Source organism: Micromys minutus (genome assembly GCF_963924665.1).
Source record: "Micromys minutus genome assembly, chromosome: 11".
In the NCBI taxonomy this organism is placed as follows: Eukaryota; Metazoa; Chordata; class Mammalia; order Rodentia; family Muridae; genus Micromys; species Micromys minutus.
In genome coordinates, this window is record NC_137980.1 from 20,010,631 (window position 1) to 20,298,988 (window position 288,358).

At 40.2% G+C, this 288,358-nt stretch overlaps 4 protein-coding genes and 1 pseudogene across 6 annotated transcripts; 1 reads left to right on the top strand and 4 right to left on the bottom strand.

The window, feature by feature from the left end:
• The first annotated feature begins 13,791 nt into the window (after positions 1 to 13,791).
• Positions 13,792 to 16,203, top strand: LOC308427102 (small ribosomal subunit protein eS7-like; annotated as a pseudogene). The gene is made up of 2 exons: positions 13,792 to 13,830; positions 15,601 to 16,203. The product of its transcript is annotated as a small ribosomal subunit protein eS7-like (transcript).
• A 7,028-nt stretch (positions 16,204 to 23,231) lies between these two features.
• On the bottom strand, positions 23,232 to 112,578 carry FCHO2 (FCH and mu domain containing endocytic adaptor 2). The gene is made up of 26 exons (XM_080924972.1): positions 112,448 to 112,578; positions 104,159 to 104,250; positions 97,074 to 97,148; positions 90,010 to 90,151; positions 89,773 to 89,925; positions 76,139 to 76,243; positions 66,602 to 66,700; positions 65,709 to 65,805; positions 61,066 to 61,110; positions 60,350 to 60,422; positions 59,563 to 59,587; positions 55,695 to 55,755; positions 55,258 to 55,430; positions 53,059 to 53,070; positions 52,458 to 52,482; positions 51,024 to 51,066; positions 48,790 to 48,878; positions 46,352 to 46,455; positions 43,304 to 43,433; positions 35,075 to 35,186; positions 32,373 to 32,528; positions 31,728 to 31,860; positions 30,611 to 30,810; positions 30,012 to 30,076; positions 25,844 to 26,008; positions 23,232 to 25,555 (listed from the first exon to the last, which is right to left on the bottom strand). Exons 1-26 carry the CDS (start codon positions 112,478 to 112,480, stop codon positions 25,533 to 25,535), a joined length of 2,430 nt encoding a protein of 809 aa, XP_080781098.1. The 5' UTR covers positions 112,481 to 112,578; the 3' UTR covers positions 23,232 to 25,532.
• Positions 112,579 to 123,244: 10,666 nt separating this feature from the next.
• LOC308427103 (large ribosomal subunit protein eL39-like) lies at positions 123,245 to 123,427 on the bottom strand (the record flags this gene model as incomplete). Its single annotated transcript, XM_080925107.1, has 1 exon — positions 123,245 to 123,427. A coding segment is annotated over one exon (183 nt), but the record flags the coding sequence as incomplete, so codon positions are not given.
• Positions 123,428 to 135,954: 12,527 nt separating this feature from the next.
• Positions 135,955 to 216,005, bottom strand: TNPO1 (transportin 1). 2 transcript variants are annotated; one of them, XM_080925086.1, is made up of 25 exons: positions 215,892 to 216,005; positions 186,062 to 186,175; positions 183,931 to 184,006; positions 180,978 to 181,127; positions 176,179 to 176,285; positions 173,299 to 173,432; positions 165,250 to 165,331; positions 161,973 to 162,095; positions 159,734 to 159,852; positions 159,290 to 159,350; positions 158,540 to 158,708; positions 155,609 to 155,761; positions 154,726 to 154,951; positions 153,818 to 153,989; positions 152,529 to 152,615; positions 151,178 to 151,285; positions 150,877 to 151,035; positions 150,712 to 150,799; positions 149,636 to 149,734; positions 149,343 to 149,438; positions 146,586 to 146,661; positions 145,607 to 145,706; positions 144,214 to 144,288; positions 143,152 to 143,294; positions 135,955 to 141,493 (listed from the first exon to the last, which is right to left on the bottom strand). In XM_080925086.1, the coding sequence occupies exons 1-24, from the start codon at positions 215,904 to 215,906 to the stop codon at positions 143,187 to 143,189; spliced, it is 2,697 nt and encodes an 898-aa protein (XP_080781212.1). In that variant the 5' UTR covers positions 215,907 to 216,005; the 3' UTR covers positions 135,955 to 141,493; positions 143,152 to 143,186. The 2 variants fall into 2 exon arrangements, 1 of the variants encoding a protein (XP_080781212.1); XR_013975234.1 differs by lacking the exons at positions 135,955 to 141,493; positions 143,152 to 143,294; positions 146,586 to 146,661 and adding an exon at positions 146,443 to 146,516 and having other exon boundaries at positions 144,253 to 144,288.
• A 59,706-nt stretch (positions 216,006 to 275,711) lies between these two features.
• On the bottom strand, positions 275,712 to 276,083 carry LOC308427105 (histone H2B variant L1-like; the record flags this gene model as incomplete). Its single annotated transcript, XM_080925108.1, has 1 exon — positions 275,712 to 276,083. One exon carries the CDS (start codon positions 276,081 to 276,083, stop codon positions 275,712 to 275,714), a length of 372 nt encoding a protein of 123 aa, XP_080781234.1.
• Between the last annotated feature and the right edge of the window lie 12,275 nt (positions 276,084 to 288,358).

Genomic DNA, 288,358 nt, shown 5'->3' on the forward strand with positions numbered 1-288,358 from the left:
GAGCAGTTGGCTTTCCCTGCAGGAGCCAGAGGATCAGAAGATGCAAGGCTTTGCCCGGAGTAGCCCCTGAGATACTGTCATCTTCCTCCCCTTCATTCCTGTCCTCCGGCTTGAGCCTCTAAACCAAGGTGGGAAGAGTTAGGTTATGTATCAAAGGATCTGTGGACAAGCGTTATAATGTGTGAAAAGAAGGAAAAGATACTTTCTGCAGAGATAACAGCAGCAGTGTGGGGGCTAAAGAAATGGCTTAGCACTCTTCCGAGGGACACAAAGCAAAGGTTCAGTTCCCAGCACTCACACTGGGCAGCCCACGAAAACATGTAACTCCAATTCCAGGGGATCTGATGCCCTCTTCTGGCCTCTGCAGGCACCAGACAGTGGCGCACACACACATGAACACATACACATAAATGAAATAGAAATAAGCCTTAAAAGCAGCAAGGGAACAGAGAGATGGTTCAGCCATTAACAGCACTTGCTGCTCCTGCAGAGGCCCCAGGTTCAACTCCTAAGGCCTAGATGGCAGCTCACAACTGCCATAACTGGCTTCAGGGGATTCAGTGCCTTCTCCTGGCCTCTGCCGGCACCAGACATGCAGCTGGTGCTCAGACATACATTAAGGCAAAATATCATAGGTATAAACATTCTTTTAACTTAATTTAAAAAGGGAGGGGGACTAGGCATGGTGAAACCCAGTACTCGGAAGGCCTGGGGAGGCAGAGGCAGGCAGATAGATCTGAGTTCGAAGCCAACTTGATATACAAATCAAGTTCCACAAAGCAAGTTTCAGGACAGTTCGATGATGCACGGAGAAACCCAGTCTGGAAAAACAAAACAAAAAGCCCACCCCCACCCCCCCCCGCCCCCCGCAAAACCACAGGCAGAAAAGCTCTGAAGTGGGCATTTGTGTTTGGAGAAGAGCAGGAGCTCACTGAAGCAGCTGAGCAAAGGGGTCAGGATGACAGAAAAGACACACGGGACACAAACTGAGCGCTGGAAAACAAATCCTGACAAAGCAGAGCCAGGTGCACCAGGACCTGGGGAAAGGGAAAGCATGCCAGGTTCTATGGGACCGCAAGATCACTGTGAGCAGTCTCAGTAGGGAGTCCCTGGACTGGCTTTTGAGATTAGTGTACAATCCGATTCTATTGATTGATTGGTTGATTGGTTGGTTGATTTATAGATGGGTTCTTATGGGCAGATCTAGAGCATTTAGGTTATAGGACTGAGCGATCCTCCTGCCTTAGCCTTCTAAGAAGCTAGGGTTGTTGATTTACTCATTCATTCATTTACTTAGCATTTTAATTTATTTTGTTCTGATACACAACAATCTCAGGGTCTTGCTCCTACTAGTGCTCTAACCTGAGCCACATTCTCAACACCGGTTTATCTGATTTACCTTTTGAAGTGTGTGTGCGTGTGCGGTGTGTGGTGTAGGGTTATGTGCACATGTGTTTGCAGTGCCCACGGTGGCCTAGGCGTTCGATACACCAGAGTCACAGACGGTTGTGAGCCACCTAACATGGGTACTGGAAACTGAAGCTGCCCTGCCCAACCCAACAACCCAGCTTTGGAGCAGATGCTGCCAGTAATCCCTGGGCATTTCTTTTTTTCTCCTCAACCCAGGAGACATGGGTAGAGGTTGACTGACCAGCGAGTTAGAATTTTAAGTTCAGGCTGAGTACCTCCAGAGAGCCTTACACAAAGGCAACCTGCGGTCGGTTTACAGCCTGGGTGGTGCTGGTAATCGATCTCACATGGCTGATAACAAACAGCTCTGCCTGAGTGGCTGGTGGCCAGGACTGTGGAAGGCATGCATTTGCTTCAGGAAGAGGGAGTTTGCCCGGAGCATTTGTGGTTTTACCGAGGACAACATGTCTGCATTTTGTCAGGGGGAAAACATCTTCAACGCACACACACACACACATTGTGGCCACAGTCCGTGGCTTCTGCTCTGAGGGTTAGGAAAAAAAAAAACCAAAACAATTTGTTGCAGGGTCTGGAGGTAAAATGGTGGTTTCCTGGCATCTTGTTCAATTCTCTGCTGCCCACTGGACCCCAAAGAATGGATTGCTTCTCCCCAGCATATAAAAGGGGGATCAGATAGGCTGAATTTTGACACCATCTTTGCCACCTTACTAATTGCAGGTCTAGTAGGGCAAGTAACGTGTTCCCTGTGCTTCTCAGCCCTCCTCAATCTGATGGGAATAACAAGACCTACCAGAAAAGCTACGTGTGTGCCAGGTGGAGGACATCAACAAATGGATTCCATGATGACCTCTGTGGACTCAGGAGAGATGACGATGCTTTCCGAGATCAAATAAGAACACGATAATTTTTTTTTTTCTCATCGCAGTGATTCCAGTGGCCTGGTTGCAGGTTGCAGTGGTTTGAGCTAGTTCCTACAGCAGCCCTCCCTGTCTCTGGGGTTGAGAGGTATGCCTCAGGCAGTTGCTGAAACCAGCATGTCTACACAGTCACCCTGTGCTAGCTGTCCCGTGTTCCTGCCTCTGTGGTATCTACATTTATAGCACTTGTAAAAGGTGTCCAGCTGGTTTCCCCAGAGGGACAAGTGACCTTCCAGAGGTGATCCTACAGTCAGTCCATGGTCAGGGCTCAGGTTCTACCTGCCCCACTCCTCCCTGCTCCTTTCCTGTTGGCTGCAACCCTGTCGCTAGATTCTCTGCCCAGCCCCTCCACTCCCTGGTGGCCACTGTTGGCTCTGAGATGGAGTCAAATCGGTTTCCTATGCTCTGAAATTACAGCCCAGTAAAGTAAAACCCTGGTTCCTGCCTCCTTCAGAGAGGCTGTGGGCAATATGCTGGCAGGTAGAATTCTTCTGGTTTTACCCATATGGGTGACTTGCCTGTCTTAGGATCACACAGGGAATCTTGTGTGAGGGAGGCACTTAGAGATAGCTCTCAGCATGGCCTGACCCAGAGACCTAGGTGAACCCCCTGCCTTCCCAAAGTGCTGCATGACAGCAGGCCACAGATCTGGTGGCTTTGGGGCTCTTCCTAGGTGTGGCTAGAAACCCTCAACTTCTCCACAGTAACTTCTGACCTAAAAACAAAACAGAATTTATGTTAAAGTAATAAGAGTGTAGTGTAGCACCGGAGAGCAGGGAGGGTTTGATAAATAAAAAGGCAGCTTGGCAGGAAGCCAGCCCCTGAGTGCCCCACATTTTAACAAAAGGCTTTTTGTGGAAGCTACCAACTACAGGTAGAGCTGGGGCTGGAGGCTTTATCATATCAGCAAGAAGGGTTGTTTTGTGACCTCGTTCGTAAGGTTGGTTAGAGAGGTAAGAGTACCCAGCAAAGGGCCAGCAGTCCCGTGTGCTGGGTATGATCCCGGAGACACACTTACCTGAATTCTCAGCTCCCCTTACCCACAGCCAGCCGAGGCGGGTACCCTGCAGAGGTGTGAATGCCTTGCGTGTGCTGAGTATCCTAGTAAGCGGGTACAGCTGGGACTGTCCTGTCCCACAGGTGCAGACAGGTGGCCACCTGTTATGTACCTCCTGGGAGCGGGCTCAGTGCTCTGTCGGGGACCCTGTGCCCCCACCTGGATGACTATTAATCAGCTGTGAGTCAGACAAGGACAAACTAACAGATTCCCATTCATCCTTTACAGTTCCGGCTGGGTGCTCTTTCCCAGTGAGCCCTTCTAATCTAAGAGCCTCAGCACCTAGACCACCTGTGACTCTGTGTTTACAGAACCTCTGTTTTGTACTCAGGGGCCTCACCCGAGAACTTATCTTGTTCACAGCTACCCCCACACACCCATGGGGTCACTTACTGCCCTTCCTACCACCGTCACCACTGGTGTTCTGGGGTATCTTGGTGCTTAGCACCTGGCTGGTCCCTGTCACTCCAAATCCCACCTTCATCCTGTTCCTCTTTAGCCTCTATTCGGTGGCCCACCAGGAACCCAAGCCTTGTTATCCAAGTCCCCTGTGTGTCTCAGCTACTACCATCTGCCTGTTCAACCAGGACCAGTGGTGCCAAAGCAACTCTCCTACCAAAAGGAGGCTACTGGGGCATCAACAGTCTGCGTGCTACATACCCAGCTGTACCCAGCCGTTCCTCTCATCTAGTTCACAGCCTGTTCTGTGGCCCATCACGTCGACCATTTTGTGAGTACTGTTGTGTCTGTGGCTCAGGACAATAGGACACCCTCATTTTGGGTCTATATCTTCCAGTTCCCATTTGGTATAGTCATTGCCCGCCATGTCGATTAGCTTTCTGGTCCCACATCAAAATGCCAGAAACAAAAGAGCAGAGACCTGTTGGGGCTCGATGGCTCATCCCTGATCGCTTGGCCCGAGCCTGAGGCAGAGCTGAGCATCACTGTGAAAAGCATAGTATGGACCAAAGCAAAGACGGGAAGAAGGAGGGGTCACAGCCTCAGGACCACTTTGAAGGGCATATCTCCAGGACCTTAATCTAAACCTTAATGCCCGGAACCTCTGCCTAGTAGCTGAGTTCTACTGCCAAAAAGGGGGGGGGGGGCAACTCAAAAGTCCCCTGTCGCTTTTGTGAATCAGTGTCTCCTCAGCTGAAGCGGGGCTTCGACAATGTCTGGCCAGCACAATCCCCAGCTGCTCCTGGACTCGCTGAAGACTGTGAAGCCCACCAAGTCCCTTCCTCTGCCCAGGTGACCTGGCTGGTTTGGGCAGCAAGGTTCTTCGGGCTAGACAACAAGCAGGTGAACCTCGGCCACGCATACAGTACCTGGCACGTCCCTGGTCTGGATCCCAGGATTGCTCCTCAGTTTGCTATTACCTGCTTGGCTCCTTGGGCACAATGGCTGCCAACCACAGCTGGTGACTTCAGGTCTTAATCTTCTGCCGTGGCAGCGCTCTCCCCACCCCACCCCACCCCCCCAACCTGGTGACTAGGCTGAAGCCAGTATGGCCACAATCTCATCTTCCATCCTGTCATTTCTTCTTCAAGAGCTTTCGATAGTTCTTGCAAATGGCCTAAGTGGGAACTGCCTCTATCTGGCCACGGGACTTATGATAGGTTAGTAATCTCTGCCAACAGTGAATGCTCTGGGCTCTGTGGGCATCTGACCATTTGTCTTCTGCCACAGCTATTCCAATCTGCTGCCACAGCTGGAGAGCAGTCCTAGAACCAGACAGTGTTATCAACAATCAAGCAGGGCTGGGGGCCCATCCAGCTGGAGTCACGGGCACTGAAGTTGGAGTTTCATGTAGTCTTCATATCACAGAATATCCTTTTCTTTTTTGACACAATTGTCCTTAGCTCCATGACCATGCCCCTCCCCCCCCAAAAAAAAACCAGATGGTAGCCCAGATTTGAACCCTGGACTGTGGCTTGCTCATTCTTCCACTAATCTATTAGACTTTAAAAATGAAATATTCCAGAGGACCCAAGTCCTGTTCCCAGCACCCATATCAGGTGGCTCACAACCATCTCCAAGGGACCCAGTGCCCTTTTCAGTTCCCCTAAAGGTACTTACACACACACACACACACACACACACACACACACACACACACACACACACACACCTAGTATTAAGAAGGCAGAGACAGGATTACTAGCACAAGCTGACTAACTAGAAACTGTGTCGACAAGGGGCCATACCTCCATCAACAATGTGGAGAGCAGTCAAGAACGATGCCTGGTAGGCTGGAAAGTTGACTCAGAGGTTAAGCGAGCAGGTGAACCTACTCCCAGATAGATTCCTTATCCTGGAGCACATGACCATGACACCCCACTAAGAGGACCACGGTCACATAGCTTAGAGCTCAAGGTTCTCCATGCTAATATGATATCTAGATGGGCCCCGAGGATTTATCCAATAAGCTTCTTTCCCACACATTCCTTCCTGCAAAAGGTATTTAATCTCTGGTCCACCCTGAGTAAGCCATTTGCATGCATTTTCCCACCATGAATAAACAGTTTCAACAAGCAAGAACTGTCTCCTTCCTCGAGGACCGCTGTGGGGAGAAGCCACACTGCCTAAGTGTCCCGCAGAAGGGCCCTCCATGCTCCTGACATTCACCCTGAGCTAAGCCGGATGCCCCCAGCCCCGGATTCATCACCAGCCCACATGCACGACCCCATTCTCAGATCCTTGAGGTTCCCATCGGCTCTGGGTGCCCGGGAGTTAGCCAGAACCTCTGCCCAGCAGGCACCCCTGCTCATGGGCTGGGGGCCTCATCTTAGGCTGCCTTCCTCCTTCCTTGAGCTGCCCTGCAAGCCCAGAACTGCGGCACTGCGATGGCCAAGAAGGAATGCAGCCTAGGGACCCTGCATTCCGGTGCTCGGAGTGGCTTTCTTTCACATACCCCAGCAGCAAGGTGAAATGCAGACCCACAACATCCCCACACTTAGAAATATGCACTCGTGCGCGCGCACACACACACACACACACACAAAGAAAGTAGAGATCTCAGTAGCGCCAAACCCATGTCTCCTTCCTTGAGGACCGCCATGGGGAAAAGCCACACTGCCTAAAACTGGTCCTGTGTAACACTAAAAGCAACTCGTCCAAAGATGGTCGAAGGAGTTTATAGGTGAGCAATCACCATTTCCGTTATTAGAAAAGACACAGATCAAAAGTACAATGACATACTAGGCTGTGGTGGCGCACACCTTTATCCCAGTACTAGGGAGGCAGAGACAGGCAGATCTCTTGAGTTCAAGGCCAGCCTGGTCTACAAACAAGTTCTGGGACAGTTGGGGACACACAGAGAAAGCCTGTCTAAAAAACCAAACCAACTGAACGAAGACTGTACAATGGTCAGCGTTGGTGAAGATGCAGTGTTGGAGAGGATGTGCAGAACTGGGACTCCTGTGCACTGTTAGTGAGAAGGTCGGCTGGTACACGTGGGAGAAGACAGCAGACAGGAAAGCCTTATGTGGAAAGCTCTTAGGAAACCTTTTATGGCAGTTCTTGTTAAGGAGCATACATAGGAAGGCTCTTCTTTCATGGCTCCATTTTATTAGAGTTTGACATAAGCACTTCCATTTTGGTTGACAGTTTTCACACCTACAAGGGAATGGCATTCAGCATTTAAAAGGAAAGGAATGTGGACACATGCCATAGCACGGATGAATTTTGAGGACATGATGTAAAGTAGAAATAAGCCAGGCACAAATGCTGGAATTAAAGGCATGTGCCAGCCTGGTCTACAGAGCTAGTTCCAGAACAGCTAAAGCTACACAAAGAAACCCTGTTTTAAAAAAAACCTAATAGTAACAATAATAGGTAGTCACACAAAAATAAATGCTGTGTGAGTCTACCTAAATGGAACACTGAATAATCAAACTCAGAGTGTATCAGAATGGCTGCCAGGGGAATTTTCAGTTAAGATGTATGTCTTTAAGAGTGTATTAGGCATAATGGTAGCCATACAGCAGTATAAATGTGTTTCACACAAGGGAACTATGAATGAAAAAAAATATGATAATACATTTTATGTTATGAATTTTGCCAAAACCACATCAAAATTCTTTGTAATGGGAAGGGCAGAGACTACTGACTCCTTCCTGAGTGTGTATCCAGTTACCCTGGACAGCAATGCAGAGAAGGTTCTAAGGAGGCCCTGTGGATGGCTCTAGGCGCAGGCCATCTTGTTCGAATCACCTACAAGTGTGTTACTACCTTCTCTGTCCTCAGTGGGGGCTCTTTTACATGAAGCTCCAAGTCATCCTCCCTCCCCCTCTCCCACAAGGCTACAAACTAACTATCTGCCAGCTTAATCACAAAGCTGAGTAAACCACGGAACTGTGGGCTTCCCCAGGACCCAGGTGATCTGAAGGGACTGTCTCCTTTTAGACCCCTCTCCCCAGAGAACCCTTTCCTGAACTGGCTCTAACTTCTGACCTGGCAGAACTCAAAGTCCCCTGTCCTGACTCACTTGGTTCACATCACCAGAAGTTCTAAGTGTGTATGTATGTGTCTATCTGTCTGTCTGTGACTAAGTTGAGTACAACCCAATCCTAAGAGTCAATGGCTTTTCAAACATTGGCCTACATCATAAATAGATGAAGTGGTCAGCTGCTAAGTCACTATAAATAATTTTTATGTAAAAATCACGATGTACTTTTTTTGGTAGGAAAGAAAAATGTAAAGTTGTGGGCTGGAGAGATGGCTCAGTGGTTAAGACCATTGACTGCTCTTGCAAAGTTCCTGAGTTCAATTTTCAACAACCACATGGTGGCTCACAACCATCTGTAATGGGATCTGATGCCCTCTTCTGGTGTCTGAAGAGAGCAACAGTGTACTCACACTCACATACATAAAATAGATAGATAGATAGATAGATAGATAGATAGATAGATAGATAGATAGATTTTTTTTAAAAAAGTAAAGTTGTGGGAAAATCCAAAGAAGAAAAAAGTCTCACGGTAATAAAATGTTCTCTTGTACTTGTGAATGTGGACAGAAAATGGTACCGCTTACCCCATGGCAGTGAACAGAGCTCTGTCACCCCAGCAGTAAGTACTAGCTACTCATTGAAAGTCTTCATCTACCTTATCAAAGGAGGACTTTTCAATAAAAGCTTGCTTTTGTGCTTAGTGACTACCGACATGTGTGATCTGTCTGATCAGTCATGCTACTCAGAATTGTACTGACCATACGGTGCAAGAGGATTTTGGTTTTTAACACTTTGGACCTGACATTTATAAGAAAGTAAAAAAAAAAATGGCTATAAAAGTTATCTACAACTACAAATTTTTCAAGATAAAACATGCTTTATATATTTTGAAATATAATGATAAAATTATTAAAATAATTAATAAATTAACTAAAATAATTAATTAATTAATTGAAATAATTAATAAATTGAATAAAATTTAGATTTGATGTGTACTAATATAATAAATATAATGAAATAATGATTAACAATCTTATAAATATAATACACCAGGATAAAATTATGTGCCAATGAAATACATAGAAATAAAAATTTACCATGCTAAAAACATAAAATATTATTTTAAATAATCTAACCTATTACAAGTAAATTATGATCATCATGAAATAATATAGCTTACAATGTCAATATATGAATCAGGTGACTTTCAGTAGCAACCAAAATATCTTACAGTGACTAAAATCTACCTACTGCTCACAGTCTCACTACTGGGTGCAAGCAAACACCTCACACAGATCAAGTTCTGTTAAACACACAGGCCTTCATTAAACATTAGCTAACAATTACAACGCAGTTCATAAGCAGCTGTGTCCTATGAGCTTGCCAATCACTATCTGGAAGCAGCTACATAAACATTCCAGAACTGAGTACTCTCACACTCCCAGTGCTTTGGGACACCAGATATCACCACCACCACCACCACACACAGACACACACACACATACACACATACATACACACACATACACACAGACATACACACACATACACACAGACATACACACACAAACATACACACACAGAGACACACACAGACATACACATAGACATACACACAGACATACACACAGACACACACACAGACACACACACAGACACACAAGTACACACAAATACACACACAGAAATACTCACAAACAAACATACACACACAGAGACATACATACAAACATACACACATACACACAAACATACACACCAACATACACACATATACACACACACAGAAATATTCAAAAACATACACACACACACAGACATACACACAAATATACACACACAGACATTCAAACATACACACACATACACACAGACACACACACAGAAATACTCACAAACATACAGACATACACACAGACATACACACACAGAGACATACACACACACATACAAAACCAGTTGGGAATATTTTAGTTTTGGTTTGGTTTGTTGACAAGTGTCTGGCTATGATACCCACCAGCCTGGCCTCGAACCCCTGAGTCACCCTCTGTCTCACACCCAGAGGAGCTCCACTGTCCAACCAACTCTCCCGTTGTAGTCAGCGTGTGGGAAAATGATTCCCCTGGAAACCCTACAGTTGGCATTCATTGCCACCCTTACTATTAATAGGCCAGTCTTTACCCATAGAAATGGCAGTTAGCAGAGTCTCCAATCATCCGAGCCTCAGGCTGGCTGGAGCATCTGTAGATGCTGCCTCTGGGCTGAGCTAGCCTACTTCCTCACTGATGTCCCGTGTCTCCTGGGTAACACATACGTAACATCACAGACTACAGGATTTTAAGTAAAGTATGAGCATTTTTAACACTGTCAAAAAATCACTGAGGAATGCTCGTTGCTGAACATCTTTAAAAGCTGGAACATCGGATAATGAGACACCAGTACTTACAATACCACGCACGGCACATTGCAACGCAGAGCATATGCAGCACACCACACCTTCGTTTGAATTCATGACAAAAATCTGTCAACTCTGGCATAAGCAAAAGGCATATACCTTTAAATTTTTGTTTTAGCGGTCACCTAAGAAGCTGAATATCTGTTTAGCAACACTGTCTTGAGGTGTGGTGCAGGGGATGCCTCTCCTTGGAGCATGAGGGCTCTGCATTCCAGAGGATCCAGAGCAGTTGTCCTTCCAAGCAGCCAAGCTCCCATGATGAGTCTTACAATTTCTCTAGCTGAGAGGAGATTCCTCCAGAACACAGATCTGCTCCTTGGTGACCTGGTGGTTCCACTAAAGCCAGGAACTGAGGAAAAAATGGTGAATTCATTTTTAAAACGCTGGGTTTTGTTTGTTTGTTGTTGTTTTAAGATTTATTTATTTATTGTATGTGAGTACACTGTCACTGTCTCCAGACACACCAGAAGAGGACATCAGATCTCATTACAGATGGTTGTGAGCCACCATGTAGTTGCTGAAAATTGAACTCAAGACCTCTGGCAAGGTCCTGGACCTTCAAGGCAGAAGTCAAAGGTGTACCAGGATCCACATGGGCCACAGGGTTTGAAAATTCCAAAGACAAAATCTAGACATGAACCGACGCGATTGGCTCTGGCCAGGAATGATCGTTTTGTTCTACTTATCCCTAGCAGCTCATCGGCTTCCTGCCAGCAAAGGGGTCGTTCAATCTCCTCTGGAGTCCTTCGGGTCATCATTTATGTCCTACTCTTGCTGATCCTGTGTCACTCCTTCTTTATGTTCACCTCTGTGCTAACGGGGTTTGTGTGTGTGTGTGTGTGTGTGGTTGTCTAGTTTGTTTCCTTTCTAACACGCACACACAATCCAAAGGCATCCTTCTCGCTTGACCAAGTTGGCTCTAATCTGTTAGGCAAATGGTCCTGCACATGTAAGACCCAAACTGAGTCGTATCTATTTGAGGCTCCCATGAATAAGACAAGAGATCGGGAATCGATGCTAAAACAAGAGGTTTATTAGTCTAGTGCACTGGGGTGGCCTACATCCAGAGGAGAAGTGACCCCGAAAGGCTGTTACAAGCAGTTTTTATGCTTTTTAGGGGTACAGGTTACATCAGAAAAGTCATAATTTAAATTCATTGGCTAAGCATACTAATCTTTAAACCTATTGGTTAGTGAGCATGTCAAGATCCTACCTGAGACTTTCTAAAGGGTCAGATGGCTATCAGTCAGCACATTTTACCATTCCCCTGAGATTTCTTTACTCAAGGAAGTCCCTTAGGCCAAGGTAGGGTGGGCTGCTGGGCCATTGTTTCCAGATGGGTGGGGGGCAGAGAGTTTCTCACTCTTCCTTCATTACCCCCCCTTTTCTAGGCCACTATTTTAATCTTGAAATCAAAGGTCCTCCTGACCACAGCCTCATACTGTTGTTGGAGCACCATTATTTGCACAGTGTTAAGGTGTTCCTTGATGAAAGCAACTAAGCAATTCAAAATGAAGGACCAAACTTTAGGAGCAAACATAGGATGATCAAAGGTCTTATCAGAGTTGAAACTAAAGTGCCCCCCCAGCTGTAAAAACAGTAGGTCTAGCACTTTCCTGTTCTGTAGGACTCCTGAAGGTGGGAGATAGAATCTTTTATCCTCTGGATATCAAGGTTTATGGCTGTGTGCAAACTTGAGTTGTGGCTGGACGAGGTTGTCAGGGAGGCAATACTCATTCCTAACCCTCCCAGGCCGACTCTCAGAAGCTCACTCAGGGTTAAGGCTGTAATTGATTCTCTCTTTTTCCGGCTTAGACCTGGTATTTTCTATAGTATCTCAAAGACCTCAGAGCACTCATAATATGGGAGCCGAGGCATCAGCTGAACTAAGCCGCAAAACCCCTTGGTCTGATTCAGGACCTGTAGATGTACACAAGGGGTCAATCCTGAAGAGCAAGCCCACCAGGTATCCTCAGGGGGAATCAAATACCCATCCAGTCTACCATGGTCATGATTAGAGTTACAAGGAAACTTTTTCTCCGGGAGGACAGTGCCTACACATAGTCCTTGCCCCACACTTGTTGCAAGGTGAGGGATTGTCAAGACCTCTATCGGCAGCCCTCATCTGTGTTGTTCTGTCTTATGGGGCCTAAGGCAGCTAGCCATCAGCTCCTCCGTACTTTCGGGCCCATGTCCAACTCCTCTCATTTCAGGAGCACACATAGACCGGGATGAAGTGTAGCTTATTCCTTAGTGGAGGGTGCCCACATCCAAATCCTCATTCTCTCAGACCAACCCCGGGGACCCTTCGGAGATCATGTGGGTTCACCCTTGCATTCTGGTAGTCTTTCTCTCAGTTCCTGAGTGGGAATATTCCATGCATCCAACCCGTCAGCTAATTTACACAAATCAGGGGTTAAAGTGGGCCACCAGGTATAAGGGGGTGATTCTTTAGACGTGGACTACACCTGTAGCTGATAGGACCTGCCGTGTAAGTCTAGCAGGGGTATGGGGGTTGCTCACAGTTCTTGAGACATCCTCCACTGACCACAGACACTAGTAGCCAGATAATGGTGTTCGGGATATCTTAAGCTTTATGGGATTGTCGGTCTTTTCAATTTTCTAACTGGAGATGTCAGACGGCTCAGGTCTGGAGCAGGTTTCACATGGGAGGCGTGTGACCAGACTGCAATCCCATCCACCTTGATTGCTGTTGGCGTAGTTTTGCATACCAGCAAAACCAGGTATGGTTCCTTCCAACATGGTTTGAGGGTCAGGGTCTGATGGCGTCTCACGTAGACTGAGTCTCTGATTTGGAAAGGGTAAGCAGTCTCGGGGTAGCTGGAACATAGGCCATGGCCAACAGAGCCCCGACTTCTTTTTGAATTGTCTGAAGAGCCTCAAGTCTGACGTATAAATCATTATCATTATGGCAAGTCAATTCAGGAACATCCCCCAATAGGGTGAGAGGAGCAGGGGTCCCATATAGTATCTCAAAGGGGGTCAAGTTGAAATGGGAGGGGTTGTTCCTAACCTTAAAAGGGGCTAAAGGAAAGAGCACCACCCAGTCTGCACCTGTCTCCAAGGTCAATTGAGTTTACCAATTGGTCCTCAAAGAACGAGCTAATATCTGACTTATCTGGGCAACAAAAGCTGGCCCATTGTCTGATCGAATTACCTTAGGGGTACCAAACCTAGGGAAGATCTCTTCTAGAATCTTCTTAGCGACCACTGCTGCTGTTTCTCTCTTTGTTGGGAAGGCTTTCACCTACCCAGAGAAGGTATCTACAAAGACTAATAGACATTTATACAATTGAGGAAGGTCACCCCAATATCGACCTTTGGCTTCCACACATGGGACATGGGTTTGCAAGTTTGCATACACACAGAGATCCTTTTTTTTTTTTTTTTTTTTTTTTAAAACAGGCTTCTGAATGCCAGTGATGAACAGAGGCAGACATTGTGAGCAGGGTAGGAGACCATGACGGGCAGAACTCAGCGCTTTAAAGAGGGCAGTGTAGTGAGTCTGTTCAACTAAAGAACTGAAGGCCAAGCAAGACAGTGGTGGCAAATTCCTTTAACCCCAGCACCCAGGAGGTACCGGCAATGGATCTCTGGGTTTCAGGCCAGACTGGTCTGTATAGTGCGTTCCAGGACACCCAGAGCTACACAGTGACACCACACAGGGTGGTGCCGCAGAGCTGGGCAGATCTGAGTTCCAGCCCAGCCTGGTCTACAGAGTGAGTTCCAGGACAGCCAGGGCTGCACACGGGGAAACCCCGTCTAAAGAAGGAGGAGGAGGAGAAAGATGAAGAGGACCAAGAAAAGCACAGGAAGAAGATGGAGACAATGAAGAAGATGAAGAAGATGGTGAAGACAGAAATGAAGAACAAGAAACAACCCTGAATTTCATACAATGCCAAGGTGTGGGGTCTTCTCGATGTTGGAAGGCAAGAGAGTTTTGAGACGTTTTCATGGAATCATCAAATTGACAGTTTCTAGGACCAGTTGAAAACAGGCTGAAAGGAGGAGGAGGATGTTACTAACAACATCCTGATCAAAGCGGAGAGTGACCATCACCATCACCACCGTTCCAACACACACATGCTCCACTCAGTGTGGCTGACATAACCTGTATCATTGTAAAAATAAATGTTCAGTTGTTATTTTAAAAATACATACAAGTGTCTGGAGAGATGCCTCGCTGGTTAAGAGTACTTTGTGCTCTAGCAGAGGATTAGGTTCAGCTTTCTGGACACCGGTGGTGTGCTTGCAAGCTCATATGCCTCCGGTATATCTAAGTATCCATGACTGACTTCCCCGGGCTTAGCTAGGCCATTTGACCAGACACAAAAATATAATGGATTCAGCTAGAGCATGCTCTGCCGACGGGGTGGGTAAGTGTCTCAGATACTGCCAGAACTGATGAAGACTGAAAATTATGTTTCTGATATCTCTGCCTGGCCAATGGTGCAGTTTATGAAGGCAACTAGGAGGGCTAAAGAGTGGGAGTAAGCTTCACGGAAATAATTACACAACTTCCCAGCTCCTCAGCAGCCTGGCCTTCCCATTACAAACCATGGAGTCTTACTATGAGTTCCCATCAGTCATCATTGAAGAATGTATCCTTGGCTCTCACTCCACAGTTAAGAACTGACACCAAAGAAAAGTACCAATTTGAAACACAAATCCTAAATGCATTGCATACATGGATACACTAAATACACGTGGATATTTAAGAGAAAGTCAGGGTCTAGAGCTTCAGTAGTTGGATTTTAGGCCATCTCTGGGCAACCATGCTTCTGTTTCCTGGGTTCTTCCCTAGAATATTCATGCAAGGTATGTCTGTACAGTTTGGCACATCAGCGCTGAGTTTGCATGTAGCACAGGACGTAGGAGGCAAGCTACATGTTCTTAATCAAATTGGCAACAGCGCAAGTAGGTTATCTTTAGAACTTAACATTTCCTTAATTTTACCATCTACCACAAGGGGAAGGAAGAACTGTCACGTTTCACCAAATGGCCACTGCCCAGACGTGTTTCTGGGCATATTTTCTGGGTAAAAGATGCTTTCACCATACAGGTTCAGTGCCCAAGCCACATGATGCAGAACTAAAGAACTAGGCTTTAGTGGATCAACAAGGTTACATTTCTAGAACTTCAAACAACAGAGCGAAATTTTGGAGATTTCAAGTCACCTTAGCTATAGGACAAGGAAGTCGGATTTCTTGCAATTAATAGGAATAGGAATAAGTGGTGGGTTTAAAACTGAGAAGTACCTCTTTCTAAGCCGGCATTCCGTAAGGACGAAGCTGTGTTCAGCTCGAGTGCCAAGATTGCGAAGCCCAATGGCGAGAAGCCGGACGAGCTCGAGTCTGGCATCCCTCGGGCACTGCTCGAGCTGGAGATGAGGTCAGATCTCAAGGCGCAGCTGCAGCAACTCAACATCACCGCGGCCAGGGAAGTCGACATTGGCGGTGGTCTGAAGGCTATCATAATTTTTGTACCAGTCCCTCAGCTGAAATCTTTCCAGAAAATCCAAGTCCGGCTAGTTCGTGAGGGAAAAGTTCAGTGGGAAGCACGTAGTCTTCATTGCTCAGAGGAGGATTCTGCCTAAGCAAACCCAGAAAAGCTGTACGAAAAATAAGTAAAAAGCACCCTAGAAGCCGCACCCTGACAGCAGCACTCGACACCATACTTGAAGACTTGGTCTTCCCAAGTGAATTGTGGGTAAGAGGATGCGTGGGAAACTGGAGGCAGCCGGCTCATGGAAGTTCATTTAGACAAAGCACCGCATAACAACGTGGAGCACAAGGTCGGGACTTTCTCTGGTGTGTACAAGAAGCTCACAGGCAAAGATGTTAATTTTGAATTCCCAGAGTTCCAGTTGTAAAGAAAATGACTAAATAAAATGGCATTCATAGTAAAAAAAACAAACAAACAAACTGCTGAGAAGGCAGAGCATTTACACATTTCCAGTTAGAAAATCTCCAGGGAGGGCTGGGCAGTCTTCAGAGTGAGTTCTAGGATAGCCAAGGCTACACAGAGAAACTGTCTCAAAAGTAAATAAATAAATAACAAAAACCCTCCAGGGAGAGTCAGAGGTCTATGTCAGTGGTAAAGTGACTAGACACCTAGGTATAATCTTCACCTGTCACATACCCCCAATAAAATCTTTGGCTGAGTGAGTGGCTTATGTGTGGACCAGTCCCCGTCTAGTTTCTTCTGAGAAACTAACCAGAGCCCTTGATGATATCTAGGTATTTTTCCTTGAATGCCCTAAGAAATGCCATGTGATGTGGTTTGCAGGTATTCACATGAAAAGTCAAACAAGAGGTTATTTCTAGGATTTTTTTATAGCAAAGCAGATAATATCTGGAAATTTTATTGAAGCCATATAAAATCTGCATACCTTGCAATGTTCTACAGGCTACATTACTTCTGGTTAATAACTGAACTTGAAAATATTTGCATTTAAGAAATTCCCATGTTTCTTACCCAAAGACTTCGTAAACTCATAGGATTGTCTTTTTCCTTTCCTCATAGTTTGCCTATCAATAAAGCACCTGTTTTCAGAGGTTATTTGCAATTATCTGTTTTACATATTTCAGACAATGTCTTTTCCTTCGGGAGAAAGAAAATTCTGTCCATCCATGTGAATCAATGGAAATGCCCTCCTGCAGAAGCTAGGCTTCCAGTACATAGCTTCCAGCTGCTCAGCTGAAAACTTGGGCTGTAAAACACCCATCTAGTGGTACATTTGTTCACCCAGCACTCAGGAGATTAAGGCAGCTGAATCCTGAGTTCAACACTAGCCTGGACTACACAGTGAGTTTGAGGCCAGGCTACACTACATAGTTATGAGATGTGAGTGTGTGTGTGTGTGTGTGTGTGTGTGTGTGTGTGTGTGTGTGTTTCTACACACAAGCATCAAAAACAGATCAGAAAGAAGTCACTCTGTGAGTGTGCAAGTCTCTACTGCTCACCTACTTCTGTCGTCAGGACGGCACACCAAGGTGATGCCTCCTGTCCTCAAGCTGACAAACTGACTGGAGCATTTCACTGAGTTCTGTGTGTGCCTCTAATAGGGACCCTAAGGAAGCAAAGTCAGAAGCAGCACTCGACTGGAGATAAGATTCTGAAGACTAAACTAGCAAGAAGCTGAAAGGCCACCTCACCTCAAGCAGTGACTGCCATCTGGGTGTTCCGGTGACATTGACATGTAATTACGTGCAAACTGACACAGAGATGAATTGGGGCAAATTTTGCATTTCTTTTTTTTTTTCTTATTTTATTTATTTGGTTAGTGAGGATTTTTTTGTTTTGTTTTTTTGTTTGTCCTGGAACTCACTCTGTAGACCAGGTTGGCCTTGAACTCACAGAGATCTGCCTGCCTCTGCTTCCTGAGTGCTGCAATGGAAGGCATATGCCAAGCTTGCTTTTCATACTTTGTAAAAACTGAAACTCAAGTTTTGCTAGGCAGCACTACCCTAACCTAAGCTGAAACCGAACCATCTTTGCTTGCAGGTTCCTGCCCTCGTCTCTGTTCTTCATTCTTTAGTTTAGAGAAAGAAAAGAGTAAAAGAAAGCTGTACTTTAATATACCACCACCAAAAAAGCCTCACAATTCTGGTAAGATCAAGTGCAAAGCAGATAATTATGGGAAAGAAGCTTCAGGAGAAAAAAAAAATTGTGCAGTTCATCTCAACAGGAATTTCAACCTGGACTCTATTTCTTAAAAGTGTTTTTCTAAAGATATTGTAAATGTGAACAAGAAAATAAAACATGGACAATAGCAAACATTTGTATAAAAAGAAAACAGAAGTTGTAACGGCTTGGTACAGGTTCCATGAAGATATTTGCTTTCAATGTGCACGCTTAGCTTACAAAGATCAAAAAAGGTAAGTATGGGTGGTCGATCCTTGGAATTCCAACACTTGGGAAGCTGAGGTAGCTAGGCACTTACTGAGTTCCAGGACAGCTGTCTCAAAGGTAACAACATTTAATATGGCAATCACTAACCAGTTGACAATATTGTACAGTGTTTCAGCATCAGTAACCACAGTGGTGGTTAAAATAAGAATGGCTCCCTAGGCTCATGTATTTGAATGTTTAGTCATGAGCAAGTGGCACTGCTTCACACATTTGGAGGTGTGGCTTTGTTGGAGTAGCTGTGGTCTTGTTGGAGAATGTGCCACTGGGGGGGGGGGTAGTCTTTAAGGTTTCAAAAGCCCAAGCCAGGCCTAGTGACTCTCTCTTCCTCTTGCTGTCTGCAGGTCTGGATGCAGAACTCTCAGCTACTTTCCAGTACCATGTCTGCCCGTGTGCTGCCGTGGTCCCTGCCATGGTAATAATAGACTAAACTTCTGAACCTGTTAAGGAAGCTCCAATTGAATGCTTTCTTTTGGGGGGAGTTGTTATGATTATGGTGTCTCTTCACAGCAGCAGAACAGTGACCAAGACAGAAGATGGTACCAGAAATAGGGTACTGCTGTGACAGGCCTGACTGTGCTGGTTATTGATAGAGTATGGACTCTGGGCTTTGGAGTAAGAAAGCAGTTGAACACTTAAGCAGGGCTTAATGGGCCAAACTGGTTGAAATATGGAAGACAGTGTTGAGGGTGATTTGAACTGTGGGGGTGTTGCGGTAAATATTTAAATGACAGCGACCGGTTCCAGTGTGTTACCGGTCCACGCTGCCCCCAGGTACTCTCTGACTCAGGCGGTCTCACCACATTAGTTCCAGCACTGGAGGGCCATATAGAACTAACATATATGTTTATCTCATCGCCAGCTGCCCTCTGGTTAGCCTTTCCCCCAGCTGCCTCTCTGCTAGCCACAAACCCCACTCACATTCCCTGCAGCCACCCCCTGGTCCCAGCAGTGGCTACCCTCTCACAATTCCCTTGGCAGGTCGCTACCACACCAGGCCCACACATCCCAATTTTGTACTTTCTCTTGAACTCAATTGAGTTGTGTGAAGGAAAACACCACACAATAAACTCTGATCCAATTGATATGATATAAATTTGTCCACCTAGTCAGACAAATCCATCCCTTATGAAATATTCATGACAACCTTTAGAGACATGCAGAGGGTCATCCTCCTCTTCTTCCATCCTGGTCTCCTCCTTTCATTTCTCCTCTTTCTCTAAAACTTTGTTCCCGCCTACGCTTCCTTCTCGTCCAATGACAGGCCCTGTGCTTGCCCTCTTTTAATTTCAACCACATGGGGACCAAGCTCGAGAAATTCCAGACAGAAAGAATTTTAGTAAGTGGACAAGAGACTATTCTTGTGATGTTTTGGCAAAACCCGTGGCTGCTTTTTGCCCTGTCCTAAGTCTGCCTGAGACTAAATTGAAAACTTCTGAATTAATTGCATTGGCACAGATTTCAAGACAGCATAGAATATTGACTCTATTGTGTGGCTATTAATGATTACACAGAACATTTGCATAGCTATAATGAAAACAAACAAGCTGAGCAAGGAAAAATAAAAAGTGTTCAATTTAAAAACCATCAGGAAATCATAATGGAGCTTAGTCCAGTGTTTAAAGAAAAACCTAATGCTAAGTGAAATAAAGGAAATAGTGACCTCAGGGTAAGGCCCCACCCAGCTAAACTTCCAACTTATGAAAAGGAGTTAAGGAAAAGTTTAAAACAGTTAAGGAAACCATCAAAACCAGAAAACTAACGAAAGTACATTTGAAAGAGAGGGCCAAGTTCCAGCCCCAGCAAACGCCAGAACTTGGCAGCTTTGGCCACATGGTTCTGGCTTTACAGTCAAGGATATAAGAAAATTGGTTGTGGAATGTACCTCGGCAACTAAGAAAAGCCATCAACACTGGTATGTCAGGGGTTCCTGTGTGGAGCTGTAGCTGTCTAGGTCAAGCCTGGATTGTGCTGGAGATCCCAAGACACTGGAGAGGCTGGAGTGGTGGGATACCTGCTAAGAGAGGCTGCAGACCAGGTGTGGAACCAGCCAGGAGAGAGAAGTATGTTTCAGACAATGAAGCTGAAGAGCTGGCGATCTGAAGAGTTCTTTGACATTGAACATGGAGGTGCAGAATGTACAGTCTGTTCAATAGGTTTTCCATCTTGTTTTAGACCAGTATTTTTTCATTTGTGTTCCCTTTCTTCCCTTTTGGGATGTTAATGTGTATTTTAAGCAATTGTGTGATCGGCTTTTACTTGGATTTTTACCAAGGGTTAGTGTTAAAGTGATTGTCATGAGTCTCAGAAGACCCTTTGAACTTCGGAATTTTAATGTTGAGGCCATTATAGATGATGGGGACTTTTGAAGTTGAACTGAATACTTTCTGCATTAATATGGCTATAAGCTTATGGGGGCCAAGGAATGAAATGTGGTTTGAACAGGAATGGCCTCCATAGGCTCTTGTATTTGAATACTTGGTCATCAGGGAGTGATATTACTAGAGAGGGATTAGGTGTGGCCTTGTTGGAAGAAGTGTGTTACTAGCAGTGGGCTTTGTTTCAAAAGCCCACGTCAGGCTCAGTGGCTTTCTCATCTTCCTGAGTGTACAACACTCAGCTAGTTCTCCTGAGACTACACTGTGAAACTGTATGCCAGCCTGTTAAATGCTTCCTTTTCTAAGAGTTGCCAAGGTCATGGGGTCTCTTCCCAGCAACAGGACAGTGATGAAAACAGTGACTACCATTAGGTTTTTAGTTTTGTTTTTTTGAGACAAAGTCCTTGGCTGGACTGGAGCTTGCTATACAGACAAGGCTAACTCATAAAGATCTACTTGCCTTTGCCTCTTCAGTATTTTTAGTAACTGCATAGCATTTCATTACACAGGAATTGTCAACTTATTTCAGCAAACCCTCATAATTTTGTCATAGTGGAAACAATATTACAATAAATATCTTCTGTATGCTCATCATGTTTTCCTAGGGAAAATCCCCAGTGATTAATAAATGATGCATATGTTGAAGGGAAAAAAGTACTGGATTCAAATTACTATAAAGACTGGCTTTGGGAAATTACTATGCTAAAGATAAAATGGTAGATACTTTCAAAATGTTGACTGAGGCCAGGTATGGTGCATCACACCATTAATTCCAGCATTCAGGAGGTATAGGTAGGCAGCTCTCTGTGAGTCTGAGGCCATCTAGGTCTATATATCAAGTTCCAGGTCAGCCAGAGCTTTAATGAGGGCCCGTCTCACTGGGAGATTACGGTTTGAGTCAGGGCTAGGATTATTACTTTTAACATTCTGCGCCTGTCAATGAGTTCCTTCTCAGTCACCCTTTCTCCCCAACCCATCTTATGGAAAGGTTTCTTGTCCTCTCTGACTCTAAAATCTGGCCAACTGGTCATAAGCCAAGAGGCACCAAGAGCTTCTGGAAAAGCTTTAACTGTACCAGTCAAACAGACAAGACTTAATAGAACTGCCCCTTTTCTACCTGTGGTATAAGCATTCTCCTCCCGGAAGTATGGTCCACTCCAGCCACAAAGAAAGTTAGTTTCTGACCAATGCCAACACAAGGTAACTTGCAGACCCTATGATGTTAGCAAAATGTTTGCCTAGTTTAGAGTTTTCTTAATTTTGTTACCTTCTTTAAAATACCTTCCTATTTTTTCCTTTTATCATATGAGAGAAAGACAGAAGGAAGCTGTGCATATGGAGGTCAGGACAATTTGCAAACGTTGGTTCTCTCTTCCCCTGTGGAATGTGATGGTTGAACTGTGATCATCAGGTTTGGGTTTTGGTTTGTTTGGTTTTTTTTTTTCAGGTCCTGAGCCATCTTGTCAGGTCCTGAGCCCTTATTTTTGACAGATAAAACTGAATACCAAAGATAGAACTACTGTTTTGGAGTTACCACAAATAATCATTTAGGAGCATTCATTAGAAAGATAAATGGAGTTGGTGAGACAACTAGGCTAGGAAAGGTACTCTGCTGCCAAGCTTATCACCCCAAGTGGGACCCATATGAAGGGATAAAGAGAACCAACTTCAGGTTGTCTTTGGCCTCCACATACAGAATAGCACACACAAATAACACACGAAATTTTAAAAGAAATAAAGGGAAAAATAAGATATATTAAAAATACAGAGTATCAATATATACCAAGAATTTATGCATGTTTTGGAAAAAGACAGGAAAATTAACAAAAAAGAAAAGGGACATAGTAAATAGAGGAATACCATTGTTTTTATTTAAAATATTTTTTTCATTTTACCCTTTTGCTCCTTTCTTTGGGTCTTTTGGTTTTACTGTTTTTCAGATTTCTGACATGATTTTTTTAAATTACACTTATTTACTTGTTGTCTTACTGTGTGTGTATGTGGGTCAGAGGACCATTTGAGGGAGTCAGTTCCTTCCTTCCATCATGTGGGCCTGGGAGGCTGAACTCAGGTCATCAGGATTGGTGACAAGCACCTTTCCCAGTTGAGCCACCTCTTGAGCCTTATCATGATTTTAAATTATATACAATTGTTCCTAAGGAACTGGTTAAGAAGAAAGCCTTTACTGAAATTCACAATCAATTTAAGTATATTTATAAATGTCAAAAAATAACATTTTAATTGTTAGTTTTCAACTCATTGTTTAATTTTCACTGTTAAACATTTTTGATATTCAGAAATACACACCACCAAGCTTTCTCTATAACCAGGAAACCTCAGCAGTTCAACTTGTTTGCCAGCACAAATGACTGACCGAAGTTCAAAACCTGCTGGGGCTCTAGCTCAGTGGTAGAGTGTGTGCTTAGCACCCACCAAGCCCTGGGTTCAACCCCTATTACCACAAAAGGAAAAACAATCCTAAAGTTCAAAGTCAATTACACATTCCTTCCTCTGCTTGACTGCCCTATCATCTATAAAATATCTATTAATAGGGATACAAAGACACATAAAGTCAATTGCTAAATTATATATTACACGTTTATTAGGGATACAACTTTTATGTAAAATTTACATTTTATGAAAAAAATCAAAAATATTTACAAAATTTTGGAAGATAGATGTGCTCTAATTACAACCCAAAGTAGTAAATAACGATCCTTAAAAGCTCACATGTTAAGAGTTCTGTGTTTACAAATTCTTGGTTAAAGAAGCAGCTACAAAGTTATCACTGTACACAAGCAAGAACCAGCTTGCTAGATAAAATAGTCTCCACTGATATTACTGGGCTTCGTTTTTCTTAAACATTAGTGAAAATTTAACCGGAAAAAAAAAAAAAAAAAAGAATCACTATAAACTCATATGGCTTTAAAACTGTAACCTGTACCCAGTCTAAACTTGCATGTGGACACTCGGTCTGAAGGCTGTGGGGATTGGGAAAGTGCACACGGTTAACCATTCCACTCATCTCAATATTTTAAAGTAATACTTGATTAAAAACAGACATAGTAGTAGTGTGTCAGATTTCAAATAGTAAAGCATCAACTGCTCAGTAAAAGCAGATTTAGTCAATATTTTAGTAAGTGTAATTGTAACTGGCATTTTAAAAAACATAAGAGTTAGAAACTCTAATTTTGCTAGTTAGTAAAGACTGAATTATCTGTTTACCATCAAATCTAAATTTAGAATTGAAATAACACTGAATATAAAATGTTCATTTTGTATTACATACTGTAAAAAAAAAAGAATAAATTTCTGCTGTGTTTAATATAGCAAGATGTTATATTAATATCTAGTAATAGGGATTTTATTTTCTGTAAAGCTTAACAAAATTAGTGATTTAATAATTACCAGATATAACACAAGCTATCACTTCTATGAAAAATAAAAAGGACACTGGTATTTACCATAACTTTCCACTGTAAATTATGAAACCTTGTCTAAAACATTTCTTTTGTTAATCAGAATTTGCTATAAAACTACTACTCAGCATGAGCAGTCATTTTAAGAAACTCTTAACCCAGTCATTCACTTCAAACATTTTACCTATTTCTATCATATGGGACCCTGACAACTTTCTAATTGTTAAACTAAAACAAGTGACAGTATTTCTCTCATTGCTAAATTGAATCTTCTCAAAAAAAAAAAAAAAATTCACAAAATGCTAGAAAATTTGTGTTCATAACACAATAATGTGTAAATTTTCTTTGATAAATAGGGTCAAGAGAAATACTAAATTACAGCTAAAATACCAGTTACCAATTTATTACCATAGTTTCAGAACTTGTCTGCTTCATACACTTATGAGGCCAATGTTGAATATCTGAAGGTAATTCTATTCCCAGTAAACATACTCCATTAGGCTGGTTTGTTTTTCTAGTGGCTACGGTGTATCACTAAAGAAATGAGACAGAATTTTTAAGTATAAATTATCTTTTAGTTATTTTGAGCTCTCTTCTTAATTACAAGCCAAAAGTATTTTTTAAATTGCAAATATCTTTTAAATATGCTTGACCACTGTATGAATCTGAATAGAAAATTCTGAGTGAGGAAAAGTGAGGCACATTAATTAACACAAACTAGAGAGGCACATTTCTGGTTTTTGTTATTGTTTTAAAAGGCACACATTATGTAATCCATATAAAAATAAATTAAATCTACAGCATTAATTCATCAAAACAATCACAACTTCTATAAAGTTAATTAACTGCAGAAGTAAGTTTTTCTGCTGTCTTTTGCAAGCTTATTTTAAAACACATTGCACTTGAGAATTTCAAAAGAAATAATATAAAACACCATTTACACTTTATCAATATGCTTATGAGAATCAAATTATAGGGATGTTTTTTGTTTGCATACAACTTGGACTCTGGTCTGATTACCTTATGGCACATAACTCAATTAAATTGAGTTCTGAGTTAACATTCAAAACCTAACAATTCATGTTCTGTTTATATTTATTCAACATCAAACTTATGAAACTTCAAAGGTAACTCTGAGTCTAAATACTTATGGAAAGCTAAATAACTTTTGTGCTCGCTCTCCTGATTTTAGGCTTGTTACTACATTCTAACCTTTTTAAGAACACAGACACTGAAGATAATAAATTTCATTTAGTGACAATTTGAATGCATGTGCTTCCAGAATATTGCATTTGATCATTTACTGTGTACAAGGTCATTTCAGTGCTATTTCTTTCAATGACACTTTGAAAGTGCAATTTAATGTTTGTAGTCAGCTTCCAAAGAGCAAATTTGAAAGACATCATACAAGTGAGATAGTGTTTGGAAGGAACAGGCGATGCAGAGTGGCAGACACACACTATTCCCTTGAAAAAAACCGCATTCTGGCTCCATCAACAATCCGCCAAATATCGTCCTGAAAAACACCAAGCAGACCTTCACAGTTACAATTTCAAATACACTCAAATGGCCACAATGTTTTTTGTGGTTACAGACACAGAACTCTAGTTTCCCTCTGTCATTTACAAGTCATTAGAATCACATCTATGCTGATAATAGGAAACTCTCTACCAAGACTGCTTCTACCAGACAATGTTTATGTGTGGGGAGGGCGTGGGGGGGGTTAGTGCTTTTAAATTATAAACTGCTAGAGCACAAGTGTTTCCCATGCACACTAAAAGGAGTTCAAAACATCCCAACTTACCAGTGGCAAAACGCTTCTTTACTAAAGAGAGTCTATAACCAGTGCCAACAAGCTCAATATCTACCCCTGAGAGGGTATTTCCCTCACTGAGGAATTGCACTGCGAGGGTTGTAGGTTTGCTGGGTCCGTCTGAAAGATCAAATTTTGCTCTGAGGGATCCAGAACCTGCAAAGGGAAAAAATAAAGACCTCATAAAGAATAAAATACATGTACACCAAATAAAACTAAATGATCATCTAAGCCAATGCTTCTCAACCTTCCTAATGTTTCAACCCTTTAAATATGGTTCCTCATGTTGTAGTTACCCCAACCATAAAGTTACCTACCTTTGTTGCTTAACTGTAATTTTGCTACTCTTATGAACTGTAATATAAATATGTGATACACAACCCCCCAGATGGGTCGCCACCCACAGGCTGAGAACCAATGGTGTAAGCTAAACTTCTTAAGCCAATGGTAAATCCATGAGATGCATGTAGTAAACAAACCATTTTCCTACTTAAAAATCAAATCTTATTCAGTGAGCCAGAATCTCCATTATATAATCCCCCCACCACCCTACTTAAATATAGAAGCTCTCTGTCTGCATGAACACCTACATGCCAGAAGAGGGCATCAGATTCCTTTATGGTCATTAGTCAACATGTGGTTGCTGGGAATTGAACTCAGTTAACTGCTGAGCCATCTCACCAGCCCCCACTAAGTAATCTTAATCTGCCCTTTTACTAACAGTCATGTTCAGAGATGAATACTACTTAGATGCCTGTGATACATACATGTCGAAGTGAGTCAACAAAGATGAAAGGCACAGAGGACAGCACACAGGAAATAAGATTGGGGGAGTCACGATGGGGACAGACCCAGAACAACACAAAGTAAAAGGTGAGTGCCGAGTACCAGACCATGCAGTCCAAAGGCTAAGAAATGGCAGGATGAGAGGACAGCATCGCCTCACTATTTTTTACTCATCTTTATTTATTAGCACCATGCTCTAACCAACTGAGCTAACTAGCTTAATTGCATGAACACCATTTTTAAAATCTTACTCATACATTACCCCTTAGGTGTATTGTAAGTCTTTCTTTCAGTCATTTGTTCAATGTATCCTGTAGGGGTAGCTCTAATGTTTTGATTGGGAATCTGCAAGTGAACATTGAAGGTTCTGTTTCCCAACTGGTTTTTGATTGATCAATAAAGATGCTATCAGCGCAACTAAGGGCAGATTTAGGATGCTGAGCTGGGAGTGAAACAAAGGGTGTGATGGCCGAAAGAGGCTTAGACGAGCCCAGCCACTGAACTAAAGCATATAAAATAAACTAATGTGTGTGTGTGTTTCTCTCTTTCACCTGAGAATCCAAGGAAACCTGGCAGGGCAAACAGTGAGGTCTGGCCGAGCTTAAGGCAGGGCAGTGGGAACTGCACTCTATGGTATCCCAGTCTGACTGCGGTCCAAGTAGGCAATGCATGTGACAAATGGAATCTGGAAACACGTCTCTACTGAACATCATACAGTGATGGGCATGCTGGGGTGTGCTCTAGGCAGAACGAGGTACTGTGGTGTGAGAACAGGCTTAAGAGGACAACATCTATGCACAGTATCTAGTGAACAGGACACAAGTAAAGGACACTTGCAGATGAAACTAGAATAGTAGCAAGGACCAGGCCACAATAAAAAGTCTATGACATAACTACAACATAACACCCAAGAAAAGAAAGGGAAGAATATCTCAGATTAGTGTCCTAGAAGGGGGTGGGGCTAGATGCAAAGTAAGGAGAGCAACTGCAAGACAATACAACAGTTTACCAGGGCTCTAGGTGACAAGAAAGGGGATCTGTAGTAGGGCCAAGGCAGAGAACACTATTTAAAAGGAAAGAAAGAAGAAGTCTAAAAGGATTTCTAACCTAATCTAACCTGGGTTTCTGGTTAGGAAAGGGTTTCTGAACCAGAGTGCGATGACTCCTCTGAGGGTGAAACAACCCTTTCACAGGGGTTGCCTATAAGACATCCTGTATGTCACATATTTACATTTTGAATCATAACAGTAGAAAAAGTAGTTATGAAATAGAAATGAAACTAATTTTATTGTTGGCAGTCACCACATCATGAAGAAATGTATTAAAAGGTTGCAGCACTAGGAAAGCTGACAACACTGTGTTCAGGAAAGTGGACAAACTTGCTCAGTAGCAGCAATAAAATATTTTAATCCCCCTATATAAAGTTCAACACTACAGAGAAATACAGAACAAGGTGCTATAGCTGGTCTGCCCTACACTATCACGCCTGGTGACGCTTACCAGAGTGCAGACCATAACTACTGTCCGCAAACACCTCAGCTCTGTGAGAGTTCCACTGCAACGAGCAGTTCGCCCACAGCCTCACACTTACAGCTGCTCTCTGCTCCTATTCTGGGCACTGAGATAAAGAAAAAATACTACTATTCTAGAGTGTCTGAATCTGGGTTTTTCTTTGTAAAGGTTTTACTGACATCAAAATCACATTCATAAAATTCTCCCATTTCCTCACATAGAACGCATTCATACCTGAATAACAGAAGGAAAGTACTAAATATATGGACAGAAAATATAAATCTTATTTTTGAGAGAATTTCTTTTGTTATATTTACAATTATCATACACTTTATTAAATAAAGGAACAAGATATTCTTTTTTCCTTGCTGGTTGGCTGTAAGCCTCGTACACAGGATTTCTGATTTACTTTTAGCCTAAGTTAGAAATTTCAGTGTGGTTCACATAAATCTCTATGGTAGAAGAAAAGTCAGTGAAACTACTGACTAAAACTGCTACCTGTAAGTACTAAGCAACAAAAAGAAACTTCAGGCCAGCTTGGTTATCTCTCTGGTGCAAATCTGATCCTGCATAACAGTTATAAATAAAGAGACAATCCAGATTTGCTGATGGTCCTTTCTACAGAAATACTAAGGAAGGAAAAACCATCAACATTCTCAAAATGTTCAAAATGGAAAAGTTGAACAAAACTGAAAGAGCTAAACACTCGTTCAATAAAAAGAATTAGTTGGTAGAGGCAAATTAGGAAGATGAGTTCTCTTTTAACTAAAAAGAGACTGGTTACTTCATTTTAGAAAGTTGATTGTCATGGAAACTGCATGCTAGTTTTAAAGTCACAATCTGAGAGGAAATACTAGCCATATGGTGAACACAGACAGATGCAGTCAATAGGAGACAACAGACTTGATTTTCCTTAAAACTGCCACAAAGAACTGAAGACTAATATTAACTCCAAAAGGAATGAACAGATTTTCCTCAGCAAGATGGAACAGACAAGCATTCTGTCAAAGCCACTTTTCTGTGTCTTTTCAAAGCTATTTTCTATGTAACTGGAGAGGGGAGAGCAAAGATTCCCCATTAACAGAATAAGCTCAATCATTTGCAATTATTTTAAATATCAACCTAGGGATAGTTCTGTTTTTTTAAAAAAATTCTATTACTAGGCATTTCTCTTATGTAACACAAGAGGCTGTTTTATCTTGCAGATATAAAATTGTTATTTTTCTTAAAGAAAACACATATTCAAGAGAAGAATAAAAACTGTTCTAAATCTCAGGGTACTAACTTCCACCTAGTGGTCAGTTCTAGAATTGAAGACATGAAATTCCAGGAGTAAACTTTCCAGTCAGTAAGCCTTTAAAACAAAACAAAACAAACAACAACTACAACAAAAAAATAAAGGCAAGATAAGATGGCTTAGCAACACTTCACCAAACCTTAAATCCTGAGTTTCATTCTCTGGGTCCCACAGGGTAGAAAAAAGAGAACTCATTGCTGCAAGCTGACCTTGTGATCATGCCTGTATGCAGTGTCTGTGATCATGCCTGTATGCAGTGTCTGTGATCATGCCTGTATGCAGTGTCCTGTGATCATGCCTGTATGCAGTGTCTGTGATCATGCCTGTATGCAGTGCCTGTGATCATGCCTGTATGCAGTGTCCTGTGATCATGCCTGTATGCAGTGTCCTGTGATCATGCCTGTATGCAGTGTCCTGTGATCATGCCTGTATGCATTCATACACATAATAAATAAAGGTAGTAATGGTAACAGGAAACGACCAAGGCCAGGGCAGCAGAGTAACACATTTCTTGCCTAACATGCATCCCCGGAACATAGCGAAGAAGGGGAGGCACACCCTTACCTCCACTGTCTGATTTCTCTGAAATTCCAGATAACTTCCAAAAGGCTTTCATTTGTTCTGCATTCCTGTAATAAAAACAAGTATCTTCAAATTCAGTTTCTGACAGTATCTAATACATAAATGGACACTCAATAAATGTACCTCAAATATTTGTATTGTAAAAACTATAGTGTCCCTTTGGAACAAGATGTAGAGCTCTCACCTTCTCCAGCACTGTGCATGCTGGACGCTGCCATGCTTCTCACCTTGATGACAGTGGACTGAACCTCTGAACCTGTAAACCAGCCCTAATTTAATGCTGTCCTAATAAGCGTTGCCTTGGTCATGGTGTCTCTTCACAGCAATGGAAACCCTAAAATAGGACACTGTTCTTTTAATTCTATGTATGCATAGCAGCAACATGCTTGCCACTGGTACGTGGGGTCAGAGGATCTCCTTTCCATGGTTCCCAGGTTTACTAGGATCATCGGGTTTGCATAGCAAGCACTTAACCCACTCACTGTGCCACCCCAGCAGCCCAATTATTGTTAGTTTAAGAGGTTAGAACTGTTGCAACTGGAGACAAACAGAGATGCAACTGGAATGTAAAGATAGTTTACCATATTGCAGGAGGAAGGGACTGCATGTTTGTGACTCCTCCATCCACTGGTACCACCACCTGTATGTTGGAGAGGACACTAGGTGCAGGCATGGCTTCTGGGTTGTACTTATAATCCACTCTCAGGTCTGTGGTGCTCGCACTACATTTCCAGTATGTTGCAAGATTTAGAGGAGTGGACTGAATGCCATTTGATGATACCTTAAAAAAAAAATCAAGCAAGTAACTGTCTTTGCCTGAAGAGTAAACAAAGCATGTTTATGACATAAACACTTAAGCCTACAAATCTGCAGAATCACAACTAAGCAGTAAGGAGAGTGGTTGTTGCTAGGTAAAGCACTCAGCTCAGAGGACCAGGAACAACCTACCAGCAAACTGCCACAATGCAGTTCCCCAGGATCAAACTGCAGAAAATCTGACTTTACATTTTGGGACTGTACCCAGAAATCAGCATTCTATTAAGTAATTTTTTTATTATTTATTTTTATAAAGTCTAAAGCCTTTCAAAGGGAATTCTAAGATTCATCATTAATTATATATGAAATTATAAAGAACTCAGACATACATCAATGAGAAAAAAGGTTCAGTATGTGGATCTCAAAGCCTAGAATTAATGCATTTCTAACTTCAAGTATTTGGTAACTTTAAACAGTGAGTGGCATAATTCCTTCTGGCTCTTCAGCTCCTTTCTCAAAGGGCTCCCTGAAACCCTTTCCTTTTGTCCATACTATGTATCTTCTAATATAACAATATGATTTACTGATCATGCTTACCATTTCCTTGTCCAAGCACGAATTACAAATGTCGTTTTTAGAAACACAACTTACTTTAGTATCACTACACTATTAAAAGTTCAAACATAAATAGAAAATTTGTCTCTAACATATGCATGGTTAAATATAAATTCATGTATTAATATTTACTCAGTAGTTTAGTCACAAATACACTTTACTATTTGGTTCAAAGTCATTAACTAAGTAATATATTCTCAATTCTTGAAACAATCTTGTACTCTTGGAATAGACCTCACTTGGCTGACATTTTATCCCTTTAGTGTTCTGCAAGATTCCACTGGTTTATATGTAAATGTGAGGCTGTCACACTGAAAGGGCACTCACCTGGTATTTTAATACATCTACATTATAGTAAGAAGCAGCTGGATTTTGCTCTGATAGCTTCTTGAGGTAGATAGTAACAGCTTGCATGTTCATCCAAAAGTCTTTTGTGTTGGAGTCACATTGTGATGGATCACTGTATATGTAAGAAACATTGTTATTTCATTTGACTTATCCTTCTCTTTCCTATATTTAGTCAATTGGTGACCTGGGAAAAATGATTAGAAATGAACCAAAAGGTGGGTTGAGGGACAACTAAGATGAAGAACAGGGCACAACAGTTTCCCTGGAAAAATGCTAGCAGCACTAACAGGACACAAGAGGACAGCACAAAGCTGCTACCTGTAACAAATAATGTTGGCACTGTCTTCAAGGTCAACATTATTTCAGAGAAAACATTTCTTAAAGAAAAACTTCAATATTAATCTACTTTTTTTTACAATTTATTTATGTATTTTATGTATGTGAGTACACTGTTGTTGTCTTCAGAAACACCAGAAGAGGGCATCAGATTTCATCACAGATGGTTGTGAGCCACCATGTGGTGGCTGGGATTTGAACTCAGGACCTCTGGAAGAGCAGTGCTCTTTACCACTGAGCCATCTCTCCAGCCCTTCAATGTCAATCTTAAAAGCAAAGCAAACAAACCTGAATACAAGCTGTGAATTTGGAAGAATCTGCTCGAGTCTGCTGATGTTTTTCACCCTAAAGCACAGCACAGCTGGAGAGGGGTTGCTCGTGAAGACTTTAATAATTCCACTCGGAAATGATATTGTCACGTCTCCAGTGATCTTCACAATACATCTGACAAGGGAGGATATTGACAAGTACTTAAATAATATGTTCTAATCTTTTCTCAAAAAGTATGCCTGGCTTTAAAGGTATATGTATGTATATAAGTATCTATGTAAGCATATATATACAGCTGTTCATCTATCTGTTCATATATACATATATTTAAATTCTTTATCATAACTAAGGTAAATTAGTCTCAGAAAACTATAATGACATACTCCTACTATTAACATAAGCATACTTCTTTGTGTGTGGCAGCCATCCTTGGAAGACTTGGCAATGCCACCACTAATTCCTTGCAGTTATCGTCTCCTCCTGAGCCTCTGAAACCCTGGGCTTAGTGATGGTTGCTCTTCTTGTTCTGTTTCTTCCTTTGAAATGCATGGTTCATACTGTACTGTTCAGACCTATTCCTCTCAGACCATCTTCAGCAGTCCCTTTGTATTTCCTAACACCCCAAGTCTGGCTCGCTGCTCAGCGATCTCTGCACCACTCTTTCAGCACAAGCTCACTATCCATCCAGATGGCCCTCTCAATATCTGTCGTCACCTAGCTCTTCAGTATCTTCCTTCAGTTAGTATGTCCTTTAGCTCACTCAGCCAGACCACAGCCCTCCATAGTTTCACAATCCTCACTCATCTACTCAGATTCCTTTGTCTAACTCGTCCCATGTAGTATCAACCTAATTCCTCACCATTCTACCCCATTTTTGTTAGTCTTTCAAACGTCATTCCCTTACACACCATCTTTGAGTTTCCAGGCTCCTCACTAGACACTCTGCTATGCATAAGTTCTCCTTACACTTTTACTAACTAATTAGTTCAACAGTCTTGGCTAAATCTAGTTTCCTCTGCACATTTGCACAGCTGAATGTGAAGGAGAAAAATCCACATGGCCACAGCTCTCCGATCTGCTCCCTTAGCATAATCTGTTCTTGTCTAGTCACTCACTCTTCTGCCACCTCAGGGCTCTCTCACCTCAGGTCTACACTTAGTGAGCTCCAGAGTCATGTATGAAGCTACCAACTTGTCCACATTAATAGCATTCAACAAGTACTTCAAATTTGACATTCTAATCTCAACAAATCTTGATAACTGTTTTCAAATTATATTTAGAATATCATCACCACTGACGACCTTTCCTGCTAATATTCAAGTCACTATCATCTCTTATCTGGTTTCTGCAGCGAATCTAACTCTTTCTTGAGTTATTCTTCAAACAACAGTCAGATAACTTCATAACCTCTCAACTAAGAGTGTCCACTTGCCTTCTTGCCTTACTAAAAATGAATTCCTAATTCCCTATCATGGCCTACAACAGCCAATCTGGCCTGGGACCTCTCTGGATGCATCCTCACACCCGCTTCTAATCTTTTCTATTCAGTGACCTATCTCCCTTCACTGTCTCATATATCACAAGCATGCGTTTACCCTAGATCCTCTCCCATGGTGTTATTCTCCCACGTGTGGACAGTTTTACTCCACCATATTTTTCAAGTATCTGCTTAAAATCTCCAAAAGGTTTTTGCCCTACTGTACTTCTCCACCTTCTCACCCCTCCCCCTTAGTAACATGTATCAATGCACACTTTATCTTCTCCAATTTTTTTAAAAAACATTTTTAAAGTTTTTTTTAAAAAAAAAAGATTTATTATATATGAGTACATTGTGGCTGTCTTCAGACACACCAGAAGAAGGCATCAGATCCCATTACAGATAGTTGTGAGCCACCATGTAGTTGCTGGGATTTGAACTCAGAACCTCTGGAAGAGCAGTGCTCTTTACCACTGAGTCATCTACCAGCCCTGATTTTTTTCTTTATTATAATGCAAGCTCAGGAGACCTCTATTTTCTTAAGTAGCTTTAGTACTTATCAAGAAGAGTCTTGATGGTGTGATAGTGTACACCTGTAATTCCCAACACTTGGGAGGCAGAGGCAGGTGAATCTCTGAGTTCTAGGACAGCCAGGGGTACACAAAAAGACACTGTCTCATAAATAACCAAAAAAAGGAAGGAGGGAAAAAATAGAGAAAAATAGTCTTACACATGTTGAGTGCTCAAGTAGTTGAATGACTGTATGCTGTCTGCTACTACTTGAGATAATAGGAATGAAGGTTGGAAACGGCTTGGTAAATAAGAGTGCTTGTTGCTCTGAGAGTGGACCCAAGCCCAGCTCCTAGCAGCCACATCAAGCAATCAAGCAGTTCATTCCAATTCCAGTGGCTCTAATGCCATCTTCTAGCCTCTGTGGGTAACACACATACACACACACACACACACACACACACACACACACACACAGGGAACATATATACAGATAAAAACAAAAACAAAATCTTAAAACTAGATGTAACTTTTCTCAAAAGCAAGATGCTAAAACATGTATGTATATAGGAACCCACAGATAGACAGACAGACAGACAGACAGAGAGACAGACAGACAGATAGATAATAAAACCAACTACATAAAAAAATCAAAATATAATTTAAAATTTACCACTATGCCCCAATTCCTGCCCCATACCTAACACAAGTGCTCATTTATACTTAAACTAACTTGGTAGGATCTGCTCCTTTAAAGTAGGCATTGACAGATTCTGTAAGGGCGATTGCCACAGGTAAAGTGTCCTGGTTTCCAAGGCTGACTGGGCTGGGACCCCGTGATACACCTAGAAAAGACATGATTCATTTGTTAAATCATTCTAGAAGACACAAGCTAAATACTAAGATTCATACCATAAATATACCAGGACAGATTCATGTTAGGCTATCACAAAAAAACTTATTAACTGCTTTCAATAATTCTGCGAGTATAAACCTCGAGGTTAAGAAAGACATAATGGAGCAAATTAGAACATAATGTAAAACACATACACACAAGTCTAGAAGGCAATAAAACTGACTTTTAAATGGAAAGACACAGGATGGTTAAGAATATCAAAAGGTAAAGATCATTGATTTGAAAAGCTAACATAACTACTGCAGCCTCCAAAAAACCTTCAAATATCAATTTTTAAAAAAAGATTTATCAATCAGACACTTCAGGCCTGTTATTATTAGATTTTTGCCTGTTATGTTACTTAATAACTCTTTTTAAACCCCTTTTGATACCTATATATCCTAAGTATACTGTATTTGGACTACTTAGTGTCAGACATCTATCAGATTTTGGAGTGTTTCCTATCTTAGAGTATTTGCATGATCTTCATCAACCTCCATCATTCCTAAACTAAAGCTTCAAATCTAAAATGTCCCCCAAATCAAACTGTTCTGAGAATTATCACCAAACTTTTAGATTTCAAATTTTCAATTGTTAGATTGCAGGTGCTTATCTTGTATTACTATCCCATATTACTTTGCCTGAGTAAATGTCTGACACTAAACATCATTACTTTAAAAGCCAATTTAATTTTCATTCAGTCAAAACACATTTTGAACTATTATCACATAAAGATGATGACTTTAAAAGCATAATAAAATACTGAAAAAATCTGTAAACTAATTTAATGTTCAGCTATTTTTATGGTCATTGTGGCCAAATACCTAACACAACTCAAGAGCAATTATTTGTGTCAGCTCATGGTTTCACAGAGCTTAGTACATTGAGGTTGGCCTCATACACTTCAACAGAATATTATGGTGGCAAAAGTATATGGTGGGGGGATGAAAGGAAGCAAGGAGAAAAAAAGGGACAGAGCCAGGCATAACCTGTAGAGGCTAGAACTTTCCTCTGTCTGTGTGGGCCCTAAACACTTTCTACTAACATGCAAAATCTTCTAAAACAGTGTCACCAGTTTGGGAGCAAAGTATTCAACACAAGAATAGCAGGGCTTGTTTTACATTGCTTTTTAATCTAAACTAACTACCTCCCTATTGATACAGCACACTGCCTTTGTCTTTCTGCACAGATGTACTCTTCAAACATATGTTCTACAATTCCTGCAACAATTTCTCAAAGTTGAGCATGCATTTAACCATAGTGTCTAATGCCTTGCAGCCAAACACTCTTATGATAACAAATGTTTTATATGTTTTTAAGCAGTCAAGAAAATCTGTTGTTCTAGACTTTGAAGGAATTTTGATTTTAAAAGTTCTTTATTGTTACAAAAATAGCTTTAGTGATGAAAACTACATGATACCAAAGCTGGCATTTAGACACTGGGAAAGGTATGCTCTCCAACATAAACAATAAATAATTCCATGTGAAAACAAGAATGTCAAATGTATTCACAAATAACAGCAGTCACTAGAGGTTAAGTATACTGTATCTAAATTGCCTGGGTTCAGACAAGTCTTTCATACTTAGGTCCCCCCCCCCCCCAATTTGGTAATATTTATATAAGCTCTGCCATTTGAGCAACTCTGATCTCAACATCTTTGCTATCCCAAGGGCTCCAGAATCTGAAACTCTGTCAAAAATCTTCAGATTTCAGAGCATTTTGAATTAAAGATAACTGACAGGTACTTTGCTAAGGTGTCATAAAAAAAAAAAAAAAAAAAAAAAAAAAAAAAAAAACAAGAGAGAGCTTTTTGAATAACAAGTTGCAGTTTTGCAGAACAGAGACACATGTCTAGATTAGGAATAGATGGGACAGTGTAGAGACAATCTCTTGTGTGCTGTATGGAAGCACCACCTGTTAATAAAGCTGACTGGCCAATGAGCTGAAGGAGGATATAGGAAGTGGGGTTCTGGTAGGGAGAGAGGAACTCTGGGATAAAGTTGGATGTTGGGAACTCTAAGGAGAGAGACACAAGAAACCGAGGAGAGGTAACCAGCCCTGTGGCACTCATAGACTAGAACGAACGAGTTAATTAAGTTACAAGCTAGTCAGGGAACAAGCCTGAGCTTACAGCCTAGGCATTAATTCATATATAAGTAAGTCTTAAGAGTTGTTATTTTGGGAAGTGTGGCGTGAGGGAATGGGTGGGGGGTGTGGTTACCAGGCAGCTATGAGGAGGACAGGGCAGCTTTTATGATCCTGATCAAAGGATATAAACCTATACTCATTCACTCCATTATTTATAATATAATAGAAAATAGCAACAGCTTGGATATATATCAAGAAAGAATGAATAAAGGAAATCTGGTACTATATACAGAATTTTATTCACCCATAAAGAAAAATCAAATTACACTTTCAGAAAATGGGTAGAAAGGAAACTCATGTTTTTTTATTTAAAGAAAAAAAAGCAATACTACATATTTATTCTCTTTCACATATAATACCTATATTTAAATGTGTATGTATGGACTATTGGTGTGTGTGAAGGTATGGTTGTTTGTGGGTCATAAAACTAGAAAGAGGACAGTGAAAGGGGAATGAGACCTTAAGGGACATTAGGGAAAAGAGGATAATAACAGAAAGGGAACTATCAGAGAAGAGATAAAGGGACATAAGAAAGAGAGAGGCAGGGAGAGCAACAAGGGAGGGGGACAAAAATATACAAAAATATGGCATGAGGAAATTTTCAGATTAACTTAAAAATTAATTTAAAAGATACCATCACTGTCAAAATTCAAAAGAAGCAATATTGTGGTCACTCTGAATACCAAATGATCCTGAATAAAAGAAAACACCATATACAAGTTTAAATCTGTACTTATCCCAACACTTGAGAGGCAAAAGCAAGCAGATCTCGAGTTAGAGACCAGCCTGAGACTCCCAGGAAAGCCAGGGCTACAAACTAAAACCCTGTCTCAAAAAATTAAAGGAAGGAAGGGTGGGAGAGAGGAAGGGGGTGGGAAAGGAGGGAGGGAAGGATGAGATGGGATGAGATGGGATGGGCAGATGGAGAGACAGGCAGGCAGGCAGGCACAGTTAAGGGATTAATTAAGAGGAACAACTTTGAGAATGAAAGTGAGAAAATGTTAAGAAAAATGCCACTAAGTATGAGTTTGTTGATTTCAAGTATAAATATATGTTTATAGACTGAAAAGTGTCTCTATAAAACCTAAACTTGAATTCATCAACTTTTTTCTAACATTATAAAGTAGAAGGTCATCAGAATGTGAGGACAGCACACTTTTAGGGAAAGCTAAAGTCACTTTTCACCTTAACTATTTTTTTTTAACTATGGTGAAATATGTAACAAAAGTTGTGGTCTCAACTCCTACCTCCATTACTTTCTTTGACTTTCTGAGGCAGGGTCTTGCTGGTCTTAGCAATTTTTAGTTGCATAGTTAAAGCATAAAAAAATGAAACAAGTAATACTGGACAACCATTACATCATGTATTTCTATAACTTCCAATCATACAAAGCTGAAACTCTATACCTATTAAACAATTACCCTCCACACACACCTGCATCTCTACTTCACCCACATCTGTCAGTGATCACTGTGCTTTCTGTCCATGACACTGACTGTAAGAACAGCACAATGTACTGAATATTCATACTGCAGTATAATAGAATTCTCTTCCTTTCTAGGACTAAATAATATTCTACGACATACACATACTACATATTCCTATGCTGCCATTTTCTTGCTATTGTAAATGCTATGGTAAATGGCATTGCTACAAATGGGTATAAAGAGACTACCTCTTTGAATTCCTGCTCTTCCTTTTGGGTGTGTACCTAGATGTCAAACTGCTAAATCATAAAATAAAATCTGTTAACTTTTTGATGAGCAGACATGTTGTTCTCCACTGCGGCTATAAAATATCTAGCCCTACCAACAGAGCAAAGAGGTTCTCAATTTTCATCAGATCTTTGCGAACACATATTATGCTTTGTGATTTGTTTTGTCTGGCAGTAATGAGGATCAAACTCAAGGACTCATAGATAAAAACCACGGTTTGTGATCTATATCCCAGTTCAATGATTTTCTTATTAAGAAGAATTACACAGCTGACCCTCTAAATCTGACAGTTCTGCACACAGGATATGTGAGAAAACACTATTGTTGTCTTCATTCTCTAAACAACGCAGTATAACAACCATCTACACAGCATTTACCTTGTCCTACATATTCTAAGTAATGTGAAGATGATTAAAGTAGGTAAGAGAATGTGTGTAAGGCTACATAAAAACACAATGGAAATTTTATATGAGGGATTTGAACAATTATGGCTTTTCTTCTTATCACTGCAAGGTTATAAAAACTAGTCCTTTATGGTACCAAGGCCTCTTCTTAAAGATGAAATTCATATTTTCCTTTGAATAGCACACAAGTAAATATCAGCACACAAAGATAAACTAGTACTATGCCTTTGACTATAAAAATCAGAAGAAACCAGGCCAAGAAGATAACTCAGTTGGTAAGTGCCTGTTACAAAAGCATAAGGACCTACATTTTGATAGCCAGCACCCACACAAAAAAGTTGGGCATAGCAGTGCCATGTTTATAACCCCAGTTATAAACTAGAGAATGGTAGACAGGTGGGTCCCCAGAACTTGCTGGACAGTCAAGTCAGCAAAATTAGTGAAGAGACCCCGTCTCAAAAAATTAAGGTAGATCACAATCAAGAATCCTATCTGCTGTTGACCTCTGGCCTCTGTATGCACACAAACCTATAGGAGTGCTCACTGAGAGAGCGACTGACAAGCAGAATTCTACTGATAATTGTTGAACTAATTTTCCCATAAACTGTGATGCTTCTTACTAAATACAGGCAAGCAAAGAGTTAGAAGGTTGGGGGGAGCTCAAAAAACAATTTACCATTTGGCATATTCACATTTCTGTGGGTTTTTTTGTTTTTGTTTTAATTACATTTTTGTTTTCAAAACCATAATGTACATGCAGGTGTCTATATTTCTACTTAAGCACTTTTTAAAAGTGAAAACAACCTGTACTCTTAGTAAGGACAGTTTCATTTCCAGTTTTGGTGTAACTGCCACATATTTAGAAAGAGTTAAATGCTGAAACTACAAAGCATTGAAGCCTCTAGGATAAGCAAGATACAGAGTACTTTGCTTCAACACTGAACATTTACATGTACCCACATGGTCTTTGTTCTCATAGTGCAAGTGCTGTTTCCTTTTATTTTATGTGTATGCACCAGTGTTTTTTCTGAATGTACTGAGCGCATGCAACACCTAGAACTAGAGTTATAGACTATAGAGCGGTTTGTCAGCACAAGGATTCTGGGAACTGAAACCTGATCCTCTGCATGAGCAGCCAGTGCTCCTAACTGCTGAGCCAAGTCTCCAGCCCTTTCTATAACATTTTAAGGCTGACATACTTTGTCTCTTTTCTAATCACTCTATTCTGATAGCTTGAGCATTCCAATCTACTGATTTTTAATGTGTAGACGGGATAGAAGAAAATGCAAGATCAGTATGCATTTTATAACCAGAGACCTGGTTTCATAGAGCGACTAGACATAATTAGCACAAAATTGAGATAGTTAATCTTAAGGTTATTCCTGACTGCTGACACACCATACACTGCTGGAAAAGGAGAAAATTAGGTGAAATATTTTAGACAGCTTTAGGAGCATTAGTCACATGTATATTTATTTGCTTCTGATACAATACCTGGTGTTGTCTCAGAGTGCTTTTCAATTTCAGAGAGTGTCCCAATCAAATTATCATCTTCTATCACATTTAAATAAGATAAAATATTGCAGGGAAAGAAAACATTTTCAAGAAACAAGAAAAGTCAACAACTTCAAATCTCAACAGAGCTGAATAGTCATAACTATGAAAGAACTTCTTAGCTGGACTGAAGACCCTCTAGTGCAACAGCCTGGTATCCATCTGCCTTGCCTGTCTCATCTCCTGTCATATGCTACTAGATTTCCTATTGTCAACGTTAGGGACTAAAACAATGAACAAATACTTACCAGATCAATCAAAACCAACTTAGCATTTCCATCACAAAACCTGCTGAAACAGGCACATCTAGTAGATTGTATGCATCCCAAGATAGATGTGACTGCAACTCAACATGTTTATAGATCACAATACCATGCAGATGACAAAAAGCTGGACATACCCATATGCAATGAAAATGCTAAAGCTTATTTTTGGTTACTCAAGCTACCTGCTGAATTTCTAGTAAAGCAAATCTTTTCTTATGTCTAAGGTATAAATTTTGTGAAAACAAAATTAAGAACATACAAACAAAAATAAAGCTGTTCATTCAAAGAACAAACGTATTAATTATACTCAATTAAATAGAATGGGAAAATGTACAAGGCATGTGAAATAGAATAGTAGCATCAGACTCAAACTTTAGAAACCAAACCACTCAGATGTCCATCAAGCCTCTGCTCGTGCAATCATCACACCAGCAAGATGCACTTCTTCTTTGACAAATTAAACTAAATTCAATTAAATTAGCTTAATTATCGGTCATTCACAAACAGCATATACTACAATCACCTGGGAAGCATGAAAAGGTTGGGCCTCCAGTCCTGAGTGTGACTTTAAATGTCTACATTTCTATTATGGCCCAGGACAGCAAGAGCAAGCGGCTCATGCTGAGACGCAGACAGTTGCCCTTGAAGCACAGTGGGTGCTTCAGCAGCCCTGTGTTGTTGTCACAGTGACAGTGGGTGAGAAAAATATGGGTACTTGTAAGAAGCCCGAGTAAAAGACAACGCTAAAAAGTTCTTGAGTAAAATTTAGGAAAAAAAAAAAAAAAAAAACATTGGTTTTGTTTCGTAAGATTTAAATTCTATAAATAATTTCAGCCTAATAACTTATTTTTAATATTTGTGATTAAAATTCTATAAAATAAATAATTCATCACAAGTACACAACATTCTTTAAGTAAAATGTTCCAAGAAAATGATTTTCAAATGCGAACTGCTTTTCTTTTTTGTGTGGTATGTTTGAGTGTATGTATGTGTACAAAGTTGTAAATTAACCTGACCATGTCAAGACCCTCCACAAATGTTATTACAGGTAGTTGTATTACATGTTTGTGCTGAGAATCAAGCCTAGGTCCTCTACAAGAGCAGTAGGCACTCTATTAACCATCGAACTATCTTTTCAGCCCCAAACACAAACGTTCTTAAGAATGCAACTGTGAATTCACAGTAGAACTAACTGCATTGTAGAGTATTCCTTTAGTAATTCATACTGACCAGCAGTTTATATATTGACAAATTCTTAAGAGTTTCAGCAATAGTTAAATACTCCAAGTATAGAAAATAATAAATAAAACAGAAAAAAATGAGGTCAATTTCACAAGTGTTAAGCATATGTCCAGAAAAACAAAATTTCTGATTTTAATTCTTCACTTCTCACTGGAAAAGAAATAAAGAGAGAGAGAGAGTGTGTGTGTGTGTGTGTCCTTTTCCCTTAATCAAAGTCCTCAACTAAAATGGTTTAGCAGCTACTGTATCAGAGTTACCCACAAAACCTTGGCCAATGTCCTCACTCTTGCTGCATCTACTCAAATTACTACAGTGGGGACCATAAGACACGCTGCTGATGAGCTGGAGGGTTCCCACCAGAATGTAAAGGACATAGGCTGCATTAACTTGGACTAAGCAATTTTTCTTAAATAGACTATTTAAGGCCATCTACTCAGTGAAAGAGCTGACACTAGTCTTTGTATAAAACTAAAAAATGTAAGGCCTTCTAAACAATGTATATTCTAGGTGTGGTGGCACCGGCCTTTAATCTTTCCCAGCAGACACAGAGCAGGGGCAGGAGCAGGGGCAGGGTAGGCAGATCTCTGTGAGTTCCAGGTCAGCCAGGGCTATGTAGAAAGACCTTACTTGTATAAAACAACAACAAAACAATGTGTATGCATGCATATGCTTTACCCACCTAAATGTAAACCCAATGCTTTGAATGTTAACTTTCATACTCAACAATGACCACTTACCTACTGTTGGAGTATTGGCAGCACTCAATGAAGCAGAAGAAGAGATAGAAGAACTGCTCTCTGCGCGGGCTAAGGGAGCAGTAGGAGGTGGGCTGGTGTTGGAAGTTATAGGTGGGCTGAATGGCCTGGGCTTAAAAACAAAAAGTTGTTTATCAAATGCTAAAAAGAGTCCTCCTTGTCAGAGAAAAATTTTAAGTTTTAACAAACCATTCAACTTTACCATGAATTTCTTTTAACTTGGTGTTAGAAGTTATGTCAAATTAGTCCCAAGAACATACTGAAACCAGAAAAGGCTATTTTAAAACAATGTTATCAAGGTTTGTACATAAAATATTCTCTGTATTTTAAAAGTATACTTAATATAGTACTTATAAGTGAAACAAATTTCTTCATATACCACTAAACTGCTTCCCAGAAACATGTACACTATTTCTATAAACATGAGATAAGTTCTTTGTATCCTATCAATAATAACAGATAAGTCACAAAATAAGAAAAAAAAACTATTTTTAAATGTTTTTAGTTAATTTTTAAAAGGCATATTTCCAATCTTTTTGTTTTACTGTTTATGTGTGTGCTTGTGTGCCTGTGTTTGAATGGAATGGCTATGTGAGTGCTCAGAGGTCAGATAAGGGCACTGAATCCCCTGGGCTGGAGTTATAGGTAGTGTTAAGTTGTCCAAAGTAGGTGCCACTACTTTTAAAGAAAGTTAAAAACTATAAAGCAAAAATAATCCACAAAAGACATTTCCAAAATATCGAAGTAAAAATAATAAACATGTAAAATTTGAATAAAAATAAATGCTTCATAACTTTTTAAGTCATCACCTGTACTCAACAATGTCTTCACAATGTTACACTTAAGTCACGTAGGGATTCTTTTTTATTTGAAAATTAATTCCTCTATTTGTAGCAAATAAAGTAGTTATTTAAAGTTTTATTGTTTATTTCATGAATCCATCATGTTATACTGAATACATGTGTGGTTGATGGGAACTCTAAAGTTGATATCATCACTTTTTAGAAAAATACAATGTAGTGAGTCTGAACAAAAAACAGTATCAGACACACACATAAGAAAGCAAGAGGATTCCAACACCCAAAAGGGATGAAACCAGCTGAAATGCCCAACAGAGGGGAGGTAGAACCTACAGAGAACACATCCAGAGGCTAGGCAAGACCCCCGTAAAACTTATCTAACACTGAACAGCTAATATGTCTGTCCTTATAATAACTGATAATTTTACTGTCTAGGGTAAATTATATTTATTTATACATTTATACATTTGGAAAGCAATGAAAAAAATATACTAAGATATAAACATAATTATCATTAGTAATATATTGAGGAGATTCAATTTTTTTGTGTTTTCTGTATTTTCTAACGTGATTTAGAAGCAAGGTGATTTAGAAGAAGAAACAGGTTTTATAAACAGAGAAAAGACATGTTACAAATTAGCGATTTGAGCTGGAGAGATGGCTCAGCAGTTAGGAACACTGACTGCTCTTCCAGAGGTCCTGAGTTTAATTCCCAGCACCTACATGGTGGCTCACAACCATCTGTAATGGGGTCTGGTGCTTTCTTCTGGCATGTAGGCAGACAGAGGATTCATGCATAAAATATATAAATAAATTTTAAAGCACAGTGTATTAAATTAACCATCTCGTTGGCAGCTTGCACCCAGTCTTTATCTTACTACCAGTAAGTCAGTTCACTGGAATAAGACATAAATTAAAGACATAAATAAGGACATGTACATGTGACCTTCCACTCAAAGTACATTTCCTATCTATGTACAATGTTACAGGCTTCATGCAAACTACTGTGGACATGAAGCTAGCTAACACATCATGCAGTAAAAGGTTCAGATACTATTTCGACACAGTGTGAGATGCACTTTAACAAAAACACAAGTATACGGGAGTGAGCAAAGAATGACACAATTTGCTGATGGATAACAGCTGGGTCTTAAGGAAAAAGGCCATTTGTGCCTCAGTGAAAACTGTCACTTCAAATGGAGGCATACAATAAGAAAATGTAGATGTGGAAAATAACAAGAACCAATGGTAGTGTGAGTGTGTGCTTACCATGCAAGAGGCCCAAAGTTCACTCCTATCTCCTTATTTCCCATCCATAAAAGAAAACAAAAGAAAGAATAAAGAACATATTGTGTCTGGACAACACCAGAAAGTTTGGAGTAGCTGGATAGACACGAAAGGGGGTGGCTGGTATGGTGACACTGTAAAGGCTGAGACACTTTAAATATCTTTTACATTCAACTAAAAGTCTCAACCACAATAATTACATTGCTGAAAATAGATAAGAAGAGAAAAGGGTAAGTGTGGGGGTTTTAGAAACATAATTGTAATTAAACAGTAATTAGTGTGAAAGATGAAACAAAACAGAGCACACAGGAGGCACAAAGGCTGGCTTGGAAACTCACAGACGTTCCTGCCATTATTGATGACATTGGAAAATCAGTGCTCTGTATTAATTTGCACTTTTATATCAGCTAAATACAGTGGACTCCAGTCTCCTATGTATAAAATAAAGCTAGAATAGACTAACAGTAAGGCCTAAAACATACTACACTTTTTCCTTAAATATTACACTCAGGCAAGAATTACATGAACTTGCTTATTTTGAGTCAATGGACATGGCTTGTGTAGTGAACCAACTTTTAAAAAGGAAACCTCTGCCCTTTTTGAAGGTTATGTGTATCCTCTTAGGTAGTTTGTTGCTTTGTTAGTATAATTTTTGAGATTATATGAGAGAGAGAGAAGTATGACTGGAGAAAGTTTCTATTCTTTAGGGAGTTTAGAAAAAAGTATTTAACTATGCAGGGGCATATAGAAAAATATCTGTATCTTAAGTCAAAATAATTGTATCATTTTTAGAGAACAGTTTAATCTTTTTAATCTCAGCACTTGGAAGGCAGAGGCAAATGAATCTCTGTGAGTATGAAGCAGCTTGGTCTAAATGATGAGTTCCAGGACAGCCAGACTAAAAACAGTTACAGAATTTTTAAAAAAACTCTTGAGTACATACTATTTCGTTAATCCCACTCAGCTTGCCTGAAGTAAGCTTTGGTCTGGAAGCAGGCCTTGGAGGTGGAACAATGGTGCCTAAAGAAAGAGGAGTTGTGGGTCTGGCTGATGGGAGAGAAAAGAGAATCGGAAGAAAATCATCAGTATGTACCAGTCCGTAGATAAAGACAGAGGAGGATTCAAAGATCATTTCTAATAGTGTTAATATAATCAAGGATATTTGTTGAAATACTGAGAATCTATCCATCAAATATTCTTTTATCAAAGCTTCTGCTGACATTCACAATAATCCTCAAAACAATTATTAAATCTTCCAAAACTGACACATAGAAACTTTATTCCTGTTTCAACTTTATATATATATATATACATAAAATTAAATCTGATAGATAAAAACAGACTAATTTAAATTCAAATGTCCTTAGTTTACTATCAATTTATGTAACTCACAGAGCCTAATGTGAGATCAAGGCTTTGCAGCTGTGCCTGCAGAATAGTGTGAGTGCCAATTAACACATTTAACCTTTATTAGACTTTGTGATCTGACTTCAGTAGAACCACACTGTAATATTCTTCATAATAATTAAAACATTAACGACTTTATGAATTTGCTAAAAATATTACCTCAAATTAGTAAAGCTCATTTTTAAAATTTTTATAATACTTTCATTATTCTTAAATCCTGTATGAATTTAGTGTTGTTTGTCAATGCCATTTGTGACATTTTATAATTATGAAAAGCAGTATTCCTAACTTATGTGCCTTTATCATAATATTAAATAAATTTCAACTGTATATCAACACTAGTATATCAAAGCAGGAATAAATTAGAGTCAAATATTTAAACCAACTTTATAAAATTATAATTTAGTTTTGAGTGTGTGAGTATGGTATACAGGAATGACCCCTGTAGACTTGTGTGCTTGACCCATAGGAAACAGCACTAATTAGAGGGTGTTACCTTACTGGCACACCTGTGATCTTATTGGAGGAAGTATGTCACTGTGAGGATGAACTCTGAGGTCTCCTTTGCTAAAGTTATGCCCAGTGTGGTATAGAGTCCCCTTCTGCTGCCTGTGGATTAGGATGTAATCTAATCCTCTTGGCTCCTCCACCACCATGTCTGCCTGTACACTACCATGTTTCCCACCATGATGATAGACTAAAGCTATGAACCTGTAAGCCAGTCCCAATTAAATGCCTTTCTTTATAAGAGCTGCCTTGGTCATGGTATCCGTGCACAGCAATGAAACTCCAACTAAGACAGTGTGCATGGAGGTTAGAGGACGAGTTGTGGGAATAAACTCTCTTCTAGCATATGGGCTCCAGGGATGAAATTCTGGTCATTAGGCTTGAGCACAGTACCACCTGCTGAGTCATCTTACTGGCCCTTAAATTATTTCTAAATAGAATGATTTTTAAAACCTTGATCCACTAAAAAAAATGTACTTATTATAATTTAAACATTAAAAAATATAGTGCATAGAAAAATATATTTGGCAAATTCTCTACATTTACAAATGTGCAAAATTCAAAATATGTAAGTACCAGCCTAAGTAAATACATGAGAAAGTAAAATACAAAGCTAAAGGTTCTTGGTAATCAATGAAGGAGCACACAAAGAAATCAAAAAAAAAAGGCACTCACAGGATGGAAAATAAACTCACAGAAAGAAATTATCATTAGACAGCTCATTACAAGAAAGTATGTATTCACATTTAAGCAAGGCAGCCAAAAGCTGGTAAAATATTAAATCTGGATTCAGAGGCTGCTGCTGTCTTCTTTCAAATGGGACCAGTTTTTTCATGTTGTCCCTATCCCTGCATTTGAAGGTGCATTCTGAAGAAATGTATACCAACCTGAAAGACTTCAAAACTTCCCTGTGCTATTCAGTAGCTATTTTAAAGATACGGTCATATCTGTGAGACTAGCAATGAACTAGACTCAATGCTTTGCTTGTTAATGAGCTTACCAGAGCAGAGGCAGATACATGAGCTACTTATCAGGAGGCCCTGTCCAAGTGGCATTTCAAATGGACTTAAGCCAAGCCATGTATAAATATAAAATTCAATTTTTTCCAATAATCAGAATTACTTTACAAAAAAACCCTAGTAACAATATTTATTAGCACTAGTGTTTATAAATAAATATTATATCTTAACATATCTCCAACAGAAAGTGCTTTTAGAAGCCATTGGAAAAAAGAGATGATTCTGATTATTTCCATTCTTACGTGTTCTGGGGTGTTTCATTTTTTACGGTGGTGGTAGTGAAGGAAATCGCTATTACTGGGTGACAAACTTAAAAAGAAAAGCTTTAGATGATTAAACATAATAAGTAAATAGAATCAATGGGGAGGTGGGGGAATGCTGCTATTATATTCCCAAAAATGAGACATCACTTATATACATATATTTTATTTTATCAGGGTTTTTTAACCTGATGATGATGAAGTTAGTGGAGCTGAAGATGACTCAAGAGATGATCCAAACAGGGGGTCCCAAGCAAGTAAATCATTGGTCCCTTTCCTAGAATAACATTTTAGAACAATGATTAGAAATATTATTATTAGCATAAAACGATTTATTTTTGTTCCACAAAATTGTAACAGTTCAATAAATGTGATTAAATAGACACATTGAAAGTTTAGTCAATAGACTGGGCAAATGGCATTCAGCAGAATTTACAGTATAACATCTTGTTGTCAGGGAAAGTGATAGGGGTTAATCTTTAATCATACCTTGCTAAACTCAAACTGAATATGAATAACGATAAATTGTAAATGAGCTATCTGCTAGACACGGCTAATAGATCTAAACAGTCTGAGTTCTAGTACAGTCTAGAATATAAAATTCAAAAGAAGTCAAATCTGTAAGAAATCTTGCATAGAAACTAGGCCTATTCTGTCAAAATTATTACAACGACCTAAAATCGCTTATCTAATATTTCAACATGCACCAATGCAAATATATCCTACCATGTACAATAAAGCCTACTATTGTAGCTATTTAAATGAAATCTAAAAATTAAGCTTTAAATGATAAACAAATTATCTTTAGAAGTTATTAATACAACAACCACCACCACTATTCTCATTTATTACTTCACAGGCACCAAATTATCTTAAAGTGCCCACTGTACTAAGCTAAATGTTCACTCACATAAAAATATTAACTCTTGCTGGAACAGAAGTGAGAAGGGTCAGCCACCAGAAACAATGACTTAACCAAATTCCTAAGAAAATGGCTGCATCTAGAGAATATCATCCTGAGTGAGATAACCCAGTCACAAAAGAACAGACATAATATGCAGTCACTGATAGTGGGATGCTAACCCCAGAGGCTTGCACTCCCCCAGAAACAACTCACAGACTGTATGAAGTGCAAGAAATAAAGAAAACAAAACAAAACAAAAAAATATTTATAAAACAAGAAAACTTTAACTATTTCCATGTTACATTTTGTTTTACATGTACTTTAGCTCATTGTAACTATTAAGTTTTCAAGGCATACAATCAAACCTTGAAAAAAATCAAGTACTGACTAAAAAATATATTCATATAGTTTCATGTAAAAATTATGTTAAAATCTGAAAAAAAGTACTGACAAAAAATGTATAATTTTAAGCAAAAAATGTTTAAAATCTGTACATTTTTCCTTGTTTTGTAAAATAAAGTTGTTAAATTGTATTAAAAAAAAAAAAAATCCATGGGTAACTTTGCCCCTGGGTTCTTAAAAATCAAACTTTGCAATGGAAAGGAACCAAACTTACAGACAAACAAAAAGTGTGAAAACTATCCTAGGTGTCCTTAAATAAATGTTGCTTGCAAGCATGAAAAACAAAACAAACAAAAAAAAAAAAAAAAAAAAAAAGAAGTGAGAAGGGAGACGTAACACTGCCTAACATTTTTCCCTACTCTGGTTTTCAGAGCTATCGAGATTGCTATCTAGCTTCTTGCCTTTTCATCTTATTGAGATACTCCATCTTGAAACCATGACATATGGCCCATTTTACAAAGTCACAGCCAAAAGTGAAGGGGAAAGTGAGAAAGGGAGATGAGAGAATCCCTGAACACACACGAGGAACTAGCATGTGACACCAGCACAGCTGCCAGGGCAAACTGCTGTTGTGGTCTGTTTTGTTGTTTTAGAAAATCATCATAAAAAGAAGTTTCACGTGAAAAGAAATTAAAATATCAAAAAACTCCAACATAAACTTTACAGTTCAGAAAACAACATGACTAACATATTACTGCAAAATTCTAGAAAAAAAAATACTTAAATCTAAATGTAAAAAAAAAAAGGACTAAGTAGAGTATGAGATTTCTACACAGTGAAAATACTGGTTATGACATTACAGTGCCAGTCCTAGAGAGTTGCCTAGAGAGACTAGGTGGGGTGGCAGAGAGGAAAGGAGTTGCTCAAACCCACAGAATGTACAAGACTAAAAGTGACCCTCTAGTAGTCTTTGGATGATTCATGTCAAGATGCAAGTTCAGCAACTATACTGATCCGGTAAGGGATTCTGAGAAGGAAGCTTGGCATATTAAAGGTAGGAATAATATATAAGGGCAATCTCTGTACCTTTCACCTGGTTTTGATCCTGACCTAAAATTGTTTGAAATAATACAGTCTATAATAAAGTCTATTAAAAGAAATAAACAGCAAACTTACTCAGCGGGTAGAGAAGGCGGCTTTGATTTTGTTAACTCTTCATCTATTAAAAAATTAAAGTATTAAGAAAAACTAATAATCTGAGACAAAAACATTTTAATTAAGTTTCTCTATATACTTACATATTCCAGTGCTAAACACAACTTAGAAATTTTGAAATAAAAAATATAAACAATTGTGTAAAAAACAAAGCTGAATTTCCACTGATTCTTGATACTTTTTATTAGCTTTATAAAAAAAAACATTAACTGTAACTTTAAAAATGACAAGATCTGGGCATGGTGGTTCATGCCTTTAATTCCAGCATTCTAGAGAGCAGAGACAGCCTGGTCTACAGTTTCAGGACTATACAGAGACACCTTATCTCAAAAATAAGTAATAAGAAAAATTAGAAGAGATGTGAAAGTACTTGTGTGTATTCTACACAAGGTTTTTTTAACTGGTAAGTCCTACAGTCAGTTTCACGTTCTCAGAATATACTGATACTATACATCATTAGTGGTGATGAGCTACTGAAGGAGGCCCTAATCTTTTCTGCTGCATTTTGCATCTGCGATGAAAGCATCTGGCCAGTGAGAACAGCATTGCAGTGGGGTCTTATCAGTGAACATGAACTTTTGCCATACCTTAAACGTCCTATATCTCTGAGAACAACCGACAGCAGTGACTCTCAATGGGCACCACACTGTATGCTATACCTGCTTGCACTGGTTTTCCCTTGGTTTATTCTGGATTTCTCAAAGTGCTTGCTAGACTGTCTCATCTTACAGCAACTCTACTTAGTCACATTTTCTCTATAACCTCTGTCATCAGACATTTCCTTTAAACAGTAAACCCTTATTTTCATTTTGTTATTATTAATTCAATAGAGGCTTTTTAATTGTGCTATAATATTAATCAAGACTAATGCTTATTAAGCATTCCATTTACAAAATTACAAAAGTTTCTGATTTTTAGTGTATAATTCTGAAAATATGTTACCTCCTAAAATGTTTAGTATTATACAGTTACTACTTATTATAAAGCAGAAACTACAGTTGTAACATGACTTTAAAATAAGTAAAGCTAAAGATTATTACTATTTTATAAAACATTCACATAGCTTCCTCCTCCTCCAAAATGCTGGGGTTTGACCCAAGGGATGTGTATATCTAGGATCACGTTAACAGTCTACTGTAACATTCTTAATCACAAGTTATTTTCTAGCTTTGTTGACTTTTGAAAAATTCTGTAAGCTATGAAGACTAAGCAATGTTTCTTAGTGTGACAAGAAATATTATGGGTCATTTGTTTTCTGGATAAAGTATCCTCTTGTCAACCAGTAAGACTAGCAATACTAAAAGAGCATTAATTCCTTAACTATTACACAAGGCTGAGACTAGCAATGTGCCTGATATTCTTATATAAAATAAGCAAATCCTGTATCAAACTTACTAGATGAATTTCGATTCATCTGCACCTAAAACAGAAATGCAAAAATTAAGTATTATTAAGCAAATAATTTAACTTGGTAACAAACCACTTGATAAAATGTTATTAATACCAACCTAGTTTATGTAGCCTTTATCATATATACTTAATTGTAAATTGCATTTACAAAAAATGTTTTAAAAAATTTAGCATTTATAAATGTACCTCTAAATGTAAGCATAATAATTTCTAGTCTAGTAATTGAAATCAAAGAGTAAAATACATTTACCTAATAAAATGTTCTTAAAACATTATCAATATCTAAAGCAAAATACTACAATATTCTGAATTTAACAAAATTTTGAAAAACAAGTGTTTTATTTTCTTTTTTTACTGAATATTCTCTGCATTTACATTTCAGATGTCACTCCCTCCCCCTCCCATTATCTCCATGAAGGTGCTTTCTCTCCAACCTCCCTCTCCCACCTCAGCACCTTGGTGTTCCCCTACACTGGGAAAACGAGCCTTCGCTGGACCAAAGGCCTCTCCTCCCACTAAAAATCAAATGTTCTATTACACTAATTCTTTAAAGGTCAATAGGCAAAATATAAAATCTGGCACTTACTGGACTGTGTCTCTAGCAGTGCATGTAAAGAAAGAGAAAGACAAAGTTCAGTATAGAATTCAATTTTCTTTTCACACTTAATAATTTGTCTCTTCCCTTCTAAATTCTACTTAAAACACAGGGTTAGGGAGAAAATTATACAAGTTAACCACATGGGCAACAAGATATATGCAAAGATCTTTTCAAATCTAGCAGTCACTACTAAATTTTTCCTTTTGACTATCTTCTGGGCATGAAATTACTATATATTCATTTAAAAACAAACAGAAAAAAAAAAAGAGATGAGACATGAAAGCTTTAAAAACACCTACAACCTCAAGTGTTTATAAAGAGGTTCATAACATTTTAATAGATAGCCATCCCTTTAAGCTTCTGATTGTGTGTATTTTTAGTTAGGCTGTTACACAATAAAAATTTTCAATGGTTCATAATTCTCTACTTTGCGTATACAAGTCTTTTTATAACTACACACTCATCAATGTTAAAATAGTAATAATATAGTAAATCCTCACTTTAGAGATCTTTGAGGCATGGCCTTGAGGATTTAATTATAAAACCTTTCCCCCCATTAAAAAATATTTACTCCTCCCTTTCCCTTCCTTGTTACTGAGTATCAAACTAAGGGCATATTGCTTGCTTGGCAGATACTCATGGACTGATACTCAAGAATATGAATGCTAAGAAAACAACACTTTCACTTCTAAAACAAGTACATATTTGTATACATTTATGCCCCCAAGCATACATACACACACATATACATACAACTTTGAATGTAATATTAGGGCCAGGTGTGGTGTGGTACACGCCTTTAGTACTACCAGGAGGCAGAGGCCAGCCTGGTCTATGGAGCATATACTAGTCAGCCTATCTCAAAAATAATACATTAAAATTTAAAAAATTAAAACCTACATACAAATTAGGCATAACATATAAAATGGTGTTATAACAAAAAATATTATGGAAAACAGCTTTTAAGAAATGATAATGTGCATATTTCCACAGAAACTTCTCATTCTAAGACATGCCCTTCTCCTCTGTAATAATTCTGAATTCATATGACATCAGTGGCATTATTACTGTAGTATTCTTAATTTTATCACTGTGTAGGATATATATGTGTATGAATGCAGGCACTCATGTGGATGGAAACCAGAAGACAACTTTTGAAAGTCAGTTTACTCCTTCAAAGTGGTATCTGAGAATAGAACTTAGTTCATAACAACTGCTCTTCACAATTGAGACATCTCACTGGCTACATTAGTATTTTATTTCTTCTTCAAATTCAAATGTAACAGTGAAAAACAGCCAGAAAGGTCACTCAGTGGTAGAGTGTTTGCACAGCATAAGCAGAAGCCTAGATTCCAGCTCTAGCACTGCAGGGACATGACACCTATGACATCTTTTATGTTAGATTTGATAACAGAAGAAACCTTTAAAGTTAATGAGGAAACTATTCACTCTGTCAGTTCACTATCTCTGCTGGAGACATACAGCGTTGTTTATACAATATAACAGATAACAAATGTTCTACATTTTCACTTTCTTAAAAATATTTAACAGGTGGTGGTGGTCCACATCTTTAGTTCAAGCACTAGGGAGGCAGAGGCAGGCCTGAGTTCAAGGCCAACCTGGTCTAAAGAATGACTGAGTTCCATGACAGCCAAAGCTACACAAGGAAACCCTATCTCAAAGAAAACAAAACATTTCTTTCAAGAGCGTAACTAAGCCAAATCAATACCCTTACTTATCTATATAAAAATTATAAACTGAGCTGGAGAGATGGCTCAACAGTTGTGAGCACTGGGTGTTCTTTTTCTAGAAGACCTAGATTCAGTTCTAGCACCCACGTGGCATGTCACAATTATCTGCACCCTTTCTTAAAGTCCTGTTCCAGGATGTTTAACTCCCCTTCTGCCTTCCTTGGGCACTTCATAGACATGATCCACAGACAGACATGCAAGCAAACACACTCCTAACAGCTTTCGGGGTCGAGGAACAAGACAACAAAGTGGGGAAGAGGGGCACTGGGATTTTAGCTCAAGTACCTGGGTTCAGTCTCATTTTGTAAAAACAAAAGTATATAAAATTCACACAAATATAAAACAAAAAAACTAAAACTTAACCAGTTGTGGATAGATGAAGTAAAATTAAAAGGTTCTATATACAGTACAATTTGGCTTATGTTCAGATACTTACAGATACTGCTGGGGACAAGGTTATATTCCCTATGGATACTTTTAATTCATCCAAAGAAGCCATTGTGTGATGCAAGTTATTTGGATGTACAGGCTTGATCTCTATCCGGTACCTCTTTGGTTCTTCATCTTCAGAGTCAGAATCACTGGATGAGTAGAAATGGTTCTCTTTGGTATGTAAGTATGAGTTAAAGAATTTAGTTTCTACCTCATCTTGAATAACTGATATTCCACATAAATACAAAAATAAAAGACCCTTAAAAGAGTAATATATATGAGTAGGAATAAAGCTACTCATTTACATTAAAAAAGCATATAAAATGGAGAGCAGTCATATTTTAGCCAATTAAAAAGCAGATGAAAATTTAGGTAGGACATTATTTTATAGTTATGCATATGGCAACACAATCCGCTAAAAACACCCAGGTCACAAAAGGATATCATTCTGATTTGCTTCTGGTTTAATACTAAAACCTTCTTCATCTACATCAGGAATATTCTAGGGGACAATAGTAAAGAATTACTATAATGACAACACATATATAAAAACACTAAAAATGAATACTCTTATAGTCTAAAATATTGCTAAGAGCCAGAGGCAGGGGTACATACCTTTAACCCCAGCACTTAGAAGATAGAGGCAGGCAGATCTCTATGAGTTTGAAGCCAGCCTGATCTATATACACTGAGTTCCAGGACAGCCAGAGCTACACAGTGAGACCCTCTCTTGAAAAATACCGAATAATTTTTAAAAGGTTTGTTACTGAGGAACTAAGTTACTATATCAAATAACAAAATTATTAGCACTGTGAAAAATTATATCTCTTTAGTTTATTAGTTTTAAATCATATTCTATGTTCCTGAAACCTGAAGGAAACCCTGCGACATGCAACAGAAAATCACGACTTATAATTTCAGGGCAAGAAACTGCCAAGGTGAGGTATGACAGATGGTTTGGTAGTTAAGAACACATACTACTCTGCTATAGGACCCCAATTTGGCTCCTAACACGTATCAGGCAGTTCCTGTAACTCCAACTCAAAAGGATCTGATACTGCCAGCCTCTACATCTGAGCGAACAAGTACATATGTATTCCCTTTATAGATATATACACATATACATAATAATCAATTTTAAAAATAAAGAAAAAAATCAAGGTGAAAACCAATTCAGAATGCTCAAGATCCACATTTATGTTAAAATCAGGAATAAAGGATACACCTAATCTGGTAGAGACTTGTTGCCCCATGAAAGGGAAATGAACGGGGATAAAAGGGTCAGGGGAGCACTCTCTCAGAGGCAAAGGGGTGGGGGAAGGAGGTGAAATTCTCTTGGAAGGGGGACCAGGAAGGTTGGCAACATTTGGAATATAAGTAAATAAAACAATTTTTAAAAACAGGAATAAATGAATTTTAAAAAGAACCATGGCCAAGCTAAATTTTCTCTCGATATCATAAGATGCTGCGAGGAGACAGAAGGCATAGTGTCTCCTTAAAGCAGATTAAGGTTTGGCTACAACGATCCAGCTAAGATAGTGCATCAATATTTTAAAAGACAAAAAGGAAAACATCATGTGCATCCGGAGGAAATAAAACAAAACCCCTTGAATCTAAATCTAATGAAGCTTACAGAGAGATCTAAGTGCCAACTTAGCACAGAGGAGTGAAATAATGCACTATAGGAACACATCCTATAGTGTCAGCACAGTCCAGGTTACAAGAGGCAACAAACAAACACTGAGTGTCTTCAGCAAACAACTAGAAAGCTAAGTAGAGAAGGGGAAGAAGAGACGGGACTACTGACCAAGACAGACTAAATACAGCAACAAATCCAAACAAACAGTGATGAAGCATTAGAAGATAGTAATAGAACTAGACAAAGGCTGAAAAGGCCAATTTCTAAGAGGCTGCTTCTGAATCTATTTGCAGATAATAACTATAAAGTATGGTAAAAATATTTTTTTTAATTATTTGACATAGGGTAACCATTAAAAAGCTCTAAAAATGATTCATCCAAAAATTTTTTAAAATATTTTTAAAAAGATACTCATTCTCCTAAGTTTACTGCAATACTATTTCCAATAGCCAAGACATGCAACCAGCCAATGTCCATCATCAGATGGTTGAGTAAATAAAATACAATTTACATTCAAAATGGAATGGCGTCAGTCACAAAGTCAAAGAACAACAAAAGATGAATCCTGTCATTTACAGCTCCATGGAATAGGCTGAGGAACATTATATTAAATGATAGTTCAGACACGCACACAAATATTTCACACTTTATGTGTAGAAGCTAAAAAAAAACATTTGAGGTTGATGGCTATACCCATGACTCTGATATAACCATTAAGACACTGGATATGCACACTAAAAATACCACATGATATTTTATAAGTATACATGATTATTTATCAACTAAAAACAGCATGTTTCAAATAATTAATAAAATATATTCTTGTTTTAAATTGATAAATGAGAATACATTTATCAATTTATAATTAATTAAATTGGCAAAACAAATGAAAGCTATTTGAGCCAACTATATGATGTCAATAATAAGATCAACTCAAATATAAATAGGTTGAAAATAAGGATAATAGAATAAGACACCAACACAAACAAAAATAAGAAAGTGCAAAGTAGCTAATTTAAGATCAGATTTCAGAAATAAATTACCAATCATAGATAATAATTATATAAAAACATGTATGTACACAAGTATTTACAGCAAGTTTATTTCTAACAGCACAAAACAAGAAGACCCAAAATAACATACAAAAGTTAACATTTAAATAAACTTGCAACAGAAAGAAATGAATTTATCATACCTACAACAACCCTGATGAATCTCCTGAGACTTGTGGAAGAGTGTAACAAGTCAATCTGAAAAGGTTTTATGTAATCTCCTTTAAGCAACTGTACTGCTTACATTTTATTGTTTTTAAGGCATGGGTTGGAGAAATGGGTCAGTGGTTAAGAGCATCTACTGCTCTTCCAAAGGGCTCAAGCTTGGCTTCCAGCACCCATGTCCAGTGGCTCACTGCCACCTGGTAGTCCAGCTGGAGAGGAATGGGGAGGTGGGGTAGAAGGGGATCCGATGCCCTCTTCTGACCTCTACAGAGCCCACACACAAGGCAAAAACAGAGAAACACAAATTAGAAAATAAGTAAAAAAACCAAAATGAACCGGTTACTCAGGATATTCAAATACTGAAACTATTCACAGAACTCTAATACTTAATACTAATAAAAATATGTAGATTACACTCCATGTCTTCATTCATTCAACCCGGGTTTATATTAGAGCTCTCGTTATTGTAATGAAGTATCAGGCCAGTAGCAGTATGAAGAAAAGAAATAATTTCAGCATTAAAAGTATACTTATGGTAGTAGTGGTTTCTTTTTTTTAATATTTATTTAATGTACATATGTATACTATAGCTGTGTTCAGACACACCAGAAGAGGGCATCAGATCCCATTATAGATGGTTGTGAGCCACCATGTGGTTGCTGGGATTTGAACTTAGGACCTCTGGAAGAGGTTAAGTGCTCCTAACCACTGAGCTATTTCTCCCTCCCAGTAGTTGTGGTTTCTAAAAAACAAAAAACAAACCATGTGTGCCCACGCATGATGGTACACACCTTTGATCCCAGCATTCAGAAGGCAAAGGCAGCTTTCAAGATTGAATGAAGCCTTGAATGAGTGTCAGGACAGTCAGAGTTACACTGTCTCAAAAAGAAGGTAAAAAGGAAAAAAGAGAAAGAGGGGATGACAGAGGGAGGGAAAGAAAAAGGGGAAAGGGGAAAAAATGGGAGGGGTGGAGGACTGCCCTTCCAGAGGTCCTGAGTTCAAATCCCAGCAACCATATGGTGGCTCACAACCATCTATACAGAGATTCTGATGCCCACTTCAAGACACACCAAAAGTGTATACTTATAAAGTATACTTATATACAAATAAATAAATAAATACTTATTTATTTGTGTAAGCCTGCATCAGTCTATGTGTGCCATGTGCTCACAGATGCAGGAGGAGGGTTGAGGGCATCTGAGTTACAGACAAGTGACTTAAAAGTAAAACTTAAAATTTTCACTGTCATTTCTCAATGACGGTGAAAAGTATTTTCCTTTAGCAGTGAAGTATAATGTAACGTAAAACTGAGGTACATCTTTAAAATTATTTTAGTACCAAATTATTACATGGTTAATATTTTTCTTTGAAGACTGGTTAAAATAAAATCAAATGTTTTTTCTAATAAAAATACCTAATTTAAATTTTCTTTAATAAAATCAAAATTACTTACAAGCGAATCTGCATCAGGACATTCCCTGTTTTTAAAAACAAAACAAAAATGAAGTATTTTAAAATTCAATTATTAAAACTATCTCACAGAGTTTTGAAGTGCCTGCTCAGAGCTGAAGAGGAAGGACTGTGGGAGGCAGTGACCAGGAGGAGGCAGTAAGTGGGATGTAAAGTAAATAACTAAAATATAAATGTTTAAGAAACCTATCTGCTAATTATATCATGTTTAGAGTATCTATCTTGAGACTTAAATATAACTTTTGTCTGAATGATTCATAAATATTTTGAGAAATCATGTCATGTAGATTAAAATAGCATCAATTCAAATTTAAAATTCAAAAGTGGACCATCTCAAATCAGTGACTGTTAAAACATAAAGAGCTCACACATAACCTACAGTGCTTAGAACTGTGCTTCTCTTGTCTTAATGCACCATCAGTGCAGTCACCGAAGCTGTCTACTCCACAAGACTTTCTGGCCGTGCTCACATGGAGGGTGTCCATGAACAACCTATAGGACTTGCTTCTGGTTTCTTACATGCAAGCCTGGGCATGCCAGTTTTTGTCTATAATGTCTTCAAATTTTAATAAATTAGAAAAGTTGATGCTATGAACTAAAACCAAAGAAACTAACAAATCTAGTTGCTCAGAGAGGCTTTTGTCTTCTTCCAGTTTAGATGTATTATACATTGAATGCTTTCATAAAGACTTTTTCTTTTCAAAAATCAAAACAATTCTTAACCACTTATAAACAATGAAAAGGATTTGGGCAATGTTTAAAATACTTACACAGATTCTGCATCCTTTTCCTTTTTAATTATCCCAGGCAAAGCAAAAGTCTTTCTTTTCCTTGGTTTTATGCCTTTAACAGAAATGTACACATTGTAATAGAAATGTAACTGTGCTTGATAAAGATATAAAATGCAAAAGCTCAGTCAAGCAAACTTTGGAAGAAAGAAACAAAGCATCCTGAAGAGTGACAGTGCACACTGCAATCTTAGCACTATGGAAGCTGTCACAGAGGAGGAGACTGGGTTTGTTAGCAGCCTTAGGATACATGGCAAAACCTTCCCTCCCCCAAAATCCTAATAAATTAATAAACGCAAATGATCAAACAATAATAATAAAGTGTCAATTAGTAAAGCCTACAACTTAAATCAGTCTCTTTCAACTCTGACATTAATATAATATGGTTCATTAAAAACTTATAGAATATTCACTTAATAAAATTTTCTTCTGGTAAAATTTATAACTCTTTGTAACTTCAGATCAGAAAAAAAAAAAGCACATAATTCATTATATAAACATCTAAAAAGTATTACCTTGGGATATGGTTGTGGCTCACTTGTAGAGTAAGTATTAGGGCCTAGGCTCAGTATCAAGACCACTAAATATATGTATTTTAAACATTGATAGCATCAATGGATAGCAGTCATTTTTTAATTTGTTCAACAAGCAGAAGACACTAGCTCTCACATGTGTCAGTATGTTACAAGCAAACTTACCTTCAACTGCACTAGCAGGGTCACACTCCTCAAATTCAATCAGGCCTAGTTTAGAGAAGAAAAACTTGTTTTTTAAAAAGCAATTACCAGATAACCTGTTTTAACATTTTAAATCTAGTTGGAAATATTTCTTAATTTTTTATTTATTAATACCATATTTGTCTGATGTATGAATAAAGGCGCATATATGCTATAGAACACATGTGTAACTCGGGAGTTGGTTCTTTCTATTTTGTGGAGAAAAGGTATATATCTGCTGTATTCTATACTTGAACTCCGGGCTGGCAGTATTGAGAGTGTACTGGTGAACACCACTGCATACACTCTCTTACATGAATTCCAGGGATAAAACTTGGTTGTCAGGCTTGAGCTGCAAGCACTTCTAGCTGCTGAGACATCTCACTGCCTGACAAGACTCACCAGCCTTTAAAACCATGCTAAATGTGTTACAGTATTTATATATATAAAACAAAGTATTGTGATGTTACTGTACAGATGTGTTAAGTAAGAGCAAGAGAACTGGCAGGCACAAGCATTGGAATACATGTAGAGGTCAGAGCACAACCTTCAGAAATCGGTTCTTCCGCTCTGGTTTCAAGGATCAAGTTGCCAGGCTTGTATATCAATGTTTTTATCTGCTGAGCCATTTCACTGAGGCTAACAACTTTTTTAAATACTTATTTTTACTTTGTATGAGTACCTGCATTACAGACATGAACCATATACATGCTTGGTGCCTGAGAAAGACAGAAGAGGTTGTCAGATTCCCCTAGAACTGGAGTTACAGACAGTTGTAAGCTGCCAACTAAGTGCTGGAAACCAAATACATGGGTCATCTCAAAGAGCAACAAGTGCTATTAACTACTGAGCCCTCTGTCCCAGTCCCTTAGCAGTATTTTTTAATTAAATATTTCTAACTGAAAAGACAAGCTAAGGGCTGGAAAGATGGCTCATCAGGTAGAGATGCTTGCCACCAAGCCTGACCACCTGAGTTTGCCCCCTGGAGCCCACCTACATGGTAGAATAATAGAGTGAGTTACTGATTTCCCTCAACTGACTTTTAAGTTTTTCTATGACTTCCACAAGTACACTATGGGGTGTATACTGCCACCCACATAAATGTAAATTAAAAACTGAGATTACTCAACAAAGACCTCACTAATTTATAAGAAACTGTTCTTATGTCACATCAGAGAGCTCATGAAGTTTCTGCTTACAAGAACCTTGTAACAGTTAATGAAGAAAATGAGCAGTAAGAGGCAGGTGCTGAACCGTAAAATGCTCATGAGAAAGGAGAAGAAAACAGTAAATAGTACTAGAGTACAAGCTTGGTACCTCATTTGCCCCATTCTTGATTCTACCCTCTATACTTAGAATCATCAGTAAACACTAAATCTCCAGTAAAAAACTACTGCATAAATAATTACATCCTCATTAGGTAGTCACCCTAGAATTAAAATTCAGATCACTAATAGTGTTCAAAGGTCAAATAAAAGTGCAGTGTGCAGGCAATGGAAAGACTTTTGTGTGAGACAGGGTCTCACTGTGTAGCTCTGGCTAAGCTGAATGAAACTCATTATGTAGTCCAGGCTGGCCTTAAACTCAAGAGATTCACCTGCCTTTGCCTCCCAAATGATGGGATCAAAGGTGTGCACCATCACACCCCACCTAATGGAAATACTTTTAATGTGAAAAGAATGTGCATACACACCACAACCTAGCAAGGTGATTTTGCAGAAAAAGATGGACATACTGCAAAACAAGAAATGATAAAGCAGAACTCATTCAGAAAGTAATTAAAATAGCCCCAAAATGACAGAGCTGCAAATTAGCTTTACATTTCATGGACTAGGAAATGAAATGTTTCATAGATGAGAAACAATAAACTTGTTTAGGTGACAGTAAAAACAACAAAAGGCCTGAATTATTCTCCTAAAATACACCAGTAAAACATCACAGTAAAATAAAAATGACCTCTCTCCCTTAAGTGTTGTGCTAGCTGAGATTTTTGTTTTGTTTTGTTTTAAAGATTTATCTATTATATATAAGTACACTGTAGTTGTCGTCAGACACGCCAGAAGAGAGCATTAGATCTCATTAAGGATGGTTGTGAGCCACCATGTGGTTGCTGAGATCCGAACTCAGGACCTCTGGAGGAGCAGTCAGTGCTCTTAACCGTTTGGCCATCTCTCCAGCCCTTAGCTGAGATTTTTAATTCTTAAATTTATAAAAGTCCAGCATACTTTATAAAATATTTTATTTGAGGATGGCAACCTACTTCATTATTAAGGAATTTAGAAATAGGAACTGATTTAAGAGAGAATGATAGGTTTCCTTTCTTCTTCTGAGATGCTACACTTAACTATAACTATGTGCTAAAACTGATGACCAGAATTCTTGTTGATGACTTTATTATAATACAAGACACTTCCCCATAAGAGGTTTTAAAAACATAGACAAAATGAAGATATTACAAAGCCTATCAACTCTTTATTTTTTTAAAGTTATCCCATTACTTCTTATAACTGGTAGTAGGAAGTTTTTATGAAAAGCAGACAGTAAAATTAGCAAAATGACTATAAATAGAAAACAACAAAACTATGAATCGTAAATTGAGTATAGTGTTGTACCTATAACCCAGAACTATGGGAGGTGAAGTAAGAGGACTGAATTTGAAAACCTAGGCTACATAGCAAATTCTAGACCAGTGTCAGCCACGTACATATCCTACTAGCAAATTAAATAAGTGACTGATTAGGGCTAATAGGATAAAGAAAGAATATAAATAGAGACCTAAATTAGAAAACCCTTGTTTCTTTCTGACTCTTTCAGACCAAAGAGTGCTGGGTATTCAAAGCATTCAGCCATTATAATTCCAATTCAGAAGAAACTATAGCCTCAGCTTCAGTTCCTACATCCAGGCTGAAGATTAGGAACACATAATAATAATTTTTCTGAAAGTAAATTCATCCACTTCAGTCTAATCTTAACATTCAAAAAGGTTTATTGTATGTTTTAATTTTTGAGACAGGGGCTCTCTCTTATGTAGTTCTAGCTGTCCTGGAATTCTATGTAGACCAGATTGACCTTTTTAAAAAAGTAGAATGTAGAAGAAGTTAGTCATGATAGAACATGGTTTTTATCTCAATACTCAGGAGGAAGAAGCAGAAAAAACTCCATGAGCATGATCTACATACTAAGTGCCAGGTAATGGAAGGGAGGGAGGGAGGGAGGGAGGGAGGGAGGGAGGGAGGAAGAAAAAAGAATCTGGGATCATTTAGTCACAAAAACTGAAAGCAGGACTCCTACACTCAATCATTGATATATTCCTAATGCTTAGCAGTTATCACTCAATAAAAACATTCTCTAGAAATATGTGAATGAGAAAAGGCATTAAATTTTAAGAAACATTCTTCTATATTGGTCTTAATGATAAAGGATCAATATTTTATCCCAACCTTCCTTTATTAAACAGGCCTTCTTTATCTGTAGCTAACTCTCCTTTCAGAAATCTCAACAAACCGAAGACAGATTCATTTAGGAAAAGTCATATAACCATTTTAAGTAGCTAAATTATTAACTAAATAATTTAGTTATTATTTATTAACTAAAAGTCTGTGACAAATGTGTTAAATTAGAGGCTGGAGAGATGGCTCAATGGTTTAGAATACTTGTTCTTGCAGAGGACCCATCTTGAATTCCCAGTATCCATGTGGTGGCTCACAACCATCCATAACTCCAATTTCAGGGATTTGTTTCCTCTTTGGTCTCTTCAGGTACCAGGCATGCACATGATATACATAGACACGTATGCAAAAGCACTCATAAGTATAAAATAAACCTAAAACCAACGCACAAACCAAACAGGCATGACTCATTTGCCAGCTTCATTCCGTTTTACAATTTAAAAATGTTATTCAGGGCAAGTATATGATATAAAGTTAAAATTACCCATCTTATGCATTCATTCAAATACAAATCTTTAAAGAATGCAGGACACTAAGGCAAGGAGATCATGAGTCAGTCTATACTACATAGTAAGATCCTGTCTTAAAAAAATAGTAATAAAGATAACATTTGAAATGTAAATAAAAAAGCACCAAAATAAATTCAATACTATTTAAAATAATAATAATAATAATAATAATAATAATAATAATAATAATAATAATAATAATAAAAGAGGTCTGGAAAAATGGCTCAGCAGTTGAGAGCAATGACTGCTCTTCCAGAGGTCTTGAGTTCAATTCCCAGCAACCACACGGTGGCTCACAACCATCTGATGCCCTCTTCTGGTGTGTCTGGAGACACTTCAATGTACTCATATGAATAAAATAAATCTTAAAATAATAATAATAATAATAAATGATTGCCTTATCTGGCACTCATGAGAGAGGAAGTGCTTGGTCCTGAGGAGGCCTGTTGCCCCAGCGAAGGGGGATGATAGAGAGGTGAGGTGGGAGTGGGTAAGGGGTGAGTGAGCACCCTCTTGGAAACAAAGGGGGGAAAGGAGGAAGGGGGAAGGGGAAAAGGGAGATGCAGAGGGGAGACCAGGAAGGGGATAACGTTTCAAATGCAAATAAATAAAATAATTAATAAAATAATAATAAAACAAATATTTGTTTCCTTGCAGTTTATCTTACCAGGTCTTTCTTTCCCTGTGCCTTTTGACTCAGCAAATTTTTGTATTAAACTTTCAATTGTAGTATTAGCCATATTATTTATAAATTCTTCATGAACCTATTAAAAAATAAAGAATTTTTTCTTTTTAAATAACATTCTTACTTTAATACAGAAACCTACTACAAAGCAATTTCAAAGTTACAGATTTTTAGCCTTCCATGTTGTTTCCTAACTATGCGACAGATTTCCAGAGACCAGCTTCTGCTCACCTTCTTCGCAATACACTGTCTTGTAGGCAGTTCATTCATACCACTTTTAATTTTTCTAGGGATAAAATTCTTATAATAAATAAAACTTCTGAAGATAATATTTTCTTTTTATTAACAAGGAAAAGAACATTTTCTGTCTCCTTACTGCAATATACCCCAAATTATCATTAAACTCTGAACACTTCCATATTTAAATTTTCTAGTTACTAAAGTTTTTGCTCTAACCTTTTAAAGTACTAAAATGTGAAAATAGAAGTATTTAGAAGTTGGTAATGTTCAATTAATGAAAAAGACTATAGTTAATACTTAGAAGTATACAACTATTTAAGAAATAGATGTTTGGGGCTGGAGAGATGGCTCAGCGGTTAAGAGCACTGACTGCTCTTCCTGAGGTCCTGAGTTCAATTTCCAGAAACCTCATGGTGGCTAATAACCATGTATGATTATGGCCAGCAGGCATACACTGTAAACATATAAATAATTTTTCAAAAAGACAGAAAGCAATCAAGCACACACAAAAATAGTAATGATAATTTAAATATTATATGTATGATTTCCAAACAAAGGGATAGAAGACTTAATAAAGAACTGTAAGTAAACATAAAAATTTCATAAACCACTTCAACATAAAGCAAAAAATTTACCTGGCCTATTTGTAAGTGGATTTCCTTTATAGCATTTGACAAGGATCCTATAATTTCCTTTATATGAATGAGATGAGTTTCTTCAATATCTTGAAATTTCTGGTTTGAAATAAAAAAGTTTTGATTATAAAATATATATAAACACAAATATATACTCTGGTTTCAAGAGAAGTTTCAGAAACCATTTCAATATAGGTAACTAAATTAAACTAAGGAGCACTATGCTTGAAATGCTTCTAGACAAATGAATCTATTAACTTTTGTTATCCCATTTTCTCAGGCAAATAGAAACTTTTCTAGAGTCTAAGATACAAGAAGTTAAACTCTACAATCAGGATCTTTAAAAATTAAAAAGATCCATAAGAAAACAGTGTTTCAAAAACCAGAAAAAAGTTTCCAAAACTAAAAATTAATACTGGCAAAACAAAGCATAACCATTTTATTCTGAAGTCTACATTCTTGCCAAGGATTTTCAACATGCCCGTCTAATGTTTGAACAGTTGCATCTCAGCAGTTCTCCATGGAAGGTGGGAATGCACTAGGTTGGGGGAGGGGCACACACCAGAGCATGAGTCTCTAGGAATGTGACAACAGCAGGAATGCTGTTGGGAAGGAATTTCCCAGTTATGATAGCATTTTCCAGAGAATACCACTGCTAGCTCTTGCTTTGCAAACCTCATTATCAAAACCCCTGAGAAACACTGAAATCATACAATCTGTTTGACTTTGCTTACCCCAGCATTTTAACTTCAACCTCACAACCTTTGAGTTCTTTCTCCTTCCCTAAAACACAACCTTCAGTTCTACTTAACAGATCATGTTTGTTTGTTTGTGTCAAATTAGACCAGTTCTAAAGAATGGGCCTAAATTTCCAATTTTTTTTTAAACGACTTTATTTTACAAAGCAAAGATAAATGTACAGATTTTAAACATTTTTTTGCTTAAAATTATACATTTTTGTCAGTACTGTTTCTTCAGACATTGAAATAATTTTTACATAAAACCATGTGAATATATTTTTTTAGTCAGTACTTGATTTTTTTCAAGGGCTTGACAGTATGCATTGAAAACCTAATAGTTACAATAAGCGTAAAGTACATGCAAAACAAAACGCAACATGGAAATAGTCAAAGTCTTCTTGTTTTGTAAATATATGTATATTTTTTTGTTTTCTTTATTTCTTGGACTTCATACAGTCTGTGAGTTGTTTCTGGGGGACTGCAAGCCTCTGGGGTTAGCATCCCACTATCAGTGACTGCATATTATGTCTATTCTTTTGTGACTGGGTTATCTCACTCAGGATGATATTCTCTAGATGCAGCCATTTTCTTAAGAATTTGGTTAAGTCATTGTTTCTGGTGGCTGAGTAGTATTCCATTGTGTATATGTACCACAATTTTTGTATCCATTCATCTTCTGAAGGACATCTGGGTTCCTTCCAGCTTCTGGCTATTATAAATAGAGCCGCTATGAACATTGTGGTGCATATATCTTTGTTGTGTATTAAAGTGTCTCTGGGGTATATGCCCAGAAGTGGAATAGCTGGGTCTTCAGATAGTACTATATCCAATTTTCTGAGGTATCGCCAGACAGATTTCCAGAGTGGTTGTATTAGCTTGCAACCCCACCAACAGTGGAGAAGTGTTCCTCTTTCTCCGCAACCTCGCCAGCATCTGCTGTCATCTGAGTTTTGGATCTTGGCCAATCTGACTGGTGTGAGGTGGTATCTCAGGGTTGTTTTGATTTGCATTTCCCTGATGGCTAAGGATGTCGAGCACTTCCTCAGGTGTTTCTCGGCCATTCGGTGTTCCTCAACTGAAAATGTTTTGTTTAGCTCTGTACCCCATTTTTTAATAGGGTTATTTGATTCTCTGGTGTCTAGCTTTTTGAGTTCCTTGTACACCTTGGATATTAGGCCTCTATCTGATGTGGTGTTGGTAAAGATCTTTTCCCATTCTGTTGGTTGCCGTTTGGTTTTCTTGACGATGTCCTTAGCCTTACAGAAACTTTGCAATCTCATTAAGTCCCATTTGTTAATCTTTGACCTTAGAGCTTGAGCCATTGGTGTTTTGTTCAGGAAATTTTCTCCTGTACCTATGTGTTCTAAGGTTTTCCCTACTTTCTCATCTAATAGTTTCAGTGTATCTGGTTTAATGTGGAGATCTTTGATCCACTTACACTTGAGCTTTGTATGAGGAGATAAGAACGGGTCTATTTTCATTCTTTTGCATGCTGAGTGCCAGTTGGACCAGCACCATTTGTTGAATAGGCTGTCCTTTTTCCATTGAATGTTTACTGCTCCTTTGTCAAAAATCAGGTGACCATATACATGAGGGCTCATTTCTGGATCTTCTATTCTATTCCATTGATCCACATGCCTATTTCTGTACCAGTACCATGCAGTTTTCAGCACAATTGCCTTGTAATATAGCTTGAGGTCAGGGATAGTGATTCCCGCAGATGTTTTTTTGTTGTTGAGGATGGATTTCGCTATTCTAGGTCTTTTGTTATTCCATATGAAATTGCACATTGATCTTTCCAATTCCATGAAGAACTGGGTTGGAATTTTGATGGGGATTGCATTGAATCTGTAGATTGCTTTTGGTAGGATGGCCATTTTTAAGATGTTGATTTTTCCAATCCATGAGCATGGGAGATCTTTCCATTTTCTGAGATCCTCCTCAATTTCTTTCTTTAGAGGTTTGAAGTTCTTGTCATACAGGTCCTTCACTTGCTTAGTTAGAGTCACACCAAGGTATTTCATAGTTTTTGTAACGATTGTGAAGGGTACGTTTTCCCTAATTTCTTTCTCCACATGTTTGTCCTTTGAGTACAGGAAGGCTACTGATTTGTTTGAGTTAATTTTGTATCCAGCCACTTTGCTGAACTTGTTTATCAGCTGTAGGAGTTCTCTGGTGGAATTTTTGGGGTCACTCAAGTACACTATCATGTCATCGGCAAAGAGTGATGTTTTTATCTCTTCCTTTCCGATTTGTATCCCCTTGATCTCCTTTTGCTGTCTAATTGCTCCAGCCAGGACTTCCAGTACTATGTTGAATAGGTAGGGGGAGAGTGGGCAGCCTTGTCGAGTCCCTGATTTTAGTGGGATTGCTTCAAGTTTCTCGCCATTAAGTTTGATGTTGGCTGTTGGTTTGCTGTATATTGCTTTTATTATGTTTAAGTATGGGCCTTGGATTCCTGTTCTTTCCAGGACTTTTAACATGAAGGGGTGTTGGATTTTGTCAAATGCTTTCTCAGCGTCTAGTGAGATGACCATGTGATTTTGGTCTTTGAGTTTGTTTATATGGTGGATTACGTTGATGGATTTCCTTATGTTAAACCATCCCTGCATCCCAGGGATGAAGCCTACTTGGTCATGATGAATGATCGTTTTGATGTGTTCTTGGATTCGGTTTGCAAGGATTTTGTTGAGTATTTTTGCATCAATGTTCATAAGTGAGATTGGTCTGAAGTTCTCTTTCCTTGTAGGGTCTTTGTGTGGTTTAGGTACAAGATTTTTTTTCTGGTTAGTTATTGAATTAAATTGTCTCTCCTCACATTAATGCCCAAATTTATCTAGCACTGAGTTACTTGATCAGAAATCATTAATACAGATTATCCAGTTTGTGTTAATCAGTTAAAAATGTATCAATAGAGGCAAAACTACATTAGAATTGTATTAAAAATTCCTAAACTTCAATCAACCTCACTGATGATGACAGATAATAAAGTGATTCGTCCTGACCAAGCTAATACCCTATCTATCTATCTATCACACAGTCCTGAACTATCTTTAAGAACTGAAGAACATCAAGGCTAGAGATAATTCACTGATGAATAGCACAGATAGCTTTTGCAGAAGGCCCAAGTTCAGTTTCCAGCACCCAAACCAGATGACTTACACTATCCTATAACTCTAGTTCCAGAGGATCTGAGACTCTTATCTCAGCAGACACCAGTGTACACACAGAACACACTTATTACAAAAAAAAAAAAAAAAAAAAAAAAGGATAGAGACTTAAACATCCAATAAGAGGATGATTCTTCTGAGATCATAATAGAATATCCAGGGGCTAGAGAGATGGAGCTCAGCGCTCCATGCGGGCAAAATACTCACATAAAATATCTAATAAAAATATTTAAGCTTTAGCTTAAGTGTCAGAAATTAAAATATTTTATTATAAACAAATACAACCAAATATAGTAAAGCTGACTCATACAATTAATTTCATATGGATAACTCCCTACTTCCAATGAAACTGTGTTTTTGTTCCTTTTAAAACAACTTTACCAAATAAGGTATGTTTTGAACTACACAGAAGTATCTTTTTATTTTTTTGTGTATGAGAGTTTTGCTTGCTTGTATATTTGTGCACCATGTGCCTGCTATGCCTGAAGAGGCCAGAAGAGGGTATCAGATCCCCTGGAACAGGAGTTATAGATAGATTTGAGCTAACCTGTTGATAGGTTCTGAGACTTGAACCCAGGTCCTCTGAAAAGCAACCAGTGCTCTTAACCACTGAGCCATACTTCCCAATCAGAAGTATCTTGCAGCATGAATCCACATTTAACTCAATGTGTAATTCAGTTACAATTCTTTATTTTTTAACCTTTTAACCATAAATTTATTTATTCACTTTACGTCCCAATCACAGTCCTTCCTCTCTTCCCAGTCCACTCCTTATACGACCCTTCCCCTTCACCTCTTAGAAGGGGAAGATTCCCCACTGGGTAACAACACACCCTGGCACCTCAAGTCACTGCAGGACTAGGTACATCCTCTCCCACTGTGCTGGCTGGTTTTGTGTCAACTTGACACAAGCTGGAATTATTACAGAGAAAGCCTCAGTTGAGGAAATTCCTCCATGAGATTCAGTTGTAAGGCCTTTTCTCAGCTAGTGATCAAGAGGGAAGGGCTCAGCCCACTGTGGGTGGTGCCATCCTAAGCTGGTAGACCTGGGTTCTATAAGAAAGAAAGCTGAGCAAGCCAGGGGAAGCAAGCCAGTAAGCAACATCCCTCCATGGCCTCTGCATCAGCTCCTGCTTCCTGACCTGCTTGAGTTCCAGTTCTGACTCCCTCTGGTGATGAACAGCAATGTGGAAGTGTAAGCTGAATAAACCCTTTCCTCCCCAAACTTGCTTCCTGGTCATTGCGTGCTATACAGGAAACTCTGTACTAAGACACCCACTGAGGCCAGACAAGGCAGTCCAATTAAGAGAAAAGCAACAGAGTCAGGGTAAGACCCTCACCCCAGTTGTTGGGCAATAAGCATGAAGATCAAGCTGCACATCAAATACCATTCTGAGATTGTGGGATTTTCTTTTAGGATAGAAAAAGTACATTGCTAACTAATGTTAGTACTCAAAATTAGTGACTACTACTTCAGAGGATCTAAAACCCTCTTCTGGCTTGAGACATACCCACACAAGGCACACATGCACCAAACATACATTCATACGCACATATAAATAGAAGTTTCTTTAAAAATAAAAAAAGGAAAGAAATGATGGGACTCTGTTTTAGCAGTATATGGCAGCTTACAGCTGGAAGGCTAAAGAAGAAATTAGGGCATGAGTTTGAGGCCAGCTTGGGATACACAGGGATTGAACAGGTGGTTCAGCAGGTAAAAGCATGTACTGCTCGTACGGAGGAGGATGGCTTACAAATGCCTCTAACTCCAGCTCCAGGGGATCAATTACATAATTGGAAACAAAATCCTTAGAAAAAATAAAAACAATACTAGGTAGTGTGTTTCATATGTGTAAGTATACACCACATGAGCAATCAAAGAGAAAAAGACATAAAAATGTAATATACATATTACAAATATGCAAATTATATATATATATATATATATATATACAAATAATTAAAATGCTATTTTGAAAAAATGCAATGAGAAAGAAAAATATAAGGAAATGGAAGGTTGAATGTTGAAAAATGCTCTTAAAATATTAACATTTTAAAGATTGCATATGGTATCCCACAAATGGTCTATGGTATGTTGGCATATACCATTAATGCTAGCACTAAGGTGACAAAGGCAGATAGATTTCTGTGACTTCAATAGCAGTCTGGTCTATATAGTGAGTTCCAAGGGCTACATGGTGAAACCCGCTTTTCAGGGAGGAAGAAATGTAACATCAAAATGAAGCATGGCAATGCCAGCCTATAATTCCAGCACTCAAGAGACTGAAACAAGATTACAAGTTGGAAGCCATCTTGGCCTGAACAGAATCTAAAAAATAAGTACAAACTGTGTGTGAATGTGTGTGTATGTGTTTATAAAATTATAGGTCTGAGTTGGACCCTGAATCCCACAAAGTGGCAGGAGACATCCCATTCCGTCGAGCTATTCTATGCCCTACACACAAACATAAATTTTAAAAAATTTAGAAGGTACAGAGATAGCTCAGTGGCTAAGAGCACTAGCTGCTATTCCAGAAGACCCATATTCAATTCTCAGGACCTACATGGTGGCTCACAACTATCTGTAAATTCCAGTTCTAGGAGGTCTTGATACCCTTTTCTGGCCTATGCAGATGAAAATCTCATAAAATATTAATTTAATTTACAAAATATTAAATAACATCAATACAATAAAAAATACTGAACAGATTTTAATTCCTATGCTAATTTAAATAATTAACTGAAAGTATTTTAATTAGTAGAAATAAAAAACTAACAAGTCAATAGTAACTGCTTTATAATACATACATGTTCTTAATGATTTAGAAGACAAAACGGCCTTTGCTCTAGTCTGTAACAGCCTTCCCTTCTTTGCAACGGAAATTGCACTATTTTAGAAATCTCATCAACAGAAGTGAAGCCTTCTATGGAAACTTCATTTGGCCCATGTAACACAGCTGACGGAACCCGTCTGCAATCACTTCTGAGACTGTGCTGACATAAAACATTCTAGGTTTATCAAGCTCTCAATGACCCATCATGCAAAACAAACATGAAGTTATCATGGCTTTGTGAACTTACCCTTTTTTTAAAAGGCTCAAATTATAATTTCTTACCCAAAATCGTTGGGGCCAGGTACATTTTAGAATTCAATTTTTTTTAAAAAATAAATACATATGGTACCATAAGAATATGTGATTTTATACTATTACCAGTATAATCTTGTGCTTATCAAGAACATTAATATTTGTAATGAAATCATTTACATTCAGTCTAAGCTAAAATTATAAACAGCTTCATGCAGATTCGGATCAAGTTCTGCTGTTCAAAGACTTATGATAAACAAACTTGGGCTTACGAAAACCATGGCTATTAAGACTGGAGCGCTGCGTCCAGTGCTACATGTGCACCTGCTGCCTCAGAGGCATGTTGTCGACCTCAGCGTGACCTGTGGAGCCAACTAAGTGTTCCATGAAGCCTTTTGCATTTCTCTCTATCCATGAATTTGACAAGTCAAAATTTGAAAGTGATCTCAGCTCCCTAAGAATTTCTCCCTCCCTAATCCCTCAGCCGCCCACAGCACTTGCAGCTTTCCTCCAAAATGAACCACAAGACTCTCATCACCCTTATCACCTGACTACTATGCTGACTTCCAAACTGGACTACTCATCTCTTCTTCACATAACTTCCACAGCTAACTTTTAAAATAAAGATCCAATCATGTTTCAACAAAATTTAGGTGGCTACCAGGCTGCCCACTGCTCTTAGAGAACAACTAATCCTTTGTATATCCTAGTCTTCACACAGCTTCTTAACCTCATTTAACTATTTTTTCTTTTTATTCTTCTCGGTTTTACATTTTCCTTTGTAGAAGATAGCATCCATCTATTTTGTATTTTATACTTCTGGACTTCATGCTCATGGCCCCAAAGCCTAGGCGTCTTCTGCCCTACATTCTACTGTTTCAATCTCTGTTTTATTTATTTTTATGTTTTACATTTATTTGTTGTATTGGGGAGAGGGGTGTGCCATGGCTCATGTAAAGGTCAGATGATAATTTGTAGGAACATATCCCTTGTTTTACCGAATGGGCTCTGGGGATTGAACTCTAGATGTTAGGCAGCAGTGCCTTGACTTGCCTGTTCCAAGTCTTAGTTCTAAATATCAAGTCTCCCAAACTCCTAGTTTAAATTCTAGGTTACTCTTATTATTCTATCTCCTAGAAGCTTAGTCCTTCCCTTTATAACACTTATAAAAACTTGTTATTATAAGCATGTATTTCCTGTCTGCCCCCATCCTCTGTACTGTCAACTGAGTATGGCTGCATCTAGCACAATGCCTTTAGCATAACAGGTAGAAGTGGATTATCGTGTCTGCAAGCATGCACATACATGCACATACACCTTTTGGGTTATGAGATGGAAGTCTTTAATTTCCTCAAGTGAGGAGACAGAAAAAGAAACTAGCAAAGTTTGAGAATTATCAAGACTTTTTTCACATCTAATATATGCCCACCAAAAAAGAGAAACTCTTAACTGCTGAAAAAATAAAGTATCTGACCCTTGTCATCATATTATTTACACGTGGTAAAGACACAAAACAGAACGGGAGTGGTATTTCACCATGGTGTAGCCCCTAGAAATGATGACTAAAATGTTTCAAAAAGTCCCATCACTAGCCTCAGGCCCAGAGCTGCAGCACACATGCAGCATGATACACTAAGTCACTGATCTGCAGGGTCCTTTGCTATCTACTAAATGAATTAAATTCCTGATGCCTTACATGGTGCTAAGTGCTAAGAACATAGGAAGACAAGAGTAAGAATAGAAGTGTTACTAGGTAGAACTCATCAAGTGCACCCATCTTAAAATATGCCTTCAACTAGGACTGAAAGAACACCAAACTATGTATCATTGATCCCAAATTAAAAGAGCACATTTTCATTGTCTACCTTCATCCACAAGAATTTGAGAACAGGGCTTTCTCACTGTTTTGTCTGTTGTACCTTCAGTTCTATCTTCCAGGTTTCTTCTTACAGAGAATCAAGACTCAAGCCTAACAACCAGCATTGTCTTCACTATCTACCAAAACCTGCATTTTCCTCAGTTGTATTTAAACAGCTCTTATTTATTTGAGTAAACTCTTAGGACACTGTTATAGTCTGAATGTGAACTGTCCATCACATGGTGTCCCCAGCTTGGACCCAGCTGGTTAACTGTTTGGAACATTATAGAATCCTCTGGACAAATGTGCCTAGCTGGTGGATGTAGACAGGGCCAGGGCTTGGGGTCAGGTCTTGGGGAGTCTAGGCTGGCTCTACTTCCAGACTGAGCTTCTGCTTCCCAATCCACTAAGATGTAAGCAGCCTCATCTCTGCCATCTCTAAACCATAAGCCAAGGTAAACGCAGCTCTCTCTCGGCTGTTTGGTCACGATGACATGAAGGAAAACCGGTATAAGAAGCACTAGCAGTCTGCCATGTTAATGCTAATATAAATTACCACAGTACTCAAACAGTTCATTTCAATTTTTCTGATACTAAGAAAATTAAACAAAAATTCTATTATTTAACCAGTGTCCACAAATATAAGCATCCTGTCTTCATTTTAAACCCTTAAAAATACCAACCTGGGCTGTTTCTGTCATCTTCTGCTCAAAATCAGCTTTTGTTAATGCATACTTTTCCACATAAAGTTTGTAAGTATCTGTAGCTTTCTTAGACTTAACAGCTGCCTGTAACAAAACAAAAGCATTTTTAAAAGATGTATTTATTTTATGTATATGTTTGCCTTCATATATGTCTGTCTGTGTGAACAACATTCATACCTAGTGCTCTCAGAAAACAGAAGAAGGCATCAGTTCTCTTGACACCAGAGTTACAGGTGTCTGTGGGCCACAGTATGAGTGCTGGGAATCAGACCTGGGTCCCTTGCAAGACCAGCTGGTGCTTTCTAGCCCACACCAAAAAACATATTAAACTGAGGTTAACCATTTTTTCCTTTCTTAATGTAAGTAATATGAAGTAACAAATTAAAAGTACATTTTAAGAGTTTGGTTTGGGGCTGGGGAGATGGCTCAGTGGTTAAGAGCACTGACTGCTCTTCCAGAGGTTCTGAGTTCAAATCACAACCGTCTGTAATGAGGTCTGATGCACTCTTCTAGTGTTTCTGAAAACAACTAGAGTGTACTTATATATAATAAATAAATCTTTTTTTAAGTTTGGTTCAATATATACTTTAATCCTTTAATACCTGTCTTAATCATTTCCTTTTTTAAATGTGGGCAGTCAATAACTCAGGACTCAAACATGGACTCTTCTTTCTAATGGAATGTTCAAAAAATTCAAACGTGCTCACTTTATAGCCCAAAGCAAGATTCTATAACCATAAGTAATATCCGTGAGAAACTAGTAAAGAAGCAATGTAAAAAAGGGCACCAATCAAAAGGTACCTGACACCCTTTTCTACAATGGTAGGTCTTCCTCCTCTCCCTTAATGTACAATTCTATTTAATGTCTAATTAAAGTTTATAAACTAGCCAGATGATGGCAGCACATGCCTTAATCGCAGCACTCTGGCGGCTAAGGCAGGATTCCTGAATTCAAGGCCAATCTTGTCTATATACAGATTGAGTTCCATGACACCCAAAGCTACACAGAGAAACCCTATCTCAAAAAACAAAACAACAACAAAAACAGTTTATAAACCAAACTCAAAATTAAAAAATTTAGCTTGCCATGATAGTTCTCAGTTTCTAGGATGTTCCGGTAAATCAATAATTTTGTTTTTAATTTTTACCCATTTCTCAGAAACTCTTATAAAAAACCCACTACAGTAGTTATATAGTCTTAATTTTATCAGTTACTTAATGAAAATAGGAAATAGAATGAGAGGAACATCAAATTATAAGACATTTTTTCTTCAAGGACTTTGTAAAATAACTTACATACAAAGATAAATCAGAAAGTAACAAAACCACAGAAATCAATATAAATCTTGGGAGAGACACAGTCTGGAGAAAAGAGCCTATGCATCTCTGTACTGGACACACAGCTACTGAGTCCTCAGTGCTATAGACAGTGAGTGGTATGTGGGTATAGGAGCGCCAAGCCAAGGCAAGGGGTCTGGGAGTCGCAGGCCAGCCTTGGTGGTGGCAGGGAAAAAAAAAAAAACCTGTCTAGAGGTTGATCAATTTGGATGTAAGAAGATAGGTTGTAAAATAAAGAATTCAAAGGTGAAGGGCAAGCTGTAGAATGTCAATATATAAGTATCACCATATTCTTGATGACAGTCTGATGAGCAAGAAATCGTAAGATATGCTAGGTAAACCTATCCTTGGTAAGAACAATGTAAGTTTCATCAAACTATGATATGGGGGGACATAAAGAGTAATTAGTCTAGATGACTAAAAATATTTACCTGTTTTGTCCTGCTGTCTATTACATCTTGCCAAATAATACATGTCAAAAACTAATAAAAACATCATTGGGAAATGTACAATTTAAAAGGAAATTCATACAGATTTTAAAAGTAGCAATGTCTGTACTTTTAAATGCAATTTATTTCATAAAACCTTTGTTAAGGTTTATTATTTAAAATTATGTATAGATGTGTGTCTGCAGGCAGGTCTGGGAACAGGAGTGAAGGAACTTGTGGAGAGCAGAGGCATCATATCTCCTAAAGCTGGAGCTACAGATGGTTGTGATCTACCTAATATGGATGCTGGAGACTGAAACTGGGTCCTCTGGAAGAACAGCAAATATTCTTAACCCTTAACTACTGAGCCATCTTTCCAATCCCAAATAGACTCTTATAATCAATTTCTTCCCTTGTTTATTCAAAGCTAGAGGAATCAAATCAGTGGCTTTGTAAATCCTATGAAAACAAAGTAAAACCTTCAGGGCTAGTAATGAGTTGTACTTTGTAGAGACTTTAGCAAAGAGGTCCCCATGGAAACCCCTGAATCACAGGTTATTGCCAAGGCTATTGGCTGCTGTCTCTGTGTCCTGAGGGTAAGGCCCTATTGTGGAAGACAACACTTATACACTGAACACTGAATAGTTGAATTAGTAGTGCCTGTTGTAGTAATTATTAAAAAACAAAGGCTTATCTCTTTATCAGCCCCCCCCCCCCACGTCTCACTCTGTGGATGTTGCTCTAGTACGGAGCTGAAGACACGACTCTGTCACTTGGTTCCTCTCCACACGGTTCCCTTCCCAAGCGGTTCACTCCACCTGCCCTGATGTTTCTGTCTCGGGTGATGGTTACCACCCAGTGTTTTCTTTCCTCCACTGTCCAACACAAACATCACTCCATGGCCCAATAGCTTTTCATATAGGTTTATATATCAAACTCTCAATCCACAAACCATAAGATTAAATCAAATGGACAAAGATACAAATTGCCCTTCTATATAAGATAAAAGACCTATAGAATCCCTTAAAATATTTCTACCTATTGCCAATCACGGCCACGAGGATCCAGGTCTGCTTTCTCCATCTCCATCTTGATTTCCTCCCAATCCCTGTTCCTCTTCCGTTTTCCTACCTTTTCTCTGCCTACCTCTCCACAGTCCAATCATGTATTAACTTAACATAAATCTACAAGTACCCAACTAGAAACTTCACTCTACTGCTTAGTGTTCATAGTACTTCCAGGGGAGTTTGTCATCATCAATATCACCCAGCTATAAACCTTGAGACATCCACCGGAAACTGGCCCGCCATATATACTTATGATTAGTGCCACAACTGTTGTGGAAGTAACTAACCACTTTCTGACTGGATTTAAGGACCACTCCATGAGATGGAATCCATATCTGATGCTCCTAAAGTGGACATGAATCTGAGAATAGACAGGTCATAGCCTAGGGGAAAATCTAATACTAGTATTCTGCTAAACAACATAGTAATAAAATGATTCTGTCTTAGTAGGGTTTCTATTGCTGTGAAGAGACACCATGACCACAGCAACTCTTATAAAGAAAAACATTTAATTGGGGCTGGCTTATAGTTTCAGAGATTTAAGCCCATTATCGTCATGGCATGAAGCATGGCAGTATGCAGATAGACAGAGTGCTGGTGAAGGAGCTGAGAGCTTTATATCTGGATCTGAAAGTAGCAGAAAGAGACTGCCATACTAGCCCTAGCTTGAGCATATGAGACCTCAAATCCCACTTCCACAGTGACACACTTCCTTCAACAAGGCCACACCTCCTAATAGTGCTACTACCTACTGGCCAAGAAATCACACATGTGAGTCTACGGAGACCATTTCTTTTCAAGCCACCACTGATACCTAATGACATGGTGCTACACCCACAGATCAGTGCCTTGCTAAACCCATGTCAAAGCAGCTTCTTGAAGTACAAGGGAGCACAGACCTGCATCTGAACAACAATCAGAGAGTGAGAGACTTTGGACCACTAAGTCCTAAATGGAATATCTTCATCAAACCCCCAGGTCTGGGCATAGTGGTTTATAGTCTATTCGAAAGTATAAAGCTAAACTTGTAATTTTGTTTTAATTATATTAAAAAACTGGAAATATATATTCAAACTTACTTGAAGAATTATTTGAATTTTATGCCCACCATAGTACCAGCACTCAGGAGGCAGAGGCAAGCAGGTATCTGTTAAGTTTGATGCCAGTCTGGTCTATACACTGAGTTCCAGGACAGCCAAGGCTACACAGAAAAACCCTATCTCAAAAAAAAGGGGGGGGGGGGGGAAATGTAAGAGGGAGAAGTGAGTGATGACTTAAGGAAATAACGTCCTCGAATCTAACAACGCCAATGCACATATGAAGTCAGACAGTGGCAGCAAGCACAGAACCTGCACAGGTTCAGGCCAGACCGGATCCCAAAACTAAGAAGTGTATATCAGGTCCCACTCCTAAGCAAGAAACTACCTGTTATTGAAGCTGCTAGCAAAGGGAAAAATCTACTTTCTCTGATAAGAATGTCACTGAGTATTATCAAACCCCCTCTAGGGTAGTATCCATACCCAGGAGTAGTTGCCCAACACAAAACAAATGGTGTTTTGTTTTGTGTGGTTTTTGTTTCATTTGGACATTTTTTTTTTTTTTTGTCTTACTGATTTCTGTTTAATTTTCTTTTTTCTTAGAAAGAGAGGCAGGGAAAGAGAGCAAAGTTGTATGGGCAGGGAGATAGGATCTGGGAGGAGGTGAGGGGAAAATATATTCAAAATATATTACATAAAAATATTTTAAAATAAAATAAAAAACAAATTAAGAAAACACACACAAAATGCTAGACAGGTACTCTACCACTGAGATATATAACTAGCCATAATTTTTCCTTTTCACGTGTTCTATACAAATTACTCTATCTTCTTTCTAGTCTCTGACTCTATACTATTTAATAATGTACTTTAGCTAAGAAAAGGGAAGCTTTTTGAAGACAAAATGGGGTAATGTATTTAGATTTTAACCATGTAACAGCACAGCAAGAGGCTAGGAACCAAAACACTTATTTACTAATGCAATTATTATAACATAATCCACAAAACATACTTAAGGAAATCACTCATTAAGGCAACAATGTATTGTAAAGCATGAAGCTACAACAAACTTGTAAATTTTTTGTTTTTATATTAAGAAACTGCAAATTCAAGTATTTTTTCAAGTAACATATATGCTGATATAGACAATGTAGTGATGACCTCTCACAATAATAATACTGATATCGCTATTATAAATCAATAGTAATAAAGTCAACTGTTTTGGACAAGCATTAGTTCACACAGAAGATCTGCACTAGGTAACTATCTTAGTTATGGTTTTACTGCTCTGAACAAATACCATGACTAAGGCACCTTTTATAAGAACAACACTTCATTGGGGCTGGCTTACAGATACAGAGGTTCAGTCCATCATGGTGAGAAGCATGGCAGCGTCCAGCTTGCATGGTGAAAGAGGAGCTGAGAGTTCTACATCTTGTTCCAAAGGCTAAAAGAACAAGCTCCCACATGGCTAGGAGGGTCGCAAAGCCCACTCCCATGGTGACACACTTCATCCAACAAGGCCACACCTCCTAACAATGCCACTCCCTGGGCCAAGCACATTCAAACCACCACTTACATCAGATGGGTATTTAAGAAGTAAAAGTACACTCCTGGAGCATCATTTCATCTTCTTCGCATAGCTTTTAGAGTTCTAAATAGTTTTGCTACTCAAGTCTTTACTTAGAAGGGATAATATTACCTCAAGCTATATTACAAGGCAATTATGTTAAAAACAGCATGGTATTGGTACAGAGTTAGGCAGGTTGATCAACGGAACAGAATAGAAAGAAGATCCAGAAATAAACCCTCATACATATAGTCACTTGATTTTTTGACAAAAGGAGTTGAAAACATTAAATGGAAAAAGACAGCCTCTTCAACAAATGGTGTTGGCTCAACTGGCACTCAGCATGCAAAAGAATGAAAATAAACCCTTTCTTATCTCCTTGTACAAAGCTCAACTGCAAGTGGATCAAAGATCTCCACATTAAACCAGATACATTGGAACTATTAGGAAAAAAAGTAGGGAAAACCTTAGAACACATAGGCACAGGAGAAAAATTCCTGAACAGAACACCAATGGCTCGTGCTCTAAGGTCAAAGATCAACAAATAGGACTTAATGAGAGTGCAAAGTTTCTGTATGGCTAAGGACACTGTGAAGAAAACAAAACGGCAGCCAACAGAGTGGGAAAAGATCTTTACCAACCCCACATCTGAAAGAGGTCTAATATCCAATATATACAAAGAACTCAAGAACTTAGACGCCAGAGAATCAAACAATCCTATTAAAAAATGGGGTACAGAGCTAAACAAAAATTTCTCAATTGAGGAATATCGAATGGCTGAGAAGCATCTAAGGAAGTGCTCGACATCCTTAGCTATCAGGGAAATGCAAATCAAAACAACCCTGAGATTCCACCTCACACCAGTCAGAATGGCTAAGATCAAAAACTCAGATGACAGCAGATGCTGGTAAGGATGTTGAGAAAGAGGAACACTCCTCCACTGTTGGTGGGGTTGTAAACTGGTACAACCACTCTGGAAATCAGTCTGGCGATTCCTCAGAAAATTGGACATAGTCCTACCTGAAGACCCAGTTATTCCACTTCTGGGCATATACCCCAGAGATGCTCCAACATACATTAAGGACATATGCACCACAATGTTCATAGCAGCCTTATTTATAATAGCCAGAAGCTGGAAAGAACCCAGATGTCCTTCAGTAGATGAATGGATATAAAAATTGTGGTACATTTACACAATGGAATACTACTCAGCTATCAGAAACAATGACTTTATGAAATTCCTAGGAAAATGGATGCACTTAGAGAATATCATCCTGAGTGAGGTAACCCAGTCATAGAAGAACAGACATAATATGCAGTCACTGATAATTGGATACTAGCCCCAGAAAGCTCTGAATACCCCAGAAACAACTCACAGGCCATATAAAGCTCAAGAGAAACAAAGGCCAAAAAGTGAAAGCCTCAGTCCTTCTGAGGAAAAATAAAAAAGTGTATAGCACCCTCTCAGAGTGTGGTACACCTGGACCTTAAATCATTAATAATCCAAGAGCTAAGAATATAGCCTGGTGGCAATTTTTGGTATTCAAAAATCATGTTTAATCTATACACACCAAGAAAACTCTGACTGTTTCCATGTTAAGTATGTTCTACATGTACTTTATGCTTATGGTAACTAGATTTCAATGCATACTATCAAACTTCTAAAAGAACTAAGTACTAACAAAAATATATTCATATAGTGTTATGCCAAAATGCCTTTAAAAATCTGTACATGTATCTCTCTTTTTTTTTAAAATAAAGTTGAACGAGGAAAAAAAAGAAGGGAAAATATTAATTTGGTGAGAGTTGACTCAGTTAAGAGTTCTTGACTAGCACATGTGAAGCCCTAGATTCAATTTCCAGCATTGCACGAACTGGTGTGGTGGTACAGAAATACAAGTCCCAGTACTCGGGAGTAGAGGCAGGAGGATCGAGAGTTCAAGATCATCCTTGACTACATAGCCAGGTTTACACAAGCAATGAAACATCATCATAAATGTCATGTTACCAACAGCAGAGATATGAGGAGAAAAATGCCTCTTAGCTTTTTACATTTTTTTTCCTCTGGTACTTAAGTCTACATTTATTTAGTATGCTTAATTTCAAACTGAAGATTACTGATTTTGCTCAAAAGTGACTTCAGTGTGAACTACTGATTCTCTAAGCAGTAGTTTCATTATCATTACCTAATTTTTTTATTCTCTTTAGAAATTTACATTAAATAAATGAGGATGAGTTTCTCTGTAGTTTGTTCTGAGTTATGTCTTTTAACAAAGGCTAAGTACCTCTGAATTAAAAAGAAAAATCCAGTAAGACTTTAGATGCAAAAGAAATTAAAACATTTTGTGGAGAGCTTTTTGAGGCTGTTGTAAGCTCAAGGCAGAAATATGACTTTGGGCTAGGACTCAGGAAATAGGCCAAGATTAAGAACATTTACATCTGGGTTAATGCAAAGATGTGTGGCATTCCTTTTGTCTTGGTCCAGATTAGCCCCTGGAAAACTGTTTTCAGGTTTTTACTGCCTTGCTTGTTCCTTCACCCCAAACTGATCTTATTATTTTGCATGTACTTAAAACTGGTATAAAAGCAAACAGGAAAAATAAATAAATAAATAAAGGCGCTTCAGTCTCAGAATTGGCTGGGGTCATCCTACAGTGTTCTCTAATTGTCATTTCTCTTTTTAATCCTTGCTCCTACCCTGGAGAACCTGGTGACTGACTGAGCTGGCTTGATCAAAAGGTCAACATTTGAGTCCCAGTAAGTGGGATTCAGTGAAGTACACCTCTAGAGGAAGCACTCAAAGGAAAGTAAGGAAGACTTGGACCAGCGGTGAATAAGCCTTGTAAAAAGAGGTAAGATAATGGTATAATATTTTTTTGTGTGTTTAGAGTTATGCTAAAATCTAGAGAAGTAAAGATAATTCTCATAGATGCTTTTAGTCTTTGGATCCTGTCTAGAGATGGTTTACACCCTAGACATGAGAGAATGGCTTTGAGAAAAGCAGTCCTCCCCACCTGTCCTGGATGCTTTGGTGAAAGAGAAGGAAAATGCTGTTTCAGAGCTCTCCTAGGGACAGAAGGAGGAGGAATATTTAGCTCTGGTTCTGGGTCTCTTAGGTAGGACATCTGGGTCCCTTTGGTGACACATCTAGTTCTCTTTCCTCTCTGTCGTCTCCTGGGCACTCCAATCTGTCCATTTATGTCTGTGTCTTCGTTTTGTTCATGTTCCAAAGAAGAATAATGGTCAAAACTTTATCTGCTGGTCTGCTGGTTGTTCAACCCTTGATTTAGTTTTAACTCATTTAAAAAAAAAAAAAAAAAAAAAAAAAAAAGCAGTCTCAATTGGCCTCTGAAGCCCTGCCTACACCTGTAACTAGGAGTCTAGCTCAGCTGGAGAAGCCCTGCCAGGAGCTGACTGTCTGCACAAGCCGCTCTTAAAGGGGCCAGCAGCTTTTTGGATTCTATGATAGGGAGCTGATGATTGTTTCTCCTAGAAAAATCTCTGTGACTGTGATTATTGGGTTCAGCAGGTGACAAGGTGCTCCTCTCTTGAAATTACAGATAAAAAAAGTAAGAAAATGTTGTTCAATTACAGCTAGAGAAAGTAAAAAAATTTTGCAGTTTAAATGTGTGTGTAGCCACTTCATTTTTGTTTCTGGTTTTATACGTATAAATACTCTGCATGTCTTGGCTATAGATTATTGGCTTTTAAGTTACGTTGGGTATGTAACATTGGTAACAGAAAGGTGGTTTAAAACTGGTAACTCAGTTGGATTCATTCTACACAACAATACATGGCCTGAGCCAACCCAGGGAAACAGGTCTCTAAAGATACCTCTAAATTGGGTAATATTTTATATAATTCTTAACCTAGAAATCAGACTTCTAAAAGGTAGAATTTAGGGTAGGGTCTCTTTGGTGAGGTACTGGAGGTTGAACTGCCGTGAATTCGTGTGCAGGAATTGGCAGCCAAACTTTGTAGCATGGGGTGATGCACTTGGTGTTGATTTTAGAGACTGGACTGTTTTGTGGGAGGTTGAGTTTTGCTTTTCAAAGTTGTGGTTGTTGCTTTGGTGTTGCAAGGAAAACTTAAAAGATTGTGGTTAAACAGCCAGTGTTCTATTGGCTACAGTTTGCAGTTCGATCACAGGCTCAGAATTCTAACGCACACATATTTGTAATGAAGAAAAAAAGTCAAGCAGGTGGAGATTGTTGCAGGTTTGCAAAGGGTTGACGCATCTGTGGAACTTGTAGGATCACTGCAGCCTGGCTTCCTACTCCAGCTGCCACTCCAGGAAATGCACACAGAATTATGGATTTGGGAGATTGTTTTTATATTGTTCCTTTGAATCCTTGTGGGAGGTTTGCATTTGATGTGCCTGCTCGTAATTTTAAAGATACATGAAGTGATATTATTGAAAAGTTTTGCCTCAAGGAATGACTAATAGCCCTACATTATGTAAAAAAATAAAATTGTTGCTGTTTCAATACAAGAAGTTAGGGACTTGGAATCCTTCGGTGTATATCATTATATGGATGGCCTACAGGTGTACATGCAAAAAGAGAAGAAAAAAAGAAAAGATAGTAGAGATGTTAACTGGCTAAGACCTCATCTTAAGTTTACCACAGGAGAACTTAAAACTCTGATATTCTTAAGGGGAATGAAAATCCTAATTCCCCTCGACAATTAACTGATGAGGGACGAATAGCTTTGCAGAAAGTAGAGGAAGCTATTAGTCAACAACAGATACATTATATAGACTATTATCAATTGTTGGCTGTTTGAACCCATAGCAGTTCCCCTACAAAAGGGACCATTAATGTGGATTCATCTTACTTCGTCTCTAAGTAAGCTTTTAACACCATATTATGAAGCTGTTGTGTTAATACAGAATTGTAGGATAGAATCAAGAAAGTATTTTAGGGGGCTGAAGAGATGGCTCAGTGGTTAAGAGCACTGACTGCTCTTACAGAGGTCCCGAGTTCAATTCCCAGCAACCACATGGTGGCTCACAACCATCTGTAATAGAACCCAATGTACTCTTCTAGTGAATCTGAAGACAACTACAGTGTACTCATACATAAAGTAAATAAGCATATCTTTAAAGAAAAAGAAAAAACGTATTAACTAATGAAATATTTATTCCTCATTCCAAACAGCAATTAAACTGGTTATTGCAGAATACTGATATCTGGCCTATTGTATGTGCAAACTTTTCAGGCAAAATTAATAACCATTATACAAAAGTTGTTACAATTTGCCTTTATGCATACTTTTGTATTTCTTGTAAATGCATAGGTGAAGTGGAAGGATCCACACACTGGCATATGGCATGGTCCTGATCAGGTAATTAATATGGGGAAGGGAGCATGTTTGTGTTTTTTTCCTCAGGATGCTGCAGGAGTGTGCTAGCTGCCACGGTGATTGGTGAGACATGCTGATGCTGGGGCAAAGAATGAAGTTGACCTATGAGCCTGCTGAGTGCCCTGACAATGGTGACTTGGAAACTGTATTGGACATATGTTCCTGACCCACTTTTGCTAGCCTATATCCCAGACTTGACAAGCTGCCTTGCCTTAAGCTTTTAGACCCTGTGGGACAGAGAATCAAAAAGAAGTTATAATGACCCTTATTTTTCCTTTAATGTGACCAGTTATTCTGACTCAATCATGGACTGGTCTTAGAAATCAATCCAATATTGGAAATAAGTCTTTATTTGGAAGGCTGGTTCTAGACATTTTCAGAGACATAATTTAATTTACATAAACACCTGGGCTCTACTACTACCCTACTCTACATATTCAAATACTCCAAATCCAGTCAGGGGTAGCGACCGGTACATAGCACTAATACCAGAATTGGGAGGCAAGTGGATCTTATTTAAGTTCAAGGCAAGGCTGGTCTACGTAGTGAGTTCTAGGTCAACCAGGGTTACACAGTGAAACTGTCTCAAAATAATATTATTAATATCATTAATAATAATAATAAATAGCCCTATCTGAAAGAAATCCAATAATCTGCAAAGGTTCTAGGTCCAAGAATTTTAGATAAAGAGTACTAGTATTCAAAGTAGCCTAGCTTCCAAATTTCCTTTTCAACTATAACGTCTTTAACTCTATTGTTTTAAAAAAATTTTGTGTTTTTTTCATTTTTATGTTTTCAAATTAGCTGGGTTTTATCCAGTAAATTGTTTCATTATGTCTCCATTAATTTCTTAATCCTCTTTAGTATGATTTTATATGCACTTCTTTCTATAACCTAACACAAACATTTATTTTTGTTGATGCTTTTTGAATTTAAATTTCATCCAAGAATTCTTATTCCAATTACTAAGTACATTAGTGACCTATCTCAACATCAGATCTTCTCAATGTGTTCTAGAATTGTAGTTGTTTTTGGATTTTTCCTCTTCTCTTTCTTTCTATGGCCATGAGAAGTGAAGAGCAGTCACAGGATACAAGTAAGCAGTACCCACTCTACATGTGTTATGCTTTCTCATTCATCCCCAACCATCTAGTTTTCAGGTTATCTACTGCTGGCTCTCTAAGATCGAACTGAACGTATGCCTTTAAAAGATGATTTTAAGTAACATTCCTTTTAGAATGTGGAGATATGTATAGTCAAAGACTCATGAGCTGGTTCCAGACTGACTGTTGGACCGGATTATGCATCTACAGTTTATGTCTCTTAGATCCCAATCTCCCCAGTCCTAGGGCCTTTGTTTCACTTACACAGCTTTCAGCAGTAAGCCAGGTTCTTCTTTTTTTTCAACCTTTTCTTTTATTATCTTTCTCTTCTACTTAGTCACTTCAGGGCACCTCCCTGATAATGCCCTTACCTCTGCACATCAAGTCTTTGTGACACCATGTGCATCCTCTCCCAAGACCAGACAAGGCAGCCTACCTAGTAGAACACATCCCAAGGACAAAAAGCAACTTCTGGAATAGCCCCTCCCCTTCCAGTTGTTTAGGACCCACATGAAGATCAAGCTGCACATCTGCTATATATGTGTAGAGAGGCCTAGGTCCAGCCTGTGCATGTTCCTCAGTAGGTGGTTCATTCTTTATCATAAGGTGGGAATTTCTGTTCCCCTTGGTCTTTTAAGAGTCAAATTCCATGCCTACCTTAGGAATTTGAGCCCAAAAAGTTTTGATTGCAATCTTCTCATATCATTTTAGGCTTCTGAACCCCAAAGATAAGACTCTTCCTTTCGATTCTGTTAATTTGGTTTTATTTTTATACTTTATTTATAATTGCTGTGTCTGGAACAGAAGGTTTTGAAACTATAAATTTCAAGATATACCTCATCTTTTATTGTGTCCCAATCTTTATTATATAAACTGTAAAGGAACTTACTACTCCAAATCCCATCAACTTTTTATTTTTTCTTATGTAACTTTTACCTAAAGTTAAATAAGAACTTATTTAACTTATTTGCTTTTCCAGTTAGGTATGTTAAATATTTTACAAAGATTTCAAAATTGTTTCTAAATGAAATATGCATCAAATAAATAAATGGGTGGAATGCTTTAGGAGGAAGGGTAAAAGCTGTAAGTGGCACACCCCTTTAATCCTAGCAATCAAGAAGCAGAGGCAGGTGGATCTCTAAGTTTGAAGACAGTGAATTACAACCAGCCAGGGATTCAGAGATTCCATCTCAAAAAACAAAACAAAAAGAAAAAAAGGAAAATAAAAAAAAAATCTACTGTCAATTAAAACAGAATAGGAGAAAAAATTATGGTCCACTAAAATGAAACATAAATTTTGGTCAATCAGCAACAACATATACTTAAAAGCTTGTTACTTGGCTATGTTTTTCTAAATACACTAAATTATTTCATCAACTGTCTTACTGTATAAGCAACCAGGGGTCAGGAGATAGCTCAGTAAAGTTCAAAGACAAGAGTTTAGGTCCCCAGCATCTATATAAAAGCCAAGCATGGTGATATACTTCTGTAATCCTGGTACTGAAGCTTAGATTGCAGGGACTCAATGGCCTCCTAATCAATCTAGCTCAGTTACTTCCAAGTTCAATAACAAACCCTGACTCAAAAATATGGGAGAATAACAGAGGAAGACAGAGTGACCTTTGGCCTCCATATGTGCATGCATATACATCACATATATACATACAAAAAAAGTATTTTGGGAGCTTTAGAGATATTATAATTACCTTTTCTATTTCTCTTTGTGTAGCTCCTTCCTTTTTCAGACGTTCCTGTTCTACACATTTGGCATTGTAATTTTCCTTAGACTTCTGGAGAGCCTGAGTGATATTCTGAATGGCTTGGACTGCTTCCAGAGTCCCTGCAACTTCTTCTTTAGTCTGTATGATAAGAAATGGTTTGATAAAATAAACTATAAAGCACTTACCATGTAACCATTCAATCCTTCAACAACAAAAAGTTACCTTTTTATGAGATTTTACTTGCTCCTCTCCATACTTCTGAACTTCCTTTATTAATTCCTGTAATTTTCTAACAAGATCCAAATGACAATTTGCTAATTTCTCTGTAGATGTTTTGAACACATCCCACACTGGTGCAAATGTTCTAAGGGAAAAGCACAATACGGGAATAATTTATTAAAAGAAAAATGAGCCAGTAAAAAAGAAAGAAAGGGTAAAGTTTAAGGTTCTAAATTGAACTTGATTCAGCAATTTTCTTTGGAAAAAAGATGAAATCAAAATAATGCACCAGAGATTTTGTGTGTTTATCCTTGCTAAATTATTTGTATCTTTGAACTATAGGGACACAAAACTTAGTTACTTTTATGTCACTGGTTTTCACACCTCATGCCATTTAAGTGTATTCAGACACAACATGAGCCTTTGTATGATGAACAAGTAATAAAAGTTAACATTCAAACTACTAGTTTCTCAGTAAAGAAGCTCCACCAAAACTAAAGTTTTTCTGGGGTTGGAGACATAGCTTAATGACTGAGGGCTTGCCTCAGAGGTAAGAGATCCTGGGTTTGATTCCCAACACAATAATCAGGTAAAAAAAATAAAAGCTTCTCTTCTGCATTTAAATAAGCAAAAATCAATTTTTACACAATTTCTTTGTGCCTTCAACAATTATATACAAATCATTTAACAGTAGCATTCTGAAATCTATCTGAGCTTTGTAATGGTACCTATGTACTTAAACAATATACTAGCAGATTCACCTTTCTACCACAGTGTATGGAATATGTAATGTATTTTCCTGGCACTTTTTCTCACTAGTAGAAGACTTAAAATAGTCAATGGTCTCAAACATCCAAAAACTTATAATCATCCCTTGAGCAGCACAAAATTTCTATGGTTGATTTAAATCAAGCTGATTAATGTAAAATATTCTAAGAATAATTACTGCTGTGTTCAAGTACAAGTATTTGAAAGAATTCAAGAACATATTTAAAAGTATGTTCTATAAAGCTTCTAATAGAAAAAAAAAATCAAACGGCACCCGGACATGGTGGCACATCCCTTTAATCCCACTTGGGAAACAAGAACAGGTAGATCACTGTGAGTTTGAGGCCAGCCTGGCATGTGAAGCAAGTTCCAGAACAGCCAGGTCTGTTACGCAGAAAAACCCTGTCTCAGAAAGCCATTAAAAAAAGAAAAAGAAAAAAACCAAATGACATCAACAGCTACTACAGCACAACGGTAAAGAATAAAGTCACAGCCATGCATGGTGGCACAAGCCTTTGGAAGATCTTTGTGAGTATGAGGCCAGCCTGGTCTACAAAGCAAGGCCATGTTAGCCAGGGCTATTACACAGAGAAACTATGTTGTAGAAAGCCGTTGGCGCCAATAGATGGCGCCAGCTTCCCGCCCATTGTTCAGCCTACAAAAACCTTTCCCCTCGTGTTGCGTGGCAACCACATAAGTCACAGCCCACTCCTGGGGCACGTGATTGAGCTACAGGAGGATGCACCAATCAGGTAGCAACAGAAGTCTCTTAGGCATATATAGCAGTACATTTTCTCCCCCACGGGAGGAGGAGAGGGGGAGAGGAAGACAGTGGAGAGATTGCGGGAGACCCCACGTGGAGGGATGGCAGAGAGATACCACGTGGAGAGACCCGATAGGAGAGATTGCGGGAGGTCCCGCGTGGACAGAGACTGGACAGAGAGATCGCACGTGGGGGACTGCGCGTGAGAGGTCGCCTAGACAGTAGAACCCAGTAGGGAGTCCCCGGCTCAGAGAGAAGTTTCCCGCTCAAGAAGCCCCCTGCTCAAAGTGCTGTACAATAAAGGTTATCCGCAGAAGAATCAGTTTGTTTGTTGCACGCCTGTTCCTAGCGGCGGGAAGCGTGGGCACGTGACACTATGTCTTGAAAAACCAAACAAAAAGAAAAAAAACAAAGCCCTGCAGTCGCTTATTCTAGCATGTATGTACTCTTTGCCAATTGTTATAATTCCTAAACAGTAGAAAAATTAGCTGAAAACAATCATGACATGTATTTAAAAAGAAGCTTGATGAAGTTAAACTTCTTAGTGTAGGACTGTCTGATTAGATTTTATCTTATTTGAAATTTAATCAACACTAAATCCAACAGTGGTTGGAAATTTTCAAGAGGAAAAGATGCCCAAAATATATGAACTTCCTGTAAGCCTGATATACAGTAGTCAAGAAACCACAGGCAGGTAAGAGAGTGTACCACTACCAATGGAGTCTTTACACTGAAAATATTTCTCTAAAAATAGATTTCTTGAGGCCAACAAGATGGCTTGGTAAGTAAAGGCATTTGGATGTAAACTCAATAGCCTTTCAGTCCCTGGAACCCATGTAAAGGTAGAAAGAAGAGAACTGAGTCCACAAAGGCTTCTTCTGACCTACCTTCGTACCCACCTACATGAAATAATTTTTTTTAATTGTTACTTTATATACATGGTGCTTTGCATGTAGTCCTACATACCACGTGTGAGTGTCTGGTGCCCATGGAGGCCAGAAAGTACTGAATCTCCTGAAACTGAAGTTACAGATGATTGTAAGCTATGATGTGGGTGCTAAAAATTGAACCTGAGGCCTCTGTAAGTGCAGCAAATGCTCTAAACCACTTATCCATCTCTCCAGTTCCACAAATTAAAATACATATTTATTTTAAACTTAACTATAAGAAAGTTTCGAATCAAAGAAAAATAAATCACATACAAACCCAAACCCAAAGACACAACTCAGAGAAATGTATATATAATTAGAGTAGCCAATTGGAATGGAAGTTGTCCAGCTTCCCAATGGGTTTTATACTTTCACTACTGAGTATGTTTTTATGCACTTATCCACATTAAGTCTAAAAAATCCACAACAGTTAAAACTAGAAAAACACTATTAGCTTTATATCCTCTTTATAATTCATGTTTAATGTTTGCATTTGGTCCTTGTTTCCTAATACTTAGCTTTGTCCTCTCTTCTACATTGTTACTGTATATGCCACATTTACATTTGTTCACAATTACTTACTTACACTTGTACACACACATGCATGCTGGAGCACACTTTTAACCCTGCACTATTAAATTCCTAATTGTGATATGCACAACTTTTTTCCTCTGCAAGTTATACACATTATATTAATAGGCAAACTGCGAAATTCAAAATATACCTAAATGCAAGTGAACACAAAATTAAACTTCTTAACAAAATATACAATAAATAAAAACAAGGACTAGAGAGATGGCTCCTGGTTAAGAGCACTGACTGCTCTTCCAGAGGTCCTGAGTTCAATTCCCACCAACCACATGGTGGCTCACAACCATCTATAATGAGATTTGATGCCCTCTTCTGGTATGTCTGAATACAGCTACAGTGTATTCATATAAAACAAATAAGTCATTAAAAAAGAATATTAAAGTCTCTATGAGCTTAAGAGATAAACAAAAATATAATTATGAAAGGCTGGAAAGATGGCTCAGTGGTTTGGAGTACTTATTGCTCTTGCAGAGGATCTAGGTTCTATTCCCAGCATCCATATGGTTGCTCACAACAGTCCTAACTGTAGTTCCAGGAGATCCAATGCTCTCTTCTAACCTCCAGGAACACCAAGCACACATGTGGTACACATATATATGCATGTAAGAAAATGCATGCATATAAAATGCATATAAAATTTAATAAACCAGGCTGGAGAGATGGCTCAATGGTTAAGAGCACTGACTGCTCTTCCAGAGGTCCTGAGTTCAATTCCCAGCTACCACATGGTGGCTCATAACCATCTGTGATGGGAGCTGATGTCCTCTTCTGGTGTGTCTGAAGACAGTGACATTGTATTCATATACATAAAATAAATGTCTTTTTTAAAAAATAAATAAACCTACAAAAAAATTTAAGTAGTGTGCAACTTATATATAAGAAACACACATTCCAAACATGAGAATGTTGTCAGAAATCACAGGTCAAGTCAACCCATATTTCTTCCTTTATCCAGCAAGAAACTAAAAATTACGGTAGGCTCTACTAAATAAAATGAAAGCAAAATAGTTAATCAGCTTTGATTATTATTTCCTGACTCTCCTAGTGTGGTCTGATAAAAAGACATTAACGTGGAGCTTTAAGAAAAAGGGTGTCAAATTCTAAGAAGAAGCATAACAAAAAGAATGAACCTAAAACAAAAGGAGAAGGGGAATGGGGAAAAACTGGAGAATCAATGGAGGTAAAATAAAAATAACTATCAACCACCAGTCTCAACAATCCTAGGTGCAAGAGGCTAGACAGCCTAAAGCCTTCCTAGCCACTGCCCATGCCTGCAGGTCCTCTTACAGTGTGGCAGTGAGCACACAGCCCATGGCCAAACAGTAGCACTGAATGAAGATAAACTGGGATTTCTCTTACTGTGCCTGGGCTACATAAAACAGAAAGTTTTTCAGCTCACTCAACCATACTATACAATAAGCACACTATACAACACTTACATAAATAGCTTTTCTTAACATTTTTAAAGCAGATTCATTTGTAAACTAGATTATTTATATAGGCCCTTCTACTTAGGAATAAGTGGTGTATATATATTCACAGAACTTTGTATAAAATTTCAAGAGATTCAAACTTATCAGAATCCCAGATACAGATGAACCTTTTACTACAAGCCACTACAAAATCTTGTTCGACTAATATATGTACAACCAGCCTTTCCTCAACTTTGAGATAATAAAATTAACCCTTCATTCTAGAGTTACTATAGTTTATATTATATAGGTATTCTTTCCACAGGTGTTATATAAGTATGTTTTCTTATATACTTATAATGTAAGCAAATGAATTCTTACTATTTTCATTTTATAAAAATATAAATTTTTCTAAGGAAAATTTAATAAGTCTATTAACTAACAGAAGAAATTTAAAAATATTTTAATAATTTTAATGAAGTTTATCTTCTAGGTGACTTGCTATTGCTACGTTTTAACCTTAATACAGGGTCTCACTATGTAGCCTATGCAGGCTGGCCTCATACTTGACATCTTCCCATCTCAGTCTCCTTATGCTGGGATCACCACTCTAGAGCATTTAAATGAGTTTTTAAAGATCACTGCTAAAGTGCAACAAAATTTAAATCAACTTTCAGAAAACTGGCATAGCACTTTATACATATTTAATTGCAATCTCAAAACTTAACAATATTAAATGATTACACTCAAAGAGTAAGTTTCATAAAGCCTTAATCCTAGACAAAGAATTACAGGCAACTAAGAAATGCTAATAGTAGGAAAAATAATCTCTCCCATAGAAGAGTTCCTCAAAATGGTCAGCCCTGAAATCACATACAAATAAGTACTGAGGAAGTTGGGCTTATGTTCATACACACATTTAAAGAACAGTTAAAGAACCAGAGGTATGAATCTGAGAGAAAACAAGGGAGGGTAGAGGTAGGAACCGTTAGATGGAGGAAAGGGAGGGAGAAAATGTGATTATATTTTAACTTCAGAATTTTTTAAAGAAAGAAAAGGTTTCCTTATCTTTGCACTGACTGATTTAGTAAGTACGCTGACATTTTCTACCAGGAATATATTTATATGAAGCATTTTAAATGGGTATACAGTACAGTCAGTCACATGCTCACAGTGACACTTTGTTTAATGACTAATCATATTTGCAACAACAGACATCAATGGCACCATAACCTTCACTGACTGTTCTCACAGCCATTTTAGTTTTTGTAAATATACACTATGCTATTTATAAATGACAAAATTTGTGGTTGAGTGGGTGAGTGAGTGAGGGAGCACCCTCATAGAGGCAGGGGGATGGGGGATGAGATAGGGGAATTCTGGAAGGAGAAACCCAGAAATGGAATAACATTTGAAATTTAAATAAGGAAAATATCCAATTTTAAAAAGGGAAATAAATAAATAAATAAATAAATAAAAACAAATGACAAAATTGCCTAACAACATACTGTAGCTTTAGATTTTTTCTCAACCTATTTTTAATATGGTTCTTAAATGCTTTAACCTCCCTAGCCCACCGCCCATATTAGGATATAGGGGAAGTGGACCTGTTTAGAAATTGTTCTTTGGAGCAAATCCCATTTATTTTGTCAGAAAATCAACAGTTCAGTTCAAGGATTCGGCAGTGGCAGCTCGAGCCACTTGCAAATAATTCATGAATATACCAGCAGTCCAGTTCGGCAGAGCCGGGATAGCAAGCAAGAGTCAGCAGTGGTGGCATGACCTAGCAGACAGCCAGGCCTCAGCTGAATCAGCACAAGTCAGCAGGAGATAACAGGACCACCAGGGACACCAGACTTTCTCACTGTGCCTCTCTTAACAAAGCAAAGATCAGCTAAGGTTGGAGAGGAAGAAGTGTTGCAAAGCTAGCTCCACAAGCAAAACCCCTATTTACCCTCCCTCCAAACATCACGTCTTCCATGGGTCTTGCCTCAGAACGTGAGTCTGTCTTAGCAAAAATACAGCCATGAGTCTGTATCAGCTGACATCAGTCTGCCAATTGGCCTGAGTTCTCTCTCGGAAGTGTCAAGAAGCTGCCAGAACACCACCAGAAGTTTTTTGGTGCATTTTTCTCTATGGAGTCAGGACAAACAGAACTTAACTACAAGACGCAAGGTGAACCATTAGTTTTGTGTCATTAGCGAAGAATCCTTCAGCATTCGTCCTTTCACATGTTTGCTTTAGCAAAACATCTTTTTACCCGAGACATCCCTTCAGGAGTCTGCCTTAATGAAACATCCATTCACCTGTGTCCACTTCAGCACAATGTTCCTTCATGTGTCTGCTTCAGTAAAGCATCCTTTCAATTGTGTCTGCTTCAGGAAAACACTCCATGTGTTTGCCCCAGCAAAACACCAACCATCCCACACAACTGACTTTCCAAAGAACCCTTAAGTTTCCACTTTAACACACTTTGAAAATGTCTTAGCACTAAGTAATATATCATTGAATATATTTACAAACTTTCAGCTTCTTAGTAGAAACCCAATAGATTCAAGAACTTTGTCTTTATAAATTGTGAAAAATAGCCAGAAATTAACTCACCCAAGTTGTGAATAATTGCTTGCAGATTTTGCTAGTTTTGTCATTGATCTGGAGTATGCCTCTTCTATTGTAGCTCTGTTAAATTAAATTGCTATATTATAATATCTATTGTTTAGTGATCCAAACATAACAAGGTTACAAAACTTTAATAAAAAATGCAAAAATGAGAGCATGCCTCAGGTTTAAAAACCAGCAGGGGGCCCCTGTAGATACCTAAAATCTTAGACAGTGTTAAGCATTATTGTTATGGTTTAAATATGTAGTGTCCCCAAAAAAGTTTCTATGTTAAAGGTTTGGTCCCCAGTGGTTACTCAATCACTGAGAATGCATGAGGTCATGAGACCTCTACCCTAAATAATGGATTAATCCTTTGGTAGATTTATAATTTGGTGACATTATTGAAGGTGGTAAAAATAACCTACCTGGAGGAATTTTGTATCCTGGGAAGGTAAACCTCAATCCCAGCCCTTTTTTCTTATTCTGTGTTTCCTGGCAATCATAGGGTAAGTGGCCCCTACTAGATTCTCTCACTGCTGTGATAGTTGCCCTCTCCTCAGGGTCAATGTAACATAAATGAATGATCATGGGCTAACACCTTTGAAACTGAGCCAAATAAATCCTTTCTTATGTTGTTTTCTCAATTATTTTCTCATACCAATGGCAAGTATGAATAATAAATCTACATATACAATGAATACTTTTGCCCTATAGATACGTCTATGATAAAATTTTAATTTTTAAGATAGACACACCAAGAAATTAACAATAATAACTAATAAAATAATTACTGCAACAACAACAACAAAACCAGTAAGTGTAAGCATGGCGGCACATCAGTAATACCTGCCCTGGGGAATTACACATTTATGGCCAGTATACAGTTAAGTTTAATAATCTCAGCCTGAGCTATAGGATGAGTACTTAGTATAGTCAACAGTTTTATTGTTGTTCAACACTGTGAAATGTATTTAAAATAATAAGCCTGGACTGGTAAGATGGTCCAGTAGATAAATGTATCTGCCACCAAGCCTGACAAGCTGAATTTAATCCCTGGAACTCACATGGTAGAAAGAGAACATTAAATCCCACAAGATGTCCTCTAACCTCCAACCTGACACAAGTATACTCCCATGCACATAAAATAAATAAAAATATAAATAAAGCTATTTTGAAATAATGAACCTTATGACAATCATTAGCACAAAACTAAATATGAGTCACCAGCAATTGTGAGGTCCTGAACTTCAGAGTTTTATTTTGGAAATAGATCTAAAATACTACACTAAAAATCACTTATCTAACTATTAACAACAAGAGGATTTTAGGCTAAAAAATTAAATTCAAAATTTAAAAAACCACAATTAGTGGTGTTACAAATAAAATAAATATTGATGTGGGGGACACAAATTGTCCCATACATATAACCTTTAAGTGCTCCTGTTTCATAATTTCTCTAGCCCTTCTTAACTGTGCACTAACTTTAATAGTGGAATAGTCTACAACCATCCCCGTCCATTTATTTTGATGGGCTCCACACTGCTCTTGCACTAATGTCCAACTCTCCCAGCCTAACCAAAGACATCTATCTATATCACCTCAACTCCAAATTTCCATACTTACCTCCAAATACTTCCTAAAAAGTACTAAGAGAACCCTTTCTGGTAGCCCTGTGGTTTTCTTCTGCTCTTTTATTCATTTATATGCCATGGATGAGAGCAAATACCTATAATCTTATCTATTCCACAGGCCAAGCCAGATCATAAATTAAAATCAGCTTGGGAAACACAGCAAGACAATATACCTCAAACAAACAGACAATAACAACAATTTTTGTTTGTTTCTTGGTTTTATCTGTATTTTTAAATAATGCTATAAATAGTACTTTGATCATCTTTAAAAAGTAAATACAAAAATAAATATTAGCCATCTTTTTTTTTTCTCTTTTGGTTTTTGAGACAGGATTTTTCTTGTAACTCTGGCTGTCCTTTCTGGGATTCAACTCTATAGACCAGGGTGACCTTGAATTCACAGATCCCCCTGCCTCTGCCTCTTCAGTGCTGGGTGTGGGCCAGATGGGCAGTGATGACTCGTGCCTTGAATCCCAGCACTCAGCCAGCAGAGGCAAGCAGATCTCTGTGAGTTTGAAGCCAGCCTGGTCTACAGATCAAGTTCCAGGATAGTCAAGGCTACATACAAGAAACCCTGAGTTTAAAAAAAAAAAAAACAACACAAGTGCCCACTTGAGTTCAAGTTCATGTGCTTTCGCACGCTCTCTCTCTCTCTCTCTCTCTCTCTCTCTCTCTCTCTCTCTCTCTCTCACACACACACACACACACACACACACACACACACACACACACCACCCAGCTAGTTTTTTGGGTTTTTTTTTTTTTTTTTGGTGTTTTTTGTTGAAATATTAGTATCTTAATGGTGAAGCTTAATTAGAAAGCACAAATAACTCAGCAGTTAAGAGGACTGGCTGCTCTCCCGGGGATCTCGATATAATTCCCAGCACCCACATAACGGCTCACAACCATCTCTAACTCTAGTTCCAGGGATCTGCTGCCCTCTTTTGGCCTCCAAGACCACTGAACATGCATGCTACACACACATGCAGCCAAAACACCCATACACATAAAAAAAATAATTATTATTTTTAAAAAAAGACATTGAAAGAAATACTTATGAGCTAGGAATACAACATTTGACAGTTTAACGATCAGTAAGGATGTCCCAAAAAGCCATCAGATATGTCAGGCAGCTTTTCCCTTCAGAACATCTGGAAAAGGCAGCTAAAAAACTGAAGTAAAATAGAATTTGTCATAAACAAAACTTAGAAAGAGTTAAGGAATGCACAGGTGACTTCACTGGTAAAGGAGGAAATGTAACATCTGTTAATCTGATGTTGGCTTTTTAAGAAGTTAGGGCTGGTTATGGCAGCATAAGTCTTTAATCCTAGCACTCAAGAGGCAGAGACAGGAGGATCTGTGTAGTTTAGAAGCCAAGTGGTCAGAATGAGTCCAAGGACAGCCAGGGCTGTTACTCAAAGAAAAACACTGTCTTAAAAATCCATTAAAAAAAAAAAAAAAGTTAAATGAAAGAGCCTGGCATGGAGGCAAACCATCTTTAATTCCAGCCTGAGAATGCAGAAGCAGACAGGTATTTGTAGCAGAGGCCAACCTGGTCTATATACTGAATTCCAGAAAAGCCTGAGCCACATAGTGAGACTGTGTCTGAAAAAAAATTCAAAAACCAACCAGACAGAAAAGGTAAAGGAACCAGAGAGGCACTTCACTGGTTAAGAGCACTGGCTGAAGATAATAGTCAGAATTTGGAGAACCTCATGGAAGAGGGAGAAAGAATTGTAGGAGCCAAAGAAGAGGAGTTGAGGACGCTATGGGCTGTATTAAGCCTACGGAATCAACTAAGCAGGGTTCACAGAGACTGAAGTGACAATCACAGAGCCTGTGTGAGTCTGAGCGAGGTCCTCTGCTTATGCTGTATGGTTGTATAGCTTAGTGTTCTTCTGGGACTCCTAACAGTGGGAGTGGGAATGTCTCTGACTTTTGTCTCCTCTCAGGATCCTTTTCCTCCTACTGCGTTGTCTTGTCCAGCCTCGATGAGTTTGTGTCTAGTCTTACTATAACTTGTTCTGCCTTGTTCAGTTGATATCCTACGGGGACTGCTCTTTTCCAAAAGGGAAACAGGAGGAGTGGATCTGGGGGAGAGGGGATTTTGGAGAGAGGGGCTGGGAGGTGTAATGGGAGGGGAAACTGAGGTTTGGATGTAATATGTGAGAGAGGAATAAATAAATTAAAAATAAATAATAGTAACTGGCTACCCTTCTAGGGCCCAGGTTTGATTCCTAACACCCAGACAGCTTACAGCCAGCTATCTGTAATTACAATGCCAGGGGATGCAATACCCTCTTCTAGAGCCTCTTCAGTACTGGTATGCATGTGATGCAGATGCACATGCAGACAAAACACCCATAAATAATTTTTAAAATAGTAAGAAAAAAGCACAACAAAAATGACAATTGTGTATTTCCATAATGAAGTTTTTGAAAATTGGGTGGGTGTGGTAGAAAATGTCTGCAATCCTGACACTTAGAAGGCCATGGGAAGAAGAATGACATGAGCTCAAAGCCACCTAGGCCACTTAATGAGGACCAGGACAGAGTTTATACAGCAAGACCTGGACTCAAAAAAACAAAACAAAACAAAACAAAACAAATAAAGGTTTTGTTAAAGAGAGGGGCTGATAAGATGGCTTAGTGAGTAATGGCCTCGCCACCAAGGCTAACAAACTGAGTATGATCTCTCAGACCCACAGTACATAGAAGGACAGCAAGTCCTGCAAGTTGTCCTCTGACCTCCAAACAAGCAGGAGGAAGTGATGTTCTGAGGTCTGCACATCTTCAGGAAACAGTAAAAATAACAAGCAACAGTTAATAGGACAAGGAATTTGTATTGTAAGACTTTTATGATAATCACAAACTGAACAGTACAGTGTAGGCATTACTTCTAAGTCAACAGAAGAAAATAGACTTTCAAAAAGGCCCAAAAACAGACAACAAAGAAGTAAACCAAAAAGAAAAACAACAAAAAAAACCAGGAAAACAAACTAAGATGATACTGAGATTGACAAATTATAAATTATATCTCTACTGGAAAATAAATGCACAAAACCACAGAAACAAACACAAATGAATAATTAAAAGTTGTTACAACACTACAAAAAATTACCATAGGTGTTTTTAACCCTAGTCAGAGAGACCAGGAAGGGTGAGTACACAGCAAAATTCTGAGGAAGAAAGAAGCATTAACTAAGGTAGAAAGAACAAGCAAATACAATACCTACAGCGGAGAAAGCCTGCTCATGACTGGATACAAGATGGAAATAAGGAACCTGGTGGGAGCTAAGTCAATGCAGTTTTATCTTAACAGAAACAGAAAACCTATGAAATAATTTAAACAAGAAACTAACAAGCTGTTCTGTAGCTCAAAAATAAAACAAACAAACAAACAAAAAAACCCTCTAACTACAACACAGAGAATGAGTTCTAGAACAAGAATCAACAAAGATAAACCAGTTAAGAGCAAATGCTGACATTCAGGCAAAAATACAAACAGAATCAAGATAATTGCAGATTCATCCTCTGCTGAGGGCTTAGTCAATGCCAAATGATCTAATAAACATAGGAACCAAAGCATACTAAATAAAATAAATAAAATACCCATTACTGAGCACTTTCATTCTAAGAAGAATGGCAGCAGCATCTTTAATCCCAGCACTTGGAAGGCAGATGCAAGTGGATCTCTGTGAGTTTGAGCCCAGCCTAGTCTACAGCAAGTTTCAGGACAGCCCAGGCCCACACAGAGAAACCCTATCTCTAAAATAAAAACAAAAACAAAAAAGAAATCACCCACAATTACTAGACTCCCTGCGACTGACATAAATAGAGACGACAACAGTGAAGAACGTGTGGGGTAGAGGAAAGTTCAGGAGGTGTCAGAGATATTGTGCCTTCCTTCCTTTATTCCTGCTTATGCTGATGCTGATGCAGAAGCCAGGAAGGGCAGCCTTTACTCAGAGCTCCAAGTATCTGAGAGTCCCTCTCCAGGTAAAATGTGGAAGCCAGAAGAATTAGTCTCATGTAAAATCATTTATATCCCAATTCCTGTATAGCATGTATATCTCCCTTCCTATAAACTCCATGAAAGAAGATATATATTTGTAACCATGTCTTCAGAATGCAAGCAAATACTTGGTATTAAGAAAACATGAGACAGCTATGTTTTTAATTCAAAGAAAATATGAACAAATGGGACATATTTAAAGGCCAAAAGCCCCTATAATATTTTTAATGTGTTTATATAACAAAACAACAACAAATACACAAAAGTAGAGCTAGTCACAAAACAGCTCTAAGTAGCATAAATGAGCAGATGTGGCGGCAAATGTCTGTAGTCCCAGCACTGAGATGGCTGAATCAGAAAGATTATCTTTGGCTGTACAAAGAATTCAAGGCCAGCCTGAGCTAAATCAGACTCTGGCACAGTGACACTGGCCTTAAATTCCAGCACTGAGGAGGCTGAGAAGGCAGAACTGAGTTCCAGGCCAGCCTGGTCTGCATAGTAAGCTCTAGACTAGCCAGAGCTACATAGTAAGACCCTGTCCGACAAAAAAATAGTATGTAGAGAATCCAAGTACAAAAGTAGCTTTGTCACAGTCAAATTATATTGACTTCTAGTAATTTCTAAATTGACTCTGTTCTCAAAGCTTAAAGAAAATCACGTTTTATAAAATTATAGCATTCAAAATTATAAGACTCTTTCAATAAAATTATAATACACAACTAAACTAAGTTTGAGAGTCTTTTCTAATTATTTTAGCATGATTTGCTTAAAACATAGCAGTGTTCTGGGTAGTGGTGGTTTACACCTTTAACCCAGGTCTCAGGAGGCAGAGACAGGAAGTTCCTGAGTGAGACAAGCCTGTTCGACAGAGCAAGTTCCAGGACAGCCAGGGCTACATGGAGAAACCCTGTCTGGGGAAAAACAACAACAACAAAAGAAATGGCAAACGTTTCATCTTCTGAAATTGTTTCATTACATTACTTTGCTAATACAGTCATTCAATTTGAAACATATAGATATTATAAAGCAATGATTTACAAGCCAGAGCTTCAACAACAATGCCACCGTGGACCATTTTATCAATGCTCAGTGTAAAGATGATAAAAGCTAGTAAAACGCTGCTTTAAAATATAATTATAGGGCTGGAGAGATGGCTCAGTGGTTAAGAGCACTGACTGCTCTTTCAAAGGTCCTGAGTTCAAATCCCGGCAACCACATGGTAGCTCACAACCATCTATAATGAGATCTGATGCCCTCTTCTGGTGTGTCTGAAGACAGCTACAGTTTACTTACATATAATAAATAAATCTTTAAAAAATATATAATTATACTATGTTTTTAAAAAGTGAACCTTGATTATTTAAAGCCAACTAAAATTTTTACAATTATTTATATTCTTAAATTTAATTGGTAAGTTCCTAAACCACTTATAAAAACACATACCTTTCTCTTACAAAATCTGCTAGTTCTTTAGTTGATATCTGTCCATGTTTCATATTATGGTACAAAACATCAAAGCCATTATTTTTTTCCCCCTAAAATGCAAAAGATAAAACAAAAACAGATATTAAAATTGTGAAAATACAATAATCCTTCATTAGTTGTTATATAATTCTTATGTTCTAGTAAGCCATTTTTAAGCTAAAAATTGTTAAATGACTATATACTTTCAAAGCAGTTCCATACCTGTAATAACATGTATAGTTTACTATATATACTCATTCTATAAACATGCGAAAGTGTATAATCAATGAGATTAATATTAATCTGAAAGTTTAAGAAACACCATAATTTAGTAAATACCACATGAACCTTTTAAAATAGATCATAAAACCCCATTATACATATCGAAAGATTCTGGATTATTTAATTATGTTTTTGCTTTAAAATAACTCTCAGCATGATGATGTACACCTTTAATCCCAGCACTGGAAGGTAAAGGGAGATTGACAGATCTCTGTGAGTTCAAGGCCAGCCTAGTTTACATATTAGAAATAGAAATATAATGAGAGCTTGCCATAGATGGATGGATGAATGGATGGATAGAAAGAAAATTTAAATCCTGACTTCTGAATCAAAACAGCATACTATAACTACATAAGTTTTGAACATAATAAAATACTTTGTAATTCCTATTCAAATTTTCAATAAACTTGAAACAAAGCACAAAAAACAAAGCTTTTTAAATGCTACATTTTTATTTTATGTGCACTGGTGTCTGCATGTCAGCATTAGGGTGTCAAGTTCCCTGGAACTGAAGTTACAGTTAAGAGCTGCCATGTAGGTACTGGGAATTGAACTTCAGTCCTTAAAAACAGCCAGTGCTCTTAACTGCTGAGCCATCTATCTCTCTAGCCCCAAATTTTTATTTCCTTAAATAAAGATTTAAGAAAAGAAACAGGTTTTATCTCCAACTGATGGGATTAAAAGAATCATACAAATACAGAATTCTTTAAACTCTTTGTACTATTTAACACTGTAAGTTCTACATTATCAAATCATCACAAAGGAAATACCAAAAATGTCCATTTAATCTGTAAAATAAAATCAATAAACTAAGTTTAACAACTCCCATATTTATGGATTAATTTTAATTTTCCTGAATAAAAATAAAATGAGGAATGAAATATGTGTGGATATGAAAGCAATACTAAGCAAGTACCAAAGGATCAGAGATCTAAGTTTTCAACAGCTCACAAAAAAACAGGAAACAGGAACTTCTTACCAAGTTGAAGTAATTTCTAATAAACTCTTAGCTTGTAAACATCAAGTACTCTGCCACACATACAACAAATAAAAATGTTCTATTTGTAGTAATATAAACGCTATCTTTTATATTTTGAACATTCATTTTTATCTATAAAGAAAAATATAAAATTATTTTGAGTCCACCATTTCACTGGGCTTCAACAGGTTTTCATGTTTAAGAATGTAATATTTAATTTTAGAATTTTGTGGGTTTTTTAACTTACACTGTTTTTCAAGCTATTTCTCCAGTCAAAGTAAGAATATTCTTTTAGCTTAACCCTTATCAAACAAAATAATATCATGTGGATTTAAAATTAAAAGACAAACTAGGCAGTGGTGGCACAAAACTTTAATGCCAGTACTAGGGAGGCAGAGACAGACAGATCTCTGTGTTTAAGGCCAGCCTGAACTACAAAGCAAGTTCTAGGACATTGAAGGCTACACAGAGACACTGCCTCAAAAATTAAATAATTATAAATAATAAAATAAATAAATACAAATAAAATTGGAAGCAACAGCCAGAAAGCAAAGGATCTAAATCTTCCAGGGGATGCCCCATCATTGGGCTGTAACTCAGAAACTACCCACCAGTTTATAACTAAGTTGTAAAGCTTTAAATAGACAACAGTACTGAAATACAAAACCTCAAAAATCCAAGTCTGAGGATCTCACACCTGTACTCCCAGACCTTGGGAGGCAGAGGCAGGTGGACCTCTGAGTTCAAAGGCAACCTGGTCTACAGAACAAATTCCAGAACAGCCAGACCTACATAGAGAAATACTGTCTCAAAAAAAACAAAAACCAAAAATGTTAATACACAACAACAACAAACCAAAAAACTATACTTTTAGAATGTCTACTAATCAAGTAACTAACTTAACAGAATCAGTAGCTGACTTAATTGAACTAACCTAATGAAATTCATAGCTGAATACTCTGTTTATTACAATAAAAACAACTCGGGTATGACTAACTACTTTTACAGTTATACCCTAATATATTTCACTTTGTGAATGCTTATATATTTTAGTCTGTTTTTTTTTTGTTGTTGTTGTTGTTTTTTTTTTATTTTTTTTTTTTTTGGACATTTGGAATATCAACCAATATAAAACAATCTGCAAGACCATTAGTACATAGTAAATATTTCTACATATATGTCCACATACGTATACACATATTTAAATTTAGTGCACCATCTGATGGGATCATATTCTAAGAATCCAAATTACAATGTTTATAACTTTTTTAATTATTACTTATTTAATGTACATGAGTACAATGTTGTCTTCAAACACCAGAAGAGGGCATCGGATCCCACTATAGATGGTTGTGAGCCACCATGTGGTTGCTGAGAATTGAACTTAGGACATCTGGAAGAGCAGGTCTTTGAGCTATCTCTCCAGTCCTGTTTAGAACTTTAAAGTAGGGCTGGAGAGATGGCTCAGTGGTTAAGAGCACTGATTGCTCTTCCAGAGTTCAATTCCCAGCAACCACATGGTGGCTCACAACCATCTATAAAGGAATCTGATGCCCTCTTCTGGTGTGTCTGAAGACAGCTACAGTGTATTCATATAAAATAAAATAAATAACTAATTTTTAAAAAATACTTTAAACTAATAAAAGATAAGCTTCTATGTTATGTTTCCAGTCATATCAAACTTTTCTAAAAATACAGTTTTAAATTTTCCACCTGAATTAAAAAAAAAAACACCAAAATGTATTATTCTCATATAAAATACTGATTTAAATCGACAAACAAAAAATGTTTTACACTCCAAAGTCCTATTGACAGAATAATACAGAGTTCCTAAAAGCATTTTAATTCTCCAAGATTTACCCATATAACCACAGATCAAACTGGATAACTAAGTGCTTCAACTTAATTTAAGACTAAAATACGATACCAACGGTGCAGTAGTGAAAGAGACTATTTACATGCTAAGCAGTAAGATTAAAAAGGAAAGACTTCAGAATTAAAACACCTAGTCATGTGTTTGCTAATTTTTGATGTGTTAACGAAGACACCCTCTGGAGATAGTTACCTAACTCAAAACTTCAGTTTATCATAATGTGACATACACTAAGGAGTATGTGGTATGTTATATGGGTTAGGTTTACTAGGTAAAGTAATATTCGTAAAGTATTAAACACAAGTCTGTCATGCTCATTTTCCTTTTAATTATTATCCTGAAATTACTTCCTTTTATGTTTTTACTGATGAACAATCTAGGTATATATAAAAAATCATTTTAATTATTACAGTGCAGTGTTTTCACAGATAATCTCAGTATTATAAACTAGTACTTAGCTCTTTCTCTAAGCAAGATTCAGCATAAGAGACAATAAAATCCTGGACAATACCCTTTTAAAGTTGTGTAATCTGTTAAGGAGCTAACATTTGTTTTTATATATTAAGAGTAATGGCGTGGATTAACAGGAAAAATATTTCAGCTTGATTATCTATAGCACTAAGCTTTAGGGCAACAGACTTATCAGCAACAAAACATCTGTTATGTAGGAAGTCTTGAACATGTTTTTTTCTTTAAAGTACAGTATTAAGGAATTTTTAATTTAGCAAGTTCACTTAGGAAAAATTATTAAAGGAGGATGTGCTGCTGTTTTCAAAAGAGCCTGAAATGTGTCCCAATGATTCTGGTAGGTTTCCTCTACCAGAATGCCACAATAAAAAGGTCTGTCTTTTTAAACATTAAGAACACCATTCATAGGTTGTTTGGTTAGAGACTTAAACTTCAACAGTTTCCATGACCTCACCTTGACCATTTTTTTAACTAACAAATTGTATGAGAATGTACATGTATATCTACATATAATGTTTTGAACTTTGACAAGTTTTTTTTACTACTATAAATACTAGAAGGAATATTTAATTCTCTACAGAATTATTTCATAAATGACCCTGAATTATGTAAAGCTGTAAGATGTTTAAGGCTAAAACTATGAGACCCTTATAGGTTGGTTGCTTAGTTATAGCTCCTAGGATCTCCCTGCTCCTTTTTGCCTCCTCTGAGAGCCTTTCATGCTCTAATTCAGAGCCCCAATTCCAGACTGGGAAATAAAATTCAACTTATTTTTAATCTATTTTCCTATTTATTCCTACTAGTGGAAATGAAGACAAAGACTGAAACATAAATTAGATTTCAGATAGTCAAATTATTCTTGTTCCTCTACTACTTCTATCAAACAAGAGGCATGAAAAATATGTACAAAAACATCCAGAAACTCATACTCTGAAATAGGCAAAAGCAAGGCTATACTTAATATTCAACTGACAGAACAACTCTGAAACAGAAAAAAAAATAATTGTTAATAAACTTAAAAATATTAGCATGTCCAAAGTATGCAAAAAAGTTTTTCTTTTTTAATTTCATGTGCTTACTTATGAGCTATGTGGGTGATGTCTATCAGCCAAGGCTAACAGAGGACAACTGCAGGAGTCTTTCTCCTACTACAAGTCCTGGGGATCAGGCTTCTAGACACAAGTCTTAACCAGCTTTGCTACTGCACCTGGCCTAAGAACATCAATCCCTAGGCAATCTTTATAACAGTGTTCTAAGTTTCCACTTAAATCTAAAGTGTATGGAGTTTTTAAAAAACTGGCACAAAGATATGTACTTGCCAAGAAAGAAGCTGATGAAGTAAAACCATGAGGTTTTCTAAGGAGACAAAAGTCCATTAGGCTATCGAAAGCCTCTGACAGCAGAGTGGGAGCTGGACTTCAATAGATGCTACCGATAAAATAATGATGGAGACGTTACCTCCACATCATTGATCTGTGCATCTACTTTTAAGTTGCTTCGATGCCCATCAGGTGGTCATGAGCTCCTCTGGTTTCCTGCTCCTGTTTTCTCCCTGATGCCGACAGGATGGCTTGCAAGCAGATCTACTCAGGCATGTTACACAGAGAACTCTCCAAACAAGTACCACAACCTCATCTGATGTCTAAACAGAAGTGGAGGAGCCTTGGTGTCCAACAGAGTCTAGGAGGGGTTCAGTACACAATAAGGGAGCCAAAGCTACATATTCTCTTTAGACACCTCTTCTAAAACACACACAAATTTAAGGATAGCTGGGATCATCTAATCTTTTTTGAATTTAATGTATATGTATATATAAGGTAGTATTCAGTAACTACTTGAAAAATGTACAAATCATGTGCATGATCTGTATTCTCATCAGCAAGTATTCAGTTAAATGTAACTGCAAGTAGGTTCTTTTAGGTTGTTGAAAATACATTTTCTTGTAGGTTTTTTTTTTTCTTAATACAAGTACCTGTTTTACTTTACCTAAAACTTTCATTAAATAAAGTTTGTATGCTGCATTTAGAAAGGAGGGTGGGCAGAAACAATGACTTAACCAAATTCTTAAGAAAATGGCTGCATCTAGAGAATATCATCCTGAGTGAGATAACCCAGTCACAAAAGAACAGACATAATATGCAGTCACTGATAGTGGGATGCTAACCCCAGAGGCTTGCACTCCCCCAGAAACAACTCACAGACTGTATGAAGTCCAAGAAATAAAGAAAACAAAAAAATATACATATATTTACAAAACAAGAAGACTTTGACTATTTCCATGTTCCGTTTTGTTTTGCATGTACTTTACGCTTATTGTAACTATTAGGTTTTCAATGCATACTGTCAAGCCCTTGAAAAAAATCAAGTTCTGACGAAAAAAATATATTCACATGGTTTTATGTAAAAATTATTTCAATGTCTGAAAAAACATTACTGACAAAAATGTATAATTTTAAGCAAAAAATGTTTAAAATCTGTACATTTATCTTTGTTTTGTAAAATAAAGTCGTTAAAAAAATAAATAAATAAATAAAGAGGGTAGAAATTTATAAGAACTGGTAACTAACCAATACCAAAAACTAGATACTATGTCTTCAGTACTTCAAAATCTACATACTCAAATCTGTGTTAGATGGTTTATGTTATAATGATTTGCTTGCATCATAATTATCAGGCCCATCATGATAAATAACTATTATATGCTAATATGTTATTATATGCTAATTCCAGTAATGTCCAAAAAAAGAAAAAAAAAAAAAAAAAAGAAAGGAGGGTGGGAGGGAGGGAGGGAGGGAGGATGGGTGGGTAGGTAGGTAGATGGATGCATAAAGATCTGGCATGGTATGCCTAGGAGGCAGAAGCAGGCAATCTGGTCTACACAGTGAGTTCCAGGCCAGCCAAGGCTATGTAAATAGACCCAATCTAATAGAAACGGCACACAACTGTATTCCCAGCTCTACAGGCAGAGACAGGAGGATCAGAATGCCAGGAAACAGCCTTTAATGTGCAGGCACAAGGTTGGGGGGGATTATTCAGACTATAAAAAGAATTCAATAACAAAAAGGCAATAAAAATAATCAAGTTTTAAAACTTGACAATGGGTCTACAGTTTTCCAAAGAAAAATACTTAAAATTCGAGGGAAAAAAGTTCAACATCATTAGTCACAGAAAAATGCAAATCAAAGCACAAGATGCTACTTCATGTCCACCTTCATAATAATAAAAGATCGCAAGTGTCAGTGAGTATATACTCTGAGACACACTACAAAGCATGCTGCAATGCTGTAACCACTCTGAGGAACAGTCTAGTAGCTGACTGAACTAGCAATATGTCTGCTTCTTGGCCCTTTGGCTAATCATGTACAAATATAGAGTTAACCACATGATCCAGTAAATTCCATTCCCCAAAGAAATAAAAACACATGCTCTGACAAACATGTATAAAGTGTTCATTGCAGTCTTACTCATAATAAAAGAATACCAAATATCCATCATCAATGAAATATATAAGTAAAAAAATGGAATGGAATATTAGTTGATCATAAAAAGGAATGAAATATGAATAAATATTAGCTCGTGGATTACCTTTGAAAATATGGTAAGTGAAATAGGCCGGAGTCCCATTTAAATGCTGGGTCCAGAAAAGACAGAACTGCAGAAGCAGAGAGATCAAGTTGCCTAGGGGCAGAGGCAAGGGGCAACCTGGGAATGACTACTAACCGGTAAGTGATTCTTTCTGAGGTTATGAAATTGTTCTAAAATTGACTGTGGTGATGTTTGCCCAAAACAATGAGGAACTCTTCACACTATACACTTTAAATGCATGCACTGTATACATGGAAAGAGAACCTGAATAAAACCGCTCTCTTAAAACACCACGGCGTACAGATGTTTGTGGAAAATGAGTTAGCCTTCAAAACAAATAACCATGAACTGATTGATTGTATTACTGAGCAAGCCCGTGCTTGAGACTGAATTAAATCTCAGATAGCAGTGGCTGGCGTGACTAAAGCCTTCCAACACCTCTACACCAACTACCTTACCCAACTTAAAGTGCAACTGTCGGGCCACAAGAACCAAGTTCGGCCAAGATATCCGAGTAAACACGTAACTTAGCCGAAGCGTACTTGTCATTATCGGCTAACAGTAATGCACTCGGCGGGTGGACCAGAGGGGCCGTGGGGAGAACGAGAAAGGTCCATGAAATTCAACTTCCACGGGCTTTGTGAGCAGGCCTGGAGGCAAAGTCCTGGGCGCAGCCCCACCAGCCCAGCCGCGCGGCCGAGAGGAAGTGCCGAGCCTGTCCGGCCGCGTACGGACTCTGCGCGGGGCCCCGGGCCTGCGCCGCGGGAAGCAGACCGGGCGGGTGCCCGGCTCCCCGCGCCCGACGCCGCGCGCGCCCCGTCGGCGCTTTGTCCCCGCTCGGCGCCGCCGGCCCTCGGGAGTCCCCGCCGCGGCTCCCGGGCCGCGCTGCCAGCCGGGGCGCCCCGCGCCGTTGCCGATCCGGAGGACGCGGTGGCCGGGAGAGCCGTGGCCCGCGGGAGCTCGGCCGGGCAACCCCGGGCCGTGGACTCTCGCTCGGCCGCCCGAGGAGCCGCCGCCCGCCGCGCACGCAGGCCGCGGGGAGAAGCCGAAGCCCGCGGCGTCCCAGACACCCTCCGCTCACCCAGAAATTCTCCACGAAATGCGCCATGACCATCGTGCTGCCGCCGCGCCGGGTTCCGCGTCCGCACCCGCCCGCCGCTGTGTAAACACGGACCGGCCCCCACGGCGCCTCCGCCTCTCGCCGCCGCCGCCTTCTTCCCAGAGACCGCCCGCGCCCTCCAGGGCGCATGCGCCACCTAGCGGCCTCCGCCACCGCGGGACGAGCGCCTGGACGTGGAGCTGCGAGTGCGCGTGCGCGCAGCCTGTCCGGGTCCGAGCGTTCGCTGGGAACAGCACAGAGCTTACTCTCCGCGAGCCTCGGGGCTGGCGGGAGCCGGGCGACCCACAGGCCCCGCCCACTCGCGCCCAGCGTCCGGGCCTTCGAGGATCTCCGACAGACCCAGGTCCTGGCAGGCTGGGACTAAGGAAACTTGGCCGCTGGCCACCCCGAGGAGACTGGGAAACCTTTGGTCAACAGGGAGCCTTTCCTTGACTGGGAAGTAAGATCCAAAACAAAACTGTCCAAGGCCGGAAAGGGAGGGAACACCCAGTGTCGCTTGCAAGACTCAGGCACCGCAGGCGGGTCACAAGGGAGCCAGCCAGCCTAGACCGCCTGCCGAGAGCAGGCGTGACCTGAAACGCGACCCTTTCGGAGGCCTGTTCACAAAGCCCATGGTGGTAATCGTACCAATTTGTACACTCAGGAAGAAAGGACACAAGTTTTAACATGCCTCGGCCTAATGGAGAAAATAAATCCCTCTCCATGCCTTTCTTTCCAAAAGCTTAAAACAAAAGCTTTTAGAGGTTCCAAGTTCATTAGGCTAGGTGGAAATCTGCAGGTTTGAAGCCAGGCTCCACAAATGATTTAGTGTCCTTTTAACTACAATAGATACACCTCACCACCTAAGACCTTGTTTGCAAACATGGACAATATAACACTTTCTTCAAGGGATATTATTTGCCTCCACAAAAGTAAAAACTTTCATATGGATGTATGTAAAATCTCTAATATATCTGTTATATGGTTGAAATGCAAAAGATAACCAGGTAATGGTTGTACCTTTATAAGAATATCTTTCAGAACTGTTTACGGAAAACTAAGACATCTAGGATCTGCTCAACTGTTTTTCATGAGAGCAGGGCAGAGGACCACGGTACAGATAGAACAAGATTGGCCATATGAGTTATTATTGGGGGTTGGGTGATGGGAAAATGCTGGTTTGATATAACATTTTAAGAGATTTGTGTGCATGAGTGATTTGTCTGCATAGGTATGAATTCCATGTGTGTGCCTGGTCCTAATTAGACCAGAAGATGGTGTGGGAGCCCCTGGAACTGAAGATACAGAAAGTTGTGTGGACACTGGAATTAAAATCAGAGTCTTCTGCAAGAGCAGTAATGCTCCTAACCACTGAGCAATCTCTCCTTTGTTTGTTTGTTTTTGTTTTTCTTGTAGATAGTAACTTCTATTTAAAATAAATATTTGCTTTTGTTTTCTAAACCATCAGTCCAGTTATACTATCCTTGGTGCTGAAGATATAAGAAAATTCTAACAAAAGGAGTAAAGAGTTCACCCTGCAAAAGTGGCTGACATTGGATTCCTAATATCACTAGGGACTAACTGCTTGATGCAAGAAAGCATCCTGAAATTCTAGGCATTAAATGATTATTTCTCTGTGTATCTATGTCTCTGTCTCTCTTACACACTTACACACACACACACTTCCTTTAAAAAGAAAAACTATGGTCTAGAGTAATAGCTCAATGGTTGAGAGCACTGACTGCTCTTCCAGAGGTCATGAGTTCAATTCCCAGCAACCACATGGTGGCTCACAACCATCTGTAATGTAATCCAGTGTCCTCTTTAGGTGTGTCTGAAGGCACTACAGTATAGTCATATACATAAAATAATATATATAATATAATATATATATATGAAAAGCTACACAGGTGACTCTATTAATTGTAATCTAATATTAAGCACTGACCTCTAACCATAAATTCCTCTCCATGACCAATGCTATTCAGGCCTCAGCAAAGCCCCTGTTAATATCTTTTCCTCTATATCCTCATATTAAAAGGTAAACTGTGAAAGTGAAAATCCATGAGAGATGTGGAATGGCTGCCACATCAGACGCAGGCAGCTTTGGAGTTCAGGCAAATTTGAGACACTGAAGTGCTTACGGAAGGGAGGTTAACTTGTCCTTCCTCTTGGTTTGAATGCAGTTGGTTCTTGCATAACAAAAAGTGGTTTTTCCAAGTAGTGTCAAACCCAGACATGCCTTCTCTTAAGGTTCTACTTTGTGGTTAGAATACAGACTGTCTAGTAGAGTGTTCACAGTAGCTGTAGCCGCTACACTGGCCACCATTTTGTTGTTGGCCTAATGGATATCAAGGCTGTCGCCAGGAAGATAAATACTCCTCTGTGTGTTTCAGACGTTCATGGGGTCCATTGTTTGGTAATTTCCTGGTCTTTAAGTTGCAGAGCTTTATAAACAGTGATTAAGGTGACAGATTTCAGACAAGACTGTATAATGTAAGAATCTGGGTGGCATCAGCCACCTTCTGTCCTCATGAGAGGTGTTTCCAGGGATACAGATATTCTAGTAGAGGAAAGGCCTTGAGTGGGGACCCTTAGAGTATGATTGCTCCACACACTTAACCTGACGTGTCTAATGACAATAAACAATTTCCTGTCACCTGACAGCTACTCAGTTAATGTTTGGTGACTGAATGGATCATTAAGCCTGTCATAAACATGTCAAGGTGGCTGAGTCCTTGGATCTGCAGTCACTCCATTCTTTTACACACATTCTTTAATCGATGCTAATCCTGTGCTTATAGAAATAGGAAGTTCCGCTTGGTTGAACTTGGCGAAACCTTAGTTTAAATAGTTTCAAACAGATTCTCATGGGCTTGCTATAGAGTACCACTTTTAGTCAAACTAAGATGAAAGTGAACACAGTTTTTAAGATGGGCTTTGTCAGGAGGTCTCCTTTGGGGATAAGGCTCAAGCGTTGAGCCTTCCATTTTGAGCTGTCCTCATAAGATTTACCTTCCACTTAGGACTTTTTCATTATACCTGCCATCAACATGCTGATTTCTGGGGAGAGGCTGTTGTTCCCCATTAAATTCTTACCCAAGCATAGACATTACAGCCCAAAGCATTCCTGGGCTGTTAAATCATAACATAATGAATGGTAGCAAATAATAGAAGGAAAATTTTACATAAAATAAGTTCACTTGGGCTTATAAAGTATGGCTTACGTCCAAGTTCAAAGGCCTGATGCATTAGGCAATAGAACACGTCCACTTATGCATTCCTCAGTATGAACGTGGCCTTCTGACCCAGCTTTACAGCTCAAAGCACATTAGTCAACATTTAGTTGCAAGGTCTATTTCCTCGTAACTGTGAGTTTCATCTCAGAGGAGTGGCTCTAAAGGAAAGCACATTTTCCCATTTGTTCTAGATGTAATTTTGTAAACGTATTTCACTAAGTCCTCAAATGAGAGCTTCTCAGGAGAAGCTCCAGTAGACCTGGTCCCTGCAATTTCCCCCATGAGGCAACATCCTGTGGCAGGTGTGGTACTCCTGCTCAACAATAGCAAGTGGGAACGGCGCTAAGCCCCAGGAGGCCAGAGAGAAGCAGATCTCAGATGTCTGCAATTCCCTTGTTTTTTCCTTACTGGAGAACAAGCATATTAAAAGCCAGTGCTTTATGCAAAACAACGAAAAGCAAAGGTAGCAGACAGTAGCCAGGCAGGCTGTGAGGGTTGAGGGGTAGAAGTAAGCTGATCAAAGGGCAGAAGAAAACCAAATGCACAGCTGCCTCTGACCACTTCTCTCTCAGGAGTACTTGGGACTAGCAGCCATTAGATGTGGCATCATCCTCCCCTCATCCTTCCCTCTGAAATGAGATGCATTTCCCCCGAGGGCTCCCTTCCCTTGCTGTCTGCTGAAAAAGCATAAACACCTGACTGGCAGGCTCTACACTGCTGGTGGCCACACAAGGGACCAAACAGAGCTCTCAAAACTAAGAGAAACTATAGAGTCACAAAGGCCCTGACAGCCTAAAGACATTAATGTTAAGTGGAAAGGCAGAAGAGAGTAGGGTAAGTAAGCTAAAATTACAGATACATGAAAAATACTCACAAAAATACTTCGTACAGAGGTAAGAATGAGAGAAAAAAATGAGAAAATGTTTAGACTAATAATTATTAAATACTTAATTTTAGTTTAATATGACCATGTCCAGAGTAAAAAGCAATTCTTGTTCTTTTTATTTAAATGTAAGTGGGCCTAATCTTCTCTAATATCCTTCACTGATTCCCTCCTTTCCCTCATATAGGCAGTACCCAGCTAATTAAGCATTGTACAGTAAGACACAACCCAATAGGATGGAGACAATGAAAGATTCTCACTAAGGTCGGGGAACAGTGCCTGGCACACAGGTGGTAACAGTATGTTAAATAAATAATTCGAAATTGTTCCAAAAGGGTACTCTCATAGAAATTATCCTCCCCCCGACACACATACCTTGTTCTTTCATAAAGAAACTGACAAGAACCAGTCCTGGGTTCACTGGGGCTCTCCTCCTTTACCACAGTGGACTGGGAGAACCCATGAACAGTGGATGCCAGACTGATTCCCAGAGCTGGCTAGCTCCCTAACTGGATGAATAGCACTAGGAATTAAGCTAGAGCAGCCAAGCAAGAGGCTAAACTATGCATGGAGGAAGTAGACTTAATTATTCTTAAAGATCCTCTGGAGCCTGGGCAGGGATCTGAGTCTGGTTAGTATGGTTTGGATCCGGTTACTTTCCTATGAAACTGTGTCTGAAGACGTCGTCTCCAGTGGGGTGATGTTATGATACTTGAACCTTTAAGAGGAAATAATGAGGCCACAGAGGCACTACTCTTGAAAGGGATTAATGGAGGTTGTCATAGTTAGGGTCTTATTGCTGTGAACAGACACCATGACCAAGGCAAGTCATAAATGACAACATTTAATTGGGGCTGGCTTATAGGTTCAGAGGTTCAGTCCATTATCAGCATGGCAGCATTCAGGGAGGCATGGTGCAGGAGCAGCTGAGAGTTCTACATCTGGAAGCCAAGAACAGACTGAGCATCCTCAGGCAGCTAGGAGGGAGGTATACATGGGACTGGATTAGTTCATGCAAAATGGAATGTTATAAACTTATAAAGTAGCCAGACATCTCCTGCGAATTCTTCCTTGAATTCTACTTACTGTGGTTTCATCTATCAAAAGGCCTGCACTACAGCTGTAGATACCTGTGCTGTGTTCTCCAATTTCTAGAATGCTGGGCTTGATAGGGTGTGATGCCTGCCTTCTCTGCAGAAAGGAATCCATGCCTGATGCTGTAAACCTGGCCAAAAACCCATAGCTAGGGAGATCATAGGCTCTAGGAGGACCTACCATTGTTGTTTGGCTAAATGAACAAGGCATCAAGTGCCTTCTTTTATACTTACAGATTAGAGCTACTCTCAGCCTTGATCAGCCTTGTCGTGGGCAGTGGGTAGTGAAGATTCACAGCTGGCCAAAGCGCTGAGGACAAGTGACTGTTGAGTGTTCAGTCCTAAATAAGACTTCATCACTTCCTCCGAGGCTCAAGAAGCATCAAGGAAAAGGGGCCATAGAATCACTCGGTATCTATGGCTGTGACAAGACACCATGACCAAAAATCAAGTTGGAAGAAAATAGTTTATTTGGCTTATACTTCCATATTTCTGTTTGGTATTGAAAAAAGTCAGGACAGAAGCCCGAAAGGCAGCAAACTAGAAGCAGAAGCTGTTGATGGAGAAACCATGAAGGGGTGTTGCTAACTGGTTGCTCTTTCTGGTTTGCTCAGCCTGCCTTCTTATAGAACCCAGGACCACCAGTCCAGAGATGGCACCACCCACCATGGGCTGGGCCCTATTGATCACTAATTGAGAAAATTCCTTACAGCTAGATCTCAACTGCTGACACTCCTTCCTCTTTGATGACTCTAGCTTGTGTCAAGTTGTCAGAAAACCAGCCAGGACAACCACTGAGATTAACCAGGATTATGCAGTCATGAACTCAACAGCTATGGTTACCTGCAGGAGGCAGGGCCTGGCAATGAAAGGAGATTTCTTTTCCTCAGTGGTGTAGCCATTAGTAGGTTGTCTTTGCTCCAAAATAGTCCCTAACTCATGTTCATGCAAGCAGCCTGTACTGGCTGGTTTTGTGTATCAACACAAGTTGGAGTTATCAGAGAGAAAGGAGCCTCAGTTGAGGAAATGCCTCCTTGAGATCCAGCTGTAAGGCATTTTCTCAACTAGTGATCAAGAGGGAAGGGTCCAGCCCATTGTGGGTGGTGCCATCCCTGGGCCTGGGTTCTATAAGAAAGAAAGCTGAGCAAGCCAGGGGAAGCAAGCCAGTAAGCAACATCCCTCCATGGCTTCTGTATCAGTTCCTACTTCCTGACCTGCTTGAGTTCCAGTCCTGACTTCCTTTGGTGATGAACAGCAATGTGGAAGTGTAAGCTGAATAAACCCTTTCCTCCATAACTTGCTTCTTGGTCATGATGTTTTGTGCAGGAATAGAACCCTGACTAAGACACAACCCTAATTAAACAGTAGGACAGACACACATGGGGACACACACACTACTCCTGACTGCCAGCTTCTGGAAGCTGTTTTACCTTTATTCTTTTTTCTCTCTTCCACTCAAATTTCCTGTATACCCTTTTCCCCCAGCTTGCTTTTGCAAAGGCTTCTGATGGAAACTCTACCTATACTTTACCCTTTCTCCTTTCTTCCCTCCCCCTTCCTCTTCCTTGCTCTCCCCTTCTCTGTTTTTCTTATATATATATATTATTATATATAAGTACACTGTAGCTGCCCTCAGACACACCAGAAGAGGGCATCAGATTTCATTGTTAGATGGTTGTAAGCCACCATGTGGTTGCTGGAATTTGAACTCAGGACCTCTGGAAGAACAGTCAGTGCTCTTAACCGCTGAGCCATCTCTGAAGCCCTCTGTTTTTCAAGAGAGGGTTTCTTTGTGTATCCCTGTTTGGTTAACCAGGCTGACCTCAAACTCAGTGGTTTGCTTGCCTCTGCCTCCAGAGTACTAGGATTAAAGTCATGTGCTGTGACCACCACCCAGCCTCATCTTTTTTTTTTTTTTTTTAAATTCACTGAGACTAACCAGGAGCCTCTGCATGACTATGAGTTTGGAACTACCCAGTGGAGCCTGAGGTTCTTGACAGTTAATGAGAGAAACAACAACTTTATGTGTTATCTCAGTCCTGTATATTAAAGGACTCCTCCATTATATCCATGTGAAGTCTGCACACCTCTAGAGTCCTCGGGATACACTGCTGAACAGTGACTGTTCCTCCCCTGAAACCTACCGATAGCCAGTAGTTCAGTGGGAAGAGTAGAATCTCTGAGGCCCTCCCTGATCCATGATTGACTTCTAGACCTGGTCTTGTGCAGGCTCGTTGCTGATAACCACTGCTGCTGTGGTTTTGACTGTATTGCTGTACCCAGAAGACAGCATCTCAGGGCCTGTCTATCGCCAGACTCTTAGACCATTTCTTGTCCTACTTCCTTAAAAGTGCTGGTAACGATGTCCTGTTCTCCTTCAGTGAGTTCTAGCTGGCTTTTTGAGTTGGGAGGCAAACAATTTAGGAAGAAATGAGAATGTTCTTCCTCCCTCTCTTCTCCCTCCTCTCTTCCTCTCCCGGAGTTTCTTAACTCTGTAGACCCATTTTCTTCAATATTATAATCCAAATTTTTATCACAATCCTTACATTGTGAGTCACAAAAGAAAAGGATCCTTGACATAAAACTTGAGCTTCAGTATGAAAACTTTAAGGGTATTTGTCTTTGATTTGTTTGAAGTGAACACCACTAGGCTACGATCTATAAATTTCTCCTTTCTGGAGGAATCTTTAAGTGTTTGTCCTTCCTTGAGAGAGGCAAGGCTTGGCATTGATGTGTCTGTCACTTCATATGCTTCCTGTATTGAGAAAATACGCTCCAGGAAAAGGTCTCATAACAAGTAAATTGGGGGGTGGGTGTGTTGTAACCACAGCCATGTGACGAAGGAATGGAGTAAGGTCTGGGAAGGTGGCTCAGTCTGTGAATACTTGCTGTCCAAACATAGGACCAGAGTTTGATCCCCAGAACCCACATAGAAAGAGCTAAGTGCAATGCTCTGAGTTTATAATTCTGCAGTGGAGGTGGGGCCAAGGGAGGACGCTGGGGTTGGCTACTTCCCTATCTCCCACTTTACCTGGGACTTTAATTTCCAAATTTTATCATATATATGTATATATATATATATTACACATACACAGATATAAATATAGATATATGAGTGTGTTTTGTTTTGTTTTTTGTTGTTGTTGTTATTCAACAGCCTTACATTCTCCCCATAGATTGACCTTTCCCTTGGCTTCCTTCCCCCTAAACCTAGGCATGATATGACTTGATATAGATATGAACGCTAATAAAGATCCCATAAAAATGTAAAGACATTTATTTGCAACATCGTGTTTTAAAACTCTTTTGCCTCCTTACTGTCAGTTCTAATGTAATTGTTCAAAAATTCTAAGTCTAATAAAAATATAGGGTTGACCCACCCTAAACAGGACATTTGGTTATTGTATAAAAACTGGTCCCTGTGGGTTAGGTTGAGGGAGCAGCTCCAGGGTAAAGCACATGCTTAGCATGTAGGAAGGAGGGGTGAGGGACTCAATCCAAAGTACTGAGGAAAAAAAGAAAGAAAAAGATAGAAGGAAATAACAAATCCTCTAAGCCTACAGATGTCCCGATTGCCCTCCATCAAACCCTTAAGAACAACCACCACATTCTGTATGCAACCCTCTGTAGGAAGGGCCACTCAAAGTCTGGGATTCAAATGAATAAAGTAAGGCTGGGGTATAGCTTAGTGTCCAGAGCATGTATCCCCCTCACACATAGCATACACACATGCACACGCACAGAAATGACATGTTTGGTCCTAGCTTTAAAATCCTATTGGATGATATCTATCTTTCCTTATTGTGTTTCAAGAACATAAAGTATCACCAACTGTTTTGTGAGGGATTTTTTTTTTTTTTTTGCTTCCGCATTTAGACACATAAAAATATAGGTTGTTATTTCTTCTTATACCTCCCACATGCCAGCTAAAACCAGTTCTTTCCTTTATTCAAAGTTGTCTTCAAATATGTCTTCTGAGACGAGAATGTCACTCATATATAATCTTGCTGTGATGTCCCTTACATTTCTCATCTGTTCGTGTTCACTGAAGGATGCAGCTCTTCGGTGAGGTAGTCTAGAGCTGGGACAAAAGCCATAACCTCTATTTATAATATCCTTTTTGCTCTCCCCTTGCAGGTATATACATTGGACCTGGTGTTGCTGTGTATGTGTTGGTGGTAGGTGTCCTGTTTCTTTGCTCTTGAAAAATGTACCATCTCACCAGGCAGTACTAGCACAGGCTATTAGCACTAATAGAAGCAGAGGCAGGCAGATCTCTGTGCTCCAGGCCAGCCTGGTTTACAAAGCAAGTTTCAGGACAGCCAGGGTTACAAAGAGACACCCTATCTTGAAAATCAAACCCGAAAACACAAAGGTGCATCTCCTACCCTGCACTTTTATGCATGGGCTTCTCTATTTTGGATGGACTATATATAACTTACAGATCTGGCTGTGCATTCATTCCACAAACATTTCTTATGTCATGGCTGTGTTTTGGCCTATCCTACATTCGGGGAAAAAAGCAGGTGAACCTTGTTCTCAGAGTTCTTGCAGCCAGAAGGAATGGACAAAAGAACACATAATATATGTGTGTATGGGCTGGTTTTGTGTCAACTTGACACAAGCTGGAGTTATCACAGAGAGAGGAGCCTCAGTTGAGGAAATGCCTCCATGAGATCCAGCTGTAAGGCATTTATTTTCTCAACTAGTGATCAAGGAGGAAGGGCCCAGTCCATTGTGGGTGGTGCCATCCCTGGGCTGGTAGACCTGGGTTCTATAAGAAAGCAGGCTGAGCAAGCCAAGGGAAGCAAATAACATCCAGTAAATAACATCCCTCCATGGCCTCTGTATCAGCTCCTACTTCCTGACCTGCTTGAGTTTCAGTCCTGACTTCCTTTGGTGATGAACAGCATGTGGAAGTGTAAGCTGAATAAACGCTTTCCTCCCCAACTTGATTCTTGGTCATGACGTTTTGTGCAGGAATAGAAACCCAGACTAAGACCATGTGAGTAGATACCTAGCTGATAAATAAGTACAACATCAAAATATAGGCCAGGACAACATCAGTGTAGTGTGGTACTGAAGTACAGTACACAAGAGAAAGTGATTCCTACACGGTGGCTAGAGCTGATAACAATACATTGCACTTTTCAAAATCACTGGACACCTTCTGTTTTCAGTGCTGAGGCTCTAACTCAAGAGCAAAACTCATGTTACCAACATGAACTAACTCAAGAGCAAAGTCTGCCACAGCCACCAGGCCCAGGAAGAGATTTCAGTTGTTCTCACTGCACAACATGAAAATACTTGTGAGAGAATGCATGGCGGTGTTTCCACGATGTACATGTATGGTAACTATGTATTTTCATTCATTTTCTATTTATTTATTTATTTAATCATTTGTTTATTTATTTTTTGAAAGGTTCATAATTTTATTACTGGACAAACATCCTAATTTAGACACGGACAAGTCTTTAGGTTAAAAATGTTGAAATCCATCTGGTAGGACTGGTCGATGACCACAGTTCAGCATAAGCCCTCAGTCTTTCCGTTGTGTGACTCCTCACAGGCCCAGCTTCGTTCTCCTCCAGTGTCTTCTCTTAGAGTTGTACCTGATTTTGTTACCAGTTTTCATCCGAATCCACTGAGGAATAGGATGATTTTGCTTTTGTTTCTTGGCCAGGAATCGCTTGGTTCTGAAAGTCTTGTGAGAGGATGTGGCGAGAAGTTGTGTCAGGAGTAGTGTGCATGATGGCGGAGGAAAGAGCCATTTGTTTAGTTTTTAAGACAAGATTTCTCTCTGTGTAGTCCTGGCTGTTCTGGAACTTACTCTGTAGACTAGTCTGGCCTTGAACTCACAGTGATCCACCTGCCTCTGCCAGGGTCTAAAGCCCAGCACCTCTTAACCCAACCCACACCACACCACACCACTCCTCAACCCTCAACCCTGCTATGCATTCTTCTCAAGAGGCTGAGCTAGAAGGATCACAGATTTGAGATTAACCTAAACTTCTAGAAAGATGTCTCCAAAAGGGTGTTGGGGATAGGTGGGGAGGGGCTTTGTAATGGGGTCAGTGGTAAACACAGGCCTAGTATATGTGAGGACCCAAGTTTAGTCCCCACTACTGAAATAAGTTTGTTTGTTTGTTTGTTTGTTTGTTTGTTTCTAAGTAAGAACTAGGGACCGTGTAGGTAGACTGTGACTCTAAACTGTAAAATGAAACTGCCTAGGCTGTGGTTTTCGAGCTCTGCCCTTTCTGATATTGCCTTAACCACATGCATGACTCAAGCTGCATAGCTGGAAAGTAGGGATAATAGTACCTTCTTCAAAGAGGTGCTATTATGAGTCAAAACTCATAAAACTCTGAGAATAGTACCTGCACTCTAATAAACACACCAACCAAAAGCAGTTAAGACTATTAAGAACAGAGAACAAGGGAGCTATTTGGGAGAGCATATTCAGTGTGGAATTAGAGGCGGAGATGGAAGGAAAGAATCTTGTGGTGTCTGTGGAAGAACCTGCCAGGCAGAAAAGTGAGTGCAAGTTGAAAAAATGAGGCAAAGAATAAAGCCAGGGCCAGGCAACCTCAGGCCTGGAAGGACCTTTCCGATAGGGTGCTGAGAGCCCTGGAAGGGAAAGGAACATCATGACCAAATGCTTACAAGGTCCATTCTTGCTGTGATGTGAAAGATAGAAGTGCAAAATGACAAGTCATTAAACGTCTTCAGCACACCACTAGATTCAGGATGTATCACATCCTAAGTAGTAAAAACGTGGCAAATAAAATATTCACTGGGCTGGAGAGATGGCTCAGCAGGTAAGAGCACTGACTGCTCTTCCAGAGGTCCTGAGTTCAGTGGTGGCTCACAACCATCTGTAATAGGACCTGATGCCCTCTTCTGGTGTGTCTGAAGACAGCTACAGTGTACTTGCACATATAAATAAATCTTTTTTGTTTTATAACTCTTAAAAAAAAACACAAACTAATACCACATGCACACACACATATATATATATAAGCGCAAACATGTACACTCACAAAATGTGTACAGTTAAATACCTATTTTCTTAAATGTAAATATGCTATCTCTGGAAGAAAAGATATATAAGCAAGTGGTGACAATGACCCTCTGAAAAAGTGGACTAAGCTGACATGACTGAAAAGAAAATTGAGGGTCCTGAGAGATGGCTCAGTAGTTAAGAGTGTGTTCTGCTCTTCCAGAGGACTGGAATGTGGCTCCCAGCACACCAGCAGGTGGTCACAGCAACCTATAACTACAGCTTCAGGGAATCTGATGCACTCTTCTGGACTCCACATATATACATAATTTTAAAAAATTTAAATTTTTGTCAGGTGTGGTGTGGCAAGCTTTTTAATCCCCGTCAGCTCTCACGAGGCAGAAACAGGTAAATGGTTCTCTGTGAGTTCGAAACCAGCTTGTTCTACAAGGTGAATTACACTACACAGTGAGATCCTATCTTTAAAAAAGAAAGGAAGGCTGGAGAGATGGCTCAGTGGTTAAGAGCATAGACTATTCTTCCAGAGGTCCTGAGTTCAATTCCCAGCACACACATGGTGGCTCACAACCATCTGTGATGGGATCTGATGCCCTCTTCTGGTCTGTCTGAAGACAGCTACACTGTACCCACATACATACATAAATAAACAAAAAACAAAACAAACAAAATCTAAAACCAATAACCAACCAAAGAAACAACAAAAACAGAGGGCAGAGAGGAAGAAAGAAAAACAAAGAGATTGACTCTTGTACCTTCTAATTTTTGCTTCATGTTAATGTTCTACATACTTAGGAGCATAAACTTTAACATTAAGAGAGAAATTTTATTCAGATGTTGAAAATAATAGTGGTAGTCCTGAGGTCAAAGGATGGTGCTAGAACCAGATGTACCAGTATGGTTTGGATGATTAATATGAAAAACATAAATATCACTGGAGAAGTGAAGAATATATATAGTAACAATGAAAATGTTTTCCTGGGATGCAGATGTAGCTCAGAGTTTGCCAAGCATGCGTGGTACCCTTGGTTAATTTCTGAGAATGAAAAATGAGGTTTCCTTGTTTGTTTGGTTGGTTTTGTTTTTAACTTTGGTAAATTTGGTTGTCATCAGTTGCATAAAATTACTATATAATGCATCACTTTCTTGATTTTTAGGATTAGTCTACTATTCTCAGCAGTAGGTATATGTGATATCTTAACACCCCAGCCTAGGACAATGACTCAGTGGTTAAGGACACACATACTGCTCTTCAGAAGACCTGAGTTATGGTCCTAGAACCCCAGCCTGGCAGCTCATCTGTAACTCCAGTTCAGAGGAATACTGGACTCTGCAGGTACTTCTTCTGGACTCTGTAGGTATTTCTCTCTGTGCACATTCCCACGTAGAGATTTAGAAACATAACTAAGAAAAAACAAATCCTTAAATTTCAGCCTGAATTGTTTTTACTTATCTTTAAAACCTTCCTGCCTAGAAGATTGTCCATTCTAAAAAGAATTTTTGAAAAATGTATGTGTGCTTTGCCTATATGTGTGTATGTATGTATGCATGTGTGTCACTCATGTGCCCAGCCCCACTGGTGTCAGAGGAGAACATCAGATCCCCTGGTATTGGAGTTTCAAATAATTATAAGTCACCATGTGGGTGCCAGGAACCAAACATGGGTCCTTTGCAAGAACAAGTGCCCTTAATCCCTGAGCCATCTCTTCAGTTTCCGATCTGTTTTCTTAAGTGTCAAACATATGTTAAAACCTATGCTGTTAAAAACGTTCCACATGGATTTTATTCAATGAGCTAAGGTAGACTAAAGTATCATGGTATGCCCCCAAACGTGGTACTGAGATGACAGAAATCTCTTTCTCCAAGGTAAAGGGGCATGGCAGATATGCTGAGAAAGGGGTCTCCTTTCCATAGAGAGAGGTTCAGGGGCCTGGAAAAATGTATCAGTGGTTAAGAGCACTGACTGCTCTTCAAGAAGTCCTGAGTTCAATTCCCAGTACCCTCATGGCGGCTCACAACCATCCGTAATGGGAATCTAATGCCCTTTTCTGCTGTGCCTGAGGATAACAACAGTGTACTCATATATAAAGTAAATAAATCTTAAAAAAAAAAAAAAAGAGAGAGAGAGAGAGAGAAATGTTCAAGGGACTCTAGTGATTTGTCTGCTCTTAGAAGAAAGTATGGATTTTTGTTTCTAGTAAGGAGATCTTTGATCAGCTGATGTCTTTATTTCTGGAGTGTTCTTCTGAACTCTACATTAAATATTATTTTAATAACTGAATATATTAAGTATTCTATACTTCTTGTGTTGAAAGATACCATTCATGACCTATCTACACGATCATTCTCTCTAAACGTTTTAAATTTGTACAAACAAAATGAAAATTTAATTCATAAAAATAATTCATGGCAGTCTGGCTTCCTTTTTTAACCTGCAGAGTGAAACTGTTTAGTGTGACATTTACTCGGTCAGAACTAGTATCTTCACCCCTCAAAATACATCTGTAAAATATTATTTTGTAGTTTCTATGATTTTGAAAAAAATTTAAATATAGGTGAATTTTTATTTGTTTTCTGGAGTTCTGAGAGAGAGAGATGAGGGTTGAATTCCATTCAGCAGAAATTCTCCTTCCAAAAGCATTTCTACATCCCCACTGGATAGTCATCTCTGCAGCTATCTGAGGCTAACACCACAGGGGTGTCACAGGACAGACTTCCTTTTTTCCTTCAACAGCATGCTGCTTCCTGGAAAATCAGAGTCAATCTGTATCACTTCTAACTCAAATCCACTTCCTCAGCTTTTTGGTCAGTTCCCACTAAAATCTCAGACCACCAGACCACTAGTCCAAGAATGGACTATTTGCTGTTTGAGACAGGGCCTTTCTATGTTGTCCTGATTTTTTTTTTAAGATTTATTTATTACATATAAATACACCATAGCTGTCTTCAGACACAGCAGAAGACATTAGATCTCATTACACATGGCAGTGCTCTTCTTACCTGCTGAGCCATCTCTCAGGCCCTGTCCTGGTTGTTCTAAAACTCACTATGTAGACCAGGCTAGCCTTGAACTTAGAGCTCTGCCTGCTTCTGCCTCCAGAGTCCTGGCATTACAGGCATGTGTGAACATACTGGGCTGGAGTGCTAACTTTTCATTTCTGCTCTGCAGTCACGAGTTCTGCTGGCCGCTCAGTCCTACAGATCATGGGTCCTTCCAGCGGCTGTGATCTTTGCTCAGTTGGCAGGCCTCCTTCCTCCTTACATTTTTTAGTTTGGGAGGTGTGGAACTAGCAATTTGGTTTCTTATTCTTTTTACTTTTAGTTTCTAAAAGGAGCAGCAGGAGACCTCTGCCTTTTCCTTGTCATGTTATAACAACACTTAGATAGCTTTGCTTTCTCTTGTTCAAATGATATTCATTTTGGTTTTTTTTTAAACTACTTTTAGTTAGGGTGCAAATTAAGGGGTTACTTTCTTACATCTTCATTTTAACATCAGTAATGTTGCACACATTTGCCACTCCCTACAGCCCCTTGGATTCCTGTCACTCCTGCAACTTCCTCCCTGCCAAATGTTCCCCTTCTGCTTTCCTGTAATTTGCATATATTTGTATAACTTCTGCAAATAAGAACACATGCAGTTTGTCTTTCTCTCCCTGCCTTTCTTATTTTCAACAGGCCATTTCATATGGTATATACATGCATACATATACATGCTGGTATTTTAGTCAAAGTTTAAATAGATTCCTCATGAGAAAGCATGTTTATTATCTGAGTCACTTCATGATCTCCATTTCCCTCTGGATTATGTAATTTTTTCTTTATAAAACTCCTTTACACACACACACACACACACACACACACACACACACACACACACACACACACACAGCATTTTCTTTATCCATCCATGGCTGATCGCCATCAGCCCAAGTCCCATAACTTGCCTGTTGTGAACAGTACTGCAGTATTATGGATGTGCAAGTGTCTCTCTGGTCCGGAGGATATTAGCTGTCTTTAATGCAAAGTTCCTATCTGTGCCCATTAATGTTTGTTATGTTAGGGTAGCTCCTAAAGTTGGTGCTATTTTTCAAGCTCCTTTCCCCCCAGAATGGTGATTCCTTTCTTCCTGTCCCTATCTGTAGTTACAAGAAACCCTCACTTCAAAAGGAACCTGTTTACCTGGTAGTGAATTTAGGTTCTGGTTGGGGTTGGACAGGCTGTAGGTGACTTGACTTCTAGGTCAGGTCTCCCTGACTCTCCAAGGCATTGTTGTCCCTGTTCTCCAATCTTAGCTTGCTCTGGAGCTGTGGTATTTGGTGGAAGTTTAACAGTCAGCTTGGAGGTGAGAGTTCATGCTGATTTGCATCATTTCCTAATTGTCTTGCAAAGTATCCCACATGAGCCAGTCACTCAATGGCGTGGATAGCAAGAGCCTGGCCTCATTCCCCTTGATCAGGTCTGACATGGAAGAGCCTGGCCTCACTTCCTCTCCTGGTCAGAGCTACTGTAGCAACTGCTTTTCTGTGCCTGAGAGGGGAGCTGGTGGTTCCTACAGGACTGACCCAGCAGTTCCTAGAATATCCTCCTTTGTTTCCTGGTTTAAGTTCCACTCCACTCTGCTAGCAGTTTCTACCAATTCTCATGTTTGTGTTTTGTATTTTCCCAAATCTGTCTTATGTTTGTTTCCTGGACATACTCTTTCTGGGTTTTCTGTGTTGTTGATTTATGTATTTTTGAGTCCAATGAAATTCAAAGAAGGAAAAGCAAAAGGGAGTTGTTGCTAGCTCATGCTGTGTTTGTTTTCTTTAGACACCACTCCTCCCAGACCAGAGGCTTTCTGTGAGCTCATTATCTTGAAGGATGGTTTAACTGGGAAGGGCCATTGAAGGGCTGCTGGAAGGTTTCTGAGGTTATTGAATGCTATACCTGAGCTTCAACTGGAGAATGACTGCCTTGTTTGGTTTAGGTTGGCCATGCACACTGGCCAGAGCAGAAGAGCCCACAGATGCCTGGGCTAGAGAACACAAAAGGTTCTAGGGAACAAGTGTCTGTTTTAAGGGTCTCACAGGTCAGATGGAGAAACTCTGGTATAAGGCTCATTTACAAGGCCCTTGGAGGTGGGCAGCTCCAGACCCCCATATGATCTCTTGATGTTACTTGAACCTAACACTCAGGAAACCCTCCCTTGCTAGAGCAAATTAGGTCGGGAATGGTGGCACATACTAAGCACAGAGTGGAGGAAGCAGAAGCTCACATCACTTTGAGTCCAAGGCCAGTGAGACAAGGGCTAGGGCTATGCGGATCCTTCCCCCCCCCAACCAAAACCCCTTCCCCCAGACTATAGCAACCCCTTGTGACTTGCCCTGTTTATTAACCAAGTTTTCTCTCCCTTTATGCTAAGTTATACAAAATAAATTAGTAGAATTTTCTAACTTTGAGGATACAAAATATAAAGTGTGGTTTCTACCATTTTTATTTTTGTGAAACTGGGTTTCTCTGTGTAGCCCTGGCTGTTCCAGCACTCGCTATGTAGACCAGACTGGCCTTGAACTCACACAGAGATCCCCTTGCCTCTACCTCCCAAGTGCTGGGGGGATTAGAAGCTTGCACAATGCCAAAAGCTTAAAAAAAAAGGGGGGGGGATTTCATTGGTTGATTTGGCCCTTGGCACTTCACTTGCCCTGCTTGTCTGGAGCTGTTCTCTTCTCCCTCCCTACTCCCTCCTCTCAGTGCCAGAGTGCTAGGATTAGAGGTGTGTGCCACCACTCACCTGAACCCCAAACTTCCTGATACCCCCACCCCCATACCAAGTCAGAATCATTTGTATTTAGGATATGATTAATTAGGATGGTAGAGATCTTATATCAAACTACCAGCTTAAAAACTATGTAGAAAAGCATGCTTTGGTATAATCACATCCAATGCTGAAAACTTCTGGAAATGTGACAAGAAGTGGAGCATCTTTAAGATGCAAAAATACTGCTCCCAAGATGCATGCTTATTCCAAATCTGGGACACATTCCCAGCACACAAGGCTGGCATCCTAACAGGCCCACTGGCCAGGCGGGTTCTCCTTGGACAAGGCTATTGTTACTCCAAATGCACATTTCTGGACCCGGTAAGGCCAAGAATGAACTGAAAAGGTAGTGCCCTGTATACAGCAATGAGTTTATTCTCTTTAAATGCCAATGCCATGAATGGCTTTTTTCAAAAGAGACATTTCTGGACATACATATGTTGAGGTATTTACTTACAAAGAGGCACTTCCAACTTACTCTCAGGTGGTTCTGGAGGCTTCAGCTACTTGTCCATAAAAAGGACAATATTTACACACTTTTATTAAAATGAAACCTACACACACACACAAATGAACCAAAGTATATTCACTCATACAATGGGATACTACATAACTGTAAAGGAATGAGAGATGGATTCTAGGAACCAACACTGAAGTTCTTAAATGCTTTGTTAATGGAAAGCCGGGTTCAAAAGGCTATTTATTACGATTCTGATTATACTGGGCGAAGATAAATCTGTAGGGATGAAAAACAGTCCTTGGTTATCAGTGGTTGAGGGATAAATGCTTATATGGGGGAAATATTTTTGAGTGATGGAACTATTTTTGGAAGGTTCTGGTACAATTAAGATTAGCTAGGCTGATAAATGAGAACTTCTACTCAAGTGTTTTAAAAAATATTTTTAAAGAATTATTTTATATATGTGAATACACTATAGCTCTTCCGAAGAGGGCATTGGATCCTATTACAGATGGTTGTGAGCCACCATGTGGTTGCTGGGATTTGAACTCAGGACCTCTGTAACAGCAGCCAGTGCTCTTAACTGCTGGGCTATTTCTCCAGCCCCCCCAAATAGGTTTCAAGAAAAGCAAGGGAGGCTGGATACACATATGAAATGCAGACTTACCTAAGGGGATTTATGTATTTCAAAGACATCATAAGCTACAGTGTTGAGAAAGCAGCTGAGCAGCCTAAGGCCCCTGGGGGAATGATACACAAGCCGGATACCAGAAGGCTCAACCCAGAAGGTTAGAAAGTCCAAAACCAGACTCTTGTTAGGGTGGTGTAAGTAGCACAACATATGAGCCAGTTTTATTTGCGGAGAGATGTTACTAACATGTAGAAGGGGAGCTATTAGAAGGGATTACAGTTGAAAATATCAATATGAAGCTATGCTTAATTTTATGGTTACAGAATCAAATGGAGATATTCACTGTAAGTACAGGTGTACATGCAATTATTCCTCTCTACTGAAAAACAACCATGCCAGTAGTCAACACTTCTAGGTTTCTAAACAAAACAAAACAAAACAAAAAAAAAATCGAGGAAGTGGGAGAAGCCTGTGTCAGTACACACACTCATCAGAGAAAGCAACTTTGGGCTTACCTTACTGACCATATTTTCTTCGTGTCTGCTATGGGATATGCGTGTATTTGTGTGTGTCTTTATCCTAGGCATTCTAGAGAATGTGTGGAGGTTTCTGTATTCCCTTTAGTAGATTCAAGTATTCAGGTTTCCTGAGGAAGGACAAACTCCTTCCATGGTAAGTGTGCTAGATCAGCACTGAGGGGTTCAGTTCTGTTAATGATGTGTCTTCCTTTAACAATATATACCAATTTTCCATCAGTTTAGAGAATGTAGAAACACCCAGTTACCCCCCCCCCCACATATTAAGTACCCAAGCATAAATTCTGCTTCAGTCAGAAACAAAAACAAACTTCCCCCCCAAATAAACATCTGGAAACTCCTTTTCATTGTGCTTTTCCTGTTTACTGTTAAAACTTCATGCAGCACTCAGCCTACATGTTATACAATTACAGTCTAGGAAGAGGTCCTACCAAGTTTTAGTATTCTGTGAAACTAAAATATGTCTTTGGCACAAATACCCACGTGGTTTTGAGCATTTTCAGACAGCTCTCAGGCTGCCCTACCTTATGAGTCTCACTTTCTGTCAATGTTTACGTGACTAAACTGGAGTTGGATTTCAACTCACTGCATGGCATAAGCTAACAATTCCGTGCATTTATCTGACAGTGGACACTAAGACCCATCTTGTTACTGTGGTAAAAGCAGAGTAACACCCCCAACCCCAGCAAGAAACACAAACAGGAATCTGTCACACATGGATGGATAATGAAAACTTGCAAAGAAAAACAAAATTTGAAGAAAAGTAGATGAAACTGTAAAATAATATATACAGTGAGGTAATCAAAGCTCAAAACACTGTTTCACTTCTCTATGTGGGCCCAGCTTCTAATGTCAAGCATGTACTTTTTGTGGTAAGTGCTCAAAACCTGTCAATCCATCTTGTTCACTGCCTTGAAGTACAATGGTCTACTGTTCAGGTGTTTCTGGGCTTAGTTTTGGGAAGTTATCTATTCACAGGAGTAATCTGTATCATGAATCTGAAAATACAACACCATCTTACCCTTGTGAGTTTTATTTTCTGCTTGTTTTTATGAACTCGTAACTTTATCTAGCTAAAAAAGTTATAAATCTGAAGGTGGTGTTAAAATTACCTCAAGCTACTTCAACTTGATTTTCACAAGCTTCTACATTTTTCAATTTAGTTTTGAAAAATCAAAGACTTCATGCACCACCCCCCCCCATACACACTCCAGGTACACGTGTCTCTGGTTTGGTTTGCATTTTATGCATTTGAGTTTTATCTACATGTAAACTGTACACCAGAAGATGGCACAGGATCACACTATAGATAATTGTGATCCACCATGCGAGTGCTGGAAACTGAACTCAAGAACACGAAGTGCTCTTTTTAAAAAGACTATTTATTATGTGTATTGTGTTCTGCCTACAGACCAGAAGAGGGCATCAGATTCCACTACAGATGGTCATGAGCCACCATGTGATTACTGGGAATCAAACTCTGGACCTCTGGAAGTGCTCTCTGGTTTTCTTTACTCACTTCTGAGTGCCAATGCTGAAATGCTTCAAGTCTAGTGCCTGACTTTTTTTGTACCGTCCTCTGCCATTCTTAGATGTGCCTTCTCTACTTCTCTCAGATACCTCAACCCTACTGCTATTACTCCCGGACCACAATAGCATCCCCCAACCCCATTCTACCTCAGAGCCACAGGGCACTTACAAACATCTATCATTTCCTGTCTACAAAGTTTTTATTGGCTTTTGGTTACCTTTTAAACCTTCTCTTTCTCTTCCTTGTTCTAGACACCGAAGTGACATCCAGGCCATGTATCTCTGTTCGCTTACCTGAGACAATCTTCCAGTCACCAACAGCCTCACTCCTTTTTCTTAAATGACCTCCTCTCTGGCCTACTTTGATCTCCCTCAGCTAGTGACAGACAGAACAGTGCTTTCCCACCACTGCATTGTCTTTACACTAGCACTCTAACCATGTCAGGTGCTACTTTACAGAGTTCACTCTCCACAAAAGACTAGGACCAGTATAGCCAACACAATACTTAGGGCTAACTTAAATCTGCAATTTGAAACATATTTTATTCATAAAACTTCAAATTAGAAACGTATGCCATTAGACTACAACTTATAGTACACAAGGTGCGGCTGGCTATTAAAAAAAAAAAAAAAAAACAAACTACAGATCACATAACCTTGCTGTAACCACTACTTTCTGGCCTGACCATTCTACCAAAAAGATTATTGTAAATGAATGCCAAGTGTTTAATAAGCATCCATACACCCACCACTAGTCCACTCAGAAAAGTTTAGAAATAACATATGCAATAGGATTATTGTAGAATCTGTAAAACAAGTATCATGTAGTATATCTGTGCATTCCTTAACTGACAAATCTGGATCTATTACTGCCTGGGAACATTAACACATTACTAGTGAAACACATTTACTTTTTTTAAGTTCCTCTCTATGCAGTCCTGGTTATCTTAGAACTTGCTATGTAGACCACGCTGGCCTTTAACTCAGATTCTTCTGCCTCTGCTTCCTAAGTGTGGTTGTTCACTTCTTACTCGCCCATTTAATGACCTTTTAAAAGACCACACAGATTAAGGGGCACACTTGGAACGGGCCCAGCAAGACTAGTTCCCTCGCTCACTGAAGCGAACTGCACGACATCACTGCCAGGGGACTAAAAGTCTGACTAAACTGTCACAACGAAGAGACATTTCAGGAACTCACAGCAGCTTTACAAACTAACGCTAAGCCTCAAGACAGTCCCGTCACAGTGGCAGTATCTCCCAACAACTGCACAATAAAGAAAACCCGTCACCCAAGACCCATATGGCTTCCACTGCCACTTTAATAGTGGCACCTAAATAATCACATAAAATACAAAATTGTTGATGTCAGATTATGAACTCTTCATGCAAATGACAGTTCAGAAACGAAAAGGCCATTCTCTCACTTACTGACAGAACTGTCATATGAGCTGAGAGAAAAAATCATTTGAATAAAACTAGTAAGACTGCAGTTTCATTAAAATATCAATATTTTTATCTTCAGAAACAGTTGATGCAGGAAGCAAATTAAAATCCTGAGCTAATGGTCAGGAGAAATTTTAATGAACTTCTCCCACAACCTGGAATCTTAAATTTCTTCTCCATGGTGTTTTAGAGAACACAATATCTCAGCTCCATTCAACACATTGTTATCTCAAATACTTTAAGCAAAAGCAAAGACATTCAAGCTTCACTTCTTTAGTTTCTGGGCTGCAATGACTCATCTCAAGCCTGGAATTGTTCTAAAATGTTCTATATCTTGAGTTAGAACAAAACAAAAAAACCCCCACTCTCTGGTGTTCACACACATACCTACATTCTGGAATGTTACCAATATATTTAAATTTTAATTGGCAGCATACAACTACGTTAGGTGATTCCAACCTGAAGATGACTCGGAAGCTTTAATTTTCTGTAGGACAACAGCTTAAACAGGACACCCCACACCTAGTGCTGCTCTCCTCAACTCATTATGGTTTTACAGCTTCACCTTTAATCATTCCTCTGGCAGAGCAGTTAGTCACCCACATCTTCCTCCGCTTGACTTGAAAAGCATCAATAGTAGTTAACTTAAAATGTATGCAAAAATTTCATTTTACTGTAGTACAGAAGGAAAAGTGGTTTGGATAACAATAGGTCCCTAATGTGTAAGCTCAGCAAGTCGAAACAATAAAAACATGACACACAACACTTTAATTCCTCCCCCCAAACCTATGAGGAATAAAAAGAGAGGACAAAGATAAGGTACTTTCTTTTCATTAAAAATCAAGAGTGCAAAGTCTATAGTTAAACAACTTTATTAACATAGTCAAGCAGTGATTAACATTCACATCTATTGTCACATCATACAAATGTAAATACAAAATTACTACAGTACAATATATATTCTCTGCATGATCCAAAATATTTGGTGGCCCCAAAAAACTCTCTTTAAAATTCAGCAGCTTATCAAAAATTAAAACGGTATTCTATTTAAAATGAAGACCTGTTAGCACAGAGTTAGACTTCAAGAACTATCAGTTTAGTACAGTTTGAGAAGTTGCAGGATATGTTTGAAGGATACATTCTAACATAGTGTGGCAGGTACAGGAAACATCAGATTTAAAGCTTTTAAGCATAACTCATACAACCTAAGTTGTCAGCAGAAAGATCCAGTTATTTATAACTAAGCAAGTACTACTAAGTTATTGCACCCAATGTTAACATGAATACCAAGTGTAAAATTTTGATAATATGAAGTGATTTACGTTTAATCATCTCTTAAGATGATAATCTACCGAGTAAAATTAATTACATAGTATTATCTATTATCTCCATTAAAAAACCCAATTGGTTTGGTTTTATATATATATCCACATAGGAGAGCAGTGACAAAAAGATGAGGAAATAGAGTGGAACCTCTTTATGAGGTGGACATTAGGAGGTGACAACACTGCCTTGTAGGCTAACCATGTTAGAGCAGGCATTTAACAAGGTGACCAGACCTGTGAAATAGGTAATTCTGAAGAATACCAAGCCACAGTACAAGAGTAATATATGGCAAACAAAAACTCTCATTGAAAGGAAAGCTACTAGCTTTTTAATTAGTGATCTAACATTGGCAAATTGATTTGGCTTGGTTGTTTAATGTACAGAGGTGGGGAAAAGAAAGCCAGTTTAACTTCCCTCATGCATACATTCAGCTGCTATGCATCTTTTTATTTCAACGCAATATACTCTGGGATACAAACTATAAAAACAGTTGCTCTAATTATGCTTATACCTTACAAATGTATAACAGTTAGGCATTGAGAATTACTTATATGTATGTAATACCAACAGGGAGAAGATCTGCATCAAGCCTGAAGTTAGATTCCAGGTACCTAGAAAGCATACAGGTAAGAGGGGCTAACTTTATGAGGCTTAGAAGCACTGCCATATTCAATGCAGTATGAAATGCACTAGTTGATATACAATGCTACTGCATGGCACCGAGCTAGAGAATACTGTCATCAACAAAGGCCACTATCGCTTACCTGCCCACTTCAATTACCCCAGGGTTAACTACAGACCCCAGTCTTCTTACAGACTCCAATGACCACATTATTAAACAGCACTAGCAGCAATAACTAGTGTCCCCCCACACCTTGTAACAGTTGCCAAAGTAGCTCCACAAGAAGGTTGTGTGCACCTGAAGACTCAGAGGAAGGGCTTAGGGCTGCAGCTGTGCATGGCACACTCTTCTCTCGGGAAGAATGCTTTTGCACTGGTGTCTGTTAATACATTCAATATGAATATAATTAACTATATGAAGCAAAAAAATTTCACTGCAAAGGTGATAAATGGAGACAAGAGTTTAATACATAATTTAATTCTGGCACCCCAACTTTGCAGAATTTTATGTAGGGAGAAAGGTTCCACTTTTGTATTCTGAATATCTGGAAAAGGAGAGGACCAAACTCAACTCATTTTCAGTTAAATATCCATACCAGATGTGAGAAGAGGTTTTGATTTCTCACTCTAGTCTGATAAAACAATTGGAGGGGGAAACTGAGTAACTGGGAAGAAAATCTATAAAAATACATTAAAACAACAACAAAAACCCCCACAAATCTCTAAAAACTAGTAAGTATGATGATTTTTCTTTATAAACATGTCACGAAAGCAAAAAGATACAAGGATATTCACCTGAGATAAAAACTTGTATCTGAATATTTCATAACTGAGTAGACAAAGCAGTCAGAGGAAAGTCAGCTGAAATTATTTTAAAATATACATCTGACTCTATTTTACAATATATGCAATTTAAGCAATTCAGATCAATGAAAAAGTTTTAACCAAAAAAATCACAGTGTTTATCAATGTTAATTACAAAATGTATGCTACTTGTTTTGCTTTAAGATGTAATGGCTTGGTTAAGTGTTCTGAGATCTGAGATCTAAGTTGCATAACAAAATCAAGTAGCAGTGATGTAAAGCATCAGGACTGGCTCTAAGGATATTTACAAGTTGGTTATTTTGGAAATAACCAACAAACAATACAAAAGTGATTTTTCTTACACAGTATGAAGTCGTTAAAGAGATTAGACAATACAAAAAGTAAAACCATTTCCCAAGTAAATGAACACCTGTGGCACTAAGTTCGCTTGCTAATTAATGGGCTGTAACATGGAACTGCCAAGTACGCATTTCAATGACACTAGACACACTTTCTGTTTCCAACTTAGGTTGATCAGCAGCTTTTGTTCTGTTAGAATCCTTCAAAGAGAGAAGCTCAAACAGGAAAAAGAAGGCATATATAAAACAGTAAACACTGACCTCCTGAGGTTCCTACAACATAAAAATATTCAAGTAGAAAATCTACATCACTCAGCAGCGGCCATCTCTGTAGCTGGGCACACTAAGAGCATTAGTGTGAGGAGCAGATGAAGGAAGCCGTGCTTTAAGCATGCCAAGAGGCAGAAACACTGGAATGTAACAATGACAAACTCACAACCTTATAGACATTTAGGCAACATTCAAAACTATCAACACTGCACCACAAGGATTAAGTTCTTTATATATATATATATATCCCATGATGTGTTTCGTTTCATTAAAACAATAAATGCTAACTCAGCACTGACCTCAAAAAACTTAAATGGCTTCTGCAAATTCCTGTGCTATATGCTATGTTGTCTAAAATATAATATAAATTAAGAAGAAACAATAGCCTCAACAGGGAAAGCTACACTAGGAAAAAAAAATCACCCTAGTTTTACGTTTAAGTAATATTTCTTAAGTTTTTATTTTAAAGTTATTAGATTTAGAAACAAATTTACTATAAAGCCAAATGTTGCTTTTGAGCTGCATAACTTGCTAAATTGGAAACATACTCTTAATTAGACAGGTAATAAAATTGCTTTTACTTAAGAGAGAATTGTTTCTCACAAGTCCAAAAAACTTTGCTTTTATGTATTAACGGACAAATGTGGCTGTTTCTTTTTTTCCTACCTATGTAAGACCATCTCCTATATCAAATTCCCAAAATATCTGAAGCACTACAGGGCACACTACAACCTAAGGATTAAACAGCTGTTCTGCTCCAGCTTTAAAGGCCAACTCAGAAGCAAATTTTAAGCTTCCAGTAAGATAATGTACTAAAAAGTGAAAATACCATACACTCTTGAGTCTAGCTTAAAAAAAAAAAAAAAAAAAAAAAAGACTGGGCACTATATATGGTTTTATTTCAGGCCCTACAGACTGAAATTTGCAAAGCCAAAACAAAAAGAAAGTGAAAGAACATGTTAAAACAAACATTTACACAACAACAAAACCCTTTTTTCATGCTACCATGTATGTGAAATGTTTTAAAACTGTGTAAAGTCATACACACAGCTCACAATTCAGTGCGATGGCTGTTATCAGTCACTTTTATAGAACAGAACCATGCAAAGAGGAGCAACTGCTTATAAAAACGGTTATTCGGTATTTATTCTGCAATGCAAAGGTGACAAATTAAGATATAAAAAGGCTGTTATGGCTTAACGTTTCTTGCAGATTAAATATGCAGCATCGAAAAATGGAAAGGTGTGGCTTCATCTCTGACCAGCAGAGCTAAAAGGAAAAGTCTCTCCATTTTCCTTCATCATCATGGGATACACACTGTTCAGGCAATCCAAATTAATAAAGATTTGCACTTTCATATGGACATAAGATCAAGTGTACCAGTTAGGGTCTTCACATTCACAGTATATAAGAAAATACACATGGGAGGAAAAGTAAAGGGTTAACGTAACAAGGATTTATTCACAGAAATACATGTAAGCAGAGGAAAAAAACAACAGAAAAGCCAAACAAATGAAATGAAGAGGATCCAAACCAACTCTCACTCTGTAGCTTTGTATGTGCCCTATGTGCATATACTTAGGGCACAAAGGGCCACCAACATTCGCCAATACAGTGTAGGAACCCTGCATCACATCCATTAACTTAAATATATCTTTAAGATCATGCTTCGAACAAAAATAAAAATAAAAAAATTAAAGGAAAGCTCAGAGGCAATATGTTGAGTGGGAATAAACATTGAAATATAGCAATCATGTTTCAACTTCTACAATTGTCTTTATGTGCCAACTAACATTTATGCAGCCTTTTACAGATCTTTTACCATGTAATTTGAAATTTGATAAAATTACTAGTAGTATATAACCATGCAGAAGGCACACCACACTGACAGCACAGAGGCAAAGATTTTGCACAGGTATATCAGCTTTCCACATTGTGCAGGTTACACACAATACAATATCAATCTTATTTCCTAACAGATCCTAAAAAGATATTCAAGGCCTAGCTGTAAACTACAGTACTTTATATATCTATATTCTTAATAAAAATAAAATCCACGAATCTTAAAAGGAATTTTAAATGCAGGGCTATATTGAACTGGTAAACGGCAACTCAAACTGGCGCAACATAGGTAAATGAATACCAACTGCACTCTATATGAGGCAAGCATGCTACGGTCCCACTAATGTACATCACTTTCAATCACTATGAGCCAGAGCGCATGCCTGAACCTTAAACTGCACCTTAAGATAACATGTTGGCCTAGAAATTAAATCTAAGAAGTACAACCATGAAATTATATCCACTAACATTTTAATGTAAAATTAGATGTCACCTTTCGTTTGATCCCCGACCCCATTCATTCCTCCCTCCCTGCCCAGCCCGCAAAAGTAAAAGGAGTGGCGCATCGGCATGTCACAGGGTGCTTCGTTGTTAAAAATGTTTCCTTTTATTTCCAACTTTTTGGGGGTACCTTAAATTGTAACTTTCAAGAACCTGCTTCTACTAGGGGAGGCAAGCTGATATTAACTGTTAGTTTTAAGTAGTTCTTCATCAGCATGCAAAACAAGGCCCCTTAATGTGGGAAAATGTATATAAAAACCTTTAATAAAAAGCTTCCTTTCTGTTGCAGCTTCCCACTCTTAGGTGTCCTTTGTTGTGGACCATGGATTTTCCTCCTCCTTATCCCTAGGCATTGTTTATGTGGTTCCTGTTTTGGTACAATTCCCCATAATATTCCAGAAAGTACTGTTCTGTGAGTAGACTGAATAGTTTTTGCTTCTTCACATCCAGTGCAGAGTTGTAACTGGAGACAGATTTCCACCCACAAATGCTCCAGATGTTAAAACATTTCCCAACATCGACTTAATACAGTGACGGCAACACCTCCCTCCCGCCCCTCCCAGTAGGGTTGGGATTGTACTGTATTCCCTACTGGTTTACCCTTCCCCCCTGTAAAGGGTAACATTTTCCCTGGGTGCAGAGGCTCCCATATAGTCTCCAAGACTGACGGACCTGCAAAAAACAAAACCAATTTTATCTTTAATACCTCCCTGTTTCAAAGCCAATGGAGCATAAAACCAGTCCAATAACAAGTCTACGTTTAACAATAAAGAAAATAAGAAGTTGGGCATATTAACTAAGACATGCTATGTTCTTCTGAGATTCTCAACAGTCTGCATCAGATATAAAATTGAACCCACACTGGGAACCTACAGAATATAATGCTTTCTATAATGACTCCGGCCTTTCATAATGTTACTTATCTTTTACCTCTTTTAGCAGAATAGCCCTAAATCCAAGCTGAACATTTCCTTCGTGTCACTTTACTTTCTAACCAATGTTTAAGGAAACAAATTGTAATTTTACCCTACTAGGTCAGAACATGTGGTAATGTTCAAATATAAAAAATTAACACCCATTTTCTTGATGTTCTTAATTAAACCCTATTTCAGGTAATTTCATGTTGCTGATATGAAGTTTTAAAACTGATAACATAGTTTAATGTAAAGACAGACATAAGAAATCACGATTACTGAGCTGGTGAAACCAATGTCTGATAGTGGTCCTTTCACAAAAAACACTACCATCTACTCAGGTCAAGCTTTGGACCTTTGGTAAATGTTCGTATGAATTCACAGTGGTTAGTCAATCCACCAGTGAAGTAGAACCAGACCCTCTCCTCCTGCTTCTGCATGGGAGCACAAAGAAGCAGGAGTAAAAGGCATTGGCCCACTTTTAAATCTATCTAGGAAACAATTATTTCCTACCTCATCCAGGAGCAGGATCATCACAGTTAACTCTTACTTGGTGGTGGCACCAAAGAATGACAAATACCAAGACTAACCCGATACTGAATCTTTAGAGCTAAGTAAGTTATTCCCCTCTATTGCATTCTTAGGACCTCAGAGAGCTAATAAAATATTTTGCAAAATGCTGAAGCTGAGGGCTCATAACTAAAGTGGAACAATGCACAGAGGACCTAGACAGTCTGGGGCTACACATTTATGTCTACTCTCTTCTACATTAGGTAACTTACATAATGAAACCTTTCTAGCTCAGATTATACAAGCAGCTAGCAAAAAACAAAATGAAACAATCCCAAGTCTTCAGATGCAAAGGGTACTTCAATTTAGTAAAATATACATTTTTACACATGTAGTGTGTCCTTTGGCTTTCAGATAGGTCTCAAGTCCAAAACCTGAAAAAATTTACTAGCTCACTATGCTGGTCCAAATAATGAGCCAGTGTGTGCAAGGCAAACAGTCTAGCTGTTAATCTGGAGTTGTGAACAGAGACTATCAAGAGCAAAATTCCAAAGCACTTGGCTCTATAATTCTCAAACTGACAGCCTTCCATGAACAACTTTGAAAGAATGTCAGGTGCCCAACAAAAAGCGCGTTAAGCACCATCTTTTCTCAGAATTCAGTTTCAATGTTAAATGTGTTCTTTTAAAGGTCATAAGATAAAGCATCTTGTCCTTGCCATGTGTAAAATTATAAAGTAAGGCTTCAAAAACGAACCACTTTGCCCTGCCCCCCAGCCCCCGTAGGTACAGATTGCAAACTAGTGTAGCAGCCAGGATTTCTGTACACCTAAGATCCAAGGGGGAGCCATTACTTGACCACAGTATTAGTTTTCCAGTCTGAAACTTTCTGAGACTTGTAGCTTACCCCGAGTTTTGGGACTGCAGCTTATGTGCATCAGGTTAAACACCATAAAAAGCTGCAAGACGCTCTTTTAAGGGAAGAGGAAACTGGTCGGAGAATCGCCTCCAATTTTCATCCCCAACTTGGTTTTTAAATCCATGAAGGATCTGCAAAGAGTGAAAAACTATTAACTTATCAATAAAGATAAAAGCACAGATCTATATAGCTTTATAAATCAAACAGAATTGATGTTAGTAATTCTCAAACTTTGTTAGTTAAGTTCTCTACACCCTATGACTTCAACAAAACTATCTCCATACTTTAAGTTTAAAATTCAGCAATGTCCTTAGAAACATGATATACTCAAAAAAAAATCTCGAATCTCTCCTATCAAATTAAAAAAAGAAAAAAAAAATTCAAGCCAATCAAACACAAATCCTACTTAATAAATATGTTTTTTTTTAAATGTAGGGTTATTTCAAATTAGAAAATATGCAAGCTTTGGGCTTCTGACTATAAATATAATCACTAGGTTCAATATCAAGTTATTCAAGTATGTAGTAGCATTGGATTTCTTACTCTGTTACAGCTGAGTACATACTATAATCAGAAATATAAAAATTTATCTTATCTTACATTAATTATTATTTCATACAATTATTTATATTACTATTATAAACATATATATTTATAGTTCATATAAATATATTTTTATAAATTTGTAAATACATATGAATTTATAAAATTTATACAAATATTATATATTATATAATATATATTAGACAGCACTAACAATAAAGGAAGAACATTGCTTAATCTCTGTGAAGGGCACTTGTAGTTTTAACTTCTATTCCAAATTCATCTTGAGAACTTCAAGCCATTTTCCACAATTGCAATAGACTTAGTAATACTAATGGAAAAATATTGGCAAATGTTAGTTCTACATCCTAAGATCAAGCCAAGTTCTTTGCTAAAAATTTAGTTCACACAGTCAATCACTACTGCTCTGAAGAATCCAAGTTTAAAATAAAGAGGAATCCAAACATCTCAGCTCTGGGTTAACAGTCATAAATGCTTATTAGTTACCTTACAGAACATGTCTCTGAGATCATCTTTTGGGTTAATCCATGATGCAACAGCATCACAAAAAAATATAAAATCCTGTAACAAGCAAGAGGCATTTTTATTTTAGGTTGCTACTATATTTACAAAATTCAGTAAGACACATGGCAAACTTCAGAGCCTGGGACAACAGACTTAGCTAAAACAAAGACATTTAAAATCAACTACAACCATTTATGAATTAGAAGGGACAGACTGCTTAGCATTTCTATTAACTCATTAACTTCTAGTAATTTATATCACATTGAAATGTAAAGTTCTATTGTATTTTGTACTAAAAAAGAGCAAACCTAGCCTAAAAAATATTTAGCATTGGAAATGGTCTGAAAGTGCCAGATAAAGTCAGTAATAACAACAAAGTTTTGGATAATAACCTGAAATCACCTGAATTTACACTATATGTGACTAGTCTGAAATAGAGGAAGAAGACTAAATTTAAAACCCATTTTGATATAGTAAACACAAAGTGCCCACTGCATGAAGCTCACTCTACTCAAACTAGGAGTCTTCATGTTATCTAAACCTCCACATCTTATGTTAAAACTGTAAATAAAGGGCTGAAGAGATGGCTTAGCAGTTAAGAGTATTGGCTTTTCAGGTCTCAGCACCACAGGCTGTACATAGTGAGACCCCACATCAAAAGCACCAACCAGGGTCTGCAGAGATGCCTCAGGGTGAAGAAGACACTTGTTCTTGGAGAGGACCAATAACTAAATGCTCAGTATTTATTATTCTATACATGTTTTGTATTCTGAGCATGTGGTGTAGAAATGGTTTCTTTTATGCTGTGTCTGACAAACTGGCAGTTGGAACATTTGATTGAACTCCCACATATAAAGCCTGTCTCTAAATAATTAAATGTCGAGAGAGGGTTCAGAGAGATGGCTCAGCAGTTAAGACAACATGAACTTAGAAAATAAAATAGAATGAATAAATTAGCTTTCAAAACAATTTCAAAGAATAAATCAATATCCTATTTTATTTGCAATTTTTAAGTTCAAACTCAGTAAAGCTATATCCATGGACAGGAGGCATGTACAAAGTAAATAAATGAAGTAAATGTGCATAGAAAGGCCTGCCTGGTCCAGGAGCAAATATAACCTTCCCCTCCCAATCTGCAGACAAGAAACACAGGTGGGATGCTGCCATGCCTCAGAACCTCAAATCAGTCCCTAGAACCCACCTGTTAAGGGAGAGAGCTGAGTTCTACAGGTTGTTCTGACTTTCACATGTGCACAATGGCACATGTGTATCCACACACAATAAACAAACAATTAAATTATTAAAATGTATTCCCTTTAAAGATGTATTATTTAGCACACAGTCCACTGAAAACAAAGCCCTGTTAACACCTTACTTGGATTACGCCACTGGGATTCACACTGATCATGGTACAAATCCCACGGAATGCTGAATCTTTTTCTTCATTGTCTCTTATGTTTCTCAGAGAGGTACACCTATTGAATTACAGAATTGAATTTAGTATTTAAAGTAAAAAGCAGATTCAATACAATGCTAATAGACAGTATTTAATGGAATAGGCATCACAATAGAGATAATGGTTACACTACATTTTCAGAAAGCTTGCTTGACTTTCATCAGAATTTCTCATATTCCTGTATTTTTGACCCATCTCGTCTCAATAGTGCTAACAGTGAAATTCACATTTTTAAATAGACTAATCTATATATAAAAAGACAACTGGTCTTTCTTACATAAACTATAAATCAGCCTGAGACAAAGAGTATATTACCAATTATTTTTAAAATTGTCTTATGTCTTGTATTCCATTAAACACTACTAGAAATGATTTGAGTTGAAAGATTATCAATCGAAAGAAGCAGAACACAGGCTATACTGTCACAATATAACTATCACTATACACTTAAGAGTGTAGATGTTTAACTCTGACATTAACAAGCAAATAAGATTTTATACGTAACAAATTTAAACATGTATTTAATGCAATCCAAGTTTCCAAATTAATTCTAAAAGAAATGTAATGCAAGAACCTAAATTTATAAAAATTTGCATGCATCTTAATTTTTTCCGGTGGATATTTAAATGCTTTTATGTATAATCAAGCTTTTAAACACAGCAAGCATGTGACAATCTTATCCCATGCATCCATTAGTTGTTAGCCACAACATAAAATAAATATACATGACGATACTACTGAAGAACCTCACAAACCTGATAGGACAAGATTAGTCACATGGTTGGCAATGATTAAGGATTGTGATTTTTGTAACCAACTGAAAATATATCTAAAAGTGAGATAGAGAAAGAAAGAGTGAAGAAAAATGAATTAAAAAAAAAGATTGAATAATACACACCAGGGTCTTATAAACTGCTGTAGCATGGGGGCCACCTCTTGAGGACAAACGTAACCAAGACGACCAATTGTTATTGCTAAGGTAACGCAATCACGGTTATACACCACCAAACGCCAACCAAGACATGAGCAAATGAGGGGGAAGGAGAAAAAATAAAGAAAAAACAACAAATAACTCAGAAACAGAAACCAACAGAATCTGTGTATGATAATAAACATAAGATCTCACCAGTGCTGGCTATCACCACCCCCTGATGGAAGGGGCAGCAACATATATGGCATACTCTTGGAAAAGGAAACAAAAGGAATTAAAGTAACTAAAGATTGAGAGAACACCAAAAACAGTCAAGCGTTTTCCTCGCTCACCTAAATGTCAAGTATGCTAAGAGCTGAGCGATTCAGTGAGCGGGTTCGAAGGGCTTCATTCAAAGCCACTCAGCATTGCAGAGGAAATCTTTCCGAGAATTATCAGAAAGTGATTGCACTTATGTATAGTTTATTCAAACATCAATCTCTGTAGCTGTATTAGTTCAAAATTTCAACTTTTTGTAAGTGATTACAACCTTTAAAAATCATCTAAGGATATTAACCCAAATTTTGGTAGCTTTTAAGTTAACTTTCCTCAAACTAATGGGACTTTATTGATTGTGTGAAAATCAGTCGTCAGACATTAAGTAGCATGGTGTCTACTGAATGAAACACTGAAAATTGCTCCACTTATCAGATTCCTTTCTGACTATCCTGATAACTTAGGAAAACAGTACACTAACTTCTAACCACATACAAAATAAAATCCTAGTAAAGGAAATAAATTTACATAGTCTACCATAATGATGGGCGATAGGGACTATAGGGGGAAAATTGCTATAAAAGGCCTGATACAAAAAAGATAATACTGTAGTGCAATATTTGATTTTTTAAAAAAATGAAGTGGGCAAACACTCCTCATCAAAATTAAGAAATTCCTGAAATGTACAAAGAGCTAAAACAGCTGCAACTCAGAACTGCATCTTGCAATTCGAAGGTACATACATGTAAATACATTCATACACAACGGGCAAAATACAAACAGAAAACAAACTATGAGGTGCTTTAATGGTGTTCTCTCAAAAACTTACAGGTTAACCTTTTATAAAAAAGGGTGGGGTTGGGGAGTAAAGAAAAATGTTTAAGGATTACTCGAAGCAAACTACACAGATAATACTAAAATTCAGCAGATTCATATGAAGCAAGAGAAAGAAAACCTATGTTCAAAAGACACAAACTATGCAACATTCTCATTAAACAGGCAGGTGTGGACAATCCAATGAGACATGCGAGAGCAGATGACGGTCCACTGAAAAGTTCAGTGCAGGATATACTAGTTGGAAAACAAATACAACACACTACGGAACTGACTTCAGGGAACAGCGAGGATATGGTAGGTTAAGTTGCTAAAATGTATGGTGATTTTTAAGAGTTTAAAACCCACTGTTTTGGGCAAGAAACAAAGAAGTCAGTAATTTATGTAGCCACTTCTGGCACATGTAACTCAACGAATCCGGAGTATTTCTCATCCTGATTCAGCCCAGCAACTTGTATGGCATTATCAGCTATTTTATTATTACTTGGGTGTGATCATGCCACAGTATGATCTGATAAAGCCAATTAGTTAAAGGAAATATGTCATCCACCAGCTGATATCCCACAAGAAACTTCAGCATACATTACACTCAACATTTATTTGCAGTTATGCATTCACATTTAAAGATAAATAGAAACTTTTCTTTAGGCTCAACATTTTTTTTTTTTTTTTTTTAAATAACAGCCAAGTATTTCCACTTTGATGTCATATATAGGCACTGCATTCTAGGAAGATAAAGATCTGCCAAGATTTCAAAACCACCCTACACACAGACTGCTATACTTTTCAAAAAGAAAATGTAATTTATTTGAACTAAACAGTACCCATACAGTCAATCAGCCAGATAACTGTTCCATAATTAAAAGATTTCCTTCCATACCAATAAACATTATAAGCTTTAGTTACTTGAGGGTAAACTGTGTGATTTAAAAATATGTAATCAAAATGCCTGAAAACTTTTATTTTTAGAAAACCTTATTTTAATCTTTATCCAGTTATAGTTGTAGGAGTCACATTAACTGTGAAGTAACTACTAGAATCATTACCCCGATATATAAAGAAATGTCCCTGAACAAAAACGAAACTTAACTATTAATTAGAAATGGTCGGAGGGGGTGGAGGGAAAAGGATGGAATCGCCCTACGTGTGCTATTGTATGGAAGGCATTCTTTAACACCAACATGCTTTCTATAAATGCAGGAGAGAAACAAGCCTCTGAAGCAAAACCCCAATAGGAACCACTTAAGTTCCTGCTTTAAAAAGATTTTAGGATGAAATACAAAATACATATGCCATTTTTAGCCAATCAGTTGCTGAATTACAATCTATTTTTGGCCATATGTAAATTACTAACTCAACAATTAATCTTATTTATTACTTTTTATATTTATTGAATATTAGCATAATACATTTTAGAGAGTACTAAACAAGAATTCATAGGAAAAATTTTTTCAATCTTCCTATACACTGGCTATGGAACATAGCTACACTAAGACATGATCAAGAATTCAAATACATGGTGAACAGTAAGCAGCTGGGTTTTCAAAGCTTTGCTGTGGTTTCTCTATGCATCTTGGTTTGAGGTTGATATAAGAAGCAAATCATTTTCCCTTCACCGCTTCAGTCACGTGGTACCTGTGTTTTCCAACAGCGTCTTTGGGGTGTTGGGTCTGTTAATGATCTCCACAAGCTGGTGCAACACCATAGGGATGTAAGGCTGCATCTCTATACCTGTCACACCACAGGAAGAAAGAGCAACAACAAACAGTCAGACACCATGACCAACACTCCACTTCCCTTATAACCGTGAACAAGTCAGTCAGTCAGTCTGTCTGTGTGTCTATCTCTCCCTCCCACTCGATTAGAAACTTAAAAAAAAAAAAAATCAAAATGATTACAAAATACAGCTCAAAGAAAAATAATCTCACCCATTTGAATCGATATTTCCCCAATTGCCCAGGTGGCATTGTTGCAGACTGAAATAAACTCTGGATTTAGATTGGTTCCCAATATTGGCATGAAATCAGCTAAAAAAAAAAAAAGAAAACAAAAACAAGAACAAAATAATAAAATAAAGCTATGCAGTAAACTTGTCAATGGCAAACTTACTACTTTTAAAGGAAATCTAAACAGACACTGAAATCCAGGCTAAAGTAAGTTTTATCACAAAACAAACATTACAATGTTAATTCTGAAACTGATAAAAATATGCAAATAAATATTTTTAAAGGAGCTGGTAATACTTTTCTTAAAACTACAAGAGGTAATATCAGGGTACTGAGTTCTCATATGAGACCTAAGTATACTTCAGTTATGTTTATCTTCTATATGTCTAGATGTTTGGCTGACTATGTAGACACAGACACACGTACACACACCCATTAACACTAGTAACACTAATCTATTTAAACTAAATGTCTCTAGATACTGTAAAAGTCCACAGACAGCAAACCTAATTCAGGTTGAGAACCACTATCTATTTAATAACCACTGTGGTTGATAACATTACCAAAAAGAGGGACAGCTATTCTTCAAATATCTTCTAAAGAAGTATACAAAACTGGAGCCAGAGAGAAAAGGAGCTCAATGGTTAAAACACTTGCTGCTCTCTGAGAAGAACAAGATTCAGTTCCCAGCAGCCCTTTTAGGTGGCCTCAATTGTCTGCAACTCTAGCTACAGGAGACACAATGCCCTTTGTCCTCCTTGGATGTGTCTACGCACAGTTCAATAATGCATGCTGGCATACGCATATGAACATAAATACAAATACTCAAACAAAATGCTATTTACATTGTTATAAGTTAATGCTACATAAATTAAACAACTGCAATCTAACATTCTCTATAAACTGACAGTATTCAAACATCCCCAGATATAGTGGTAACTCAGTAGATGTTAAAGGAAATGACATAGTTCCCCCAATCCTGTAAAGCGTACTTTGTTTTGAATAAAATAAACAAAACAGGTAGAATACCCCAAACCCAAAGCAGAAAACATTCATACCTATACAAGGCTTAACATGCTGAAAGCAAGCTTTAGTCAGATCACCTAGTAATGCAAAAGAACTCTGCCGAACTTCAGGCATTTTATCCTGTAAGAAATAAGAAGAAATTAACTTCTTGTAACTCAAAGAAGCAGGTTCCAAGTCACCCACCTTACAAGTCTTACCTGCATACATTGATACATCAGTGTTAGAATGTTACTTCGGGCCACTAGCTGCTCAATGTTGCCTCCCAGTCCTTCAGCCAGGCCACTGAGTAAGTCAAGAGCCACAATCATAAAATCTTTATCTGGAGCTTCATATTGTTCTGGTTGAGCATTGTTTAGCTGAAATTAAACATATTAACTTTGTTGTTGATCACTAAAAAAAGTATGTACATATTATTTATACTTATCCCTAAAAAAGTTTATGACTGACAGGAAGAAGAAAATCATTTAAAAAAAAAAAAAAGTATATATACACACATACCATGGCTTGTGCTAGCGTCTTCTGTACTAGGTTTACACAACGCTGATACACAGGTTCACAATATGGAAGGAATCCAGACTGCAAGGCTGTGGCAACAGATGAGAGGCACTAAAAAGAATCAAGTACACACACCAAGTTTTAGATTTCAGTAGAGAAGAGAAATGCTCTAAAGCAAGCAAAAAGGTTTCACTTATGAACTGGTCCTACAAAGCTATCATGGCAGGCCTATCTTCTCAAAACTTCACTCATAGTCAATCTGTCACTTCATTAGATAATGTGACATGTAACTTGAACATAAGAACAGATTTTTGAGTTTGAGGAAGGGAGTTGGCCAGGCAGACTACTATGCCTATGGTACAGTAGTTCCACAGGAAAGAATTCATACTTGGTACTGTAAACCTAGTCAAAAGCCAATGGCTAAGTAGTCATAGATTAATGACACCTTTAACCTTGTACAAAGAAGCTTCTTTTTTTTTGCATTGGGAAGCATTAAAAAACTGAGTGACTTCTAAATACTCAGCTCTAAATGGGACATCTACATACCTCACCCGCAAGCTCAGTGAACATCTTGGGAGAGGGGTTAGGAAGAATATAAAAGATGGAGGATGAGTGTTATAAAATGCTGTCTTCTGGATATGACAAGGCCATTATGCTCATGAACTCACAATGGCATTGCATCAAGCTAGTCAATATTCTAGAATAGATGGGAGGGGACTGTGAAAGCCACCCCTAGTTGACCAGCTATTAGTTAGTCTGACCACCTCTAGACAACAAAACAATAATTTTTCTTTAAGGGTATGGCCTCTGGTAGGTTGATCACGCTCTAGATGGTTCCATACCCATGACCATACAGAAAGGCACCATTAATTAGAATCAACAGGTTATTTAAAAAGAAAACAAAAACAACAACAACAACAACAAAATCCCAAGATTCGGTGATGTACTCTTTTAATTCCAGAACCTAGGAGACATAAATAGGAGGATCTCTACCAGTTTTAGGCCAGCCTGGTTTACATGAGTTTAAGGTCATCCAGGGCTACCTACTGAGACATTGTCTCAAAATAAAACAAAGGACTTGGAAGCGGGAGGGAGACACCAGTGCACTCTGGTGGGTGGTAGGGTGGGTGTTGCAATGTTGGGAGTGGGAGAGGTGATTTGGGTTAAATATAATCAAGATACATTCTACTGTCAAAGAGCAAATTCTGCAAAAGGCAAGTTATGTCCCTATTCTACAAGTCTACAGAAATTGTTCTGAAAAACTGATATTTTACCACACACACATTTTGGTTCAGGACACGTTTGTGATGAAAAGATACTGTTGGAATAACTAAACATCACCAGCTCAGCATACCTCAAGTAGAGGGAAAAGATCCTTGTCTTCATCCTTTAACATGTTCCACTTCTGGATCAGAGGAGGCATTAGCATCTGAATATATTCCTGTTTACAGTGATGAAAAAAAAGAGCAACTGTGTTAACTTTTTACATTTTAAGATTCATTCTTTTCAGTTTTCTTAACGTTTTTTCTGCCTTATCTCTTCTTTTTAATTCATATGACCCTGATTTAAAGTAATCTATTATCAGTGTTATCAGTAAGTACCTTTTTCCAAGGTCTACTTACTCGGGTTTTTTCCCTTTTTCAGACAGTCTCACTATGCAGCCCTGGCTGGCCTGGGATTCACTATGAAGTCAGAGCTGGCCCCAAGTGTATTATCAAACCCAGCATAATTTATAACTTGTTAAATCACAAGCTTTTCTTTAAAAAAATTATTTATTTAATGTAATATGAGTGCTCTATCTGCATGTACCCCTGGATGCCAGAAGAGGACATCAGATCACATTACAGATAGTTGTGAACCACCATGTGGTTTCTGGGAATTGAACTCAGGACCTCTGGAAGAGCAGTCAGTGCTCTGAGCTGCTGAGCCATCTCTCCAGCCCAAATCACAAGTTTTATTTGGAAGTGATGAACTGTTCTGGGATGGGAAGGGCTGGCTGTTGCCTGTAACATAATGACTGATGCTTTATAACACAATCACATTAATTAAACAAAAGGTACAGGCTGTTAAAACGTGATGTACTCAACTAACTAAACCAGACACCACCAATGCAAAATAAAAGCAAACCTACATACATATTGTCTTGCTCAAATTGAGTATAATTTAAAAAACCAGAGTGAGTTACTTACTGATACCACACTTCCTAGTGACCGTGTAGTATCACATAGTATGATGTCTCAGTCTGTATTCAGCTGAACACTGCTGACTCTTGTTAAACCCTCACCTCACATTTCACACTACAGACCAGACACTTCCATCTCTCTTCCCAGTCTCACTTCTACGGAGTAGACTGAATGCCTGGCCCACTCTGAAGAGGAAGTAGAGTGTGCAGATGCAACAGCTTTGAAGCCAGTGCTAATGAAATCCTGCTTACACGGATCTAAGCAAACATGCAAGTCCAGAGTATAAAACCTTTTTTACTCTTTCCTCCAGACACTTTACTTCAACAGCTGCCTCTTTAAGATTCATATTTTCAAAGGTGCAAAAGCGAACTGTTCATACTTCCCAGTCTTGGGAATATACACTATGCATCCATTGCAGCTTATTGTAATGTTCCCACAGCAGTCGCCCTCAGGTCCTTACTGGCTTGTTTAAATGATGTCCCACTGAATCTGCTAGTGTCCCTATAGCATCATACAGAATGAGCAGGTTCTTATGCTGGTATTTACTGAAGGCGAAGACGAGGGTATCGAGTATATAAGCAAGGTAAGGGACAAGCTCTGTACAAGCCTCCTCTTCTAATGTAGCGAAGGCACTAAAATGAGAAAAACAGACAAAACAAAAACCAACAAATGAGGTTTCCAGTTCGTAGATGATTATACTTTGCAGCCTATGTATTTCACTGCCTCACTCTGTATGCTTGCTTTGGTTTTAAAATAGTTCTCATTAAAAATTATGTATTTTATGTGTAGATGCCAGAGTCTGTGTATGTGGTACCATGTGCATGCAGGAGCTCTTGACAATCCTAATAAGCATTCAATGCCCTGAACTAGAATTAAAGATGGTGGTGAGTTGACATGTGCTGCTGGGAACTGAATACAGGCCCTCTGCAAGAGTAGTTAAGTGTCTGTAAGTGGTGAGCCATCTCTGGAGTGAGCAGAGTGCCAAAATCCAACAGAATAGCCCTTGGCACTGACACAATAGGTGCACAGCACAGCTGAGGTTGTGTCAAGTCTGCAGGACATTCTGTCTCCAAGTGATGGCAGTCAATCTATACACTGGAGAATCCACCAACACTTCAGGTGATGGAACGAACTAAGTCTCATTCTGTTTAGTAAAATCACTAGTAAAATATTTTAGAGCTCCCTTGAAATGGCAACGTGTAAACACTCTATAGCTACCATCAGTTTTATTAGCATTTAACCAATGGAAACTAAATGTCCCATTATAACTGCATCATTTCATGGTATAAAAACCCCACTAACATTCTACTGTTGGTTCAAAACCAGGTTCTCATCTTCATAGCGAACAGTGTTATGAATCTGTCCTACCTGCAAGCAGCTTCCTGTACTCTCTTGTTGCTATCCAGGATACGCTTCAGCAATTCTGTCATTAATGGCTTCAGGTATGTATCTGGTGGCTGGCTGACTACCCAGTGTGCATAGCGGCTAAGAGTCCAGCAGGTGATAGAACGCACAAGAGCCTTTTTATCAGAAAGGCACTGAATAAGGTGAGGAATGAGCTCAGGCAGGTATGGAATCATGCCTTGCATGCAACCTAGGAAAGAACAGCAATCTTTCAAAAAGTGCTAAACTCAAGTGTATATAGAAAGAACACAGCATCCATAAAGAAACATTTAGTGTTATGTCCAGTGCTAAAATTAGAAAAGTTGATACCAAACTATTAAAAAAAAATCAGAGTTAATTGCTTTTAGGTGTCTTAAAGTATGTTAAGATTTCATTCCATTTTTTTGTCATGAAATTTCTTGTTTTCAGCAGTGTCTATAAATATTTTAAGACAGATGTTTATAGCGAAGACCTCCTTTATAGAGGATGATGACACACTTGTGTTATCAAGTTCCTACATTTATCTGGGGAATAAAGCTATCTCAGGAGAAATAGCCCTCATACAGCACATTTCTTAGTTTCACTCACAGAACACATGGCTTGAGACAGCTGGCCGGGATCGGAAGTAAGCCTGTGATTGTTTATACAAAAAATGCGGTACCTAGTAGAAGCTTACCTTAAGTGGCTTCTGAATTCAGTCATCTCTTTTAATTAGTATGGATCAATCTTGTGTACCACATCTGGCATTGCAAGCAGAGCCAGGAAGTATATGGATTTATGGGCAACCCTCAGCTTACTCAACAATTCCTTATATTAGCCTAGCCTTATTAATATCTATCAAGAACCTTGTAATTCAAGCTGGACTTACCTTCAGCAATTGCTCCTAAAACCAAAATACCAGATTCTTTCACAACCCATTCATGATGGAAAAGCAATTCTTTCAAAAGTGGCAAAATGTGTGGCAAAAGCTCATCACGATAAACATTTGCAAGAACATCGAGAGCAGCAGCAGAACATTTTCCTAAGAAAATGAATTTTGTGACAGAATTAGCCAATTTATTAAGATACTCTAGTTTGTACTTGATTATAGAATTCTTCTATCTTTGTATCTTTGTGGAAAAATCTAATGTTCTATGCAACTCAATGCTTCTATAAGAACATGATTATTGTTAAAATTCTGTGGCAAAATGTGCTTACTTTAAGCAAATAGATAAAAGGCTACACTTAAGACTGAGTTCTACCCAGGGCTGAGTTCCAGGTCAGTAAGGGGTACATAACCCCTGTCTCATATCATTTCTTAATTGGAAGTTATCCAAGTATAAATGAAAAGTAACTACCATATAAAATAAAATATACCAGAAAAATTCCTTATAATAAACCAGTTAATATTTCATTAACAAGATAATTAAAAGAATAACAAGGATAAAATGTATAAACTTTTTCCAACGTGAACTTGATACAGCAAAGAGTTGATCACAAACTTTAGTCAACAGCAAAAATGCTATTTAACAGTAAAAGCTGCTATACTGCCTACCAGAAACACTTAATCTGTTAGAAAAGTCTTTTTTTTTTAAACAGCCCACAACCCACTTCTTTTTTTTTTTTTTTTTTTTTAAGATTTATTTATTACATGTAAGTACACTTGTAGCTATCTTCTGACCAGGGTATCAGATCTCATTACAGATGGTTGTGAGCCACCATGTGGTTGCTGGGATTTGAACTCAGGACCTCTGGAAGAGCGGTCAGTGCTCTTAACCACTGAGCCATCTCACCAGCCCCAGAAAAAGTCTTAATATGGTAGATTTTATAAGTGAATAGCATATGAGCAAACAACAAAAGAAATTTTTTGTGTGCTGAAGACACAGAAGAGCAGCAGACTATATATTATCTGGTGTCAATGTTAGAAATCATGCTTTTCCCTTAAAAGGCTGAATAGGAGTCTCCGTATGAGCAAAGAGCTGTTGGTAGGGTATAAGGTGAATGGGATATAAGCATTTGCTATGAGAACATCTATCTACACCATTCTTCAGTATTTCTTCTTACCTAAGGTTACTGGAATGACTACATGTGATACCCAGACAAAGTCTTTGGCATAGTGCATAGCAGATAAGACATTTTAAAAATTAAAAGGTTACACGTAAGAAATTAAGCAGGCAGAATAGAAATTATGTGTTCCAGGATGACACACACTGCAAGACAATCACAATCATAGAAGTTATCAAAACCCCCAATACTCTGATATAATAAGGGGTGAGTCCTTACCAGGGTGTTTTAGTTGCAGGGGTATCTAGCAATGTAAGATGACACTGCTGATTGTCATAACTTTATTTGTACAATAGCATCATGTTATCAATGTGTAAGACAATCCTCTCAAGAATGAAATGATATGAACTCAAATGTGAATGTTTAGGGTGGGAAATCCTGAAGTAGAGCAGCAGGGTTTTAAAAAACCAGCTAACAAGCAAAAACAAAGCAGAAGAGCCACATGCTGAAGATCCTGGCCATGTGGGAACTGCACTGTGGTGCTAAAGGGCATCTTTAACGGCATTTCAGTGTATTAAGCTGGGGAAATAGCATGCCGCCTTCCTTGATACGTAGATCCAATTATTTTGTGCAATCAGAACCACTTTTCAGAAGACATGCTATAATCTAGTCTGGAAAAAAGTGTGATAAGGACCTCCAGATGGAATTCTAAGGCTTCAGTTCAAACCAGCTAAGCAAGCAAGCTGCTACTCTTCAATTAAGAGTATGGGCAAGTGGCTGGAGAGATGGCTCAGTAGGTAAAGTTTGCTGCTTTTGCAGAGGACTGGGGTTCAATTCCCAGCACTCACGTGGTAGATCACAACCATCCGTCACTGCCCTCCTCAGGCACCAGTCACTTGATTAGAGAAATATGCAGGTAAAACACCCAAACCAAGTAACAACTTAGAAAGAAATAAAGGATGTAGGTTAAAATGCCACTTCCACGGGTGACAAGCTTCCAGGTTTGTCGGGGAGAAAATAAAATGGAGAACCCCTCTGCTATTCTTAATGCCAATTATACCAAACATACAAAACCTTGTTGAGAAAACAGGAAAAGTCTTTTAAGGAATGCAATGATGTGCAGAATACAGTAATGGGGCATGTAAAATATGCACTCTGGAAGCTAAAGGCAAATGGATTGATACAATTTAGGTCAGCCTGGTCTAGATAGTGAAATCGACCATCCAGGGCTACACAGTGAGACTCTGACTAGAAGGGACTAATCCAACAAACAAGGTAAATATGATGATTATTAATTACAAGAACATGTTATAAGGAAAGTAAAAACCAAAGACTCCTAGTCATATTCATCAGTGACAACAGGACAATGGACATGAACTGGTGCTGGTGTGGGAAGTGGATCTGCGCAGCCCCATGGAGAACACGCTGTGGTCAGAGTACCACCATCCATAGGCTCTGTACTGGATACATTTACCAACAGACTGGAGAATCTGTCCGCATAAAAACCTGCACATCAATCTTCATGGATCATTACACCTCATACCAAAAATTGGGAAACATAATGTAAATATGTACCAACTGACACAGGAAAGAACAATGAACACATGCTACAAAGTGGATGAACCTTAAAAACATCATACTAAGTAAAAGCTGGTCAGGAATGGCTAAGCAGCAAATCCTTGGACAAACAGACTGAGAGCTAGTGGGGATGCAGCTAACAATCATACCCTGCCTTAATTCACGATCATGTGATAGCTAGACAGATTTACAAGTGAAATTCTCTGTTATTACCACTACCTTTTCCTGGACAACTTACTCAGATTCCAGTCAGAAATTGTATCATCATCATCAATTTCATCATCATCGTCATCTTCCTCTTCAATCCCATCCTCTTCATGCTGCTGAGCCACTGTCCTTGAGCGATGAAACCGTGGCCGTATATCCTGCTCACTGTCAGGGATGGTCTCATCTTCTTCGACATCACCCTGCGGTCATTTTACATAGAAACCTTCAGTGGCTATTCAACTTTAAGCTACTCATACCAATGTAAGTAAAGGAACCAGGACATAATATGGGTTGTCACGTACAGGATTCTGGAGTGTATTTCCTGAGTGAGAACTACTCTCTTCTGCAGTAAACAGGTCCCTGTGAAAGGGACAATGGAGTGTATGACACCTGCTAAGTTAGTAGGCCCTGTCAACTACTACACAGTACAGTAAGAGTAACCTGAATCAAATTCAGCGTATTTAAAACAAACCCCAGAGAAAAATAAGATGAACTTAAAGAGAACAAATTGTAAACAACAATAACAACAAACCCAAAAAAACCTCCAAATAGCTTTGATTGAAGTAAAAAAAAGGAAAACCAAAGTCACTGCCAACTAAGGTATGATTGCTGCCATGAAAAGTCATCAAGCTTGTTCTATCTTTCAACATTTGTGGCCTGTTACATGTAACAGGGAGTCTTTACATAGGGCCTATCCTAAATAAACATCCTACTGATCAAATCCAAAGCTTTATTATTAATATAGAAACTATTCTCCCTAGCCAGAGAATGGTTTCCTTACCTTAAGCAGGATTATATCTATATCTGAGTACTTCATGCCATTCACTAACACAGGAATCAACCTAAAAAGAATTCATGAAACAAAGATCTAAATGTTAACAGTTTTAAGTTGTTTTTAACAACTTATCTATACTAATTAAACCAACAAGACTTAATATGGCCTTTTAGCATGTCCAGTGCTCCATCACTGCCCATCCACCAATAACTCAAGGAATACAAACAGGATAGGTTTAAGAAACATGGGCTAGTCAACCTTAATACTCAAAAAGTTCCAAAACAGAAGAGCAATAGTAGTAATAGCAGGGCTTCAGGACATGGTGTCCTGACCTCCACACACCTGCTCTGGCACCCCCAACACAGGAACAAACAATTTTCCATGTTGTTTTGCCCCTCCGTGGAGTGTAAGTGTGCCGAGGACAAGTGACGCGCAGTGCAGGACACTTACTTAGGCAGATGCCTTACAAGTACATCTTTGCATATTGGCTGTTCAGCTAGCGTCAGCCAGAATTCACAGGCCTCCAGAGCTACGTTCTCATCTTGGTCTTGAGTCCTCTGCAGCATGTACTGTGAAGAGAGTCCACACTGTTCATCAGCTTCTTCTGGACAGTGCGTAGTAATTTAGTCCCGACCCCTTATACTGCAAACCATGGCTTCCAACCTGTGCTTTTTTCTTTCTTAAAGCTCCATATGTGCCTCTAAAACAAGGCTAAAACTTAAGACCCACTGCTTAAGAATGAATTTTTATTCCTATGCATTACTGATCTGCTTCCATGCAGTTATAAAAGGAACTGCTGTATATTCTGACATGTCAATGTTAATCAGAGAAAAGCAAAAATAACTCCACATATATTCCTAAATGATTTAAAAATAACAAGTTGTCTCTGTAGACAGATTTTCTTCTGTATTTTAAAGTGAATGTAAGTCAACCAATCACTTTAACTTGGAAAGGCATCAGTTCCCCAACCCCCTTTGTCTTCTGCAGACAGGGTTTCAACATGGATCCCAGATTGGCCCAGAGTTCCTTATGTAGCCCACATGGCCTCACACTTAGGATCCTTCTTCTGTCTCCAAAGTGCCAGGGCTACAGGTATGCACCACCACACCTAGCTCTAACATTCCTTAAGTTCAATTTGTAGTTTCAACAAGGTGTTTTATCAGACCTCTGAACATACCAAGTGGAATCACTCACATAATTTCCCAGTATACCTGGGAACAGAATCAAAGTCAATTGACACATTTCTAGTACACTCTCTCCTTTGAACTGAAACACACTGCACGGCAAAGTATGAAAACAGCCACAAGCCTGCTCTACTACATGCTAAATGTTATGCTTCAGAGCACTGCTGATTAAAGTATTCCATAACATTATAGAATTAGGCTCCCTAGTGTGACCTACACCAAGTGATAAAATTTTAAACTCTTAACTTTTCAACCTATTATAGCTGACTTCACAGACAAAACAGACTCAAAGACACAACTTCTATACTTCTGACAACAGAAGATGCTGCACAATGTGTATGCCAGCATTTTTGAATACGTTTAAAAGAAGATTTACTTATTCATTTAGCATTTATATGTATTGTGGATGACTGCTTGTCAACAAGTGTGAACACCTCATGCACAAAGAGTCCACTGAAGCCAGAAGAGAGAATGGACCTCTTTGAACTGGAATCACAAGCAGCAGTGAGACTATGAATGCTAAGGATGCAACCCTTAACCTCTAACCACTGACCCATCTCTCCAGAGTCACACACCAACTCCATTTCTAAGAATCCCACTCACCATACAGTTTACAAGTGAGGCTCTGACCATATGCTACTTAAAGCACTTGGAAAGTACTTTAATAATAATAAATAATAAACAACTATGATTATACGAAAACAACATGAAGTTAGAGGGTAGAGCTTGACTCTCGTATTAAAGGCCTGAGTAACCGCTCCGTCTCTATTACACAGCCCTTCACTTCCATCAGTGCGACTCACGTGTTCCCTAGTAAATTCACTCAGCTACACAAGAACTGAAAACCTTTACAATTTCCTAAGAAGCCTTCTAAAATGCCCATGGTTTATTGGTAAGGTCAACAGTCCTCTTGGTTTCCCAGCCAGGGTTTCTTTGTGCAGTCACTGCTGTCCTGAAACTCGCTGCACAGACCAGGCTGCCTGCCTCTCCCTGTCCCGTCTGGGATTAGGTGTGCTCGCTCCACCACCACCTTGCCGATGGAAACCTCAACCTTCCGGTCAGTCACAGAAATCAGACGACTTGTATTGATAATAAAACTACAAAGTGATAATTCAATTTTTAATTATATTTTCTAACAATCCAAGAATATATCACCCAATATCCCCAAAATACCTGTAATCTGGCATACCATTTTTAATGGAAATTTCCTAGACACGATAAAAAAACTAGTCTCTATTTTTAAATAATTCCTCTAATGATATCTTAAATCTCACAGGAGATTAAAAAGAGAGAGAAAAAAAAAAAAAAAAAAAGAACCAAGAGGATTTACAATTTAAAAATAACCATATCTATTTTATGTCTCTTCCCTCAAAGGTATCATAGAAAAAAAAAAAAAAAAAAAAAAAAAAAAAAAAAAAATCAAAAAATTTTATCTTTACATTACACATTTTCTGCCAAATATTTGAGAAAGAAATGAGGTCACAGTCTTTGTGAGCTTGGGTTACCTCAACGATGTTATGCATGTGAGGAAGCAGGCGGTCCATCCGAACTTCAAGCAGCATCACAAGCGCCCGACACACATTCTTTCGTACCTCTGCTTCTTCATCACCAGCCAGCGCAAAGAGGTTCTGTTGTAGGAAAAACACATTTCCCTCCTAGTTAAAATCTCCCATGCATTAGATGAAAAGGTTTCTCTTTAATAGAAATGCTAAGGTAACAGGTTCAAAACGACTGAACCGGAAGCTTGGTGTACAGCACTCGACAGCGGAAGGCAGGAATGAGATCCTATAGATTCTGCTTCAAACATCCAAACCAACAAACGCTGCCAAGCCCAGAACTGACTTACGATTAATGATAAAACAGACAACTAAGTAACTGTGGAATGGCAATTACCAAAGACCATAATTGTGCTATAAAAATAAAAAGACATTCTCTGGGCTGGAGAGATGGCTCAGTGGTTAGGAGCACTGACTTCTTCCAGAGGTCCTGAGTTCAATTCCCAGCAACCACAACCATCTGTAATAAGATCTGATGCCCTCTTCTGGTGTGTCTGAAGATAGCTACAGTGTACTCATATAATAAATAAATAATATTTTAAAAAAAGACATTCTCCTTTCTCCTTTATGATTTTTTGAGAAAAGGTCTCTTTATGTACTATTGATGGCTAACCTGGAACTCCTTATGTAGAGAAGGCTAGCCAGGAACTCACAGAGACCCACCTGCCTCTATTGGCCAAGTGCCAGGATTAAAATATGTACCATAAGAACAAATATTTAAAAATACTTTAAATTATATGTATGTTTATGTCTGGGGGTTGCACATAGTACAAATGCTCCCAGAGGCCAAGGGGGTATGAATCCTTGGAGTTGGAGATAAAGGTGGTTGTGAGTCATCTGATGTGGGTGCTGGGAAATAACTCTAGAGTGGTACATGCTCTTGACACTCTCTCCAGGCCTAAAACACCATTCTTAATGACAGCCTACACTCAGTTATGGTTTTATGTGCAGTGTATATGCATTTGAGTACCTGTGTGTCCAGAATGTGTTCGTGTAGAGACCAGAGGTACCCACCGAACAGCCAATCTTTAATTAGGTGAGCTCACTCACTGACCCTGAAGCCTCATCAATTCTTCTGGACACTGGCTAGATATCAAGCTTAATGGATCTCCCCTCCTTTAGCCCACCCCAGTGCTGGGGTTACAGGCACACAATGCCATGCTTTTTATGTTGAGTTCTGGGGAATCTGAGCTCAAGTCACTTTACAGACTGAGCCACCTTCTCAGCTGTTCGGCTATACTTTAATTTTTAAGTCTTTCCCCTTTTTTCTTTTTATTGTTTAGACTGCTGGATATGCAGTCTTAGCAGTCTGAAAGCTGAGGCAGAAGCTCTGGGCCCAGCCTAAGCTACAGAGTCAGACCCTGTTTCAAAGAACCAACCAACAAGCTAATCAAACTAAGGGAACTGTATTATCCAGACATAAGTGTTCACTCCCCTACTGGAGCAGCAGAGGGAGCAGGGTAACCACCTAATCCTAAATTGCTGCTGTTCACCAAGACAACTACCAACTAGTAGAGAGGAAAGTCAACAGTAACCAAGGTACTCACTCCTGCACCGCTTCTTACAAACTTCTCTAGAAGGATAAGGGGTGGGAGCATAAACAGACAACCGAGTAATAACATCCAATCCTCACAGCCCAAGATACTGTCATTCATTTCACAGATTAATAATTAGCATGGGTTAAAAATGTGCCACCGGTGAGGGATTTGGAACTAGCCAGTGTGGAATCTTAGGTCCACACTGGTACTTTTCAACTATAATATATTTTCACTAAGACCAAGCCAACTTTAGGATGGGCAACAGAAGCTCATGCCCTCTGGTTGTAACCCCACCACTTGAGAGATGACCAAGGTCACTCTAGGATACATACAACGCAAACACCAAAAAGAGCTGAGAGTTGGCTCAGGCATTTAATAAACATGTGTGCTGTGTCCAAAAGTCTAAAGACCTGAGATTTACCCTTAGGACTCATGTTTTGTTTTAAAGAACCTGATGTCGTGTGGTGATACTCATTTACAATGCCAGAGTGAGCTGGGTGGTAGAAATAGGAGAATAGCCAGGAAGTCCAAAGGCCTGACAGACAGCCCAGTCTGTTGCACAGTGTAGCAGAAATAAGAAACTCAGTATCATAAGGTAGGAGAGAACTGACAACTGTCCTGTGACTTGTGCATGTGCTCCTTACAAATTCTTAAACACAGCTGGGCAGAGGCAGGCGGACCCATGAGTTAGAGACCAGCCTGGTCCAGAGTGAATTCAGAAGGAAGCTATTTAAGAAAACCAAAATGATCCCATCCCCTCTTAGAATTTCAGCTTTATCCTTGCTGTGATCAGGAAGAGGCTCTGAAAGGAACTGCACTGCTTATGGACCATGGCCACTTTCACTAATCGATTTTATTCACTTTACATCCCAGTAGCACCCCCCTGTCCCACCCTGACAAATCCCTTCTCCTGTTATCCATTCCCCTTCTCTGAGAAGACACCCCCCATCTCCCTGACATTGAGTAGCAGCATGATTAAGCACATCTTCTCCCACTGTCACTTTAGTAGAGTCAGAGACAGCCCCACTCCAATTGTTAGGGAACTCACATGAAGACCAGGCTGCACATCTGCTACAAATGTGTAGGGGGCCTGGGTCCAGCCCCCGAATGCTCTCTGGTTGGTGGTTCAGTCTCTGCGAGCCCCCATGAGTATGATCTTATTTTTTCTGCATTTATGCCACTAAGATGGTATTTAGTATTTAAGAGTTAATGGTTTTCTTGACTCTGCTGCATTTATAATACAAATCAACAGAAAACAGAAAGCCATTCCTAAATGGTCTGGCCTATATACTGAGGTGATTTATATAACAATGCACAGTTAACGGCTGGTTCCTTTTAGTATGTACCTTTGGATTGTTACAGGTCAACGTCATCCAACTTTACTAGATATTTTGTATTTGTTTACTCATGGTCTAGGAAAGTCAATTTGCATGTACAAACTGAATGGTGTATCGAGGAAGACTTCTAAGTAGTCAAGCTAGGAACCAGAACTACATATATCCACTCCATAACCCATATCTGATCACATTTCCAAGAGAATGCTTTTATTTTCAGCTACGAAAAACTAGCCATATTGCATCCAATTTTAATACCACCAGCAATAACAACTATTTCCATACTGCAAATTCCTAGCTGTGTACTGAAGTCACAGCACAGGGCAGGTCTCCGTGGGCAGTGATGAGTCTTACCTCGATGAAGGAGTCGATGTGCAGCATGAGCGCTTGGGTCCGACTGATGATGAACTGATTGACACATGCGACAGCATGAGACCTAGAAACCAAGTCAGACATTAGCACACGCTTGCTGTGGCTACAAACTCACGGTGCGTCTCTAGAGATGCCAGGGTGTCTGAGCCAGAATCTGTACACCCATGACACAGTGAAACTGCACAATAGTCATGGCACGTAGCCATTCACTTTGATTTAATTAATTTCCGAGTAAGACCTGCTTGATATTACACAAATCACACTTACTCAGATAATGTTTTTTACAAGTGCTGTTTCTTTCCTGTAGAAGAAAATACTTGTAAATTGAAGAAAAACTAAAAGTGCTTTCTTTAGAAGCATCTGAACATTTAGTAAGTGCAAAGCAAACTTATAGCTTTTCCATTTCATTTCCATTCCAATTTCCATTTTGGAATGCTTGTACAATTTAGGCTAGATAATAGTCTTTCTTCAATCCACACGTTTAACAGACAGAGCTTTTCAAGTTCTATTATCTATCACCACACTTACAAGCTGGGTAGCAGCCCTGCAGTGATCGTTCTGTTCCTATCAGCAGCTTAACACCATCACAACGTTTTTTGGCACTGAGATGTAGCAGAAAATGACTTTTATAAATGAAATCAGTGCTCCTATAGCATCCACTGCCTAACTTTTTTCCTGCCTTGCAGCAATCACTCCCAGTTCTCGTATGAACTATATTTTGAATGAATGTAATTTGTTAAAAACCTCAAAAGTTTTTGTTCAAAGAGCAAAACCCAGTCTGACATTGTGGTCATGAAACAAGGACATAGGAGGAGCTATATTATATGTACATGGAATTTACATTGACAAGTAAAAATTTTAAACCAAAGTGGAAACTTTTATTTATTTTTCTTTTTTTAAGACAAGGTTTGGCCTCAAGCTCAAAGATCTACTTGCCTCTGCCTCCCAAGATCTGGGATCAAAGGTGTATGTGATCATGCTTGGCAAAAGAACATATACTTTAATGAATGTGTGAGTTTGGTAGTTTGAATGAGAATGGCCTCCATAGGCTGATATATTTGAGCCTAAGATGCTTAGTCACCAGGGAGTGGAACTGTCTGAAAGAAGTATTAGGAGTGGGAGAGGCCTTGCTGGACAAAGTGTCAGTAGGGTGAGCTCTGAGGTTCCAAAAGTCCTTCCCAACCCCAGTTTTTCTCTCTTTCTGCCTGTGCATCAGGACATACTGTTTAGTTACTGCTCTCCTGCATCCGCCTGCATTGTTCTTGCCATGGTGATGAAGACTAAACCTCCAAAACTGTAAATAAGCCCCAAATTAAATGCTTCCTTTTATGAGAGTTGCCTTGATGATGGTTTCTCTTCACAGCAATAGAACTAAGACAGCTAGAAGAAATCATGCTCTTTAAATGGAATCCTGACCTCCAGAGTAGCAGTCTTCAACCTCTGGGTTGTGACCCCTTTGGAGGTCAAACAACCCTTTCATAGGGGTCGTATATCAGATCCCTACACATCAGACATTTACATTGATTCCCAACAGTAGTAAAATTACAGTTACAAAGCAGTAACTAAATAACTTTATGGTTCGGGGTCACCACAATAGGAGAAACTGTATTAAAGGGTTGCAGCACCAGGAAAGTTGAGAATCACTATGCTAAAGCCATATATGGTGGTCTGTACCCAGAAACCCAGGTTCATGTTAAGGCTGAGATATACATGCAATGTGAGACCACACTGAACATCATCATAAGGTTATCTTAGAGAGACAGAAGGAGATCAACAAAAATACTCTACAACAAATGTGGGGGAATGTGGAGGGAAAGGGATCCCTTATTCACTGCTGATGGGACTGCAAACTGGCACAGTCTCTACAGAAAAGGTTGGGAGAGTGATCAAGAAGCTAAATTGAGTTTACCATATTACCCAGTTACAGCACCCCTTGGCATTCCTCCAAAAGAATTGAGATTTACTGCACAGATAGTGCTCAGTCATGTACACTGAGGCTCCATTGATAATAGCTAGGGAATGGAAATAGCCTAGAACTGATAGTGAAAACCTGGTGGACTTACAGTATAGGATACTATTCAGCTATATAGAAAAATGAAATCACAAGCTTTGTAGACAAATAGAATTTGTAAATAGGTAGAATTAGGAAAGGTCATATTGAGTGAGGTAACACAGACCCAGAAAGCAAGACAAATGATGCATGTTCTCTCTCGCCAGGAGCTCAAAGCTTCAAATCTTTATAGAGTAGCTATCTTCATCTTACTGCAGAAAGCAGGAGAGTAAAGGACGGTTCCAGGAGTATGGAGATGGGGGAGCAACAGAGAAGAAAATGGGAAAGGAAGGGAGGGGGGTCTCTAAGAGTACATGGGGGGGATAAATAGAAAAAAAGGAGAGAAGGGTAAAACAACACACTACGGGCTATTGCTATTGCCCTTGGTTGCCCCCAGAGGTGAAAAGTAAGTCAGTCCCTATTGCTGAGCACTCCAAGCACACCAGCACCTTGAACTGGACTGACTCAAATGCCCTCTTTAAAGACTAACCTTCACGGTACCAGAAAGCACGACGCAAGCTTTCAAAGGGGGGAAGTAAGAGCTCTGACACTATCAACAACCTGCAAGCCTGAGAACCCTAAGGTGCAGCAGTGGCACACATGCTTTGGCAGTAACCAAGAGTTCTTCAAATGGACTTCAGATCTGCTCAGCAAGAGGGAAATCACACCTGGTACAAGAAACCCAGCCAAGTACCCAGGGCTAGTGAAGCCACAGATCTTGAAGAAGCACCTAAATATATTCTAAATTATTTGTCCTTACACCCACAAATAAGTAGTCAATCTTCACTATCATCAAGGAAACTCTCTTAGCCACAAACATAGCCAATGCAGAAAACCATAAAATGCAGAGCTGTGAAGTCAAGTACCAAAGGATTCATAATAAAACACCTAAGACTCAGGGAACTTTTTGGAAGGGGGCTGGGGCAGAAAAGACTAGAGAGTTTGCTGTGAGACTGTGTCTCCTGGAAATATCAGAAGCTATACTTATGTCTCACCAATGTAGCTGTTTAACAATCAATGAAAAGGTCATGAAGTCTGAAAGACAGGAAGGAAGGGTATATGGGAGTTTGGAGGAAGAAAAGGGGGTAAATGATGGAATTCGTCTCTTAAAAAACAAACAAATAAACAAGCAAGCAAGCATATTAAAAGTGTGATAAAGCTAAATATAGCTCCAGTCAAATGATGACTATGGCAGGCAGAGAAAAAGCAGAAGCCTCATCTGAAGGCAAGTTCTACACACAGGACAAGCCTCTCTCAAACCTCAAATCTAGTCATGGTCCTTGCCGAGACCGTGCCCTCTATGCCAGGACAGATCAGCAGTAGAAAAGGGATGCAGCCCAGTGGTCTAAGAGGGATGCTATTGTTTAAAACCGAGCTAATCTGGGGACCAGACAACAGAAAAGAATTGAAGTCATGGGACCTAAGTTCAATCTGCCATTGCCCCAAAATGAGGGATAATTCTGGAAGACAGTTTCAGAGAGAACAAAGGCCAGATGTTGACAGGCAAAGGTAGCAGGGCCTCTGGTATCCATGAGCCAAACCCATCAGCTGAGAAGAACTCTAGAGTATTAAGGACACACCACCTGATGTCCACAGGTGGAGTCACCTTTTGGAGCCAGCTATTTGTTACAGACTCAAAACTCTGACTGTATGTGACATCCAGGCTCCATCGCACCAGCAGGACGAGATGACTCAAGAGGAGCAAAGGAGTTCTACCTGTGCAGACCACAGTGCCTGGGTTGTCTGCACACTCTCAGGAGGATGGGAGAACCACTCAGGGCACGGCACACAGTGAAGCAAAGCCCCTGGAGTGCAGTGAAGCCTACGGGAGGCACTCACACAAGCTTAGCACCAGAGAAAAATAAAAGAAAGCCAGAGCACCCAGGCGCAACTGTCCTCTGTTGGTACAACCCTGGCATGCTCCAATTCAAAGCACCAATGTGCCACTACTGTCTGTCCTTTCTCCTTTTAGAGCTAGCAATTTTACCTTTTCATATTTTACTACCTTTCATGTATTTGTGTGTGCATTTGCAACATAAGGGAATTTTAATGTCCTCTAATTCTTCTTTTCTAGCATAAAACTTAAAAACTTCTAATTAAAAAATCATTAACTTTTTTCTGTGTTATGTGTATGGTGCTTTGCCTGCATGTGTATCTGTACCACACATATGTACGTGTACCAGCTATATACTGTGTGTACACAGGCCTGAAGAAACCAGAGAAGGGCATTAAAGCCTCTGAGAAGCAGTTGTGAGCTGCTATAGAGGTGCTGGGAACCAAACCTGGGTCCACTCCAAGAGCAACAAGCACTGTTGTCACTTAGCCATCTCTCCACCCCAGTTTTTAAAAATCACTGGTATGTGTATTTGTAATCATATGTATACCTGCAGGTGACTGCCAGTGTCTGTGGAGTGTCACATCTTTTTGTCTGTATGAGACCAGGGTTTCTCTGTATATCCCTGGCTGTCCTAGAACTAGATTTGTAAACCAGGGCCTTCGACTTGGGAAACCCACCCACCTCTGTTTCCTGAGTGCTGGGATTAAATGAGTGAGTCACCACCACCCACTCAAGCTATCACACCTTAAGAGGTGGTTTTGAGCCATAGTATGGGTCCTAGGAACTTAACTCAGGCCCTTTGAAATAGTATATATACACTGAGCCATCTCCCTAACATCTCTTTGTAATTTTTATTTATTTGTTTTGTTTTGCTTTTTGAGATTATGGTTCTCTATACGGCTGCAGGCTTGCCTCGGATTCTTTGAATTCTGGAATTAAAGGCAGTGCTGCCACACCCAGCTTCTGGTTTGAAAAGCTTTTGTTAGCTTTATTCCTCTTACTTACATCTTATCCTGTTCACATATGCGCTAATTATTGGAGAATTCTTTTTGTTTAACTGCCTGTTCTCTTTTCCCCTTCAGATTCTTAATGATCTTCTTTTCCTTTTCTATTTAACCCTACCTTCTTCTTTCATCTGACCTGTTTAACATTTCCACATTTACTCTAAATTTTTAGTTTCATGATATACTCACTACATTAACTTTTCTATTCTCTGCTAACGAGTGGCGTGCCCACTGATTCTGACTGTGCGGCTGCTGTGCACCGTTTGCCTCGGCTGCTGCTGCTGTAAACTCTATCTGCTCCTCAGGAAGTGGAAGTGGGAATTAACGGAGCCCACCAAAGCAGCCTACTTCCCAATACAATCCCTACACAAAGAGGAAGAAGTAGCAGACCAAGAGTTGCACATACTGCAACACAGGAACAGAAGTGTGGAAGGAAAAGGCCACAAGACAACCTCCAAGATCTTAACTCCACACACGACTCAACAGTTTAATGGCAAAAAGGATCAATGTCCTCAAAAGGATATAAACAAACAGATCAATTAGGGAAAAACTCACGACACCATCTAAAGGAAAGCCAGAAGCACAGAGGAGAAAGTTAGTAAAATGGTTGAAAATATCAGCCATACTGTCAAAAAATCAAAATGAGAGAAATTCAGTTAAGCAAATTGAGATTTTGGGGGGGGGTGTTAGATATGAAAAATTCATATAAACTAAATTAAAAAGAAAAATAGAACATATCATCAACAGAAGAAATTATCAGAGATGTAAAATAAGGTATCAGAGAGGGGCTGTAGAAGGCTCAGTAGTTATAAAGCATTGGCTGCTCTTCCAGAGGATCCAGGGTCTTCTCAGCACCCACATGGCAGCTAACAACTAACTGTCTGTGACTCTAGTTCCAGAGAGCCAAAACTAATTTCTGGCCTCCATGGGCATTGCATGTATATAGCAAAGACATACACACATGCAAAACACTCAGACACATAAAATGTTTGGTCCTTTGGAAGAACAGTAGTGCTCTTAACTACTGAGCCATCCACCTCTCCAGTCCTCAAAATAAAATCTCATAAAAATAAACAAACAAAAAACACAACAAAAACCAAGGTCAAGGAAACACTATTTTCAAACAGATGTCCAAAGAGAAAAGCCACTTACAGTGCCCAAATTAACACCAAGAACTTGCTCACAGACACACGGTGGTCAAAATGAGGCAGCAGGGAAAGTTCTGAGGAAAAGCACAAACTTACAATTCCCACTCGCCCGGAACCACAAAGACAATGGACAGTCCTAGGAGCCTAAGCACAGAGCAGGCACACACCAGTCTCAGACTGCATCAGAGACATACAAAGACACCATGAAACACAACATGGCCTAAAAATAACCGCACTTGTCCACAGCTGCCAATCCGACAGACACAAAGGCCTCAGACACTGAGAAGGAGCCTCTTCTCCAAATGTCCCTAAAGAACTAGGCATCTGCACACTAATGACCAACTAGATCCATACTTCAATTTGTAAACAATCAACTCAAAATGGATCAAAGGCCTTAAAGTAAGAGCTGAAAACCTAAACTGCTAGAAGAAAACAGCACAGAAAACTGGAGAAAACCTGCGACACATCAAAGATCAATATGCAGAAGAAGAAAACTCAAAAACTAAGAACAAAACAAAAATCACATCACTGATGGGAAAATGAATTGAAGAGATAGCTCTCAAAGAAATAAGTGATTAATAAATATTAGAAAGTGTTGCACATTTTTAGGCATTAGTGAAATGTCAATTAAAACCACACTGAGATATCATCTTAGCCCTACTGGAATGGCTATCACTTAAAAAATGATTTACAACAATTGCTGGCAAGGATACTAAGAACAGGAACTACTTTTGCTGATGATGGGACTAACAACCATGGAAATCAATACAGTTTCCTCAAAAAACCCTAAAAACAGAACTACCATATCCAGCTGTACCAAGCCTGGGGCAGACACGCAGAAGGTCCTAAGTCTAGAGACACTCTATATCCATGTTCGCTGACACACCAATTGCAAAATGGAATTTTTCATAGAGTTGTAAAGAACAAACTTATGACATGTGCAGACATAGGCAGTGTGGGAGATGTGAAATCCACTCCATCCAGAGAAACACTATCGCACTAGGTTCGTAAGCAGAACCTAGGTGTAAACTCAAATACACACATGAATCACATCAAAGTACAAAGAGGACTGGACAAGGGGAAGGACACTATGAAAGAGGAAACAGCTGTAGGAGAATAACATAAACAAAGAATTTAACCAAGAAATAAATTCAGGTTAGCTTTCTGATCACACAGTTGAAACAAGTCTGTGAGAGAATACTGAAGCCCAACTATTAGCTATAGTCTTCAGTGGCGTTAACTTACCCTTGAGTGACTGGCTACTTCTAGGCAAGGATTCTTATTAATATGCCAATACATCTGTTTATTCTATGGAAATACATGAAGCATTGACAAAAGGAAAACTATCAAAGGAACTGGTAATTAGCAGAAACAGCAACACCTTCCTTAACAAGTTAGGAAAATCAAGCAACCACACACCAAAACAAAAGGCAACAAATTCAACAGCTCAGAGAAATACAGTAGACATCATGGAGTCACATATTTCTATTAACACACTGTAACTGCAACTTGCTAGGAAAACTGATCGAAACAGGCTTAACCAAGGTTAATTTACCGGCAAACACAGTATTTTCACCACTACACAGCAGACATCGTTTTAAGATCTGTGATTGCTAAAGTGAAGAAAGGATATCTATCAGTCCAGACTAAACTTGAGGAGCTGCCACATAAGCCTATGTCATTTCAGGGCATACTAGAAGGTTTTGGTACCTATGTGTTTAAATGAGCCAGCCCTACTCTCTACAACTAGATGCAACACCTTCAAAGTAACAACAGCAGACAACTCGATGAAAACATGTTTTCATTACAATTCGGACAGTTTGCCTATCACAGATGAATAGTTAAAGAACAGAGAATTGGACCTAGAAATAAAGTTAGGCAGGAAAGAAGACATCTTGTTTAAAAGTTCAGAGAACAATAATGGACACGGGTATGTCAACGTTACACTGGAAGAACTTAAGAAGTCCGAACAATACTGCTATACACACACACCTTATTTTGGGACTACTGTGCTTGAAAAACTGTAAAAACTTGGGGATCATGATGTTGAGAGGGCGATCTAAGACATCACTGTCTAAAATCTCCGCAGAGTCCTCACATATCTTCTGAAGGGCACCGAATGCTCCCTGTAAGACAAGTTGGTAATATTAGAATTCATTGAAACCAACTATTAACAGTCAGGCGACACAGCATATCATCTGTAATCCTAGCTCTTGGAAGGCTGAGACATGTAGATCACTAACTAGTTTGAGTCAACACAGTAAGAGCCCATTTTAAAGAAAAAGACTAGAACAAAGCTAAACAAAGCAAAATTCCAGGATGTGTGAAATTCGAATTTAGATACACTTATGTTCTCTGACCACACATGATTTATAGAACTTAAAAAACAATTAAGAGTATTAAAATATATTATCCTATGATACATTTAAATTCTAGCACTAAGTAAGTTAAAAGTGGAAAATATTTTGGTTAGTTATAAAGATCATCTAATCTCATTATCTAATTCCCCTGAAATGTTTTCATCAATTTTAAGTCCATATTTTTTTAAAGATTTATTTATTTATATGTCGGTACACTGTAGCTGTCCTCAGACACACCAGAAGAGGGCATCCGATCCCATTACAGATGGTTGTGAGCCATCATGTGGTTGCTGGGGTTTGAACTCAGGACCTCTGGAAGAGCAGTCAGTGCTCTTAACCACTGAGCCATCTCTCCAGCCCTTAAGTCCATATTTTTATTTTCTTTTTAAATGCTAAGATAAACGTAAAGCTACCTTTTCATAGAAATGTATTTAACCACTCGAATATCCATTTACTTTACGTAACTTATTAATAACTTTAAAGCAATTACATATGAGGCATATATTGGAGACCGACAACAAAATAGTAACAGGACAGAAGATTCAAGCTCACAACTGCACAGCATACTAAGTAGTCAGTTTGTTTTATAACAGCACTAACAAAAAGTACAGCCCTTTAGGGTGATTCTTTTACAATCCCTTTTAGAATTTATAATACCTCAAAAATTAAATTTTGGATTTTAAACTTAAAATCTTATGAAAACTATAAAGTCAGTCTTAGATTTACCATGCTAACCTAATGTAGGTTTTAGCTATCTTAAAATACATATACTTGAATATTAAGATTTTTGCACACAAATTATATTTCTAAAAGGCAATGACTGAAGTCAAATGTTCACTCATTTCCTATGGTGGCAGTAACAATTTCAACCAACCAGTCACCAAAATAACAAAAGAAGAATATATTTGTTTGGTTCTATTTATTTATTTTTTTTTTACAAGACAGGGTTCTCTATGTAGCCCTGGTTGGCTAAAACTCACTCTGGCCTGGAACTAAGACAGCCACCTGCCTCTGCATCCACACTGAGATTAAAGGCTTGTACCACCCACATTATTTATCAGAAGAATACATTTTTAAAAAAGACAAAAAAAAAAAAAAAAGCAAAAATACAAACCACCCCCCAAAAAGCCTGACCAAATTTTCACTAAAAACAAACATCTACAGACTGCAGCATATATCTGGCAATTAATTTTGTTTTGTTTTGTTTTGTTTTTTGAAAAGATTTAAAGTGTATTGGTATTTTGCCTGCATTCTTCCGTGGAACAGGAGTTACAGGTGGTTGTGAGCTGCCACTTGGGTGCTGGGAACTGAACCCAGGTCCTCTGAAGAGCAGCCAGTGCTCCCTATTCTGAGCCATCTCTCCAGCCCCAAGAATTAAGTTTTTTAAGAGTGATTCAAGAGACTCCTTTGACAAAATCTCTCCTCATGTCACTGCTCCTTTAGACAGGCCAAGCTGGTCACAAATGTCATGCTACCTTGTTCCTTTATACCTTCAAGATTTGTTGCTTTAGAACCAAAGCATCTAAACGGTTTCAACACGACAGCTTTCATTCTCAGAGGCAAAGCTAGTTGGATTTCTAGGAGTTCTAGGCCATCCAGAGCTATATTGTGAGACTGTCTCAGAAGGAAGATGGATTCTATTGCTAGTAAATCAAATACACCAGTGCTCATCAACATCAGGAATCTGTTAACAAAGGAACTCTAAGTGAGCATGGTGGCTCCTGTCTATAATCCTCGCATTGGGAGGTAGGTTAGGAGGAAGACCAGAAGAGTTCAAAGTCACTACAAGACTGTCTCAACCCCCCCCCCCCCAAATCCAAACATTTTCTTTATTTCCCCAAACATACACGACAGTTTTATATAATTTACCAGTGGCAAGAAATAAGCAACCCACACACCAAATAAATAAGTAAACACCCAAGAAACTAAAACATGAAATCAAGATCAGAATCAGAACTACTGTATGCTTTAAAATGTTTGAGCCTTGTATTGTATGTCATTAATTTAGAGAAACAAAAAATAATTTATGGTCTGGTGCTTTGGTAAATTTCCGTTTACTTTTGAAGTATGTGAGACATCAGTGAGGGGGCTGGAGAGACTGCTTGCCCGTCATGTAAGAGTGCTCTGGCAGAGGACACAAGTTTGATTCCCAGCACCCACAAAGTAACTCAAAATCATCACCTGCCCCAGTTTGAGGGAAATCTGATGACTTTTTCTGACCTTGAGAGCACCAGACACACATATACATACAGGTAAAACATTTCCACATATACAATTAAAGATTAATTGATTAATTGTAGTATAAACAGCTGCCAATCACATGCATGTAACATTTAAGAGTAACTATAGAAAGACAAAGTATTTCCTTACAGGAAACAGATTTTCGTAAAATTATTCCCAGAAAACCAGTAAAAGGTTACCAAGTACAAAATACACAGGAAGGTTTAGGCTTCTGCATTTCAGGAGCATTTCCCAGAGGTTAACCACGCTATGAAAAGGCAAATGGTGGTACCTCACAGGTGTTGTAGTCTTCAGAATCCAGCAGGCTACAGAGTTTTGGTAAGAGGTCAGGCCAATTCTGCAGTTCTCCCTTGGAGGCTATGGTTGTAATTAAAATACCTAGAAAGACAACACATATCAGTCACCATCACCCTGGCACCGGTGTGTGCTAATGTGCATGTGCGTGTATCACAGCATTAATCAGATGTTTCTCATCTCATTGCCCAATGTCTCCTCCAAATTTTAAAACTTTACCAAACACTTTTACAAAACCCCTACAATTTGCTTTTCTATAACTTATGAGACTTCCACTAATTAAAATAAAATTTCATGAAAATCACCTACAAGTAAACAGAAGACACCAAAATGCCCTCAGCAGTTGAACAATGAGCTTACAAATCTATAAGATTCACAATAAAAGATTCATCAAAAAGCTAAGAATAAGACAGTGGTAGCAGGGGCGGCACATGCTTTGATCCTAACAGAGAAAAGAAGATCTGAGTTCAAGGCCAGCCTGGTCTACAGAGCAAGTTCCAGGACAGACAGGGTTACACAGAGACCAACCACACACACACACACACACACACACACACACACACACACAGAAGAAACTAAGAATAGCTTTCCAACTTGAATTGAAATTACAGTCAAGGACTGCAGCAGGGACAAAAGAAGTGGATGTGTGGCTCACTGGAGAATAATCCAGTATGTCCACATGTTTTAAGAACCTGTGGTGGTTTGAACAGGCTCGGCCCTCACAGATTCAAGTGTCTGAATGCTTGTCCACAGGAAGGAGAACTATTAGGAGGTGTGGCCTTGCTTGAGGAAGTGCGCTGCTGTGGAGGCAGGGCCTTGAGATCTTAAACTTGCTGCCTGCAAATCAAGATGTAGCGCTCAGCTCTTTAGCGCCACCTGCCTGCACACTGCCACGCTTTTAGCCATGGATGAAACCCTAAAACCATGACCCAGCCCAAATTAAACATTTTCCTTCATAAAAGTTGCCTTGGGCACAGTGTTTCTTCACTATCAAAGCACTCTAATGAAGACAGACCCAACCTCATTATGAAATGCTGCAACAGTCCACACTGGTGGTAATTCTAACTAAGCATCTTCTTCTGACTGGACTAATTAAACTGTATTGTGCTCCATCTAATGAGTTGTGTTAACATTTTTCTAACTTAATAAATATATTATCAATTACATAAAACTTGATGGCTGTGGATCTTCCCATAACATGAAGGTATAAACTCTGACAATAGGTAAGTTATGTATAATCTAAGCTGTAAAATGAAAATTTTCTTCATAGGGTTATTCTGAAAATTCAGGAAAACTCATACAAAAATGCCTGGCATCTAACAGATACCCAGTTATTACTGAGCAAGCTACAGAGTGAAGACAAGCCTTAACTTTTTAGTTCTAACAAGGTTATTCTGAGCAATAAGCAAAACTGCTGACGAAGATTTAACTTTTCACCCAGCACAGTTACTGATGCACACCTTTAATCCCGGCACAGGCAGAGGCAGGCAGATCTGTGGGTTGTTCCAGGTCAGCCAGACTACATAGTAGCTTTTATTTTTAGTTTGTCACAAACAAACAACGATTCATCTTTTTAAGAAAGGGAAATCAAGTAGACAAACAAACCGTAAGTCCTGAAAGCCTCTTCCAGCTATCACCCTTACTAATGGCCTTTAGGGGAGAATCAATTTGGTACCAAGACCTTGTTCTTCATGTCGATTAGTCTGTCTTTCCTCAAGCTAAAACAGAAAAGAACACAGGAGTCTGTGCTTACTAAAGCTGTAATCCCAGGCTTGGAAAGTGAAAGCAGGAAGACCATGAGCTCAAGCCAAGTCAGGCTCGGTAGAGAAAGCTTTAATTCCAGCATTGGGGGAAGAGGCAGGCAGATCTATGAGTTCTAGGACAACCTCATCTAGAGGTCTTTCAGAACCAGAGAAAGCCTGTCTCAAATAATCCAACCAAACAAGAACAAAACCAAGCAAAATTTCAGAGAAATCCAGTGTATAAGAGACACATCTACAACTTGAATGGCATTTCCCATGCCAGGGAAACACTGAATGTTGACAGACTGACAAACTCCAACTTATGTGTTCCCACTAAGTCCGTCTACTCCTGACAATACCAAGAGCTGGAAAGAGGAAAATCGACCATGAGAGCTGGGCACAAAGTCACATGCCTGAAAGTCCAACATGCAAGAAATGGGGCAGGATGATCAAGTACGCAGCCTCCTGGACTACCTGAGACTTTATCTCACAAAACCAGGAGGAACAAATATGACAACTGTAATTGTGTTTGGTAATACTTAAATTCTTAAAATCTTAATAATTTAAAATAATACTTTGGCTAATAAGGTTAGTTCTATGAATTAATCTTATATCAAGTTTTCCACTAGTGTACAGTTAGAATGGTAACATTACAAACAAGACATGTATTACTTGATAAGCAATTAATTTAGCTAGTGGATCAGCATACAATCATTAAAACAAAGTACTCCAAATAAATTGGGAAGATTCACAGCAGACAACACACAGAGAAGGAAGAAACTAAATTGGGTACAGTGGGGCACATGCCTGCAGCTACAGCTCAGAATAATGAACAGAAAACAAGATACCATCTCAAAATACATCTTAAGATTTTAAAATCTTTCCTCATGTGAACTAAGATTAACAATTAAAAAAATATATAAATGCCAGTTTTCTTGAAAATGATCATCTTACAATATGCTTGTGTTTATTTTCCGGAAGCAAACAAAACAAAAAACCCAAAAGTTAAAACAAAACTCTCATAATTCTAGGTGACTGCTTCCTGTGAGCCTACCTCCACCACAAAAGTACTTCATTGTGACCTGCACAATAATTTCTCTCCTCCTATTCTATCATCTTTATTCTGCATCAGACCAGGAGGAGAACGGGGGATAACACAATTCTCAAGGTTGCTGTCCCTTGATAATTTCATATCCTCACTACTTTCACCCTCATCCTCTCCTGCCTCTTTTTCTTTACACCCCTTTTCCACATTCATGTCTTCCTTTCGTGACCCAACCTTTGACGCTGTATATACTGGAGCTTTGTGGACCACCAGTGGGCGTACAAATAAAGACAATGACTATACCTCTTCAGGAATATTTCAGACGCCATAGTTCAGCAGGCAGTGAGATCCCATGAGCCCCCACCTCCACCTACGACAGGCTGCTTACAGGACCAATCTGGTACAGTTCCAGGGCAGGAGACCTCAACAGCCATGTCATGCCCAGAAGACAGCACTCTAAAGCCCTTCTCATTAGCTGCCCGTGTTTGCTCACTCTTCCTGCCCTCATTTTCTGGGAAGTTCCCTGAACATTTAGTCAGGGTGTAGACATGTCATATCTGAGCTGAACACTCAACCACCTCTCATGCTCAGCACCATCAACAGCAGTAAATGTCTGAGTACATTGTCACTGTCTCAAACACACCAGAGGAGGGCACTGGATCCTGTTACAGTTGGCTGTGAGTCACTAAGTAGATGCTGGGAATTGAACTCAGGACCTCTAATAACCAGCCAGTACTCACCACTGAGCCATCTCTCCAGGCCAAATCTTCATGTTTTTAAGCTTTTCTTTTATTGTCATGGAGTTCCACTGGCCTTTTATTTTTAATTAATATAAAGCAAATAACTTATCTGGCAAGTCTATTTAACTGGGTAGCTTTATCTAATTAGTATTTCAGACTTTTAAATTACCAGAAATTATGAGCTAGCTATAGTGGCCTATGCCTTAAAACCCAGCATTTGGAGAGGGGGAGAAAGGAGATCTCATTTAATCTGCACACGAAAATGAGGAAATCCACGACTAAATGAAGGCTTTAGCTGTTCTACCCACATTTGATTTGGACTCACAATTATTCTTTAATCATATTCCAGACCTCACTTGGAAACACACTGCACTTACACCTAAAGCTAGATTAAAAACTGTTGGTTATGCTAAAAAATGTCAGTGGTCTCTCACAATCAGAACCAGAGTACATACTGAAAACAAGACCTAAAACCCAACAACTATACAGACTTCAAGAAATACAAATTACAGCCATCAACAGCATTTCTATTTTGAAATAAGAAAACAACAGATAATAATTAATTAGTTCTAAGCTTGATAAGGCTCAGGACAAAGTGTGGTTATAATGCCTATAAGGCCTTGGGTTCAATTCCTAGAATCATGAGGAACAATCCTAAAATAAACTAGCCCAAAGAGTTAGAGAAGAAATGCAGGCTTCATTCGAGGTAAATAGGGACCCTTTTTCTAGCACTTCCAAGCCTCTACAGCTGAGACACTGAACACTATCATTGGACTAAACAGAAATGGCAGGTTTATAATACAACAGTTTAGGAAGCCAAGAATCTCATTTAATTTTTATATTTCACTCATTCCTTGCCTTCAGCTAAATTGCTTTTTCTCAGAGGAAACTAATTTTTTTATCCCATTTTGCTACATTTTCAGTTTTCCCTTGGTTTTAAATGGAGAATCACTAGCCCTGTTATTGAAGCAGATACAGAAGGCTAGCACTGGAAGAGTAAGCATTTAGACTCCTATACTTAAGATCAATGTTGCACCTTAGAGTGACACCGGAAACGACCCAAGGCATTACAGACAATGCCTGGCAACCCTCGATGCCACATTCTAACCATCTTACTAGTTACCAAACTTAGCTTCATTGCATTATGGAGCTGTTACTGCCATGGTGAACGCCATAATCATGCTTTACATAAAGATTTAAAAGGCTATGCTGTATATCCCAACTAGACTTCGTGAGATGGCTTGCTTACCAACAGTGGCTCTGATCAGTGGAGAGGAGTCCCCAATATTATTTAGACATTCACTCTTGATGAAGTCTGTCACACCGTTCGGGAAGTTCTGAAAATGAGCTTTCACATTGTTCTTCAAAATCAGACCGCTCAATGACCGTGTGGGCTCATCTGGAAGAAAGCAGTGGCAGCACTGAATGTTAGAGGAAGTCTGTGTTTCAGGATGTCAAACTGCAACAGAGCCTCTCTCTGTAGCCCTGGCCACCCTGGAGCTCAAGGATCTGCATGCCTCCGCCTCTGGGATTAACAGCATTTTCTACCACTGTCTAGCTTCAACAATAGTTATTTTAAAACAATTTATAGTCAAGATTTCTTTTTGCTATAGTTAGTTTGTAAAAAATTACAAATGATCAAAACTCAGCTCTATAATTTATGGTTGCGGTTTCTCAACCATGGCATTACTGACATTTCCCCTGGAATGACTCTCTGGAGTAGGGCACTGCTCAGTCCATCCTTAAGATGCTTAGTGGTATTAACAGTCATAGATGCCAGCGGCACCTATTCAGAACATGGCAATCTAAAATATTCCTATATAATGCTAAACGTCTCACTGAAAGAAAACTGTTCCTAAGAAGAAGAAAACGAACAAGAAACTTCTGGGTTGGAAAAAACAAAAAGCAAACAAAGATATAAAAGCATCACTTTCATACGCTATGACTGCAATGTTTTCCACTTGTCTGGGAGGAGGGGGGCACAGTAAAGCAAAAATTTCCCTCCCAAAGCATTAAAAATAAATTGACTTTAAAGTTATTTAATGCTCATACTTGTCTTCTGAAAGACCAATTCCTTGCCAGTGCTAACAAATGACGTGAGAGTGCCTGACAGTCTTTTTTTTTTTTTTAAAGATTTGTTTGTTGGGCTGGAGAGATGGCTCAGTGGTTAAGAGCACTGGCTGCTCTTCCAGAGGTCCTGAGTTCAAATCCCAGAAACCACACGGTGGCTCACAACCATCTGTAATGGGATCTGATGCCCTCTTTTGGTCTGTCTGAAGACAGCGACAGTGTACTCATATAAAATAAATAAATAAATCTATAAATCTTAAAAAAAAAAAAGATTTGTTTATTATATGAGTACACTGTCGCTGTTTTCAGACACACCAGAGGGCATCAGATCTCATTACAAATGGTTGTGAGCCACCGTGTGGTTGCTGGGATTTCAACTCAAAGAGACCAGAGACTTCATCCAGCCAACTGATGGGAGCAGATACAGACAAACATTAGGCAGAGGTGAGGAGGAACCAGAGGGTTCAGGGACTTATCAGGAGGATGGAGTCATGGGAATTTGGGAGAGATGAGTGACCCTATAGGAGTCTAACTTGGGTCCTCTGCATGTGTTATGGCTGAGTAGCTTGGTGTTCTTGTGGAGGGAAAAACTATCCTAATAGAAGCTTTCTCTGACTCTTGCCTACTTGTGGGACCCATTTCATCCTTCTGAGTTGCGCCCTGTCCAGTCCTGATGTGATGGTATTGGCCTAATCTTTTATTATAGCTTGCCATACTTATTTGATGTCTCTGGGAGTCCTGTTCATCTGAGGGGAGTGGAAGATCTGTGGTTGAGATATAATATATGAGAGAATGATTAAATACTACCACCAACAACCAACCAACCAACCAACCAACCACTGTATTTTAGCCGAGCCTGGTAACACACACCTTTAATCTCAGCCCTCAGGAGGCAGAGGCAGTTGGAACTAAGTCTGCAGCCAGCCTGGTCTACAGAATGAGTTCCAGAACAGCCAAGGCTGCACTGAAGAGATTCTGTCTCAACTATACCACACACCAAAAAGGTATGTGTGTGATGAGGGGAGGTCTGCAAAGCTACCTCCATGCTACCCTAAAATGAGCTACACCTCCAGCCAAGTGATTAATGATCATCAGTATGTGAGATTTTTCTATACTAACAAAAATAGTATATTCCCAAGTATTCACCAAAGCAGAATAATAATCACTGTTTTAAATCACCAGAGTGTGTATGAATTAGCAAATCTTTCCTTCCATGCGTGCAAGGCTCTGGAGCTGAAATCTTATAGGATCTAAACACCTAGCAGGTATTTTCCAGCTGAGAAAAGCAAGACAGGTTATATGGTCCAGTGTCAGAGTCCAGACAGCTTATACTATAGAGCAATGTTTTTACTATGGCTAAGGTTCTTGTTTAGAGGCTAGAAAACTGCTGACACTTGTGTGAGCACCTGCAGTGAGTTCCAGGAAGAGCAGACATTCAACGCCCAAACGCCATCAAGAGTAGCCCTCACAGTCCCACGAGCTCAGCGAGAGCAATGATCACTGTTTGTTTATTCAAATTTAACACAATACAGATGGTCTGACAAAGAAGCAGTGTTAATGGATATATAATTTGTGAACTAAAGTCCAGAACAATATACGGCATGTATTAGGAATAATTAAAGACCATGTCATTTTAAAAACAGACAAGTAAAAGTAATTAAAATAAAAATTGTATTAGTTAATGACTCCATCACCTGTAAAAAAAACTTTGAAATAGTATATAGCCAGAAGTTAAAATGCAGTTCAGAGATAACAATTACTGGATGGTAGTGTTTTCATTTTGGCTATGTGGTTTTTTATGTTTTCCTATAATGAACAGACCCATATATTCAGGTAATATTAAGTTCTGCATTCAATCTGCATACACTTTAAAAAGCCAATCTTTGCTATACTCAGGTACAAACACCAAGGTAGACTATGCGATCCATTTTTCATTTCACACACAACCAGAGACTCTAATGGATGCTGACATAAGAGAAGTCTTTCTACCTCATTACTACAGAAGTAGGACTCTGGCGGCACATTTGACACCCGTCAATTAGACAGCAAGATGGAATCCTGACAGTAATAATTCACAGTATAAGGATCTTAACAGTGTTAAAGATATTTTTAGTTACTTAAGCTCTACTTACCTTCAGATTTTAATTTTGTAAGAACAAAAATCAAGTAGTTGTTAAAATCTGGATATTGATTGAGTTGTTCCAGTTTCTAGAACAAACAGTAGTTAAGGAAATTTCTCTGTATAATCTAGGAAAGAAATTAAGTATTTTAAAAATCTAATAATTTTTAGCCCTCCATTTCCCCTAAGAATAATATTTGCTTTTAAAATCAAATTTGATGTTATGCACAATGCACTAGTGCTTGTTACAATACTGTGATCGATGTATTCAGTAAGACGAGAAGGAAGGGAAGTGTCTGCACGCTCAGTAAAGTACTGTTTGCGCTCAAGAGCTTTTGAGGAAATGAGCAAGATGGCCTTTTTGACAGTTTTTTGGAGTGTAAAAGAAGAGAAGGCCATTTATGCAGTCTCCACAGCGATTCCTCCCAGAGATAGTCTGTCAAATCAACTCCTTTCACCCCAAGATACAATGCACAGGACACTGACTGCCAGGGACATATGCCCTCAATCTTTCAAGCCCCGACTCTTACCCTGTAATGTGCTTGCTAGGAGTGTTTTACCTGCAGAGATTAAGATGTTTTTACTAATGAAATCAAAACTAATTATTAAATATACTAGGCAAACTAAATAGTCTTTTTATATGCTGGAAATGGCCTTAAAATGTCTGGAGTTGGTATGTAAATTCTAGCAAAAGATAACTACTTTTTCCAAATAAAGCCCAAACAAAGATTCTTAGTTTTAGCATGCTGGTGTTAATGTTTATTATTACCTTCTGATAAAGCATGCTTCCATACAACTTAAGACACACACACACACACACATCTATGTGTGTATCTCCAACTGAACAAATCTGTTCTAAGCTAAGGACGCAAAAGAACAGGCCATCCTGAGCACTCTAACCTCCCAGGAGTTGTGATCACAGGGGCACGGCCGTGCTTAATTAATTTGTTCTTTCTCACAGAACATAATATGCTCTCAATACCCAGAGTAAACTGTACATTGACGACTGGACTGGCCCTAGCACCATACTTGGTATATAATAGGTACTTAAAACAAGAAAGTAAAATACTCAGTGCTACAGAAACTACAATGCAATTCTGGACTTACTACTTACATTCTTTCAACTTGAACAGCCCACAGAACTATGACAACACAAATTAAGACTGATCTACATCATGTTCAGATAAAAAGCTCAACTATATACAAAGCTACTATTTTCCCTAGCAGTCAAAAGGTATTCAAACAAAATGGCTTTTTAAACAATCCAAGTAGCTCCACGTCACTATCCCATCCACTTTTAATGGAACAGTCATACTCATTCATCTACTGGAGGGAGGACTGAGGTTATAGCAATGCAGTACTTCTTGAAACCCCCCAGTAATGTCACTTCTGTGGATTTTTAAAAACTGAAATAAGCTCAAACACCAGGATCTTATTTAATTTACTAAATTCCCTACTAGGTGACTTTACTCCTTACAGGAAAGCATTACAAGGGAATCTAGTGTGAAGACAACAACTCTAAGTTCTTAAAGAATTAACTTGCTTGAATTTAACAAGGCTGCTGTCTGCGTGTTTGTTCCCCTTCTGGAGCCTGCAGCTCTCTCCATCTGCAAACGCACCACCTTTCTCCAATTGTGGCAACAGGACCGGTACATCAGCACTCAACACACAGCAACCCCTTGTTTAGCAGTAGTCTATCCAGCCTTGGGCCAAAGCTTTTAAGGTGCAAACACCACTGGAGCGCCAGAAGAGGCTGCAACAGGTGTTCCCTCGAGCACCGCAGTCGCCGGCCATTCAGGCGCGGCTGGAGAAAGCCCCGGGCCCTGTCTTCAGTTCAAACCCCGCGCCAGCTCCACCCCCGGCCGCCTTGCCGCCCCGCTCAGCCCCGCTCGCAGGCCCGCCACCCCCGCCCCACAGATCATTGTGTGAGCCCCGCAGCTCCCGCTCGGCGGCGGCGGCGGGGACGTGGCGGCGCGGCACGTGTGGCCTCCCCGGCGGCGGCCCGGAAGCGGCGGCCGAGCCCCACGCGGCGGCGGCGGGCCTGGCGGGCTGCGGCCGCGTGCACGAGGCCGGCGGGGTGGGGGCCGCGGCCCAGAGGGGCGGCGGGCGGCGCCGCCAGGCCGGGCACCGAACGGCAAGGATACTTGTTGCACGGTCCTCTGGATGGTGGTGTCTGGGGACTGGGACTCCTTGAGCAGCTGCAGGATCTGCTGAAGCCCTTGCTCGTCAGGTTTCCACTCATACTCCATCTTGGTTTGCTGCAAATAAAGCCAGACACAGGAAGAGACGAGCAGATGTTAGTCCCACGCAGAGGCCCGCCGCGCGTCCGCGCACCCACCCGCTGCCCGCCGCCCAGCCCCAACCCCAGCCCCAACCGAGGCTCGGACCCGAAGCCTGGCCGGACTGCTCCGCAGCTCCGCGCCAACGTCCGCTGTGTCTGTGCTGTGCGCCGCGGCCGCCTCGAGCACCAGGAGCTGACCAGACTGAGTCACCACGAATTTGCAATCTGGCCCCAAGATCCGCTCACGGGAGCCCCCTGGGTCCTAGTGCCACGGAGCATTCCCAGACCAACCCAACTCAGGAAGCCAAGCTGCTTGCACGAAGGCGGCTCAAAAGCAAGCCCCTGCGAAGCCTCAGCAGAAATCTGATTCGCGTTATTATTTTAAATAAGTATGGTGAAATGATGACGGCGACTTTCGGAATAGGAGAAACTTCCTCTGACAGTTCAATAGTGAAAATAAAAACAGTTGCACTTCAACCTAATATAAAATGCGATATTAGTCGTTCAAATAAAATACTGAGGGCGCGCTGCAATTATAACCACACATCAAAAACATTAAATGCAACCTTTATGGAACTTTAATGGAAAAAAAATTCACCCTTTCATAACCTTCAACTTATGAACTCAGTAAGTGAAATAAATTCCATCACGAAATAACTGCCTTACACAGAAGTCTGTGGAATGAAGGATAAACAAGAAAAACCATGTAAATTACAATAGGGTAGTGTTTAGTTCTGTTAAAAGTATTCCCTACCCCACCCCCGGCGCCCCATTTGACTCTAAAACGTAGTAATTTGTATTTGCCCTCACGAAGCGGACACGGCGGGCTGTGCACATTACTGCAAAGGTAATGTAGTTGTGGAGACAGGGAAGTAAGCGTGAGCGCATCCGCTACAGAAAACAGACTGCTGTATCAACGACAGCCTCATTAAAACTAAACGAACAAAATAAAACTCCAGTATTAACTGTGAATTATTTTTAATAACCAAACCTGAGAGGCTTGGTGAAGGAGAGAATTTTTAATCAACTCTACTATACAATGGTTTAGCAATTTCAGCTAGTAAAAGCCCTTTCTAGCAGGTTATTTCTCTGCCCTCATCTTCTTACAATCCTCTATTTGACCTTGCCCGGTCTTTCATTTTTTAAAACGTTTTTCCCTCCTCTCCACGGTTTTGTGCTTTATATCTCTAACATGACTTTGCTTTAACATCTTCTATTGTCTCTTAAACCAGGCAAACACAATCAATTGTTCTTACAAAATTAACAAAGCACCCAACAACTACAAACCCACAACTCTCATCTGGACATTATTGCTATTATTATAACAAATATACTATAGTACTGATTTTATTCCAGTTTTCCTAGTATCTACTGCTAGCATGTTTTATATACAGTGTATTCTTTATATTATGCAATAGTGAAAATTGCCATTTCTTCCCTGTCTGTGCATATTGCATGGTGTAAGAAAACTATTTTAGAACAGAGTATTCCATTCTATTGTTGTGCTGCAATTTTTAAACGTTTAATTGGCAATCACAGAACCGTACAAATTATAAGCACATAACCAAATAGACTTCTACAAGTGAACATACCCTATTTGACCCCCACACCCAGTTCAAGATGGAGGCCTCTCATGTTCATTACTACAATAAACCTAAGTAAACTTTCTATCATTATAGGTTATTCTTGTTCTAACTTAAAAAGCTTTTTAAAATTGCAAGAACTACAATATACTAAAACAACATGGTTATACAAGTAAAGTTAATTCAAACCTACCAAGATTTTATGTCTCTGAGATGATATTAGATTTGGTATATGTTTACAGTGCTGTCTAATTGAACTTATGCATAGTGTTCTGGCTAGAATATAAAACGTCCTCCATAGGCTCATGTGTTTGAACTCTTGGTTTTTGTGGTAATACTCTTGAGAACGGTGGTAGAACCTTTAGGAGGTAGCATCTCCCTCGAGGATACATATCACTGGGGATAGGCCTTGAGGTTTTTATACCCCTGTAGACTTCTGTCTCTTTCTACTTTCTGCTCCTTTGAGATTTAAGGAAGAGACAAGCTCCAGCTACACATTTCTAGGACTATGGAGCCACAGGATGCCATGCTTGCCTGACATGATAGGCAGTCTTTCTGCTATAATAGATTCTATTACCCATTAAACTGTAAACCAAAAATCAACTCTGCTCCTTTATGTTGCTTCTTTCAGAAAATGTATCACAGCAATGAGAAAAAAATAATTAATGCATACACTAATACTACACTAATATTAACTCTACAACCTTCCATATATAATAATATAGCACGATCAAACCAGGTCAATAACCCTAACCCTAACCCTAACACCTGCTGAAATAGCCCACTTAGGCCTTCAGGGCCCTTTGAGACACTAAAGCCAGGGCTAACTAACAATCAGCCAGAAGAACGGTCATCACACTCATTCTAAAGGTGGCTGCCAAAAGACGTAATATAATATCAGACTTACTTCTCCAGACCCCAATTCAAATAAACAGTGTTTGTTGGTTTGTTTGCTTATTCTGAGGCAAGCTCGTGCTGTGGATCAGACTATCCTCAAACTCAGGGATCGCCTGACGGATGATCAATGATGTGCTCTGTAATACACCCTGGTCCATTTCCCCAACAGTTCAGTGCCATACTTGAGCTGGGAGGTGAGTTTGACACCGGCCTAGTCTACTCAGTACCTAGTGAGTTCCAGGATAGTCAGGGCTATACAGAAAAACCCTGTCTCAAAACAAAGCAAAACAAAAAACCAAAACCAAACCAAGCCAACAACAAAACCCAAAAACCATCTAATTTGAGGCTAGTTGTAGAAATCTTTAATCCCAGCATTCAGGGTTAGAGGCAGAAGCAGGCAGATCTTTTGAGTTCTAGGCCAGACCTATCTACAGAGCTAGTTCCTAGATAGCCAGGGCCATACAGGAAAACCCTCTAAATCTAAATTGATCAAACAACGATAATAAGTGTTCCCCAATACCTAATTAAAGTTATCTGTAACAAAAGCCAATTAAAAATATTTGACTGAGAATTGTTACTTTGAACTTTTGTATCACACTTAAGAACTGTGGCAAAGCAAGGCATATGACTACAATCTCAGCACTCAGGAGGATTAGTCAAGAGGATCAACTTTAAAGCCAGCCTTGACTATAGACCTTGAGCCTGCCATAAAATAAGAAAGGATATTACTCAACCATAAACAGGTAACTTTTACCGCTTGGCTATTCTTACTGCACAGTTCAGCAGCATCAGGAGCTTTCTCGAGACCGTGCAAACGTCACCACCGTCATCTCTAGCACTCACCACGGCTTAATAATTCAAACCCCAGAGTAGACAGAACCATTTCACAGTCATTAGATATAACAATAACAAAGCATGCCAGCTTTATGAGGTAGAAACCATTTCTTTAAAGAACATTTATGTTAATTAAATTGAATATGAAAAGTAATAAAGATTTCTTCTAATAATTACTAGCTGACATACTTTTTCATAGTTGAAGACACAAAGCTAAATATACCCCCCCCAATTAAGACCCAATGGTAAACAAAAACCCAAAAGATAGCTCTTGGAGAGCTAACTAGAGGGGCTGGAGAGGGGGCTCAATGTTGAAGCAGAGTTGCTATGGTTACACAGAACCAATTCCCAGTACCCACATAGCAGCTCACAACTATCTGTAAATCCAAATCCTACACACTCTTTTCTGGCTTCTCTGGGCTCCAGCCACATGATGTGTAGACATACATAAAGGCAAAACACCCATATAGCTAAAATTAAAATACATAAATCTAGTACATAGATATGGCACTGGAATAAAAAGCAACACTACAAGATTTGTTGTTGTGATACTTCCTTCAGAAGACAAAAACCAAAGTCAGCCCTAAATTCTTAAACTCCCATACAAACTTCCAATGATTGAAAACAGTAAACTACCCAGCTTCTTTCCCATAGGAGCTGTAAACTAGTTTAAGAAGCAGACGGGAGAGCCAGCAAGATTGAGTCACAGTGTAAGGTACTGGTTGCAACTAGCATTTTATCCCTGCCAGATCCACAAACTTATCTTCTGACCTCCATAGGTGCACTATGTATGCCATGTGTCCTACACCACACATACACACACACACACACACACACACACACACACACACACCCCTTTAGAGGCAAGTAGGCACGAAGAATGAGTTCCAGGCCAGCCAAGGCTACATCATGAGACTCTGTCTCAAAATTGATTAATTAATTAATTTGAGGGATAAGATGTGAAAACCTATGCAAGTAAATCAATCCCTCTGAGCCTTAGCTTCCCAACGATATGAGAATATATCAACTCCAAATTAGATTACAGATACCTAGCAACGAGTATGAATGACGTGAAAGAGTTAACCCAGGGGCTGGAGAGATGGTCCAGTTGTTAAGGGCACCAGCTGCTCTTCCAAAGGATCCAGGTTCCATTCCCTGCAACCACAGCCCACAACTGCCTCCAGTTCCAGGGAAATCTAGAAATGTCTCCTGCTCCACAGGCAACTGATATTCATGTTGCTCCATAGATATATGAAACAAAACCCCAACACACAAAAAACAAATAATCATGCCTTTAATCCCAGTACTGAGAAGGCAGAGATCTCTGTGAGTTCAAAGCCAGCCTAGTCTACACTGAGAGTTTTAGAACACCCAGAGCTACTTAGTTAGACCTTGCCTTAAAAAAAAAAAAAAAAGAAAAAAGAAAGAAAGAAAGAAAGAAAGGAAGGAAGGGAGGAAGGAAGGAAGGAAGGAAGGAAGGAAGAAAGAGAGAAAGAAAGAGAAAGAAAGGAAAAGAAAAAAGTTAACAAAAAAAGGCTGGAGAGACAGCTTTAAGAGCACAGGCTGGTCTTCTACAGGACCAAGATTGAGATCTCAGTACTCACATCTCGTGCTTGGTAAGCACTGGCGAAGTGAAAGGCAAGTGAACCACAGCTCTTACTTAGTGAGAGTCTCCTGAGCAGTGGTAAGGAGAAAAGGCAAACATGCTCTGTTAGGAAAGAGAGACGTGCTTCCCTCTCTGCTTCTAAGCTCTTCCCTCATGGCACTCAAATGCAAATAACTATTAGCCAAAGCAAAGTACCCAGGAGCTTGCTGCATTACTGTGAAGTGACAGATGCTGTAGGCAGTGTTGGGACCTCCCCAAAGCAGACAAGGTGTGCCCATCCTCTAGTACCACTGCAGACTACAACTAGAAAACTGTGGGAGCGTGTACACACGTACGGGCACCAAAATAACCTTGCCAAAACTTCCATGTATACATGTAAACAAAAGTTAGGCTCTTGGCTCTGAAAACTATAAGCACATTTTTTGTTTGACCAATACGAGATACTCTAGTGGAGCTTCCACACGTCATACAGCTCAGCTTAGGATGGCTTCCCAGCGGTCGTCTCAAGCCCTCTCTCTGTCTTACCCTGGAAAGGAAAGTTCCTCTTAGTGAGGAGTCAAGCAGCACTGACTCGGCAGAGGAAAGAAGTTCCTTCAAGAACTGGCTTTTCAGCTGAGACAGATCAGAGGAAGGCCAAGCCCGAGGCTGGGGGCACCTTTCCGACCCATGGCCAGTAAGTAGACAGGTAGTGAAGGCATTACCTCCCCATCCACCAAGGATAACTGAGCTCTGTCTGCTCCAGACTTCAATGTGTCAGACTAAACCCTCAGGCCACAGTGACAGCAGGAGCCACCAGAAACTTAACCATCCCAACTTCATCTAAAGTAGAGTTCCAATGTCTGGAGAAAGGTAGTCATTTTTCACAGAAGGCAAACATACAACTCAAAGCTCTGGTCCTTAGGTTTTGAAAGATTAAGCACTGTGCTATATATGGTGGGCATGGTGGCGCTTGTCTTTATTCCCAACACTAAAGAGGCAGAGGCAGAGCCTGGTCTACACAGTGAGTTCAAAGCCAGCCGAGGCCACAAGACCCTATAGAAAACAACAAACCCAATGTAGCATATGTCAGTAACAGTGGCAGCTAATATTTTTTGAGACAGTTTTCTAGAGGCATTTACATAGGAATTTAATTTCACAACTCTGGCATGGTAATCACGGTCTTGATAGTATCCACGTGCAGCGGATAAGCAAATTGACTCCTAGGGAAGTTACTTCGCCATTACTCAGCAAGTGCATGACAAGCCTAGGACTCCATCCAAACTAACCTGGCTTTAGAGGACATTCTTGCTACAGTGGTAGTGCTGTAACACAGTACTGAGGGTCTGGGAGGGCAGATTCAAGACTCTGTCTCCAAACATCAAACAAAGAACAACAGAACCAAGACCATCCACCCCAGTCTTCTCTGGTATCAAATCAGGGTCCAGGTTCCTGATATGTTGCTTTTCCAACAGATATATCAATCTGTAACTTGGGAAACTAATAAAAAACACACATTCAAGAAATTCTGGATACCTCTGCATGAAGTAAAAAAGTAAAGACATTCTTTACCATTGTAAAACCCTAACATCTGAAAAATCAGCAAAGAGCCTGATAATTAACTGAGACATTCTGACAGCAGTGAGATAAGAACGTCCCAAATCTAAGTCACTCAGTCTGCTTGTTGTGTCTTCATTAGCAGAGCTAAGAACTGTGCTGAACAATCTGAAGAATGAAAATTGGAGACAGACTTCCATAGTAAATATCTTTTTTTTTTTTATTGGAAAAAAAAGCTATGATGAAAAAGGGGGAAAAACAGATCTGCATGGGTTGAGAAAAGAACATCCATGGGGGAGAGGAGAGGTGCTGTGTGAGGCAAAACTACAAACTGAACCTAAGTTCAAGAACCAAGTTAAATTAGTCTAGAAGCGATAAGACATATTGTTAGGGTGGGGGACTGAATCCAGGGCTGCATACATCCTCGGGAAGCACTGTACCTTGGAGCTATATTCCCAGCAAGACAGTATATTTAACACGGCACTAGATGTGTGAGTTTGAAAACACTATGGATTGGTTGACTGCTTAGAGTAAGTGGTTCAATGAGCCACTTGGAAGAAATATGTTAAGTTTTTAGTTTCCTAGCATTACAAACTTATTGCTGCCAATAAGGGCTGCAAATAGAATAAAGAAAACGAAAAATGGGAACCAAGAAAAAAAAATTAAAAATGTGTTCTTAGCATGGGGGAAGACTTTTCACAAATATGCTACTCAAATGCAAAAGTATACACAGTAACATTAAAAGGTGTGGTCCCTTAGTGATTGAATGATACTGGAGAAAAGTCTGACCTCAGAATTAACCCAATCTATAACCAAGTGCCTTTTGCCTCAGGTCATTAGCATTCACAACAGTGCAATGAGACAGATATTAATTACCACAAACAGGTATAAGTTGGGATAACATGCAGCTTGTATGTTCAGCTTACATGCAGCAGAGGGGCTATTCTGTACAACCCCAAATCCATACAGAGCTAAGTAATAACAGGTTTTATACTGCTGTTTAAATGCAAGACCTCACTTAATTCTATACATAGATACTATTATTATCTCTACTTTTCCAAAGGGAAGGGCACCTAAGAGAAGGAAAGCAATGTGCCCACAGTCGCCAAGGTGAAATCAAAAAGCCAGGCCTGCCTGACTAGGGCCAACACATTTTCTCACCCCAGCCTATTCCCCATCACTCCACACACGATGACCTACTCACAGAACTTAACAGTGGGCAAACAACAAACAGTCTGGGGTACACTTCTTTCCCCCATCATCTGTACCACCAAGAACTCAGCACCCTCTTCAATCTACTGTCTCCAGCTCAATCACTTGGGGTATAGTAACTGAACCTTGTGTTTTTAAGAGTTCCTTGGAGTGGGGTGCAGAGGCACTCATGTATGTGAGAGACAGACCAAATCCAGGTGTCTCAGACACTGTCCACTTTATGAGACAGGGCCTCTTGCGTGCTGCGCCTAAGAGCTCACTATTACATCAGGCTGGCTGGGCTCACTCTACCCCTTTTCACCTTTATTCAAAACATAAGGCTGATAGGGCTGATATCACTATATATACTTTTGGTAATATTTGTCATTTGCAGAGAAGCAACCCCTCGTTGAGTTCTATAACAAATTTAACCATCACAGTGGGTCTCCATCTCTGTATCTTTAAGCAACTTAAGCCAGTGGTTTCTAAACTCCAACCATATATTACTGTCATTAGAGACTTGCAACTAGATGAGATCCAGTCTACCAACTCAATAAATCTGCTCCTGGAATGCTCACTGCTTGCTTCTTTCTCTAGTGAGCAATTTCTGAACTTAAAAATGACAAAAACCAGAGGGAACAGAATGCAGACTTAAGTGGTTAATATGGAAGCCTCACTGTCGAAGTCTGATGAAAATCATCACTTGGGAACGTACTGTAGCATCTGTATAGAGCTGGAGACTGCTCTAGTTTATAGTCATGGGCGGTGCAGAAACACCTCTAATGATAGCTTCAGGGGGATCCTGTGCCTGCTGGCCTCCCCGTTACCAGGGCTTGTGCAGATACAGTACACAAAGAGAACGAGGAGAGAATAAATGTTAAGAAATAACACTGCAAGGATGTGCCAGAGGCTTTGTCATTCAACGGTACCAGACACTTGGAAAGGATTTGCACTTAAGCCCAATAACAGAAAAGAAAGCCTAGGTTACTGGGGTTATTTCTCTAATCTGAATTAGTGCCACTGCTTACTGTAGTAGTTTTTATTTCTGGGGTGTGGCTTTAAGGAAAAAGCTCTTATAAAGCCTCCTCTATTACAACATGATTATGCATTTCATTTCAGAATATTGATTTTGCTGAGGTTCTAATATAATATTTAATAATTTTAAATACTTTTGTATGTTATTTTTCAAAATTCTAACTTGAAGAGCTAGTTTTAATGATGTTAATTAACTCACTAAAAGTCACTTAGCTACTAAGTGTTAAATTAAAGTAAGCTGCGAGAGAGAGAGAGAGAGAGAGAGAGAGAGAGAGAGAGAGAGAGAGAGAGAGAGAGAGAGACTCAGTAGTTAAGAAAGAATACTTACTGCTCTTGCAGAAGATTGGGGTTTGGTGTGGAAACTCCAAAGAGGCTTATAACTGTTAACCTCAGGGACTTCTGCACCCTGTTCTGGGCTCATGCAGTCAAAACACTCATGTGCATAAGCAAAAATTAGACATTACAAAAGAATTGAGCTGGAATGAATGTCTTCATATTTTGGGTTCATTGTTTTTAGTAGTCTAAACTGATTTGATTCATAAATTATTACGATCAATAAAATTTTAGCTCGTTAGATTTTGAACTCATTGGTTTAAATGCCGGCATGCATAAACGATGGAGACGAAGCTGTCCTGGTATTGAGCTATTAAAACATGCCAGCATCAGATAAGCTACTGCTCTTACTAAATGCATGGAACTGAGAGACTAGGAGAAGAATGGCAACAGCCAAATACTCTTCCTGTGAGACCCTGAAACTGTTAAGTCAGTAAGACAATGGTCTGATACTGTGAGCCTCTGTTGTCCATATTTACTGTGAGCCAAGCTAGTACAGCCAATTTCTAAGGAAACTTGCTAGCATATGGGGATAACCACTACACACCATCTTGATGACAAGCATGCATTTGACTGTTTGCTCTGAAGTTCTAATTGAACAACCCTGTTATTTCTCAATTATATCCCTCCCTATCCTCAAGTTCAATGTATTGATTTGGTATCTTACCGTTTCAAGGAAAACAGAAAAAGGAGCACAGGGATGTAGTCACTCTTAAGGACTAAATGAGAAAATGCCAAGAGCAGTCTCAAGAGTAAGATAAAATGTTTTTTAAAAAATCTGGTAAGCAGTTAGAAATGCAATTAGCAGTAAGTTGACCAAATTGTCCATTTGTTCAGTGAAAGCCCCCTCAAACATTAATGGGCACAGCTCAGTACCATTCAGCCACAGGAGGATGGACAGAGCAGAAAAAAACAGCAAAGGAAATTATTTCAAAAAGATTTTTTGTGTGTGCATTGTTTTTATCTGCATGCATGTATATACACTGTATGCATGTCTGGTGCCCAAGGAGATCTTAAGAGGGTATGAAACGCCCTGAGGGCTGAAGATACAGTTGTGAGAGCCCACGTGGGTGTGGGAACTGAACCAAGGTCCTCCATAAGAGTAGAAATGACTTTTTATAGTTTTGGCTCCTGGGCTGACCACTGTCTGACCCCTGATTGCTGACCTATCTCTGTTTTAGGAAACTTTCTGAGCAATGGTTTCACCATCTGTGAAATGGAGCCGACAAGGTCAGACAAGGATATAAAGTGCCACAATACTTGCTCATTCCTCACACTGTGCTTCCCAGAAACACTGTCACCAACATTCCAGATTCCCCACTGCCGTCTACGCCATCAGACTATAGGAAGATGAAAAACATACACATTGCTTATATATTATCAAAAAATATTCAAGAAAGGTGGGCTGTTCAACTTGTCATTTAAATGGAGGGGGTGTTGGTGTGGCTCGAATGTCATATTAAAACCCATTTTTCATAGGATAGCAACACATGGGTCTCTGGAGAGTGAAAGGTGCCCTTAGAAGAGGCTGAGGCAGACTGTAGGCCCATCCTCTCTCTCCCTGCCGTAAGTTATGGTCACATGAAGACACAGCAGAAAGGAAACCGGGAGGGACTTCACCCAGTCAAAAGTCCTACAGTGGCATGAACAGACTCAGGTAGTGATACTGTAACTAGAAAACCTGAGAAACATTAGAGGAGACTGGAAAACAGAAGACAGTGACATCATGTGGTGACTATTAAGTCAGATATGAGTGTAAGCCTGCAAAAATTATGTGAGCAAAACACATCGGTTGGTTGATAGTAATCTCCAAAGTCCTCAGAGACAGATAAAATATATCACAGGAAAACTCTATGGACAATCAAAAACGGGGAAAACGTATAGGAATGAAAGATGAAAGTACTACCATGAGTTTTAATACAAAACGCAACACGAAAGAGTCTGTGTGCTCACATATGCTTTTTCTTTTTAAAAAACTTTTATATTCAACACCTTAACACTATTGACGTAACAAAGTAAAACAAACATGCCTCCATCACTATAATGGAAGTGGCTCAGACACTCCACTTTAAAATGTATCAACACTTTGTATCTCTATAAACATCTGGTTTGAAAAAACCACAAAAGTTCTGGGTTTTGCTTCCTATCTTCTGTCCTGTCCTCCATTCTCTGAAGACTTGCAGCACACAGAGACGGTATGGCAGAAAATCACACGGCATCAAGAGTAACGCCAACATTGGCTAATGTCACGGAGAACAACCTGGAACCATGAACAGAAACAGGCTGTTTTCCTTTTAATATCATAAAAAAATGAAGCTTCATGAGAAATTCATAAATGAAGGCCGGGCATCATGGTACTAGTCCCAGCACTGGGGAAACAGAGGCAGGTGGATCTGGGCTTGAGGCCAGCCTGGGATACAGATCAAGTTCCAGGACGGCCAGAGCTACTCAGCAAGTACTGTCTCAAACATAGCTCCCATCCCCAAGTTAATAATAAAATGAAGAAATGTAAGACTGTGCTGACCATGGAATAATGATAACCAACTACCCACAAGAAAGTATTGGGTTGTTAAGTGTATGACCCTAAAGCTGACTATTGGCCTATGTTACATACTTTCCTTTCCTCCACAAGCAAAGAGGGTATTTAACATCCATGGAATATCACTCATCCCCCTCATTCCACAAAACTGGAGCTCCTTAAGCAGAATGTAACTGGAGCTGGAGAACAACAGCATTTAACCATGAGAATATAAAGAGCACCAGACAGTAGTTAATCTTTTTATTTAAAAAGATTCAGAAATCAAAATGACAAGTTAAGAGGAATAATTTTATTTCTGATTTTAAAAAGAGAACATTTTATGAGACTCTCCTACCTCTGTGTTTGAATGGTCACTGACATCTGAAAGCACGTCAGTAAAACCACAGGCCCCTTCTCTAAGGAATTGGTAGCGCATAGCCCATGTCTCAGGGATGAGAATATAGCATAGTTTACTTTGTGACTTCATTTTCTAAGCACAACTGATGAAACCGGACAAGCTTCCATGTGATGACTCCAAGCATAAAAAGATGAACTCACTCTACAGACTTCCCTTTCCTGGGAAGACGATCAGAAGTACTAAGAGATTTAGCATTTGCCAGTTCCAAAAGTTTAAGCTAAAAGGTCACAGCTGGTAGGCAGGTAAACATGCTCAAGGCAAAATTACATAGATCAGAAATTCCAAGCAAAGGATTGTGTAGGGCTGAGCAGGATCTGGTCGACTGCTCTGCTTCCTGATTGCTTTGTAATTCTAATCCATGAGAGATTTAAATGGAACTCTCCCTTGCTTTTAATATAATTGGAACACATTTTTTTTTGTTGAAAGAAGTTGAGCCAAGCCAGACATGGGACATACCTTTAATCCCAGCACAGTAGAGGCAAAAGCAGATGGATTTCTGTGAGTTTGAGGCCAGCCTGGTCTAGATAGCAAACTCCAAGACAGCTAGGACTACATAGGGACCTTGTCTCAAAAAACAAAACAAACAAAAACCCCAAACAAACAAACCAAACAAGAAAAAAAGCTTAGCTAAAAAAATTAAATAATTTATTAAAATATCTATAAATAATTAAACATATAATATTATCATATAACTATATGAGCAACAAACTTCCAAGTATTCTTGCTTCATCTGAATTATTTGCAGTTTTCTGGGCACTCCTGAGTTAGTACAACAATGGCTCATGATAAATCTTGGGAATGTATTTCCTTAACTTGCACTTTCTTAGCAGCCTAAATTAACAATCAAACATCAAAGTCTCTAAAAGATACTGGGTACAGTGAATAAATCCAGAAGGTAGAAAAAATACTGAGTAGGAGAGTAAGTCAGCAGCCAATAAAGGCATGCATACTCCTTTATTAAATTCTTGTTATTCACTTTCCTCCCTTCCTTCCTTTCTTTTGTGTGTATGTGAATGAGTGTGCATGCCTGTGTTAATGCATGCTTGCAAGTATATATGGAGGACAAGGGCAAGGAACATTCCTCAGGAACCATCCACGTTTAGAGAAAAAAATATACACACACATACTATATGCATGTTTTCTGCTTATTTCTGAGACAGGTTTCTCTGTGTAGCTTGGCTGTCCTAGAACTTGCTCTGTTCTAGGCTGGTCTCAAACCAGATCTCAACCAGGCTGGTCTCAAATGCAGAAATCCACCTGCTTCTGCCACCGCTGTGCTGGAATTAAAGGAATATACCACTACTACACAACTTCATTGTATATTTTAAGAAACAGACTCTCAGTGACCTAGAACTTGCCAGATCAGCTAGGCTGGCTGGCCAGGGCACCCCAGGGATCCTGTCTTTGCCTCTGCAATGCTGGCACAGGTGCATATATGTCATTATACCTAAGGTCTTAAAAGTGGGCTCTAGAGAGCGAAGTCCTTTGAAAGCCAGCACTTCACTGAGCTTTCTCCAGTCTGTCTCCAGGTCCCATCTTCTATTTCCATTTTGAGGAAGGGCAACCACCTCATCACATTCGCTTTATTAACACTTTAGCCATGAAGGACAGCAGCGCTTCTCCCTACTATGACGCCAGTTTAAGAATACTACTTGTTTCCCAAGATCCTTCCATCTCCGGCATTTCCAGAAGTAAATTGGTAGACAAACGCATGCTTTATCTGGACAAATGTGAAAGGGACTACAGCATGGTATAGCAGTACAAACTGATACACTCTCCTAAGAGTAATGTTATCTTTACATAGACACAGGAAAGCACTGCGCCTCACCAGTAAGCAATAAATGCAGCAATGAAGTAACTTTTTAATAGTGTCCCAACAATGCTCTATGGAGCCACGGTGTGATAAGTATGTTAAACATGATAGCTAAAACTAACACAACCCATCTACCCGCAACAAATCAGCATAAATGAGTGTTAGGCATTTTTATGCTTTCTCCCTTCACAGTTATTTCTCTAAGCCTGTATTCTGAGAGTATTAAATACAGAAAAGGGTTACCTTGGATTTTATTTCCAGGACTATTTCTGCTAAAGTGAATTTACAGGTAAAAAGCATAACATTTAACTAATGAGCTACACATGACCAACAAAAAGTTGGTAATTTCTGTGATGGCATGAAATGTTTGTGCTTAAGGTTAAAATAAAAAAAAAAAAAAAAAAAAAAAAACCAGAAGCTGCATTCACAGTATAATCACAAATATACATAAAATACTTGCATGAACTAAGATATTAGTAAAACAGTAATACATAAATAAGTTTATCTGGAAAACTAACTTAGAACCAAAAGACAGTACATAAAAGAAAATTCACAAGAGAAGCTCCAGCATCACACAATCAATCTCTCTCTCCTCCCACCCCCACACACACTCACATGGGGGGAACTGGACAGAAATGAAAAAGTAGGTTATCGAAGTGTTGGTAAGGTATTTTTTTCCTTAAAACTATGGGTTTATAATGCTTGCAATGGGAAAAAAAAAATCAATCTTCCCCTGGTAGAGTTGTTGTAGGTCATGTGGAGCCAGGGTACAGACTAACCCCCAACCCTCAAAAGTGCTCTAGTTCATGACACAGTGTTGCCATTCAAAGCAGTGAGTTAAGTCACAGAGCTTAAATTACACTGTAAAACTGTGCTAAGCAGAGCCTGTGGGATGGCTCAGTAGTTAAGAGCACTCACTGGCTGTTCTTAGAAAAGACCCAAGTTCAATTCCCAGTAGTCCCATGGCAACTCACACCTATAACACTAGTTACACGTGCTACAAAGGTAAAACAGCAGGAGGCTCAACTTTCATACAGACATACGTGCAGAAAAAGACCAATTTAAATAGCCATTTTTTTAAAAAACCTGTTGAAGTGTTGAAGAGCTGGCAACCACCAAGGAGCAGGATTTGACTCCAAGCACACGTGTATGAAACTCCAGTTCCAGCAGGATTTGACTCCAAGCACACGTGTATGAAACTCCAGTTCCAGGGACCCACACATCCAGTACACTCTTCTGGCCTCTACCAGCACCAGGCATGCACATGGTACACAGGTAAAATACCCAGACACAAGAAAAACTATAATGAAAAAATTTAAAAATTTAAAAAGACAGCTATTTAAAAAGCACAAAATACAGACTAAATATATATATATATATAAAAAATGACAGTTATCACATCTGACCAGCCAAGTCTTTCGGGTTAGTGAGATAGCTCAGCTGTTAAGAGCATTGTTCTTCTTGCAGATGGCCTGGTTTTGATTCCTAGCATCCACATTGTAGCTCATAACCACCCCAAATGCAGTTCTGATGCCCTCTTCTGACCTCTACAGGCACTAGGCACATGCATGCAAAACACTCATACACATAAAATAAAATGTTTAAAGAAAGCAGTCAAGTCTTAGTTACCTGCAAGATGCATGTACTTGAAACCACTTTCTCATAGATTATGCACTAAAATGAGTATATATAATGACTTAAAAAATCTTCATAGGAGCAAAAAAGCAAACAGTGAACCAGTGATTCCATTAGAATTATATCAGAAAATTATAGTTCAAGAGTCCTGGTCTCAGAGAAGGGCTGACCTGACAATCAGAGGTCAGAAACTTTATTTTTCCTTAAAGAACAGAAGTAATTCGAAAGTTCACTGTGATAACCATTTTGACTCTGTGTGGAGCTTATTTTAACAATGTCATCACAGAAAGAGATTACTGCTCAGGCTTAAGCATAAACTATTAAGTAAAGGAACAGAGTAGCACTTCTCAAAATTTAACCTAAGAACTAACACCAAGATTCTATTGACTTTCTTTCTTCCTTCCTTTCTTTCTTTTAATAAAGCCAACAGGCAAATGTTGGTGGGCTCCTTTTGGCTTTTATTTTTTTAAGATTTATTTATTTTGAGTACACTGTAGCTGTTTTCAGTCACACAAGAGAGCATCAGATCCCATTACAGATGGTTGTGAGCCACCATATAGTTGCTGGGAATTGAATTCAGGACCTCTGGAAAAACAAGTCAGTGTTCTTAACCACTGAGCCATCTCTCCAGCCCTCTATTGACTTTCAAAAGAAACAGCACTGTTCAGCCTGTCAGCAATTCCTAAGTTCTCAAGACACCGATGTATAATTGTGAAAATGCCAGGCCAGAAACCACCACCGAAAAACTCCAACACGGACTGTGAGCAAGTAAGACAAAATCCACAAATAAAACAAAACAGATGAAAGCTGCCCAGAAAAGAAAGCCTGTGATTCTACATCAGTTGAGACTTTGGTGATAGTAAGTGGAACAGATTTTCACAAAACTCTAACTACGATACCTAAGGGAAAGAGATGTAGTGACACATTACAGGAAACTAATGTCCATCTTCAAAGGACAAACTGTCAGCAGGTGCTCACCTGAAGGAGTTGATGGAGTTACACTTGCTAAAAACAGTTTATAGAACATTGAAATTGTTTTTAAAACTTCAGAAAAGAGCAAATCAAAGTGCTCAATTTAAAAGTTCTGCAGATGGGGTTGGCTCTAGCTAGCCTGGTAAGAAGGGGTAGAAGGGAGGTGAGGTTCACCCTGGTTTAGAACTCAGGCACAGTTCCAGGATCTGCATCACCTTCTGAGCAGATGACCACTGGAGACTACATACACTTACATGCCACAATTTCATTGACTTTTAAAACAAATAGCACCTTGCAGCAGCCCCCGACAGGCGGAGTGTGAGACAATGCCTCAAAGGACTCCCTGTTCCTATTACAGCAAGCTGACTCTTAAAGAGTCAGAACTGCATTTATAAAACAATTCCTAACCCTTTCCCTAGAGAAGGGTGAGGGCATAGACAACAAATCTCTACAGAAGTCAACCATGCCAGTCACGCTCTGGAAGATGCCACTCAGAGCTGCCTGTCCCTTGGTTCTACTCAGAACTATATGGGTTCCTGCAGGAGGCACAGGGCTGTGCTTGCCTGGGCTCAGTCCTTATACTGTCACACTGAGCTGGGCTCGGTGGTGGCTCTGGTTCTAATCCCAGACTCAGGAAGCAAACACAGGAGGATGTCTATGAGTTAGTTCCAGGCCAGACTAGTCTACACAGTGAATTTGAGGCCAGCTTGGTCTACACAGTGAGTTACAGGACAGGCAGGACTACACAGTGAGAACCAGTCTCAAAGACAAAAGAAAAGAAAAAAAAGTACTTTTGAGCTGAAACCAGCTGCAACAGATTCAGTGGTTTCTGTTCGTTGGTCTGGTTTTTGTCTGTTTTTTCTGGCGACAGGTTCTCTATGCTGTCCTGGCTGGAACTTACACAGATCTTCCTGTCTTTGGCTCCTGAGTGCTGGGATTAAAGACATGCATCACTAGGCCTGCCTCAATCCAGTGTTTGAATTTTATCCAGACACTAACTGACCCTAGCACGAGAGGATTCATTTATTTTATAGAAATCTCTAAACAATTAGTATTAACAACTCATATTACTGAAACAAACAACGAAGTTTTCTATGCATTTAAAATTCCTTCATAAATATCTAAAGACTACAAAAAGACTGCTCACCCAACTCATACCCAAGTGTCTCTAGTCACAGTCACCATCTTTCCTCCTCTCCTGGCCTCAGCTCTAGTACAGTGCAGAACAAAGGGACTACTTCCTCACCTCAGCTACTTTATTCACTGTTGCTGTTAGGCTCCTTAGACGACTCGCTACCCCGTAATACTTTAGGACCTCTTTCTCCATATCCGTAACTTCTAAATAGCACCTTGAACTCTGGACTCAAATATTCGATGTAAGACAGACACCACCCCCTCCCCCCCCCCCCCCCCCCCCCCGTGTCTGTGAGACAGCCATCTCATAATCAGGTGAAACAGAGAAACCTTGTTTTTGTACCTCTGATGGCTTGGAACTTACAATTTGCCTACAAGACCTGCCATTCCAAACTAGCCCTGAAAAAGAAGTCTTGATTCCCTCCTGCCCTTAGCCTGTTATCCCTAAATGTGACTAGTTTTCACCCTGCTGTTCAGATCAAAGCATTAAAAGGCCATCCTTGGTTTTCTAAAACACCCACAGTGTTGTCCAAATTCACCTTCAAATGTGCTCTCATCAGACTGCTGTTCAGGGAAGTCCTGACACCAGGATTTCTAACAACAATTTCCAGGCCTCTATTCCCTTACAGCTGCTTGAGACAGCAGCAAAGACAACCTGGCAAGCCCTGCAGTTAATCGTGGGCGGAACTACAGTCCTATGTAGCCTTCAGGGTTGTTATTTAAGTAGGTCTGCACTTGTCCGAGTGCACCCCTGCCTGCCTTTGTCTGCAGGCTTCAGTCACATCGGTCCTTGTTATTACTCAACTTGTCCACTATGGGCCTTTAGTTTGCAGTCTCCCTCCCAAAACCTCCCACTGGCTCCTCCTTCCCTTGACCAGACTTCTGAGCACTCTGACATTTTAGAAAGGCAATGTCCTCCTCTCCCTGTCTACCCTACTGATCAAAGTATCTATTTTATTATATTCTTTTTATTTCATTAAAAAAGCCTCTAATAAAAAATTAATACAACTCCTTTCATTGCCAGGAAAACAATATGAAATTCAAGCTCCCTAGAACCATCTCTCACAATCCTGGTTCCCTTCCCAGGAGCACTCTGGGATATGCTTTTGTATTATCTGTGTAAAGTTCTTTTCTGTGCATCTAAATATGTAGAATGAAGCATTTTATTTCTGTTCTGTAACAAATCATGCAAAATGTGCCTTAGCTTCCCTAGTCATTGTCTACAGAATGAAAGTATACAGTTCATAGACTGAATGACTTGCAGTCCAGATCACTGATGAGTACTTAACTTAGTAACAGTCTTAAACCAATGAAAGCATTTACTAAGCTATTTTAGCTATTTTACTGGGTATACATTCTAGGGTTTCTATAGTGTATGTTTTAAAATGGAACTGAAAAGGGAGTAATTAGCAAGGGCTGGGACTAGTAACAGAATGCTTTCTCTCTATCTGCCTCTACCACCCTCTTAACTCTCCCATGACCTGAATAAACTCTATTCTGTACTATACCATTGTGTGGCTGGTCCCTCAGGGCAAAGGGATTCCCAAAATGGACCCCCCAGAGGCATCTCCCTTGCCCCCAGGCCTCGCCGCACCTCCATGGGACATATGCCCCCCACTCTCTACATCCTTCCCCTAACATTGGTGCCGTGACTCAGATCATCATCTTTTCACAACATTGGTGCCCCGTGACCTTTCCTTTCAGTGACTTTTCCTTTCATTGGTGCCCTGTCATCTTTTCCTTACATTGGTGTCCCGTGTGAGGAGATTAGATTTCCTCACGACCAGATATCTCTTTCCTTTCCGTGACTTTTAACAACCTTGGATTGGTTCCAGCGTGACTCAAGAAAATGCAGGTTCAAATCCCGACGCTCACTAGCCCAACACCTGCCAGTTTGGGAGCAGAAAAAATGCATGCAGACGAGATCCATCAAACAGACACTAACTTAGACCCTGAAAACCCAGAAGCATCTTGTCAAGTCCAGGTGCTTATTACATCTAGAACAGCTCCAGAGAAGCAACCTACAGATACTTCAGCCTTCTCTCGCAGACACAGAAGCTTCCACTGGACCTGTTACTTCTGACCTATCCTCAGATGGTTCCACAGACCCTGGACAACAAGGAAACAGCCAACTCTTAAGACTAGACAAACATCCCTACCTCCACTTTTCTGGACTCTCTAAAACATCGTCCCAAACCAGCATGAAGCAGTCAAGAGATAACAACGACCCTATTCCTGGTCCACCATCGCCTCTAATTTTTCTTTTTTAATTAAACAAAAATGGGGGAATGTTGGGATTCTGTAAACCCCACCCCTCAGTTACCTAGCAACAGCCAGGTATACCCCACCCCTCAATTACCCAGCAGTGGCCAGGTATGCTCCACCCCAGTGACCTGACACTATAAAAGGAGCTGTTTGACCCCTCCTCTCTCTCTTGCTCTTGTAGCCTTGCTCTCCCACCCTTACCCCTCCTCTTCCCTTCCCTTCCCCCCTCTCCCTCCACATGCTCATGGCCGGCCTCTACTCCTCTACTTCCCCCTCCCCTCTATCTGCCTCTACCACCCTCTTAACTCTCCCATGACCTGAATAAACTCTATTCTGTACTTAAAAAAAAAAAAAAAAAAAAAAAGAACATTGACTTTCTTCTAGAGGTCCTGAGTTCAATTCCCAACAACCACATGGTGGCTCACAACCATCTGTAATGGGATCTGATGCCCTCTTCTGGTGTGTCTGAAGACAGCTACAGTGTAGTCATATAAGTAAAAGAAATCATTTAAAAAAAAGAAAATCCAAGAGTGTCAGATCCCCTGGAACTGGAGTTACAGGCAGTTGTGAGCTGCTGTGTGGGTGCTGGGAATTGAACCCAGGACCTCTGGAAGAGCAGCCAGTGCTCTTAACCACTGAGCTATTTCTCTAGTTCCAAAGGACATCTTTTAGAAAAGGCACTACAACTATTCATGAAGACCTGACTCCCCTAATTTAATCAATATTAAGTCCCCATTTCCCAATACCATCACCATCGGAGTCAGGGCAGTAATGATTTGTAGCAGCCTTGCTTTGCCTAATGAACTGAAAAACACTGTAGAATGGACAGACCACACAGTAACACACTGCTGTCAATGAGCAGGCTGCAAGGGCAGTGCTGGGACCCAGGGGCTAGAGGCAAGAAGAAGCCTGAATCATCAGTGTATTGTAAAGATACAGAAACAGGCTGACCTAAAAGAGTGGACCTACTGTGAAAAGAGAAGGCTGTGGAGAGCAGCATCAAGACAAAGTTTAGGACTAAACCTGAACATCCGAGTTAACATCTGAGAAAGGTAGAGATAATGAACAGGCAGTTACATGGAGCTGCACTAGGGTAGTGAATGAGGAGTGTGGTAACCTGGAAATCGAAGAAGCTTGTCAAGATGAAGGGGAGGGAGTGGCTGGGACAGATGCTGCCAATACAAGCTGAGAAAGAGGACAAGCACCACAGGCATACCGGAGAAGCCATTGGTTAAAATGGTGGAGTCAAAGACCTGACAGCAGAAAGATTAGGAGAATACTGGAGGAGCAAAGTTGGATGACAGGTAGTGACAATTCTGCTGAAGGTACTACTACAAAGGAAATAAAACAGAAGCAAGCGCTGAAGTGGGTCAATGCTTAGGGTGTGAGAGATACAGCTGTCCCCTCTGAACAGGTCTCCAGTCTGTCAATTCAAGTGAGGGCAGACGGAAGATATGAGGGCAAATAAAACCTGTGTCTAGCAAACACAACTCAGACTTTTTTATTTCCTAAACAATACAGTAAAAATATACATTAACATGGAATTTACAATCAGTATTATAAATCATCTAAAAATAATTATGAGAATATGAGAGTGCATATAGGTTCTATACAAATACTTTGCCACATTATAAGAGGGATTTTGTACATCTGTAAAATTTGGTACCCTGGTGCAAGAGGAGGGTGCCCTAGAAACAATGCTCAAAAACACTGAGATGACTATAATAGCATGTCTCTCTGCTTAGAGAAATGATTCCATAACAAAAATAAAATAAACCAGACATAGAGTGGTACACACTTTTAATCCCTGCACTTGGGAGGCAGAGGCAGACAGATCTTTGTAAGTTCAGAGTCAGCCTGTTCTACATAGTGATTTCCAGGCTAGCCAGGGAACAACTACACAGTGAACCCGTGTCTCCAAAACAAACAAACAGCAAATGTATAATTCTTATTCATAAGATGAGTGAAAAAAACTGCAAGGGGAGGACAGGAGTGCTCCTAGGTATGGTGGGGGAGAAAGTGTATTGTAGATACAAGGGCAGCATACATCTGGGAAGGCCCACAACGGTCGTAATCTTGAGTCATTCCAGAAGAGCCAGATGCAGCAGCCAAAGGTACAAAAGGTAACCAAAATGGCTGGACAGGTAGGGAGGGGTTCATCCAGGTCTGCTTTGAAATGTTAAATAGGCACCTCGGCCATTTGTTCCAGGGTTGGAGACTAACACAGGAGAAAAGCTAAAGCAATATTCTTAAGTAGATGAAACAAGACAGATCTAGGACAAAAGCAGACAACAGGATTCTGTCACAAGGCAGGAAGACAGCGCATACTACCACAGATGCTTCTAAGTCCTGGAGATGGCAGGGGTGTGGAAATTTTCTTCACATTATTCAGTTTTCTTAGGAAAGTAGAAAGCTAGGTCATGGGCTTGAAGTGAGGATGGGAGGAAAGACATGAATTTATAAGAGAGAAGCCATGAAATAGTTACTTAGTAGCAGACAGGAAATACAGGAACACCAGGCATCATGCAGGCCATGAGATTTATGGTCAAGTGAGGTTGTACAGTTGTACAATTTGTCCACATACAGGCTCACAGAAACAAGTACAAAACAAAGCAGAGAACTGGTTTTAACAAACCTAGTTCTGCTAAACAACAAAACTAAGCATAGAACCAGGAAGTAGATCCAAAAATTCTATGACTAACCACGAGTAAACATCACGTGAAAACAAGACAGCAAGTGGCAGGGAGACGGTGGTGGGCGTGGGCGCTCCGCTACCCCAGCTGGCGGGGGTGAGGGCAGGAACAGTAGTCACAGGTGGAACACCATGCAATAGTAACTGCAGAAGTGCAAATCACTGGCTGATCTTACTAAGTATTACATATAGCTAGGGTATTAAAACAACCCACTATAGTGCTGTTGATTTCAATATACAAAGAACAATGGTACTAGAAACAAACAGGTATGTAGGCCTTTATGATATAACCCAAGGCTGAGGTAGTCTAACAGCAGGAGACTTCAAGATGTTGTTCCCACACCTAGGAAATAAGAAAATTATGCAAAATCAACCATCTAACTCAGGCACAACTGTGCCAGGTTCCCAGCAAGACAAAAAGGAGGCCCAGGCACAGTAGTATATGGGAGGCAGAAGTAGGGAATTTGAGACTAGCTTGAGATACACAGAGGATGCCTAAATAACGAGGAAGTAGATGGGCAGATGCTGATGGAGATGAGGGAATGTCTGTGAGTGTGTTGAAGGGCTGGAGAATTGCATAGCATTAAGAGCACTTGCTCTTGCCGAAGACCCGGGTCTGATCCCCAGCACGCACATGATGCCTCCCAACCTCTTACTCTAGTCCCAGGGAATCCAAAGCCTTTTCTGACCTTTCCTGACACCAGGCTTACATAGGATGCACATATACACAAAATACTCCTATATATAAAATAAATAAATGTAAGAAATATTTTAAAAAGAAAAAAAGAATATGTTGAAAGGGGCTGGGGAGATGGCTCAGCGGTCAAGAACACTTGCCGATCTTGTTGAGGACCCAGTTTTAGCATCCACAGGGTCAGTCACAACAATCCCTAACTCTGGATCCAGTGGACTGGATGTCTTCTGACTTCCTCAGGCACCATGCATGTACAATGCACACGCATGTACAATACATGTAAGCGAAACACTCAGACATAAAAATGAATAACCCTTGAAAAACACAAGGAATATGCTGAAAGTTGTTTTTGGTAGGTGGACAGTAAATCCCAGAGGACACAATCTAAATATAAGAAGGGCTAAGATGGGGCAGGGGTGGGTGATATGACTGTAAACAGAACCAGCAGCCTCTGCAGTTACTGACAAAGACATCCTGACACCTCACTTACCCATCCTGCTAAGAAACAGAAGCTACCACCATAAAAAAGGTTTGACTTTAAAATACCTAGGTTGGGTGTGGTAGCATTGGGAGACAGAAGCAGCAGGATCTCTGAGTTCCAGGCCAGTCTGGTCTATGTAGTAAGTTCTAGGCCAGCCAGGGCTATACAGAGAGCCTGTTGCAAAAGAACAAGAATAAAGTAATTGAATTGTTTTCTTTTTTTTATGTATTTCATAATTTTAAAAAACCCATTCTGTTCTTGATTTACACAATGAACATGTCCCATTTCAAAATTTCAATCATTTATTCTAGTGCAATGCAAATTAAAACACTTGAGGCAAACCTGACCACACCAGTTAGTATCTTCAGTGTCTGAAACTGCTTTGCACTACAATGGCAAAGCCAGTATGGGCCAGAGTAGAAAATATCTATAATGTACTATGTATAGGAAAATACACAGACCTGACCCTATGCCATATAGGTCCCTGACCTGCTCAGTAGACTAAGAACACAGTAAGTGCTTACCTCGTGCATACTCAGGGGATGGGCTTCTATCTCCCAAACCCCTAGCTGTGCTCTACTCTCTTCATGGACTCTACTCCTAGTCCTCCCTGGGTTATGTCATCAAACCTGTCACTCTCTAACTGTGCTTACAGCATCCTCTGCTTACGTCTCTCTACAACTACATGTGACAGCCAGTCCTAGACCCAAGCAGTAGCATGTGCTCCCTTCCAGTTGAGGGAGCCTACTTCTAAGGCCTTACTTCTTTAACTTACTGTCTTCTGAAAACTGTTTTAGTTTATTAAATATTGGTGTGTGTATGTGTGTCTTAGGCTTTCTATTTCTGCACAAAGCATCATGACCAAGAAGCAAGTTGGGGGGGGGGGGGAGGCTTTATTCATCTTACACTTCCACATTGCTGTTCATCACCAGAGGAAGTCAGGACTGGAACTCAAGCAGGTCAGGAAGCAGGAGCTGATGCAGAGGCCATAGAGGGATGTCACTTACTGACTTGCTTCCCCTGGCTTGCTCAGCCTGCTTTCTTATAGAACCCAGGTCTACCAGCCCAGGGATGGCACCACCCACAATGGGCTGGGCCAGGGATGGCTCCACCCCTTGATTGCTAATTCAGAAAATGCCTTACAGCTGGATCTCATGGAGACATTTCCTCAACTGAGGCTCCTTTCTCTGTGACAACTTAGGCTTGTGTCAAGTTGACACAGAACCAGCCAGTACAGTGTGTGTGTGTGAGTGTGTACGTGTGCAAGCTTCTGGAGAGTCTCCTGTCTCTGCCTTATCTCTGTAGGAGAAGCTGATTAAAGGGCTTTGCATGTGTTCTGGGATCTAAGCTTGCCCACTTTCATGGCAAACACCTGACCCATGGAACCACCTCCTTAGCTTAGGTATTTTTCAAAAATGCTTATTACTAATGGAAACAGAAATGAAAGTGGCTCTGTAACTCTGTTCATTTTTTGAATGATTGTGATTGTCACTGTCTATTGCTAAGCATTTTTTTGCAGAAATATGACAATAGTTTGGAACATTCATTTATTTCTCCCCTAGAATTTCCTGTTAGTAAAGACAAAAGTGATAGGAAAGAACTGTGTCCTTTCTGGGATAAACACTTCCGGTGGGAATGAGTAGGGGGTGCAATGCCATTATTTCTCCGATATTTCAGGCAGCTGTAAAATGCAACCCAAGAACATCTGTGTAGGGTTTGCTTGTCTTCTGTTTTCAGCATGAAACCTTCTATTCTTTTTATGTTAAACAGCTCTGGTCTTCTTGGCTTATTTTTCCATTAAGACTTTCATTTATTTCACCAGTAATGGACTTCATCAAGTGTATTTTTCAATTCAATTACTTAATGGGCCTTTAAACTTCTCTTAGTCACTAAATTTAATCAAATTTGTGATTTCTTTGGCTTTTCCCTATTCCATTTGTTGGAGAGCATTACTAAGAATGCTGAGCCCACACATTCTTGTTGTGTCCATTTAGAATCCAGATCTATCTCTCTCTCTCTCCACACACACACACACACACACATATACATATATATATATACATACATACATACATACATACACACACAATTATATTTCCTCCAGGTAAAGACTATTTTTTTTCATTTTCTAAAATGTGAAAAGTTATATTTTAAGTGTGGCCTATAGTCTACAGGTAGAACTATATAATGTTCTATAAAATAGAACATTTTGGAAATTTGTATTACATAGAAATGTACAGGTAATATCTTTTATTTAGACAGACCTAGATTCAGAGTCAGGCTTGCACACTTAGCTCTTGTGAAAACTGCATCTCCACCTTTTCCCATCAGTTAAATGAAAAGAAATAACACAGGACTATGAAGGTGAGAATTACGTATAAGAAATGATACACAGCATATAGATGACTGCGGGTAACCAACTCACAATGGGAAGGAGTACTAATTCAGTCCTTCTCCCTTCATCTCCAGCAGCAGGTGCACAGACATTATGTTGCTCAAGCAAGCCTAGCATGGCAGTGAATAGCTAGTATCTCAGCATGGGGATGATGGCAGCAAAAGGACAGACCCTGAGCAACAGAGGCTGCCTTAAAACAACACAAGCCAGCAGCCCTAATGGTGGAGGCTTGACACGTGTGGCCCGCATGAGGTCCTGAGCTCACTCTCTAGCACAACACAGACAGTGACCACAATAAAAACCAAACCACTACCAAGAGCAGAGCACAGTGGCCCACAACATTCATCCCAGCACGCAGAAGGGAGAGGCAGGCAGACCTCAGTGAGGCAGAAGCCAGCCTGCTCTAGAGTGGTCCTGTACAGTCAGGGCTACCTAGAGGGACCCCGTCTCAAAAAAACACCATGAAAAATAAACTTGTCTTAAGCAAAAGCAGCCTGACAATATGAATTCAAAAATTTGAATCATACCTAACATCATAATGAAACATCTAAAATGAAGTGAACTGTCTTATGCTCAAAGATGTTTGGTGCAGTGTTTCTTATGTAACTTCAAAAAACAATTAAAAACTCTTTAATCAGGAGAAATTCACACAAACATTATATATTCATAGAAAACAAATATAAGTAGATGGCTTAAGAAAAAGCTTATATCATGTACTTTAAAAAAAAACAAAATTACTTATGCAATAAAATCTCAACTGTATAACTATACACATTTGAAGGAAATACACCAATGGGCTTATGTAGAAATTACTGAACCATCTTGAAATTGGCAATTTTATTTCTTATTGTTTTAAAATAATCAACAATGAAAATGATAATGCCGAGAACATGGTGATTTGTGGAGCAATCATTTCACATAGGCCCAGTTCTGAAAGCTTGCCACATGAACTCACTTCGTTCTCAGAATACAACCAACTGAGACACTGGAACTTGCTTCACATTCCACTGACAATTACAAAGGGCCCGACTTAGCTTGTTCATCCACATAGGACAATTCTGTCTTGTATCATAAAGTAAGCCGTTTGAACAGCACCTATGATTCAAACTCTTCATACGAAGAGCCACCAGTCCATGCTGAGTTCAAATAGCTCCACTGTCACCATCTGCCTTTTGGAAATAAGATGTGGTCATCATTCTTGTATGGATCTTAGCTCAGAAAAAGTTGAAGGCAGACACGTGTGGAGCATGCTTTTAATCCTAGCACTGAGGGGTGGGAAGTGGGAACAGTGTTCTACATGGGTTTGAGTCCAGCCTAGTCCACAAAGTGAGTTCCAGGCCAACCAAAGCTATACAGCTAGCCCTTGTCTCAAAAAAAAAAAAAAAAAAAATACTTTTGTTGAAGATAAATCTCCACCCTTATTTCCTGTTTTAATAGTTCATTTGAGCAGGAAGATGCTTGAAAGCTAATATTCTTACTCAGTACACCAACTGACGGTTCTTCTAAGAACACTACCTAGGAGAGAAATGTCAAAACCATTCAAGCACTTTGAGAGTCTCCCTTCACTAACCTCTCTACCTGCCTAACCACCTACTCTCACAGACCTCTGCCCAACAGAAACCCACTCCTCTAACCTGCTACAGCCTTACTAACATTAGCCAAGCAGGACCTCAACTTGTGAGAAATTTCACCCCAACCCTTCCTTTTCGAAGGGACACCGTCCTCTGTGATTTTGAAAACATCCCCAGTTACACTCTAGTTCAGCTCTCTCAATTTCTGCAGGTAAGGTAGTTGGGGGAAAAGTGGGGGAGTTTGAGGACCCCCAAATCTTTGGCATCATATACCACATTCCTTTCCTTCTTTCCTGTTTTGTTTGTTTTTGGAGTTAAGGTTTCTCTGTAGCCCTAACTGTCCTGGAACTCAGAGATCCGCCTGCCTCTGCCTCACTGAGGCTGAGATTATACCTGGCAAATAAAGGCAGTCCCCACTGCTATTGCTTTTCTCTCTTCTGTTTATACTAGTTAACTTTACTTCATGTGTAACTTGATTTGGCTTCCTTAGAACCTCATTTTTTTTTTCCTTTAAAAAAAAAAAGCTTGCCAATATGGCTAACAAACACAAGAAATTCCTCTAAATATTTCCTCTAAATGTTCACATCTCAACCCGGTTTGTTCAGTTTTGAAGAAAACTGAATGCACACAATCACTTTGACATAAGTAAGGAAAATTAAGTCATAAAAACAATGACTATAACAAATACTGATACTGGAAATAGTCACAGATAGGATAATATATTTTTTAGACAAAACTCTATTCTGCTCATGTTATGTAATGACAAAAAAGGCTTTTAGGAATAATGGGAAAAAGACAAAAATATTTTCTATAGGTCTTTCAGTGGAAGGAATTCAGTAATTTCCGGCCAGGGCACGACAGAAAAGCAAGCAAGGCTAATGCAGGCCGTCTTTGGAAAGGGAAAACGAAACACTCAAACTGCAATAGGTGTACGGACTCGAGTAAAAGCCGTATTGCCAAGTCACGATTCACCCACACATTGCAAGTGTCAAGGAATTTAAAAGAAATCTGCCACCTCTAAACTAGTATTTTTCCTTTGCAGTTGCAAGTTTCCACATAGAACAGCCATTCTCTGGAACCCGATGCAGGGTTGAGGAGCAGTAGAAACCATTACTTCTCCCAAAATACAAACCATCCACTACTTACTTCATTAAGTACTTAACCACCACACTTAAGTGAAAGTTTCGATAGGGAGACTCAAAACCCAGCAGGTACTTTTGGTATCCTAAGGATGAACACATCTGAACGGGCTCATTGCAGGCAGGTCAGTTTCAAATACAGATTTCACCGAATAGTTTGCATTTAAGAAGCGTCTTCTTCGGGGGGGGGGGGGGGAAGCACTGCTTACATAAAACCATCACTGTTTTAGAGCAGGACTAAGCTTAATACAATCTCCCCAATTAGTGAACAGCCTTCAACTTCGTTTCTACAGTTACGACAGCTGATTTGCAACTGGCATAACAAAGTGAAACTGTAAACAATCCCTGCAAAAACCCACGTGATTAAAAAAATTAAACACCGCGAGATCATTTCTAAGAGGAAGAAAGCCTTTCTAAAACCAGTTTGATTGTGGCGGCGGGTCTGTTCCTCTGCAGCCGTAGCCCCATGGCGTGGGCGGCCAGGCTGGAGGCAGACGTGCAAACCCCACAAACCTAACTAAGCAAAACCAGTGGTTACAAACATTAAAAATGATGTTCACAGGTCGCGAGGCCAGCAGGCCCTCAGGGGAGACGGATTAGCTGGTGCAGAAACCACAAGTGTGCGAGGCTCCGGGACAAAGACCGGCGACCTCGGGCCCTCGCACCGTGCGGCCTGACAGGCACCGCAGCAGCTCGCCCCGTCGGCCTCCCGCCCGCACCGGGATCGCCCTCCCGCCCCCGGGGCGCCGCCTGCCCCGTCCGGGTCCCGCAGGGCGCCCGGGACCGCAGCTGTTGGGCTTAGAACCGCGCCGTCGCCGGCGGGCTCCAAACGGCCAGGCGGGGTCCGAGAGGGCGGACAGCGGGGCACCGTCCCCTCGGCACGGCGACCGGACGGAGCTCGCTCGGCCGCTTCCGCCCCTCCAACCCCGGCCGCGCACCCTCACGCCAACCTACCCGGTCCCACACCATCCCAGAGGCCTCCTGCGCTCGGGCCTTTCTGCCGAAGCGGCGCTGCCTCCCGTCCGGGGCCTGAAATGGCTGCGGAACAAAGAGAATCCGGGCTCGGGCGAGCGCCGGTCCGATTGGCCGGGGGGCGGAGCCCGGCGCGGGAAATCTTCGCCGGCGGTCGCCTTGGTAACCGCGACAGGGCTGGGAAAACTGCGGCCTGGGCCTGCTGGCCTGCGTCAGGCGGAGCGCTGCAGCGGTTTCCCCAAGCAGGGTCCCTCGGTCGAGGCTTCGACCCCGCGCCCTCCTCACCAGCTCTCGCGCCCGCTGCAGCCCCCACGGCCTAGCCTGGGGCTCAGTCGTGGCCGCCGCTGCCCCGCCCGTGAGTGTGCACACCCTGAAGCAGGGCCCTTCCGGCAGGTGACGTGCTCCGACTACACTCGTGCTCCCCCGGGGGACAGCCGAGCCCGGAGCCTGGCGACACCCAACAGGCCGCTGAGCCCACAGTCGAACTGCTACAGCTTCCCTGGCACAAGGCCGATGGGTGTGGGCGGACGGCTGCCCGCTGGATTAACACACGAGCTTCTGAAATGTGCTGAGGTAGCACGAAACGACTATATAAACCAAATGAAATGATTTAGAAAATTGAGTTTACTTCTCTAGGTATGTTTCTAACATAAAGCTAGATCCGTGAGCTTGGAAATAAGCTCCTTTCTCCTTATACAACCACCATGAGAAAAGTACTGTAATTTCAAGCTGAAAATGTTATAAATGAGAGACGTAGGCACATTTAAAACCAGTTATAATGATGGTGATGAGTAGATGTGTATTGTTCTTCCGTGCCTGATTATTTTTACAAATTTACCTCGTATGAGTATTTTAAATGTGCATAGTAAGGTGGTCCTTATTTCCAAGGGTGAGTGGCCAGTGAGAATTACCTTCACATCGGCACTTTCAACTGTCTTAGTGTTAATGTACTTCTTGCTTAGGTAATGTACTGGCTGGTTTTGTGTGTCAACTTGATACAGGCTGGAGCTATCACAGAGAAAGGAGCCTCAGTTGAGGAAATGCCTCCATGAGATCCAGCTGTAAGACATTTTCTCAACTAGTGATCAAGGGGGGAGGGCCCATCCGATTGTGGGTGGTGCAATCCTGGGGCTGGTAGACCTGGGTTCTATAAGAAAGCAAGCTGAGCAAGCCAGGGGAAGCAAGCCAGTAAGTGACATCCCTCCATGGCCTCTGCATCAGCTCCTGCTTCCTGACCTGCTTGAATTCCTGTCCTGACTTCCTTTGGAGATAAACAGCGATATGAAAGTGTAAGCTGAATAAACCCTTTCCTCCCCAACTTGCTTCTTGGTCGTGATGTTTTGTGCAGGAATAGAAACCCTAAGACAAGTACTTATTGCTCTTCATCATTTTACAAGTAAAAGTACAGTACCTAATTCTCGAAAATGCTAATATTTACAATTTATTAAGCTTAAAATCTTCACTTGTAATACTTTTTAGTGTTACAATTAGTTTAACTCAAAGTTTGAGGCTAGAATATGGTTTTTGTCATCAGAAAGTTGAACATTGAAAGGGAAAATATTTAAAATAACTAAAATATGGCCGAGCTTGGTGGCACACACTTTTAGCCCCATCACTCCAGAGGCAGGCATTCCTAAGTTCAAGGCTAGCCTGGTCTACAGAGGGAGTTCAGGGCAGCCAGGATTACACAGAGAAACTTTGTCTCTATAGAACAAAATCAACATTTTTAAATGTTGATTTAATAGAAGTTGGATAGTACTCTTGGAAAGGAATTTTTGAAGAAGGAAAACGTTCTTAAGAAAAACAATTTAATGTAAACCTCCCTCCAGAGCAGTTTGGTGGGTCTGCAAGAATTTACTGCAAGGAAAATATAAACAGGTCTTATTTTTATACTTAAAAGATTTCATTGTAGAGTATGGTTTGTATAAATCAGAGGATTGTGGTAACTGAATTTTACATTGCTGGTGATTTAAAAAAAATAAAATAGCATTAAAATATATAAACTTAGGGGCTGGGGAAATGGTTCAGAGAGTAACAGCCCTTGTTTTTGCAGAGGACCTGGGTTTTATTTTTGAAACCAGGAGGTTTCAATTTATGATCATAACTATTCATAATTCCAGTTCCAGGGGTCTGATGCCCTCTGCTGACCTCAGACACCAGGCATACCCACGGGTACATGTCAGCAAAGCACTCATACACATAAGATAAATAAAACTAATCTGAAAGATTTGCAATTAATGATAGTTATAGGACCTACCAAGTAATTAATATGAATTCACCTAAATAATATTTTGGGAATAAGTGAAGTGAATTGGAAGGAGGAAGGACTGAATATTAATTAGTATATGTAAAAGGTTTATTCCCTGGAATTCTTTTTAAAGAAAAAAATTCTTGGTAATCAGATATTATAAAGTTGAGATGAGGGTAGAGAGATGGCTCAGTGGTCAAGAGCACTGAGTGCTGTTCTAGAGGTCCTGAGTTCAAATCCCAGCAACCACATGGTGACTCACAACCATCTGTAATGGGATCCGATGTCTTCTTCTGGTGTGTCTGAAGACAGTGTACACACATAAAATAAATAACTCTTTTTTAAAAATTGGGATAAGGTAATCCAAAAATCTATTCTCACATTGTGTTGAAATGAGGCTACACTGTGATTCTGGGCAGAGATGCCTGATAAGAGGCAAGTGCTTTGTCTGTATTTTACCTTAAAGGTTAAAAAAAAAAAATGTGTTTTAAACAGTAACTCTTACTTATCTTAAGGCTTATTACCATAGCTTATTTAATTAGTGCATACGACACAGGCTAGCCAGTGATGTTCTCTCTTTACATTTCATGTGGCGAAACTTTGCAGAATTGTTGGCAGTTTTCAGTGACATATTTTGAAATTTAAGATGGTAAATAAACTTTGCTTTTAACCTTCAAACCTTTCTATTCTTTAATGAGTCTCTCTATTATTTATTTTCTTAAGTGACAAAGTTGACAAAAATAAGAACATTAATATTACAAGATGACACCACAGTGAGAGAGTAGACCCTTGGGAAAGGACAGTTGCTTACGTGGTCAGACTCAGCATCACCAAAACAAGTGTGAAGCTCTGGTCCCAGGACCCGCATTCCAGATGCCGGCTTCACCCCCCTGCTTTCAGTTCTGCCTCTCTGAGCTTCACTTTCTCTTAGGACAAAGACAGAAAGAGCTCAATAGCAGAAGCTAGGCCCGACAGTGCAATAGATAAAAGTATTGCTGGACATTAATAAATGTAAACATGTTTGCCTGTGAGAGAAATGATTTTGAAAAAGTAGATGTGAAAGTCCAAAACTTCCTAAATAATAGGCAATTATTACTAATACTTTCAAATCATTTCAGTAATAACTTATTAATAAGATTGTTTTTATTAATTATTAGTAATAAACAATTACTCATGCTATATAGAAGCTTGATAAGATACAGCTGGAGTAATGTCTGATGTAGGCAAGCTTTAAATAGAGTACTTCTGAAAACTACTCTTCAGCTGTGCCTCTGGGAAGACACTGTTGTCTTACTCCATTCTTCTCCCCTTCCTAACTCTTGATCCTGTTCAGCACTCGGCAGTTTAAGAAATTGTCTTCTGCTTTGAAACATCTTCAGATTAACATTAAGGACAGTCTTTTGAAAGTACTAATTTAGAAGAATTGAAATGCTGAAGGGACAGTTACAGTACATTCAGAAATAAGTAAATAATCTATAGGCATTTCTTACTTAAACCCTTATATAAGGCTTTAGTTTATAAAATAATAAATTATGAAGTTATTTTTAACTGGTAAAGGATTAACTTCAAAGTTCCTTGTGCTATTAATAACTCCTAGTAATTAAAATATAATTCTATTTATAAAAAGAGCCTACTTATGCTCCTGCTTCTGGGAAGATGCAGAAGACATACTGTTCACTGTTCTCAGTACAAATAAAAGTCCCAAACATTACATAGAAAACAAACAAAGGAAGAGGTTTCTGGTAGAAAGCAAATAGACTAAGCAGGGACCTTGGGACTCAAGGAATGTCACAAAATGAATTCTTTGGGCCTTATATATTTCCTTTGGCCTTATATATCCCACATTTGAAACTGAAGACTCAACAACCTGGAAATACCAGAGACCTGGATCAAAGCACAGAACAACAAAAATGTTCCATCAAAATGCTTCTCCCTGTAGCTGAAGGGGCAGCATAGAATACAGAAAAAGTTCAGGCAAGAACTGGTTAAATCAGCAAAAATCAAAGGAAATTATGATAAGTCCCACCTCACTGTAGTGTTAACAAAGACTTAGCAGGGAAGGAGCCTAGATTTCTACTTAAAGTAGCTCCTCCTTCCTTCCCTAGGATACTGCCTATAATTTTATCACTTCTGAAGCCTTCTCTTTCAATGTCAATTTAAAAAAACTGGAGGACTCGGGCTTCTCTATCAAACTGGCCGTCGTAGGTAGCACCTGCCCCTACCCTACTCATCTTGCTAGCACCCTCTCAGAAAAGTCAACTAAACTTTAAAATATTCTAAATCCTGTAGCACCATACTCCAGATATCATTGATACAGCATGAAAAATATCAAGAACTGAGAAGATCTCGAGCTGTATGGGACAGGGAGAGGGGAAGAGATATAGACGACAAACTGAGAATACAGAGGTGGTACTGGTGAGGTGACTCAGTAGTAAGAGCTCTGTCTGCTCTTACAGAGGACCCAGGTTTGATCTCCAACACCAACATGATAGACCACAACCATCTATATAATTTTAGTTCCAGATCTGATGCCTTCTGACCTCCTTGGGCAACAAGTATGTAGGTGATATGCAGACAAAGCACAAACACAAAACAAAGTAAGTAGATCTATCTAAAAAAAGGCAACAACAACAACAAAAGATACAGTAAGGATTACCAGACCAAGAACAGGGCAGGGCAGGGTTGCCAACACATTTAATCCCAGTACTCAGGAGACAGGCAGGTGGATCTCTTGTGAGTTACAGGCCAGCAAGGACACACAGTCAGGTGCTGTTTTAAAAAACAAAACAAAACAAAAAAAATAGAGAGAAAGAAAGAACATTAATGAAATAAAAAAGTAAAAAGTTTTTAAAGCTGAAAAATATTATAATTATATTAAAACATAGAGATAAATTCAACAGCAGAATAGAGGATAGGAATTAGGGGAAACCCAAAGACCTTGGTAAAGAAATCATTTAGTCTAAGAAAGAGAACAGCCTGAGAAATAATTTAACAGTTGAACAATTGAACTTTAATTTTTTTCAAACCTTATTTTTAAGGATGATTCTTAAATGCTTTAACCTCTGTCTTAGGGTTTTACTGCTGTGAACAGACACCATGACCAATGCAAGTCTTATAAAGAACAACATTTAACTGGGACTGGCTTACAGGTTCAGAGGTCTAGTCCAGTATCATCAAGGCAGGAACATAGCATCCAGGCAGGCATGGTGCAGGGGCGCAGGAGGAGCTGAGAGTTCTACATCTTCATCTGAAGGCTGCTAGCAGAATATTTACTTCCAGGCAGCTAGTACTAGGGTATTAAAGCCTACTCCAACCATGGCACATCTACTCCAACAAGGCCACACCTCCAAATAGTGCCACTTCCTGGGCCAAGCATATACAAACCATCACAACCTCCCTTCTAGTACACCACCCACCAGAGGCAGTGGAAAAGAAAGAATATGGGGAAAGTGAACCTGTTTAGAAATGGTTCTTTGGAACAATTCTCATCTGCATTGTCTGGTTCCCAGGACCTGCATTCCAGATTAGCAAAGGCAGCTCAATCCGCTCTCAAACCTTCACGGATACACTAGCAGTCCATCGTGGTAGAGTCGGGGTGGAGAACACAAATTAGCAGCGGTGGCAGTACCTAGCAGAGACAGCCAGGCTCAGCCACGGAGTGGAGTTGGTTCTGCACATCATACTGTATATACAAAGTAATCCCAAATTGATCATGGAGCTATTGCAAATGCTGAAAATTGAACACCTGTTTTCTTGTTTCTTTTCTTTCTTTTCTTTTCTTTCTTTCTTTCTTTCTTTTCTTTTCTTTTCTTTTTTTTTTTTTTAAATCTGAGAAAGAGTTTCTCTGTGTATCCCCGAATCCCTGAGTGTCTTGGAACTACCTCTGTAGGAGACTCTGGCCTTGACTCACAAAGATACACTTGCCTGTCTCCATTTCTTCCCAGCTCGAGCATTCTTAAAGAAAGAATAGAAGTCAATTTTAGCTTTGAGAAGAGAAGACTTCTTAGGCATGACCCCCACCCCTCCAAAAAAATCCATAAAAAAGAAAAGAAAGGAAGTGGACTTCATCACAATTAAAGTCGCCATGCTTCAGGGCTACAGGTGGTGGTGCACACCTTTAATTTGAAAATTTGGAAGGCAGAGATAGGCAGAGCTCCGTGACATTTGAGGCCAGCTTAATCTACGTAGTGGATTCCAATCCTACTAGAACTACATACAAGACCCCGTCTCAACACCAAAAACACCAAAACATCGGACTTCAAAGGATCACATTAACAAAGTTAAGGAGCCGTTTGGTGGTAAAGCAAGCCTTTAATCCCAGCACAATAAATAGGGAGGCAGAGGCAGGCCGATCTCTGTAAGCTCAAGTTTCTACAGAGGTAGTTCTAGAACAGCCAGGACTACATGGAGAAACTCTGTCTCAGGAAACAAACAAAAAGCAACAAACAAAAAACAAACCAGAGAAACAGGGAGGGAGGGAGGGAGGGAAAGGAAGAGGAAGGAAGTGTCCTAGGCTGGAGAGATGGCTCAGAGGGTAATGTAGGTAAGATATGCAGCAGGCAGGACAACCTAAATTCAAATCCCCAATTTCATGTAGAAAGCTGGGTGTAGGTGAGTCCGTAGCAATCCTGCAGTCCCGGGCATTCTCTTCTGAGAGCCGTCCAGACCCACAGAGATGGGATGCTCCAGGTTCAGTGAGAAACATTGTCTCAGAAAACAAACTGGAGAGTGAAAGAGGAAGACACACAGCCTTGACCACTGGCTTCCACATGCAGGAATACGCTCGCACGTGCATTTTTTGGAATGGAAGCTGGAGTAGGTAGGCCAGGTCGAAATGCTCCTATAAGTTCCACGGTTTCATTAACCTTTCGTAAATCCTGCAGTAATCCCCACTTGCCTGATTTCTTTTTCTTAATTACAAATATGGGTGAGTTCCAAGGAGAATTAAAATCTCGAACTTGTAAACTGCAGCTACTGGAACATTGGCAGTTTAACCATAACTTTTAAGTTTCTTTTGCAATATCAGAGCGTAACCATAGTTTTGGAAAGCAAAACCCCATTTTGAACCGTGTAAACAATCCATTCTCTCTAAAATGGACACCAAGTGCATTATTCCTATGTTACAAAGTTTGGCTGCCTGTTCTTATATATGAATGCAGGACAGAGCAGCTCTTAATACCTCACTAAAGAGACACTGATTTAATTCTATCCTTTGTAAGTCTGGTCTCTAGGACAAGAATTACATAAAATATTATCCCAATTTAGAGGTATCTTTGGAGACCTGTTTCCCTGGGTTAGCTCACACCACCTGTTGTTGACAGAATCCAACCCAAGCCAACTTTCTGTTACCTATGTTCCAAAATTTACCATCCTACAAATGCACAGATAGACCCACCTTTGCAGTAGAAAACTAGAACAGTTTATCAAGAATCTTATGGCTTGATAGTAAGCTTTCCAGATCAGCCACCAGAAATTGTGGCCTAAACTTAGTGCCCTAAACAGGTACCCCAGCGATTCTACACAGTACCAAGTTGGGGTCTGGGTGTATGTTAAGAGGCTTCATGCTGAAATTGGAAGCAAAGTGGAAAGGGCTGTTCCAGGTGGTGTTGACTGTCCTGAGCACCATTAAAGCAGATGGAGTAACTGCTGGGTTCAAGTAACTCACAGCAGACCAGCACCTGCACCTGATGCCAACTGGATAGCAGCCAGACATTCGAACAAACCCATCAAGTTCAAGATCACCTGCCCTTCTGCAAGGCCAGAGAAACCAAGAGATGGCTATGGTATATCTTCCTTTCCACGCTGAGCCTCAGCACTCCCATAGCCTCAGCCACTGGGAGGTCCACTACAGAGGAACACTCACCTTATTATACTCTTGTGGCTGGACCTTGTCTTTGATCTCTGTAGGTTAGCAGTGGGCCTTGACTCCTGGGTTATCCCTACGGGGATGAGTTCTGAATATGGGAGACAAGGGACCTGAGAATTCTTTTTTTAGATTTATTTATTTTTATTTCATGTATGTGGTTACACCATCACTGTCTTCAGACACAGCAGAAGAGGGCGTCAGATCCCACCATGTGGTCCCTGGAAATTGAACTCAGGACCTCTGGAAAAGCAGTCAGTGCTCTTAACCACTGAGCCATCTCTCCAGCCCCAGACTTTTGTGTCCTAGAAGCGGCGTTGGAAGGTGGAGCTTAGGGTGCGGACACCTGAACTTGAGGAGTGTCCTGCAAGACACTTCCAAATATGTGCCCCCGCCCAGATGGGAGAATCTGACGGTAGACCCATCAGTGTTGGGGGGGGTGACCACTTTTTCTGTGCTACCTGGGGGTGTTGAGATATCAGGAAGCACATACTGGAGACCTAGCTCTTCATGGGATCTGATCTCAAGGAGGAGGAACCATACAGGGGCCAGGCTAAGAGCCAATGTGAAGGATATCAACAATCCTCAGGATTCAGTGGCCAACCTAAGGACTAGCCAAATGGGAGAGAGAGAGAGAGAGAGAGAGAGAGAGAGAGAGAGAGAGAGAGAGAGAGAGAGAGAGAGAGAGGAATCAAAGTTGGTCTGAATCTTGGTTTAATTCCTCCAACTTACTGGAGGATTTTTTTTTTTTTTTTTTTTTTTTTTTTTTTTTTGCTGCTTACACTAACTTTTGGTCTTTGCATTATTAATAAGCTGATTGCCTTTATAAAAGGTAGAATAAATACTGGGCAGCGATGGTTTTAAGGCAACGCGGGAGAAGATTATGTGCTATCAGAGCCTTATTACGAGAAAGAAGAGCTCCAAGGTTAGAGCTCAGACAAGAAAAAGGAGGGAGTGATAAGATAAGATTAAGCAACTGTGACCCAACCCTGAGATGACTCCAGTAAAGGGCCTTAGGCCCCAAGGGAGGGTCTCATGTTCTGGGCTCCTTTTCCCTTGGTGTTTTTCACTGTGTACTCTTAATTCTCAACCTCCAATGTGGGGGAGCTACCTGCCCAAGCTGCTCAGTCAGTTAACAGGATCTCAAGGGAGGTATGAAGGATTTAAAAGAAAAAGACAATAAGACAACATGACGGCCTGACTCCAGCCAGTGCTAAGGCTGAAGCAGGTTGATTTTTTTTCCCAGTCTTATACCATTCGAAGTCCATGCAAAGTAGAAGGTCAGTTCTAGGTCGAGGAGCAAAGGAGGTAACAACAAAAACAGTCAAGGAACAAACAAGACAATAAACAAAACCCTGGAGCTACTCAGGGACTTACTGAGACGATCAGGATTTTGAGCCTACTTCCTTGTCCTAGCCCAGATAGAAGCAGCCCCAAGAGCTCTCCACAACAGACCATTATCTGGCCTTAAGAAATGAAATAAGATACCTTTACTAACTTTAAATATGAATGTGTTATTATATGAGTGAAATCAGAAAAGATGCCGCATAAAGGAAGTCACTTAAAAAGAAATCACATGCTGAATGATGTATTTGTATGAATGTCTGGCACAGGCAACCGTATAGAGACCAGAAGTGCTTTAGTGGTTGCTAAGGGTGTAGGCGGGTTAGTAAATCGACAAGTAGTGAGTGTAAGGATCCCTTCTGACATGGTGAAAGTGTTCTAAAATTAGATAAAAGGTTTCACAACCCTGTAAATACACCTAAAACTACTGAACTGCACATTTTAACAGGCTAGATTTTATGACATAAACATTATATCTCAATAAATAAAGCTATTATTTAACATGAAGCACATGCAATCTAAGCACTATAAATGCAAGGAAACTTATGCCCAAACACTGTTTCATTCAATTTATTAAAATGAAAAACAAACATGGAAAACAGGAATAAATAGCACCATCCCTTCAGGGATGGCCATCTGAATGACAGTTGGTTTCAGAAACCCTAGAGGTCTGACGATGGTGTGCCTCATTTTCCAAGTGCACAAAGGAAAACAAACAAACAAACAAAACCCACTTGAAGGAAAAAGCCCACTCAAACCCCCAAACCAGGGAAAGAGTCCTCAGAAGGGAGGATGGGTGAGTGTCCTCTCAGATGAAATGAAGCTAGAACATTTATGCCACCCGTAGGCCTTTTCTAAATGGAGTTCTCTAAAGGGGACATTATAGAAGGGTTACAGGAAGCTTGGGATCCAAGAAAGGCATTAAGCAAAACATGGGTAAATGCAACTGTACAATAAAAATGACTATGACCCACCCAACAGGAAGTAGATACCTTGAAGTGGCCTGAAACTATTAAGGAAATTGAAATCACGATTTTAAAACATTCCTGAAATCTCAGCGCTCAGGTGATGTCACTGGAAATTCCTGCAAGCATTCACCTTGGATGTTACTCATGCAGTCTTCTCCCGGGGAAGCAGAAGAGGAAGAGCACACTCACTTCAGACAGCTAACCTTCTGATGCTGAAATCAAAGTACAAAGACAAAAACTGTGGAGTAACCAGGGGCTGGAGAGATGGCTCAGCAGTTAAGAGCACTGGCTGCTCTTCCAGAGGTCCTGCAGTCCAATTCCCAGCGACCACATGGTGGCTCACAACCATCTGTAATGGGATCTGCTGCCCTTTTCTGGTATGCCGGTATACATGCAAGTAGAGCACTCCTATAAAAAAGTAAGCAAATACATGAATAAATCATTTTTTAAAAAAGAAAATTATCTCAGAACTTCTTACCATATGATTAACAAACAAAATTCAACACCATGACACCATGATCAAGGCTGATTTATATGAGGTTTTTGTGGCCTGCTCAGTAACAAAACCTATCCAGTGTTATGAACCATTAGTTGAATGCACAGGAGAGCCAAATGGCTTGTCACCAAATACCTACTTGAAAATGTCTGGAATTTAATGTATAAACACTAGCTCCCACCTCCATTTTTTTGCATAATTGATTCAGGAAAAAAATTGCTATGATGAATTTGTGCACGTTAAGTACAGGTGTCCACAATGGCCAGGCCAGAAAGAGGGCGTTGTCCTTTAAGCTAGAGTTACAGGCAGTGGGCAGGGTTTGCTTTCATTCTGGGAGGTGGTGCTATGTGCTGAGTTTTACAGCCTGAATGGTACTTCTGTCATGGAGTGAGTTGCGCTAAAGTCTGGGGGCCTGTTAAGATCTGGGCCCTGTTACAGTGCTGTTGGCCTTGACATCCACAGTGAATACAAGTGAATACATCCACCTTCTTTCTTCTGACTCAGTGGTCAAGGGAACCTTGGTGACGGATGGCATAGTGCTCGTTTGTCTCTCCTGGGCTCTCTCTCTTCCCAAGGTATGTGTGCAGCCTCCAGAACTTTGGGTTCTTGGGCCACTGGGAGGTGGGTGACATGTACCTTTTCTTCTGTGTCTGTGCCTCCCAGCGCTGCCTTCTTGGCTCCCAAGGCCTTTGCTTTGGCTTCAGCTTCAGGAGGGCCTCAATGCTAAGACCAACAAAAAAAGCTCAGCAGGTAAAAGTGCTTGCTCTCCAACCTGACAGCTTGATTCTGTTTCCTGGCCACACGTGGAGGAAGCAGAGTTTGACCCAATACCCACGCGTTACTCAAGAACACCGAGGCACATAGAGATAGTGAATGTGTGTAATGAGTTTGAGTTCAGTTGTAGACATCTAAGCGCTTTCTTATGTCTTAGTCAAATTAAAAATGAAAGAATAAGCCAAGAGCACAGGAGGCGAAGTCTACACAGGCCCCTCAACTTCTAGAGAAGGACACAAAGGAATGAACAACTGGGGCAGGGTCCGACTGGACTGGAATCCAAGTGCTGTTTCTTATTTTTATCTCCTTACGTGTTTGGAGATACCTTGGGGTTTTTTTTTTTGTTTTGTTTTGTCTTTTTGGTTTTGTTTTTTATTTTTGCTTAAAAAATTTAAAGAGGAAAGAATCCTTCCATTTGTATAATCTTTGAATCTAAGTGTACCAAGCTCTCAGATCTCACTGAGAGTGTTAAAACATGCTCACAAATAAGTGAATCCAAGATGCTAGCGATAACGTCTACAGGGAGAAAAACATACCGGAAGTGATAAGTATCAGTGGTGGCGACTGTTCAAAACCAGCAAGGAGAGGAAGGAATCCCACGGACCAAGGACTACTTAGCAAAAATGAAACTGTCTAAATAAATACCACAAATCTAGTGGTGAGAAAAAAAAAAAAAGAGGAGAGGAAGCAGTGATGGAAAAACCCCATAGGTTTCCACAAACATTTTAACTGCCTCTAAACAAACAACAGCCAAAGAACAAGAGGTGGGGGAAATTCCTTGAAGGAAGTTTGGCAGATGGGGTAACAGCATTTTGATTTGTCAGACATCAGAGAAAGCAAAGACCTTGCTGCAATCGCTAGGTGAACAAAAGCTCGTGGAGAGCGTTCAAACAAGCAAAGAGTTGCCTGTTAGCAGATCTTCAGCCTGGTCTTCATGTGGGACCAAACAACTGGGATGGGGGTGGGAGGATGGAGGTGAGTGGGGGATGGGAGTGGGGGGGGAGGGACTATCCCTGGAGCTGTTGCCTGTACCTGGGATATATTCTTCTAGCTGGGCTGCCTTGTCTGGTCTCAGTGGGAGAGGATCCTCCCAGCCCCACAGAGACTAGATGCAAGGGAATAGGCTTGGGCCCCCACAGGCTCAGAGGAGGAGGGTTGGGGGGGGAATTGTGAGAGGAGATGACAGGGGGCGGGGCAGTGAGCAGAATATAAAGTGAATATGTAAAATAATAATAGTAATAATAGTAATAATAATAATAATAATAATAATAATAATAAAGAGTTTTCAGTCACAATTACATACCTCTACATCGAAGGCAACAGCACAGCAATATGTGACATTTAGTATGCTTAAGGATACATCATGAAATTATGAAGAAGCCGTGCAAAAACACAGAGGCACCACCAATGTTAACATAGATCGATGCAATGTAGTTACTTCGAAAGTGATTTAGGATTAAAAATCAAGAACCTGGTGACATAAACGCCCTCTTGCAACTAAGACTTCATTACATTTCACTCTTAGTGTACAGCAGCTTCCAAGCAGGCTGCTTTCTTTGTGTTAAGGACCTTTTCCTTTGGGGAGGGTCAAGTAAGGGTCCTGGGGCTTAAACTCAAAGTCATACACATGCCAGGCTTGTAGCTACCCTGAGCTATCTCTTTAACCCTCAGTTAGCCAAGGCTGGACTTGAATTCACTTGGAAGCTGAGGCAGATCTTAAACTAGTGATATTCTTGCCTCCTGAGGCCTATATCATCAGACTAGTGTTATTTTTTTTAGCACATGAACATATGTATGTATGAAATGGCTTCATCTTCAAAGCCTATGTGAAGTCGAATGTTCATTATCCCCATTTTACACAGGAGGAAACTGGGGTGGGCAAAGGTTGAGTGATTATTTAAAATCACATGACCAGTCAGGGAAAGAGCTAGAATTTGAAGCTCTGTATTCATTATTCCTATACTGAGTTGCTTCTGTAGGAGGAAAGACTCCAAAACTCTGATAGCATCAACATTGTAAAAAAGAAAGCACGTGGGGAACATGCGCTCTGCTGTGCAAAATGGTTAATGCATTATGATGTATTCATTCCAGAAATAAAAGTTGTTCAGCCACAGTTAGGCTAAATTTTCCTTCCCCAGACTGTTAGAGTATGGGCCATACATTTCTCAGAGTTACCTGTCCTTTTGAGTCTTCTCTACGTTTTATGTATTTGCATCATTTATGAGTGTTGGCAGGTCCTGTCCCAAGTGGACAGGTCACTTCTTCTACTACAGTGGCCTATGGCTTCATATAGCATGTCATTGCTGAAGGTTGCTGGAATGAAAGGTCTTTAGGAGTATAAATTACTTTAAAAAATGATTTATTTATTATATATGAGTACACTGTACCTGTCTTCAGACAAACACATCAGATCTCATTACGGATGGTTGTAAGCCATCATGTGGTTGCCAGGATTTGAACTCAGGACCTCTGGAAGAACAGTCAGTGTTTTTAACCACTGAGCCATCTCTCCAGCCCTATAGATTACTTTCTTCCCTAGATACTTACTCATGCTTCTTAGACTTCATATTTCCATTGTGACCCAGTATATTTCTTAGATTTCTTGCTGTTAGTGTATCTAAGATTTTATGTTGCACATGTTAAGAAAGAAGTATCGAAAATTACAAGTAATCTTTATGAAGTAAATTCGAAATAAGGGAAGAAACCTGTGCAAATGTGGCTTAGCATGAAAATCTCTCCAGATCTTTCCCCACAAATTACAAAAATGATACATTTCATTTATTAGATGTCTACTGTGTGCCAGGAGCCAAGGCAAGCTTGCTCAGTAGTTTGTTGCTCTTAATCCTGAGTACAGCCCTATAGAGTCTGCATTATTTATTTCTGTCATTTCATAGGTGAGAACACTGAACCTGAAGAAGTTGAGTAATTTGCCTCAGGACTTAACCCAGATCTGTCTGACTCTAAAGGTCAAGCTGTCAATCTTAAGCACACTACTTCCTTCCTTTCCTTTCCCCGCCCCCAAAAAAAGGCAGAGCGACTTTGCCTAACGTTTACTTCTATGACAGTTCCAACTTTGGGCCTTGGGACAGCACTACAGCCAGCCCATTGCCTTAGAAACAATTATCATAAACTAAAGCTAGGTGTGGCTTACAGTGTTGAATGTGGAGTTCTTTAAAGAGAAACCTGCCACGATCTTAAAATAAGGAGGAAAGCCAGTAAGAGAATACGAAAGTGGAAAATAGACAAATTTACATTCATGTTTCACAAGCATCTTTCTGGGAACGGGAGGGATTTGTGCCAGAAGGAAAGAAACACTGCAGTTGCCCGAACACTGTCTTCAGTTGGTTTCGAATCTTCCAAAAGTAACCCACCTTCCCTCCTTCCGTTGGTTTGATCCTGCAAAATGCAAGCGAGCTTCCGAGAAAGTCTACCATCACACTGAAGACTGTGTATTCAAGACAGACTCTGGTTCCCCAGTGGTAAATTCTGTCACAGGTCACAAGCTCTGTCATGAGCAGTTTCTTAGTTTTCACGGCTGCCCTCTTACTCTTTTTCTTGAGATAGGGTCTCTGAAGCTGAGAACAACCTCAAACTTGAAGCCCACCTGCCGGGGCCTACGCAGTGCTGGGATTACAGGCGGGTACTACCACATGAAGCTTTGTTCTCCTCGAATTTGAGAATTAAAAAAAAAAAAACAAACAAAAACATTCTTACAAATATGTAGAGTTGCTGAAATGATGGTAAGAAGTAGCCACCATACCTGGCTTGAGTGCTGTTTCGACCAAACGACAAGTCACTTCTGGAAACACAGTCTCATGAGGCAAACTCATTTCTGAAAGACTGCTAGAGAGGAGCAGACACGCTCCAGTCAGCACGCCTGTGGGTGTTAACCCAATCAACAGTGGTTTCACCTGAGCAACCCAACTCCAACAGAGGACGCCAGCCAACTTAGGCTGGGAGAGGCAACCGATTCCCAAACCCCGTGCTTCCTCAGAATCCAAATAGGATCAGCCATTTGTTCTACTTGAGAGGACTGTGCCCAACTCACATCTCTTACTCTAATCAAGAATTTAAAAAAAAAAAAAAAAAAAAAGAGCTGAATAATGGTCTCTTTGTCTTTTGACAGTTGCGGGGACTTTTAAAGAGACTGTTCTGAGTGCTCTTCAGCTGCTAGCCTTGCAGGTGACCATTAGGTTGGCGGCTGCACTTGCTGGGTAGCTTGGGCCTGAGTCCCACTTATTCTTCAGGTGTGCTGCCAAGTGACCTAGGCTCAGTTACAATCTAATCTCTGCTGTTTCGCTAAGTCCTCAAGACTGATCTCATTTTGTCATTCTAAGATCTGTAGACAAATAGGCCTTTGTTTAGACTTAGGATTTGTTTAGACTTTTGTGGGGGGGAGGGGATGTGGGGTTACTGCTGCAACATATGGTAAATCATTAGACTGAGGTCTTTGTATAAGGCAAGTAGACCTTTGGAGGCGAGCTGCTTGGTGATTTTCAGGAGATTAAATTACTTACTCTTCTGCTTGTTTTTTCTCCCACTTTTGCTCCAGTCTGTCACTCTACACCATCTTTGTGAGTTTTGTTTCTAATTCTCTATGTGGAGTATAGAAGGGGGTGTTCTCTCACAAGAATGTGAGACCTGTAAAGCAAAGGGAGGTCCCTTCCCAAATTGCTAGATAAAAAGAAGCCTTCATGGATGGTTCCATGGTTGGTCTTAGACCAAGTCCCCTCCCCGTTTTTTAGCAATTGATCTGTCTAGTGGACTTCCATCATTAGCCCACAAGGCTTGCTCATTTGGCTTTGAAAGTTAAAGGTCCCAGGAGTCAAAGATTGATGGCTGTGTGGTTCCGTCATGTCTCCAGCTCAGCAGTTCTCAACCTGTGGATCACAACTCTATTGACTGACCCTTTCACAAGGCTCATGAACCAAAAATACTGCCTGTTATATATTTGCAGTATGATTCATGACAGTAGCAAAATGTACAGTTATGAAGTAGCAATGAAATAATCTTATGGTCGGGGTCACCACAACATGAGGAACTGAATTAAAAGGTCGCAACAGTAGGAAGGTTCAGGGTTAGGGCTCCTCCTCATCTATCTAATATTCATGGAGTAAACCGGCCATGGTGCCCTCTTTTCCTTACAGGTTTCAGATTTGTTCATGTCAGCATGAACAACAGTTTTCTCCTGTTTCCTTTAAGACGAGCTACAGCTCAAGGGCTGTGGCCGTAGCTCTGTCCTAGAGCATTTGTCTTGAAAATATTACATCTTACATCTAAGATCTATTGCTAGGGGAAAAAAATGAGATGTCATTTAAAATGGTTAGTACATGGCAAAAGAAAAGTTGGTTTGGAATAATGACACATTTGACATCTATAATTATTTAAATTAATATCTTTAAGAGAAGTCTAAAATATAAACAGGAGGGAAACCACCAGCAAGTGGTCCTTTCCTCAGTGCTATGCTAAGATCTCAGAAATCATTCTGATACCCAGAGCATCCCTCCATGGTTTCTCAGGCGTTTGAAGCCTCTTTTGTTGTCATGTGAAGAGCGACACCTTTTATCATTTTCTCCTCTGCTTTCTCTGACCTTCTAAGTCAGCTATCCTTTTCCTGGGTGATCACAGTTATACTGTACAGTTTACTTTTAGGTCACAGGAAATTTAAACATTTCATCCAGAACTATATAATGGCTGTAATTAAGAATTTTCCTAAAAGAGGAGCTTGAGGAATGGCTTAGTGGCTAAGAGCATCTGCTGCTCTTGCAGAGGACCCAGGTGTGGGGCCCAGCACCCATACTGAGTGACTTATTAGGATGTGTAATTCCAAATCTAGGTATTCTAATGCTCTCTCTGGCTTCTGCAGGCACCTGCACATATAAGGTGTGTACTCAAGTGTGTGTGCGCGCGCACACATACACACACACACTTTCTAAGTGGTCAGGAGTCAAGAAGAAAATTGTTACATAATAGATATTTTGGTATCTATTTGGTTTATGTTTTAAATTTTATTTATGTGCACGCAGGAGATAGGATTTCTATTCTTGAGAAACTGAGGACCTGTGGACATAGATATGTGTGCATGCTGTGTAGACAACAGTAATAGAAAGAATGCGTGTTCTCCATCAGTGGAGCAACAGAGGATGATTGTGTAAAATCTGCATCTATTGAAGCTGCTCAGGGAGACATCAGATCCTTGGAGGCCTCATTCTTCCTTTGAACTCACAGAGGGACCAAGGCAGCTTTGTTTTTGCTAGAACAGCAGCTATATCTACCACTAATCTCCTTACTTCGCAACATCATATTCCACAGGGTAAAAGTTTAAAGTTCTTTGAAGAACAACTAATACTTTCAATTTATCTTGAAACAAAAATGGCTGGCCGCACCAGATGCAAGAGGAGAGAAAGAAAGATGTGTTTGAGGCTGCACAATGAACTACAGAGGGCAAGGAAAAATAAGGACCCTTTACTGCTGTAGACGGGAAGCATTCAAAGAACGAAATCTTACAAAGCTCCCAAGCTCTTGTAGTTGATCGATCCCTCCACCGAAAGAACAGCTGCTTCTGTGAATTTACTACGCAGGGGTTAGTTTACACACAGGCAGACAAAATAACCTGCCAGAGGATTACTCTAAACCCCAGAGAGCTCAGCATGATGGTATACCCTGTAATTCAAGCATTTGGAAAACTGGTCAGGGGGATCATGAATTTGAGACCAACCTGGGTTACATAGTAAAAAAATGACTTAAAAAAAAAGAATCCCCCAAATTTTATTTATTTTGCAATGAAATAGTTAATAAAGTATGTATATTATGTAAGATTCAAGATTCTGTGAATACAGGCTGCTCAATTAAAGCAAAGCACTTAAAACTCTTCATGAGAGCTGTTGAGAGGACTCAGTGAACACAGGAATTTGCCACCAAGCCTCATGACCTGAGTTTGAACCCTGGATCCATATGGTAGAGGGAGAGACTCAATCCTGCAAGTTGTCCTCTGATCTCCACAGCTATATCAAGACATACAAAGCCTACTATATGGAATGTGTGTCCTCATATATACACACATAATACAATAAATACATGTTAAAAGATTTCTGACTTCTGCTGGGCATAATAATTAGCTTAAAGTGGGTTAAAGAAAGACTTTGAAGTCCTAAAACTATAAATTCTAGAAGAAAAATGGGGATTTTCAACTGTTGGACTTGACAAATTTTTTTTGAATATGACATTCAAAGCACAGGTAATTAATGCAAAAAGAGATAAACTGGACTACATTAGAAAAGTGAGTCTCATGCTAGGGAGATGGCCCAGTGGTTAAGAGCACTGACTGCTCTTCCAGAGGTCCTGAGTTCAATTCCCAGCAACCACACAGTGGCTCACAACCATCTGTAAAGAGATCTGATGCCCTCTTCTGCTCTATCTGAAGACAGCGACAGTGTACTCATACATAATAAGTAGATAAATCTTTAGAAAAGAGAAGTGAGTCCCAAAAGATATAAGCGAGCTAAAGGAATTAGAGAAAGCTTTTACAAATCTCTGATAAGAGAACTACTGGTTATGTAACAATATGACGAGTTCATGAAACTCAACAGCAAATTCCCCAAGCTATCTGGTTAAAACATGGGCAAAGACTTGAGTGGACATTTTGACTGAGGTGGATGTAGGTGGGTAGCAAACACTGGAAGATGTGGAGCATCGCTAACAAAGAGAAATGTAACTCAAACCACAGCTAGAGAGAGTCTCAGATCCATGAAGATGGCAGCAGCTATTGAAAGAATATTAGGCAATTGTATTTTAGAGTTCCTTTAGAATTAAGCAAATCAAAGTTAAAAAAAATGAAGAAAGAAATCAAGCAGGGTTCTGGAAAAAAAAAAAAACCCAGATAAATCAAAGTCCATGCACTGCCAGTGAGATTAGACTTCCATCTTAGTTATGGTTTTACTGCTGTGAACAGATACCATGACCAAGGCAAGTCTTATAAAGGACAACATATATTCGGGGCTGGCTTACAGGTTCCAGAGGTTCAGTTCATTATCATCAAGGTGGGAGAATGGTAGCATCTAGGCAGAAATGGTACAGGCAGAGCTGAGAGATTTGCATCTTCATCTGAAGGCTGCTAACAGAATACTGGCTTTCAAGGCAGCTAGGATGAGGTTCTTAAAGCCCGAACCCACACTAACACACCTATTCAAACAAGGCCACACCTTTTAGTAGTGCCACACCCTGGACTGAGCATATATTAACCATCACAAAGATCATGTGACAGTTATGGAATACAGTCCTGAGGCTCTTCAGAACATTACAAGTTCAAGTAATATAGGATTAGCAATCCCATACCTGTATGTGCATGGCAAAGGCTCAAGAACAGTGTCTTAAAAATAGTTCACAGATGTGGTATAAAAACACACATGTGCATATGAATATTACTCAGCTTTTAAAAGGAGAACTTGTCTCATTTACTACAAGATGAATGTACCTTGAAGACATGATGTTACGTTAAATAAGGCAAAACAAAGAAAGATATACTGTGTGGATCTGCTAACACAGTGTCTAAAGCTGTCCCATTCATAAGAAAACATATCGATGATGATTTCTAGGAGCTGGGGTGGCGACATTGCTTTTTAAGGGGACTGAGACTTTGATTTGCAGGATAGAAAGCTATGAAGATACACTTTACAAAATTATGACTATACTTGACACTCCTGAGTGACACATTTTAAAATGAGCAAGATGGTGACTGAAACAAAACCAGCCTTCACACACAATAACTAGTCTAGTCTCTCTTTAAATTACAACTCATTGGGGAGCTGGAGAAATGGCTAAGACACTTGTTCTTCTAGAGGAACCAGGGTTAATAACAAGCACCCACACAACACTCACAACACTCTCCCTTTTCTAACCTCCATGGGCAACAGGCAAACATGGTGCACAAACATATATGTAGACAAAACACCCATGCTCATAATCAATCAATCAATCAATCAATCAATTAGTCTTTTTTAAAAAAGATTTTTATTTATTTTATGTATATGAGCACATTGTAGCCATCTTCAGACAGACTAGAAGAGGGCATTGGATCCCATTACAGATGGTTGTGAGCCATCATGTGGTTGCTGGGATTTGAACTTAGGACCTTTGGAAGAGCAGTCAGTGCTCTTAACCGCTGAGCCGTATGTATCTCCAGCCCCCAATCAATTAATTAATTGATAAAAAGTAAAGAAAATATATTTGGAGGGAAAAAAGATGAACCTTGGGTTGGTGAGAGTCCTCTGAGAGTAAAGGCACTTGCTGCTATGTTTGATGACTTGAGCTCGGTCCCCAGGACATACCTGGTGAAGGGAGAGAACGGACTCCCTCAAACTGTCCTCTGATCATCACCCATGCACACCAAGGCATACACACACTCTCTCCCACACACAATACAAATGAATACATGTAATAATTAAAAAAATTTTTTTCCACATTGACTGAATTAAACAAGTGACTTAACTATGACCTTTGGGTTATTCAAGTTAGAAAAATATTAGAGTAAATAGTTAAGCTGACTGTTGATAGTCCCTTAAAATTACTTAATTATTTAAACTGTGATAAAAATGTTTGAAAATCTTAGATACTTCCTGGGTATGTTAACACACACATGTAATTCTATCACTTGGGAGGCAGAGGCAGGCTGGTCTTTGTGTGTTCCAGGCCAGCCTAATCTACATACCAAATTCCTGGCCAGGCAGGACTATTCAATGAGATCTTGTTTCAAAAAAATTAGCTTTTGTTTAAAAAAATAAATGCTAGGCACATTAACTATTGATGCTTTGATTTTGTCCTAAAATAATCACTGTATTAAAGGCAGAGGCAGAAAAGGAAATTCTATGTGCTAGTATACAATACTGTAGATAGCAAATACTTCAAGAGTGCTTTTGAAACATTTTAGGGGCTGGCACATGCCTTCAAGCTCAGTGCTCAGGAAGCAGAGACAGGTGGATCTTTGTGAGTTCATGATCAGTCTGGTCTATATAACAAGTTGTAAGACAGCCAGAGATACATGGAGAGAACTCATCTCAAAAGAAAAATATAGAAGACATATTTTGACAGCATAGTGCCCATTAACCAAACTGTCTAAATCCTTTAGATATAAATTTTATACAAATAGTAGCATGATAATAAAAATTGCAGGAGAAGTTTATGAATTCCATAACAAATACACAAAATATGGGTGTTTATATTCCTTTAAAAACTTATTTATGTAATGGTTTAATTTTGGGAACAGGGTCTTACTGTATATCCTTGACTGCCCTAGAACTCACTAAGTAGATGAGGCTGGCCTTGAACTCATAAAGATCTGCCTAGCCCTGCCAATCAAGCTTATATCTCCACAGATTACCTTTAATTATGTGCAGGTGTTTATGTCTGAATGTCGGAATGTGCATTTGAATGACGGTGCCCCAGGGGGACAGAGGTGTCAGATCCCTTAAAACTTGAGTTACAGATGGTTGTGAACTCCTGCCATGGGTGCTGAGAACTGACTTCGGTCCTCTGCAAAAGTAGCCCATGCCTTCTCTCCAGCCCCACTGCTCATATTCTTAGAAGCCCTGAGAGTCACTTGGTTATATAAAGTATGAGGATGGGACCTATCAGAATTAGGCGTTATGGCTCCACATGTAACTTCAAACTGATACCCACTGGTGAGCTTCCCCCACGGGACGTCCCACAATGGTAGGGGACAAGCTGCTAGAGTACTAAGCGATGTCTAGAAAACTTCTGTGTGCTAGGGGGTGTGGCAGATGGAAGCTTTAAATAAATTAAGCCAAAAATGCTGTAAATACTCGACATGGATCTTTCTTAAGTGGATTTATAGGTCTTTGACCCTCCGTGGCTTATGAATGTGTACTATTGTTATGACATTTCTGTTCAGAATAGGTTGAGTCATTTCTCTACCCTAAATCCTCAGTACACAGTGGCAAAACAAAGGCACAATTAGACTGTGCTTCATTCGGCATATTCCAACTTTCCTGTTGATCAGAAGCACACTTAACCAGAATTAAAACTGTGTAAGCTTTTCCCTACCACTCAGAAACATCGTCTTTGCCTACAATTCTGAGAGAGAGAGAGAGAGAGAGAGAGAGAGAGAGAGAGAGAGAGAGAGAGGCAGACAGACAGAGAGACCCTGAAGCCAACTGAACAGTTATCAGTTACTTCTGTCAGACATGAGAAATGGAGAGAGAGCCCCCAGAAAGAAGCCAGCAGTTCAGAGAAGCTGCTGCACCATTCAGAGGGTGTTCTTGTAACTTTCTGATCTTACTTTTCTCCTTTATCAACTTAAGTCACTCACCCCTGCCCTTAACCTCCACATTCTGCTAGCCGCATTGAACCGTGTGAGCGTAGCACACAGGGTTGCTTAATGACCACATTTACATTTGTTTTGATAAATGAAGTGTTTTATACAATTCACCTAATAGTTACTAAAACAGACAAACAAACAAACAAACAAACAAAAAAAAAAAACAAACAACCCTCCCCAAAACCAAAAAAGACAAACAAAAAAACCAAAATCCAGCCCAGTGTCTGTGACAGGCATTGATACAGCAGCAGAGTTGAGAAAGCATATACAGCCAGAACGCCGTAAGTATTTTGTTCTTCATAAAGTTTGCTGATAGACAATTTAGATCTTGATGATAGCAAAAATCTAAAACTTTGCTCTTCCAGCATATTTAACATTTTCCCTTATACCTTTATTTTTAAAAAAAAAGAGAGAGAGAGATGTACAGATTTTTAAAAGCATTTTGCCATAAAACTATATGAATATATTTTTGTCAGTACTTGATTTTTTAAAAGGTTTGATAGTATGCATTGAAATCTTTCTAGTTGCCATAAGCTTAAAGTACATGTAAAAATCAAACACAACATGGAAACAGTCAAAGTTTTCTTGGTGTGTATAAATTAAACATAATGATCTTTAAATACCAAAAAATTGCCACAAGGCTATTTCTTACCTTTTGAGTTATTAATGATTTAAGGTCTAGGTGTACATATTTAACATTTTTATAGTGTATCAATTTTGTCCATCAATGTATCTACATTAAACCAAAACCAACTTTGTAGGGCATTTTCTTAATTAGTGATTCATGGGGCAGGGCCCAGCCAATTGTGTCTGGTGCTATCCTTTCATGACCTCTGCATCAGCTCCTGCCTCTAGGTTCCTGCTCTGTTTAGGTTCCTGGCCTGACTTCCTTGGTTAATGAACTTTGATGTAGAAACTAAGATGTAGAAGGATTGGCCAAATAACATTCTTCCTTTCCCAAGTTGCTTTGGTCATGGTGTTTCATCGCAGCAATAGTGACCCTGATTGAAACCGTTCATAACAGTGCTTGTCATCTGGTTTGCATGCCCTCATGTAATCTACCCCTTCCCATTCTCTACCCCAGTTAGTCTGCATGGCCAGTAGACTCTGCCAATAGAGACACACGCCACTTTCAAGGGCGTAGAGGAATGTATTGTTTGCCAGCCTCTCTTAAGACATTGCCTTTAAAGAGCCTCATGGAGCAGGGAGCTGAGACATCCTGCCCACAGCCAGGAGGAGCTGAGCTTCCAGAGACCAGCCAGCCCTGGCGGTAACCCCATGAGAGACGCTGACTCAAAGCCTGTCAGGGAAGCTGCTCCCAGGGTCACGACCCTCAGAATCTCTGAGATAATATTGTGATTTTCAAGCTGCTTGATTTGGGATCATTTGTTACAGAGCTGTAGATAACCAATACAGTCCCACAACATTCTATGTGGACATTTTTTTTTTTTAAGACAACACAAATAGAAATTTTGTAGTAAGGAAAGAATTTGGAAGAACTGGCTGGCTTGAGCCTGGTGAGCGGTGGGTGGGCATGGCAGGTGCAGTGGGCACAGTGGGCACAGCAGGCACGGCTGACACAGCAGGCACAGTGGACACAGTAGGCACAGTGGGCATGGCGGGCACAGTGGACACAGCGGGCACAGTGGGCACAGTGGGCACAGCGGGCACAGTGGGCACAGTGGGCACAGCAGGCACGGCTGACACAGCAGGCACAGTGGGCATGGCGGGCACAGTGGGCACAGTGGGCACAGTGGGCACAGCGGGCACAGTGGGCACAGTGGGTATGGTGGGCACAGTGGGTACAGTGGGCACAGTGGGCACAGTGGGTACAGTGGGCACAGTGGGTACGGCAGGCACAGTGGGCATGGCGGGCACAGCAGAAACAGTGGGCACGGTGGGCACAGTGGGTACGGTGAACACAATGGCATGGCGGACACAGTGGGTACAGTGGACACAGTGGGCACAGTGGGCACAGTGGGTACAGCGGGCACAGTGGGCACAGTGGGCACAGTGGGTACGGCGGGCACAGTGGGCACAGTGGGTACGGCAGGCACAGTGGGCACAGTGGGTATGGTGGGCACAGTGGGCACGGCGGGCACAGCAGACACAGTGGGCACAGTGGGTACGGTGGGTACGGTGGGCACAGTGGGCACGACGGGCACGGCAGACACAGTGGGCACAGTGGGTACGGTGGGTACGGTGGGCACGGCGGGCATGGCAGACACAGTGGGCACAGTGGGCACAGTGGGTACGGTGGACACAGTGGGCACAGTGGGTACGGTGGACACGGTGGGCACAGTGGGTACGGCAGGCACAGTGGGCATGGCGGGCACAGCAGAAACAGTGGGCACAGTGGGCACAGTGGGTACGGTGAACACAATGGCATGGCGGACACAGTGGGTACAGTGGACACAGTGGGCACAGTGGGCACAGTGGGTACAGCGGGCACAGTGGGCACAGTGGGCACAGTGGGTACGGCGGGCACAGTGGGCACAGTGGGTACGGCAGGCACAGTGGGCACAGTGGGTATGGTGGGCACAGTGGGCACGGCGGGCACAGCAGACACAGTGGGCACAGTGGGTACGGTGGGTACGGTGGGCACAGTGGGCATGACGGGCACGGCAGACACAGTGGGCACAGTGGGTACGGTGGGTACGGTGGGCACAGTGGGCACGGCGGGCATGGCAGACACAGTGGGCACAGTGGGCACAGTGGGTACGGTGGACACAGTGGGCACAGTGGGTACGGTGGACACGGTGGGCACAGTGGGTACGGTGGACACAGTGGGCACGGTGAACACAATGGCACGGCGGACACAGTGGGCACAGTGGGTACAGTGGACACAGTAGGCATGGCAGACACAGTGTGCACGGCGGGCACAGTGGACACAGTAGGCATGGCAGACACAGTGGGCACGGTGAACACAATGGCACGGCGGACACAGTGGGTACAGTGGACACAGTGGGCACAGTGGGTACAGCGGGCACAGTGGGCACAGTGGGTACGGTGGACACAGTGGGCACAGTGGGTACAGTGGGTACAGTGGGTACAGTGGACACAGTAGGCATGGCAGACACAGTGTGCACGGCGGGCACAGTAGGCACGGCAGACACAGTGGGCATGGCGGGCACAGTAGGCACGGCAGACACAGTGGGCATGGCGGGCACAGTAGGCACGGCAGACACAGTGGGCACGGCGGGCACAATGGGCACAGTGGACACAGCAGGCATGGCAGGCATAGCTCTGGCAGGCCTTGCCCTTCTCTCCCATTCCCTCCGCCTTGCTAAAAGCCATTCCATTCCATTCCTAAAGCTAACCCTCAAGGTCTATTGCCTTATTTGGCTACTTCCTCCTTCTGAGGCCGACCACCAAGGTCTAGCTATCAAAGTATTGAAGTCCCGCAATGAAAAGCCTCCTTTGACTCACCTAAGTAACAAGTCAGTTAAAATTAAACACATCATCCATGCACATCCTAAATTTACCCTTACAAACTCTCATTGCCTGTGGGCAGTGTCTGTCTCTTCTCTATCCAGATGCAGGCCTTTGTCCTGGGGACAAATACCCCTCCCCCTCTCCCTCATCCTTCCCTTTCTCCCTCATTCTCTAATTCCCTACCATGTGTCCCTCTAGGGCCCATAAATCTCCCTTGTGCTGAGAACTTGGTCTTGGGTGATCACAACCCACAGAAATGAAATTTCAGAGGCATTGGTCAGGCCAGTTTGTCATTTTAGCTGACATAGTAAATAATGCAGCTCAACCCCTGAGGTTAAATTCCTTAAGCAGCTATGTAGTTATAGGTAATACAGTGATCTCAGAATTGTTTGGGCCAAATGAAGGAACAGTTTTTTAGACCATTGCTAACACTGAATATCCAGCCTCAGCTCTACAGGACTGTATCTTAGTTAGGGCTTTACTGCTATGAAGAGACACCATGACCAAGGCAACTTTTATAAATGACAGCATTTAATTGGGGCTGGCTTACAGGTTCAGAGGTTAAGTCCATTATCATCAAGGTGGAAACATGGCAGCGTCTAGGCAGGTATGGTGCAGAAGGAGCTGAGAGTTCAACATCATCTGAAGGCTGCTAGCAGAATACTGTCTTCCAGGCAGTTAGGTTGAGGGTCTTAAGCCCACATCCACACTTATTCCAAAAAGGTCACACTTCCTAAAAGTGCCATCCCTGGACCAAGCATAGTCAAACCATCACAGACTGGAATAATCTACATCCAAGACAGTCTAACTAAAAGATTGACGGGCAGACAGACAGGCAGGAGACAGACAGACAGACAGACAGACAGACAGACACACACACACACACACACACACACACACACACACACACACACCCTCCTGTAACTCACTATGTAGGCCAGGATGGAGTACTCACAAAGATTCTACCTCAGCTTCCCAGTGCCGAGACTGAAGTCACTCTAGTGTCCAGCAACTTGGAATATCTTTGAGATTGTTTTCTCCATCAAGTCTGGAAATTTGGAGTCATGGATCTGAAATGTGTTTCAGGTCGCCCGTTATACGTCCTTACCTTACTGATGTTCAACGTCTGTTGTGCAGGGGTTTATGTACTCCCTCCTCACTGTTCTGACAGATGACTGAGCAAATGATTCGAAGACAAAAGTCAGAGTAAAACTGACCAACAGACACGTAAACCAAGAGTCAAACATTCACTAATTGTCTTAGTTAGGGTTGTTACTATTGCTGTGATTGAAAATTTGGAATGAAAAGAGTTGATTTAGCTTATTCCACTTCACTGTTTACCACTGAAGGAAATCAGGACAGGAACTCAAACAGGGCAGGAACTTGGAGCCAGGCCCTGATGCAGAGGCCATGGAGGGGCATTGCTTACTGGCTTGCTCCGCATGGCTTACTCACTCTGCTTTCTTATAGAACCCAGGCCCACCAGCCCAGGGGTGTCACCACCCACAATTGACTCCCACATCCATCATTGATTTTAAAAAAATGCCCTACATGCTTGCTTATAGCTAGCTCTTACAGAGTATTTTCTTAACTGGGGCTCCCTCCTCTCAAATGACTCCAGCTTGTGTCAAGTTGACATAAAACTATCTTGCACAGTAACTGAAATGTACCTCTAATCAAAGTCAGCAGTAACGGTAAAGATCTCTGCACCACTTGATGTTCGCATGGGCAGCTGTGACTGAAGACCAACAGGAAGGCCCGAAACGAGGGAAGCTTCCACAGACTTAGGGAAAGAGTAGGAGTTTGCCTTCACCAGTGGGGGGAAACAAGTAGCCGAGAAGAACCAGTTTTAAAGACACTCAGTTGACAAAGTCAATGCAACAAACACATCTGAGCACAAAGTTAAAAAGTGACCCTTGTCACCGTGCAGCCACAGTCTTCATTATGTTCCCAATAGGTCGTCAGCTTGATGTGTCTAGAGACTCCATCTCTAATGAGCATAGCCCATCTTCACAATGGCCAAAGCAGTAAACACACTTCTGTCTTTTTGCTTCATCCTCTCTTAAAGTCCTCTGGTTCTTTTTTCCTTTTAAAGAAAATTTTTAGGTTAATGATTGGTGTGTGAAAGCACAGCCTAATGTGAGTGATCAAGCCATAGTAGGCAAGCCAGTAAGCAGCACTCCTCCATAGCCCCTGCTTCTGTTCCCACCTCCAGGTTGCTGCCTTTAGCTCCTGCTCTAACTTCTTACAGTGATAGACTGGGGTCAGTAAGTCAAACGAACCCTTTCCTCTCCAGGTTGCTTATGATGATGGTGTTTATCACAGTGATAGAAAGCAGAGCAGAAAACATGGAGAGAGCTTCAAATACATCAGCCCAGTAACGGAAGGCTTCCAGCATCATGTGACTACCAGCATTTCTCAGATGTCTGGGCAGCGCTCAGATGTGAAGTTATTAGCCTTGGCTCGTTTTTTTTATTCTGCTCATTTGCATATTTGCCTTCGGATCTGTTCCTTACTCTTTCCCTGTTCTGCTCAATCTCACAATGGACAATCTCCTTCATGTACAATGTCCCTGGCTCTTCTCTTGACCGGCTTCCAGCTCAGCTCTGTCTGCTGTGGTAAAGGATAGCAGACCCCATATTGCTCTCCTCTTTTACATCTGGGTGTGGTAGCAGTGTTTCCTTCACCACCCTGGAGTCCTCTGAACATTTTTTTTTCTCTTGCTGATAGAGGGGCATTGCTGTGTATAAGGGGAGTTTCTCACAACCCAGCTCGGATTCTCAGCTTTTGCTTTACTTATATTAACCCCCTAACTGCCACCCCCTTGAATCATTTCAGTTGCTTTCGAATCTCTTGGACCACAGCTAGCAACCAGCAAAATCAGAAAGTGGACTGGGTCGAATGGCAAGACTTCAGCTTCAGTTTCAGGCTTGCCCCTTGAACTGGACTCAGGGGTTGTGTGAAGCAGGGTTCCCAAGAGTAACAGAGCCAATAGGATGCTTCTGTATATAAAAGGGGATGCATCACTTCAGGGTGCGTTACGTGACGGGGCCGAGAGGTCCAACAGTGGCCTCTGCATGCTGCTGGGCTGAGGACAAAACACCGGGAGCCTCTGCACTCTCAATCTTGTGCCGAAGGCCAGGAATATTACTGAAGAGTTACTAGTCTTCTCCACACTGAAGGCTAAAAGAGACACTGTCTGATACACCAGTAAAGGGGGTGTTGTCAGCTCTGGGTAGAGGGTCTTCTCTTGGTTAAGTTTTCCTGGAAATGTCCTCACAGATGCCATCAAACTGACAGTTACGCTTAACCATCACCACAAAAACCAGCACCACCACCAACAGAAGGGCTGGAGAGATGGCTCAGTAGTTAAGAGCGTTAGCTTCTCTTCTAGAGGACCCACAACTGATTCCCAGCATCCACTCGGAAACTCACAACCATCTGGAACTTCATTTCCGAGGCTCTGAAGCCCTCTTCTTGCTTCTGTGGACACCAGGTACATATGTGGTACACAGGCATACTTGCAGGAAAAACATCAACACACACACACAAACCAAAACAAACTAAAATAATCAAAAACAAAATAAAATAACTACAAAAGATTAACCATCACTGACGTATGCCTAAAGCAAAGGGGGCAGGGGGAGGGGAGAGAGGGGAGAAGAGGAGGAGGAGGAGGAGGAAGAGGAAGAAGAGGAGAAGTTTGTTCCTAAATCAATTCTAACTCCCAAACAAGCAGACCTTAGTGGCTCAGTTTTGCTAAGTGGCCAATGAAATGATTGGACTTCAAGGAACACCCTCACCACACTCACCTAGAACCTTTAATTCTGGGCCTGTAAAAATCACTCAGGGTGTTTTAGAACTATGGCTTTCCCCTTTCCCTTATGTAAGAATTTAAAACAATTTTAAAGTGAAAGTGTAAAGCCTTGGCTTAAGAAAATAAAGAAAAAGTTCCAGGGAAGTGCTGTAAGGCTTTACTTGGAAATGTTTGATGGCTTCCCAAGTACAAGCCAGGAAATAACGATACACATAGTAATCATCATCATCATCATCATCATCATCAAAATCATAAAACATAAATTTCAAAAAGTAAAAACATGCTGTTATAATTGTGTATGAAGTAATAAATAGGAATACATTTTTAATGTAGCATCTTGGATAATAATGAGTTGTTTTTGTTTTTTTTTTTCCAGGCTTGTCTTTCCATGGTTTATTTACTAGCTCATCTTAACTTAAATTTTTTTACAATTTTTTTTTCAATTGATATAATTGCTATAATTAAATAAAACATTAGTTGGTTCTGGAGAATGAAAAATCACAAGTGCCTTTTGAATATTTTCTTTTTTGACAAGGCCTTCCTGCTAATGCAGTAGCTACTTCAGTGTTTTATGATCTGTGACAACATTTAGGGTAAATTTCTGATAAACTATTTTGAAACAAATTTTGGCGCTGATGCGTCTCATGGAACATTTTTTTTTCCCCCTAGAAATATTTAGTCTTTTATATAAATCAGTTTTGTGTAAACCTGAATTTAATTTTAAATGTAAATTTATACAACAGAATTTTAATGTTTTCTTTGATATCTGCTGAAACGTGTGGAGATTGTGCCAGAAACTAAATATAACTTCTACATATGTGAGAAAAAAAAAGAAAAACCATGGATATTCATGCTACCACACTGTGTCTTTAGTTAATGGAAGTTATAATGCTTGAATCATGCTCCTTGTCAGTAATCCGTCCATCTGAAGCTTGCTGAGGAAGCAAACTGCTTTGACATTGATGCCCAGACCCTGATGGTTACTGCCTCAAGCCTGCGCCCAGCAATGCTGAAACTGGGAAACAACTCTTTCAATGACTCCTCAAAGATTTTCTCACTGTGAGCCTGTGTGCACTTGGATTTCCTAATTGTTTACTGACAGTCTGATGTCTGCGTTCCAGTAGATCCTGTCCTGGCAAAGGCCGCAGTTAGTGTTTGTGTGACCATCATAGGGTCAGCCCAGCTTCTTACCATGAGTCATAGACATGTCTGCACGCAGGATCTCCCTCTTCTTGAGGTTAAGGTCATACCTGCCTTAGACTGCCTCTGTGTCGCTATTACCATCTCTGCTTCCTGCTACAAATCCAGGCCCAGGTTCAAGCCCAGCAGTCTTGATCAGCATCATGGTTTGAGTATGCTTGGCCAAGGGAGTGGCACTTATTTAGAGGTGTGGCCTTGTTGGAGTGGGTGTGTCACTGTAGGTCTGGGTTTTAAGACCCTATCCTAACTGCCGGTAGAAGTCTTCAGATGAAGATGTAGAACTCCCAGCTCCTCCTGCACCAAGCCTGTCTGGATGCTTCCATGTTCCCTTGATGATAATGGACTGAACCTCCGAACCTGTAAGCCAGCCCCAGTTAAATGTTGTCTTTTATAAGACTTGTCTTGGTCATGGGATGTGTTTACAGCAGTAAAACCATAACTAAGACAGTCAGTAAATATACTCTTCTTGTGTTCCTAAGACCTTGGAAAATATGCAGAATACTGCAGAAGAGGAGCCAGGGGTGATTGTTTGCCTTATAAAATTATAATAAAATGTGAGTCCTCTAATGGAAGAAACCTCGGCGGCTGAGACTTACAGACTCCTGGAAGTCTACAAATCAGGGCCTCAACAAATTTCTCAGCAGTACCAGGAGACCCATAGCAATGAACACAGTTGTTTTGCTGGATGTCCAAGGATGCAATTAACATTGTAGCTTACCAAGAATCTTCCAGAAATGGTGTTATATGAAGATTTGTGTAGTAAGGGCAAGTATCCAAAAAAAAAATAATGCATCTTTTTCTGTTTGGAAATAGTCTTGCTTTGTAATCCAGGCTGGCCCTAAACTTCCCATACTCCAGCCTCAGCCTCCTGGGTACTGTAATGCATGAATGATGACCTCCTCAGAGCCCTGGTGTCCTCTCTTGAACCTCCTAACCACACTTAGGAAACTCAAGGCAGTTACGTGAGGCACCCCACACTCTCTTCCAGCATGTTTTCAAGATTCCAAATGTGGGTGTGAAATATATTGTGTTATTTTTCCAGTGGTACATTCTGAACATTCTTTGTTATGGAAATTCAAATATACACAGAAGTAGAGATAAAAAGAATAAGGAAACCATAGGGACAGAAGAGGGAAAGGGACCCCTCAGCTTGGAGTCTGGCGGAAGCCTCTCTCTCACCAGAGGAGAAGCAAAACTAACAGTCCTCACTGCAAAGGCTGCCAGGGTAGAGATAGTGTGTTAGGTCTCAAACCCAGGACAAAGGGCAGAGGCTAGTTAACATATCAAAGGGGACTGGGCTCTAGATTCTCCCAGCATCCTTTGCTCTCCACCTGTTACAGGGTATGGCTGGCTTACCTTGCTCTCTACCCTGGACTCTTCAACCCAGGGGCTGGGCTTCCCCTCCCTCAGCAGCTTTTTCCTGTGTCACGAAGACATTCTGGTTACCTGTCCCTCCTTTTGTACCTTCAGCCTCCTGGCTGCTGTACTTGGCTCCCCACAGGGTTCAGGGTTATGACCACTCTGGACTCTTGGAGATGTGCCTGCCTCTGTCTATGCTCTCCCGTTATCTAGAATAAACTTTCTCCACCACACCTAGGAGCAGTCATTTCCTTTCTTTTCCTTTCCTTTCCTCTCCTTTTATTTCTTTATCCATAATGTTCCTTTCATATACAGACATTTTGTATTTAAACAGCAAGGGCCCAGGCTTAGGGCCTGATATCTGACCCTGAGTGGGGCCTCATTCCTCTCTCTGATATCGCCTGAGTATCTCATCCTCAAACCTTTAACAATGCCCTTCATGCTCCCAGGCACACCTTACTTTCTGAGTCTCCTCTCTCCACACCCTCCTGCTTAAGCCTATATTAGAGTATCTTCTGATACGGCCTGTGTTCAGGTCTCCTCCAAGCAACCTTCAGTTTCTCGGAGACACAATTCAATAGCCTTAGCTCTTATTGTCCTTTTGCCCCTCCCCTGTGTCCTCTGAGACTTGTTAGAGTCCTTGAGCTCTAACAAAGGAGCAGTGTGACAATGGGTTCTCTATAACCCCACTCCCAGGGACAGAGTGGCTGCTCTTCTAAAGGACTAGGGTTTAATTCCCAGCATCCACATGGGAGCTCATAACCTCTGTAAATCCAATTCTAGGAGACCTGACAAATAAAACTGAAATAATTGTTTTTTGAAAATTTTTAATTTAGTTTAATTTTTTTACTTATTCACATCCCACTCACTGCTTTCCTACTGGTTGCTCTGTCCCACAGCCCCTCCCCCATCCCAACTTCTCTGAGCGGGTGGGGGCACCTGTGGGTAGCCCCCTTACCCTAGCACTTGAAGTCTGTCTTAGCCAGGGTTTGTATTCTTGCACAAAATATCATGACCATAAAGCAAGTTGGGGAGGAAAGGGTTTTTTCAGCTTTTCTACATTGCTGTTCATCACCAAAGGAAGTCAGGGCAGGAACTCACACAGGAGAGGAACTTGGAGGCAGGAGCTGATGCAGAGGCCAAGGGGGAGAGATGCTGCTTACTAGCTTGCTTCCTCTGGCTTTACTACCAGCCCAGGGATGGCACCACCCACAATGGGTTGGGCCCACCCCCTCCTCCCAATAATTGAGAAAATGTCTTACAGCTGGATCTCATGGAGGCATTTCCACAACTGAGGCTCCTTTCTCTGTGATAACTCCAGCTTGTGTCAAGTTGACACAAAACTAGCCAGTACAACATGCAAGATCAGACGTGAGCCTTAGGGTCACACCTCCAGGATACTGTTCACTTTGTTTTCTGAGACAGAGTTACTCACTAACCAGGAACTCAGCAGTTAGGCTAGACTGGCTAGGCAGGGAGCACCAGGGATCTGACCTTTGCCCCATTGCCAAGTGTTAAATGTGCACTGCAACACCTCGTTAAAAAAACTCTTTTTTTAACGTAGGATCTGGGCATCAAACACAAATCTTTTGTTGTCAAAGATGATTACTTTACAGACTGAACTATCTTCCCAGACTCGCCCCCCCCCTTGTAATTTATATTATAGTTTTCTAACTATCACTTTTTAAAAAAAGGACAAAGTCTTACTTTATGAACCAGGCTTGCCTTCTTAGGTAGTGGAGGCTGGCCATGAATATTCCCCCCAGGAGCCACCACACCCAGGTTTATCTCAGTTTATCTTTGATTCACAATCCTATCTAGGCCTACATGCTGCAATTAATTAGTCATTTTTACTCTTCCTACTTAGGATTGCTCCACACACACTCTCTTTTTCTGGGATTGCAAGTGTGTGTCACCAGTGTGTGTCACCATGTCCACTTGTGAGGAAGATTCCAAAGTCTCATTATGAATTCATGGATTTTAACTTACTTGGTACATTTTGATTTCTATTAACACTCAAACTGCCCCATCTTCAGCCAATTGAAACATCATCAAATGTGTTCCTGAGTCATTTTGATAGAACAAAACAAATTATTCATAATTTTCTTGCTTTTTAGTATCATGTGACATTCCAGCCTTATCTGGCACAGTCTCTGTCCCAGATCTGTAATCAGCTGATTCTTGAAGGTATGTGTGTGTGTGTATTGTGTGTATATGTGTAGTGTGTTCTGTGTGGGTGTGTGGTTAGTGTTGTGTTGTAGGTGTTGTGTATGTGTTGTATGTGTGTGTTGTCTTGTGTATATGTTATATGTGTGTTGTGTGTGGGTGTGTATGTTGCGTTTGTTGGGTGTATGTGGTGTGCGTGTGGTGTATGTTTTGTGTGTGTTGTGTATGTTGTCATGTTGAGTGTTGTGTATATTGTGATGTATGTGTTGTGTATATGTTATATGTATATTATGTTGTGTGTGTTAAGTGTTGTATGTTTTGTGGAATGTGTGTATGTACTGTGTGTGTCTTAGTGTGTATGTGTGTGTGTGTTGTGGTCTTGAAACTGCAGTCAAGTTTCTAAGCTTTTTCAGTGGACAGTTAGGAAATAAAAAATAGAAATCAAATGGTTAATTCAGACTGGTTCTTTTAATTAAAACTCAAGATGACCCAGTTTTTATTTAATAACTTCAGTCTTACATCATCTGTATCTCTTTTATCTATTCCAAAATTGGTTTGTTTCCAAGGATAACAACAGAATACTCAGTTTGTTTTATCCTACAAAACATATCTCAAAATTTTGGCATGAGCTTTATACCAAGAATATATTTATTAGGAATAATGTATTATTTATGTATTTCTTCTTTGTTTTTAGGGGATTTTCTACAAGGAGTGTGTTATCAAATGATTGTGTTGCAAAGTCAGTTGAAATAATTTGTGAGTCATTTTTAGAAATGATTGTTTAATGAGCATTAATTTTCAAAGTTTCATGTTGTTTCATAGTTACTTAAAATACACACCTTCTAGTCAAAGACACAAAATAAAATCTATTCAGAGCAGTATATCTCTTGCCTGTGTTTCTGCTCTATTCTCTTTCTACGTTGTAAGTTTAAGTTTACTTTTGACCTAGGTATGGTGGTGCATGTTTGTAATTCCAGCACTTGTAAAGCAGAGGTAGAAAAACCAAGAGTTGGAGGCTAGCCTGAGATACACAGGAAAACTGTCTTAATTTTTTTGTTACATTTAGTGTTCTATTGCTTTAATTTTTTTTTCTCTTGTTTTTAGAACACGTTAAAAGACACATTGTTTACAACAGGCCAGGGTCACTGGAAGGCAGTCTGAACTGGCAGAGTCTGGTCTGAGACAAGAAGGGTGATGGAGATGCATGCCATATCAGGTGTTGTAATAACCATAGCAACCATGGTACCGACGGACACGGTCCACTGTTTTCTTATTGAAAACACCAGTGGTTGGGAGGGTTTAGGGAAGCTAATGGCAGTTAGGACGGGGGCAGAGTGAAGACTCCTTCATTCAATAATTTTTGCAGATCTGCTGTTTGGAAATGGTAATAGAAGCAAGACTAACCAAATTTTAAGGAAGGCACGGTTTTATAACCAGGGTACGTGCTTCTTACAATACGCTGGTCCTTTGGTGTAATTTAGATAGTGACCACTCTGGCAAAGGCCATTGTGATGCATTTGGTGAAAGTACTTGCACATAAACCCATCTCAATGAACTCCCTTCCAGCCCGACTATGATACACTCTGCTGAAAGTCAGAAGCTATGGTTCTACTTCATCAAATACATGACTGTGACTTTTGTAGCCAATCAGAAGGGATTGAGGAGGAGTTTCCCTTAAAATATAATCATGTCCAAGAAATACAACGATGAGTCATGAGAACTTAATAGAAAAGTTGATTTGGATCAGGGCAGTCAGGAAGTGTTTCAGTTCTGTCGTGAAGCACTTTGTGCTTTCCTTTCAGTCTGTGGCTCTTGAGTAGGAATTCACCAGATTCCTTCCTTCCAAGGCCAGAGGGAGGGGTAGAGGTAACCTAGTGTCTGTGTAGGTAGCTAGAGAGACTCACTCACAAAAGGCTGTTCTCATCTGAATCAGTTTTAAGAGGATTAAAACCGGAAAAAAAAAATCAAGCCTGTTTGGTTTATGGTTTGGTAGATCTAACTAATGTGGATCTAAGTCGAACACTTTAAAATATGGAGAAGATGTCTCTCACAGAGGTATGTTATGTAGAATGTGAGTCTATGTCAGCTCCGCACAAAGGGCCCAGATGAAACGAAGGAAGAAAGGAGGGATTAGCTTCTGTTTCTTCATCTCTGCCTGGGTGACTTAGGGTATCTCCTGTCATCCTTTTTTGGCCTCAGACTAAGACTCCCCTGGTTCCCAGGTCTTTAGACTTGGCTTGGAATTACATCACCATTGTTTGTGGAGTCCAGCTTGCATGAGGATGACTGAAGGACGTTTTAGCCTCTACAGTAGTGCAAACTGATGTTAGAAAATAACTCTCTCTCTCTCTCTCTGTCTCTCTCTCTCTCACACAAATATCTCTCATTTATATATTTATATATAACTTAATAGAAAAGTTACATATGTGTATATATATATTATAAAGTTGCACATACATATGTGTGTATGTATATATACACACTTGCAAAACATATGTACATATATAATGCTACATATTTGTGAAATTATACATCTCTCTATATATATCTATATATGTATGTGTGTATGTATGTTGATTGTTTATGTTTTTCATAAAGGCCAGCCTATATGTTGTCTTTTCATAGCCCCAGGAAGGACACATGAGGTGAGACAGGGCCCTGTCTCCAGTGGTTGGAGGTAGTCTGGGGCACCATTCATTATAACACTGCTTTCATTTTTTCCATGTGACTGAGATACTAAGGTCAAAGAATGAAAAAAAAAAAAAAAACCCCATTGTATTTCATCAGACTTAGGATCCCATGGGCTATAAGATGTACTATTATTTTGTATATTATCAAGAAGGAAAGTATGCGTGCATTAGATGGTGGAATAATAAAAAAATCAATTTCAACTTCAGAGATGTTGAAATGTGAAAAGAAACAGGCACTTTAGGACCAACGGTGCTTTTTTGGCCCGTCCTGTGCTCTGTTCTTGAATACTGATGAACAATAGCTTAATTTTTTTATTTTTGGTTTTTTTCAAAACAGAGTTTCTCTGTGTAGGCCTTGCTGTCCCAGAACTCACTCTGTAGACCAGGCTGGCCTTGAACTCACAGAGATCCACCTGTCTCTGCCTCCTGAGTGCTGGGATTAAAGGCATGCACCAATCACCATCATCCACTAAAACCTGCTGATGGGTATTCCTGCCTCTATTTCTCAGATGAGGAGCACAAGCCACAGGAAAGCTAAACACGTCGGTCACTGAGCTGGTAAGTGGAGCAAGCGTCTCAGGTCCTCAGACATCTTTGCTCTTTTGAAACAACAGTCATCTGTTACCTTTGGCAGCGATGGTTCAGAGTTTGGAGTAGTTAAGTGGAGGGTCCTGTCCCAGGGCTCTTGTGTGGCAGACATCTTGGCTGTGCCTGGCCCACATGCAGATTTGCCTGAGGCTGGAGGATTCATCTTGAAGGAATCTCACCCCCAGTGTTGCCACGCTGGTGCTGGCTGCCCCCCTAGCTCTTCATTCTTGGCCTCTCTGTGGGGCTGCTTGGGTGTCCTGGCACACTTTGTTTAGCTTCTTCTAGACTCGGTGATCCAAGAGACAGATGGAGTGTGCCATGCCATTTATGGTCTGTCTTTGAAGGACACACACTCCTGCTGAACAAACTTCTGTCCGTTCCTGAGACTCCCCTAGTCAAGCTGTGTCTTGACAAATTGTGACACTTCTGAGCCTCTGCAGCAGGTGACCTCTCAGCGTGTAGGTGGTGAGGCCAAGCCTGGTCTGTTCTAACTCAGGAAAGCTTGGTCCTGAGGGCCACCAATGAGAATTCATGGAAAGAAGCTGTGTCTGCTGAGACTGTCAGAACCTCAGCAGGTTATCGGTAGCTAAAAGTGTCATTAGGCCCATAGAAAAGCTTATCCCATCTTGCCGTTACTGCCTCTGTGATGAACCCACCCAGTGTATTTTAAACCTGCCTCAATATATGACTTTTTTTATTCTGTAAACAACAAATGGTCATGGAAACAGCTTCCATTTTGGAACATGGAGTTTGGGGAAACTCTGATCTGTGTCCCCAGGCCATAGTCACTCCAATTGTCTCTAGAATAAACAATCTCTCATTCCCTTTTTGGTGGAAGCTGTGTTGTTTGTGCTGACATCAGCATGCTCACTTTTCACACATAGCAAACCTCCGCATCCAATGCAAGGTGAAGCCTGACCTGCTCTTAACTTGGCTGGCTTTGGCCTTGAGATCTATCTACTTAGTATTCATCCACTGTGGAGGGGGTGGAGAAAAAGTGGGGCTGGCCTGGACCAGGAGGGGCAAGCCTTTGGACAATAGGCAAAAATGCCAAATCAAAGACCCAGAACAGACACAGGCAAGAATCTTTGCCAGAGGGATTCCCCAGGGGTAGTTTTGAAAATAGGACAAAGGGACATCATGTGTTCAAGGTAGCCAGTCCATCTGCTTTTTCAGAATCCATGGGGCAGGTTCTGCCACCTGAGGGAAGTTAGTGGCCTGTTGCTGAGATAAGGCCTCTAATCTCAGCAGGGACCCAGGCGCCAGGAAAGCCAGAACAAGGTTGTACTGCCAGACCAGAACAGCAGGAACAGGAAGAAGCTAAGCTCAGTGAGATTGAAGACCCAGAGCTTGAAGAAAGGGTTCCTCAGACCTCAGGCCTTTGCAGGAGCTATCCTGTGCCTGGTGGAGGTGGGGCCTGGCCCTCTCAGGTGATCTTGAACCTGCAGCCGGGAGTAGGGAGATCTCATCCTTAGGTGCAGAGTGTACACTGGACAACTTTGCCCTCCCTGGTCTGTTTCCTGTCTATGCTTTCTGAGCTTTCCCTCTTCAATGTTCTAGAAGCTTTTGATAGTTTTGTAGCAGGAGCTACATCATGTAACCTCTGCCTTCCTCAGTTTCCCTCGCAGGTATGTCCAGCCTTTGGACACCATGACAGGACATTGTCACCAGCAAACTTCACTGTCTAGAACTGCGTGGTTGAGTTGTGAAAAGGACACTGTAGCTTTTGTTTTAAGTGGATTTATGGTTTGCTGTTGGGCCATATTCTTATCTGCCCTAGTACACAGGCAACTTGTGAGTGACAGGCTGGGTTGTCTGTCAGTCAGTGGAACGTTGCCTTCATAGGTTAGGTATGATGGTGAAGACTAAGTGTCTTACAAAGTTGGGTTCAGCGCAGATGAATTCCCTTGCCTTCTTTCTAGTCCTTCTAGGCTGGGGGTTGAACAGCATTTTAGCAACTGCGATGTGTTTGCTCTTTTTCCATCTTGTAGCAATAATAATGTAAGTGCGGTCTCTGATTTTCTAAAAGTTGTTCTTGATATTACCTTAGCCCCTTACTGGCTTTCCAACAGTCTTTCGAAATAGATGCTGGCATATTATTTCTAAATTTCTATGAATATTTAATAACGTTGACTATTAATGAAAAGATGTATCTCAGAATCCCACAATGCAGAGTGGCAAGGAGAGACTGTAGTGATGGAGAAAACTAAATATTTTTGCAGAGAGTGTCATTGGGAAATATTTGCAGGCAGGCTAATTTGTGCTCTGGGGACCGCACTGCTGCAGGGCCTTGAGTTAATATGAATCTTTTTGAGGCTATATTTAACACTAAATGATTATCTAGAAAGTGGTTTTCCTTAGTTACTAGACAGGAGCTTTAATTTATGTTAATATCTCTACACAAGAAGTGTGTGTGTGTATGTGTGTGTGTGTGTTTGTTGTTTTAACACAAGGTCTGGCTATGCAGACTGGACTGACTTAGAATTCTGTCTTCTTACTGAATTATCCTAGGTCAGAGTTTACTAACCTGTTGTTTCGATCCTGTGATGGTTTGTATATGCTTGGCCAAGGAAGTGTCACTATTAGGAGGTGTGACCTTGTTGGAATAGGTGTGTCACTGTGGGCATGGGCTTAAGACCCTCATGCTAGCTGCCTGGAAGACCAGCAACCTTCAGCTGAAGATGTTTAACTCTCAGCTCCTCCTGCACCGTGGCTGCCTGGATGCTGCCAAGCTCTTGCTTTGATGATAGTGGACAGAACCTGTAAGCCAGCCTCAATTAAATGTTGTTCTTCTAAGAGTTGTCTTGGTCATCCACAGCAGTACACCCCTAACTAAGATAGACCCCCACTGGCCAATCTCACTCTCCAAAAATATTTACATTACAATTCATAACAGTAGCAAAGCTGCAATTATGAAGTAACAAAGATAATTTTATAGTTGGGGGGTCACAAATGAGGAACTGTATTAAAGGGTTACAGCTTTAGGAAGGCTGAGAGCCACTGTGTCCATTGGCGGCAGGTGTGTGAGATCATGTCTGGCTCAAAAGTATCTTTTAAGGAGACATGTTATTTTGTGTTCTGTTTTTTTTTTTTTTTCCTGAGACAGAGTCTCCCTATGAAGCACTGGCTGGCCTGAAACTAGCTGTGTAGCCCAGGCTTAAACTCCCAGAGATCCACCCATCTCTGACCTCCAAATCCTGGCATTATAGACAGGTGTCAGACACTACACCTGAATTTTTTTTTTTTTTTTTTTATTATGCTCTACTGCAGCTATGAGTACAAGAGCACAAGCCTGTGGAAGAAGACTGTATATTCTACTGTGACCAAATAGCCGACAAGAAGCAACAAAGGGTAGGGAAGTGGCTTAGCTGGATTAAGCATCCGTTGCTAGGCCCAAGGAAATCCTGAGGACTTGGTTGCCAGGACCCCTGGGTCATGCACATTAAATCCCAGGCACACGGCTGCTGCTTCCTGAAGTCTGTCTTAGATTTGAGTCCAGTGCTTCTTGGTGTTTTGTTTGGTGTTTTGTCAGCCCCTGGGTACCGCTGCTTCTATAAGTCTGTAAGATCTAACATACGCGGAGTGCTTGCATTATGCCAAACAGCGCATTAAGCATCTTGTATAAATTGGTCTTTGGCACTTTGGCCTATTCCCATTTTCTAGTTGGAGACCCCTAATCTTCCACAGGACGGTGTGATTTGCCTCAAGTTCCTACAGCAAGGTCTTCATTCATAGAGCCAGGGCTGAGCCGAGGAGGTCTGGCCAGAACCTCACTAGCAAGGAGTAGGATAACCTATTTTGTTGTCCAGTTTCAAAACTACGAGCTTCATTTGGCAGCATTTGCCTTCTGTCTTGGTGTTCTCTATGAATTAGTGTAGTGCTTGGCACTTAGTTCTTGGCAAGTGCTCATAGGGAAGACACCAAGAGACCCAGGCTTAGGAGAATACATTCAGGCAAGAGAGCATATTCCAAAGATCTGAATAAATAGATAAGACACTAAACTTTGCTTTTGGCATATAGTAGTTGCTCAATAAATCCTAGATAATAAAATCATTATTGAGGGCTGGCAAGATGGCTAAGTGGATAAGGGTGATTCCCACTGAGTCTGACAACTTAAATTTTATCCCTAGAACCCACATGGAGGAAGGAGAGAACTGACTTTTGCAAGCTGTCCTTTGATCCACACATGCAGGCTCCCAAAAATATAACTGAATTATTTAAAAATCACTGCTGAGGGGCTGAGTATATAGCTCAGTTATTAAAGTGAGTGCCTAGCATTCATGAAGCCCTGGGTTAGATCCTCTACATCACATAAAGCAGGCATGACCGTACCTGCTAGCAACTCTAGCAATTGAGACACGGAGGCAGGAGGATCAGTTCAAGGCTATCCTTGACTTCTAGAGCGAACTCAAGGCTAATCTGGGAAACAGAAAACCCCATTCTCCCGAAATAAATTAAACCCAAACCAAAAGCAACAAAACTCCAAAACTACAGCTGAAAATACAGATACACTCGTTTATGAGAACAGGTCTTCGTAAAGGTGCACCAAATGCCTTAATTATTATTTGCAAAGTGTCATACATTTCCATGATTTTAGAAGGAGGCCAATCAGCGGTTTAAAAGTTCTGTGAAGTATTTTGAGTGGGTGGAAATGAAATACTAATTTTGATAACAATTTCCTTTGGACTTTGAGCTGACCTTACTTGGAATGGGAACACAGTTAAGCAAAAGGGGCGGGTGCTGCCCGTTGGATTTAAGCAATCTGCAATGGGACATTCTGATGTGAGGGGACTCCTCATCTGATGTGGCCAGCCACCGCAGCCTGAGGACACAAGCCAACAGACAGATAAGACGAATAATATGAAACTTGATATCCCCCACTCTGTCTCTGTCTCTCTCCATTATGCTTGTTACAAAAGCATCTAAATTGAAGTCACATTAAATGCTTTATAGATGGAAAATGTGCCCTCCTGGTGCCTGTTTATGGTGTTGGGATATTGTACCGTGAATGACTTTGAGCAGCTTGGTCAAGTAACTTCTTGTTCTTGTTGTTATAGTTACCATCTTTCCACTGTGCAAGCATCAGCTTCATGCACATCCTGATGCTCTCCCGAGGGGAAGCAGTCTGCACTCATATGGGGTTGTAACTCCTCCCTTGCAGCCGAGCTTAGATGGGATGGTGACAAAATTCTCCTAAAAAAAGATAAAGGTGGAAGTGTTGTGACTTATTTCTGGAAAAATAAAAGGGAGGGAGCTGACCTCCTTCCTTTTCCTTCTTCCTGTGGCCTTAGCAGTGTGCAATTTCTAGGAGCTGCTGGGGACAATGACATAACTGGCACCGGAGGCCATTAATAGCACAGTCATGTAGAGGGATCCTAAATTTCTAAGCCCATGGAACCTTCTGTTCCAGTTTCTAGCTTTCACCTGGTTCTCCCCAATCCCCCTTTTAAATGTAAGGCAGACTGGGCCAAAGTACACAGATAGGTCTTAAACTGAGTTTGTCTTATTAGCCTATGATTCCAGCAAATAGCAAATGCTTCTGAGCCCCACTTTTATTAGTTTATTTTAAATGGTTTTTGTTTGTGTGTATGTGTGTGTGCCTTAGGATTCCTGTTGCCATGCAACTAAAACAACCTGGGCAGGAAAGGGTTTATTTCAGTCCTTATCAAGACCGCTTAGCTTCCTGCCTTGAGTTCCTGCCCCGACTTCCCTTCAGGATGGACTACAACTGGATGCTGAAATAAACCCTTTCCAATGCAAGTTCCTTTTGGTCCTGGTGGTGTCACAGCAATGCAAACCCGAGACACTTCCCAATGATGAAAACCCAAGTAACACTGGATGCAAACCCGAGACGCTGCCCAACGATGAAAGACCAAGTAACACCACACAGGATAAAGCTAGAGTCTGAAGTTCTACTTATATATGCTCTACGCAGAGCATTAAGGGAGTTCCAAACCTACCAAATCCGGCTGTACTATGAACTCTTCAGCCTTACTGACTTGAAAGTCCAGGTGAATGGCTTTGGCGCGTTGCCATGGTGACACGCCCATTTGGCTTCTTGAATCCATATGCCTTTGTGGGCCCGAGCATTTTTCTTTCACCCAAGGTTAACTCTCACAGTTTCTAGTTTACCTTACCACTTTTCACAGGGCGTAGGTGTTCCAGGAATAAAGTCCTCATGGGCCAAATTTCAATCCATAGGTGTGGTGGTTAATCTAGTAGCATCAAGCTGATTGGATCAAAAGTGCCTGGACATGTCTGTTTGGGTGTTCCAGAATGACGGTCTGAGGAGAGACCTCTGTATGCGGCTGGCTCTAATTCCTGGCCTGGGGTCCCACACTGAAGGAAAGGGAAAGGGGAAGAAAGGAGAACTGCAACTAAGAGTTCTCCTTCCCTTTCTCTGCAGAGATGTAAACCAGCTGCCCTATGCGTCTGCCATCACAGCCTCTGGTCACCCCTAGCACTGTACCTTCACCACCATGACAGACCATACCCTTACACTGTGAGAAGTAGTAAATGTTTTTTCTTGAAAAATTGCTTCTTATTAGATGTTTGCTTGTAGTAATAAGAAAATCCACCCACCCATCTGTCTGTCTGTCAGTCCATCTGTTTGTCTGTTCATCCATCCATCCATCTATCTGTTGTTTATCCGTCTATCCATCTGTCCATCCATTCATGCATTTATCCATCCATCCATCCATCCACCTGCTCACCCCATTCATCCATCCATCCATTCATCCATCTATCTGTCTATTTGTCTATCTATCTATGAAAGCTTGTTCAGGTGTGTTCTGCCTGGCCATATGGATGCACTAGTCAGGATCTGCTGCCATGGAAACACATCAGTGTGGTCCACACACTTCCTTGCCTTTGCTTCTCATTCTCTGTCTTCCTTAGTTTCCCCTTCATTCTTTCTGCCCTAGGACTGCACCTTTATGAAATCCTTCCTCCCTGGCTTTTTGCATCTTAGGGAACTCAAAATGAGCTCTAGTTTTTGGGCATCGAGTTGAGTGACAGAGTTCCTGCTTCCCAGTGACTTGCAGCTTAGGTTTAGAGATACACATGATGCTGAAACCACTTGTCACAGCTGAGTCATAGAGCCCCCAACATGGGGAGAGCTGGTTCTAGTTCTAAGGATCTCTTCTTATCCTATTGTTCAAGGTCACTTTGGCTTGTTTGTCATGTTGCAGCTGGACCTCAGGGTGTCTGTTTGTGGTTGGTTTTTAGCACCTCACTTTACATAGAGGTTGGCATTTCCCCTGGGATTTCAATTGCATGTTTTCAACATGTTTCTGTTGCTGTAGGCATTTCCTTTAGAAAACACACAATTCAATGTTTCCCTAACAATCCTAGCCATACATCATCATTCTGTGTTCCTACAACCAAATCACCGTAGTTTCCCCTCCTGCTCATTCGGATTGTTTACCCACAGAGACTGTCTGGGCCAATTATCTGCCAATTATTTTGGAAATAGTTTAGCTGCCCAAACAGCCTAACTAACTAGCTATGTAGTGCTTTGTTGGTGGGTCTTTGTGCCCGAGATGTTAATATTTCTCAAAATGATTATCTTTCCATGAAGACAGCAATGTGACTAAAGATGTGCTGTAGCTGCTCGGCAGAGGAAGACAGCCATGTGTGGGGCAGGCTTCGTTTTGGAAGGATTGTTTTGTTTTGCTCACGTGGGTTTAAGCAGAGTAAAGAATCTCAATACTGTGGCCTAATAATTTGTCTTAAAGCTCACAACAGAAACACTGATTTAGGCCAGGGAGGTGGCTCTGTGGGAACTTGCAGCCAACCTCATGCCCAAAAAGAATTGACTCTATAAGTTGCCTCTGGTTTTCATACACAACCTAGTTCTGACATGTGTGTAACAATACATACACATATGTACATACATACATACACGTACACATACAAACACACACTCATAGAGTAAGTAAAAACTGTTATAATTTTGTTTTGTTTTGTTTGAGATAGTGTTTCTCTGTGAAGCCCTGGCTGTCCTGGAACTCATTACATAGACCAGACTGGATTTGAACTTATAGGAATCCTACCTCTGTCTTCCAAGTACTGGGAGCCATCACGGCCCCATTTTTTTTTTTTTAAGTGTGGACTAATCCATTTTATGAGGTTTCTGGAGGTCTTCACTTCAGGTGCATCTTACCTGGGTAGTTAGTTCTCTTCCAGGATCTTTCATGAGTTTATAGGTAAGGTGTTGGTCAGGGCCAAAGTCTTTAGAAGCCTTGACTGGGATGGGAAGGAAGAGTCGTTCTCCAAAAGTGGCTCACTTACCTTGACTCGCAAGTGGGGGCTGGTTGTTAGAGGGTGTCAGTTCTTTGCCATGTGGAATTTTCCATGGTTTCTTCAGAGCAATTCAAGAGACAACTAAGAGGCTGTGGAGAAGCTGCATTGTACAGATTGGGTGTGCCCTGATGTACCACAGTAGTGAACCGTGTGAGTACAGACTTCCGGACTAGGAGGTAAGACTTTGCTGGCTGGCTACCCTGTTAAACAATGCTGGCTGTTCTTCTTGCAGCCTTTTAATTGCGGAGTCATCCAAATGCACATGTACCCAGCTGGGACAAGATGTTATTTTGTTTAATGACATTCTCAAGTTTTGAAGTCAACATGTATTTGCAGGGATGATGTCAAGTGGCTTTTCTGTGTTCTCTGCTAGAGGGACCTTCATAGGAAGTGATTACAAGTAAGGCCAAGAGAGACCTATTGGGAAGCTTATGGTGATGGGTGAGACCTTCCGTTCTTTTCACGTAACACTTCAGTAACTCAGGGTTACCATGCCCCATCTTTTCTGGCAAGGTTTCAACAGACATTTCCATGACTCCACAAAAGGGCACTGGCCTCACTCTCATCTCTCAGCACAATCATGAGACAAACAAAACAAAAACCAAAAACTACCGGAAGTACCATTGCGCTTATTTTGTGTTGGCCATCCACTAAGGACACAAGTCCTTGCCCTTAGTGTCATTGTGTCCAGTGAAACTCCACTGTGAGTGGCTGACGGCTGCAGACGGCTTGGAACCTGTCTCTCTTCTCAGTGCTAGGACACCACTTGGCTTGGGCCTGTACAGCCATTTGCATGCTGCTGTGGTTGCTGTGAGTTCACGTGTGTGTCAGTCCTATTGCCTCTGGGAGACACTGTTTTCCTGGTGTCCTCCATCCCCACTAGCTCATACAGTCTCTCTCCTGCCTTCTCTTCCACAGAGTTCCCGAGTCCCAAGGAGAGGGGTTCTATGGAGATTTTGTATTTAGTACTGAATGTTCTACGGCCTCTCTCTTTCTGCCCATTGTTCAGTCGTGGGACTCGGTATTACTTCCTACTTATTGCAGGAAGACACTTCCCTGATGATGCCTGAGCAAGACACCACCTATGGGTGTAGTAGAATATGATAGATATCACCATCGTTATTATTTAGCATGGTTTCATAGCAAGACTGAGCAGAAGACTCAGGGACTCCTCATACAGCCCCCACACTCACGCACAGGTACCTTCCTCCATCACCAGCTTGATGAGCCTCCATTGACCAGTCCTCATCACCTTATGTGTATAGTTCACGCAGATTTACTCCTGGTGACTTAGGTCATGTGATGTGATAAGCCACATTCCCACTAATACAGTATTACACAGAGAAGCTTCATTGCCCTGACTGGGCTCCAGGACCTGCTTAGTCCATTTTTCTATCCCCACAAAGTCCTGACACCACCGACTTTATTGTTTTTCACTCCCCATAGTTTTCCTTTCTTCACAGGTCATGCCATTGGAGTCATGTAACCCGTAGCCCTTTGGGTGGCTTGTTGTACTTAAGTGTTCATTTATGTCTCTTCCATGTCTTTCTGTCTCTTAGTAGTGCATTTCTCTTTGGTGATGAGTCATACTGTTTTCTTGGATGGACCATACTTTATCCAGCCATTGACCAAATGTCATATGTGTTGCTTCCTAATGTTGACAGTTATGAATCAGCATGCTGGACATATCCATTTGTGGGTTTTTGTCTATTATATCTAGTTGACACATGGCGTTAGACAACATCCACCCATTCTAGTTTTTCTGTCTGCTAGATCTGACATTCTGTTGTTTCCATTATAACATTGGATTAATGTGTACACACACACACACACACACACACACAAAACCAAAACAACTTTAGTCCCCATATGGGTCCATCTTATTATATAGTCCAGATTGGCCTTGACCATGTGACAATCCTATCCTAGCCTTCTGAAATTTTAAAATCAGCTTCTGGCTCAAGCGTTTTGATGCTCATGTGTTAAGTCATTTCGTAGTCTTAGGTTCATCATGTAATGCTGTCCCTGGTAACTTGCTGTGATATCTACTCTTTCTCCATTCATTAACTTTGATTTGTTAAATATATTTTTAAAGATTTTATTTTGGAAACATGTCTATGTGTGGGTATGGGTATGTGCGTGTGAGTTCAGGTACCCCCAGAGGCCACAGACAGTGCTGGATTCTCTAGAGCTAGGGTTACAGGCTGTTTTGAGCTTCCTGGTGTAGATGTTGAAACTCATTTGGGAAGAGGAATTTTCAACTGAGAAAATGTCCCAACCAAATTGGCCTGTGAGGGAAGCCCAAGAGGCATTTTCATGATTGGTGGTTGGTGTGGGAGGGTATACATACATACATACATACATACATACATACATACATACATATATACATACATACATACATACATATATGTATATATATATATATATAGTGTGTGTGTGTGTGTGTGTGTGTGTGTGTGTGTGTGGTCTTGGGTTGTTAAAAAAGTAGGCTGAGTAAGACATAAAGAGTGTGGTGGCTTAAATATGTTTGGCCCAGAGAGTGGCACTATAAGGAGGTGTGGCCTTTTTAGAGTAGGTGTAGTCTTATTGGAGGAAGTGTGTCACTATGAGTACAATAAGACCCCCCTCCTAACAACGTAGGAGCCATTTTCTCCTAGTAGCCTTCAGATGAAGATGTAGAACTCTTACCTCTTCCTGCACCATGCCTGCCTGGATGCTGCCATGTTTTCTCCTTGATGATAATAGATTGAACCCCTGAACCTGTAAGCCAGCCCCAATAAATTTTGTTCACAGCAGTAAACCCCTAATTAAGACAGTGTAAGCCAGTAATCCCTCCATGGCCCCTGTTTCAGTTCCTGCCTCCAGGTTCCTGTCTTGACTTCTTTTCATTAAGGCCTATAAGGTATAAAAATAAAACAAAATTTCCTTTTCCCTCCAACTTGCCTTTGGTCTTGATGATCTATCGCAGCAGTAGAAACCCTAACTAAGATACATTCATAACCACTGAGCCATCTCTTCGGTGGCCTATTTTTAGAATCTACATGTAGATTTACTTTAAAAGTGGATTTCTCGTAGCCAATATGTAGGTGTTAAATTTTCAAACCAGTCTGATGACCACTGTCTTATCACCAAGGCTCTTGGGTCATTGATAGCCAGAATCATTAATTTTCAAAGGGTGTCTGCATGTGTATATGTGCTTGTGAGTGGAAGCAATCCTGGAGACTAGAGGTGTTAGAACCTTCAGGGGCTGGTGTTAGAGATGGTGGTGCCGGGAACTGAACCCGGGCCCTCAGATTTGGGTACACTTACTCATAACTATTGCGTCATCTCTGTAGCCATCAAGGTGATCATTGCCCGCAGCGGGATTAGTGTGTCGACACTGCTCTTTGCCCCTATGTTTCTTGAAGCTTTTCTACTTTTTGAGGATTTAATGTTTTCCGTGATTCTCCTCTTTCCCTTAGTTCACACTTTTTTGCCCCTCCCCTCCTTTTTTACTAGTTGCTTTAGAGTTTGTAATGTCCCTTACTAGCAAACCCATGTTCATGTAATAGTATCCCTCTACTGCCTCGTGGGAAGTACAGGTGGGTTGGAGGTAAAGGACCTGAATTCTTCCCCCTAGTCCTTGTAGCCTTACCTTTATCATTTCTTCTATGTGGGAGGCTACATAAGTGTGTCTGACTTTGCATTTGGCTACAGAATCAAATGCATTGTGGTTATTATTATGAGTAAACTCCTGTTAGCTAAATTGAAATAAAATTTATTTTTACCATTGTTTATTTTTTAAGGAATTCTTTTTATTTTCGTAGATCTGAATTTATAACATAACTCTTCCTCTTCTGCAAACAACTTCACCTTCACTTTTGAAACACAGGAAAATAGGTTTATAGAACACAGACTTCTAGGTTGGTGGGACTTTTTTTCTTAATATTATTTTCCTATACTCTTCTGTGAATGATTTCTGTGGAGAAGCTGGATGGAATCCTTATCCATTTTCATGTAGGCAAGAATGTTCCCTTTCTGGTTTCTTTCAGTGTATATCTATATCTATATATATATATATATATATTAGCTTTGATTTTCCTATAGTTTAAATAGGATACCAAAGGTAGTTGGTGCTACTGTTGTTGCTGTTGGTACTGTTGTTGCTGTTGGTACTGTTGTTGCTGTTGGTACTGTTGTTGCTGTTGGTACTGTTGTTGCTGTTGGTACTGTTGTTGCTGTTGGTACTGTTGTTGCTGTTGGTACTGTTGTTGCTGTTGGTACTGTTGTTGCTGTTGGTACTGTTGTTGCTGCTGTTCCTCTTCCTCCTCCTCCTCTTCTTCCAATTGATTTTCTCTGACTTTCATGGATTTGTGGTTTGCCACATGACATCAATTTAGAGGAATTTCCAGTTATGATTTTAAATATTTCTTTCTCTCTTTCTCTCCCATATTGCCATTATACATAAGTTTGGTTTTGTTGTTGTTGTTTTGTTTTTTAGTTTTCCCACAATTCTTGTATAATAGTTTATTTTTTTTTCACGTCTTTTTTTCCTTGCTTTTCAGTTTTGGTAGTTTTTGTTGCCTTTCAGCCTCCACATACAGATGCACATGTGGACCTACACACATGTACATACACACACACACACACACACACACACACACACACGCACAGTTGGGATTTTATGGATTAAGATTTGGTCTAATGGGCTGGAGAGATGGCTCAGCGGTTAAGAGCACTGACTGCTCTTCCAAAGGTCCTGAGTTCAATTCCCAGCAACCACATGGTGGTTCACAACCATCTGTAATGGGATCAGATACCCTCTTCTGATGCATCTGAAGATAACAACATAGACTAAATAAATAAATTAAAAAGAAAAGATTTGGTCTAACTTGGGCGAGTGTGCTGTGTATACTTGAGGAAATATGTAGTTTTCTGCTGTTGAATAGAATATTGTTGATTGTGCTGTTCCTATATTCTATATATTTTATGATTTTCTACTCATCTTATCAGCTGTTAAATGATCTGAAGGGGTTCTTTAGTTTTAAAGAACTTTTGGTTGTTTTCTTTCTATCCTCACTGGAGTAGCCCAGGCTGACCTGAAGCTCACTGTCTAGCCCAGGCTAGCCTTCAAGTCCTGCTCCATCTTCCTCCACTTCCCGAATGTCATAATTTCAATAAAGAACACCATATTAGGAGAAAGAGGCTTGTTAGATGAATTACCATCCAGTAAGATTTCACTTGCTCTGTTTCAGCAAATGTTTCTTCTCTAGGAATCCTCCATGTTTGCCAAAGGCAAGAACAAACCAGTCAGTGGCTGCTCTCCTTCTGTTGACAATTGGACTTGTTTTCTGAACTCCTGATCTTGAAGGCAACTGACATAGCCTGCTACTTTCCCCAACACTGGAAATGTCTTCTGAAATAATCGGTGGTCAAAGGTTAGACCACTGGTCAACACCTGATGTGAGGCATAGCCGGGTCTGACAAGAAATGATCTCAAGTATTAAAAATCCAAGCTGGCCTTTCCTAGGCCTTAAACAAGTGCTCGTGATCCACATGAGGACATTCGACTTTTGCCAGCTTTTCTGCACTTGGAGCACTCTTTGGGATCGCCCTTATACAGCACCATGTAAAACTGTTGGTTGAATACTGTGTAGCTGTTTTACACGGTAGTGCTAAGTATACACTGCCTAATGACTTGGATCCAGTCATTGAGTTTTCTGGGCCAGAGCCCCAGGGAATGTCTAGTTGGCAGTTTATCTGAGCATATCACTGTATCTGCTACAATTCTCGTCTCCTAATATCTTTCAGTTTTCTCTTCATTTCTTTGTATCTGTTGCCACTGGCTTGGTTTAAGCTTACCAGGGCTCTGTTGTTGGGTGAGTTTCATTTGAAAATCAGCTTGCAGGCCTCAGTGAGAGAGGATGTACCTAGTCCTACAGTGACGTGTGTGTTTGTGTGTGTGTGTGTGTGTGTATGGGGGAGTTTCTCCTTTTCAGAGGAGAAGGGGGAAGGAGAATGGAGTGGGAGGAGCTTAAAGAGGGGAGGGCTGGGAAAAGAGGGGAGCCAGATTTTGGGATGTTAGGTGTATAAAGTGAATAGGTAAATACATTTAAAAAAGAAAGTACAAGGGCTGGAGTGATGGCTCAGTGGTTAAGAGCACTGGCTGCTCTTCCAGAGGTCCTGAGTTCAATTCCAGCAACAACCTGGTGGCTCACAACCATCTGTAATGGGTTCTGATGCCCTCTTCTTGAGTACATAAAGACAGAGTACCCATATACATTAAATAATTATTTTTTTAAATGTACAAGGCTTTGTATTTGTTCCCCAGCATTATTAAATAGGCGGAGAAATAAACAACTATGTGATTACCTTGGAAAAAGAGCCATGTTATCTTTTACTTGTTGGTGTGTGACATGCCTTATGGCATATACCACTATTTTCCGACGATGACAAAATTTGTCTTTGTTCATGTTGCTGACTTGGTAGAAAATTGTCTCCTATCTTCTTTGGATCTTTTAATATCTTTGTACCTTCAGTAATCTTTCCTAATCATATCATATGCCCAACAGACGAATAACGGGCAGGCTCCTGCTGTCTGCATTGTGTATCTCTGAGGAAAGGGCTGCTAAGTGACAGGAGATTTCATTCTGCCACAACATCATCTGGCAATCCACAAGCCATCAGCCTCCATTTCTAGGTTAATATGTTTTTATTTAATAAGTCTGCAATCATCTTGAGGCTAACTTCATTGTGTGGTAGTCAGTGATCTTCTGGATGTCTGTGTATGAATTAAGTTAGAGTCTGAATGATAATCATTCAAAGTAATACCGGCATAAATAAGTTAAAATTTTATTTTCCTTATGTCAACCTAGGACGGCCATGGCTGGAAGGGCTATGAGAGACCTGTGACCTCATCCTCTTAATTGTCAGGGATTGTGGGACCTAGGATTCAGTTCAAGGGGTCAGGCTTGACAGCAAGTACTGTGACCTGCTGACATCCCCACCCCGTTTCACTTTTAAAGAAAGACTTTATTATTCACTTTATTTATGGGTATTTTCCTGCATGCATATGTTTATCCCCTGGAACTAGAGTTACAGACAGCTGTGAGCAGACATGTTGGTACTGGGAATTGAACCCGGGTCCTTATAGAGGAGTGTTCCCAACTGCTAAGCCATCTCTCTAGTGCCTCTTGGTTTCACTTTTAAGGACTCATCCTAAAGCACTGGCAGCAGAGCCATTGGGAGATACTTGTTTACCACATCTATAGCAGCACCAATTATAATGGCTGAAAGACAAAGGAGATATAACCATCCATTAGTAAATGAATAAAGACTGTTAGGTGCATATGAAAGAATTTTATCTAATCTTAAAAAGAGGGAAATTATGATATTCTCATAGATGCACAAGAAGTTTTACACAGTGATATGGTAGTCACCAAAAGTGGAATAGTGCGTACCTTCACTTCCAGGCAGACTGGAGTAGTCAGATGCCTTGGGACAAAAGATGGATTGGGTTTGTTGGGACCCAGGAGTAGATGGGGAGTCACTGTTTAATTGTTGTGGTGGTTTGAATATGCTTGTCCCAGGGAGTGGCACTATTAGGAGGTGTGTCTTTGTTCCAGTGGGTGTGTCACTGTGGGTGTGGGCTTTGAGAGACCTTTCTTCCAGCCATCTGGAAGCCAGTCTTCTCCTGTTTGCCTTTGGAACAAGATGCAGAACTCTCAGCTCCTCCTGCACCATGCCTGCCTGGAAGCTGCCAAGCTTCCCGCCTTGATGATAATGGAATGAACCTCTGAACCTGTAAGCCAGCCCCCATTAAATGTTGTCATTTATAAGACTTGCCTTAGCCACGGTGTCTGTTCACAGCAATGAAGCTCTAACTAGGACAGTGGTACAGGTTCAGTGAGGCACAAGGTTATAGAGATGGTTGGCAGCAATCGTGCAGTGGCTACTGAGCCACATAGTGAGAACTTGCATGCTTTTAATATATTTACAAAAATATTTCAATATTTCAAAGGTAGTTGTTTTTTCACACATATGTAAGACCTGAAAACAGTTGTATTTGGAGAGTTACTTTTCCAGGTTTTGAAATTCTATTGTTTTATTATATTCCACTTTAAAACACATGCTAATACAGAGAGTGTGAAGCCCCCTTCACTCAAAGTTCATACCTCAATCTAGAAAAACCTATAATTAGACCATTGCCTGAATTATGGGATAGTGTTTGCATTTACTCTCCTTATTCCCATGATTTGAAACATCAACTATACATTTTTTTTTTCTTCTGTAAACTGACCTAAGGTATCACGCTTTGAAAGCCTACTAGCCTAAACTCACAAAGCATGCAATGTTATCCAAACCTGCATTTGGTAAACTTCTCTTCTAGATGAGAAGTCCAGTCTTTTGGGCAATGTGCTGTGAAGTGATTTAGCGGTCAGGTGGCTCTTTTATTTATTTTATTGGTTATTTTTTACTTACATTTCAAATGCTGTCCCCCTTCCCAGTCTTCTCCCTGCAAACACTCCATCCCATCCTCCCTCCCCTTTGCTTCTACGAGGATGCTTCTCAGCCCACCTACCCACTTCTGCCTCACTGTTCTAGCATCCTCCTATGTTGGGGCATCAAGCTCCCTACCCCCAAATTGATGCCAGACAAGGCCATCCTCTGCTACACATGTACCTGGAGCCATAAACTCATCCAACTCTTTGGTTGGTGGTTTAGTCCCTGGAAGCTCTGGGGCATCCAGTTAGTTGATATTATTGTTCTTCCTATGAGGTTGCAATCCCCTTCACCTTCTTCCGTCCTTCTCCTAACTCTTTCATTGGGGTCCCCAGGCTCAGTCTGGTGGTTGGCTGTGAGCATCTGCATCTGTATTAGTCAGGTGCTGGCAGAGCCACTCAGGAGACATCTATACCAGGCTCCTGTCAGCAAGCACTTTTTGGCATCAGCAATAGTGCTGGAGCTTGGTGTCTACAAATGGGATGGATTCCTAGGTGAGGCCATCTCTGGATGGCCTTTCTTTCATTCTTTGCTTCATTTTTTTGTCCCTGCTTTTCCTTTAGACAGGAACAATTCTGGGTTAAAAATTTTGAGATGGGTAGGTGGCCCCATCCCTTAGCTGGGGTATGTGCCTATCTATTGGAGGTGGTCTCTGCAGGTTCTAGCCTTTGTTGGGCATTTTAGCCATTGTTATCCCACTTGTGTCCAGGGAACATCTCGCTTCCCTGGCATCTGGGACTTTCTAGTGGCTCCCCCCACCCCCAGGTTCCTACCCTTTACTGCTACTTTTTTTTTCTTCAATTTCCTGACCCTCTGGATTTTTCTCCTCTCTTCCCATACCTGATCCTGCCCCTTTTCCCCTCCCCCTCCTCTCTCTCTCCCAGGTCCTTCCCTCCCTTTCCTCCTGCTTCTAAGAAGGACTGAAGCATCCACACTTTGGTCTTCCTTCTTCTCGAGCTTCATGTAGTTTGTGAATTGTATCCTGGGCATTCTGAACGTTTGGGTTAATATCCACTTATCTGTGAGTACATAGCATGTGTGTTCTTTTGTACCTGGGTTACCTCACTCAGGATGATATTTTCTAGTTTCATCCATTTGCCTGCAAATTGTATAAAGTCATTGTTTTTAGTAGTTGAGTAGTACTCCATTGTGTAAATGTACCACATTTTACGTATCCATTCTTTTGTTGAGGGACATCTGTGTTGTTTCCAGCTTCTGGCTGTTAAAAATAAGCCTGCCATGAACATAGTGGAGCATGTGTTCTTGTTATATGTTGGAGTATCTTTTGATTTGATAGTACATACAACAACCCCCAAAACCTCACCAGAGAACTCCTACAGCTCATAAACAACTTCAGCAAAATGGCTGGATATAAAATTAACTCAAACAAATCAATAGCCTTTCTTTACACAAAAGATAAATAGACTGAGAAACAAATTAGGTAAACAAAACCTGTTACAATAGTCATAAATAACATAAACCATCTTGGTGTGAATCTAGCAAAGCAACTGAAAGATATGTATGACAATAACTTCAAGTCTCTGAAGAAAAATATCGAAGAAGATCTCAGAAGATGGAAAGATCTCCCATGCTCACGGATTGGCAAGTTTAATATAGTAAAAATGGCCATCTTGCCAAAAACAATCTACAGATTCAATGCAATCTTTATCAAAATTCCAACCCAATTCTTCACAGAGATAAAAAAAGCAATTCTCAAATTCATCTGGAATAACAAAAAACTCAGGATAGCAAAAATTATTCTCAACAATTAAAACTTCTGGGGGAATCACCATCCTTGACCTCAAGCTGTATTACAGAGCAATAGTGATAAAAAAAAAACAACATGGTGTTGGTACAGGGATACACAGGTAGATCAATGGAATAGAATTGAAGACCCAGAAATAAGCCCACATACCTATGGCCACTTAATCTTTGACAAAGAAGCCTAAACCATTCAGTGGAAAAAAGAGCATTTTCAACATATAGTGCTGGTTCAACTGGAGGTCAGCATATAGAAGAATGCAAATGGACCCATTCTTATCTCTGTGTACAAAGCTCAAGTCAAGTGAATCAAAGGCCTCCACATAAAACCAGATACACTGAAACTAATAGAAGAGAAAGTGGGGAAGAGCCTTGAACACATGGGCCAGGGGAAAATTTCCTGAACAGAACAACAATGACTCAGGCTCTAAGATCAATAATTGACAAATGGGACCTCATAAAATTGCAAAGCTTCTGTAAGGCAAAGGACACTGTCAATAGGACAAAAGAGCAACCTACAGATTGGAAAAAGATCTTTATTAACCCTACATCTTATAGAGGGATAATATCCAAAATATAAAAAAAACTTAAGTTAGACTCCAGAGAACCAAATAACCCTATTAAAAATGGGCTATAGAACTAAACAACAAATTCTCAACTGAGGAATCTTGAATCTTGCCGAGAAGCACCTAAAGAAATGTTCAACATCCTTAGCCATCAGGGAAATGCAAATCAAACGATCCTGAGATTCCATCTCACACCAGTCAGAATGGCTAAGATCAAAAACTCAGGTAACAGCAGATGGTGGTGAGGATGTGGAGAAAGAGGAACATGCCTCCATTGCTGGTGGGATTGCAGGCTGGTACAAGCACTTTGGAAAACAATCTGGAGCTTCCTCAGAAAACTGGAAATAGTTCTACCTGAGGACCCAGCTATGCCACTACTGGGCATATACCCAAAAGATGCTCCGACATATAACAGTTGGCTCTCTGACTTACTTTTAGGTATTTATTATATTATCTGGTAGCTTTGTGTTGTTATGCAAACAGAACACACAGTGCTTGCACAAACTAGATGACATAAGGCTTCTTGCACCCAGGCTGTAGACCTGCATAGGACACTACTGACTTGAAAACTCTACAGGGTATTGCAACACGAAGGTAAGTAAGTGCTTGTGCATCTAAACATAGTAAAAAGTACAGTAAAAACAGAATAAATAAGCATGAACAGCTGCTCTGTGATCTTATGGGCCTGCCTTCACACGTGAGACTGGCCACTGGCCACAATAACACGTTGCAGGGCATGAATGCTCGCTAGGCTTCCTAGGTCAAGTTAGGTCTGTCATATACTTGGTGTTTGTTTGTTTGTTTGTTTTTAGACATCACACAAATGTAGAATCTGCACTTGGTGCTGTATTAAAAAAAAAAAAAGAGCTATGATATTCTTTGCAGTTGGGATTGGCCTAGAAGTAGTAATTTGCTGACCCTCTTAGACCCCAGGCCCTTTCTGTTGGTCACCGAGCTTATGACTCTGCGGAGCTGGTTCCTGGGTAGATGTGGATAACTGGGGAAGATCATCCTTAAAGAGCTCAGTCTCCACCCAGGTTGGCTGAGCAAAGCCTGCTTAGGTGTTTTCAGAAACTCCGACAAGTTAGATTCAGAAGCAAATGAACTCAGAAGAAACAGAATAAATCTTAGGCAAGAAATGGAGAAAGGCTGTCCCCTTAAGAATGGCTTCAGTTCCAACCTCTGGAGAAACATAAAGACAAGCAATTTCTTTTTTATCCCCCTTGTGGAAATGTATGTATTTCTTATAACCAGAAAGAAGAAGAAAGAAATTTCTGTTGTCTGCTACAAACACGTCTTCTTTGGAAGATGACCCTGTAGCACCTAGAAAAGCTGAGTCTAAGACACCAAGGGCTCAAGAATGCTACTGAGTCTCAAGACTTTTCCCCAGAGGAGCTTTGGGTTCACACTGCGTTGCCTAGTCTCCCTGGCAGACCTGATGAAGGCTGCCCAACCCCAGCCCTGCCAAACCCACCCACCAGGGTTAACCTCAAGCACGTGATGGGGTCTCGGTGCCTGTTTTCATCCTTCATGCTCTGGGGATAACTATTTAATCCTTACCAAGTTTTGTGGGGTTAAATCAATTAATAAACACACGTATGGTGTGATCAGTTGCGGTATGTTTCTGCCACCATAACAACTCTACTGTGGCAGCTCTGTTGGTGAAAAACAGAATCCCTCTAGGACCTCTCTCAGGAAAGGCACATAAGGAACTGTGGTATGGTGACAGTATGACATCCTAGGTAGAACAGGAGTGTAAGAGACCCAGAGCTACATTCATCTGCTGGTAGGAACCGAAGAAGCAATGTAGAGAGAGAAACACATGCGATAGAAACCTGTGCTTGCAATACAAGCAAAATGAAATTGCTGGCGTAGAGACACAAAGGCAGCAAAGGACAAAGAAAATCCAAGGAAGGGGATGGGGTTGGGGTTGGGAGTGGGCTTAGGATGGCAGGTAGGGAACAAAAAAAAAAGCTTCATTACCTTTCTAAAGATCTTAATAAAATGACCAAGCATGTTGGCAACTGGTCTACGTAGCAAATTTCAGGCTAGCCAGGACTACACAGTGAGATTCCGTCTCAAAAACAAAAATGAAATCTAAACGTAATAAATTGGGTGGAAGGAAATTCCTGAAAGAATGGGGGTTGGAGGGATGGTTCAGCTGTTAAGAGCAGTGGCTGCTCTTCCAGAGGGTCTGGGTTAGAGTCCCAGCATCCACACATAGACTCCAACTACCTGTAACTCCAGTTCCAGGGGACCCAATGTCCTCTTCTGGCTTCTCATGTACCAGGCTAAACACCCCACACATGTAAAATAGAACACAATAGAGAGAATAAGCGACTATAACTGAGGTCACCAGCAGTTTGATTTATTTTCCCCAAGTTTCAATCAGGCTTGAACATGGAGCTTAGGAACAGATGAATCTGTGGACTGCTTCGGTTCCAAAAGTCACAGCAAGCTTAGCCAGCTTTTTTGGCATCAACAGATACACTGCTTTCTGGATATCTTCTGGGGTGAGGGTACAGCGCTTTCTGAGGTACATCCGCTGGCAGGCTTCCGCAGCAATGCGTTCGAAGATTTCATTGATCAGGATGTTCATGATGTCCAAAGAATGAGATGATATACCTCTCTTGGGGACAACTTCCTTCAGGACTCTGTTTATGTAAAGAGAGTAATTTCCATGGCCAAAATTGATGCCGGAGCAACGGGAGTGTTTTCTAGACAGTGATCTTGGATGGCTTTTGATGTAGTGGTATCTTTTGACGGTGGAGTTGGCCATTGTAGATGTTGTTTCTCTTTGTCCTTTAGGAATGGAGAGAAGGGCCAGAGAATGGGGGTTGACCGTCCTACTTACAGTGATGTGTCACAAAGGTGTTGCCAGAGCTTCTCTCTGATTGGTACTTGCTTCCCTATGTCACAAATGCATAGCAACAGAGCCTCCAGCCTGTTGCTGAGGACAGATTGGTTCCCCTCAGGCTTTCCTCAGAGTGGGAGGGTATTGCAAGGACTGAGGGCAACTTCAGGCTGAAAAGGGGGAGTGTTCAGGCTTTCTGCTTTTTATCCCATAGTATTTTGCAATCATCCTATACAGTTTAATCAGAATCGAACAAAAGCTTGTCAAAGTAGGTGGTTATGTAAGCAATGACCTCCACACACACAAAAACAAAAAAAATTTAGCTTACATATGCTACTTACATAAACATGCATAAACTCATTAAATAGACATTGGTCAAAGATACTGGTCACCAACCCTAACTAAGTTTGATCCCCAAGACCCAGAGTAGAACTATGGAAATAGAAGACCCAACTTGTGCAAGTTGTCCTGACTCCCACGTATGTGCCATGACACACAGGCTCTCTCCTCTTGAACACATGCCTGTGTGTACGTGCACACACACACACACACACACACACACACACACACACACATACAATCTCTCTTTGTCTCTGCCTCACACACATAAATAAACATAACAAAACCAAAATAGAAACAACCTATTTAAGACCTTTGTTTAGACGATGAAACCTAATACTTAGCAAGGGAAAACATCAAGGCACCTTTCTCAGGGCAAGGCTTTCCCCAACACTTCACACATGTTGATCCCAAGTCGGGAAAGTTTGATTGCATAGTTTGTGGTAGTGGAGACCGTGTTCCCAATCCTCCCCCTAAAAAGAGTCGCCCATTTTATTTTCATGATGTTGGTTCCTTAGGAGCGAGGAGAAGGACTCAAAGCTCCCATCTTTTATTGTTTAGATTACGGTATGAACTGTGTTCATTAACCTTTTACAATGATGAACTCATTCTTGGATAGTTTACAGGCTTAGTGACATGGTTTGCTGTTGCCTGGCCCTGTAGTTCTGTCATTAGCCGGAGGGCACTTTGTTGGGTCACTCTTGCCATGTGTCATGTTGGTATTCATTTAGGAAATCTTCATATGCTTTCTTAATCAAACCTACCCTTGAGTAAAATAAAAAATAAGTAACTATGACAATAACTCATGAGCCTTTCAATTATTCATGATGGCCACTGCTATTAATAGTCCCATTAAATGTCCTTTAAAATGAGTTTCTGCACCAGAAAGGCAAAGAGAACTGTGTGTAGCTTCCAGAAAGCAGTTTCTCCTTCATTTCTTCTACTTAAATATAGAAGGAGGAAAGATGGTATGATGGCATGAAACTTTAAATTAACTCTAATTCCTTTTTTAAAAATAAAAAAATGTATGTGTGTGGGTGTCTGCTAGTATGTATGTCTGTGCACCATATGCATGCCTCTGGTGCCCGAGGGAGCCAGAAGAAGGTATTGGATCATCTGAACTAGAGTCACAGATGGTTGTGAGCTGCCACATAGGTGCTGGAAATCAAACATGTGCCCCCTGGGAGAGCAGCCAGGGCTCTCCACTGCTGATCCGTCTTTCCAGCCCGGCTCTAATCCCTGAAGATGGCAGGCCTTGTGTGCAAATGCGAAAGGCATGCTGCTACTGTCTCAGCAGTCCTTCCTCCCACGAAGACAGAAGCCACACTTTCCACTTTGCTTTCGGGTGATAGATCTTTAGTTGGCTCTCGCTAATTTTGCTTACAGACTCCTCTAGATGTAATCACTCAGTTTGCTTAATTACAGAACAGCTTTATTTGCTGCTACTCGGAATAACTACCAGGCAGCGAGCATTTGTCTCCTCCTCCCCATCAATCTGAGTTACAGTTTCCACTATAGTAACACTCGCAGCCTCTTCTCTCTGCCATTTTCTCTGAGACAAATTCTTCACTTGACTAGGGAGGGCAGGCAAAGTGGACAGGCTGTCACACCTCTTCTGGCTTCTCTGACTATGGGCAGCTCGCTCCCAGGAAGGGTTCACTGTGAGGTTCCTTTAGTGGGCTAGTTGGTCATTCTGTTTAATTCTGAACTATATAAGGAAACACTTGTTTTATATAAAGGCTGTTCTTTGCAGGACTGGTCAGTAAGAAAGGTGACATTTTGATGTTCATCTTTCTGGCTCCTTTGACACTCTTGTTTGGACTCTGGGTGCAGAGAAGGAAAGCTGCAATATATATTAAAGTGAGTAAAATTAAAAAAAAAAAAAAAAGCCTGAAACAATCAGCTTTACGATAAGATACTTACCAGACTGTTAAAAAAAAAAAAAAAAAACAAAAGAAAAATCAAGGAAAACGATCATAAATTTTATGGTTAATTTGGGATTGAATTGGTTAAGACTTCATTGAGGTGAAGAGACACCATGACTGAAGCAACTCTTATAAAGATATACATTAATTGGAGCTGGCTTATAGTTTCAGAGGTTCAGTCCATTATCATCATGGGTGGAACATAGCATCATGCAGGCAGACATGGTGCTGGAGGAGCTGAGAGTTTACATCTTGATCTGAAGGCAACCAGGAGGAGACTCTTCTACAGGGAGCTAGGAATAGACTCTCATCCACATGGCGAAGCTTGAGCATAGGAACTGAAAGCCTGCCCCCACAGTGATGTACTTCTTCCAACAAGGCCACACCTCCAAGGCCATACCTCCTGATAGCATATTCAAACCACCACAGGGGCTGACCTAAATTCTCCTTTATCATTTAGTAAGTCATTTAAACTGCGGATGTGTGTATTATAAGTTTATCTTTTGCCTTCAACAGATAGGCTGGATGAAGGGAGAAACATCTTTCAGCACATCAGCCTTCAGGAGCTGTCACTGTGTTACTAACTAGGGCAATGCAGCAATTCTGCTAATTTTGATCTCTCACACACTGAGAATATGAAAACTTTCACATCTCCTTGCTTCTTTTCTGCCTCATTCCCCAGGTAAGTCTGGTGTCTGCTAGCAAGACACACAAAGTACTGACCGGAATGACGACCATCATCCGGGAGGCTCCAGAGGCTCCAAAGCTGTTTCAGACTCTTTGGCTCTGAGTCCAAAGTCCAGGATGGATCTTTCCCCAGACTCTTGCTTCATGCTGTGGTATGCTATTCTTGTTTGGGGGCACAGATGGCACCCTACCATCCACCTGTGATTAAAGTACTGTTTAAGTTACAGATCTTATGATGACAGAAAGGTTTTCGTAAGACAAATTCACAAAAATACAATGGGAGTAGATGCAACAGTAACTTAGAGCAGAAACCTCAGCCTGTCAGGCACGATGTCCTTGGGAGCACTGTTGTGATGTCCTTGGGAGCACGGGATGAGTGAGAATGTTTGAACTACTGGACAGTTTTTTTTTTTTTTTTTTTTTTTTTTTAAGCAACAGTAATGAATTCCAGTGATATGAGAGTTGTAAGGGTGATGGGGGAGGTGAGAAGAGAGAAGAGAGCATGAGGTAGTTGACAAGGGGGACAGGAAGGAAGTGGAGGACACAGGTTTCTGATCCAGGGACTCTGGAGTCTGGGGCATAGAGAGAGGCAGAGTTTGGTGTAAACACCTTTCCAAGCTTTGCGGATGAAAATACCTGAACCATTCTTCCGACTTTGGCAAAGAAGAAGTCAAGAACAGAAGCAGGCAGAATTTGGCAGTACCCTCCATGCTGTGGAGACCAGTTTAGCTCTTTCCTGTTTGACATTTCTACGGTTGAGAGGGAATAAACACCCTCCTCAGTCCTGATTGACCAGCACTTTCTGACTGAGGTCAGTCTCTCTCTCTGCCTCTGTTCCCCCTTCGTTCTCTGCCCTGGATCCCCACAACCGGCTTCCCTGACTTTACCAGGTCAGATCATTTTCATCCCCTGTCTGGAAACCGCCTTTGTCCTGCTTTGGCTAATCTGAAAGCTGGGTCACTGTTCTTAGATGAGCTGAGGGTGTGTGCTCAAGAAATTAGATTATCTTTGTGCAGAGTAAGAACATAATAAAGGAATTAGCTTTGGCACTGGGCACAAGGCTGTCAGTCCCTGATGTGGGTCCGGGTGAGACGGAGTCATTTCGTACAGAGCAGAATAAGATTGAGATGAGAAATCCAAGGAAAATGTAATATTTTAAATTCTGGTTCCTATTTTATAGCAAAACACTAACTAAAAAGCAGCTAACATGCCCACCCTCCATTTTATTGTAAATGGATGTCAAATGTAATGCAAAATGCATCTTTTTCTCTCACTATATTAAGAGTGTCCTAGCTAAGCCGGGGTGGGGCAGTGAGAAGGAGCAGTAATGGCTTTAACCCCAACACTTGGGAGGCAGAGGCAGGTAGATCTCTGTGAGTTTGAGACCAGCCTGGTCTACAGAGTGAGTTCCAGGACAGCCATGGCTATACAGAAAAACTGTCTCAAAAACTCAAAATCCCCCAAAACCCCAAAGCAACCAATCAAACAAGCAAAACAACAAAAAGAGTGTCTAGCTAAGCGTGTGGATTATAAAAGTTACCCAAGGTCATATGCCTCAGAAGTCTGACACCAGGAAATAAACAAAGGCCTATCGGACACCGAGGCAGGAACTTCTGACCCTGTTTCTACACCATCTTCCCTCAGTTGGCCCCAAAGGGAGGAGGAAGGAGGAAGGGAAAGAAGGAGCAGCTACACGGAGGTGTGAGATCACAAGATGAAATCAGATACTATATTCAGTTAAGTACAGGGAGGGGCTACATGTCCGAGAATCCAAATAAGGAAGACACAGTGGCTTGAATTGGAAGATGTCTGAATGTGTACTCTAAGGCTTTATTAAAATTATGTTACGGGCACCTGAGGACCACTGCACATTGGTTTTGATTATGTAATTAGTTGATGTAAGGGGATGTTTTAGTCAATGTCAACATTCCAGAAAATGAGATCAGAGAGCCCAGAAGTGCCACCCGCTGCCCAGAGGCCCAAGACTGGGCTAGTAAGAGCTTGAGTGGGTGGAGAGGAAACAAGAGGAAGGAACTATCTGGGTAAGAATTGGCAAGAACCAGCCCAGGATGGAGGAGACAGAGATCTGTGGGAACGTGACAATGACTGAATACTCATCTTGGTCTAAACATGTTTCTGCACTCAGGGAGCGTCTCAGTTCTTCTCCTGTGACCTCTGACCCAGGTGTGAGCGGAGCTCTTACTGTAAAGGGTAATCAAACTGACTTGCCTCAGTTCACGGATGCTTGGTAACAGAGCAGGGGCCTCATCCCAAGTGTCTGGCTGCGGACTGCACACTGCTTACTCTCCACACTGCTTCCTGATGACCACTTTTGCTTCTGTGGCATCTTGTCTGAGCATCATAAGCCTCAAGATGCAAGAGCAGTTTTGGCCGAACCACAACTGTGAATCAGGGTTGCCAACGAAAAGAGGCACAATTAAGACTTGAACCCAGGTCTTCTGACTCCATCTCCAGCACTCTAGCTTAACCTCATGCTCTGTATTTCTGTGGGAAAAAAGAAGTTAGCAACCAAGGCAGTGCCACAGGAACACTGGGGATACAGTGATCTCAGAGTTTCAAGCAACCTCAGGAACACGTTAGCCTCACTTGACATCCTATAGCGTCCCGAGGCCCTAGCACAGTGGTTCTCAACCCCTTCGGGGGTCACATATCAGATATCCTGCCTACCACAGATTTATATGATGATCCATACATAATATTAGCAAACTTAGCTGTGAAGTAGCCAGCCTGAGGAAATGTTTTCCTCTATAAGAGTTCCCCCCATAGTCATGGTGTCTCTTCACAGCAATAGAAGCCCTAACTATGAATCCTTCAGTCAAATGCCACACAAGAAGCAGCTAAAGAGGAAAGAGTTGTTTCGGCTGTGTGCTGTAGGGTTTAGTCTTCATCACGGTGGGGATGGCACATGGTGGCAGCAGGAACGTGAGGCTGCTTGCTAACATCCTGGCTGACCGGGAAGCAGACAGACACTGGCTGGAAGTAGGGATTGGCTATCACTGTCAGTGCCTGCCTACCAGTGACTCACTTCCTCCTCGTTTAGGAGCTCCACCTTCCAAAGTTCCTAGAACCTTTCAAAACGGTGCCACCTGCTAGGGACCAAGTGTTCAAATGTTTGAGTCTGTGGAGGATACATTAATATCTAAGCCGTAATTGTTTGGAATACTGTACGGTTCTCTGGTTACTAGGTCCTCTTCCGCATGTGCTGTTCCACAGCTGTGACGGATGAGGTTGGTAGGGATGTGACTGGCAACTCTGAAGTAATACTGTGGTTCTCTGGAGTTCGAGAAGCGTTTTGTTTTCACGGCACTTTGTCTTTGTTGGAAAAATAACTCTGAAGAAATCAAAACCACAAAGGCAACCTTTGCAAGATGTTTTTGCCTAGTTCCTTGATAACGCTTTGATGTAAGCAGCATGGCCCTACTACTTGAGGATGAAATTGAACTTGCAGAACCTGAACTCCTTACTTTGAAGATGCACACCCCACCAATGCAGCAAAAGTAAGCCTGCAACGAATCTTTCTATTGCCTTCTCCATCCATGTGTATACATACATGGGAACCTATGTACAGTGTGAGGGGCACCTGCACGTGTGGAGGTCAGAGGATAGTTTTGTGAAGTTAATTCTCTGCTTTTACCTTCACATAGGTTCTAGGAACCAAACTGTAGTCATTAGGCTTGGACAGCAAATGACTTGGCTCATAGAACTATGTCACTGGCCTAGAACTCTCCTCTCCTTCCCTCTCCTTTCTCCCACCTCTGTCTGTCTGTCTGTCTGTCTGTCTGTCTGTCTCTCTCTCTCTCTCTCTCTCTCTCGTGTGTGTGTGTGTGTGTGTGTGTGTGTGTGTGTGTGTGTATACAGAAAACAAACCATCAAACCATGAATTTGACATTGCTAAAGTTTCTACAATTTTTACTTTACCTCTGCTTTTCTTACTGTAAGTGGACACTGTTTGGGATTGTTTATTAAGTTCTACCTGTGTGTGGGACTCAGGGATGGGCAGAGATTCAGAGAGAAATGTCAGGATCGTGCCCTTGAAGAGTTATAGAAACCACTGTGAAGGAGAACGTCGGATGCTGGTCAGAAAGGTGGACTAGACTTAAGAAGATTCAGGGCAGATAAACCCAGTAAATACCAAAGGCTTCTAAGGGGATCTCTTTAAATTATACGGCGATGAAGAGGGAATTGGACTGGAGAAAACAGAACAGAGCAGAAGCTGCTTCTGGGTGGATCATCCTTGCGGCCAGGTCTCCAGGTTTGACTTAAGCCACCATTGAAGCATAGAGCTTATCTTTATTACTTCTTAATATTTTCAGAAATAGTTTCCACATTTTTCTCAAAATCCTATACTAGGATATTTTCTAACATCGGCCTTAAATCCTGCCTATTAAGAGTGAAGCTTATCCTATCTGCAGAGAATGCCTGGAAGGTGCTTTTAATCTGCCCCCTGCACCCCCCTCCCAAATCCCATTCCAGATTGTGTACCCACAGCCTTTCCTCTCCGTATCTTTCCTGCCCTGAGTTCCCCTCCAGTGCCTCTTTCTAGTTATATGAACACCTATTTCTTTGGGATTATTATTTCTTCCCTCAGACACTAAAATCTAAAGTTGCATGTTTCCGCTTTCAGGTTTTCTTTTTCAATTTTTTTTTCTCTCTTCAAATTTTGCCTTGCCAGCCAATTCTAAATTTTATTTCATGTTTAAATCATTTCCCTCCCTAGATTCAATCTCCTTCTCAGGAAATTGATATTGCCCCTTTTCATGGCCTGTGTCAGAGCACACACAGGCAAGTTCCTGTCTCTAAGGTGTGCTCAGGATGAGGTCTGAGATGAGGAGCCTCGCATAGTGTGGGGCTTCTGAGATAGCTCGAGAAGGAAGAATAGGTGCTCCCGAGAGGGAACATTCTGTGCTTGGAGCAGCACATTAAGGTGCTTTGGGAGACGGTTGTTAAGAAGGTCTCAGATTATCCCCTCCCAACCCTCCCTCCCAGATCAGAATGGTAACCTTTGCACCTATGCATCTGGGCCAGGGAAGGGAGTCTTGTGGCCTGTATCAATGAACTCTATGATGATACGAGGGAGGAATTTATACCTCTATTGCTTTGATTCTTTCCAGAGCTATAATTTCCAGTGCTCGGCTCTTTAAAATGCATGGATACACTTACCCTTGGGCTCAGAGACTGTTATGGACCAGGACAAAGGTAGTCAGGCAACAGGAAACAAATACAGCAAAAGCAGTGGGAAGCAAGTATTTCTTGTTGGTGTCTTGGGCAACTCATGTCGGGACCTGAAGTATGGCTGCTCTCAAGGCTTCTGCATGGAACAGACTTAACATGTGGCTTGTAGAAGATTCTAGTCTAGAATTGATGGGTTCTCAGCAGCTGGATTGATAGACCTGAAAATGAGTTTCCTAGGCGAATGAGCTGGAGGAGGCAGAGTGTAAAATAGGTAGCCTCCGACATCCATCACAGCCAACAGCTATTTGGAAAGGATGCTTTTCAGCCTGAGGTTGAAAGGAAACCTTGTAACAACCCCAAGAAACAAAAGGAAGACCAGAGGAGGCTGGTTTGAGATGCTTAAATAAATCCCAGTAACTATGTTCTAGGGCTATCCCATGCCTCTCCCAACTATACACTATAAACTGCATCTCTTTATCTTCAAAACTTTCATACCATGATCAATAATCTTTAAAATAGTTACAATTGTTTAAGCACTTACCTTATGATATTTACATCTCACTGTGACCTAAAACCTAAAATGATATTATTATTATTATTATTATTATTATTATTATTATTATTATTATTATTTTCCCCCAACATAGTTTTATTAATTATTTGGGAATTTTATACAGTGCACCCTGATCACACCCACTTCCCATTTCTCCTAGGTCCACCCTCTCATCCTTGTTCCCTCCACCCCCATGACTGAAGAAGAAAAGTCAGAAAAGTTGTAGTAATTAACCCAGGATAGCAGGTGAAGACCCTACTAAAGCACATAGAATTCCAAAGTCCTATATTTCATTAGGGCAGTTGAGGGAACCTCTGGGCAGCTCTCTGTGCTTATAGCATTTTCTCATATCCTGGGAACAGTGCAGGATGCTCCGATTGTCTTTGGTGGCTGTGAGTTTCTGTCTGTGGTGGCTCTAGCTACATTTCTAGTAAAAGTGTGTCAGAGTCTTCTCCCCTGGTGAAGGGAGCCCTGGGGAAACCACTTCTCTTAAGGCATGATGTGGTTTTTGCGCTTTTGTTTCTTTGGAGAGGGTTTTACCATGTCATCCTTGGCTGTCCTGGAACTTGCTATGTAATGTAGACTAGGCTGGCCTCACACTTACAGAACTTGTCTCTGCCTCCTGAACACTGGAATTAAAGGCGTGGACCACTCTGCCTCCTCCTCCCTCCTTTCAGACAGAGATGCCAGCAATGAAAACTGTTTTATGTTTTCAGTCCTTTGCTGCTCAAGAATTCGGACACGAGAATCTAGAGGAGAAAGTTTCTGATTAGCATGATCTTGCTCTGTTCAGAATAGCTCCTCTCTGGCAACAGGTACTCCTCAGCGTCCCTGATCATATCATCCCTCAAATGCTTTATCCCTTAACATGGTGCCTTTCCCTATAGCATGGTGCAGTGGGCCATTAAGATGTGGCCATATACGGCTCGGCCTCTCAGAATGAATACGTCTTCAATGAGGACACCCACTATCTTCATTATTACGGTCAGTGATTGCTATACATGTCCTGGGTCCTCTCATTAAATTGTGCCTGTGAGTGTTTTTGCTGTAAGTTCTCTCTGTAGTCACTCGTGCAAAGCACTATGTCTAATCTGAGTGAGCACATGAATGAGCGAACATAAACCAACTAGGTGGCTTTAGTCACTGTAATATTAGGCTGTAGTCCCCTGGAACCTTACATCAAGTCTGACTCATTTATACCTTAGTGCATTTGTGCTTTCTGTTCTATTTCACCAGAATACTCTTTTCTGGAGCTTTTCAATGGACTCTCCCCTTCAAGTCACTCAAATTCAACTAAACTCCTGAGAGGGGCCTTTCCTGACAGCTCTACCCAAAACTCTACCTACTGAGTTTGCCTCCCTCTCTGTTTTAGTTTTTAATACAACTGTTGAGCTATCAATCACTCATGGTCTGTTTTGCTAGGACGTTGAGACCCTGTCTGCTTTCTTCCTATGGTTTTGACCATTTAGAGATGCAGGAACTCAGTAAGTATATACTGAAGGGTGTGTGAAGCTGAGACAGACTCTGTTGGAGCTGTGTGTGTCCGCATCTGAGGGCTCCCTAGGCTTGCTAGGTGCTGCTCAGGCGAAGACATTAAAAGTTCAACAGTCTGGTAACATTTATAATGTTGACTCTTCAAAAATGTAAATTGTTTATTGATCTCTTCTTGTTCTTCCTTGAAAACGCACATCTAGATCTATAGCCACTCCATTCAGAACCCATTATCCCCTGGTAATCATAGTTGGGCAATCTTCGAGTGAATGACAGCCCCCTATTAAAACCTCATTTCATCATCTGCCATCACTGAAGAGTAAGGAGACCTCACAAAATTGTAAAATATTAAAATAGCCTCAGACCCAAACTCTCTATTTTGCTGATATTAAAATATTTAATGGGTTTTGAATCTTTGCTTCTGGCTATCTGGAGTGCTGGTGATTACATTTATCTTTCTGCCTAATATGAAAGTCAGGACAAAAAAATTTATGAAGTAATGGTTCTTGAGATTCTGAATATGAGATAGTGAAAGACATACTATATATACATATATGTGTGTGTGTATATACACGTGTGTGTGTGTGTGTGTGTGTACATGTGATGAACAAAGATGGTGAGGTCATGGGGCCCACCTCACTGTCAGGAGAGTTTCAAGGCTGTGGTTCAGGAAGGGGAACTCAGAATAGAGCTTGTCAGGCTCTCTGAGTTTAGGTGCTGGAGGTGGAAGACCATACAGGCAAGTATTAGAGTCCAAGGACAGAAAAGAAAGGCAAACGCAGCGAGACGTCTTAGAGACCCACACAGGATCCTCTCTGCTTTTCGGCTACCCATCTACTCTTCCGAGTATGAAAACAACTTGGGTTTCCTGGGGTGGGGGGACTATTCAAATGATCAGAGAGAGCAGGCTCTCTGGCTCTCGCTACCCAGAAACAGAGCCTGTTCCTTCCAGCATAGGGGGAAAATGGCATGATTCCCAGGGTCTAGTGAAAGAATCCAGACAAAGAGTGAAGCCAATGTCTGTATTCATTGATAGGAAAGGAAGGATGAATACACACATTCACAAAGCAAATCACTTGTGCCTACAGACTGGTGGTCCAGAGATGCCGTGGGAGGCGGTGCAGGTCTTTGGAGGAAATGAGCGGGTCTGTACTCACTTCTGGCAATGACTTCCCAGGGTTATAATATAGCAATGCTGTCAAAGGTATAAAGTAACCAGAAGAGAGCTGTTGACAGTTGATGCTCCTGGGGTAGCATAAGATATTTTCCCTTGAGGGTGGGAAGTCCATTGGTGGACTGCTTATGTTTCAGATGGTCTTACACCCAACGTGCACTTGGGCAGCACAAGTAGGGTATTAAAAAACAGAGGTTGAGAGAGGAGGACACGTTGGGGGAGTCCGGTGGAGTTGGATGGGGAGGACAGAGTAGGTATGATCAAAACACCCTATGTACACATATGAAATTATCAAAGAATAAATAAAACATTACTTACTCATATATAAATCTTCAAAATTATTTTTTTCATCCTGTAGCTTGCTTTTCTTTCTCTAATATATGTTTGTATATGTGTATGTGGTATGATGTGTATGTGGTGTTATGTGTGTGTGTGGTATGATGTGTATGTGGTGTGATGTGTGTGTGTTTGTGTATGTGTATGATGTGATGTTTGTGTAGTCTGACATGTGTGTGTGTGTGTGGTGTGATGTGTGTGTATATGGTGTGTTGTGTGTGTGTGTAGTGTGAAGTGTGTGCTTATGTGTGTGTGTGTTTGTGTGTGTGTATGGTGTGATGTGTCTGACATTTGTGTTTGTGTATTTGTGTGTGGTGTGATATATGTGATGTGTTTGTGTGTAGTGTGATGTATGTGTGTGTGTGTGTAGTGTGATGTGTGTGTGTGTGGTGTGATGTGTGTGTGTGTGTAGTGTGATGTGTGTGTGTAGTGTGATGTATGTGTGTGGTATGATGTGTGTGTGTGGTGTGATGTGTGTATGTGGTGTGATGTGTGTGTGTGG

Excerpts from the sequence above, each read along its gene's own strand:
- FCHO2 (XM_080924972.1), bottom strand. The coding sequence starts at position 112,480 with ATGGTCATGGCGCATTTCGTGGAGAATTTCTGG. Across the intron at positions 90,152-97,073 it reads AGCAATTATTCACAACTTGG|AACATTTGCACCAGTGTGGG; the intron begins GTGAGTTAATTT and ends CTTTTCCCTTAG. Across the intron at positions 61,111-65,708 it reads CACAGGGAAAGAAAGACCTG|GCCTGATTGAATTTGAGGAG; the intron begins GTAAGATAAACT and ends TCTCTAAACTAG.
- TNPO1 (XM_080925086.1), bottom strand. Across the intron at positions 184,007-186,061 it reads TCCAGAGGACCGTGCAACAA|AAACTGGAACAACTCAATCA; the intron begins GTATCCTTGCCG and ends TGTTTGTTCTAG. Across the intron at positions 149,735-150,711 it reads GCATGTTAAGCCTTGTATAG|CTGATTTCATGCCAATATTG; the intron begins GTATGAATGTTT and ends TTTTTTTTTTAG.